This window comes from Gopherus flavomarginatus, chromosome 1, assembly GCF_025201925.1.
Source record: "Gopherus flavomarginatus isolate rGopFla2 chromosome 1, rGopFla2.mat.asm, whole genome shotgun sequence".
In the NCBI taxonomy this organism is placed as follows: domain Eukaryota; kingdom Metazoa; phylum Chordata; order Testudines; family Testudinidae; genus Gopherus; species Gopherus flavomarginatus.
The window spans coordinates 307,960,488-308,248,845 of record NC_066617.1 but is presented as its reverse complement, the minus strand read 5'-3'; the positions used below and the strand labels follow the sequence as shown (position 1 = coordinate 308,248,845).

Sequence of the window (288,358 nt, the reverse complement as noted above, 5' to 3'; positions counted from 1 at the left end):
CAACACCCTTCTTGAATTGTGGCATGAACTGGGCACAGTATTCCAGCACCACTCGCATTAACAGATACAGAGATAAAATAACCTATCTACTCTTACTCGAGATTCCCGTTTATGCATCCCATGATCGCATTAGCTCTTTCAGCCACCGTATGACATCTAGAGCTCATGTTCAGCTCATTATCCGCCAGGACGCCCAAATCTTTTTTAGAGTAACTTTCCCAGGACAGAGTCCCCCATTCTGTACGTATGGCCTACATTCTTTGTTCCTAGATGTATTCATTTACATTTAGCCATATTAAAATGCATATTGTTTGCCCCCCACTTACCAAGTGATTCAGATCGCTTTGAATCAGTGACTTGTCCTCTTCATTATTTACCACTCCCCCATTTTTTGTGTCATCTGCAAACCTTATCAGTTATGATATTATGTTTTCTTCCAGGTCATTGACAAAAAATGTTAATAGCATAGGGCCAAGAACTAAACCCTGCAGGACCCCACTGGAAACACACCCACTTGATGATGATTCCCGATCAGTTTTTAATCCATTTAATGTGTGCCAGGGTAATTTTCTGTCATTCTAGTTTTTTAATCAAAATGCCATGTGGTACTAAGTCAACCACATTACCGAAGTCGGAGTATATGTCGTCAATACTATTAACTTTATGAACCACACTTGTAATCTCAGCAAAAAAAAAATATCAAGTTACTTTGACAGGATCTATTTTCCATGAACCCATATTGCACTAATTATGTTACCTTCCTTTAATTCTTTATTAATTGAGTATCATATCAGTTGTACCACTATCTTGCCCAGGGCTGATATCAGGCTGACAGTCCTATAATTATCTTCCCACTTTAACTCCTGTTGATTCACAGATCTTCACTCTCTCGTGAATCTAAAAGCAAAATACCTATTTCTGAATCTCTGGTTCTGGTCTTTGGGTTATTCAGTCTGCTGTTGTATTTTAGTCCCAATGAAATGCACCATAACAAAGCTAATATGAAAATCTAAATATCCAACCAAAACTTCTGTTTGTTCACTTTTTATTTCCTCTCTCTTCCTTTCTGCCTCTTTCTCTTTCCTCCACTCTTCTGTCCTAGGTATCAAAGTTAGTACAATAATACACTGCTATGATGAACACACTAGACCAGTGGTTCTCAAAGCTGGTCTGCTGCTTGTTCAGGGAAAGCCCCTGGCGGGCCAGGCTGGTTTGTTCACCTGCTGCGTCCACAGGTTCGGCCGATCACGGCTCCCACGGGCCACAGTTTGCCGCTCCAGGCCAATGGGGACTGCAGGAAGGGCGGTCAGCACATCTCTCGGCCCACACTGCTTCCCGCAGCCCCCATTGGCCTGGAGTGGCGAAACATGGCCAGCCAATCGTGGCTCCCACTGAACCTGTGGATGCAGCAGGTAAACAAACTGCTTTGACCTGCCAGGGGCTTTCCCTGAACAAGCAGCGGACCGGCTTTGAGAACCACTGCACTAGACCAGATTAAGTGCCATTGAGACAGAGACCTATGTTGGGTTTATAGTCAGCTGTGTATTCTCTTTCCCAGCTAGAAGCTCTGTTGGCTGGTGTGCAGAGGATGGGGGACTATAAGCTCATCTTGTCGCCATCTTTTCTTACCTGTTTTGGAGTAGGTGGGGTTATGTCTAGTGATGGGCAGTAGCAGGGAGCAGTTCATGCACCCAGGGTTTCAGAGACTGCAATTGTGGGTGCCTGCTGGCCCCTGCCTGGGGGAAGGAGTTGTTGGTGCAACAGGAGACTTGTGGCCTCAATCAAGGGCCAGCCACAAACTGGCTTATTTGAGATTGTTTGAACTAACATACAATACAAAATGGGTCATAGCACTCAATATTACAGAAGGATCCAGGAAGATGCCCTTAGCAATAAGAGTTGTTTTAGTGACTACAAAAATCTAATATATTAAAAATATCCACCAAATTGCTTTGTGTGGCTAGTTGATTGGATACGGATTAGAGATCATCACAGCAGTTGCTTAATATCTGATTATGCCATCCATAGGTGTGTAAGAACACAAAGCTAGCAATATTGTATTTGTACATGGTTATGCTTTAATCTCTTTTCGGCAGGCACCTGTTATTTATCTGGCACAGTTTACTTCCTGTACAGCAATGAGCACATTTAGAGTGCTACAGAAACAATAATAAAGATGGAGAAATGAATAATAAATTTTCAAGAGAGGAATTTGTTCATGCTGCACACAACTCAACTGTCTCATCTGTACTCTGAAAACATTTTTATCTCCTCATGGGCATGCCGAAGTTTTGCTGCTACAATTCTAACTTAAACTTTATTGAACATTTTGACATTGTGTCTGTATCAAAGTATGAACTCCATTTTGTATTATGTATTGAACACCTCTATACTTATTGGTGGGCAGCCTATTTACTGCATACCAGACAGCTGCCCTACCTGGAAAAAGTACTGAATGCCTCATTGAAGAACTATCACTGAGATGCTATCAAAGCTGCAGTCTAGGGTGATTGAATTTTATTATCTCAACTACTGGTCCAACCCAGGGTTCAAGTTTTTTCTACACAGGTGGGGCAAGCATGACTGGGGGAGGGAGCTGGATCTTCCCAGTGGAACACATGGCACAGGAGCGACCTACTTAAGAGCAATGTTCACTCTGTGTTGGAGGACTGACCATTGCCACATGTAAGAAGGATGTGAAGGAGAGAGAATGCAGGAGGAACTCTGTCCAGCATCAAACACTGCTGACAAACCTGGGACTCGCAGATGCTGTAAGATCAAACCAGGAGAGGGTGTTTTGAGGAGTTATCTTGTTTTCAAACATCTGTAAATCTTGAGTAGTGTAAGAGTAAAGTGACTCTGATTAAGACATTCCTTTGCTAAGTCTGTGTTTCTTGCATTCCTGCCAATCTGTCCCCAAACGGGTTAAAATAGAAGCTCGGAGTGACCACAGCATAGGTGGGATTCTGGGGGAGCATGTGTAGACACTTGTGGGTGGGGGACTGAGAGGTCTGAAACTGATTTCAGGATCTAGGGCAGCTGGGAGTCAGTCTGCCACATGCTGAAAAAGGGTGCCAGATGATATCTGAACCCGAGAGTGTGCTCTTTAGTTCTAGAACTAGAAACAGGGATGAGACTCTACCCAGACAGAGTTGGCTTGGAAGCACATGGGACCCAGCAAGTGGGTTTACTTGCAACAGACGGCTGACCATACAGAAGAGTAGTGGGTCACATTGTGACAAGTATCATATAAACATTTCTTTTAAATGAGAAGAAAAATAGGAATAATCTAAAAGTATCCCCATAGATCAGAGCCACCTTAACTGTGGGATGTGGATGAAAGTATAAAATGATTACTACAACTATTTATTTGAAAGGATGAGGGAATTTGCACTCCTCTCTCAGCTTGAGCTACTTACCAGCATTCCAGCATTTTCTGTGCCTGAATCTTCTTCTCTGTGCTAGCTGAGTGAAACTGGGTTATTTCTGCTCTGCTGAATCCCAGTTCATTAGCAACAATTGTCCACTCAAAACTCAGCTGCTTACCCAGTTCTTGTACTGATTTCAGGTTAATCACAGCATCCTAGTAGTCAGATAAATTCACATTGTTTAACTTATTGAAAAGAATGTTATGACATAAAGAGAAATGTAAAACACTACATTTAGGAAGAAAAAATCAAATGCAAAACTGAAAAATGAGGAAAATTAGCTAGCGGGTAGTAATGCTGAAAATGATTTGGGGGGTATAATGGATCACAAATTGAATGAGTCAACAATGTGATGCAGTTGTGAAAAAAAGCTAATCTAGCATTTATTAACAGGAGTGTCATATGGAAGACATGTGAGGTAACTGTTCCACACTACTTGGCAGTGGTGAGGTTGATTTTGTATGTTTCTTTTTAGAATGCAAGTTCTTTATTAGGGCAGGGGCTGTTTCTTCATATCTTTACAGCACCTAGTCCATTTTGGATCTTATTAAATATATATATATATATATATATATTTTGTGACAGTCTCAGACCAGTGGGGTACAGGAGTCTGGTAGAGGGCAAATATACTGGTCACTGGATGAGTAGTTTTCTGTTCCCTGAATGACCAGAAGGGCTGCACTAGAGTAATCAGGAACCTGCTAGAACCAATTAAGGCAGACAGGCTGATTAGAACACCTGCAGCCCATCAAGGCAGGCTAATCAGGGCACCTGGGTTTAAAAAGGAGCTCACTCGAGTCAGCTGAGGGGGAGCCAGAGGAGATGAAGTGCATGTGAAGAGCTGGGAGCAAGAGGCACAAGGAGCTGAGAGTGAGAGGCTGTGCTGCTGGAGGACTACAGAGTACAGGTGTTATCAGACACCAGGAGGAAGGTCCTGTGGTGAGGATAAAGAAGGTGTTTGGAGGAGGCCATGGGGAAGTAGCCCAGGGAGTTGTAACTGTCATGCAGCTGTTACAGGAGGCACTATAGACAGCTGCAACCCACAGGGCCCTGGGTTGGAACCTGGCGTAGAGGATGGGCCTGGGTTCCCTTCCCCACACCTCCCAACTCCTGATCAGACACAGGAGGAGTGGACCCAGCCTGTGGGGAAGATCACTGAGGTGAGCAAATCTGCCAATAAGCACAGGACCCACCAAGGTAGAGGAGGAACATTGTCAAAATGTGTGTGTGAGATATCTCTCTCTATCTCCTAGAACTGAAAGGGACCTTGAAAGGTCATTGAGTCCAGCCCCCTACCTTCACTAGCAGAATGATGTACTGGTTTTGCCTTAAATCCCTCAGTGGCCCACTCAAGAATTGAACTCCCAACTCCAGGTTTAGCACACCAATGCTCAAACCACTGAGCTATTCCTCCTGCCCCATTTTATAGTTTAGTTTATTTATAATATAAAAATAACTTTCTGTTATTGAGCATCCTGTTTATACTTACCACAGGCAATTTTACTAAGAGAATTAAAAATGGTTAACATTAATATGTATTAAATATACTAATTAGTTTAAGAGAGAAATATGTTCTTCAGGCACTATAATGCTTTCTTAGTCACCAAGATCCTTCTCAATTTCCCTGTTTGACTCCATCACCATAGTGATTAGCATCCAAGATACAATTTTCCATTTCCAGGAGCCATAACTGAATGAATATGGATAGACAGATATAACCTTTTAAGAATTTTTAACTTAAAATTAGTGGCTAAAAGATTTAACAGCTTCTCTGAAACACTTTGGGAGAACTTTCCATGTGACAAAAACAAACAAATAAAAAGACCTCTTTCTCTGAAGACTAAGAGTACATTTTGTTTACCTCTTGGGCTTTATTTGGCATTTTTAATGTAGATTCCTCTTGAACATCTGGCAAAACTTCTTTACTTTCTAGGTAGCAGCTATCATCAGGATGGCAATGAGAGATAAGTATTTTCAGATAGATATGCAATAGTATTTTTCACAGCAATTATATTTCACAAATGACTTTCCAAAAGTATCAGTACTAATAGTTATTACGTGCCTATGGCATTTACTGTTTAAACAACATCAGTTCCTCTAATTGGCCTGGAAAAGCCAAGAGATGCAAACGAGCAATAGATAATATCCCACAGGTCCTGTTACAAAGGGGTGTCAATGCTTCTGGCTTTCTTTACTGCTGTTGAAATCCAGGTCTGTCCTGAACTGTGATTGGGGGAAATCAAGGGTAATGCACTGTGGAGGCAGCCATGGTGTCAAAACCTAAAAGTGCCTTCGTGCAGGCTACTGGGCCATTGGATGGTTCAGGGATACATTTCAGGTGAAAGTTGATCAGCTGTTCACTCCATCAGATCTGGGCAGGAAATAAGAGAGAGCAGAGTCCTTTTCTTGTGCCCACATTTCCTGACCTTTTTGTTCCACAACCTCTTTACAGTTCTAATGGACAATGTGATTTTTCTGAGCCAGGTTCCCCAATATTTCATTGATACTAAATGCTTGAAATGATAAATGGAAATTAAAACCAAAACAAACACTGCTGTCCACATATTTATGCATGTACAAATGAGAGCCCAGTATGAAGCCAATGTGAACATGTAATATGACTATACATAATTATACACATTCCCTATTTTTGGTTTTATGTGAACAGGCACATTTCCCACTTCATTCTGCATGCTATATGGAGTCCAAACTCACCTTTCCTGGGGTTTGGCTTTACTGAGAGAAATCAATTAAAAATAAGATCACAGAAAGTCCTGCTTAAGCTGTCTTCCCTTAGGACTTCCCAGCCCACTCCCTAGAACCTCTGTTCCGTAGAGTCACTCCCATTTCCCTTGTATCTATGTTGGAATAATGAGGCATATGTCTCAATGACTCAGCTTTCTCAGCAGAGTCAACACATGCTAACAGGATGAGGATATTTTAGGCAAATGCTGCCACTTTATTAGTATGTGCATATAGGGAGCATCGTTTTGAAAGTGTAGCTCCTCATACACAGCTTTTCTCTGTGGCTTACACCCCAGCAGGCAGAGGCAAAACACTTCTTTCAGTAGGTTGAGAATTCATAAAGGGAATCTTTCATGGGAATACCCTACACAGCAAGATGGTGAAAATACAGTTTTTTTTTCTAGACCAGTAGAAAAAGATCAGTCTTAATAAAAATTCAGCCTTCCTTTAGTCACTTGTAAAGTATATCAGCAAAGTTCTCAGTGATCCTGCAGCTATGAATCAGTCACTTGGAAAACCAAAAAGTTCTTCTCATACCCATATTACAAAAATGAAGCTTGTTTCTTTGACTGAAGTCTGTGTTAATCAGTGTCTTTAGTATTTTTAGGATTATGAATGTTTCCTGAAGTAGAAATAAATAGCTAATTCCCAGAAATAACCTTCCCCCAATGATGATAAACCAAATTTCATAACAAGCAAAACTGTTTGCTTGGCCATTACCTTATTTTTTCTGTCCTCCTTATGCAGCTGAACAGGTGGCTCTGCTGTCTGTAAAAGAAATTCCCAAACAAGTTTACTACATGATTTTCTTGTTCAAAGACACTTGATAAAAATATTTGCTTGTATTAATCATCTTTTTAAAAATCTTAACCTTAATGTTTCTGAGTTGTTTCTCATCCAGAAGATCAACAACTGTGAAGACCACTTAATGATGGTCTGTTACATGAAAAACATCCTTTCTGATATATACTTTGGATGTTGCTAAGTAGTAACTACAACAAACCCCAGCTGCATTCTGTTTAACAATTTAAAAATTAACAGTTTTAACCCAAGGCCATTTGTTACTCATGACTGGTGCACTGGGTAAAGCAATTTCCATTAATTGCTGAATGCACTACTGGAAGACGCTCAGATGCTATGGTGATGAACATGGTATAAACTTAGAATAGAATAGAATTTCAGTATAAATATTCATATAAACTGTTCTATAGTAACACACTTCTTTCAGTTTATATTTATCATTATCCTCCAGTTTTTAATGGAAGATGTGTCTAAATTTCTTATGCTGCCTTAAAAAATCTTTTAACAATATGAATAAGAGTATTGGCAACTGCTTATGTCTTAAGCTTTATTCAGTATTTTCAGGTTAGCTCCACTTTGGCAGCTGGCAATTTTCTGTACTTTGAATGGAGAAGTTATAAAATGAGAATGGTCAGTTGGCCTGGCAAACAATGAACTTTTAAAAAACTAAACACAATTTCTAACAGTTCCCCATTATTGATCAATTTAAACATTTGACTGCAAATAAACTGTAAAGCTGGCAAGTATAATTTTGGCAAAAAAACCACCCCACACATTATATTAGAGACTATTTCTACATTGGCAAGTACAAATGTGATACCAGTTTGATTTGATACAAGTTTCATACCATTTTCTGGAAATTGTGAATGGCAACTACATGTGTCAAACTCCAATTTGTTGAGGTTACTACTTTAATTACAATACAATATTGCTTTATATTGTACAGCAACTTTCATACAAATGATATCCCAAAGTGTGTTACACAGCTAGGTTATATAATCACAGACAGAAATAATACAATTCAAAAGTTAAATAGCAGGTAGGGGGGAAAAAGGAATTATGAGGTAGATGCAAAGACAAAGAGTTCAAGATAGAAACACAGGAAGACAGATGGCAGAAGCTATAAAGAAGGCTCTTGTATCAACAGTAATGATACTGTGTGAAAGGACATAGGGGCAGTGAATCTAACAGAAGAAATGGGTAGGGGAGCAGGACTAAGACAGACCAGATCCATGTCAGGTTTTAAACATAAGGGGTCACATTTTGGGGTAAATCCCTAGTAACTCCTTTCTTTTTAGTGAACTGCAAAGACTAACTGCAATTAAGTTATTCTGGATTTATACCAGCATAACTGAGTAAAATTTGTCTCAAGGAGGGTTGTGAATTGGATCAGAGTACTTGAAGTCAATCCTGAAATGACTAGAAAATTGTTTGTAAATACATGTAATTTAGTTGTGCTTCTTGTATTTATGAGTCTATGGCAGGAGCATACTGCATATGCTGGAGTCTGAAGAGCTGGGAACTAGAACAGTCAAACTGAGAGGAAATGCAGGCATCAGTAGTAAGGGTTGGCGTAAAGATGTACTCTGGTATTGTGGCATATTTGGTGATGCATATATTTTACACATATGGGAGATACTGGAGAAGACAATTCTAGGTCAAGGGTGACACTAATTATTTGAATAATGGTAGCAAAGGGGAGGTGCTTTGTTGAAATAGGAAACAAAGGAGATTCTCCCTTTCTTAGCATCCAAACAATATTAAAAAGTGGTCCTTTAAAATTATTTATAGAATAAAACAGCCTTGAAGACTTGTGGGGTTAGTGAGGGGTTAAAGAAATTTTCACCAGTTTGAATCTAACTCAGGTTGCGACCAGTGGTAGACTTGTCCAAAACCCTAAATCTGAACATTATAATTGGATTTGAGTTTTCAGGGCTGTAATGTGTCAAATACAAACACTGAACACAACTACTGCTCAAAATGGAAAAGTGTGGATTTCAAACAAATTGCCGTGTTCAGACCTCAGGGTGTAGATTCAAGCTCCTGACAAGTAGTCGCAAAGTGAAAAGTAGGTGGTCTCAGTGCAGTTGCTGGCAGATAGATTTCCACATCAAGCCAAACCACAAATAAATAAATAGTGTTATGTTAACGTCTAAAGACCCCAACCAAGATCAGGCCCTATTGTGCTACACAGTGTGTGTGTGTGTGTGTGTGTGTGTGTGTGTGTGTATATAGTAAAACAGTTCTACTCTGAAAAGCTTATTGTCTAACTAGACTAAGCAGACAAAAGGTGAAAAGGAAAATAAAAATATAGGAGTGAAGTGACTTTCCCAAGGTCACAGAGCCAGACAGTCACAGAGCCTGCATCTGGAATCCCTGGGTCGAGTCCCATTCCGGTACTGTGGACATTGGATCACAGCATCTTTCTCTTTCTCCAATAATCATTGCTGCACAATAGTGCTGATAGAGTGCATGACTCTGTACAAACCAAGGAAGATACGGTTCCTGCCCCAAGGAGCTTACAATCTAGGCAAACAATACAATTCAGATACAAAATGTACCAGAAGATGAGAAAGCTGATCGATCAGAAAACACCACAGGTTTCTTTTTAAACAATAAAACATTTTTGTTTGACAAATTAACATTAATAGGACTTGCTAAAGAAGTGCAATTTAAAGAAGGATTAGAATACACAGAGCATAAGTAGTTACCATAAAATCCCCTGGGGTGCTGAGTGCCAAAGGCCTGAGAGCTTAGGAAATGAGGTGATTAGTGCATATGTAGTAAATATGCCTTGGAGTATCAGTATCCCTAGCTAATTCTTTGTGATCAGAAAATATTTAGTTTAGGTATGTAACAAGGAAATAGCTGCCAAAGTGCTGGAGCACGGTCCAAAAGCAACAATGCCTATTTAAATAGGAAGCTTCTCAAGCTTTGCCAGAAGCTGGGAATGGGCAACAGGGAATTAATCACTTGATGACTGCCTGTTCTGTTCATTCCCTTTGGGGCACCTGACATCGGCCACTGTTGGAAGACAGGATACGGGGCTAGCTGGACCTCTGGTCTTATTCAGTATGGACGTTATTATGTTCCTAGAGCCCAGATTACACTTTTAAAAAGACATAATACTGACAACAATTATGAATGTGTTTTTTGGGAAGGAACTTAAATGATGATGCATTTCACATGAAGTGGAAAGCAGGTTTTAGAAACCACATTTACTATCATACAAATGTGCCTAATGAAAGCAGTCATACTGATCCTAATCCAACTTTACTGTAACTCTCACCTGATGCTGGCTCAGTTTGTAAATGTTACTTGTTATGGAACAATGTAAATTTTTAATAAGTTATGGGCTAGAGGCTTTTCAACTCCCCTTCTTTAGTAGCCATTACATACAAAATCAGAAGAACCGCCAGGGAGAAAAGAGACTGTCCGTGGTGAAAAAAGAGAACCTCTGATCCTTTTTCATACTAAAAAATAAGTGTTTGGATTTTATTTATTTAAGAGTTATCTGTTCAGCATATTGCAATGTCTTTGATTTCTGGTTGCCTTTTTTCAGGATCTCCTCAAGGAACAAAAGTTCTAACAATTTTAATTTCTCATTTTAAGATTTTTTTTTTAAAACAACATATAGCTAGAGGTAGGCATTTTCTACATAATCACACCAATTTAGGTGTCCTATGCTACTACCTGCACAGTACGTTTCCTTACTGATCATGTGAGTAAAGAATAAATGTAACCATTACTTGACCTGGGACCACAAGGCCATTCAGAGCATCCTGAAAAGTTGTTCCTATGTGGGCTGGTCTCTGAGTGCACACTAAACAGCTCCTTGAAATTTCTCACAGCGTGGCAGGTACCACAATAAACACAATTGTCATGACAGAGCAACACAAGCAGCACACAAGGGCCTGAATCTGTAATCATTTAATTGTTCTCTGCATCCACAGAAAATATCACAGAGCTCCATAAATAAATAAATAAAATTCTATTGTAGTTTAGTCAATGTCCCCAATCCTGCACTCTTTAGGTTTGTCTACACACCCCGGCAGTACAGACTATGAAGGTATGAACTGTAGCATGCACTAGCATGCTGCGCTGTAACGTCATGTGGATGCCGCTGACAAGAATTAAAAGGTACCTACGTTTGCATTAACGTAGTCTTGTTTGAAAGAGGACTAAGTTAACATGAATTAGGCATCTCTTAATTTGGCCAGCAGCATTCACACAGGGAAGTGACAGCACAACATGCTAGTGCAGGGGTTCTCAAACTGGGGGGTCGTGAGCCCTTAGGGGGTCACGAGGTTATTACATGAGGGGTCATGAGCTGTTAGCCCCTACCCCAGATCCCGCTTTGCCTCCAGCATTTATAATGGTGTTAAATATATTAAAAAGTGTTTTTAATTTATGGGGGGGGGTCACACTCAGTGGCTGGCTGTGTGAAAGGGGTCACTGGTACAAAAGTTTGAGAACCGCTGTGCTAGTGCATGCTGCAATTCACACCCCCTATAGGCTGAACTGCAGCGTCACAAAGACATTGCCTTTGCTCAAGTAAAACGCCCATTGATTCAACGGGCATTTTGCCAGAGTACAGAAATGAAGGGCGCAAGCACTTATAAGGTACATCACATTGTATCTGGGCACTGAAATACTTCATAGCTTGTACACATGCTCTATAATTGACTGAGACCCTCTCTAACGAGGCACTCATGAGTTTAGAAGTGGCACCACTACACATTATGAACCTACACTGCTCTTCATTAGAAAGTCCATGAGCACCCAGTAGATCACAGTCAACAATTTGGGAAGCACTATGTATAGCCATCTTCTTTTACATCCGGAATGGTAATACACAAAAGCCAATAGGTGAACACTTCAACCTCCCTGGACATTCTGTAACAGTTTTAAAAGTAACTATTCTTGAACAAAAAAACTTCAGAAACAGACTTCAAGGAGAAACAGCAGAACTAAAATTCATTTGCAAATTTATCATCATTAATTTCGGCTTGAATAGGGACTGGGGGTGGCTGGCTCATTACAAAAGCAGCTTTGCCTCTCCTGGAATTTGACACCTCCTCATCTATTATCGGTAGTGGACTACATCCACCCTGACAGAATTGGCCCAGTCAACATTGGTTCTCCACCTGTTAGGTAACTCCCTTCTCTTCATGTGTAATTAATTATATAATGCCTGCATCTGTAACTTTCACTCCATGCATCTGAAGAAGTGAGTTTTTTTTTTTACCCACGAAAGCTTATGCCTAAATAAATCTGTTAGTCTTCAAGGTGCCACTGGTCCCCTCATTTTTGTGGATACAGACTAACACGGCTACCCCGTTACTTGACATTTTCCTTTGCAGTCTGTGAACCTTTGATGATGCTAAACACAGACCACTCTATCATCTGAAAAAATAGAAATCAACTCAATTTGTGAATTTTAGGACACTAACCTTAAGAAAGTGTTTAATCGTCTACGTCATGGACTTCAAGCTGCAGCTTTCTGTTACAGCCCTGCAATCAACTATGTCCATCATCCTTCTGTTTTCCTCTCCTAACATACGTCCACATGTTGGGATCACTATACACTTGGTCTCCACCAGATTCTATGATCAGTAATCTGGCACTGTGTAGCTAGGCAGTGCACTCATCTGAACATTTCACACAAGCAACAGCCACTAAAATAGTGTCTTGCATTGGAGCATGACTCCAACTTTGAAGGACTTGTTCATGAAACTAGTGTGTGACCATTCCTGACTTACAAAGAAACAGACAAAGAAAATATGGAGAAGAAAGAAAATAAATGTGTAACTGGAAGAAAAATCATGGACACACAAATATATAGTAAAAAACACAATGGGGAAGATACCATAGAAAGAGGTGTGACACAGAGGTGGTACTTATCAGGGTATCGTGAAAAACAGATTAATATGAACAAGATTTGAATCTCTGTATACTTGCAATATATTTATCATGTATGTACAGTATTGCTTTCCATGAATCTAAGTTAGAACGCTTGGCTGAGATTTTCAAAAGTTTCAAAACTCGCTTTTGTAATAAATGGGATCTCTCTAAATAAGTGTGGCTCACTCCCCTACCTTGCCTTTGAAAATCTCAAACGATGCTTGGAGTGGGTCGCACTTGCATCACCTTCAATTTTGTAATTAAATTAAATCAAAGCATATTTGCTGGAAGGCCATTCTGCTTATATCATATTGCGTCTTAATTCTACTTTCTAGTACATGGGTACCAGTGGACTGCCACTTATCCACTCCTTGTGTTCACACGCACATTCTGTACCGTATTTTTCCAAGTTATGCATTGATGTATTCCCATATACCTAGGAGAGTAGTCAAAATCTTATATATTATATTGTATTTTAAGTAGCACACATTGAGCAAACTGAAATCAGGTAACAGGGTTAAAATAAAAAATAAATGTATTTACAACACTGCATCAATTGTGCAATTATCCATTCAGAAAACAAAATATAATCACATTAACATAAAAATAAAACATTTATTACAATCCACATTCAATACATTTTTTAATAACTATAAATTCTTAATTTCTAACCAACATTTTCTTTAAAAAAAGCTTGTTTAAAATAGTAACTTTTGACCCTCTCTCGTTTAAACAGCATCTAAAATGCTTTGTTAATTTATTACTGATTAGTTGGTCTTTGTCGTAAATTTCTAGATTTTCCATTTTCAAATTTTCTCTTTTTGAAGATCGGCACCTCTTCTGTCAGGTCTCCAAGGGAGGTGACTGTTTTTTCTTTAAATATCATTTTTGCATCCTCTGGAACCTGGAGCACTGGCAGAGGCAGATAGTCACTCTCTGTACTGGGAAGCTCTAAGTCCACTTTTTCACTAGGAGAGGAGGTAAAAAAAAAACCAAACTGCTGGATTACAAGAACAAGAATGGCACCACAGACGGCAGACAGCTCTTTTATTTTCATAGCAGCCCAACAAAATTGTTAGGAAATTTTATAACCCTGGCACAAGTTTACTTACCCATCCTCCTCATGACCATGATAATCTGGTATTAAAATAAATACTGTATTTGCCTTGGGTGGGCTGGCAAATAGCCAAATAGGGCCCCTATCCTGCAAACACTCAAGCATGTAAACATTTTGCTCATGTAAGTCCTGTAATAGCCAATATTGCTACTCATGTGTAAAGTTAAGCAGGTGCTTAAGTGTTTGCAGGGTCAACATCTAAGGGAACAATCTTTTGGTATATGATTAGGGAGTTTTGCCAAAGCACACAGGATCAGGTCACATGAGCTTGACTTTGAACAGAGGCTAAGCAGCTACACCCACCACTGAAGTCAACCAGAGTTGCAGGTAGCCAGCAGTCCTCACAATAAGACTTTAACCTAACGACTAAGAAATACAAGGGTTGAGTTGCAATCATCAGCTGCCACTGTTTCTGTATTGTTCCACACAGTTTCAGCTTTTCCCACTAAACGGTAAGCCCTTGGAGGCAAAAAATCTGTAAAATGTTTGGTACAGCTTTCCTGCTGTGCAGCCTCTAAGATGCTACATCCATAATAAATAAGGCTATGATTTAGTCCTGGGTATTTTTAGTAAAAGTCGTGGACAGGTCATGGGCAATAAACAAAAATCCCTGGCCCCTGACCTGTCCATAACTTGTACTATATACCTCTGACTAAATCTTAGCTAGGGTGCAGGGTGAGGGAGTGCTTCTCTGGTGGGTAGGAGTGGGCCGCTGCTCTGGAGGGAGGGTCTGCTATGGGGAGGAGGGCCCGGGGTTCAGCAGCATCATCTGCTGGGGGCCACTGAGCAGCAGTAGCAGCTCTGGCTGCCCCTGGGGCTGCCTACCTGTCACTGCTCCTGTTGCCCCCAGGACCGCTGCTCAGGGGCTCCCCAGGGCCAGCTGCACAGGCCAGTACTAAGGTGGTCCCAGGGGCCAGCTGCCTGGGCCACCCAAGCAGCAGCCAGTGCTGCTGGCCATGGGGCTGTTAAAGCAGTGCCGTTGCGGCTGGCGGTGGAGCCACTTCAGCAGTGGCTGATGTGGCTGACCCCAGGACCGCCTGAGCAGCTGGCCTCCAGATCAGTCACACTGGCCACTGCAGAAGTCACGTCACGTCACCTAACTAACTGAATGAATAAATGAATGTCATTACATTAAAAAAATAAATTAAAAAAGTCACTTTATTCCATGGGCTCTGTCATAACGGGGTTAAAAAGAACTTTTGAAGTAATTTTGCTCAGATCCATTAATTGGATTGAGGGTTAATGACGAAAGGAGGGAAATACAGAATATTTTGTACCTGCTTCAGACTAACCTCCACCACCCTAAAAGCCTGTGGTCCTGAAGATTGATATATTCTAACGCACAGTGGTTTAGCCTCATATATTCACACTCTACGCACTATTATAATAATCTTTGTACAAAATACATCATGAGGCATCATTTGAAAATGAATAACTCACTGGTCAATAATATCATGGCGAAATGTATGTAGCAACATTATATACAAAGTTATGAAATATCCCTGTATGATGTTCTTCACATACGTTCAAAACCACACAGCCCTGCCTAGGCACAAGTATACCAAACGCAGAAATGTGTGTTGGCCTCAATTTACATATAAGTATTAAACAGCATCCTCGAGACAGTAGGGAGAAGAGATGGCAGGAGGCAAAGCAAATTTGCATTTCACCAAACACATGAGAAGAAAGAGCCTGGAGCCTCCTTCACCACCAGACTCCATGTTGCCTTCTTTACAGTTTGAATAACTTTGCTTTGAGTAATAACCATCATAAGAATCATAAGAATCCACTTCAAAAGAAAGGGGCAGAAAAAACCAAGCTATCTTTCTCTCTCTCTTACCTAATAAGACAAAAGAATCAGCCCTTTGGCTTTGGGAGGAGATCCTGACCTGGGAATTTGGTCAGCCCGATTGGTGGGAAAATGTGGCAAAGATTTTGCCTTGAACCAAGTCTAGCTTGTTAAGTTTTAGCTAAGAAAAAGTGTTTTATCTATTTCTCTTGTAACCTTTTTTAACTTTAATACCATATATTTGTACTCACTTAAAATCTCTCTCTCTCTGTAGTTAAATGAACTTGTTTTATTTTTAATCTAAACTAATCCCGTGCTCTGTTTAAACTGCATGTTTGGTAACTCCAGGTAAAGTAGCGAACTGTTGAATATTGACAATTTACAGGGAAAATGGACCTTTATATCAGAACTGTCCAGAAAATGGCTGAAAAGTGCAGAACTCAGGTTTTTGGGAAAATTCGGAACAGAGTGTGTCGGGTGGTGGAAGCCAGAGTGTCAGCAGAGTGTTGCTGACAGGCTGCTGGGGTCAGAGTTGCTGGGCCAGGGCTGCAGGTAAACAGACACTCAGAGTGTGACCTGCATGCTGTTAGGTTGTTTGTGAGCGGTCCTGATTGGAAGCTGCAATAGCAAGGCGTTGTGCAGTACCCGAGGTTGCAGGGCAGGCGGTGACACAACCCCTCGCTGGGCTGGACTGCACCCCAGCATGTGACAATATATACAGTCATCCCTTATATTACAACTGACTTTGGGAACTTAAAAAAAAAAACAAAAAACCCTTTAAAGTCCCTGAAACGAACTTCATCTGTTCCCTGAATTGGTCTCTACCACTAGAGCCCTGCAAATCCACAGGTATCCGTTTTATATTCACAGACGATTTTGTGAATTGCAGCATGGATGCGGATACAAAATTTGTATCCGCACAAGGCTCTGCAGCACGCAAACACACAAACGGCACGGGTGTCACCCAGCCTGCAGGCTCCAGCTTGGCTCTCTGAATCATGCAGCAGCATGCTGGGCATTCTAGCAGTTGTAGTCCCCAGCTTGCTTGCAGGGAGGAGGTAAACTACAGCTCCCAGAAGGGAGTGAGCCAAATGCCGTTTTGAAGGTGTGGTTGTTCTTTAAACGAGCAGGCGGCAATGGCTGCGTGCATTGGAAAAATTGGAAAGAGTCCAGCGGAGGGCAACAAAAATGATTCGAGGGCTGGAGCACATGACTTATGAGGAGAGGCTGAGGGAACTGGGATTGTTTAGTCTGCAGAAGAGGAGGAGGAGGGGGGATTTGATAGCTGCTTTCAACTACCTGAAAAGGAGTTCCAAAGTGGATGGATCTAGACTGTTCTCAGTGGTAGCAGATGACAGAACAAGGAATAATGGTCTCAAGTTGCAGTGGGGGAGGTTTAGGTTGGATATTAGAAAAAACTTTTTCACTAGGAGGGTGGTGAAGCACTGGAATGGGTTACCTAGGGAGGTGGTGGAATCTCCTTCCTTAGAGGTTTTTAAGGTCAGGCTTGACAAAGCCCTGGCTGGGATGATTTAGTTGGTGATTGGTCCTGCTTTGAGCAGGGGGTTGGACTAGATGACCTCCTGAGGTCCCTTCCAACCCTGATATTCTATGATTCTATGAAAATAATTAGAGCCGCTGCAACTGTGTAGGGGTGTCCGAGCCCCCTACAGGGACTGCAGCACCACATAGAAGGATCCAGAATTGCAGCCTCCCTGCCTGGAGTGAGGAAGGAGGTACGGCAGGGGAGGAGCAGGCGGGAGGACAAGAGGTCTCTGAGAAGTGGGGTTGGGGTGTTGGGGGTTTGACACAGCTCTGCGTCACTGCTGCGCAGTGACCTGTGGAGCTTTTTAGAGCCCTGAAAATCCAGAGAAATATGCAGGTATCCAAAGACAATTTTTGCGGATTGTGGATTGGACACAGATACACCTTTCTGTATCCGCACAGATCTCTATCTACCACTTTGTTTCTAGAGTGGGTAAGCTAACGGGGCTCTAATTCTGATCAAGGCTCTGTGCTACTATAATCTAAATATTAATTAATGTTTGTGGGTTAAACTGAAAACCTCTCACGATAAGCCTAGCACCTCACTCTATGAATGGAAGATGTGACTGTCCTTCCTGTACTCAAAAGTCAACCCTCACCTCTGGAGTGTGAGAGTGCCTTTTGTCATTGTTCCTCATTTCCATTATACTAGAACCACAGGTAACCCAGCTGGCACCTGACAGCCCACAAATGAATAAACATTTTGATTAGAATTTGCTAAATTGCCACCAAGACAAAGACTTGCATCACAGCAGTTCTTGAAGAAAGGACAACAAAGGGTATGTCTTCCCCATGCAACTGAGCAAAGTCCTTTTTGTCCACAGACAACCATCTTACATGAAAGAAATTAGGGAAAAGTGACAGCCTTAACTATACTGAGCTGAACAAGTGATGTTATACTATGATTCTTACCTATGGAACACTGAATTTGTTATTATTATTATTTGCATTTCTGTAGCGCTTAGCAGTCCTACTCATGGACCAGATCTCACTAGGTGTTGTGTAAACACTGAACAATAAGACGGTCCAATGATGGTACAACTTTGCATTTACCTAAGGATCCACACATCCTTATTAAATAACCCTTCTGAGACATGAAAGTGTTATCCCCATTTTACAGAGAGGGAAAATTAAGCACAAAGAGTGACTTGACACAAGTTAACCAGCGAGTTTCGGGTTGAATCAGAAATGGAACCCAGGAGTCTTGACTCCCAATTGCCTTGCTCTAAGTACCAAATTACCCTATTTTTGAGGATGACAAGCAATTTGTAGCAACTAGTAAACATTTTTACTGCTAACAGTGAAAGATATTTTTATACTAATAACAAGTGATTATTTTTACTCTAGTAAAATGTATCATTTTAATTAATTTATAAAAAGAACATATGGGAAACTCAAACAATAACAGCTATCTAAAAAGATCAAGCGCCATTTCTAGCTGCCTGTAGAGAAGCAACATGGGAAGGCTCTACAATGTCCTCCTATACATGAGACCACATGGTCATGTTTAATCTAATGAATGCGTAAGCAAGCAGAATACCTGATTTTACTAGATATGTAGCAATACGTGGGCAAGATTTAGCCTATAATTTTTACATAGAAAGAGAGTTCAACAAGCATTATCTGCTTCTCTGATCAAATATTACTGAATTTTTTGAAAAATATATACAGGGCCAAATTTTTAAAGGTGAAAAAATGGTATGCATGTCAGTTTGCATTCACACCCAGAATGGGGCCTACAAAATTACACTTAAAAATCTGGCCCATGGCATCTGAATGCTAAATCCATTAAAAACAACCATCACTTGCAATTTGTGAAGTTTACCCTGTGATTATAATGAACTTCAGCATTAAAAAAGAACGAAAACTACTTTTTAAATATTCACCATGGGTAAAACCCTTAAATCTTTACTCAGGCTAAACTCCCATTGACTTGAGTATTAAATATTACCTGAGTGAGGAATGCAGGTTTAGGGCCTATAGATAGGGCCTCTGGAACAGCAAGGTGATAGATCTCTTATATATACTTATGGAAAATGGACACTTACTATGGGTCTTCCTTTTCTGTAACTGCCTCCCAGTTTCCATAAGGGATTGTCTTTTTAGATACATTATGGGAGGTAACTTGTGGAACTGATGGGGCCTCATCCTGAGCAACATCAGTTTCTTGTTTAACTTCCTGCCACTCTCCATAAGGGCTTATCTTTTTAACTCTGGGGGGCTTCTTTTCCTCTGTTTCTTCATCGCTGTCTCTTTTCATCTAAGGAAGAAAAAAACAAAACTCACCTTCAGCAAAAATGCCTAAATGAAACAACAGAATATTGCTCTTTTTCACATCTATTATTTACACTTTTCAACCAAGGAAAACCAAAAGCAATAAAGAAACAATATTTTAGTAGAATTTTACTACGTTTCTCCACAAGCTTCTTACTCCATTCAGAAAGAGACAATCATTCAATACACGCATAAGAGGAACAATCATTAAAGCAAGCTATAGTTAAAAGGTCCCGTCTCACAGAGCTGAAAATGAGTGGAGTATCACATACACATTTACAAAACAAAGCTCTATCATATATATTTAACTTTTAATTATTTTTTTAATTAAATGTGCTTTGCACACTTTCTTATGGATAACATTTGGCAGAACTTTGACTAGTTTTGTATACAGTGTGGAAGAAAATCAGAATAATATCTCAAAGCACTTGTCTCTGGGTATTTTCACATTTTAAATGAAAACAATATCTTTGGAAGCCCAAGTTACTGTTCCTAGACTCAAAATAAAAGGCACTGGAAAACTTTTATCTACCCATACCTAAAATTACAGCCTTTATTGTGAACTTTAATATGAAGACATAATACCTAGTTTTGACACTACTTTTATCCTACCATTGGTCTTGACGGAAAATTAATAGGAAAACCTGTAAGCGTCAAATTTTCAGACAACAGCCATGATCTTGTGGTGTTCCACTGTAAGCAGATACCTTTGAAGAATATGGCCAAAATTATAGCTACATATTGAAGTCAATATCAATCTGAACATCATTTAATGGGGATGCCAATGCCCTTCCTTGGAAACCATGAGCACCTCTAGCTATGTCCAAGCCACCCACATTGAAGAATCTATCTTCCATGGTGTAACAGTGCTGCTGATATGCCTATAGATTAACAGTTATTCATTTTGCTTTTCAAGCACTATGAAGTGCTACTTATTATTAACGTCAATAAGGTTTAACCTAACTACAATCAATATAGCCACCCAGAAAGGTGAAATCACATTATTCCGGAACATTAATATTGTACATAAAGTAAATCTGATGGAAAAAACTTACCTTTAAGTTTGTTTCTGGCTTTTGTGCTTCACTTTTATTACCATCCTTCTCAGCATCTGATTCAGATCCCTTTGAATCTGCTGTTGTGTGTTCTTCAGGATGATTGTTATCTTTATTGCTCTCATACGAAGATGAAACAAAACCATCAGGCTTCTCCCACGTTGATACTGTTCAACATATTTGGACAGTCACATTAGTCACATTATTTTAATTCTGGCCTTTTATCAATTCCACTTTGACAACATTAGCCTTAAGGAGTACCACGTGCTCCATGTGAAAAATACAGTAAAGAATTTAGCATAAGCCCTTCCACTTTTCTTTTTTTCTCATGTTTTCTTTCTAAACTTCTCAAAATTACTTTTTCAATATTTTATTTTTAAACACAAGTTACATTACAATTCCACTCAACTTATGACAAGACTTGCTGTATCCTGTCCTCTACTATGCATTTAATCTTTTATTTAAAGCAGAAATACTTCAATTAAACCTGTCCAACCTACTATACATTATTTACCTTTCATACCATTATTTCTTTTTTCAGATTGGATAATTTAACTTTAACAACCCTAAAATGGATTAGGATTCTTTGGCATGTAACTGTGAATATAACACAGCTACAACCCACACTGTTCCACACTACAAAAATACCTTTGACCATGCATTTGCCATCTCTTGCACTGATATTCCGATATGGTGTCCCAGCTCTCCGCATAGATTTTAAAGATAGCATCCCTACTTACAGACTGAAAGTCTATCAGTTTCCTCAGTGCTAGCTGATTCAGCAGAATACAGTAGAACTAAGGCTCTTTAATTAAAAAGTAGTGTTTACAGATCCAAACCTGGTTTATTGGAAGTCTCTCAAACAGCTGAGTGACATGACCTTATCTTGAATTAAGCAATGATGTTCCAGTAAACTTGTTGAGTGAGATGGTATGATGGATGTATCCACATATTGAAAACGCCAATGTCATCACTTAATTGCCTTAAATGCACTGCTTTTAATAAAATGTTCCACTATTAAGTTAAAAACCAAGTAATTTCCAGCATTCATTTGAAGAGTCAGCAATTAGCTGAAGAGTTTGCATAGACAGATTCTGTTTGACTAGCCAAACCAGTTTTATAACACTGTAAAGCACACTGACTCTCAAAAAATTATTTTAAAGGAACACTCAAATTAATAAAAACTATCATACTTTTGACATTTTCATATTTTAGATATATATTAATTAAAAACATTTAACAAATACACTTCTAAGATTTATTATCTTCAAAGAGCAAAAGCTTTCTTATTTAAGTGTGTTGTACTGACATCTGGTGGCCTTCAAAGCTCTTAACAACAAAGCAGAGTTTTTGTTGAAAATTGTCTCTTCTTTAGAACATAGGGTTTACTAAGAGGACCTGTACTCCAACAGAGTTAAATTGCACTGAAAATTAAAACCACAAAAATTTGTCTGGTGGTCACAATGACTGGTAACTCAAAATCCAACAGGTATAAAATAATACCAAGCAAAAGAGTTACAAAAAAGTTGTTCATGCAGGTTACGCATCCATGTATAACTGTCAAAAGCAACAAAACACAAATGACAAAATACAAACTGCAGCTTAAAAGAGAGCACTGACAAATGACCTGCAAACAAATCTACAAAAAACCCAAACCAAAACCCATTTTTTGCATATTTATGCTACATATGCTGAGAAGAGTTATTTTTCTGCTTCCCTAGAAATATCAAGACTGCCAAGTCTGATTTTCCCTGTTTTTTCTGGAGAATATGTCAGTGGTCTCAGATGTTGTCTATTCTATGCTCTGAAGATTTAAGTGAAGAGCAGGTTCTTTAATCATTTAGAAAGTATTTATTTCTCCAAAATGTTGATTAGTTGTTATAGTTAAATAAGTGTTAATAAAAAACAAACGAAAAGCAGAGTTTTTACAAGAAATTGACCAAAATCACTTTCCTTCTCAGTAGCTTAACTTTCATTCTTTTGGCATTATTTCACTAGTTCTCCATCCTAGAATCTTTTCAAGCCTAGACAAATGCTGAATTTCTAATATGGATAAAAAACAACAAAAAATAAAGAAATAAAGCCATCCTTTCAAGTCTTCATACATCAGAACGAATCAAAAGAAGGACACAGCTCAATTTTTTTGCAGGTGAAGAGGGATTTTAAGTTGGATTGCTTAAACCTCTTTGTTTCCAAGTATTTAACTCAAAATTCTGACACCCAAGGAAAATAGTTCTCTGTTTAAGATTCAAACTAGCATAGGTGCCGACACTGGGTGCTCTGGGGTTGGAGCACTCACGGGGAAAAATGGTGGCTTCTGAGCACCCACCAGCAGCCACCCTATCAGCTTTTCCCCACCTCCCCAGAGCGCCTCCCGCCCACCATCAGGTGCCACAAACAGTTGTTTTGCTGCATGCAGGCAGGACGCTCTGGAGGGAGGAGGGGAAGAGTGAGGACACGGGATGCTCGGGGGAGGGTGCGGAACTGGGCGGGAAGAGGTGAGGCGGGGATGGGGCCTTGGGGGAAGGGATGGAGTTGGGGTGAGGTCTGGGACAGAGCCAGGAGTTGAGCACTCCCCGGCACTTTGGAAAATCAGCAACTTGCGCTGTCAATCGCAGTTAACGTCTGTGATTAACTGAAAGCAAAATTCACGAGTCTTTTTTTAATGCGTTAATCACATGCCTGTGGGTGGGGCAGAAGGCACCACCGGGGGTGGGGGGGCGCTAAGCCTCAGCCCGCAGCTCCATAGACAGCGGAAGGGCTGAAGCAGCTCCAGCCTGCAGCTTCCCCGGCGGCAAGGGGGCTGGAGCCCTGTGCCCTGAACCCTGACAACAGCTGAAGTTCTGAGCCCCAAACTGGGCTGAAGCCCCGTGCCATGCCCCGAGAGGGGCTGAAGTGCTGAGACCCACAGGGGTTGAAGTCCTGAGCCACTTGCCCCCAGAGGGGCTGAAGCCCTGAGCTGTAGCTAAGAGCCTCCAGCCCTAACTCTATATTTGAAAGTATAGAAGATCCCCAAAATTTAAATAAATGGTATTCTAATATTGTTTAACAGTGCAATTAAAACTGCTATTGGTGTATTGTGGCACTAAGGAATTTGAGAGTTTTCAGGAGACGGGGTGGTTTTTGATTAGCCCCTCACCCTCTTGGTAGTATTCCCCTTTTGGGATAGGGGATTGGCCGTCCCATTTTGGATTCCTGGGTGACAGGTGATAATAAAATTGATCTGAGAGAAAAATAATGCTCACCTGAGCTATTTTTGGTTCAAGGCTTGAGCCTTCCACAGATATTCAAGGTTCTTAAGGTCAGAAAAGACTTGCACTGGGTGTCGGGCTCCCTCAAGGTGATGGTGCCAGAATTCCAAGACTAATTTAATTGTGAGTAGTTTCTTATCTATTATCTTATCATTTCACTCTTCAGGGGGTGAGTTTTCAGGAGTAGTTGGTGCAGGAGTGCAACACGTGCTGTGGAGCATGCTTCTGAGACAATGTGGCCTCGATGGTTACATTGGAGGCCTGGCTTCCACTATGAATGCCTGGGTCGAGTCTGGGTGTGCTAGAAGCAGAGCAGTGGTGAAAGCAGCCTTGAGCTGTTCAAAAGCATAGCGAGCTTCACGTGTCCAAACAAATTTGATGGTCTTGCAGAATAGGTTGGTTATTGGGCTATTTACCTTGAAAAACCTGTAATGAACAATTGGCAAAATTTGCAAAGCCCAGAACTGTAACTCCCAGAGGGAATAGGGCACTGCCCAGTTGCGGATGGCCTTTACCTTCTGGGGGTCCATCTTGACTCCTTCTGGGGAAGGACTGGTCAAAGGTACATTTTTCCATTGTCACAAAAAGGCCAGGCTTCTGTAGTCTTTTCAGGATGGAATGAATGTGGTAACAAATCTGTTTAGGATTATCTGAAAACACACGTATGTTACTGAGATGGATGATTACATACTGGTCCAAGATGTCTTGAAATATGTTGTTCATGAAGTGTTGAAAGGTTGCAGGAGCATTTGTTAGCCCGAATGGCATTACTAAATATTTGAAGTGCCCATAGCGGGGTTTGAAGGACAGTCTTCCATTCATCTCCTACCTTGATGCGCACTAGGTTGTAAGCATCCAAGAAATCCAGTTTGGTGAAAATTCTGGCAGAACATACATGATCTAGTAACTCTGATACTAAGGGCAGAGGATACTGGTTTTGGACCATCACCTGGTTTAGGGCCCGATAGTCTACAGAAAGGCTTAGCATTCCGTCTTTTTTCTTAATGAAAAAGGCCAAAGCTCCTGCTGGGGAGGTAAAGTGCTGGATGAAGCCCTTGTCCAGGTTTTCCTGGACACACACACGAAGGGCTGCCAATTCTGGTTTGGACATTGTGTAAATATGTCCATAAGGGACCTTTGCCCCAGGCTGCAGATCTATGGGGCAGTTGTAGTCCTAGTGCGCAGGTAGCGTGTCTACATTTTTCTTTTTTAAAAATGTCTGCATAATCCTAATACTCTTTAGGGAGATGGGGACACAAGCTTGGGAGTGACTCCTTCTGGTTAGCCACCACCATCTTGCGTTCCCCCACAGGTGCTGTTGTTTCCAACTGACTACAGGAAACCGGGACTGGAGGCTTGAAGCCAGCTGCACACAGGCAGACCCTTCAGCAGTATTCCGAGGGAAAGCGGACCCTTTTTTTCTCGCCAGGAGATGCAAGAGTCATGCTGCTCCAGCCAGGTAATGCCAAGAATTAGGAGGCAGTGTAGAGAATGGATCATATTGAACTGTAGCACTTCCCAAAGAGGCAGGATTACAGCTTTGAGGGGTTCTGTTTCCTGCATTACTGGTCCTGAGGACAGGATGTATCCGTGTATTGCCTCTACAAGGACTGATGTAGGCTTTAAACAGAGGGGGATTTGTAGTGACCAAGCAGCTTTAGCATCTATGATTTTATTGATAGTCCTGGAATCAATCAGGTTCCACTAAGGGGGAATCAGTTTGGCCTCATTCATGGTACATAACTTTACTCACATTTGGAAGTGTTGGGAGGACCTGCATGTCCTGGATCAAGTTTCTCTTCAGGGTTGGGGAGTAGTTCCAGAGCATAGAGCTCTGGTGGGGCCCAGGCTGCCTCTCCCCCACCATAGGGCCTGGGCTCACTCATTTCCCAATTCCTTGCGGGTTTAGGTCAACAATGGACAAGAGGCAATGGCATGTCCTCGTGCTTCGCAATAAATGCATAGATTACTGTGCGGTCATTGTTTCTTTTCTTCCAGGGTCAAACATTGGTGACATAGATCAACCTATATCAGTTCATAGTTGGACTCTAGGGTTTCTGACGTGGGGTGTGAGCAAAGTGGAGGCAGGGTGCCCCATCTCTCTTCCTTTCATAGATTCATAGATTCTAGGACTGGAAAGGACCTCGAGAGGTCATCAAGTCCAGTCCCTTTCCCTCATGGCAGGACCAAATACTGTCTAGACCATCCCTGATAGACATTTAGCTAACCTACTCTTAAATATCTCCAGAGATTGAGATTCCACAACCTCCCTGGGCAATTTATTCTAGTGTTTAACCACCCTGACAGTTAGGAACTTTTTCCTAATGTCCAACCTAAACCTCCCTTGCTGCAGTTTAAGCCCATTGCTTCTTGTTCTATCCTTAGAGGCTAAGATGAACAAGTTTTCACCCTTTTAGATACCTGAAAACTGCTATCATGTCCCCGCTCAGTCTTCTCTTTTCCAAACTAAACAAACCCAATTCTTTCAGCCTTCCTTCATAGGTCATGTTCTCTAGACCTTTAATCATTCTTGTTGCTCTTCTCTGGACTCTCTCCGATTTCTCCACATCTTTCTTGAAATGCAGTGCCCAGAACTGGACACAATACTCCAGTTGAGGCCTAACCAGCGGAGAGTAGAGCGGAAAAATGACTTCTCGTGTCTTGCTCACAGCACACCTGTTAATGCATCCCAGAATCATGTTTGCTTTTTTCCCCAAGAGCATCACACTGTTGACTCATATTTAACTTGTGGTCCTCTATAACCCCCTAGATCCCTTTCTGCTGTTCTCCTTCCTAGACAGTCTCTTCCCATTCTGTATGTGTGAAACAAATTGTTCCTTCCTAAGTGGAGCACTTTGCATTTGTCTTTATTAAACTTCATCCTGTTTACCTCAAACCATTTCTCCAATTTGTCCAGATCATTTCAGCCAGTTCTTGTTGCGGAGAAAGAGATCAGTAAAAGCATCCAAGTGGGTTGGGGTCTCAACGTGGGTTAGCTTATCATTTACCACCTCACCAAGGCCACACCAAAAATGCAGAATTTGGGCTGCCTCATTCTACTCAATGTCAGCCATGAGGTGACGGAACTAGGCATCATACGAGATAGCTGGCCCTTGCTCTTGCTGGAGCCTTCGTAGTGTGGCTTCTACTGGGCAACTGTGACGAGGGTCATCAAATGTGCAGAAAATGCTCACAGGAAGGTGTTCCAGTCTGTTAATACCTGGCTGTCCTGCTCCAGCATGAGGGAGGCCCAATCCAGGGCTTTTCCAGCTAGCAAACTGATCACTAGTCCCACCCTGGCCAGTGGAAAAAAAAAGAGGAAACTGGCTCAGGAACTCCCTGACCCTCTGGTGGTTTCCATCAAAAAGTTTGGGTAGTGGTACTGCAGGACCCTGTTCAGAAGGCAGTGACCCAACCCAAGCCTCTCTTCCTGGGACCGTAGAAGCAGCTCGCGGAGTGTCTAATTTTCCACTAGGAGCTGTACCACTTGGGAATGGAGCAGATGATTCTTGTTTTGGAGTTGCACAACCCACTCCTGCAGTTCTAGTAGCCCATGGGGTCCAGTGGGTGATGGTAGACCCATCCCTTCCATATCCCTGTTAAGGGGCTCCTGCAAAGGGGGTCAGAAGCAGGTCTGGGCAAACTGTAAGGGACCAGGGCATAGGCGGTCTGCACTAGCGGTCACAGCGGGGCTGGTGTCCACACATCAGGGACAGTATTTAGTGAGCAGAGGTCAAAGGAATTGCTAGACCCGGGTTCAATAAGCAAGAATTCAGGTCAGAGTCAGACTGAGGTCAGAGACCAAGATCAGGGAAGTACCAGGCTAGAGTCAGGAGGCCAGAGTCAGAGTCAAGCTAAGGTTGGAGGCTGGAGATCAGGAGACGAGTTGAGATCAATTGCAACATGCCCAAAGTTTGTGTTGTTGCCTAGACAATTTGCTAGGGCACCCCCAAGGGCTAACTAGGCTGCTCAGCCAATCAGAGGGTTGCATGGCACTGTCACTCTGGCTTCCCTGGGAATATTTCCTACAGAGCCTATTCTCCACAGTGCTCTCTAGCTGTCTCTCTCCATGGCCTCCCAATGGCATTGTGGTAATGTCAGCTGTTCCATGCTCTGCAGACCCAGATTCTAGTCCCTGCATCCTTACAGCAAGGCGCTCCATTATCCTGTATAAGGTGGGGCTCAGCTGTTCTCCAGTACTGTTTACCTTATCACTTGCAGCCTGAACCTCATGAAGTGTCTGGCTTGGATGTATGTAGGCTGAAGGGGGAGCACATCCCCACGATGAATCTTGCACATAGTTAATGCAGCATGATGCTACTCTATCCTTCTCTCTCGACTTGGGGATTGCCTTTTGAGGTGGAGTTCTAAGAACAGGTTACTGGCTCAGGAGTCCTTGGCATTATGACTTGATTGTAGCTATAATGGCCGGGAGCACAAAGGGTCCCCATAGTTGAGACAAAAGCAGAGAATCTGCACATGGCCAGTCTTGTTCTACTATCAGTCCCAAAGATCAATAGTGTTTAGAGACAGAACAGTTGCCTGTTTTGAGGGGGTGTGCAGAAAGCTGCATTACGCAAGAAAAGCGATTAAAGAAAATTCTTAGAGGATCTCTGCAATATCTCTCCCACTGGTATTTCTGTAGGAGGGTGGCAATACCACGACCCCCTGCAACTCCTTTCTGGGTCAGGACCCCAATTGGAGAAACACTGGTCTCCTCCCTGAAATCTGTATAGTATAGGGTAAAAGCGCACAAAAGATCAGATTTCACTGGAGGAGACCGGATTTCAGTCTGTGATGTGTTTCTCATGGCTGTGAATTTGGTAGAGCCCTACTCATTGAACATGCTATCTGCAATCGCTGTCTCAAGCTCCTCTTCTCCAATTCCATCCTAGATCCTTGCCAGTCTGGCTTCTACCCCTTGATCTTTTGCTCTCGCCTCTTTGTAGACAAATCTCAGAACCATACTCCATCCTCATCCTCCTTGACCTGTCAGACATCTTTAACAGTTTACCATGATCATCTTCTTGAAACCACGTTCTCCCTTGGCTTCCATGACTCTGTCCTCTTCTGGTTTTCCTCCTACCTCTCTAATAATTCTTTTAGTGTGCTCTTTGGAGGATCCTCCTCATCTGCCCTCCAACTGTCTGTGGGGGTTCCACAAGGCTCTGTCTTTGGTTCTCTTCTCTATCTATACCTTATATCTTGGTAATCTCATCCGCATACACAAGTTCAGTACCATCTCTGTGTGGATGATTCACAGATCCTCCTCTCTACTCCAGACCTGTCCCTTTTGTCCAAACTAACATCTCAGCCAGTCTCTCTGACATCTTCTCGTGGAGGTTTAGCCCAAGCTCAACATGGCTAAAACAGAGCTCTTAATCTTCACCTGCAAGCTCTTCCTCCGACTCCTTTCCCAATCACTGTGGATAACATCACCATCCCTCCTGTCACTTGGGCCCATAACCTAGGCATCCTCTTCCACTGGGACCTCTCTCTAGGTCCTCACGTGAATGCTACATCTAAGTCTTGCAGATTCTTTCTACATAACATCTCTAAAATATGGCCTTTCCTATCCCTCCACACAGCTAACACTCTCGGCCTGGCTCTCATGATCTTGTGTCTCATCGTTTACTCCACTGTTATCTTTTCTGGCCTTGACAAACACAATCTTGTCTCATTGATATCTATTCAGAATGCTGCTGCAAAGATCATTTTCCTAGCCCGTTGCTTTGACCATGTCACCCCTCTCTTTGCATCCCTCTACTGTCTTCTCCTTCTCTATCAAATCAAAATTAGCTACTTTGTCTTCACTTCCGAGGCCGTTCATGACCTATCCCTGCCCTTCCTATCATTTCTCATTCAGTATCAAAAGATTGACTCCTTGCTCCAATTGGCCCAAGATGCCAGCCTCCACCGCCCACCTGTTACATTTTCAAAACAAGCACCAGCATGCTTTCTCCCATGCTGCCACTCATGCTTGGGAGAATCTCCCCGGAAACATCTACAAAACTAAATCCCCCTTCAAACTCTTTGCCAGGAAGCCTGCAAAAAATTTGACAATAACTAGGTTGCTGGCATCCTGAAACAAGAGCCTATCATGTTGACCAATATTGTCTCAGTGTATCCTTATACTGTATCCATCTGTTGTCTGTTGTCCTGTACTTAGACTGTAAGCTGTTTGGGGCAGGGACTGTTTTTTTGTACAGCATCTAGTACAATGAGGTACTGGTCGATGACTGGGACTCCTATGCATACTATAATATAACTAATAACAACAACAACAACAACTGTAGCACTAAAGTCACATAAAAAACAAAAAAAACCCAAAAACACAACAAGAGCCTGTCCCTCTTTGGTTTCCAAACAAACATTTTTTACTAAAATTATGTATATGGATTACCCATACTTCACAGTTACGAACTGAATGTGTAGACATATATGAAATTATTATGTTCGCATGCCATCAAGGATAGTGAAGAAACCATTCATCTGCATGCAACAGTTTGCCTGTAGGCCAACAAAACGAGGAGTGGTTTAACAAAGCATACGGCATCAGATGATTCTCAGCTGATGGGAAACACTGAATTAAGCGATAGGCATAATTTAGCCATTACTACATTTTCAAAAGATTTAAAAATTTGAACTAGTTCTACGAAAGTTTTACTAAAAACAAAAAACAAAACAAAACCATCTCTTTCGAGGCAGAGCTCAATTGTGAAAACGATGTTGCTTACCTCCTGTTTCTGTATTATAATAGTAGGTCTGACCATCTTCACTGACTCCTTCCACCCATACTCCTGTCTAATGAAAACACACAGAAAGTAAATTAGTAAATAAATTTTAATGACTAACCAAATAATTGCTGATAAACTATAAAGATATTCAGTCCTCCAGTAAATTCCAGTGATGGTAATTATGATGTGTTTAGGGCCTGCTCCAACTCATATTAAAGTTTTTGGAAAAATTCCCCATTGACTCTGCTGAGAGTTAGATAGAGACCTCATAACTTAAAGTAATACATGTGCAAACATGCACACAGACACTCTCTATATTTCACACATATATACAAATATTAGTTATTAAAAATAGGATGCTCAGTAGCAAACACTGTAGTTAAGGTTGCCAAATAGTTGAAATTACAACTTAACCCATTATTATTTTCACATGCTTGTGGCAGGGCTGCCCAGAGGATTCCGGGGGCCTGGGGTCTTCGGCGGCGGGTGGCCCCCCCTTCGGTGGTAAGTCGGCGGCGGGGGGTCCTTTCGCTCCAGGACCCACTGTCGAAGTGTCCCAAAGACCCGTGGCGGGGGCTCCCTGCCACTGAATTACCACCGAAGCGGGGGCCCCCTGCTACCAAAGTGCAGCTGGGTCTTCAGCGGTAATTTGGCAGCGGGGGGCTCCTGCCGCAGGGCTTCGAGGCACTTCGGCGGCGGATCCCGGAACGGAAGGGCCCCCGCCGCCGAATTATTGCCAAAGACCCAGCTGCATTTTGGCGGCAGGTCCCACTTTGGCGGTAATTTGGTGACGGGGGGTCCTTCCGCCACGGAGCGGAAGAACCTCCTGCCGGCGAAGACCGGGAGCAGAAGAAGCTTGGGGGGCCCGGGCCCCATGACAGTTTTCCAGGGCCCCCGGAGCGAGTGAAGGACCCCGCTCCAGGGGCCCTGAAAAAACTCTCGTGGGGGCCCCTGCAGGCCCCGAGGCCTGGGGCAAATTGCCCCACTTGCCTCCCACCGCTGGGCGGCCCTGGCTTGTGGCTTTCCAAAACGTTCACTGCTTGAGTTTCAGAGTGGTAGCTGTGTTAGTCTGTATCAGCAAAAACAATAAAGAGTTCTTGTGGCACCTTAGAGACTAAAATTTAGGACTCTGTTGGTTTTACTGTTTGAGTTGACATTTTCCATAGTTGGTTTCTGACCTAAAGTTAACAGAAAAGTTCTCAGAAAGTCTCAGAAAAATTCATCTAGGAGATTTAAAGTTTTGTGAGGGTTGGAGAAAAATAACTTGAACAAACCCTACTCCAAACTGAAAACAAAAATAAGTTATCTTCCTTCCTTCCAACACAGTGCTAAGCAACCATGGCTGAAGATTGAAACTTGACATGAACATAGTCCTCACTGAGGACTAAAGCATTTTCTTATTTGGAAAATATATTAATTTTCACACTACATTAATAACAAAGTCGTGACTGTTTAAGAAGTGCATACTGGACATGAACCTTCGAAATATCCCTTAAGCTGCACACAGATCTAGCCTGCAACGTTATTTTTACATTAATGTATGTGGAATTATAATTAATCACATACACAACAGTCTTGACTTCATGCAATGCTAGACTGCATTTTTTTAAAAAGTCAAGTAAATCAAAAATTAAGATTCGCTTTGTAACATTTTTGATACTATATATAGCAGGGGTCGGCAACCTTCGGCACATGACCCATCAGGGTAATCCACTGGCGGGCCACGAGGGGGGGCCGTGCCCGTGGACGGTCAACGTAAACAAAATGTCTCCTGGCCCGTCAGCGGATTACCTTGATGGGCCACGTGCTGAAGGCTGCCGACCTTGCTATATAGAAATCTTTGTATATTTGCTGGTGAAATGAAATCAGTTGATTCGGAGAAGAAAAACAACCCCTTGTGAATACATTTTCTCAAGGTTTTGTTCTTGCAGTTTTACAGTGTATTAGTTTAAATAAGAGGAAACAAAAGAAAAATTGCTTAGCATAACTAGAAAGCAGACAACAAAAAACAGCCTGTGGTGCAACTTGGCCCTTTCTATTATAGCACAATCTATTAGGGTTATGCGATGTATTCTGGGCATGATCCAGCAGAGCACTAAAGCAGATGCTTAACATGGTATGGTATGGTATGACCCAAGCATGGTATGACCCAAGAACCCCTTAATGCCAGCTGTCAGGGGCATTGCAGGAATATCTTGATTCTGGTATGTACACTCTGGTTCACCGAAGAATATCAATCTTGAATGAAAGCTGGAGTCACATTGGTGAACAGGGCGAAACTTCCATCTTGCGCCCCCCCCGCGCACCCGCCCTGAGGTGCCCCCCCCACGGTAGCTCCTCCCCTCCACCCTGAGGTGCCCCCCCGTGGTAGCTCCCCCCCTCCACCCTGAGGCACCCCCCTTGCGGCAGCTCCCCAGCCCCAACCCTGAGGCATCCCCCCGTCCCAGCTCATCCCTGCCCTGCCTCCTCCCCGAGCACGCCATGGCCGCTTCCCTTCTCCCGCCTCCCAGGCTTGCAGCATCTAAGCTGATAGGCGCCACAAGCCTGGGAGGCGGGAGAAGGGAAGCGGCTACGGCGTGCTCGGGGAAGAGGCAGGGCAAGGGTGAGTTGGGGCGAGGAGTTCCCCTGCGTGCTGCCCCCCCGCCTTACTTGCTGCAGGTGGCCCTCCTTGTGCTCTCCTGCCCCAGCTCCCTCCGCCTAAATGCCGGAGGCGACCAGGGCGGCCGAAGATCTGTCTGCTGTGGTCACTGCCGACGAAAATGGTGCCCCCCAAATGCCAGTACCCTAGGCGACCGCCTAGGTCGCCTAAATGGTTGCACTGGCCCTGATTGTGGAATGTATGTACGCATATTATGTAAGGAGTTATACATACAGACTTCACCCAAACAAAATACTTCTGTAACTAACACACATGCACACAAAATATATTTTTGAAGACTGTAGCAAGGCATTATTCACCAGCAGAGGTGACAATCAGGTTGTCCAACAGCCAGGAGGTAAGATATGTATATCTCTCTATTGGGATGTAAATTAAGTATTGCACACTAACACAATGGATGTCCACTTACATACAAAGTTAAATGTTATCAAAGAGATGTGAAGTCAACAGGGAAGCAGCACACAGGAGAAACAAGCCACATGTACCACCATGAACTTTGGAGGTATATGTAGAAGGCAAAGAAGACACCCCCTCATCCTGCCCATCGAAGTTAATGGACAGCACATTTGCATTCAAGAAAACAAGATCACAACCAGCCTTTGTGGAAAACACTGCAGACTGGGTGAGACAAAACTTCTTTAGATAAGAGGTTAACCTGAAGAAGGAAGAAGAGCTCTGTGTAGCTTGAAAGCTTGTCTCTCTCTCTCATATCCAGAAGTTGGTCCAATAAAAGATATTACCTCACCCACCTTGTCTCTCTCTACATCTATGAGCATTTATATAGCTCTTACCACTGTAGTAGCTAAACTTCAGTACACAGCACTGGTTTATTACTCCACCCTGTAAGTTTGTGTGAGGTCTAAGAAGAAAGTTAACTTTCTGAAGTTTAGCTACTACAGTTTTAAGAGATATATAAATGCTGATGAACATACAGAGAGACAAGGTGGGTGAAGTAATATCTTTCATCGGACCAACTTCTGTTGGTGAAAGAGAGACAAGTTTTCGAGCTACACAAAGCTCTTCTTTTTCCTTCTTTCTTCAGGAAGTTAACCTTCTGCTGGCTGTAAAGCAAGGAGAATCCCTGAACCTAACTAGAAATCCAGTATACATACAACATGGGGAAGGCACCATTGCTTTCAGCATTTCCTACTTCGTTTGCTTATGGTTGCAATCTTAACACACATTATTTATTATTTGTTTTTCCATTTCATTTCCTCAGTGTAGTTTAAACAAGAAAATAACAATTCTGCAGCATTTTGCACAACTCCATAAATTGCAACACTACATTAGATATGCTGAAACCTTAACTCTAAAATCAGGAAGCTGAATTAAAAACAAAACTGTGCAACTATATAGCTGCAAGAAACACATATATGCAGCACTGTGGAGTTCCACAAATACTGCACTACATAGTTGCATAGGATTTACTGCAATTAATGTTTCAAAAAATGAATAGACATAATTTAATCTGCATAAAAGAAACAAGCAAAATTTTAAATTGCTTATAGGTGGAATTGCTCAGGCAAACTTAATTCTGGCATTTCTTAACTTTTGAGTGCTTGACTTTGCAACATTAACATTCTTTTAACATAGTTTTTGGGTGCGTGTACACACACACACACACACTCACACACACTCTGCATGTATACCCTACAAATAATGTTTCCTAAATGAGAACTAGCCACATGTAAAAAGTTTAAAACATTAGTCATTTCCAAGCAAAAGAATCTTAAGAATTATTTTAAAATGTGAACGTATAATTTTTTTTCCTGTGTTGACTAATTTGCAAAAGGCAGAACAGGATTTGTTTGATTTTTTCCAGAAAGATTCAGCTTTTTTGGCTGAAACACTGCATCAAATGTTTGACTCCAAAAGAATAATTTTTAAAAAGTTATTCGCAACTGAAAACAGGAGTTGGTAATGAAAGCTGAGTTTTAACGTTAACTGTAGGTTTCACAGCTCTATGTATTCAAGCTACAATATATTTTTCTAAGATCCACAAAATGTAGGTTGTTTGAATTCAATATCGTGAATAATACATGCATGAGAGATAAGTCAATTAGGGAGCAAAAAGTTTTGTAAAGAAAGCCATAAGAACAAAGAAATAGTACAAATAACATTTGATTACCATTTGTGAGTTCCGAGAGTTGTCTTGAAATCCTTCAGGTTTCTCCCACTGTGATTCTTCAAACAGAAACATATTTCATTTACCATTTCTGAAACCATTTCAATATTTACTATCCACTATTATGACAAATAGTTGACTAGAACATATTGCAGTTGTGTATGCTCACCCATGCATGACTAATATATGTATTACACATTTAAAAAGAAATCACACTGGGTCAGATTGTGATCCCCTTACTCCACTGAAGTAACTGAGACTAAATGTGGAGTAAGGATATGACAATCTGGCCTACTATGACTTGTAAATTTCTATTGTATTATAGTTAATATACAGTTGTCCTATAAGAAGATATTTTAAATGTACTACAATCAGCCAAGAGAGATTGAGAAACACAAGACTTTCACGGTTTGGAAGTTAAGAAGGACTGAGAATTACATCAATGTCAGTGCCTAAGAGAAACCGTGTGTAATATACCCATCTAATCATAATATAGGACCCCTTCAGCGCTCAACAGCAAACACATTCATTAAGACCCTATCAACACATTGTGTTCCTGACCCCAAATAAGGTGATCAGTTTAATCCTGTGCAGGTAAACAAGAAACCCAGTAATCATAGTCTAATCTCATTATCTCATTTACCCTAAAATACTATTGGTACTCAAATAATTACCCATTTTATACTTGAGTCCTGATAAAGTGGATTCTGATTGCCCTTTTTTGGGTGGGAGGTGGAGAGGGGATTAACCTTCTCTGTATTTAAATATAATCTTTGTAGGGTGTCAAGAACTTCAAGTTCTTGACACCCATGCATCTGACGAAGTGGGTATTCACCCACGAAAGCTCATGCTCCAAAACGTCTGTTAGTCTATAAGGTGCCACAGGACTCTTTGCTGCTTTTAAAGAACTTCAAGGAATGTTCATGAGTTCTCCTGTTATTTACTGATTAATAAAAGATCAACAAGGCCCATCTTAAGCTCTGGACACTCTCAGATAATTATAAAAGTCATGAATTTATAATATATAATTGTTCACATACTAATACTCAACTTATCAACACAGAGAGTGGAAGGTTAGCAAAGTGTATGGTGCCCTGCTTTGTTCAGAAGGAATAACTAGATCAGTATTAGTTCCTTGCCATTATTTACCTCCGGTTACAGTATTGTAGTAATACATGTAACCCTCAGGGGAAAGTCCTTGCACCCATTCCTTTGTTTCATCCGATGGCACTTCTGAGGTGACTTTTCTCTTCTTTTTCTTTTCCTTCTTTTCTTTCTTTTCCTCCGGTTTACTTTGTGTTGAACTGGGACTTACAGAATCTTAAAGAAAACAACACCCACATTTTTCAGAGTTATAATCAGAATTTACTTATTGGGCATTCCTCATACAGACAACAGCAAATATCAACTTAGTCCAAAGTAGTTTCTTCTTTCATGATATATTATATATCAAAAGCTTTTCTAGTATAACACTATACTATTATGAATCAGCCTGAGAATCACCAGGAGAAACAAGCTGAAAAATTTAAATTCAAGGATTACCTCAGAGCTATTGAGCACGGAGTCAACAGAAGCTAGAAACCAGAAGAGTTATGGAGGAGACAGTCTCCATAGAGGGTTCAAACTAATAGGACTAATTTAAAAAATGGTGGTTTACCCTCATGGTAACAGAACAAAAGCACAAAATGGGAGGAGATTAAAAGAAGAAAAAAGGACTCAGTTAAGGGATGGATGCAAGCTCAACTATTAGCTATGCACTAGTCTCCATTGGGAAAATTGGGACCCATAATTAATGACTGGTGCAGCTCCACCAGTAACTGTAATAATAGAAACTGTACAGTAGATAGTGCTTAGGCACTTTTTCTACCACCTGAAGTATACTGAGGGTTAGAAGACATGACGGTAAAAACCCTGCTTACACAATTTAACAGCTTCTACTATTGCTAACAGTGTGGCAAATTATCTGTCCCATTTTTGCCAACGTAAACACAATTCTGCAGTTTCTGCAAAACTAATACAAAAGAAAGTCCTGTTCCATATTATCTCTATTGCTGCCTTTAAGCCTTTTCTGGCAGCTACAGGAACTACCTGACTTAACTCCAAGCCTTTTCAGATCCTCTTGATATGCTTTCAGTGCAGCTTCCTCCATTGCTGCAAATTCCTTTGACATTTTTTCTTCTTCTTTTGCCTTTTCCATACTTTTCTTTTTAATCTACAATTTAAAAAAGGGGGGTGGGGGAGAGAAGAAATAGACCAAAGTCATAAATAAAAGAGATAAAAAGTTAAATGTTTAGAGAAAAAAGGAAAAATTCAATTTACCTCACTAATTTTCTTTGCCACATTTTCCTTATGGTTCTTCCCCCTTTCATGAAATTCAATGCTCTTAAAGAGAAAAAAAGTAAATTAAAATACAATGACAAAATAATTTGCAGGAAATTATTTTCCTTTGGTAAACTACAAATATATACCTAGACAAGAAGAAAAATTTATTTAAGCTGGAGTTAAGACTGAATGTACCTAACAATAACGCAGATAAAAATTGTTATGAAAAAGTCCAACCATTAGAAACTTAGGAAATACAAAGTAAAGTTTAAACGTAAAAGAAACCCAGCAGTAGAAAGAATGGAAATGAAGTTATATTCTGAAAAATGGAATGGTGAAGTTTTATATTGACTGGGTCTCAGTGACATCAGATGTTTTGTATGGGGTTTTAATTTAAAAAATATATATATTAAACAAATTAAAGAGCAGTGACCCCCGTGGGGTTTGGGAGTTTTGCATGGTCCATGGTTCTCTAGCTCCCAGGTCCTGTAGACTTTAGAAGATCTGCACAGAGACAAAGCTTCAAGACAATGATGGGTATTTACCTGGGTGGTTTTTACTGCACCAGGAAAAACTAGTTAGTCCCAGTTCAAGACATTTTCTGTTTTAAAAACTGTTTTATTGATGCATACCACATCACACTTCATTTTAGTTACATATTCAAAGGATCAAATTCAATAAGGAAGTAGATTTGGATATTAATTTAGGGTTGTACAAATAAAAAGTAAAACTGCAGTAAGGGTAATACTAATATATGCAATAAAATATTGAACTTTGGAATGTCTGTATACATTTTGGTTCAGTATTTTCTCTAGGAAATTATACATCATGACTCATATTTCAGTTTTCAGTATTATATATATATACTGCAAAACTATTACCATATTAGTAAATATTTTTCAGTCATTTTCATTAGTATAGTCTAAGAATAATTTTATTTTTCCCAGTTAAACTGGGTTTACACCGATATTTACCAGTGCCCTGTCCAGGTTAGTTTTTCACAGGAAATGGCCAACCGTGCTTCAAGATGGAGGAAAATTCAAAATTATGGAGCCTGAGAAAATGGAACTTGATTCTTCAGACCTTTTACACATAAATAAGGAATGCAGGATCATGCCTTAGGGCTCCAGTCTTGGATTGAGGTCCACAGAAATACAGGAGATTCTTAATGCAGCATCCAGGTCTTAATTTGCAAGTCTTTTTTTCCCTAGTTTTATAGCTAACATGGCTTACAAAGGCATATTTAAAACAAACAAACACTGGGCAAACATTACTTTACATGTCAGTAAACAATACTAAAAAAATATTTAAAAGCATACAATTGATATTCTAGTACTAGTAATATTACACTAACTAGACCAACATACAGGCTTGTTGTCTGCTATCCAGCACTTGCAGTAACCACAGAATTTCTTTGGCTGTGATTTCCAGTAATCAGCCCTAAAGATAAACAAACAAATAAATAAATTAGAAAAAAAATTAGGTAGATTTATGCATAATCAGAAACAAAATAACCAAAGTAAAAAGTTCTGAAACAGAGAGCATCAGAAACCAAGTCCAGCCTTGCCATGGTGCTTGGTTGTGCTGTAAAGGATTTCTTCTGCACAAGTTTTTGTGGACAGTTTAGAGTCCCTATTTTAGGCTAAAAACAATATTTATTAATGACTTTGACTGTTTCACAAAATAGATCAGAAGTTCTCAACTTAGAGATTGTGCCCAAGCTGTTATCTGTGGCTTTGTAAAAATTTCCACAGACCCAAAGACTTCACTTACAACAAAAATTATGTTTTTGGTGCTTCTATAGTCAGGTAACCTTCCAAATATTAACAGCTGCAGTAGTTAGGCTTATTGAATATGTAACACTGGGGAATGCACAATTCATGATATCTGCAATAAAAATGTACACTAGGAAATTTTTTAAACTATCAACATAACATAAATACGTACTTCAGCTATATAGCATGATTTTAAATAAAAAATGTAGTGCTATACTATTTTGTGGAGAGGGAAAGATATATTTTTGGACAACTCAAAACTGTGCAAAGGATTCTGGAACAGGTATGGAATAGATTCTAGGTTATGTCCCAAAATGTATTAGGCCAAAGACTGGAAAATTTGAAATAGGCAATTAAAGAGCCAGGTCCACAGCACCTGTTGGACCTTCTCTCTTGGTTGAGAAGTTGTTCCTAAACTATCTCTAATTCTTTTAACAAATGGAAAGTGAATCCCCATGATAATCCCTGGTTAACTTTTGAGAGGCAGAGGAACAGTTTCACTTTTAAGGCTCTAGTCTTCGAAGTGAATGAGCATTAATAGCACTGTTAAAGGACTACACATTCATAAAACTTCAAGTAGTATATCATGTGGGACTCTCTATCTGCTAAAAGAGAAAATACAGAAAAATCAAAAAAAGTGCTAAAGTCACCAAAAGTCAAGAAATGAAAGAGGTGAGGTTCCTAAACTATTAACTCTGCTACATTACCCATATGTATATTCTATTCTTGTTTTCCTTAATAAATGCGTCATTTAGTAGGTTACTCCATTCTGCCATTACATCCCTGTCATAAACAGATAAGTAAGAGTTAATAGAACAGAAGTACTTCATATCTCTTTTGCCTGGAAAGGGTTAACAAGATCAGTGAGCCTGGCTGTCACCTGACCAGAGGACCAATCAGGGGACAGGATACTTTCAAATCTTGAGGGAAGGAAGTTTTTGTGTGTGCTGTTAGTGTTTGGTTGTTGTTCTCTCTGGGTTCTGAGAGTGACCAGACGTGCAACCAGGTTTCTCTCCAATCTCCCTGATACAGGTTCGTATAGATTCAAAATAGTAAGTATTAGAAGATAAGGCGAGTTAGGCTTATGTTTGTTTTCTTTATTTGCCAATGTGTATTTGGCTAGAAGGAGTTCAAATGTATATTTGGCTGGAAGGAGTTCAAATTTGTATTTTGCTGAAAGGATTTTAATTTGTACTTGTATACTTAGGCTGGGAGGGTATTCCCAGTGTCTATAGCTGAAAGACCCTGTAACATATTCCATCTTAAATTTATAAAGATAATTTTTCCTGTTTTTTTTTCTTTAATTAAAAGCTTTTCTTGTTTAAGAACCTGATTGTTTTTTTATTCTGGTGAGACCCCAGGGGACTGGGTCTGGATCCACCAGGGAATTGGAGGGGAGAAAGGAGGGAAGGGGGAGAGAAAGGTTAATTTTCTCTCTCTGTGTTAGGATTACTTTCTCTCTCAGGGAGAATCTGGGAGGAGGAGAGAGAAGGAGGGGGAAAGGTGAATTTTCCTCTCTGTTTTAAGATTCAAGGAGTTTGAATCACAGTGATCTTCCAGGGTAACTCAGGGAGGGGAAGCCTGGGAGAGGCAACGGTGAGGGAAAGGGTTTACTTTCCTTGTGTTAAGATCCAGAGGGACTGGGTCTTGGGGGTCCCCGGGCAAGGTTTTGGGGGGACCAGAGTGTACCAGGCACTGGAATTCCTGGTTGGTGGCAGCGCTACAAGTACTAAGCTGGTAATTGAGCTTAGAGGAATTCATGCTGGTACCCATCTTTTGGATGCTAAGGTTCAGAGTGGGGAATTATACCATGACAATCCCGTAGGAGTCACTGGGCTCTGCACAGGCACTGGAGCCTGTGCGAGCACATTTAAGGGTTGGACTGTGGCCTACAGCGGAAATCTTGGCTTCACTGAAGTCAAACAGAAAATTCCAATTGTCCTCAATGGAGCCAAGATTTCATCCCATGTTGTTAAATGTGTAACAAACATAAAGGATGTGGATGTGCAATATTGCAGACTTTAATCCTACTGCATTTCATGTGTGATTTTAACTGTGACAACTATGGCTCCAACCCTCCGAAGACTTATACACATGCTCAATTTTATGCACTGAGTAGTCCCACTAGGAGACTATTAAAAGGGGTAGATTTCCTGGTCACCAAGCTAATTTCATGTCACTTAAAGGAAACTGAGACTGTCACCAGAGACAATCCCCCCTGTAAGGAGAATCTCCACCATCTCAGTGGAACACTAGAACCCTTCCCCCATTTGGAATATAGACGCTCCCTGACTTATGCAAGTGTTCCGTTCCAGAACGCCTTGCATAAGTAGAATTTTGTGTAAGTCGGGGACGTATACCCGACAATTACGCAAAAAAAAAACCCAAAACAAACCCCGTGCCCCACTTACGGAACTTTTTCCATAAGTGCGGGTTTGCGTAAGTCAGGTTTGTGTAACCCGGGGAGCGTCTGTAACAGCAAGAAGGGGTGTGTCAAAGTCCTGCAAGGGACAGGCCAGGGATGGTGAAGTGAGGCTCCATTATGTCCAATATTCCACTGGCAAAAGGTTGCTTAATTAAGCCTGGTCTATTGTGATTTTTTTTAATCGATATACTAAAGCAGGGGTTGACAACCTCTGGCATGTGGCTCACCAGGGTAAGCACCCTGGTGGGCTGGGCCAGTTTGTTTACCTGCTGCGTCAGCAGGTTCAGCCAATCGCGGCTCCCACTGGTCGCAGTTCGCCGTCTCAGGTCAATGGGGGCTGTGAGAAGCAGCACAAGCCGAGGGATGTGCTGGCCGCGGCTTACCGCAGCCCCCATTAGCCCCAGTGGGAGCTGTGATTGGCCAAATCTGCCAACGCGGCAGGTAAACAAACTGGCCTGGCCCGCCAGGGTCCTTATCCTGGCGAGCCACGTGCGAGAGGTTGCCGACCCCTGTACTACACTGATACATGCACGAGTATGGATGCAGTTATATTGCTGAAGAGCACCTTTATACAGATATAACTGTGTCCACAGTAGTGAGATCATGCCACTGTAACTATACTGGTATAGTTAAAGCAGTACAACTTTCTAGTGTAGACTAGGCCTAAGGCACCAGAATCAGGGAACTATAAGCAGCTCCCTCAGAAACATGCCTCTGCACTGTACCTGTGCTATGCTTGCTACAAGCCCATGGTGCATAAAGTTAAGCACATGCTTAGCTGTTTGTGAGATTGAGGCATAAATTTGTTAAGCACTGTGCATATTTACCAAGTGTTAAGTTGTTTACATGAAGAAAAGTTTATTCTCTTTTTGAAATATGCTACATTAAAAAATTATCATATATCAAAGGTAACTGGATATATGTTAAAATAATACTTGAAACAGAAATGGTCAATGTAGTAAAGAAAGATGTAAATCAGGCATCTGTTCTGGGATAAGCTCTCACAGTTCTTTGATATAACAGATGGACTAGCATGACAAACATATGCAGAGATAGCTTTCTCATTGCCTAACGAAAGTACGCATTGCTAAACTGCTGATAACATACTGAGTTTTCCAGGTCCCAAATCCTTTTAACCAGGGGTTCTCACCAAAAAAAAAAAAACGTTGGTGGCCGCAGAGTGTGGCCACCAGCTCTTGCTGGTGGTTGCTCTGACAATTTTTCCTAAAATACTTAATTAACTTCAGGAAAATCACATAAATATGCACATATCCATGTCCAAAGCATTATAATTTATTTATGTAAGGTTTTTTGCAGACTCAGTAATCAAAATAACATACAGTTCTCTATTCCTAACTGGATCTAAACAGAATAAAAACACAAATAAGGTGCTTTGCACATTGTCATGTTCTTGTCTTTTTTCTTATTGTTTCTTTTGCCTTTTGGGGGAGGGGGGGGCTGCTTTTCTTTTTTAAGACTTGCTAGCTAGTAAGTCTGCTGTGGAAACTGATAATAACAAACATACAAATGCAGCAAAGAATCCTGTGGCACCTTATAGACTAACAGAAGTTTTGGAGCATGAGCTTTCGTGGGTGAATACCCACTTCCTCAGATACTAAACATACAAATATCACTTTCACAGCACACTTACTCAGTCCCAGCAAACCCAGGGATAAATTAAGCCCTGGATGGGGAAGTGGTTATGGAGGCACTAGGGTGATGGGGCACTGAAGGAGGCAGCACGGGCCAGGGTTAATTGGGCAGGGGGAGCTCAGGGCCAGAGCCCAAAACCCTTTGCCCAGGCAATGGAGCCTGGGGATGGAGCCCAAAGTCCCACGGGTGGAGCCTGCCACCCACCACCCCAGGGCTGAAGCCCAATCCTACACCAGGGAAGGTGGGGAACACACACCGGCTGTCTGCTCCTCCAGCTTTTCTGGCCCCAGAGACAGCCAGGACCCAACCACTGCTGGCAGCCCCAGGGGAGTGGCCGCTGCTTTGCCCCTTCCCCCGCATCACCACCCAGCAGGCTGTGGCTGCTAGAAAAGCCCTTTGTGACTACAGGCGGCCACAATACCCGCATTTGATAAACATTCCTTTAAACAATACAACAGATTGGGATATATCTGCACCAAATTGTGTACTCCATTTTGTCATGTAACTTCCATTTTGTATTATAACCTTCATTTTTTGCTATGTGCTGAACAGGTTTGATCTTGCCCAAGGCAAGTCTATTATGATGAATTCCTGACAGCCACCCTGCACAGGAAAGGTGTTTGATGCCTTGTTGAAGAACTATGACTGAAAAGCCAACACAGAGCTACTTAGGGTCATGAACTATCTCCCAGTTGTCCAGCCCCAAGGACAATGTTTTTCGTACATGGCTTGTACATCTGCCGTTTCTCAGTCTGGGCACATGACACTAGAGACTGTATTTGGGGGGTGGATTTCTCAGAGGAGGGGTCAGCCCCTTGGAAGCAAGATGTGTAGGACAGAAAAGGCAGGAGGTCGGTCTCTGCCCAGCCTGAAACACTGAGAAACCTCAGACTCACAGAAGGGATAAGAGTGAGACAAAACGAGTGAAGGGTTTGTCTCAGAACTTCTGTTATTTTGCAGAGATCTGTAACTCTCTGTGTCTTTTAAGATTAAAGTTACTGTGGTTAAGAAATTCCTTTGCTAAGGCTGTGTTCCTTACTTTCCTTCAAGTTGCCTCTGAAGGGGTGGAACTAGAAGCCCGAGTGACCCCAGCCGAGATGGAACTCTGTGTAAATGACCGAGAAGAGGCAAGGGAGGTAAGAGGCACTGTTTTCAGGGTTTTTGGTGGTTGGACTGTAGATAAGATAGTTTGAGATCATGTAATTAAAAGCTGTATCATAATGCACACATAAAATGGCAAGTTAAAGTTGCACAAGCAATCTTTATTTCAGCATTTCCTAACTTTTCAGCACTTGACTTTGCAATCTGAATGTTCTTTTATCATTTTGCAGGGGATATAATTACTTATACAGTGTCAAATTACTGCTTTGCAATCCTGTTTAAAGACAAGTTTCTTGCCCCAAATGCCTGTATAGTCTAAGGCTCCAATTCTTCAAAGATGCATGCATGTGTTTATCTTTAAGCATGTGAGTAGTTCCACTGAACTGAATAGTTATTCTGGAATAGCTCCCCATGTGGATACTCTATTCCAGAAAAAAGTCATTTTAATTGCATAATAATCAGTGTGCTTCCAAAGTGATGGCCAATCTCCCTGCAGGGGCATATTTAGGACAGGCCATCCCATTCCTGCAGGAAAGAGCCCTGGTGGAGTGTGACATGTCTGTGCCCAGCAGTGGCATTGAAGGAGGCTTTCACGGGGTACAGCAGAGTTTAGGACTGAAGACAGGGCAGGGGACACAGGGCTCCAGGCCTAGAGTTTGGCACAGTGGATGTAGGGAGCCATAGGCTAGGGTGAGGGCAGCAAGTGAAGTAGAGGCTTGCAATCAAGCCAAGACCCAATGGGACCACCCAATTACAACGTTCGAGTTGTGTCAGGTATCAAAACAACTTGATGGGCTCAGATTTGGACTGGCTGTGGTCTGGTCAGGATTGGATTGGGCTTTAAAATTAGGGTTGAACAGACCTCTAGAAGCCAGTAGGGAACGAGTTCTCCTGGTACTGTGAACAGGGGTCCAGGTCAACGGCCACAACTGCTCACCCCAGGGAAGGCTTTCACAGCATCTTCGCCCAATAACTGCTCCTCAAAATGGCAGAGAAAGCATAGTCTTGGGACCTGCAGGCAAGGGCATGGGGCAAAAATCAAGCTCTGAGTTAATGGGAACATTTACGTTGACTTTCAGGGGGTCAGGATTTCACCTATTGTGTGCTAGTCTCACCTTGAAATTTTTCTCACATTTCAATGCTAATAGATATATGTATCCTGAATTTTCAGCTGATGTGACAATACAGGTTTACCTGCTCAGGATGCTAAAACTAGGAAGCACCAGTCTAGCTTTATGTGATATTTATCCCAACTTGCCTAATTTCTTTAACAGAAATCATTTTAAATTCACAGTGCTATTTGACTAAAGATTACCCAGCCTTTTTCCTGGGAAAAGACATGAACATTGTATCACTGTTATCAAAAATCTGCAGACAGTCCTGCAACTGGATGCTTCTTGATTTAAAAGAGAGGGGGCTGATGGTAGAGCCTTTTCTGTAAACAACAGGTCAGGAACAAGCTCTCCCATTCCCAACCCTGTCCAAAATGACCCTGGACCTATTGGTCTTCAGGCAAGCTGCAAGATGCATCAATTTATGTGGGCTGTGGCAGAGGGTGGGATTTGATGAGGGTTATAACTGCATTGGAAAGAGGAGTTTCGTGTTTTGCTGCGGGCTGATTGTCAGTGGATAAGATGCTATTTAATTTTATTTCTCAGCTGTAATTTGTTTCCATTCAACATTCCCCTCCTCCCCCCTTTTATTACTGTATAATTCCAAAGAAATAAAATAACACAGGCACCTATCATAGATTATCCGAGTTGGAAGGGACCTCAGGAGGTCATCTAGTCCAATCCCCTGCTTGAAGGGGGAACCAATCCCCAGACTGATTTTTACCCCAGATCCTTAAATGGCCCCCTCAAGGACTGAATTCACAACCCTGGATTTAGCAGACCAATGCTCAAACCACTGTGCTATCCCTCCTCCCCCCAAAGGTCATTGAGTCCAGCCTCCTGCCTTTACTAGCAGAACCAAGTACTGATTTTGCCCCAGATTCCTAAGTGACTCCCCTCAGGGGGTGAACTCACAGCCCTAGGTTTAGCAGGCCAATGCTCAAACCACTGAGCTATCCCTCCCGCGGGTCCTGCAAGGGAATTTCCATAGGATGTATGTGCTCATACAATGGGTCTGGGCTGGTGCAGCATCTATCTGTGTGGATTAGGGCCTTGGATTATCAATTATTTAAAAAGTCAGTTTTTCTATTATGTAAAGCAATATAAACATCTACAGCAGTACATAAGAGTAAATTCACAACTGGATCAGTGCAGTCATATCCTTGCACACACATGGAGCTCCATGGGATTCCACTGCGTAGACTGAGCTACAGGATCTGGCCTGCTTCTCAAACAAACTAAAAACAAAAACATTGCACAATGGTTGGGGAATTGTGCAATAAAAATGCTAGCAATAATTACAGTTAGGGCTGGTCTACACTAAAGCTGTAAAGTCGACCTAAATTATACTACTTCAGTTAACACTAAGTTATGTAATGGAAGTCAACATAACTTAGGTCGACTTACAGCAGTGTCTACACTGTGCTGTGTTGACGGGAGATGCTCTCCTGCATATTTACATTAAGCTTCTCAGGGAGCTGGAGTACAAATTCGATGGGAGAGTGCTCTGACATCGACTTAGCAGGTCTTCACCAGACCAGCTAAATCGACACTGCTGCATCGACTGTAGCAGTGCCAATTTAGTCGTAAGTATAGACATGCCCTTAATCACTGTTGTAGCTAGAATAGTTGATACTAATGTGGACAGGGCCCAGGTTACACCATCTAATACTCATTTGCTGCAATATGCTATTGAATTAAGTTTTAGTATCTTTGGAGTCCATTATATTAAATGCAAAGATATGTATTATTGTGGTCCTGTGTGATCGAAGGACTGAACTATGGAGATTGCTGAACTGTATGTGAACCTAACCTTTTGAAGCTATGCCTTGAGGAAAAAAACACTATATGCTGATTACCTATTCATCAAGACTGGAGATGAAAGGCCCAAACTGCATAAAGATTAGGCTGATTTACCCAGTCTGTGCATGTGAAGGATTGACTCCTACCTGAGCACTTGCGTAGCAGGGGTAGAGTGATTTTGGTAAGCTTATTAGCATGCACGTAGGTTCTTTTATTGTTTATGTTTTCTCTGTAATGTGATCACTTTAAGAATAAATTAGCTTGCTTAGAATGAGATGTGTGGTAACTTATAACTAGGCAATTACACTTTTAATAACCTCTGGAGAGAGAGAGAGTAAGGCCAGAATCTGTGCTTGTTTAGCCATCCAGGTTTGCTGGGAATAACAATGTTAGCAGGGAACCATGCAGCCTGCAAAAAACTCCAATTTCAAGTTTCAGAGTACCAGCTGTGTTAGTCTGTATCCATAAAAAGAACAGGAGTACTTGTGGCACCTTAGAGACTAAAAAATTTACTTGAGAATAAGCTTTTGTGGTCATCTTAATTAATTAGCCTCTTAGAGCTGCTTTGGCATCGTGTGTGTGTGTGTGTGTGTGTGTACACACACACACACTCTTCTTGTGTGTTCCATTCTACGAAGTGGGCTGTAGCCCACGAAAGCTTATGCTCAGATAAGTTTGTTAGTCTCTAAGGTGCCACAAGTACTCCAGTTTCAAGGGAGAGAGATGCAGGTTTCTGCCCGAGTGAGGGGATGATGGAGGAGCTGGGAGCCAAGTATGGCTTCACTTGCTGGACCATGGAGCAGGACTACAGGTACAGTTGCTCTGAACTGCAGCAACCTTATCATACAATAAAAGGGAAGAAAAAGACTCTAAATCAGGGGTCGGCAATCTCTGGTACATGGCTCACCAGGGTAAGCACCCTGGCTTGCTGGGCAAGTTTGTTTATCCGCCGTGTCAGCAGGTTTGGTTGATCGTGGCTCCCACTGGCTGCGGTTCACTGTCCCAGGTCAATGGGGGTGGCGGGAAACCTGTGCCGCTTCCCGCTGCCCCCACTGGCCTGGAACAGCGAACTGCAGCCAGTGGGAGCCACAGTCAGCACAGCAGGTAAACAAACTGGCCCAGCCCACCAGGGTGCTTATCCTGGCGAGCCGCGTGCCAGAGACTGCCGACCCCTGTTCTAAACCAAGTACTGGTCTGTTTCAGGTGGCATGAACAATTCATTTGTGAAATCCTAGAAGGTAGTGGAAACCATACAAAAGCACTGTTATTGCTGAGTGAAATAAATAGCACTGTATTTAAGTATATTTAGCAAATAATGCAAATTGCAGGAACATAAAGGAAGGAGATTAAAGGGACACTAGAACAAATCTTATTCACCTGACTCACATTGACTACTTAACTCATTATTAAATCGATTAAGGCCAAAACTTAAATATTGTAAGAAAAAATGTAACAGCTAAAATTAAATATTGCTGTTTCCAATCATCTAAAAGAGTATTAAATCTATGTATCTATATTGATTTCTTCAACACCACTGTATCTAGAACCACAAGCACTCAAGGAGTCCTGTTTTAGGGAATGAAATGTAAAAGGCTCCTCTGCAGTGTTTACCACCCATTGATTGCAGCACAAGAAAGTCAAGTTCACAAGAAACAGAAAGTGAAGCTGTCCAGGTTTCTTTCCACAGACTAAAACAAGAGTCACAGACACAAAACAAACAGCACCAAATGGGGGAGATGTGAATCAGGTTTGTCGAATCCTCGCTGTTAATCACCTAGGGTGTTGTTAGTGGCACAGATGAGGGATTTATTTTGAAGCAGTGATGGTTTTAAGCACACAGGCTCCTCTACTGCCCGGGCTAGGCAGAGGGGGGCACTGTGGAAGGTGAGGGTCCCTGTTGGGAGCTGGCTGCTCCCCAGCGGGGCACGTGCACTGCCGGGAAACCCCCAGCAGAGTGTATGCTGAGGCTGGCAGCCCCCTGCCCTGCACTGCGGGGAGCTGGCTGCGGGGTGTGCATGGGGAGCACGATCCGTTCCACTCACTGCACACGGCAGGGGAGAGGCTCCCTGCTCCCCCGCGCACGCACCCAGGGGCAGGGGGTTGGGACGGACACTCACATCGCCGCTGCTCTGCTGCGGGTGCAGCCGCCGCTGCTCCCAGCCCCGCGCGCCGGGCCCTTTCGAACGCCCCGAGCTGCTACGCTCAGCGGAGGCACAGTCTGGCCCGTCACAGGGTCTGGAGCTACGGGCGCCGAGAAGGTTCAAGCCGCGCTCCCCGCCCCACCCCCCGCGAGAGTCAGTCATCAGCGCTCCGCGGGGAGCCGCTGAGCAAGGGAGCCACGGCGACTCGGTGAGTGACTCGCACGCGCTACAGGTGGCGCCTAACGCCCCTTCCCCTCGTGCCAACACTCGCTGCGCACCTAGGGGGGGCGCGGGTCAGCCTCGTCGGAACTTCAGCGCCGGGGGGGGCGCTGCCCCCAGGGGCTGGCCGGGCGGTGGGGCCGGGAGCTGCACTCTCCCCGTGGCGCGAGGAGTCCCGCTGCGGGGCTGGGAGCCCCCCTGGGGCTCGGCCCGCGGCGCGGGGGTGAGGCGGGGCGAATGACACCAGCGACATGGACGGGAGCGCCTGGCTCCGGCTAGTCCCGGCTGTACGTGAGGCGCCCGCAGCCCGGCCGGGGCGCGGCGCAGCGACCCACGCGGCTGCGCCAAGTTTCCGTGGAGTTTGAGCCTCGTGAGTTCGATAACTGTCCCTCCCCCCGGTCCCTCCAATCGGCCCCCCTCACCCGGCCGCCCCAGCTCCACTCTTCCCCAGGCTGCCCCCGACCCCGCGGCTCCCCCGTGTTCCCGTCACCAGATCCCCTCGCTCCCTGTCACCAGACCCCGCTGTGTGCGCGCCCCCACGTCCCTCACCAGAAATCCCCCGTTTTTCCCCCTCTCAGCACATCCCCCCGCTTCCCCTCTCACCGGCTCCCTCGTTCCCCTGGCTCCCCTCACGGTAAACCTCCCTCCCTGTATTGCCCCTCACCAGTGGTCCTCCCCTGGGCTGCCCCTCACCAGATCCTGCCCTCAGGCTCTCCCTCTTCACCAGACCCCCCTACTCCACACTTTTCTTCATCAGACCCTGAACTCCTCCCAATCACCAGACCCAACCCCCTTGGCTCCCCCACGCCCCTGCTCACCAGAATTGCTCACCAGACCCTTTGTGCCCCCCTGGGGCTCTGCCTTCCCTTCCCCTGATCCTCTGTCCCCCCCCGGGGCTCTGCTCTGCCCTCACCTGACCTGACCCTCTGTGCCTTCCAGGGGTGTTTTCTCCCCTATACCAGATCCTCTCCCCCCATGTTGCCCCTCACCAAGACTCCTTTCCCTAAGCCCCCATGGCAGCTGTCCTGGTTCAGGTTGGCTTTCTGGACTGGCATTGGTCTTAAGGGGACTGGGGCAGTTTCAGGTGGCTGCTTCACCTGTGCAGCTCTGTAGAGTTACATACACTCACACCCGTGCACTCAGCACTATTTGGTCTTGTGCTGTAATGAAGGGCTACAGGTTGGGCTCAGAGAAATAGAAGATGTGCTTGCGCCATGTGTTTGCCAGACAGTGTGTGTGTTTGTACTCACTTCAGCAGCAGCAGGCTGTTGCTGCCTCTTTCTAAATACATCTACATGTCAGCCCCAGATTGGCTGTTTCTGCATCTGGACCTGATGATGTTTATCACTTAGTAACTATGACTCTTAGGCATTGAGTTGGCTGGGAATCATCTTAAACATAGCACAGATAATCATCTTTATTTGTATATTGAAGAAGTAGATCAGAGTAAGTTTAAAGGTCTTAACACTCCCCTCCTTGTGGCCCCCATACTACTGGAGCCTGGTCCCCCCCCCACTTCCAGGTTATTGGTTTTCTTTCTTTCTACACAATCCAAGTGTTTGGGTAAGGGGGTGTAATCACAACTGACTGCTTTTGCTATAGTCATCCGGGGAGGAGGAGGAGGAAGTCCAATGAAAAGTCTGAAATGAGTCATTAAATACAGAGGCCCTTATTGTTTGTTAACCAAAAAAAATGTGGGTTGTAAATGGAACAAAAATGTTATCTTAAATTCAAAACAAAAATAGAAAGATAGCAACAAACTTTTTTACTCTTAGGCTTTTTAAAGAACATACTAAAAAAAGAAAGTAATTTTGCTTTTTTCTGAAAGAGGCTGTGTGGTCAGAATGTCATAGCTAACTGCAGTAGTTATACATCTGTCAGCGTTTCCATTATAAGCCCCCATTTTTTGCTAGTTTACAACTTAGTTATCAAATTTACACTGAGCTGAAACTTGGTCTACGTACTCTCCTTTGAAAATAGTTGTTAAAATAAACCGTGAAATGAATCTGCTAAGATGACTCAATGAGAATTTGGTGGAAAAAGCATACTAGTTTTATTATACTTTCTTTGTATTCCTCTAAACTTAAAACTTGTCTTTAGAAAGGAATATTGTTGGCTATTAGACCAACATTTCTTTTAACATTTTCCTTAAAGTGAAACAGTCAAAAGAGTAATGTCTAAAAATTTCTCCTTTATATGTAAAATAATTGGTCTGCATAATTTTTTTTATTATGCATTCAGCTTTAGAGATCCTAAGTTTGATTCCACCATAACCTCTCTTAAGAAGCTGTTACAGTATTGCTATGAATTAGTATTAAGAAACTTGGCTAAATCTTTGTATCAAAGTCCTACAGAGCTATAGACCACCTGCAGAGTGTTAAGTGCTAGCAGCGTGTTAAAATCCATAGTAGCACAAACTAGAAGTCAGTGTGAAGATATTAAAACTGGGAGCAAGCTAAGTGATTTATGTGCAGAAGCCCAATGGGATGGTTTTACTGTTCCTTTCAACTGCTGTTTTTTTGCTTCCAGACATGTAACAGACATAATATTTTTGATGCTTAATTTGTGTGTATATCTGTATGTGTTTTGGCTCTGTATAACATGACTGCCACCCAGTGGACAACTTTGAATACTATACAAAATTTTCTTTTTATTTACATTGAAATATTAATGCAGTCTAATAGCAATTTAAATTGTTTTTTTCAGCAAATTTACAGAATTTTTAACATGCAGAGTAAGTCAATTCAGAACTTTTTTTATTTAATTATAAGAGGTTGTAGTTTACACTATTTAGTTGACAGTATTTAATTTGCTAGTGAGGAAAACATTTAAGTGAAATAAATGAAAGCAGTGGTTTTACATGTTCCTAATCTGTCTCGAAATGCCTTAACAATTGCTAAGGACTAATTTATGGAGGAGCTTCAGAAAAGTGCTTCTCAAAGTTGCGAGCTCTAGAAACCCACACCTTCCAAGCTCATAAGCCATTCATAAATTATATTGGCATGGTAGACTCACCCTATACTGTGTGCCTCAGAAACCTATTAATCCTGCAGTGAAGTGCGTGCCTAAAACAATTGTGCCATAGAGTCAGCATGGACTAAGTACCACAAAAGCTGGCAGAGCTGCTTCATAAGTCTGTCTAATGGTCTTTGGCATATGTTTTTTTCCACATTTGTGCCAAGATTTTTTTTTAAGTTATTCATCTAAAGTGAACTGATTTCTCAAAAGTGCTGAGTACTCAAAAGATTCCATAGATGTCAGAGGAAGATGCTGGATGTTCAGCACTTCTGAAAAATCTGGCTGCTTATTTAGAATCCTAAATATGAACACAGGAGTCTAACTTTAGGCAGCCATTTTAAAAAAAAACCAACCTTTGTTGAGGGCTTTTTATTTTGTATCAGGTAGGTAAATCAGACTGTAGTTGAAGAGGGACTGTATTAGTATCTTATCAGCAGCCTTGGGGCTGCACCTAAATTGCATAACCTGGAACAGACTTCCAGATGGCTGTCTGCTCAGATCAAATTGAAGCATTGAGCACAAAGTCTTGTAGTCTCCTTGAGAATGCTTCCATATTAAAGGTGAAAGTTTCATTTGGCTTGGAAGCTGCACTTGAGTCATAGATACTTATGAAATCATGTTTATACTTCCATATTTTCTTCAATGTTTCACTGTAACACAAATCTATTTCTATACCATAGGCAAGCAAAAAAAAATTTAAGGAAGGGCACTCCATCCTTAACTCATTCTTTTGTGCCTGTTGTAGTATAAATTGTAAGTGATATATGTGCACTGAGCTGATGCCTCTTATATCTCGCACCATTTCTCCAGTGAACGGCTTTACCTTTGGACTTCTTGGTTCACACTTTGAATACTAGTTTTTAACATGTGGATTTTTAAATAAGTGGTATTTCAGTAGACAGCGAAGTTACCAGTTCCGTTCCCATTCCTCTCCCCCCCACCATTTAGATAGCACTGGAGAAGACATATTAGGTGATAAACAAGATAGATCTTTATAATGAAACAGACTATCTCTAAACTAGGAATTCTTTACCAGCATGGGAATGCCAGTATGCTGTACTGGCAAAGTTCCCCTGGCGTGGACATAGCTAAACTGGCAAAGATGCTTTGTTCTAGTACAATAAAATCACCAGCTATGAACAAAGTGCATCTGTAAAAACACAGTTTTGCTGTTATAACTGTATCTGCGTTGGGGGGTACCAGATAGGGATCCCACCTCCTAATACTCTTGACCAATATAACCATGCTGGCAGAAGTTCACCTCTGATTCTGCAAACGTGCCTATGAACGCTTCCATTGAAAGCATGTAAGTAGTTTCACTGTTAAGTATTTGCAAGATTTGGGGCTTCACTCATGTGAGCATCCCTGTCAACACCCCTGTGTGTAGGGGCTATACAAATGAGTAAAAGTTTATAGGATTCAGCCTATATGGCCTAATTCTATATCCAGTGAAATTGATGATACTGTGCTATCCATTGGGTAAGGATCTAGCACAGTGTTTCTCAAATTTGAAGTCGCCGCTTGTGTAGGGAAAGCCCCTGGTGGACCGGGCTGGTTTGTTTACCTGCCCCGTCCGCAGGTCCATCCGATCGCTGCTCCCACTGGCTGCGGTTTGCTACTCCAGTCAATGGGAGCTGCTGGAAATGGAGCAGGCCAAGGGACTTACTGGCTGCTGCTTAGAGCAGCCCCCATTGGCCTGCAGTGGCAAACTGCGGCCATTGGGAGCTGTGATCGGCCGGAGCCACGGACAGAGGAGGTAAACAAACCGGCCTGGCCTGCCAGGGGCTTTCCCTACACAAGCTGTGACCCCAGTTTGAGAAACGCTGATCTAGCACATTAACAAAATTAGGGAGGGAGCTTTGAACCTCTGTCTTGTAAGAAAAATCTCATTTGACATGGCAAAAAGTGAAACAAAATCATCTTTCAGTACTATTTGAATCTTTTGTGGTGACTTGGTGAAAATTGGGTTCATATTGACAGGATTATAAGAGTTCCACTATGATCCCTGTTTTGAAATTTTTCTGTGGATTGCAGTTTTGCCAACAGTTGTGATTTTTATCATGAGTCTCACAATATTTCGTGTGTGCTTGTGATGTCCCAGCTCAGAGACTTGAACACAGCAACGTCTTTTTTTTTTAAACGAGGACATTTCTAGCCCTTATCGTTGCAGACAAAAGCTTGAAAACATGAACCTAAGGGCTTAAAACCCAAGAAGGCAAAGAAGAACCCAAACTTAATTATTTTTTAATCTCATGGGTTTTTTAATGGTTTAACTCATGATTTTTGAATGCTTGAGGTTGGCAATATCTGTTTCATAGGTTTATTTGGGACACCCTTTGCAAGAAATTTAAAAAACTAGAGACTAATTCTCCTACTAAATACACCCATATCTTAGGAGAAAGTTGAGCTGGGAAACAGAGGATGAGTTCAAATTTCATGTCTGTTTAGGCTATGTCTACACTAACACTGTTTGTTGGTAAAACTTTGGTTGATCGCGGTGAGTCAAAAACCACACTCCTGACTGACATAAGTTTCACCAACAAAAGCACCTATGTGGATAGTGCTATGTCAGTAGGAGATGCTTTCCTGCCAACTTAGCTACTGCTACTCATTGTAGGTCATTTAATTATGCCAGTGGGAGAGATCTCTCCCGTCCGCATAGCGGGGCTACACTGGAGATCTTTCAGTGGCGCAGCTGCAGCGATACAACTGTGCCATTGTAAGGTCTGTAGTGTAGACATAGTTTGAGTGTGGTTTATATTCCCATGCACCGCTTCACCCTTATTAGTGACCAATGCTATGAATCCCAACATGAGAAGGTTAAGTCAAGTCTGAGTTGCTAACTCATTTTACAAGTTAGTTAACAGAGCTTTGTGGGGGAATCGTGATTCTCCCACTCTCAGGCCTTGTCCTGGGTGGCAGTCCTTTGGTACTAACTGTGATTGCCTCAGTAGCTCTAATTTAGGCTTAGACTGGGGTAGTCAATAGGCAGAGCAGAGGCCAAATCCAGACCACCACACTTTTGAATGAACCCCAAAATCTTTTTATTTACTTATCATTATTGTTGGATTTTTTATTATTCTCTCTGGAGTCTGGACATTGACTATATCTTGACCAAGAAATCTGGACCTTGACCAAAAATAATTGATTACCCTTGTCTTTGACATGCAGTTATGTTCCTTCTGGGGCACTGACAGTGGTAATTAGTGACCAAATAGTCTCCTTAAAACCATGTATCATTTATTTCAAATAAAAGCATTTGAGAAAACAGAACTTTAAAACAATAAAACACAGTGTATGCATGTCTAGGTTACCAGGTGTTTAGCCCAGGGCCGCCCAGAGGATTCAGGGGGCCTGGGGCAAAGTGGGGGAGCTGCAGCTCTTGTACTCATCCAGCGGCGGTCTGGATCTTTGGCGGCGGAGGCCCTTCAGCCGCTCTGTGTCTTCAGCAGCACTGAAGGGCCCCCCGCTGCTAAAATGCTGCCGAAGACTTGGACCATCACTGGGCCAGAGCTCGCGGGGCCCCTGTGGGGCATGGGGCAAATTGCCCCACTTGCCCCCTCCTCTGGGTGGCCCTACTTTAACCTTGTTCTGCATGGAGACCACAGTAGGACTAGCTCCCTATAGTCTCTTCCACAGAGCCTCTTTCTCTGTCTGTTGCCCTGTCAGAACTCACTGATGCTCCCTTGTCCAGCCCTGGACAACTCACTCCACTTTCTAGGAATCATAACACTTTTTAACTGATGTAGCCTTTTAATCTAGTAACCTCAGCTTTGGCGAAACAAAGTTTTCAACTTGGTGGAGATAGGCTCCTTAAAGTTAACAGCTGCCCCCATTGTCTTCCAAATGTGTGCTTAGGGCTCTTGTGTTGCTTCCCTGTTTTTTCTCCCACAGCCCCCTATTAAGATAGATTCAATGCATTTATAGAGGAAAGTCTTATAATCCAAATATACAATAACTTTCCTGCATTGACCAAGTTGCATACAATGTTCAAACAACTGTTAGACCTCATTGTCACAGTTCAGGGCAACTGCAGCTGTTTCCCGTCAGTGGTTCAGTAAGGATGCCCACTCTTAGGTTTCTCGCTCCCTAGTCGTTGCCTCTCTTGCGTGAAGACCCTCATCTCTCTCCCTTCTGTCCAGGGTGTTTCCAGGTGGAATAGTTCCCTGCCTTAATTGTGTTATTTGCAGCAAAAGACAATCTGCCTCAGCAGAGCTGCTTTGCTTCTCTCTTCAGACACTGCACAGTGTAATTGCTACAGTTATAAGTTACCACACAGTTCTTTCTAAGCAAGCATATTTTAATCTTAAAGTAAAAGTACTAAAAGCAGTAAAATACATGCGTGGCAATAGTTTTACCAGAGGTTAACCCCCCCTCCAACCTGCCTCCACAAGGGCTCTGATTGATGTTAGTTGTTCCAACTGTTAGTTGTTCAAATCCTTCCCTAAGGATTGTGAACTAGAGGTCCTGCCCATTTGTGGGATCAGAACAAAAGCCCTGAGCCTGTTTAGGACCAGGCGGTTTATCTAAAATTCCTTTTTGTCTATTGGCACCTGGAGAATCCAGATTAGTCTTTGAATTGTCCTCCCGTTACAGGTGATCAGCAGACAAAAGGTCTTCCTCCCTCTCCCCCCTCCTCACCCCTAGCAAAGCTTCATAGGCTGAGTCATAGGTGTGGGCTTGTAATCTCCTCCCCAGTATTTTCTAAGAATTCTACTTCACACATATTGTCCCAAAAGATCAACTGTCTTCTATGTTGTTCAGAATAGTCTTTTGAAGGTCATGTTGTCTTCCAAAGATTGCATTAATCCTTCCTCCTCCTAGAGAAATTCCATACAATCCCCCAATAGTACACAAACATTCACATTTTCAATACAATGGACCTCAAAGGTATTAAATGTAATTCAGTAAGGTTTAACTTAATTCCATAAGGTTTACTGAGAATCTTGTCATATCTGTCATATTGTGTTCATAACACTACATAGCAGCTCCAAGCCTCTCACACAGAGTTACTGCAGGCTTAGTCAGGAATAGAACCTACACCTCCCCGTGTCTTAACTTCTTAGTCATACTTCCTTTCATACTGAGCATGCTTTGGTTAGGTCAGTGGTTCTTAACCAGGGGTACACAGAGGTCTTCTAGAAGGTACATCAACTCATCTAGATATTTGCCTGGTTTTACAACAGGCTACAGAAAAAGCAGTATTGAACTCAGTACAACTAAAATTTCACTCAGACAATTATTTGTTTTGTACTGCTCTACCTACTATATCAGCGGTTCTCAAACTGTGGGCAAGTTCGTTTTAATGGTGTCACCAGGGCCAGTGTTAGGCTTGCTGGGGCCCAAGGCAGAAAGCCTAAGCCCTGCTGCATGGGGCTGAAACCAAAGCCCGAGTATTAAGTGATGTGGAACTTGGGGTATGCAAGACAAATCAGACTCCTGAAAGGGTTACAGTAGTCTGAAAAAGTTGAGAACCACTGGGTTGGATGAGCTCTAACAACTAAATAACACTCTTCTCCCAAAATCAGGGACATAGCTGTCTCTTGTACAGATGCCTCCCGGGTTATGCAAACCCAACTTACGCAAATCTACACTTCCCCATTTTTGCGTAATGGTCGGGTATACGTTTCCAACTTACGCAAAATTAAAGTTATGCAAGGCGTTTCGGAACTGAATGCTTGCGTAAGTCAGGGAGCATCTGTGTGTGACTATCCAGTAAACAACTATGTAACCCACTGGGAAAGTATGTAGAGGCCTTGGCTACACTGGCGCTTTACAGTGCTGCAACTTTCTCGCTCAAGGGTGTGAAAAAACACCCCCCCGAGTGCAGCAAGTTACAGTGCTGTAAAGCGCCAGTGTAAACAGTGCCCCAGCCCTGGGAGCCTGGCTCCCAGCACTGTAAGCTAATCCCCTCAGGGAGGTGGAGTACCTGCAGCGCTGGGAGAACACTCTCCCAGCGCTGGCGTCACAACCACACTCTCACTTCAAAGCGCTTTGGAGTTTCAAGTGTAGCCAAGCCCAGAGTCTCATCCAGTGGGTGAACTTGAATAGAGACTTGCAAATATTCCTCTAGCTCAAGTAATACAGATCTGATCTGGGTGGCTGAAGGGCCATTGTTTAAATCCTGTTGTTGACTCATGTAAATGGATGTTATGGTTGTGTGTGATCTTGTTTTTGACATTTTCTTTTTAAAACAAGTTACACAATGAGAGGACATCTTGTAACACATTTATAACAATTATTATAATCTATATATTATTTCAGGATTTAAACATTTCAGTCATTTGTTGTCTCACCCTCTCTCCTCCCTGATTCATTGAACCTACCAACTGATCTTTGCAAACCCTGTAAAAAACAAAAGAAAATACACACACTGATTTCATTTAATGACAGTTAAAGTTGCATCAGGACACACCACCAATTTAAAACCTGAAAAGCACAGAAATAAGATGTTAAGGGAAAAATCTCTTGCCTTCCAATTTACATTGCCTACAACACTGTCAATAATGCACTATAACACTCCATACAATTTTCAGTTTCCCCTTGTAGGGGGATCAGCTCCCCTTCATGGCCAGGGCTGCCTCTGCAGTTCACTGCTAACAGTTTCTCCCTTCAAGGCTCTCCGTTACAGTACCATCAAAAGCTGTACACCAGTGGTCCCCAACCTTTTTCGTCTGGTGGATGTCAGACAATGAGCCACAGAGGACCGTGACGGTGGTTGAGCATCTGCCGAAATACCGCCAACAAGCAGTGTCATCCAGAGGCGTCACCGCCGAAATGCCACTGAAAATTGGTGGCGTTTCGGCAGCGACGCCTCTGGATGGTGCAGCTTGTCAGCGGCATTTCGGCAGATGCTCATCCACTGGCCAGTGCGCAGGCGCACTTAGATGCCCTGGAGGGCACCATGGCGCCCGCGGGCACCGCGTTGGGGACCCCTGCTCTACGCACATGGCATCATGTGGAGTACAGACACTGCACACCCAGTTAGCACAGGTATAAATAGCAGTGCAGACACTGAGACCCTTGGCTCTGGACCCTGGCTACAGACTTTGGCTTGATCCCTCAAGCTTGACCACCTGTGGCTCTAACCACTGGACATGACTGCCCACACCCTGGTTCGTGATAGAGACAAGGCCTGAGGCTCTGTCTTCAGAAGTATCTCTTCCACACCTCTTTGTCAAACCCAGCAACTTATGCCCCCCTGCCACTTGCTGCTGCTGCTATAGTGAAACCACCGTATTCAATCCAGCTGTGGCTCCTTCCTATTCAGGGTTGGCTAACGCTTGGCTGGAGTAGTCAATAGGTGGACCATGGGCCAAATCCGGACCAGATGCTCTAGAATAGGCCCTGAAATCTTTTTATTTACTTATCATTATTGTTATTGTGGTGTGAAATTTTTTTTTCTGGAATCTGGACCTTTACTGTACTTTGACCAAGAAATTTGGACCTTGACAAAAAATAATTGACTTGACTACCTCTGCCCTAGGCCCTCCAGCCTCTGAGGTCAAGCCACTATGTTACGCTTCTCCAACAGATAGTGAAAAGCGAGGCAAAGGATGTGCTGGCCACGGCTTCCTGCCACCTCCATTGGCCTGGGACGGCGAACCGCGGCCAGTGGGAGCTGCAATCGGCCGAACCTGCTTATGCGGCAGGTAAACAAACTGGCCGTGGCCCTGGTTGCTGACCCCTGATGTTCCTCAACTTCATCAAACTTGTACTCTAGTGCAAAACCTTCACAGTAACCTCAGATGCTCTTGTCTCAACAGAAAGGTATATCTGACTTGTCATACATTCCATACATATTCTGCCTGAATGTTGCTAAGGTTTTACACTAGAGTCAGTTCATTAACCCAAAAATTTCTAGCCCTTATGATTGCTAACTGGTGTAAAATGACCCCCATTCATCTTAATGGAGTATCAAATCTGAAGGCTAGTGGTGACATTTTAAGAGCTAGATTTCAAGAGCCAGATTTTCAGATAACCCAGACACACAATGCATGCCTAATCTGATCACCTAATAGCTTAATTCTGACTTCCCATTAACATCAGGGCCACTTCTTTTACTTGATCCACAGAATAAATGTAGCCATGGACGGTAATTGAAAATTGAATCTAGCCTATTCCACAGAATGAGTTTGGTATTGCTGATTTATTTATATTGGAATGTGGCAACTTTTTCTCCCAAGTAAGTATGCTAGTTAAAGCCACATGTGCAGTTTAAACACTGCAAAGTTCCCGAAAGGTTCTGTTGTAGATTTTGTTTTATACAGTACGTGCACATACAGGCCTGGTCCACACTACAGCGTTAAATCGATTTAAACAGTGTTAAATCGATTTAACGCTGTACCCGTCCACACTACAAGGCACTTTAACTCGATTTTAAGGGCTCTTTAAATCGATTTCTGTACTCCTCCCCAACGAGAGGAGTAACCCTAAAATCAATATAACTATATCGATTTAGGGTTAGTGTGGACGGAAATCGAAGTTATTGGTCTCATTCTTTTACTGAGCTACCCAGAGTGCACCGCTCCGGAAATCTATGGTAGCCTAGGACCATGGACGCACACCACCGAATTAATGTGCCCTAGTGTGGACGCGTAAAATCGATTTTTATAAAACCAGTTTTATAAAACCGGTTTTAATAATTTCGATTTTATGCTGTAGTGTAGACATGGCCACAGACTCTCTCCCTCCCTCCCCTCCCACCCTCATGTTCTTGCATTAAGCAATCAGAATGCTTAAAGTACATGGCCATGCACCAGCATAAAAGTGAGCTTTAGCAAGCTGCTTCTTTCAGCAAACCCTACTTTTTTCTTTTAATGGCATTACTGGAGCTGCAGTTGCTGAATTTTTCCTTGACCTTGTGTAGTGACTTGTTAATGCTAGTGTATTCAAGCTGAAATCTGAACACATTTTGTTCCAATAGAAGAAAGTTGTTCATATGATACCTGCTGCAGCACCTTCTGTTTCAACATCTGTTGCTGCCCTGGGAGAAGCTGTTGCCTTGATATCTTCACTAGCTTGTGCCACTAAACATGCATGGGATATGTTAGGGGGCCCCTTGGGCTCATCAAAAGGATGATAGGAAAGCCTGATTTTTCTGCCTGAGGGTACAGAACTGCTGGCACAGAAAGTTGTAGAATTCTACATTCTGCTGTGGATCATGGAAGATCTGCAGAGAAGATATGGGTATTGAATGGGATCCCGAACTCTGTTGTTGCCTTTTTGAACGAGATGATGTTTGAGAGAGGTGGGGGGAAATTCAGACAGAAATTTAGAGATTTCCAGGTGTTAGTCAAGAGAATGGAAAGGGTAAAACTGTTTTGAAAGGAATTGGAGGAGTCTGCCTCATATATTTAAGAAGGCTTTTTTAAGCTGTGGAAGAAGAAAGGGTGTTTGTTATTCCCTCATGCAGGAATTGCAATTATGTAAAATACACGATAGTCAATACTGCTGTCGCATAGCAGAAAGTTCAGTAATACTTCCAACTAGAAGTCAGATACAGAATAATACAGAATATCATACAAAAAGATCTGGATGACCTTACTGGAGTAATTGAAATGGGATGAAATTTAATAGTGCAAGGTCATGCAGTTAGGGACTAACATCAAGAATTTTTGCTATAAGCTCGAGATGTATCAGTAGGAAGTGACTGAGGAGGAGAAAGACCAGGGTCGATCACAGGATGGATGACTGAGCTGCCAAACTTACTCCTGAGGGAATTCTGCGTCACCATGCATGCGCAGAATTTGTGCCCCCACAGTTTTCTTTGCTTCCCCTCAGAAAAATTATTTTCTGTTGGGGAAGCAAAGAAAGCCACAAGTGGTCATGCGACTCTCCACAGCAGTATGTTTTGGGTGCCCAGGGCAGCCGGCAGAGAGGTAAATCACTGTGGGTCAGGGGACGGGACTGGGGAAGACCCAGTTGGTGGCTCCTACCCTGTGCCAGGCTCAGCTGCTAGTCCCAGCTGTGCTGGGGAGGATGGGAATTCCTCTTCCTCTTTAAGGCATTCGGGGCCAGGTCAGACCCACTCCCAGATTTCTTCCCCAGGTGCAGGAAGCTCTTCAAATCTGCCCACCCCACCCTGCTTCCTGCACCCATCACTCCTCAGCTGTAGGAGGAGGGATCCCTGTACAGGAATACTGTGTGCAGTTCTTGTCTCACATGTTTAAGAATGCCGAATTCAAACTGAAACAGATGCAAAAATGGCTAGTAGGATGATCAGAGGAATGGAGAACCTACCTTAGGAGAGGAGACTCAAGGAGGTTGGCTTGTTTAGCCTAACCAAAAGAGGGCTGAGGGGAGGAACATCAGGGGAATAAATACAGGGAGGGAGGGAGAGGAGTTATTTAAGTTAAGCACTATGTATATAGATTGGCCATCAACAAGTTTAGGCTTCAAATTAGACAAAGGATGCAAACTGTCGGAGGAGTTAACTTCTGGAATAGCCTCCCCGGGGAGCAGTGAAGGCAAAAGACCTAACTGGTTTCAAGACTGAACTTGAAGGCATGGCATGATGAGTTTGCCTACAATGGAATGTGGCCCATCTGCGACTGCTAGTAGCAAATATTTCTAATGGCCAGAGAAAGAAAACTGAATGGAGAGGGCTCCAAGTTACTACAGAGAATTCTTTCTAGGCTGGTGTGTCTTGACAACATGCTCAGGGACTAGCTGATCACCAGATTTGGGGTTTGTCATAACAGGGTTGGGAAGGAATTTTCCCTCGGGTCAGTTTGATAGAGACCCTGGAGGTTTTTCGCCTTCCTCTGCAGCATGGGGCACCGATCACTTGCATGTTTAAATTAGCGTAAATGGTGGATTCTGTGTAACTTGACGTCTTTAGCTCATGACTTGAGGACTTCAGTAACTCAGCCAGAGGTCATGGAGTGGGAGGGTAAGGTTCTGTATCCTGCAGCGTGCAGGCAGGCAGACTAGATGCTCTCGATAACACCTTCTGGCCTGAAAATGTATGAGTCTAGTTAGCATTTATGTACCACCATTTATGAATCCAACATGAAATGAAAACAATGTGCTATATAAAGCAGAATAGATACTAGAAGGAGAGCACAGTCCAAAGCAGTTTCAGGAGGACTTTGATTTTCGTGGGTAGTGACTTGTTTAAGCATTAAAATGTGTAAATCGTAGTTACTAAATACAGATGACTAAACGTGCATCAAAATCATTTTTCTCAAAGCTCTTTTATTTAGCTTCCCCAAATCCAAGGACATTCCTTGCCTCCATGCAGCCATTTGGAGTGAATATAAATGACATCAGGAAACTCTCGGCTCCAACACCTTCTTGGCACCACTCTTGGAGCTCCTCCCTGCCCTCCTCTTTTTCCTTTACTGTCCATGAACACAATACAAATGAGGCAGCTGCCAGATTCCATTAAAAAGTACAATGCTCAAACGCTTTTAGCAATGATTATTCCAAACAAGTACATACCTCAGAAAAATTACTTCAGTCAAATTAATATAGTCCTTCTATCAGACACCTTGTATAATGTTTTCCCTGGTTTGGTTTTTGTGCGTGTATATGCTAGGACCATCTGCAAGTCACACACACAATCACCAGGGCTAATGGCTAGTACTTGATTAGTATGGCTCCAAAGAAACAGAGGAAATCTCCTTTCCAGGGCCGCTCAGAGGATTCAGGGCGCCTGGGGTCTTTGGCGGCTGAATTGCTGCCGAAGACCTGGCACTTCGGCAGCGGGTCCCGGGGCGGAAGGAACCCCTGCTGTGGGTCTTCGGGGCACTTCAGCGGCGGGTCCTGGAGCGGAAGGACCCCCCGCCGCCCAATTGCTGCCAAAGACCCAGAGTGGAAGAAGCTCTGAGGGCCTGGCCCCCGGAGAGTTTTCCAAGGCCCCCGGAGCGAGTGAAGGAGCCCACTCCAGGAGCCCTGAAAAACTCTCGTGGGGGCCCCTGCAGGGCCTGGGGCAAATTGCCCCACTTGCGCCGCCCCCCCCAGACAGCCCTGCTCCTTTCCTCAAGTTAAGTGTTGTTAGACTGGAGACACAAGTGCAGTAAGAGGCAAGAACTTTCCACTGTGAACATTGTGTTACAGGAGTGGCCATACAGGATATTTCATTGGATTGGTGGATTTGCACCTGAGTGCTCAGGTATGATGGAGCCTGGACAGGGAATGGATTCTTGGTTTGAGTAAGGAGTGTGGAATGTTACATTAACACATTTCCAACCTCAACTTTGCTTCAGCATTTACTTCTTTATACCAATCTATGTTGCTACTTGGGAATATAGGAAAGAAGATGTTCTTCCCCCATTCATGAACCTGGATGATATTTTGAATCCAGAACCCAGGATTATAAATGCAGGGAGAGCTGTATGCGTACTGACATTCAGCAGCTTTATAGCAATATAAATAATTGCATGAAGAATCATCTGAGTGTTTTTGTTAATATTCAAGTAGTTCACTGCTCTTAATAATAATTTGTTGCTAGTAGCTTAACAACAGTCTTTATTAGATACATAGTTAACATATATACAGACCATCTCTCTGTCTAACCCAAAACAAAACAGCTTCCTCCCAGTGTCAGCTCCCACACCCCAAAAATTGTATTCATTCTCTTAAAGTCACAGTAACACCACAATGTAGGTCTCAGAGCATCAATTTACTCATCTTGCAGATCCTCTTGACTTTCTTTCTATTATTAAAGCTTTTTTTGACATTACTAGTAAATTTTCACTAATAGTGAATTGGCTTTTCAATGCTTCTAACCATAAATAGATCTCACATGGGATGGAGAAAGCCATAAATGCGTTCTTCTGTCTTTGGTAGGGACTTGGCTTTCTTTAGACTTGCCAGGATATATCACTGCATGCTAAATAAACAATTTTTATTTTCTTATTACTAAGTTTCCTCACCTTTTGGATTTTCCAGTACTTTTTTCAGGGATTGCTTATGTCCTCTGAGGTATACATCATGTTCAGTAAATTATTGAAAATATATGATAAATCTGACCCACATTCTCATTTCACCTCTGGAAGTAGTTTCTCTGGCATTCTGAAACTGAGGACTGATAACTAAACAGTAGCAAAGTTTATATAGGCTGTTGCCTGCTTAAGAGGTCTCAGTGTATTTCTCCTGTGAAAGAACCCATAAAATAACCTATTCTGGAATAAACGTTCACTCTGTAATCTGAGGTATGGGCTTCAACTTGAAGTTTTTATATCCCTTTGAAATCAACGGAAATCTCTCTCTTCCATCGGGACTGCAAGACCAGACCCATAATTTGGAGTTTCTCTATTGTCATTCTTATATATTCACTTATTTATTAACTGAATTACCGTAGCACTTAAGAGCAGTAATCGTGGTCCAGAACCCTGTTGTGCTAGGTGCTGTACAAACATCTTCTGTATTAGTTGTTAAGGTACAGATAGGGTTAGTGCAAGAATGGAAGTTGCTTCTTGTTTTTTGGAGTGGGGGAAAAGCCAGCTACACAGGTGTTAGACTGTATTATTAATGTTTGTTTTCTCACACAACTGAATGTACAAAAAGTATTTTCTAGTTTTTATCTCGGTGAATCAATCATGCTTGGTTAGGGTGGTACTTCATTTTTTTTTCTGAGTTCTCTAACCCTCTAAAGATAATGCTTACACACACTCTCCATTAGGATATCAGAATAGTATCCCGATGCTTGGCAAAATAAAGTTTAATTTGAAAATACAAAGTTCATTTAAGTTCTAGTTGTAGGAAAAGAATGTTTGGCAGTACAAAACAAAATCACTTGAAACGTCAGTTTTCTTTTCTCCATCACATAAATGCTCAGGCAAAAGAAAATATGTAATTTCAGGAGTGATTATAGGTACAGGAACAAATGTCTATTTGCAGGAAGTTAAAGGAGCATATCACTGACAGCTTTGAATGTAATTTCGTATTGCTAAATTGATCTTCATTCACATATATTTGAATCGTGCATATTTTTTCCTTTGGGTGTTGAATAAGGGGCACATAATTCAGTTTATCAAACAGTACAGTAGTCTGTTGATTATAGATTGCTAAAGATGGACAGTTATTCAGTAATGACCCAAAGAAGCGGTCTATGTAAGCTCAAAAGCGTCTCTCTTTCACCAACAGAAGTTGGTCCTATAAAAGATATTACTTCACCCACCTTGTCCCAATTATTCAGTAATGTATTATATGCATGTCTGGCTCAAAGAGAGAAAATATCTCTCTCTAGAAGACTATTGTAATACTTGTAGTATGTCTATATGTAGGAGAGGAAACTCTATTTCAAGATCAAGTGGGAAGCATGGGGGGCAAGGGTGGTGGTGGAATTCAGATACTTACTGTGTTAAAGAAATTGGAGGAGTGAAGTGAAAGTGAGGCTTCCACAGATACTCTACTTTTCTCTTTCCTTTTTTAGTCCCTTTCTTTCTCACTTGCCCTTTGTTTTCTAAAACATATTTTTCAGAGGGTTTTTTTTTTTTTTTTTTTTTTTTTTTTTTTTTTTTTTTTTTGTTCACACCAAAGATGTGTATAGACAGAAATCATACGCAATTATTTTATCATTCTGGGACAAATCTTATTAGTGGGGATGTCTCATTGCTTCTGCTAGGAAATGTTACTTTATTTCTTATTAGCTTGAGGAACATCAAAAATGAAAATGCATGGATTATTACCAAGCAAGAAGCTAAAAAAGCACTTTGCTTTTGCTCTTTGTAGAGCCTTAGCAATATCGAACTGCTTAAGCTTCAGTATTTTGATCAGTATCTTGTTTGTTTTGCTGCATCTGATGGATGAAAAGCGTTCATTGTGGCGTAATGCATGGAGCCAAGAAAGTACTAAAAAAGGAGAAATAAAAATGAGGAAAAGAAACTAGAAGAGGGAAGAAGGAGAGAGGTAAATATTAACACAGACTAAGAAAAATGGCTCTTCAAGTTCACGTATCTGCTAAAATGAAAAAGTGGCTGGCAGTTCAAAATAGATATCACAACAGACACAAAATCTAAAGCAAAGTGAGAACAGAGTGGGAGGGGAGGAATACCTCTCCTGTAGAGGCAGCAGAATTCTAGATTTGCATGTTCTGCAGTCAGCTCTGGTGGTTTTCTCCCTGTGACTGGGGAAAGGGAATATTGCTTCATTCTGTGTAAAACACATAGGCTTATTTAAGCCCCCAAGTAACTTTTCTGCCTCAATATGTCCCATTGCAGGCTCACACTTAATTTGCTGTCTAGTATCGTTCCAAGATCTCTCTTGGCATGACTGCATTCCAGGTATCTTTTTAACAAAATATCTGTGTTTTCAGATTATTTTTCTGTGTGTTAGCTTCCATTTTTCTAGGCTTTCAGACTTATACCATCCCTTTGTATATTTCCCATATTCTTTGATGGGATCAAGACATTTTAGTGTCTTTTGAAAAGCAGTTGATTTGCAGGAATAACAGTATCTAAGATAAACTACAGATGCTGACTACACTCCAAAAAGTATCTTGTTAAGATTTTCACCCTTCAGCATACACACTGTGTGTGTGTGTGTGTGTGTGTGTGTGTGTGTGTGATCGAATGTTCTGTATGCCTTTTAATAGGCTGAATATACATAAAATATCTGCTTGTATATTTGTGACTTGGGTCTGTTTCCAAGAGCATGAAAATGCAAACACAAGTTGTAATTTTTTTGTAAAATTTCCCTAATGTAGTGGCTATTTTGAATTTTAAAAAATGAAAAAATTGACAGGATTGGAATAGGCTGAAATTAATTTTCCCTCAAATAGCTTAGAAAATTGTATCTTGAGGATGGATTAATAAAATAGAAGTTACTATTTATTTTAATAAAAGTACAAATGTCTGACTGGATGAGCATTTTTATTGGAAAACTTACATTTTTGGATAGGGTCGTGTCGTTTAAAAAAAAAACCCAAACACCTTTTTCTAGCCTATACTAAAAATCCTTTAAGGACAAGTTATTCCATAATTACCTATTATGGTGTTTGTTGTACTTTTATTTGAAGCATCTGCTACTAACCACAGTTGGAAACAGAATACTAGACCATTGATCTGATCAGGTAAGGCTGTTCCTCTACAAAATCAGTAGGGCTTCACACAGGCACATGTCCGCCTGCATGAATTTGATTACAAGATCTTGACATACATGCTCAGCCTCAGAATAGGAGGGCAACAACACCCAAACGTATCTTTGTCTCATCGGCGTTTTAAAGACTTATACTTGCCTTCCTTCTCTGCTATTTTCTGACTCCTCTCTCTAGCATTTAACACTTATTTAAAAAAAAACACTCCTCTTGCCTATCTCTCTGTCCTCTTCAGTTCTTCTCTCTGGCTATTTTCCTTTTTCTTACCTCTTAGGTGAAATCCTGCCCCTACTGAAGCCAATGGGAATTTTGCCCTAGACTTCCATGGAGGCCAGGATTTCACCCTTACAGCTTGATCCTGCACTCCTTACTTATGTAATATCCACTGATGTCAAGAGGAGTTTTGCATGAATACTAAATTTTAGAATCAAGTTCACAATCTTTGTCCTCTCTCCATTAATGTCCCCCACTCCTCTTGTTTTCTTTAAATAAAAGTTTGTAAAACAGTCTTGGCCAGTAGTCCATTTCAGCTGGCCTACAAGAAGAAGCCTTTTATGTACCAAAGTTGTTTGGATTTTGAACGTTCTAGGACTTTTGAAAGAACAACCATAACATTTTGTTCAGAGTAATGAACAAGCTTGTACCTCTGAATTGGTTTTGCAGCATCTTCTAAACATCAAAAAACCCTGGGTTGATTTGGATTTAGGGGATCCAAGGCTGACGGCCTTTCACAGAGACTGCTCTGCTACAGGGGTTCTCAAACTTCATTGCACCGCAACCCGTTTCTGACAACAAAAATTACTACATGGCCCCAGGAGGGGGGACCAAAGCCTGAGCCCACCCAAGCCCCACCCCGGGGTGTGAGGGAGAGCCAAAGCATTTCATCTCCAGATGGAGGGCCTGTCAACTGAGTCCCACCATCCAGGGCTGAAGCCAAAGCCTGAGCCTTGGGTGGTGGGGCTTTGGCTTCGGCCCCACACCCCAGCCAGTTTAATGCCAGCCCTGGTGGCCCCATTAAAATGGGGTTGCAACCCACTTTGGGGTCCTGACCTACAGTGTGAAAACTGCTTCTCTACTGTCAACCTCCTCTGTTAAATGAAAAGTTTCAGCACGAATGCCTTCACTGATTCTGAGTGTGGCAATATTGCTCTGGGAGAAAGGCAGTCTTGCTGAAGTGGGCTTTATAGTAGGAGTGAAGAGGTAGAGAAGGAGTAAGTCTGGCTAAAATTAAAAAGAAAAAAATATGGGGCCAGGAAGGAGGTGGCCATCTTACATTCTCTAGTATCAATACAAATTTCAAAGAATATAGTAAAGCTAGGGTATAGTAAGACCTATGTCAAAAGTAGCTGCTCAGTCTTTTCCTTTCATGTTGTTTCCTTTAGCCTTAACCTTTAGTTTATCTGTTTAGGTTGCAAGCTCTTCAGCTATGTACTCTTAGGGCTGCAAAACTCCCTTTGTGCTTTGTACTTTCTGTAAATAAAAACACTGCTTGCAAAAAGGGTTGCATTCTTATCCTTTAGATTGTGTGTGTGTATCAAAATTGGCTGCAGTGGTTTATATTTTTTCAGTTTGTACATTCTCTGGCTGTTGATTTTTTGTTCTGTTATTCAGAATATGTGTTCATGTGAAGCAGTCTAGACTGAATGGTGGCCATATTGCTTGCATTTTGGTACACAATCTCCACATCTGTGGGCATGACTCCTGTAGTCACTTCATGCTGTGAAGATGTGTGATATTGTACACTCACGCAACTTTGAAAAAGCACTTAGAAGGACATGTCCATCGATGGGGTAGGGGGGCTAAAATCAGTTTTCAAGGCGGTTGAGAGAAGATAATTTGCCCTACCCTGTGGGCATTGCTGGGAGGCAGGGTCTCATAGCTGAAACTAACTGGGATCTCTTTGGAAAGAAAGCAGTCTGCAGAGAACAATTAAGGATCAGAGATAAAAGGAAATAGAGAATGGTTGCTGGAGGTTTTTGGTTGTAGCCTGGAAAAAAGCAGACATACAGCTGGTGAGATAGGACAGATGACTGAAAACAGGAAGCTATGTTTGTTTTGCTAACTGCCTTAAAAATGGGGGAATTATTTATTTAAAATTCTCATTTTCCCCTTCTCCAGAAAGGGAGAGTGTTTACTGGCTACTGTATCAAGAAAAGGAATTGGCCCAGTGTTACTCTTGCCTAAAGAGGCTTGACAGTAGAAGATTTCTTTGACCATAGATGATGGTGGTGTACCTGTGCTGTACATATGAAACTGGCTACATATCTGATATGCTCAACACCAAAAGAGAAAGTTAAAAATAAAACTTCAGGAAATAAAACCATTTAGTCAGGAGCAGAGTAAAAATTCTCTAGACAAAGTGGTGTCACCCTGGGGTGAGAGCACCCTCATCCCCCCGGGATAACTTGAGGGGTTGACATCTATGTTCTGGAGAGTTATTTCTCACTTAGCCAGAGGAACAGTTGTCACAGCACAGAGACTTCTGAAGCTGAAGGACTCCTCAAGGATGGGTAAACTTGGAGGAGAAAGGGAATGGGACTAAATGTCTATTCTGTAATATTCAGACTTGTAGTACATACTAATATAATCTATTAATGAATGTATATAGAGTGGCTGGAATAAAGCACTAGCAGTGCTTAATACTGTTATAACATCTTGAAAAGAGGAGGAATTCGATGCCTCTATAAAATGAGTGAATTCAGTCATTGGGAAGTTGGGGAAAATCACACGTGCAAAATTATACGTACCTTAATATTCCTTCTCACTCTTAACATCTGGTTCATGATATCGTTCACCCTGCCCTCAGAGAAGTCTTCCATCGCAATACAAATTATATTCTTGGGTAGCTTTAGGCAAACAAATCGAGGGTGGTTGCTACCTCCATTATCTTGGGCTTTCATGCGCCCGGATATCTTTTAGAGTATGCCTGTTTTGCTTCATTCTTGTGGGCAGATAACATAGCAGAGGTGAAGAATCTGTTTCACAGACTGTATCACAGAACTGGAATCTTATATGTACTACTAATCTTCCTGTTTTCCATGACAGAAGAGATGCATTTGCACATGTCTAACTTGAACTACAGCTGATAGGTCAAAATTTTGTCATTCCAGCCTATAGTACCCTTAACTTCAACCCCCAAACTCTCTACTTTCTCTCTTTTATATTCCCCCAATCTTTATTTTAGTTTTCCCCTTCCCATCTCTGACCTCTCTTCTACCATTTCTATTATAAGGATACTAATACAAAAAGAAAACAAATGAAAATAGCCCGAATTAGTGCCCATAAATGGATTAATTAATTTAGCTTATACTTGTACAGGTGATCCTTATACTGAAAACATTCTAAATATTTCCTGTGCTGTGTAAGCAACTATTACGTGTGACTAGCCATCTTTCTACAGATGCGGTTTTTTCATGGTCTGTTCTCAGACAGAATGGCAATATGTGCATTAAGAAAGTTTTTATCTCTATTATAAACCAGTTTACTTTTCCACACAATTTTTCTTTCTCTTTCCTCTCTTTATATTGTCCTTATATCAATTGTCAGTAATCAAAGAAGTTGTAAGACCAATGATAAGTACACCTCTCTCTCTCCCTCTGTCTTTACATCATGACTAGCACAGGAAGATTTTTGTGTCAATTCACTGCTTTCTCAGAAGCATCTGAACATATTTATTAAAACTGCCTGCAGCATTGTAAAAAAAAATATGTTTTTAACTAGATTTCCTTTCATTCTATGCATTATACTTACTTATGCATATATACAATAGATGCTAATCATCATTCTCTGGTCTGGTCTACACTACAGAGAAATGTAAAATAATAGCAGCAGTAAAATTGACAAGAATGTCAATTTCACTGCTGGTAGGCTCCCTGCTGTGAAATTGAGCCCCAAGCCTGGCTCACAGTTGGTGCTATCAACCCTGGGGGGAGGTATCCAGCTGTGAACCCTGCGCAGCTGTCAGTACCCCACAATGCCCCACTTCAGTCAGTTAGTTAAAGTGCTCATGATGAGGACTCGCACCACTGACAGAAGTAGGGTAGTGTGAACACCAGCAGCTGATTTAATTACTACAGTGGCTGTAGGTTGACCTAACTTCCGTCGACCTAATTTTGTAGTGTAGACAAGCCCTCTAAAACAAGTGTCAATTTAAATCACTGCTTTTATTGTGTATAAGTATCTATCTCCTGCAATATGGCCTACTTTCTCGGTGTGGGATCTTCCACACCCTGGTCTGAATTTGTCTAAATAAAAAAGGACTGAGCTGCAAAAGGCCTTTTTTGCAGCTTTGGATCCAGACTTCCTTAGTTAAGGGCGAGTCTTACTGTTCTCCCTTAGGGGAGAGTTTGACAGGGAACATTCTGATCTTTTCTCCCCGCTCCCTTTTAAAAGGCCTAATAGTAATACTAACATTGCCATGCAGTAACTTCAGTGCATATCTGTATGTTTGTCTCAGACTGTACCAAATATTTCTCCCATGAATAATAGCATTCTTTGCATATGAACTTTGACAAACATAAGCTTCATTCTTGATTTGATTTTAATACTGACAAATCTAGTTGTGAAGAATTCTTGTGGACCGTTGATTTTGATTGCGGGAAGTGTTTATTATTTGTTAAAGTCTTTCAACATCCAAAAATGTACTGGACTCCTTGTGGTACAAGTGTATGAAACCTAAAATTGAAGCAACTTAATTGGAATGGATTGATGGACTACAGTATGTTCTGGTTAAGCAACCATTCTGTTTTAAACAAAATTTATCCAAATGTTATTTAATGTAATCACCTGTGTATGTAACATGGTTTTATTTTGTACACTTCTTTAGTAATGCTTTTGCTTGACTTGTTTTCCTTCATTTTTCTAGTGATTATAAAATACTAATATTTTAAAAATTAATGAGACATTTCTAAATATTTCCAGGTTGCCATTGTGTGAGACAGGCAGTGTGTGAATGCTGAGAGCCATGAGTGACCTTTAACTACCATGTTAATACCTGTTAACTATAATTGACAAGGCATGGACACTGAAAATCATTCCAACAAAGCATCTTGAGCAAATATGAACATCCTATTAAAGCAACAGAACATTTGTTTGATCTCATAGAAAATTAGCTCCCTGAAACTTGTCCTGCTGGAGACTATCCTGATATCGGTCTTCTGTTTAAAGGGTCACCAACAAACTCACTTCTTTCTAGAAAATTTTACTACTATTCTCAGTGTAGGATTTTTCACTTTCATTTTGTTTATGTGGTATACTTGACAGTACTCTGTGTATAGCCAGGTTCACTTCCACACTTATTTGTCCTCTATCATTTGTATGGGCCTTTTGCACAACAGGGAAAAGAACACTTAAAATATGGGCAGGACATCTAGTACTTTTAACTAGTCTTTTAAACTGACTATTTCAAGTTTATTGGATCCCTTTAAGAGGCAACAAAAATAACAAAATCCACTTTACTGTGTATTGGATCACAGTTGCAAAGATAATGAAGTAGGACACTGAATATACAAGTGAGGCGCATTTTGAATAGTTTTCAGTGCAGGCTGCTCCTCTTATCCTTGCCACCTGAGAATTCAGCACAAAAATATACCGTTACTGTACATTAATTTCCCAGAATGCCTAATAATTCTAACAAAAATATCAGGTCACTTTGTACCATTTATCAGCAAATATGTATTACTGAGGTCTCCTGTGAATAAAGCATCAATACTATTACACCATGTAATGATAGTATAGTATTAACTAGAATAACGCATTTATTAGTTCAATTACAGTAGTACCTAAAATGAGAAGGAAAGCACAGTACATGTTTATCTTCTTATATTATAAGCTTCTTCAGATGAGAAGTAAGGGAAAGACATAAAATGCAAGTAAAATGGTCAAGGTGGTGATTACCTATCTCTTGATATTGAATTCTTATTGCTTTACTTTTTAAATATCTGTCTATCTTCATTTGTTCCTCAACCTTGGCATTAGTTGACTAACCTCATGCAGGGGGTGATGGTTGAAGTTGGCCTAGAGGAAAGATTTGAGTGCGCAAGGGGATGTGGTCTTTTGGATCAGGTTAGTGTTCCATGTGTGAGAAGTACCAGGAAGTATTACATTAAAACTAAAATATACCCAAATTGAAGTGTGTTTTGAGGTGCAATAGCCTTCTTCATGTTTCATATTTGTCTGAATATTGTTAATCACAATATTGGGTATACCACAATGGGTTTCTTCCTCCTCAATCTGAAAAAAGCAGGGTTGTGCTCTATTTCATTAAAAACACTTACAGGTCACATTTTAACTCTCCTCTTCATTTTCTTTTGTGAATCTAAATCTTGCACACTGAGAGAGACAGCTGTAAATTTATATCTTTTCTACTTGTTTTGTGGGGTTTAACAGTGTGATTCCTGTTAAAGTTACTGATAGGTGTAATTGAATCATATAAAGTCACTTGCAAACAAATGCACAAATAAAACAGAGAGGGTGTATTTGTGTGTATAGGGAGGGATATGGAGCAAAGTTAGGCCAATGCTGAGTGTTAGTTAACCTTGCTGAGCTGCACTCTGCTCCCTCTCTGTTCTCTGAGAGACACGCCTTTCCTCCTTTGGCCTTTACCTTTCCTCCAATGGAATCCTGAGATTCTCCCAGTCTTAGGGTATGTCTGCAGTACAAAATTAGATTGAATTTATAGAAATCATTTTTTCAGAAATCGTTTTTATGCAGTCCATTGTGTGTGTCCCCACAAAAAATGTTCTAAGTGCATAAAGTTGGCAGACTGCATCCACAGTACCGAGGCTAGCATCGACTTCTGGAGCATTGCACTGTGGGTAGCTATCCCACAGTTCCTGCAGCCTCAGCTGCCCATTGGAATTCTGGGTTGAGATCCCAATGCCTGATGGGGCAAAAACAGTGTAGCGAGTGATTCTGGGTACATGCCCTCCCTCCCTCTGTGAAAGCAATAGCAGACAATCGTTTCATGCCTTTTTTCCTGGGTTACCTGTGCAGACGCCATATCACAGCAAGCATGGAGCCCACACAGCTGACAGTCACCGTAAGTCTCCTGGGTGCTGGCAGACTTGGGACTGCATTGCTACACAGCAGCAGCTCATTGCCTTTTGGCAGCGGACGGTGCATTATGACTGGTAGCCATCATCGTCGTATGCCTGGGTGCTTTTTTAACCAACCTTGGTGAGGTCAGTCGGGGAGCCTGGGCAGACATGAGAGTGACTCAGCCAGGTCATTTCTATTTTCTGCCGAGCACCCAAGAGATGACAATGGCTAGCAGTTGAACTGCACCGTCTGCTGCCAGCCTAAAGATGTAAAAGATAGATAGAGTGGATCAAAACAAGTAATAGACCCAGTTTGTTTTATATTAATTTGCTTCCTCCCTCCCTCCCTCCGTGAAATCAATGGCCTGCTAAACCCAGGGTTTTGAGTTCAGTCCTTGAGGGGGCCATTCTGTGTGACAGTTGTTTGTGTTTCTCCTTGATGCAAAGCCATCCCCTTTGTGGACTTAAATTTCCTGTAAGCCATGTAATCAGTCGCCCCTCCCTCCATCAGAGCAGACGATCGTTTCGTGCTTTTTTTCAGCCCAGATGCCATAGCACTGGAATCATGGAGCCTGCTCAGATCACCGCGGCAATTATGAGCTGTCATAACTGTCCTACTCAGATCTGAACCTTAGAGTTCAGAACATGAGAAGCTAGCATGAAACCTCCAAACTTAATTACCAGCTTGGATCTGATATCGCTGCCACCAGCCAGAATTCCAGCGTCTGGCTCACTCTGGTTTCCCCAAAACCTTCCCTGGGGAACCCCAAGACTCAGATGCCCTGAGTCTCACCACAAAGGGAAATAACCCACTTCCCTTCCCCCTCTTTACCTCCTCCCAGATTTCCCCGCCCTGGGTACTCTAGGAGATTCCCTGCTTCAAGTCCTTGAAATACCACACCGAGAAATCAAATATTTCTCTCCCCTCATCCAGAGGTTATGCAAATTCAGGCTTAGTAAATCTAACACAAAGAGATTCTCTCTCTTCCCCCCTGTCTTCTTCCTCCCACCAATTCCCTGGTGAGCTGCAGACTCAATCCCCTTGAGCCTCACAAAAAAAAAAAAAAAATCCAACAGGTCTTAAAAAGAAAGCTTTATATAAAAAGAAAGAAAAAGACATAAAATTGGTCTCTGTATCAAGGTGACAATATACAGGGTCAATTGCTTAAAAGAAAAAATGAATAAACAGCCTTATCCAAAAAGAATACAATTTAAAACATTCCAGCAACTACACACATGTAAATACAAAAAAATCAGTATAAACCTACTGTCTTATTATCCTTGTACTTACAACTTGGAAACAGAAGATTAGAAAGCCTGGAGATTCCTGTGGTCACTCTCAGAGCCCAGAAAGAGAACAAACCAAGAACAAAGGACTCACACCCAAAACTTCCCTCCACCCAGATTTGAAAAAGTATTGTTTCCTGATTGGTCCTCTGGTCAGGTGTTGTTTGTTACCCCTTTCCAGGTGAAAGAGACATTAACCCTTAGCTATCTGTTTATGACATGAGCACTGTAAACACCATACGTGTTATCCTGGAGTATATGCAGAACCAGAACCTGCCAAAGCAAAACTGGGCGAGGACGCGACAGCAGCGCGGTGACGAGAGTGATGAGGACATAGACATGGACAAAGACTTCTCACAAAGTACAGGCCCTGCAATGTGCACATCATGGTGTTAATGGGGCAGCTTCATGCTGTTGAATGCCGATTCTGGGCCCGGGAAACAAGCATAGACTGGCAGGACCGCAGTGTTGCAGATCTGAGACAATTCCATTAAAGTGCCTTACACATGCAAAAGTTTCCCAGTGGCTGCGAAACTTTTGCATGTGTAAGGCACTTTAATGGAACTTTGTGACTTGCTTTCCTCTACCCTGAAGTGCCAGAATACCAAGATGAGAGTAACCCTCACAGTTGAGAAGCGAGTGGCGATAGCCCTGTGGAAGCTTGCAACGCCAGACAGCTACCGGTCAGTCAGGCATCAATTTGGAGTGGGCAAATCTACTGTGGGGGCTGCTGTGATCCAAGTAGCCAACTCAATCAAAGAGCTGCTGATACCAAGGGTAGTGACTCTGGGAAATGTGCAGGTCATAGTGGATGGCTTTGCTGCAATGGGATCCCCTAATTGTGGTGGGGCGATAGACGGAACTCATATCCCTATCTTGGCACTGGAGCACCAAGCCAGCAAGTACATAAACTGAAAGGGGTACTTTTCAATGCTGCTGAAAGCACTGGTGGATCACAAGGGACGTTTCACCAACATCAGTGTGGGATGACCGGGAAAGGTACATGACGCTCGAGTCTTCAGGAACTCTGGTCTGTTTGAAAAGCTGCAGGAAGGGACTTTCTTCCCAGACCAGAAAATAACCGTTGGGGATGTTGAAATGCCTGTAGTTATCCTTGGAGACCCAGCCTACCCCTTAATGCCATGGCTCATGAAGCCATACACAGGCAGCCTGGACAGTAGTCAGGAGCTGTTCAACTATAGGCTGAGCAAGTGCAGAATGTTGGTAGAATGTGCATTTGGATGTTAAAAAGCATGCTGGTGCAGTTTACTGACCTGGATAGACCTCAGCAAAACCAATATTCCCATTGTTATTACTGCTTGCTGTACGCTGCACAATAGCTGTGAGAGTAAGGGGGAGACGTTTATGGCGGGGCAGGAGGTTGAAGCAAATTGCCTGGCCGGTGATTATGTGCAGCCAGACACCAGGGTGGTTAGAAGAGGACAGGAGGGCACGGTGCGCATCAGAGAAGCTTTGAAAACCAGTTTCATGACTGGCCAGGCTATGGTATGAAAGTTCTGTTTGTTTCTCCTTGATGAACCCCTTCCCCCCACATTGGTTCACTTTACTTCCCTGTAAGCTTGCTACCCTCCACTCTCCCCTTCGATCACTGCTTGCAGAGGCAATAAAGTCATTGTTGCTTCATATTCTTGCATTCTTTATTAATTCATCACACAAATAGGGGGATAACTGCCAAGGTAGCCCGGGAGTGGTGGGGGAAGAGGGAAGCACTGGGTGGGGTGGGGGAAGAGGGAAGGACAAGGCCACACTGCACTTTAAAACTTATTGAGGGCCAGCCTTCTGTTGCTTGGGCAATCCTCTGGGGTGGAGTGGCTGGGTGGCCAGGTGCCCCCCGACGTTCTTGGGCATCTGGGTGAGGAGGCTATGGAACTTGGGGAGGAGGGCTGTTGGATACACAGGGTCTGTAGCGGTGGTCTGTGCTCCTGCTGCCTTTTCTGCAGCTCAACCATACACTGGAGCATATGAGTTTGATCTTCCAGCAGCCTGACATCAGCTCTTGCCTTCTGTCAGCAAGCTGATGCCACCTATCATCTTCAGCCTGCCACCTCTCCTCATGTTCATATTGTGCTTTCCTGCACTCTGACATTGTCTGCCTCCACGCATTCTGCTGTGGTCTGTCAGTGTGGGAGGACTGCAGGAGCTCAGAGAACATTTCATCCTGAATGCATTTTTTTTGCCTTCTAATCTTCCCTAGCCTCTGCGAAGGAGAAACATTTGCAGGTGGTGGAGGAAAAGGGAGAGTGGTAGTTAAAAAGACACATTTTAGAGAACAATGGGTACACTCTTTCACATTAAACCTTGCTGTTCACATTACACAGCACAAGTGCTTTTGTTATAAGGTTGCATTTTGCCTCTTGTATTGAGGGCCTGCCGGCTTGGTGTGAGAGATCACTCACGCTTCACCCCTCCCCCCACTGCATGGCTGTCATAAACAGATAAGAAAAGTTAATAGAACAGAAGTGCTTCATATCTCTTTGCCAGGAAAGGGTTAACAAGAACAGTGAGCCTGGCTGTCACCTGACTAGAGGACCAATCAGAGAACAGGATACTTTCAAATCTTGAGAGAGGGTAGTTTTGTGTGTGCTGTTAGATTTTGGTTGTTGTTCACTCTGGGGGCTCAGAGGGACCAGAGTGCAACCAGGTTTCTCTCCAATCTCCCTGATACAGGTTCTTATAGATCCAGAATAGTGAGTACTAGGTAGATAAAGCGAGTTAGGCTTATGTTTGTTTTCTTTATTTGCAAATGTGTATTTGGTTGGAAGAAGTTCAAATTGGTATTTTGCTGAGAAGATTTTAAATTTGTATTTGTATACTTAGGCTGGGAGGGTGTTCCCAGTGTCTACAGCTGAAAGACCCTGTACCTATTCCATTTTAAATTTACAAAGATAATTTTTACTGTTTTTTCTTTCTTTAATTAAAAGCTTTTCTTGTTTAAGAACCTAATTTTTTTTTTATTCTGGTGAGACCCCAGGGGACTGGGTCTGGATTCACTAGGAAATTGATGGGGAGAAAGGAGGGAAGGGGGAGAGAGAGGCTAATTTCTCTCTGTGTCAGGATTACTTTCTCTCTCAGGAAGAGTCTGGGAGGGGGAAGAGAAGGAGGGAGGAAGGTGAATTGTCCTCTCTGTTTTGTGATTCAAGGAGTTTGAATCCAAGGAGTAAAGAAATCAATTTAAAGAGCCTTTTAAGTCGAAAAAAAGGGCTTTGTCGTGTGGATGGGTCCAGGCTTAAATGGAGGTAACGCTGCTAAATTCGACCTGAAATCATAGTGTAGACCATGCCTTAGACTGGGCCCTGGGGCTTCAGTATCCTGTGTAGTGACTGTGCTTACTCAGCAGGTTGATGGGATTCCTTTCCTTTGGGAGTCTGACACTAGTGCTGAATACAGTGACCAGCCCAGGAAAGGTAATAAATTCAGTACATGCATGTCTGTTCTACCTTAAGTCTTAGCATCCCCTTGATGGAATCCAGGGAGGTATAACCTCTTCAGAAACCCCAGCGGGGATCAGGTATGAAGGTCTGTTTATTTATGTCTTTCCCCATCCTTGAGGGAGTGTCCTTTCTGAACTAGGCAGGGTCTTTGCTCTCAGCTTCTCAAGCTTGGACCTTGCTGCCCAAAATAAGTTTGAGAATAGGGGTGAAAGTAATATTAAATTTTTAGTGGTATGGGGTTTGGGGACAGCTTACCCCAGCCAGCCCATCCGCGCTGCCTGGCTTGTGCCGCCTGGGGCTCTGGTGGCAATTTAAAAGGGCCTGGGGCTCTGGCCACTGCTGCAAGGCCTGGTCCTTTTTAAATCGCCAGCCCTGGGGCAGTTGCCCCTTTTGGCCCCCACTGTCGGCCAGTATGTATAGTGATTCCATGGTTTTTAGCATCTAGCAAAGTTATGAATCCCAGGCTCATCTTTCGAAAGGCTCATGCCAGTTTTCTTTGAGCACAAGAACAGAGAGGTGAGGTGTAGAATGATAGCTTTGTGAGAAGTGTTTGCCCACAGATGATATAGTTTTGTCTTTTATCATTTTTCTATGAGTTTATTCAAGAACTTAGGGATTGTTTGATTTAACCCCTACAGTTGTTTTGGGGGCATTTGATGCACTGGATGAGATATAACACATGTTGTGATAGACAATGTATAGGACTCATGGATCTTGAAGGGTGTCTTGGGGCATGAGGGGAGGGGTAATTGATCATCATAGCAGTAGCAATATATCTGCAAGTTTTGCATCTTCTGTTACGGTGAGGTCTGGTGCCACTTTCCCAGACCTGACAAAGAGCTCTGTGCAGCTTGAAAGCGTGTCTGTTTCACCAACAGAAGTTGATTTAGTAAAATACTAGATCAATACTACCTCCCCCACCTTGTCTCTCTCATATATTGTGGGACCAACACTGCAAACAAAAGAAGTTTGGTGAGCTCTATAGGGGGTTGGAGGTAGGTCATCAAAGCAAAAGGCCCTTGTTTTGTCCCCGAAGTGCTGATGGATGGGTAGCTATCTGGTGTCATTGTCCTATGTCCTACATGGTTTTTCCACCATCTGCTACGGAACTAAACCAACATAGTCCTACAGTAAATGTCCCAACTACCAGGTCACAATACATTATTCATAAAGTATTGCAGATTAGCCCCACTTCCACCACACTGAGCACTTTGAAAATCCCAGTTTGTTTAAAGCAACTTCATGAGATATGTATGCTAAGGGTTACTTTTTCAGAGAATGGGGAGTTGTACAAGTAAAACCATATCCACAACTTTGGGGAAAATATCCTTTAGTGCAGCGTTTCTCAGCCTATGGGTTAGGATCCAGAATTGGGTCTCCAGAACATTTCAAAGAGTTGCATGGCATCTCCTGTGGCTCCTGTCCCACAGGGCTGGCTGGGCATGCATCCCTATTCCCGGCACTGCAACCTCTGGGGTCCCAGCGCCACTCAGGTTTGGCCCAGACGTCATGATTACGAGAGTTCGGATAGGCCAAATTTGAGTGAGTGACACTGCAACCCCATGAGCCAGGTCCCACGTCCATTCACGCAGATTTGGTCCAGTCAGGAGAGCGAGGCCAAACCTGAGCGGCGCTGCAACCCCGGAGGTTGCAATGCATGGAGCACAGAGCCAAGACCATTCAGCCCCACAGCACAGAAGCTGCAGGAACTGCCACTGTGGAATGAGTGCCAGGCAGGACCGAACCCCCCAGGGGGGCAGAATCTGACAGAAACCATCTCAAGGCCTCCAACCCTAAACTATTTACTGGGTAGTGACAGGCCATAAACATTTACAAATGGCTCCTGAGGTCAAAAAGGTTGAAAACCACTGCTTTAATATGTCTTCCCTTCTTCATCTTCCTCCTACAGGAATATAGTGTATGTTGTCTTAAAATATTCCCTGACATAAAGTGGCACTGACTTACTTGGAAACTGAATTGTACAAATACTGCTATATTTTAGTTCAGGAATTTTGGTTTGAGATTTTCATGTGTAGGTTCCTAAAATTAAGCAGCCTTATTTTCAGAAATGCTGAGGAACTACTTCATTCATTAAAGTAAATGGATTTGTCTGCACTGGTGAAACTGTACCGAAACAATTCACACTGCTTCAGCTGAACTGCTGTTAAAACTGGTGGGAAGCATGGAGTACACTTCGAAACATTTTTGCCACAGTTTTGATTTAAACTTTTTTTAGAAGGTTTTATTAAAATGTCAATGAAAATCGTTCCAGCCTCTGGAACCTGGTCTACACTATGGCTTCCCTCAGTTTTAACATAGTTCAGTGGGAATATTTTAGTAAAGCTACTCAGTGTTGACAAGACAATGGGAATTTCAGTACTTGGCACTCTGAAAATTAGGACACTTATTTAGGTATGTAACTTTAGGATTGCATATTCAAAATGTTTGGCCTTGATGTTCATATGTGTACATGAGAGCAAATCAGCTGTAATATGACTTTGAAAAATAAAGTGTAAATCCTTTAGCTCCAATCAAGAGAGATTTTCCCAAAATGTTCTGTACTGTGTAAAGCTGTACAAAGTCACGATTGGTGCTGTATGGGAGGCTGATCTATGAAAGCCATCTACAAAGCAAATCTAAAACTTCTTCTGCACTAGGAAATGCACAAAACTAACTTGAATGTATAGACAGGATGAACTTTTCTCTCTAGTTTAGTCCTCAGTTGTCAATTCATGTCAGTTTAAACATCTGCCTCACCCCCATCACCACTACTCTCAGACATACAATTAATTTGTAAGGGCTAGGAGTTGCTTAACTGTAGACTTGTGAAATAACTTTTTTGCATCATTTTCTAAAAGGAAACACTCTTACTCATCTTCTAAAGGGTACCAATTAAACATCACCCAGTTATCTTTCTCCTCTCCAGCCCAAGCTTTAAAAGGGAGATTGGCTTCCACATATATTTGTTTCTACTCCCATATTATGTTCCCTAAATGCCTAATTTAAAGTCTAGAAAAATACAATGAATGTGTGTGCTTTTTACATGTTTTGTTTCTGAAGTCCTGTATTTGGTGTGCACATTAGAACAGACACAGAAATGTTAAATAATACTCAGGAGCTGGGTAGGGAGCCTGCCCCCTGCCCCAGCCCTGCCAATCCTCCCCTCAGCACTCGTGGCGTGTCCTCTCCCTGGCCGCACCCCCTGAGTACCCATGGCACCTCCCCCAACATGTCCCCCCTCAAGCATCCACAGCGCCCCCCCAGAGCCCTACGTCCTGTCCCCTCCCGCAAAGTTTTAGTCAGTGATATATAGTAAAAGTCATGGATAGGTCACAGGCCATCTATTTTTGTTTATTGCCTGTGACGTATCTGTGACTTTTACTAAAAATACCTGTGACTAAAACATAGCCTTAGTCATGAGCCATGGTGCTGTAGAAACCATCTTCATTTCCTTTCACTGTCTCAAGCTATGTCTACATGATTCCACTGTTGAGACAATTGATGTATGAACTGAAGTGCACACTAGCATGCTTTAACTCCCTCATGTGAACACTGCTGGCGCAAACTGAAAGGTATTTCGTTTGTATCAGTGTACAGCTGTTTGAAAGGCTACTTTAACACAAACTCACTGCCATTTAGATTGCACCAGCAGCATTCACAGAGAAGAGTTATGGTACAGCCCACTAGTGCATGCTGCAGCTCATACCCCCCATAGTTGAATCTGGGGCTGTGTAGACAAGCCCTATTGTAAGAGCCTGTGGGGCTGCAGGGGGGTTCTGGGTTGCTGCTACTTCTGTATCGCCAGTGGAGGCATAGATTGGGTTTCTGCTGGAGGACCCTGTGAATCTAGACACTGCAGGAAGTACTGCCTAGCAGCACTTGACTAGTGCTCCCTCTCCCTGAGCCCACTGATTGGCTCATGCTGGTATATAAACCAGGAAGTCTTCATAGGGAGCTGTCTGAGCAATGATGCAGAGTGTCTGCTTGCTTCGGCTCCAGACTTTGCTTTGCTGTAGACCCTAGACTCTGGTTTCTGACCCCAGTTCATCCCTGACTTTTCTACTTGCCTTGTGTCTGTAACCTGGTGCCTGACTCTGACTCCCTGGCATCCTGACCTGGCTTGAACTCCACCCCGCTACTTGTCTCCTCATGTTAACTTGGTACCTGACTAGTGCACATAGACCACCCACAGCCCAGCCCTGACACCCCTGTTCCTTTTTATCTTAGGCCATGTCTACATTAGTGAGCTTATAGTGGCACAGCTGTACTGATGTAGTTGTGCTGCTGTAAGATCGCTCATGTAACTGCTGTAGGCCAATGGGAGAGAGTTCACCTGTCAACATAATAAAATCACCTCCAGGAGCAGCAGTAGCTATGTCAGCAGGAGAAGCTCTCCTGCCAGCATAGCAGTGTGCACACTATCACATATGCCGTCAAATCTTATGTCACTCAGGGCTTTTTCCCCACACCCCTGAGTGATATAAGTTTTGCCAACATAAGTGGTAGTATAGATATAGCCTAAGTCTTAGGTCAGAGATGGGTGTCTCTGTGAGCCCAATTGTAATCATCACCTCCGCCCATTTTCTCATCCTGCAAAGCTATATTGAGTTCACATATTTAGCTTGCTGAAAGCCTGTCCTTGATAAGTGTCAGTTGCCCAGTCCTTGGGATTTCCATTGTCTTTGTAGGGTCTTCCACTCATGTCTTCTGCTTACAATAACATGATAAGATACAGTTATGAAGATAGTTCATAAAAATAGGAGAGACAGTTCCTACTTCCATCACAACTAATCTAGCTCTGGATGTATAGGGCTTTCTCTCCCAGACTCAGACCTCTTGTCCGACACCCTTCCTTAAGACATGGAACTCTGCATTCCAGTCACCCTAGATCCTAAAACCATTGCCTCAGATCTCCTGAGCTGTTTTCCCCCATCACTTAAAGATGATCCTTCAAAGTCTCACCTACCCTGTAGGCCCTCTGGGTTTCGTTTAACCCTTCAGCGACAATGTGGCTGGAAAGCAAGGAATACTGGCTTAACACGTGATAGCTAACCACAACCACTTTACTCTTAAAAACTTTGGGACTTACAGAGCTTTGTAAAATAACAAAAAGTCCTGAGACACACCCTTCCCTAGTCTGATCTCACCCCTTCTGTGAGTCCAAGGTCTGTCAGCATTTCAGGCTTGGCAATGGTTGCTTAGAGCAGCATCCTCTCCGACTCTGTCTCTCTTTGCCTTGTGCATCCCCTGACTCCTGCAATGTTTTAGGCTCCTCCACTGAATCATTCTCTCCCCCACCTTGTGTAGAAAGTCCATCATTCCAGGGGGATAGATCAGTTCTTGACAATCAGTCAATGGCAGTAATCAGGGATAGTCAATTATTTTTTGTCAAACTCCAAATTTCTTGGTCAAGGTATGGTCAGAGTCCAGACTCCAGATAAAATAATAATTGGCCCATGATCTGCCTACTCTAGATTCATGGTTTCTCAGAGATTGTACTTCAGTGAAGTCTCATGTATCTGACTTTGGCAGGGTACTGTCTGCAATTCAGTACAATACACTAAGCTGCCTTGTGCAATTTTAGACAAATGTTCAGCACATAGTAATAATTATACCTTGCTCTTATATAGAGCTTTTCTCCGGTATATCTCAACATCCTTTACAATGCTGGTCATTATCCCCATTTTACAGATGGAGAAACTGAGGCACAGAGCAATGAAATGATTTACCCAAGGTCACCTATCAGGCCAGTGGCAGAGCTGGAACTGGACCCCAGGTCTGCTGAGTGTTTGGGACTTACAGAGCTTGTAAAATAACAAAAATTCCTGAGACACACCCTTCCCTAGTCTGATCTCACCCCTTCTGTGAGTCCAAGGTCTGTCAGCATTTCAGGCTTCACCCCAGGTCTGCTCCAGCAATAGGGTACACTGCCTTTCTAATACAAAATGAAGTTCATAATATGATACAGAAATATACTTGTCTGTCACATCCTCATTTGAACAACTGCAGAACCCAATTATTATTTAATTGAACCCAAAATTATCATTAGTAATTTGGAAGAAAACTGATGCAGCAGTAATGGTGAATATGCATCTGCTTAACCTCACATTAAATATGAATGCATTTTATATATGCTTTTTAAAAAAACCTGGCCACCACAACTAAATTAGAGGCACTGAGAAAATTCTGCATAGTTTATAATCATGCTTGACTGCAGTCATTTCTAACCATATCTGAATTACCATAAGAGAGAGAGTTTGTCCAATATAATATATATGTATGTATGTTACAGTTACTGTAATAAATGTTAAATTCCCTGTTGGGATTGCATATGGTTTAAAATTGATTCTGCATTTTCTGGTTATCTGGGCACATGGAAGATAGTATTAGAATTACGTGGATGAAGTGATAGAGAATACAATATGCCTCCCCCAGAAGCTGGATAATATGCTCTGACTAAAATAACATCATAATGTTACCCCTACTGAAGCCTTTTTCAGCTAAGAACTGAAAATGAATGTATAGTTTGGTCTGGAACTAGAGGGAAATGACACTGGTAACCTTTACTTGGTGAGTGGTAAACCAACTACTGTTGATCAGCTTGTTGTTTCACATCCTTTCCTAATTTAGGCTGAAAAATATCTTGATAAAATATAGCTGATAAAATCATCTGGATAATTGCACTAGTCATTGTAAATTGAGAGCCAACCTCTGCCCTGTCTTGCATCTGCTGTGATCCCACTGAAATCATAGAAAATGCAAGTGAAAACAAAACTTTAATCTTAATTACTAAATATAACTAGTAATCAAGTGGAGATAGTAACTTCCATAAAAATAATCCATTTTGCTTAGTGGCTATTTGTTCAACTATTGTTTAATTGCTGGTACGTGTGGTTTAATTACTGCTAGCTATAATAGTATTTGGACTGTTTCCATTCAGCTACCGAATGATGTTTAAACTTCTCATCCTTGTAGCATTGTGCAGACCATTAAAGACATCTGTCTGCTTTTCTGCTCTTGTCGTCTGTTGTGCGCTACCGTGGCCCTGTTGCTCCACCTGTAATAGCACTCTGATCTTTGTGCCTTTCCTGTGCGATTCTCTATGCCTGCAATGATCTCCATATCCAATGCACTGGACTCATCCCTCTTGAATTGATTCTTTATTCTCAAAGGTACAAATTCTAGTCCACTTTCACTTTCTAGTCCACTATCAAGCCTACACTAACATCTTCTTAATTAAAAAAAGACCAACCCCCCACCCCACATTTTTGTTTGTTCTGATTGAAATTTTGTTAGTTCTGTGTGTCTCTGTGTGTTTATATAATCATAGCCCCTGTCACAAAGTGCTCTACAATGTCATTATCTGTGTCTTGTACAGCTTTAAGAATACTCATACTGTTCAACAAAGAGTAGATAGTAATATTTAGTTGTCAAGGCTAATACCCCACTCTGGCACTTTGAGTGCAGAAGTTGGAGGCCTGCAAGGATTTAAAAAATTAATACTTGCCACTCCAGACTCGTATTAAACCCCGCCTCCCCTCAAGGTTACAGCTTTTCTCTGACCTTGGTTTGGTAAACGCTGCCACTATCTGAGTGAAAAACTGCCTCTTGCAAATCCTGGAAAAATTCACTTCTCGGCTTTTCCACCCCTCCCTCAGGGAAGCTGAGAAGAAAATAAACAAAAGAGAAACCCAGCTGTTGCCACCAGCAAATTGAAAAACGTATGCGCAGACCTTTTAAGACACAAAAACCAATCAAGTTCTTAAAAAAGGTAAATTTTTATTAAAAACAAAAAGAAAGAAAAAATGCATCTGGAACTTAGGCTTTTGCTAAAATGTGTTTAAAAAATAATAATAATAAAAAAAAAATCCAAAAAATTAAGCGTCCAAAATAGCTTTCTTGGGGGTTGAGCTTAAAGGTTACAAGAAACAAAAGCATCTGGGGTTAGCACAAAGGAATCCATAAGCCTTACAGAAAACAAAAGAAATAAACCTAATTGCGTCTATCTAAACATTCCCCATCCCAATGAATTCTTCTAGGTATGGATGATGAATTTTCATATCTGGTACAAACTTTACACGGCATTTCAGCAGTCCCTCCCCCCAGCCCGTCTCTTCATCCCAGAGAGAACAACAGAGAGATAAAAGGAAAGGTTTTTTTCCCCATTTTAAAAAGTTCTAACCTTCTCATTGGCTCTTTTGATCAGGTGTTTACCTGGGGGACTTTTTAACTCTTTACAGGTAAAGCAAGCAGCCACCAAGAGGGATTTTATAGCTGACTGGCTGGCTGGCTGGCTGTCCATAAAAGGGAGGCCCCCCCTACCATTTATTACATTAGTTTAATCACATAGATAGCACATTGAAAATTGAGAATTTTGAAAGCCATATTTTTCCTTTGATATACATACATGTTCAGAGAAAAACAGTATAGAACTATCACGGTTCAAGCAACTGCACCTGAATCCCCCCCTCCCCCCATGGTCCACCGTGGGCACCTAGTCTAAGGCTTCTGGCTCCTCAGGCATCACTTTTCTTGGGCAGAGAGACACGGCTCCTTCCTGACTGGGATATTTCCAGGCTGCACAGTTCCCTGCCTACACTGAGTTCCCCAGCAAGTCAGACCGCCTAAACAGGCCTGCCTCCAGCTCCCCTCAGAGAATATAAACAGTGTAATTGCTAGAAGTTACCACATAGCCCTTTATAAGCAAGCATATTTATTCTTAAGGTGAAACCATTACGGATAGAACATACTAAAAACAATAAAAGAATATACATGCCTGCTTATAAACTTATCAGAAATCAACCTAATTCCAACAAGGACTCTGGTAGGATTCAGTCCTTCAAACTCCATCAGGGTGTTTTTCTGTCATTCCAAGTTCTTAACAGCACTTAGTTCAGAACAAGAACATCCATTAATCCATGAGTCATTCTTTTCTACAGTTTAGGTCTAAAGGTCCCCTCCTCAGGTTGAAACTTCAAAAGGCTGAGTTCTTGCATAACCAGAGGAGGTATATTTGCATACACATCCACCTGGGAAACCCATCTCATTTTGTCCCATAAATTCATTCTTGTCTGGCACAGTAACACTTCCTAGGGCTACATGCCATTCCACAATAATACATAAACTTTACATTTTTAATAAAATGGACTCCAAAGCTACTTACACTTAATTCATTAGGATTTTTCAAGGATATTGCAGGAAATTGCCGTAGCTGTCACCAAAACGTAGTAAGATGTAATTGTATATTTTATGTATCCCCAACTATTGTGTTCTAAAGAGCAGCCTGTTAGGTAATGCAATTACTGTAAAGACAGAAACATTTTTGAATTTTATATTAATATTTCTTTAGTGTTTTACATTTTTTATAAGGTTACATTAAAATGTTTTACATTTATAAAGGCTAATTAATTTATTAGGTTTCATTCAGTCAACAAGTAGCACAGAAAGACACATCTAATATCCACTATGTAAATTATTCCAACTCTTCTTTGTTCATTGTTTTGCAAACATAACAAACTTTAATGCACCTGTTTGATTTTTTTTTTCTCACAACTTCAATCAACAGCACCAGTGACTTTTCTGTTCTCTGCTGTTAGGTAAAAAGCATGAAACATTATATGTTCATTTCCTTAGCATTTGACAAATAAAGTGCTTTCTTACAAAGTGAATGCCTTTCAGTCACTTTCTAAAATGTGGTTTTAAATAGCCAGTAGTGCATGTTGCACTAACTCTGCATTTCAGTTTGTTACAAAGATTATTTGGCCTTTGCTCTTGCTAGCTGAGGTGGGGCTGGGTGATTCAGGTTGTTCTCTTTTCCCTTCTTACCTGCAGATTTGCATGTTTGACCTAACAGAGTAATTGGGCCCACAGCAACATGGGCGTGCCTCCCTGAGAAACACTTAGTTTCATGTATGACTCATAAGCTGAAGCACAGACACCACTTCCCCAATCTACAGTAGCCATTTTAACTGCATAAAACTGCTGGATTTCTTTTTACTTTCAGGCTCTTGGGACTATGCAAACACCTTAAAACAAATTAAGGTAACTTTTCTGTCTTGCTGTGGTACAGTATCTAAATAGGAGTGATAATTCTAATAGCAAAGTAGGTGTACCTGTTGAAAAAACATGGCTGTATGTTCTTTACCTCTGTTAATGTATGAACTCAGTCACATGCTTGACTGCACTTAACTACCAGGGGAAAACAAAGAATGCCAGTTCTTGTAAGTTTTTGGCCTTGAGGGCAGAGCATCTTTTAAAAACTAAAAATCTTTTGTACACCAGAAATTCCTCAGATGTATCATGAGAGTGAGACTGAAAAAAAAGAAAACTTCCTGTTATAGTTTAGTAAATACCGTCAGTTCTGTTGCACTTTACGTAAACATGGTTATTTAGTATTTAAGTGCTGTGTTAACTAGTGTTTTTTTGGGGTTTTTTTTTTTGCTGTGTGTTTTTCAAAATGTTAAGTGGACTATATTGTTTCTATGTTCCTGAAAACAATACATGTGAAATAAGCCTTAAAAATCGACAATGTTTTAAGTGTTTTCGCATTTCATTTCATGTATGCTTATTCTTAAAATGTGTTAATATTTAATACTTTAGATGTGCTGCTGGTTTGATTGCTTTAAACATGGCTCAGTTGATTGTAGGATATATTAGTCTTTTCTAAAGTTGGGTACACGTTTCTGTTGATCTGTTTGTCGTGTAGTAGAGATTTCTGAAAGATATTTGGGCAAAGTATTAATTAATAGCACTACAGACTCTGGTTGCATTTGCTTTGTTATACTTGCTAAGGTTTGATTCTGAGCTGCTGTAAACATGGTGGATTTGTAATACAAAGAATTGATGGCCTGAAAGTCTGTTTCTACTGAAATATCCCATAAAAACCCACTGTCACACTGTATAATTTAAAATGGAACAAGAGTTTAATTTCTTTCATAGAATAAAAATGGATATATAGTTATCCTTCTCCATACTTCTGGTCCTCAGAGCTTAAGATTTTGTATGTGACAATGAGAAAGGCATAGTGTAAAAGGGACTAGGTTTCGTGCCATTTGTACAAGAAAGGTTGTGAGGAAATACGCAGTGTTCAAAGGCTGTTTTTAAATGTTCAGTAGGGAAAAATACACTTGCTACTAAAATAAGTGTAACTCACGACTGCGTGCATGTGCACTCTCTCTCACGCACACACGCTCATACTTCAAAATTGTGTTAAGTATGTTCCTGGTCCTGTAGTTCCTATTTGAACACAATTAATTTTGATTTCAGTTGGAATCTTGTCTGAATGAGAACAGGGGCCTTCAACTCTTGTATTTTAATTTTTCAATTAAAAACAAAACTCACTTAAATATAAAGTTGAATTTCTTCTAAATTGAAAATCTAACTCACTAAAGGAATGAAACTATTTGTAATGTTGTACATAGGGGATACTTTTCAGTGTCATTTACTGTTCACTATAAAATAATACCTACCTCACAGAGTAGAGTGTTGTAGAGTCTTGCTTAATATAGTAATCATCTACAGTGGAGGAAGAGGAGAAATTATTAGGGTAATAGTGCACGCTCTGGGTGCGACAGCCTTTTGCTTTTAGTCATCTGCAGTGTTTGCCAATAGCTACCTTGTGCATTCTGGCATGTCTTCTTTTTCTTCTTATCTCTTAATTTTAGGTTTCATTTTTAAACACTTTTTAAATCCCAGGTGTTTCAAGAGGGTATGCAATGTATACTTCCCCTGAGAAAAATTATCTTTAGTAGAAGGATAAGATAAGTACTAGGGAACAGATTGAAAAAAACATTTTGAATGTGTTGTGGAAGATTTTTGTTTGTTTAAAAAAATATTTACGATTTGTTGGACTATTTGAATTCCTTTTCTCTCCTCCTACTTCCCCATGAGCGCTGATGTCCTTTTAGGTGTAGTTTTGGTCTATGGTATCCACCTTAAACTCACTGTCTAGTGTTAAACTTGAACTAACAGAGGGGACCCTGGCTTCTCTCCATTCCCTCTCCTCCTTTATTTATCTTGCAAGATAGCTGGAGGTCTTTAAAGAGTTAATCTTATAAGGTTGAATTAGCAGTCTCAAAACAGCTCCCAAATTGCTGGATGCTTCTGTAGTGCTGTTGTAGGGTAAGCAGCTGTTGCTAGTTTTTTTTTCTTTCGTGTAGCTCTTTAAGGAGAAATCTCTTTTCATCCTATAGGCAAAGCTGTTGTGTCCAGGCTCTTGGATACCATGGTGAGGGTGTGGTACAGAAACCTGAAAAGAACAGAACCAGATGCTATAACTAAACTAGACCGAGTTGAGAAACTAGTTCAGGGCTCCCAATTGCTCCTTTTAAAGATTAACTTCAAAGACCTCCCACTGAGAAGCAGAAATAGCTGGACTGGAAGAGGAAAGGTGGTGGTTAAAAGCTCTGACTGATTTTTCTAGCTGAAGTGTGGGTGTGGTATGAGATGTGTCTCAAAAAAAGTAAAGATGATTTTTCTATACATCCATTAGACCTAATAAGTGCAATGCTTTCACTGGAATTTTTTTTATTGACAAGGTCCAAGTTCTGATTGCTGGGAATTTGATGCATGTTGGTGACAACATCCTATAGGCCAACCACCCAGTCAGAAACACAAGGCTTTGGACAATGTGTACTTGCCTCTGATGTCTGTGGAAACTGTTAGTTCAGTGGTGCATTACTCTTCTCAGGCTTCTTGGGATGAAAAATTACTTCATTCCTGTCTGGAATAGCTGAATTTGTATGTGTAGAGATAAAGTAGAGCCGAATCAGGTGAACTGATCCAAATGCCTTTTGAAAGTGTTTGTATCAAAAATGTGGGATTTCCCTTTATACCAGAGGGAGGACTTTGCTCTCCAAAGTAGCTTTCACTTTTTGATCGTTAAGTAAAGGTTTCTAGGCTTTCTTTTGGCAACTTTCATTGATAATTTTAATACTGTACTTTCTCGTGAATTTTGTTGGATATGAAAAGAGCAGAGACTTCCTTTCTGAGAGGTGATTAAATACAGGGGAGGGGGAATAGATGTACAGTCTTGTTTGTGACCCACTCTGTAAGCAGCATGATTTTCCTAAAAGTTTAAACTTACACTTTACTCATTACACTTATGCTTTTGATACCATTGATATCTTTTAGAGCTAACTTGCTTTGTTAAATCTGACTGTGTCTGGGGAGGAATATTTAAATATTTGCTCTTAAGAGACTATATGCACTGAAATTTCAAGTATTTTACTTATCAGTAGTCCACAGCTGTAGTGTAAAATCCTCTAGATACTCTTGCTCTCCTGACATAAAGGGACTAATCTGTTAAAATAATGTATTCTTTAATATCATTCTGTCTGAGGGCCTGTCCTAAGGCAAAGCTACCAACTGTGCTCAATCTTTGTGCTGATGGGATCCCGTTAGATGAAGACTAAAGTTTCTGCATTCTTACCCTAATGTTTGTTAGGATTTAACTACCCAATAGCCAACTTCAGTGATGATAGGAATTGTATAGCTAACCGTCAGTACATTTAATTGAGAATTTGTCCTTAAAGAGATCAACTCATGTCATATAGGACTTCATACTGGACTAGAATTCTAATCTGAAAACTGCATTCATTTTGCTAGCCTCAAAATGAGCCTTCAAAGTCCTCAAGTTTTTCTGTAAAATTCTTCCTTACCTTGGAAAAATATGGCTGTTATCTTCACTTACTAGGAATAGAAATGCCAGACCTATAGGTTGACAATTTGGAAGGAATGCTTTCAGATGGCTTGAATAGTATTTTTTCTGTGTTTCTATATTTTGAGACATAAGTCTAAATTACTTTTAAAAACCTTGTTTAACCAGGAGTCAGCTGAGCATCTGATCTTAATTAGCAGGGGTAATTTTTTTGCATCCTTAATCCCTTTACCTGTTTTATACCTGTTCAGCAAGTGAACTAATCACTGTCATGACTTCATTTGAGGACTCTTTTCCTATTTGTCTAATTTACCTAATGATAAGTAGTGAGATGACTACCAAGTTGCATGGACCTCAGTGAAGCCTTTAGGATGGGGAGAAAGGAGTGAGAGTTTGAGTGATTCAAACTGCTCTTGACCGTTTCAAGGAAATCGGTAAGGATGTTACATGTATTTTGTGATTTATACATATTATTTCATCACTAAAAGTTTTGTCTCTAGATCTCCCCAATGTTCTTAATTGTCTGCTTGACAGATAAATCTCTTTGTTATATGAATATTTAAGGAAAAATACTTTTCACTCTCTTTTTAAAAAATAGTTAACGTTGTGATTTGAAAACACTTTGTCTATGTCTGTCTCACTGTTCCCCTGCCTAGTTATCTTTTTATTTGTGTGGGTCTTTCACACTGCAACAAGGGAAAGAAATGTTTAAAAACATAGTAAAATGGGAAAACATAATTACTGCTTATGCTAACCAGGAATGGTGTATATCAGAAAATGCTGATAGTGTCATTTTAAATTTTCTATTAAGTTTTCCCTACTTGTGGACATTATATGTGGAAAATTTGATGCTCTGGAGTTAACATCTATAATCTTTCAAGGATGTGCTAGCATGATTTATTGTAATCTGGGTGCAGCAGGCCATCTCTCCAACACAAAGTGGCTCCTCTTTAAAAAATAAGCTTGAAAATAGTGCCTTTTAAGTCACTAAGAGTCTCACATATGCATTTGAGGGGAAAATACTGCCTAAAGCTTTCAGTGAAGCCTGTTCTCTTGTCTAATCTCATGCTACCTGTGTATTTGCTGGTCATGAAAAGATTTTCTACATTGCTCCTATGAACTCTTTACTTGTAACTATAAAGTATAGGCTGTTTAACTCTTGAGAGACCCAGGGTGGATGAGGTATATCTTTTATTCAACCAACTTCTGTTGGTAAAAGAGACAAGCTTTTGAGCTACACCGAGCTCTTTTCTGTGTAGCTCAGCAGAAGTTTGGTTCAATAAAAGGCAATACCTCATCCACCTTGTCTCTCTCATATCCTGGGATCAACGTGGCTACAATACTGGAAACAACTATGTTGTATTGTCCATTTAGACATGTAGTGCGGCCGGTAATGTTCAATGTTCATCTGATTAGCTGGAAAGAGAAAAATAGTTAATTTTGCCAAAATTTGCAAGCTGTCCTATGAAAAGAGTGGTCAGTTAATACAAATTGTGAGAATTCACACTATGGACTCTTAGAGGCCTTGAAGCAGCACACAAACTACTGATAATTCTGAGAACCTACGCAGGATCTTGTATGATGCACATTTTGGGGTGCATCACTTTCCAACTCATGTTGTTGACTAAATGAATGCTATTCTTTTTTCTTTAAATGTATATGTTTTTCAAAAGGAGAAAATAAGGAACTATAGACTATAGTACCATATATCGCAGGGGTAGCCGGGTTAGTCTGTATCCAAAAAAACAACAAGGAGTCCGGTAGGGTGACCAGATGTCCTGATTTTATAGGGACAGTCTTGATATTTGGGGCTTTGTCTTATATAGGTCCCTATTACTCCCCACCCCGTCGTGATTTTTGACACTTGCTGTCTGGTCACCCTAGAATCCGGTGGCACCTTAAAGACTAACGTCAAATAAATCTGTTAGTCTTTAAGATGCCACCAGACTCCTCGGTTTTTTTATAGAACCATAGAAGCTTATGTATCACGTGTGTGGTGTTGGTTTTTTTTCCTGCCTGTTTGGATATACAAACGAAAATGATACTTTTTTTTATCGAGAGGCAACTCCATGACACTGTTTGTTTGTTTGAATATAAGAGAATGCTTATGAAGTTCTCACTAATGCTAACCTATATCTATCCAAAAAGTGTATTTAATCTGGTTAGCAGCGAAAGCCAACATCGACATAAGTATGTTTTTAAAAATCCAGATACCAAGAAGTAAAATTTGAGTTTGTCTAACATAGCCATAATTTAGGAAGCAGCTAATTAATAACACATTTAAAATGTAAAACCGTTCATAGAACATTCTAGCTAGCAAGAAAAATCCTTATTGTTATAATTTCCCCTAAATATTTACTTCTAGAAGATGTGTGTTTGCTACTGTAACTGTCTTCCTCTAAAATCAAGTGCTAATATATTGGATTAAATACAAGCAAAGTGGATTTTTAATAATATGCTCTGATTAGATTGTATTTAATATAATTATAGCAATAGTGGGTTGGAATTAATTTCTCTTACACTTTCCAATGTTGAGGCTGTCAAATGACAAAATAAGAGTCCAAACTTGTAAGTGCTCAGATAAAATAGGGGAATCTGAGGTTTGAAGGAGAGATTTAGTAATACACCTCTGCCCTGATATAACGCTGTACTCATGAGCTAAAAGATCTTACTACTTAATAGGTGAAACCGCGTTATACTGAACTTGCTTTGATCCGCCGGTGTGCACAGTCCTTCCCCCCCCGAGCTCTGTTTTTACCACGTTATATCCGAATTCATGTTATATCGGGGTAGAGGTGTATAAGGTTGTGTGATGACAGAGAGTATTTGTTTAACAATGTATTGCTTATATTCTGACGCCTGCTTGTATCTCAGATCCCTATAGTGTGGACAAGATTATGCCATCATTATGTTAATATGGTCATGTTAAAAAATAGGTGACTCCATGGGGGGAGAAACCACTAAGGTAATAACTAGATTGTTGTTATTTGTATTAACATAGTGCCTTATTGTATTATTGATGCCTCCGTCATGACTAGTGCCCCATTATATGAGGCACTGTACAAACACAGAATGAAAAGACAGTCTCTGCCTGATTAGGGAATAGCCATTTCACTCTTTGAGAACAGTCCATGGAATCATCACTATGGATAGGCTACCATGCTTGTGAAACTACTGCACTGGTTCCATATATATTGTACTAGATTTCAGTAAAATATGAATGGAAATCTTCATGAGTCAGGAAATGTGAAGACTCTGTATTTGTTGCTGCAGACAAGTACCTGTAGAAAATTTGGGACTGAAAAACAGAGAACTGAATTAAATCCAATGTGCATTCTACTGAGACATTTGCCAGCTTGCTTTCAGTATATTCTTCTAAGGCAGTGTTTCCCAAACTTGGGATAACACTTATTTAGGGAAAGCCCCTGGCGGGCGGGGCTGGTTTGTTTACCTGCCGCTTCCACAGGTCCAGCCGATCGTGGCTCCCACTGTTGTCAGTTTGCTTCTGCAGGCCAGTGGAGGCTGCTAGAAGGAGTGGCCAGTATGTCCCTCTGCCCACGCCACTTCCAGCAGCTCCTGTTGGCCTGCAGCAATGAACTGCGGCCAGTGGAAGCCGCAGTTGGCCGGACTTGTGGAAGCGGCAGGTGAACAAACTGGCCCGGGCCACCAGGGACTTTCCGTAAACAAGTGGCATCCCAAGTTTGGGAAACACTGTTCTAAGATCTAACATAGTCTAGAATATATACAGAACTCAGTTTGTAATGTCTATCCAAAATACATTTGGTATTTATATTTATGGACTGGAAGGGTAATAACACTAGATGCAGGTTCTATCCAGACTATTCCACACATCTTTTTATCTGAATCCTGCTGTTAAATTCTCACGCTGTCCCAGCCACAGGTCTCCCTATGGTCCGGTCTAAAAGCAGGCCTTGTCTACACTACATAAATTTCGCTCATATAGCTAGAGCGGCAGACCTTCCCAGTATAGATGCAATTTTCACTGGCATAAAAGTGCTTTTTCTTGGTATAGCTTACACTAGTTCCCCAAGAAACACAAATGATACTGTCAAAAGCACTTTTAGGCCAGCAGAAATGCATCTACGCTAGGACTTATACTTGCATAGCTATATCACTAAGGTGTGTGTTTTGTTGTGGGGGTTTTAACTGACATAATTATGATGAAATAAGTTTTAAGTTTAGACTAGGCTTGTTTGCACCAGTTTAACTGAAGCTATGATATAAGCTGATTTAATTAAACTGTTACAGCTTTGTTCATGGACACTCTGTTCAGATCAGGGGTTCTTAACCTTTTTTTGAATCACACCCCCATTTTTTTTTCTAAATTGGAACCACCTTCACCCTTTTACAAAATGGGACTTTTCAACGTAATCTAGAAGGAACTGGGGCCATTAATACTCTGATTCCAGTAAGGACTGGGTTAAATAAACATGATAATAGAAAACTTGGGAGGGTAATGGCTTTTTTGGTGGGGGAAGCAGGTGCAAACCAAGTCCTAAAAGTACAGAAACAACAACAAAAAATTTTTTTTTGAGGAGTATGGGAAGGAGACATAAGAACAAGGTATGGGTTGCTATCACTTTTTAAAATGTTTACTTTTTGCTACAATAAAAGCATACTGGTTATTCCCATCTGCTAAGGCAGTGTATTCAAGTGAATTGATGACCTTTGCACTCAATCTGAAGAGAGAAATGAGTGAAGCAGACGTTAGGGGAGCTTAAGCCTCTTAAAATTTCTTCTAACTGAAAAGAAAGGTAGAGAAACTGTAAAGAATGTTTTATCGTTACTAAGATGAAAAATATAAGAACTAAAAAGAATTTTAAAAGTTGATTGCTGGTGATTGCCTGCACAAATTATGTGATAAAAATATTAACTCATTGCACTGTACTGCCTCTTAGTGCAAACAGAATGGTTAGTAATTGTGATCTGCTTGTTAAGAAAACATTCTTTGAAAAAAACCTCCTTGTTTATCTAGAAAATGTCTTGTTCAGTATGTTTGTTAAAGGAACACTGTTGGGTTAAAAATAATAATTGTTACCTATTAAAACAGATTAAAATAAACCAAGTCCGTTAATGCAGTTTTATTTCTTCCCCTACATGGAGCTTGAACAATGGACACAAACTAAGTCAGTTTAACTTTTGTTTCTGGTTTTACATGGAATTTCATATACTAGTACAGTGCTGCAATGTGTAGGTTTCCCTGCTGAGGCACTAAGGTTTCATTCAAGCATGTTGGTAGGCTTGGATACATCAAATAAGTTGATTTGTTTTGTGGAAAAAAGCTGCTGCATGGAGACCATTCAATCCTGCTGGTATTCACTTTCAAGGCTCTTCATCCCTACCTATCATCCCTCATTTGCTGTTGAGCTGTTGATGCTCGCCTCTGATTGGCCAGTCATGTCAGTCTCTATTGCCCGCTTATTAAATTTTCATTCCTTCTCCTGTGCTGCCCCTCACTTCTGGGAGAAGCTTCCTATAAAAATCCACAAAATGATCTCGTTATCTACCTTCAAACAGTCTTTTTTGCTTTGATGCCTACAAAAAATTTGATAAGGCTAGGGTGCTAGTGTGCTGAGACCACTGCCTATCATGCTGACCAATATCGTCTCATTGTTTCCTTGTACTCCCTTTTTTATCTGTATCCATCTGTTGTTTCTTGCCTTATACTTACCCATTGTAAACTCCTTGGGGCAGGGACAATTGTTTTGTTTTATGCTTATACAGCACCTAGTAAAATGGGGCCCTGATAACAAATAACAACAACAACAACAACAATAGTTTTAACCAGCTCAGTTGAGTGATACAAACTGGCTACCAAAAACATAATGGTGCATCACTGTAGTGACACAGTAATTAGTTTCAGGGATAAATCTTCAGAGTTAGTGTTTTTTTCATTTTAAATCCATAACAGTCTCAGTTGAATATCATGACATCTCATTTTTAATTTTTTGTAAAATGTTAATCTTTAGAAACATGCCAAATTCTTGATTGTATCAAAAAATCTCATTTGTTCACGACTTTCTTTCTGTCTCAGGCTAAATATTTAGCTTCTTTTAGGCACACATTAATTTGATTGCCTAATTTTGTAATATACTAATGTACTAGAGACTATTATGCTTGTAAACATTCCTTTTTGCATCATGTGGCAGGCTGGAAATCTTAGTAATACATTGTGAAATATGTAGTTATGATCTGAGAGCTTTTGCTGTAATAAAATGTTCACTCTGTAAGAGGAACAGAGATGAACTTCCAGGGTTAAAAAGAATATCTGAGTCCCATGTAAACCATTTCTGGCTCAATGTCAACATCTCTGCCATCCCAGTTTTCCTATGAAAACGTTGAATGCTGCCAATGTATGTTGCAAGAGATATGACCGATGTGACTTACAAAGTAAGAGGCAAAACTATAAAATGTTGTTGCCTATATAATATTGTTGTAGTCATCTTCTACCTCTCTCTGCCAATTAAACAAAATTTAGTAAGGTTCAGATCATGCTGCAAGGCTTTTTTTGTTCCCAAGGACTTTTGAATAAACGTTGTTTTGTATTTTTTTCATTTGTTTGGATGTTATTAGTTAGTTGAGTGTGAAGGGTGGGACCCTGAACCATGTTTCTTTGTTACTGTACAGTGCCTACCTACTTTTTTCATAGGTGCTGAGAAGCTGTAGAGATGAGCCTGTGCTTAAGTTCCTCCACTGGGTCCCAGTCAACGTCCGATGCCATTTGAAGGCCTTGCTTCTAATTTTCAAAGCCCTGGCTACATCAAAGGCTGAATATTTATCTATGAAACACCATGACAGCTGTGCTTCTCTGGGTCAATACAAATTGCAAAGCCCAGGACTAAGCGTATGAGAACTGGGGACAAAGCATTATCTGTTATGGGGATCTGGATATGAAACAATCTTTAGAGGTGATCAGACAAATCCAAAGTGTGACCGTCTTTAGGAAATATTGCAAAAACTTTCTTCTTGAAAAAAGCCTTTTCACCAAAGACTTTAAGGCCAAAAGAGATCATTGTGATAATTTAGTCTGACCTCCTGCACATCCTAGGCCACAGAACCTCATACATGCTCTCTTGTAATAGACCCATAATCTCTGGCTGAGTTACTGAAATCCTCAAATCATGATTTAAAGACTTCAGGTTACAGAGAATCTGCCATTTATTCTTGTTTAAACCAGCAAGTGACCTGGGCCCAGTGCTGCAGAGGAAGTGACACTCCCAAGTCGAACACCCTTTTTATTCGCAAATGCCTTTCAATCAGCAATCCCTCTTCCCTCCCAACAAACTCCCTTTCTGGGATGAAAACTCTTCTTGAGGTAGAAGTGCTAGAGGCTCCATGAAGTACACCAGACACTTTGCTGTTGCTATTAATTTTACATGCATGGAGCTCAGATGCTACGTTGAGAGCAGCAGTGTTAAACTCTAAGATAGATGCCATATATTATTTCCAATAGCTTTGTTCTGTCTAATTTAAAGCAATTGAATAATGTAGCTTCCAGTACTTTCCTGGAGACTATTAGTGAACCTTCCAGATATCCAGCCTAAATTTTGTTTTCCTCACTTTTGTATCATTACACCAAGACAACTGGCCACTGACAGAAGTAGGATAATGGAGAAGATTCTATATGGCATTTCTTATCCACCCCTATTTTCACTTCTTAGGACCACCTTAAACAATTTCTCTCTATTCCTCCTCTTTCCTCAAAAACAATGTGGTCAACTTTTTTAGGTTGCTGACTAAGAAAATGAAACTTTCTGATAGCCTAGATTTTTGGGGGGAGTCTGGAAGCAAGTGGATGACTTTACGTCACAGGGATCCTCAGGTATAATGTACTGGGGGAATCAAAGGGGCTGTTTGAATATATGATCATTAAAACCTGAGGACCCTGGTTACAGCTGTAACAGAGTTGTACCTCTTTTTAATAAGCAAGAAAGAGTCCTATGGCACCTTATAGTCTAACAGACGTATTGGAGCATAAGCCTTCCCTTATGCTCGAATGCGTCTGTTAGTCTGTGAGGTACCACAGGACTCTTTCTTGCTTTTTACAGATCCAGACTAACACCGCTACCCCTTTGATACTTGACCTCTTTTTAATTAAATTTTGCTTTGTCTTTTCTCTGATCCTTTGCTTGCCAACTCTAAAGTAGTTCTTACTGTGCCTTTTTGTGCTGCACTAAATACATCTCCATTATTTTCTAGTGGAATCCTAGAAACTACAGTTTAAAAAGCCTGTTTGGTCATCTAATCTCATCCCATGCCAGTAGAAAATTGTTACGTTCAGCATATATTTTTTAATGTTTTATTGTCTGGACTACTTCTGAAAGTTCTGAGCAATGTGGCTTCCACCATTGGCTGCTGTATATTTATGGTTAACCTCTGTTTCTCTCTGTTTATCTGTGATACAGAGTATTTGACATACTAGGATACTCTGCTGTCTAGTAGCTGCTTTATAGAAGGCCACACACTAAAACCTGTGTAGTACTGATGTGTGTAGTACTGGGGTACAATAGAGGAGTTGATATTATCACAGTTTTGATATTATGGTTTGTGATTCTCATGAAACTATGTTCCAGTAAACTTGGGCTAGTTATGTCTTATCAAATTGACCAGCTTTCTGTGTGGGAATAACTTTTTCCCCTCATTTTTTGAAAAAATATTTGTCACAGGTTTTAGAAGAATTTCATCTCTCTATGTATGCTGCTACTTATATCTTTGCTTGTCACACTTAAGGACCAATGGTTTATTTTATAACAAGTAAAAAAGAAAGATGTATCTGTGAAGGCAGGAAACACTTGTCATTCAGACTCCATATCGTCGTTTCTGCTTCCTGTCAGTTAAACCACTAGCAAAGGAACAGATGTACTAAGAGATGACTCTACTCTAGTTTCCGTCACGGACGGAATTGTGAAACAAGCAGCCTCCTGAAGCAAATCTTATTAAAATCTATTTGCTTTCCATTTATCAGTCTATTTTTAGACATCTAAGGTTAAAGATCAGAATTTGACCAGTAATTGGGGAAAGAGGAAAATATTTGAACTATTGCAGAATAACTGTAAAACAGTAACTACAGGAGTTGTCAGTAAAGTAATAACAGAACTAAGATATGGTATTTATTTGCTCTGCTGTATTAACTCAGTAGTTCTTTTAAATCTAGACAGAAACATGAGCTAGCTAGTAAGCTGTTCCTAGAGGATCCTAAAATATATGCAAGGGGCTATTTCCATTTGAGGGTAACTTGAAATCTCATGATACTGTGAATTCTTGTCTATGTTAAAGAATTGCAGTGTTGCCAAATCTTGTGATTTTCATCTCCAGGTCCAGTGATATTTGATGAGGTGTTTTCTTAAAGCCCCAGCTCTTATTTTCAGTTGCTTCTATGAGAGTCTCAGCTTTAATATTTTTTTAAAAAGCTCTCATGATAGTGGAGAAAAGTTGGAAAATCATAACATAAATACGTCTTAAAAGGCTCAAAATCCAACAGGCAAATAAAAAGCACTAAAACTTACTATTTATAAAAATACATGATTTTTAAGCAAATCTCATGATTTTAGGGGCCAGATTTTGTGATTTTTGAGTACTGCGGTTGGCTGGAATTGTTAATTTACATATATTTTTATTGCATGGTTTATCAAAGTTGTAGTATGGACATTGAGTATGATCTCCACTTCTGTATATATTAACTATGAATTAATAAAGCAAATTATTTTGTTTTTAATTGGAATAGTCTCCTTATGCAAATTTACTTAAATTATTTGCATGGTAGGTTTTCATGCTGGAAGGAGTACTTCCAATATTTTTTTTAAGTGATGTTCATTTGGAGCTATTTTATTCAAGACTCTGTTTTATCCTGTCTGAATATGTGAATTGTGGTTTAAGATGCTGTAAAATAGTCTGAAATTTCTTGAGGACAACCTCTCATGCTGTAGAAAAGATAATAATTAGCAGGTTCAAATTAGGGAGACTGTGGATTCTACATCCTCATAGTCAATTGAAACTATTTGGATGAACCTGGATTAGCAGACCTGAAGGAGAGTTCTGTGTAAGATTGAGAGATTGTCTCTCTCACCAACAAAAGTTGTCCTGTAAAAGAGATTACTTCCCCTTCCATCTCTAATATCCTAGTATCAACAGTGCTACAATACTGCATACATGGATTAATCTGTCAGTTGATTTTGATTGTCTATACCGTGGGCAAAAACTATGTGAATCCCCTAAAGATCTTTTAGCAGTTCAAAATTGGCTAATCAACTATGTTAGATGCTCCTTTTGCTTGGGTGATCAACAGATTATCTGTACCATCCATAAACTCTTATCAGAAAAGATGATATTGCCTTTGCCTTTACTGCCACCCACTTCACCCCAGAAAATTAATTTCAAAATTGTATTGTGGCTGTGATCTTATTAAACCACAGTCTGTTGGAAACTGAGGCTTTGAATATTTAGATCAAATCTTAAACCTAAAAGAGATGGAATAGTGGTGTGTGTGTGTGTGAATTAGATTATAATTAAAAATATTCTCCAAGTTTTTTTTACAGTTTGGACTGAGAAAGATGTAAGGTTGCAATTCAGCTTCCATTTTAAACTCCAGTTTTCACTTGCCATCCCATTCTGACTGGGTATGAGCTGACTATCTTGCTGAGAGAGGCATGGGTGTGATAGATATAGTGGGACTGTTGACATAGACACAGTATTCATTTCATCTCTGCTTTCTGTGGTAATTTAAAGGCTCACCCAACCATGGAGGAGAGGGACTAGTAGTAGCCCTCTGGTGTTTCTCCCTGTCTCCCAGTCTTTGAAAAACTCGGTGTTCATGACCACAACCCAGACAGGCAGATCTTGCCTCTCTCGATACGATAGCTTCTATGTCTAAGGTTGTGTATGAATTTTTTTGAGCACATAATCCTAGCTCAACTAAGTGTGATCAGCTCCACTGAAGGTTGTGGAAAAATAATACCTGTATGGGTCGTATTGGCGTGGGAAAACCCTAGTAAGAAAATTCCTTCCTGAAGTAGGAAGTAGATAAAGCGATTTTATGAGTTCCAAAAACATCCTTATCAGGACTTTGTACTGTATCTGTCACTCTAAGGGCTTCTCTGTTTGGAGGTGTTGGTGAGTTTATTCTTGATAGCTGCATTTTTAAGGTCTAACTCTTGGCCCATGGTTGTATTATTGTTGTTTGTATTCCCATACCACCTAGGCATGGGGAAAAATTGATGCTTTTGTGACTATGGGACAATGGGAATTTCATCTAAATGAGTTGTACTTGCAGAGATTGCTAATGCCCGAGAGCCAGGTGTGACAGGTTTGGTTACAGAGACCCCCTTGGGACTGTCACCTGACGTGGTGGAATTACCACTGAGACCGTTTTTCCTGCCAGCTTGAGACTTCAGAACCCTGCCTGGTTGAGCCAGACATGCTAGCCTGCTGCAACACAGACCCAGGTCTGGTACACGCCCCCAAAGCTGCAGACTTTAACCAAAAACTGATCAGCAGATCACCTATCTCTAGCACCCAGACACCCAGTTCCCAATGGGATCCAAACTCCAAATAAATCCATTTTACTCTGTATAAAGCTTACAGGGTAATACAAGGTAAACTCATAAATTGTCCCCCCTCTATAACACTGATAGAGAGATATGCACAGTTGTTTGCTCCCCCAGGTATTAATCACTTACTCTGGGTTTACTAATAAACAAAAGTGATTTTATTAAGTATAAAAAGTAGGATTTAAGTGGTTTCAAGTAATAACAGACAGAACAAAGTAAATCGTCAAGTAAAATAAAGCAAAAACACGCAAATCTACATCTAACACATTAAGAAACTGATACAGGTAATATCTCGCCCTGAGAGATGTTCCAATAAGCTTCTTTCACAGACTAGACTCCTTCTTAGTCTAGGCCCAATCCTGTTCCCTGGTACAGTCCTTGTTAGTTCCAGCTCAGGTGGTAACTAGGGGTTTTCTTAGGACTGGCAACCCCCTTTGTTCTCTTCCACCCCTTTTATAGCTTTGGCAGAAGGCGGGAATCTTTTCTCTCTGGATGTCCACCCCCCCTTCTAACTGGAAAAGCACCAGGTTTAAGATGAATTCCACCATTCTTCCTGGGCTGGCTTACCTGAACACAGGAAGGCTTGCAAGTAAATAGATCCATTTACAACCAATTGTCGTAGTCAGTGGGAGCCATCAAGATTCTAAACCAACAATGGCCCACACTTTGCATAATTACAATAGGCCCTCAGAGTTATACTTTATATTTCTAGCTTCAGATACAAGAATGATACATACGAATAGGATATGATACAAATAGGATGAACACACTCAGTAGATTATGAGATTTGTAATGATACCTTACAAGAGCGCTTCTGCATAAAGCATATTCCAGTAACAACATATTTACACTGATAAGCATATTTCCATAAAACATTATGGAGTGCAGTGTCACACCAGGAGTAAGCCCATTAATGAGGGAGGCAGAATGAGGACCACCAATAGCCAAGGTCCCTAACACATAAATTATATTTAAATTATTATAATTGTTTGTTTATTCTAGGTCTCACTGTGTGCTTGGTGCTTTCTCAAGGACTCAAGAAGGATGGTCTCTGCTCATTGCCGTTGTGGGAGGGGTCTCTGAGTTATGTTCTTCCATCTATCATCTGGGGGAAAAAATGTACAATATCAGAATATTCTGGAAGGATTTCGTGCATTAGTCACAGCCAAACCCATTAATTATTTAAGCTCAGATTCTCCATCTTTGATTTTCTTTGTGGCCTGTCTCTCAGCTGAAAGGTGGACACTCTGCACAAACATGCTTCTGCTATATCTAGCATTCTTATTTGCAGGAAATTGCAGATGCTTGTCCTCTCCCTATGTCAAGTGATTCATCCCTTACCCTCACAAGTTAGAGTAACCTGCAAAATTAGCCTTGTAAAGAATAATAAACCTCAATTTTAACCGTATGTTCAGAGTGACACTACTTATCTCCGGGCTTGTCTACATCACAAAGTTGCAGCGCTGGTGAGGGGGTTACAGCGCTGCAACTTAGGAGGTGTACACATCTGCAGGGCATCACCAGCGCTGCAACTCCCTGTTTGCAGCGCTGGCCGTACTCCCGTTTTGTCTCGGGTGTAGAGGATCCAGCGCTGGTGATCCAGCGCTGGTAATCAAGTGTAGACACTTACCAGCGCTTTTCTTGACCTCCGTGGAATAAGCAGGTATCCCAGCATACCTGAGGAAGCCTCTGGTAATCAAGCAGGTCTCCTTCCCCGGTTTGCTCTCGCGTTCCCCGAACCCCCGAGCAAGCAGGTCTCCTTCCCTGCGGTTTGCAGGGGGGTTCGGGGAACGCGAGAGCAAACCGCGGCGAAGCTGGTCTCCTTCCCCGGTTTGCTCTCGCGTTCCCCCAAACCCCCGTGCAAGCAGGTCTCCTTCCCTGCGGTTTGCAGGGGGGTTCGAGGAACGCGAGAGCAAACCGCGGCGAAGCTGGTCTCCTTCTCCGGTTTGCTCTCGCGTTCCCCGAACCCCCGAGCAAGCAGGTCTCCTTCCCTGCGGTTTGCAGGGGGGTTCGGGGAACGCGAGAGCAAACCGCGGCGAAGCTGGTCTCCTTCCCCGGTTTGCTCTCGCGTTCCCCGAACCCCCCTTGAAGCCGCCCAACAGCGCTGCAGTGTGGCCACATCTAACACCACTTGCAGCGCTGGTTGCTGTAAGTGTGGCCACTCTGCAGCGCTGGCCCTATACAGCTGTACTAATACAGCTGTAACAACCAGCGCTGCAAAATTGTAGATGTAGACATACCCTCTGTAAATCTCTGAACTAGGAGCTTTGTCAGTGGAATCTCACTCAATACTGTATCTTTCATTCCACTTATGTCTCCGTGGCCCATAGTTCGGACTACAAGGTGTGAATAGCAGTGTGCACCACAGAGGTGCACTGTAGTTCCCTCATGTGGACAATGGGGAGCAAACTAAAGGGTTCCTAGTTCAAATTAATGTAGCCCTGTTTGAAGAGGACTAAGTTAACATGAACTAGGAACCTTTTACTTTGTGACCACAGCGCCCATATGGGGGAGTTAAAGCTCAGCTCTTTGGTACACACTATTATTCACACCCTGTAGTCCAAACTGTGAGGCTGTGTAGACAAGCCCCCTGGTAGAATAGTGCTTTATCAAGACTTGGGCTTCATCCTCAAATTGTCTTCCACTGTTCAAAAGGTTGACTTTCATTCCACTTCCCTGGCACTCTTCACCTGCAGGGATAGTTATGGCACACACACAGTGAATGTGCAAGGAGTTCTCTGAATTTACCTCAAAAAGACAAAAGCTTTCAGGAAGTCCCTGGATTATACCAAAATTCTTCATTGCTAGGAGGCTAAAATTCTGTGTCATGGAAGCTTATAAATCCAAAGATTTCAACCTTTCTAAATCAGTTTCAAGCAAGCTTTGTCTCTGTCTCACTGGGATAGAAGACTCGTTTCCTATGAGTAGACTTATAAACTAGCTACTTGGGCTGAAGTTCATACATTTCCCCAGATATCACAAAATGAGACACACAGACACTGGTTTCACTATATCTTACTGCTTATTCATATCTGTTTTGAGTCTAAATTTTTTGCTTAGTTATGATATCTTTATTGGTCCCTGACATATTTCACTACGGTGTGTTTTGTTTTTTTAGCGCATTTAGAAAAATTGGCTATTTTAAACAAGAAGATAGTCTTAACCTTAATTGTAGTTGAACTAATGTTCCCCCCCCCCAGTACAGCTCTAGAAGCGGTCTCAAGTCTTATCTAGACTAGGTGTTATGATATAATTCCCCACTCTGAACCTTAGCGTCCAAAAGATGGGGTACCAGCATGAATTCCTCTAAGCTCAGTTACCAGCTTAGAACTTGTAGCGCTGCCACCAACCAGGAATTCCAGTGCCTGGTACACTCTGGTCCCCACAAAACCTTGCCCGGGGACCCCCAAGACCCAGTCCCTCTGGATCTTAACACAAGGAAAGTAAACCCTTTCTCTCACCGTTGCCTCTCCCAGGCTTCCCCTCCCTGGGTTACTCTGGAAGATTACTGTGATTCAAACTCCTTGAATCTTAAACAGAGGGGAAGATTCACCTTCCCCCCTCCTTCTCTCTCCCCCTCCCAGACTCTCCCTGAGAGAGAAAGTAATCCTATCACAGAGAGAAATTTAACCTTTCTCTCCCCCTTCCCTCCTTTCTCCCCAGAAATTCCCTGGTGGATCCAGACCCCGTCCCCTGGGGTCTCACACCAGAATAAAAAAAACCAATCAAGTTCTTAAACAAGAAAAGCTTTTAATTAAAAAGAGGAAAAAACAGTAAAAATTATCTTTGTAAATTTAAGATAGAATATGTTACAGGGTCTTTCAGCTATAGACACTGGGAATACCCTCCCAGCCTAGGTATACAAGTACAAATTAAATCCTTTCAGCAAGATACAAATTTGAACTCCTTCCAGCCAAATACACATTTGCAAATAAAGAAAACAAACATAAGCCTAACTTGCCTTATCTGCCTAGTACTCACTATTCTGGACATATAAGAGACTGTATCGAAGAGATTGGAGAGAAACCTGGTTGCACATCTGGTCCCTCTGAGCCCCCGGAGTAAACAGCAACCAAACACTAAGCCTACGTCCACACTACAGCTTTAAATCGATATTAGTAAAATCGATTTTATAAAACAGGTTTTATAAAATCGATTTTACGCGTCCACACTAGGGCACATTACTTCGGTGGTGTGCGTCCATGGTCCCAGGGTACCATCGATTTCCGGAGCAGTGCACTCTGGGTAGCTCAGTAAAAGAATAGGACCAATAACTTCGATATCCGTCCACACTAACCCTAAATCGATTTAGTAATATCGATTTTAGGGTTACTCCTTTCGTTTAGCTGGAGTACAGAAATCGATTTTAAGACCCCTTAAAATCGATTTTAAGTGCCTTGTAGTGTGGACGGTTACAGCTTTAAATCGATTTAAAGCTATTTAAATCGATTTAAAGCTCTAGTCTGGACCTGCCCTAACAGCACACACAAAAACTTCCCTCCCTCAAGATTTGAAAGTATCCTGTCCCCTGATTGGTCCTCTGCTCAGGTGACAGCCAGGCTCACTGATCTTGTTAACCCTTTACAGGCAAAAGAGATATGAAGTACTTTTGTTCTATTAACTCTTACTTATCTGTTTATGACACTAGGATTTAAAGATATGTTAGATTGCCTAATTTAAACTATTAACTTCTTAAACTGTAGTCAAGGCATGTTAAGCATATGCTTAAACTGATTGGATTGAACTGGGTAATTTGATCTAACATCACACCTTAGTTTCTAGACAAGGAATAAAATTCTCAAAAGCACTGAAGTCCCGTTTACAAAAATTCACAGATTTGGAGCGTATGGGTATTAGTACACTGCTACGGCATTGCAACCGTGTCGCTGTAGTGTAGATCATTGACTTAGTTGCATCTACAGTGGGAGTGAGGTCAATTTTTCACAGCCCTGAGTGATGTAGAAGGTTGAGCTGCAAGGGGGAGGGATGGCTCAGTGGCTTGAGCATTGACCTGCTATACTCAGGGTTGTGAGTTCAATCCTTGAGGGGGCCATTTACGGATCTGGGGTAAAAATCTGTCTGGGGACTGGTCTTGCATTTAGCAAGGGATTGGATTAGATGACCTCCTGAGGTCCCTTCCAACCCTGAGATTCTGTGATTCTAACTTTTAGATGTAGATCAGGCCTAAGTCTCATTGACTTTCAAAGAGACTTTAGCCTGTTTTGCGCTTAAAAAGTTTTAATAGAATAACTATTTTTATTTAAAATTGCACCCCTGACCAACATAGCTATGCTGGTTAAAGCCATAATGTAGATTCAGGTATACTGACATAAGGTGCTTTATACCCAGATAGCTTATTTTGTTTCACCAAAATAAAATAATCTATACCTGCATAACTGTATTGAGACTAGGGGGTGTTGCCTCTTTAACTATACCAGCATAGTTAAAGTGACATAACTTTTAAGACAAGCATTAGCTGCCTAAGTCACTTTAGAAAATTGTACTTAAAGTTTAAATCTGCACAGCAGAGGGAAAAACACCTGTAGTGGGAACAGTGAACCCGACTATTCAAAGGAGAAGCATATGGTTTCTTTTAACCAAAAACATATCTCTTTCACTTAGGGATGCCTGAGAATGTTTTACTCCAATTAAAGTGTCCTATGATCTCGTCTAGGCCAGGGTTAGCAGACACATTAATAGCCCAGTATAGACAAAGTAGTGTACCTTTAACGTGTTTAATCTTGTCAGGTTCAACAAATAATAGCTAACAACTTCCAAATCCTAGTCTAGACAAGACCTAAATTCAAATTCAGTTATCTTAATTAAAAAGCAAGTTGATTTCAAAGAAAAAAGCAAGAAAAGGAAGAAGGCGGAAAAATAGTGTCTGATAGGGTTGTCAAAAGATTTTTTAAAAAATCGCAATTAATCACAAGATTTAAAAAAGTTGCAATTAATCGCAGTTTTAATTGCACCGGTAAACAATAATAGAATACCAATTTACATTTATTAAAAATATTTGTGGATGTTTTTCTTCATTTTCAAATATATAGATTTAAACTGTAACACAGGATAAAAAGTGAACAGTGCTCACTTTATATTATTATTTATTACAAATATTTGAACTATAAAAAAGATAAAGAAATAATATTTTTCAATTCACCTCATACAAGTACTGTAGTGCAGTCTCTTTATCATGAAAGTACAACTTAAAAACGTCGATTTTTTTTAACATAACTCAGAAACATAACAGTGTAAAACTTTAGGGCCTACAGGTTGAAGACATTGAAGGGACGTACAAATGTTTAGGATATGTGACATGTAAATACCTTGCAATGCCAGTTACAACAGTGCTATGCAAACACGTGTTCTTACTTTCAGGTGACATTGTAAATAAGAAGCCAACAGCAATATCACCCATAAATGTAAACAAACTTGTTTTTCTTAGCAATCGGCTGAACAAGAAGTAGGACTGAGTGAACTTGTATGAGGTGAATTGAAAAATACTATTTCTTTATCTTTTTTACAGTGCAAATATTTGTAATAAAAATAATATAAAGTGAGCACTGTTCACTTAGTATTCTGTATTGTAATTGAAATCAATATATTTGAAAATGTAGAAAACTATCCAAAAATATTTATAATAAATTTAAATTGGTATTCTGTTCTTGTTTAACAGTGCAATTAAAACTGCAATTAATCACAACTATATTTTTAATCTAGTTGCTTTGCTTTGCATTAATTGCATGTGATTAATTGCTAGCCCTAGTGTCTGAACACAGGAATGATGAAGAGCAAGGTTCTTTACAGACAATTTTAATGAGACTCTTCTGTATCTGGTCCTGGATACTGTGGTGACAGGAGCATTATAATTGCCTGAGGCCTTGGCTACACTGGCGCTTTACAGCGCTGCAACTTTCTCGCTCATGGGTGTGAAAAAAACACCCCTCTGAGCTCTGCAAGATACAGCGCTGCAAAGTGCCAGTGTAAGCAGTGCCGCAGCGCTGGGAGCGCGGCTCCCAGCACTGCAAGCTAAAACCCATGAGGATGTGGAGTACGTGCAGCGCTGGCTGGCGCTACGACCACACTCGCACTTGGGCAGTGCTTTGAAGTTTCAAGTGTAGCCATACCCTAAGATAGACAGGATTAGTAGGATAGCTTATCTACAATTTTTTTTTTCTGCCATCCCTCAGTTTGGTAAAGTTTGGCTGTCTTGCTAGAAAGCAATCTCTGTACTACCTGCAAGTTGTAGCAAGACCCATTTATTTATTTAAAGTCTCTCTGGATGCATAGTGCTTATCTTTCTTAACCAGGGCCACACCTGTCTTTTTTTATTGTTTTCTAAATTCAGTTTCCAGCTTCAAGTTCAGGTTCCAGTTACCAATTGAGAAACATTCCCTCAATTCAGAACAAACCTGTTTGTTGAGCGAATCTGCTTTCTTCCCCCAACAGGGAAGGACAGATTGTTAACCTAATCCACATCTAACTGAGCATGTCTGATCTATTTTCTTACTCCTTACCCTCTCCCTGGATGAGGAGGAACACAAGTACAAGTTATCGATGCAGAAGGTACCGTATATTCTTGTTCATTAGCCTGTTTGTTTATAAGCCAACCCCCTAAGATGGTTAGGTAAAAATAGCAAAAACTGTATGATCCTTTCATAAGCCAACTCGGTATTTCAGGGATTGGCAAACTTTGGCTCCCAGCCGTCAGAGTAAACCCCTGGTGGGTCGGGACGTTTTCTTTGGTTCACTGTTCACAGCCAATGGGAGCTGCGGGCTTCCTGCAGCTCCCATTGGCTGGGAACGGTGAACTGCAGCCACAGGGAGCTGAGGGGCTCCATGCCTGCAGACGCTCCAAATAAACAAAATGACAATGTATTAGCTATTCAATTCAGTGATTCCATAGAGTTTAAAATCATCAAATTTTGGTGTAGACCCATTTATAAGCCGTCCCCTGCTCTTCGATGCGTCTTTTTTTTTTTTTTACCAAAAATATTTGGCTTATGAACAACTATATACGGTGTATAAAAGTTCAGAACAATTACATAACATTATAACTGAAATGTACAGATATAGCCACCTATTAAGTCCAACTTTCTTACTACATCATTTTCATAAAAAATAACTCTTTCAAATAATACAGTAACCATACCTAATCCAAGAAAGATGATAAGCTTTGTGGTCTAATAGCCAGGTCTTGGAACCAGTAATAAAACTCAGTTTATAAACTTACAAAGTTATGAATGTAGGTCTTGATTTAGGAAAGCAACCTGAAATAGGAAAGCACTTGATGCACTTGGGGCCTGAGTGACAGCAAGGAACAAGATTATTTCCCACCACCTCCCCTCCCACCCTCAAAAAAATGAACACACAGCCATCTCAAATTTCTTTTTTTTTAAAAAGCAGATGGGGTGGGAACAATGATTAAAAGGTGTGTATAGGGGGCAGACGGAGGGGAGTGGCAAAGTTGTTGCAAGGATCACAGACCTGGGAAAAAAATAGAAAATTGAGCTGGTTAGCTGAAGGGAAAACTTCAAGCACTCTTACCAAATCTGCTTCCAGATTATTATAGGCGCTTCACTTTTTTCAGACCACTTTAAGCACTGCATGGGGGAGGAGGGGAACGGACAGACAGTAGACACCACCTTAGAGCAAAAAGATTACTGATTCAGCATGTTGTCTTCTGTTTTACTTTTTTTCTACTCTTTACGTTTTCTTTATGTCCTCTGAAATACTAATTTCTTTGAAATTACAGGTATTTCACTTTTAGATGATAAAAGGAGTTTTATGTATTTTGTTAAAAATATGCATCATTAAACATCTTTACTGTACACTAAATTAAAGTTAATGAACGTCTTCAGAAGACATTGCTAAATATTTTCCCAGAAGGAGGGCATTCATGAAGTCAGACTGAAATCTCCCACTCCCTTATCTACCAATGTTTCATATCAACCTTCATTGTTGCTGGTACCGTTCAGTACTGTGTGCCTCTCCCTATGTTACCTTTCATTCTTGTTTCTACAGGCTTTTGTAGATAAGTATTTCTTCTCATGAAAGTAATGAGCTTCTCCCATTGTTATTTTGCAGCAGTATAAATGTTTTGTGTATAATCCTGGTGAATTTCATATGGTATGTTGTTTGATCATCTTTTCCAAAGAGATGATTGGCTGAGCCTTTCATCTCTCTTCCCTTGCCCCTGTCCTAATTAAAAACCCTAGCAGGAATGGTATGGTGCTGGATCTTTAAAACCCTAAAACTATTTGGATTCCACAATACTATCTAGCATTGTCCACTCATCTAGATAGGTCACCTTCCAAAAATATTTCAAAAGAATCTGACCCCAAATATTTAATTCCAGTGGAGACTCATAATATCTGAAAATAGTTAGGCAAAACAGAGGCACAGAAGCATTTTAAGAACCTTATTTACAGAGCAGCAAATAGAGATCCTACTACATCTGTTTCAAAACAGGGAAGGCAAATCCTTTCCTGCTTATTTTGAGGAGCTTCAACTGTTTGAATTCCTGTGGTAAAATAAGAGGACCAGTGTATACCGAAGAATATTGAGTACTTCAGTCACAACCTCTATGAAAAAACTTAAGTGAGACTTGTTAGAGCAAATAAGGTTAAATGAATAAAGCTTCAGATACATCTGTGAAAAGACAGGAGTTTTAGCTGAGTAATAGTTTAGAAGAGGAAATGTATTATTCCCACCGAATTACTGGACAGTCCTGTTAATATGTTCAAGTTAAAAATCAGCTGTATCTCATTGTTAACTACAATGTTAATTTAAAGTTAAACACATGTTTAGGTGTTTTGCTGGATCAGGGCCAGAGTGCTCAGCTCATGGCAGGATCAAATCCCTGTTGAGCCAAAGCCACTTAATAAGGACACTGTGATAAATGTTGAAGCTGTCCTTTTTCGTGGTTAAATTTGTGATATTTCTTAAAGCAAAAACAGCAAATACTTTCTAAAAGAAAAGTGATTTAGTTGGTCTGTGATTCTTGTCTGAAGGGTTGAATTTAGTGAACTCAGCTTAAAGAAACAAATGGATAGAACTTTCCCCTTATGCATTTCATTTGTACTGTTTGAGTTGGCCCAGCTGAATGATGATAAATGGCAGGGAAACAAAGTGAGTGATGTAAAAGATATTACTTCGCCTTGTCTATCTAATATCCTAGGACCAACACAGTTACATGTAAATGGCAGGGTCATATTTATCGTATATTGTCCATTTCACTGAAGTTAATCCATTCGCTGCTGCTAAAAGCACACTGTACCGATCTGATTCATAAGAAGTATTTATACATTATATACATATCTTTCTCATTCTTTCATTTCTGAGGCACATTATAGACATATAGATTGGGACCTCTAATATAGGAATGCACAGCATGCCTTGCCTTGCCCAAAAAGCCCAGCGTCATGATTGAAGTTTCACATATGTGGTATGTATAACGCCTAGGCCACATTATGGCATCTGAGTGAGAAATTACCTGGTTTTATATTTTTTTTTGTTTATTGGTTTGTTTTTAACATGTTGCTTCATATTTAATGGAAGTAAATATGTAAGACAGACTCTGGATGAAACAGAATTAATGGAGTCCTCTCCAGAAAGGAAAGATGGGTTAAGAATTATCACAGGCAGGCAAGCAAGAGAGAGCCTAAGGCAGTCCCATGTGTTTAAGGCAGAGGAACAGCCTTGAAACAGTTGTGGGCCAGAAATTCCATCTGTAATAACTGTGCCAGTCATGTGTTTAAAAAGATTTGGCTAGCTCCTTCTCTAACTTGACAGCAGTGGAGTCAGAGGGAAGAAGTGGGGGTTGATTAGTTAAACTGTAGAACTGATTATCTTAAATTCAAAATACTGTATTTTAAGTTTCCATAAAGGATATTTTCTGAGATGCTAAATATTAAAAATAGCAGGGTAAAGGTGTTTGTATAAAATTCTTGTTTTATTGCAGTACAATAAGCCTTGTTGTTTCTTGCAGTCTGAATAAATTCATTGTTATGGGCATTTCAGCATCTTTGTATATGACATACGTTGCACTACATAGGAGGTTCATAAGATTAAATTACAGGATTATAAAATTATTTGAAGTTATATTAACAATTGTCCATATCACTTTCTGGAGGTATTTGGGCACACTCTTTCAGCTGACAGGCAAGAGAAAAAATATCACCTGTGGCCAGTTTTTAAAAAATGACAAATTTTGAGCATTAAACAGTTTGCTTTAGTGCTAAAAAGGGTTAAATATGAGGGCAGCAGGTACAGGCAGCTGTAGGTATGTGATATGTATGACTGTTTTGCAAGGTGCTATAAATATTGGCTCCACGTAATCTGATACTAGGGTAGGACTGGCAAACTAATGAAGGAAAGTAGATAGCAATGTAAAAGAACTGGAATTTCAGGTCTAGCTAAGTAATAGCAGTCTGCTGCAGAGTAAGATTGAGACTATTCATATTGCTCACAAATGACAGCAAATGAGAGGCAAACAAGAGGAATATTCCATAGGCTGCACTGTTGTGGTATCAGTCCCTAGGGTCTCAGCAAAGGTAAGATCATTTACATTTCTGAGACCTGCAGAGGTCTCTTGGGGAACTCTACGGTGGATGAAAGTGTGTCACAGGCCTACAAAATATCAAGATGTAAGTAGCATGGTTGGGAGTCAGGGACGAGGTTGGTGAAAAGGACAGGGTTTTGTTAATGTGGGAATTATACAACTTTTGCTCAAAATAGTTTATACCTATTTTTTTTAACTGGTGTAAATGAAAACAAAAGCTTGAATGCATGATACTGTATTTACAGTGGATCTGCGTACATAATGTTAATGTGAATGTACATTGCAGAATAAAATGCTTAACTCCTAAGAATAATTTATTTTGTTCAACAGCATGTACTTGGTAATCAGTTAGAATACATCAGCAAAACAATAAAAGGAGAAAAGAAATTGAGATAGCAGGAAGAAAAGGCCATTAAGATGCAAACCACTAAAATAAGTTTATTATTTTTTTTTACAGACCTGTCTTTCTTCATACATAGAATGGATGATTATTGAGCTTGGAGGTATGGAACCTAGGCTTAGTTCCAGTTTTAAATAATTATTCCCCCTTCTGTTAAGCTGTGGCTGTTCTAGAATTACTGAGGCCTGAGCAACAAAGATTGCTCTGAATGAGAACCTTTTGATTTGATCACTGGAGGTAGATTTCTATAGTTGCCTACAGGTGGTAAAATTTTTGTTTTACGAGTTTGTGTGCCTGGTAACTGTATGGGCCAGTTGGCAGTTTTACCAGAATTTGGTGATGACTGGCTACCAGTAACTTGTGGAGGTTTTTACCTGACCAGAATAACTAACACTGTCCTATCCCAGCTCCTGATTCTGATCTACGATTTACTCCCTTTTAAGTTTAAAATATAACACTCTATTCAGAAAGGATCACTGTTTTATGTATCTTGTTATTTTAGGAAACAAAATTTCCCCTTAACTCTATTTATCAGATGATACTTTTTACTAATGAGTTACTTATCTCAGGCTCCAGTTCTTCAAACCCCCCTGGCATACCTTTTGCCATTGAAGGCAGTGTGATTTGACATGGCTCCAACCATCTGCCTGCATGTTGCTTCTTGTAGTATGAGGGCCTGATTTCTTAACAGCATATCAGTATTTAATCTTCCTAGTTAAAACATATGCCATTAGATACCAAAACTATTTGCAAGTGCCTTTATTGTATTAAATAAATGAGAATGTATTTACTCCTTTTGTATTCCAAAAAATTAAAGCATTTGGTTTACATTAATTCTTAAACTAGTTCTGAGATTTTAACAACTCACGTTCAATAAATCAATTCTTGTCACTAGATTTTGTTTAGCCAGATTTTAAAAAGTCAATTAACTCTTAATATTAAGAACGCTTGCAATGTACTTTCTTTATTTGTGTTATGCTGACTGTATGCTCAACATTTTACTCACTATGGTACGATACACAAAGATAGTCTTTGTCTCAAAAGTTTACAGTATATAAAATAAGGTACACTGAATATTCTAGAGGAGGAAATAATTTAGTGGTATCTGTTTTCCTCTCTTTATATAATTATTACTAAAGACTTGCCTGCTCCGTCTTCTGCTGAGGCGAAGGATTTGAGTGCAAAACCTTGTGGCCTGCTGAACTGGAATATGTATTTTATCCTATGTAATTGGAAAAATTTTCATTCCAGATCAGACTCCATCTGTCTTGCCTTGGCAGTAGGCAATACCAACTGTTTCTGAGGAGAATGCAAGAGTCCCCAAGTGGGCAATTATTGAGGGGGGGGGGAATCCTGCCTATCTGTCTGAGAAGCTTGTTTGAAATTCATTCTCTGAGAGTTTGGCTTGTGTCATAAAGCATGATGGTTTATATCCATTCCAAACTTGTTTTCTTTTTAAAATCATATATACGATCACCCAATGAAATTAATAGGCAGCAGGTTTAAAACAAACAAAAGGAAGTACTTCTTCATATGACGCATAGTCAATCTGTGGAACTCGTTGTCAGGGGATGTTGTGAAGGCCAAAACTGTAACTTGGTTCAAAAAACAATTAGATAAGTTGATGAAGGATAGGTTCCTCAACAGCTATTAGCTAAGCTGGTCAAGGATGCAACCCCATTGTTGTCCCTAAGTCTTTGGTTGCCAAATGCTGGGATTGGAAAACAGGGGATGGATAACTTGATGATCGCCCTGTTCTGTTCATTTACTGGCATTGGCCACTGTTGGAAGACAGGATACTGGGCTAGATGGACCATTGATCTGACCCAGTATGGCTATTCTTAAGCTCCAGTTACCCATGTAGATGTCACTAATACTTTCCTAAGCTCTTGGTCTCTAATGTATCTGTGCCAATGAGTTCCACCAGTTCCTTATAGGCTGAATTATTATTTTTTTTTGGTCAGTTTTAAATTTGTTGACTTTCAATTAAAATCAATGTCTGTCCTTGTATTATAAGAAGGGTAAATAGGAGTGCCGTATTTTCCTTCTCCGTACCAGTTATATATAATAAAATGGAGGCAAGTTCCTGTGAAGCATAGTCTAAGAATAATGAAGATTCAGTGGTTATGAGGATGAGAGGAGAGACCAGGATAAACCCAGAGATATTCTGAGAGGGACTGAGAGTACCAGTCAGTGACCGCTGAAACAGAGAATCGTATGGAGAGGTCAGGAAAACTATTGGAGACAGCATAGTTGTGGGTTAAATTTTCAATAGTGCCTAAGGCCTGATATACAGAATTGGTACCATCATAATTATGTTCCTTAGTGTGATTTTTTTTTGTTTTGTTAATGAAATAATTTTACTGGTATCACTTATTCCCTGCCCCATATGGAATAAGCACTTTTATATTGGCATAAATGCGTTCACATTTGTGTGTGTGTGTGTATGGTTTAACTATATTGGTTTAATTAAAGTGGTGCACATTTCATGGATGGAAAGGACTTAGGAGCTCAAGTCCCATTTTCAGAAGTGACTTGGATACGTACGTCCCTAAGTCACTTCTGAGCTTTTGAAAATTTGCCCCTTCTATTTCATACTTCTAACTCAGAGATTTCAGACTAGGTCATCTGGCCCATAATTGCCAACTGAACAACTCTATCAAAAAGAATAGGAGTACTTGTGGCACTTTAGAGACTAACAAATTATTTAAGCATAAGCTTTCGTGGGCTACAACCCACTTCATCAGATGCAGGTGAAAAAAACGTTTGTAGTGCTAATCAAGATGGCCCATTCCAGACAGTTGACAAGAAGGTGTGAGGATACTTAACATGTGTATATATATCTTCTTACTATATGTTCCATTCTATGCATCGAATGAAGTGGGCTATAGCCCACGAAAGTTTATACTCAAATAAATGTGTTGGTCTCTATGGTGCCACAAGTACTCCTGTTCTTTTTGCGGATACAGACTAACACAGCTTCTACTCTGAAACTCTATCAAAGTACAGATAGAGTAAAGTACAGATCTGCAAAGTCAGATAACCATTTAACTTGTAAATCAACACTTATGTGTTGCATTGAGGTTACCTCAACCCCTTTACCCACCACCTCTCAGCCTTTTCAACAGATTGCAGCAAAAGGAAGTGAAGGAATTAAAGTCAGAAAAAGGTTATAACATAAACGAGGTTTAATTCCTTATTGTTAATACTCTGGAAGGGAATCCTGCCTAATATTAAATATTCAGATTAACAAAGACTGCCATTAATGGAAAGATACTCGTGGAAGGTTTGATTACCTGGTGCCAGCAGGAACTTTTTATGACCTGTGTCCATGCTGCCTGGAATCCTTTAGCGTATGTAGTTGTTAGCTGAATATTATGCCAAGGGATTCAGTCCATTTTTTTTATAGAGTTTTAAATAAAATGTTACATTTTTGATAAAACAGAATAACGTGACCGATTTCTGTCCTCCTCTCTGCACTAAAGTGAGCCTATAGACCCTGGCAACGCAGCCTGGTTTCAAACCAGGTTGTGGAACAGATACTATTGATGTCAGTGGTGTTCAAGCTTCTTTAGTTATGGACAAAGAAAAGGCCACTCAGGTTACAGCTGTTAGATCTGCTGCTATTGTAACTATTTATCCTGAAGTAATTCAGAAATCTTGTGAGGGTGAGCCTAGTTCCTCAAGTTGGTTCCCCTTTTCCTCACTGGTAGACACAGAATAGCTGAGGGCAATTGCTTGTTCTTCTTACATGTGAGTTTCTACAGTCTTCCATATTGTTAGCACCTGCTCCATGTGTACAGTGCCTAAAGACACTTGAAGTGATCATAAGGCATTTTGGTTGCTTTGTCTCTCAGCTCAGTGTTTCCTTTTCATCACACTCGGATATTACATTCTCACTACTTTTTCTGACTGAGATATAGTTCTGCATACAGTGAACTGAGTCTGGCTCAATCCTGGTAAGACAGAAGTGATGCCTATTGGTAGAAGGAAACATTGAAAAGGCCTGGAGAGTGGTGTCATTGCCATCTGTGCATTTGCCTGACTTCAGCCAGGATGGTTGTGGCTTCTTGTTTCCTAAATCCCAGGTGACAATGCCCTATAGTGTCTTTCCCCCCTCCTCACTCCAAGGAGGGGGTAAAGGCTGGGCAAGTGGCTATTAACTTTCGACAGTTATCCACAACTTTGTCACCTCCAGACTAGACAAAAATAATTTGCTCTACTTAAGGCTACCTTTGAAAACCACTTGGAAACTTTAGGTAATACATAATGCAGCTTTTCCTGTTCCAAGTGGGTTGAGCCATCTTTAGCACATAAAACCTGAACAGAGAGGTTATGCTGCCAGTCAGTGGGGTGGGATTTCATGTGGGAGGAAGTTGGAGGGCCTAGTAGGACTCTAGCAAAGGTGTGGAGTCCCAGGTTGCTCAGGTCTTCCTGCAAAGTCACCAGTGAAAATATATTTCTAGGGTGTAAGTTGGCTAAGCAAATCTTCTGAAAAGCTCATCAAGGAGTTTGAGTTATTGAGACACAGCAGAAGAGGATTTCCAGGGAGACTGAGAGAGTGTTTATTCATGTATAGTTCAATTTTAGATAAGAATTAGTAAGTGGTTATTCATTTTTCATTAGTTTATTGTATATAAAGTTCTGTTTTTACTTGCTACCCTGGTAAATTAGCCTGTAGTTTTGAATGTTAGAAATAAGTTTATTGGTATCCTGTTTTTCTCCCTTTTCTTGGGACTAATTGCATGCGGTTGGGCTTATAAAGTGGGAACTGCTGTGTGTGTTAATACAATTTTCATGCATTGTTAAGGTTGTAACTGATTCAGATACATCCTTGAGCTTTAGGAACCGCCTGTTTTCCACCCAGTATCACAAAAGAAACAACTGTGAAACATTTTTCCATGAATGGTAATGACAGGTCACGAAGCACTCAATGTTTATAACAGCAAAGAGGCGAAAGACCATTGAAATAAACACAAAAGCCTTGTCTACACTACAAACTTATGTGGACCTAAGCTACACTTACATACAACTGCCGCAGTTAATTCATTGCTCGTGCTTGTGTATACTTGGCTCCTTGCGTTGGCAGTGTGCATACTCACCAGGAGTGCTTAGAATCATAGAATCGCAGGGTTGGAAGGGACCTCAGTAGGTCATCTAGTCCAACCCCCTGCTCAAATCAGGACCAATTCCCAACTAAATCATCCATCAGCTTGTATTGATGCAGAGCACAGTGCACTGTGAGTAGTATCCCACTGTGCAACTCATCACTATCCATCACAGTGTCTCTTGGAAAGATTTTGCAATGCCTGATGGGACTGATGCGAGTCACACAGGAGTGACTGGGTGCATGGGGTCAACTTCCCATGATGCAGTGTTTTCCATCTCATAATTTCATCTGCATCCAATAATGTTCGTGTCTTCTTTTCAAAATCCTACAAACCCATGTGGCCCCCTCACTGTCGACCATCTCTAACAGAAGCATGGAACCTACACAGCTCTGTATTAATTGTTTGCTTTCAGAACTGCTCAGCACCAGCCAGCATATGTTGTGAATTAATAAAGATGACTTATGTTCAAAAAATAGAATTTTATTCTATGACATGAACCAGACAATTCATAAAAAATATGGAAAACTTAATCAAACTTAATAAATTAAGCGAACAGAACTTATGAAAGAGAAAGAACAGTCATATTCATTTCAGGTTACACATACATCAACCATGACTTTCATAGGTCAGTGTATGTGAAGCTGTGTTTGTCTTTAATGTTCCCTGGGGTGGAGTGGTAAGGGCAGTACACTGACCCCTGATGCCCCATGAAATGTTTGGGGGTGGGGGGGCGACTATAGGGAGGTCCTGATATTGAGTTTTCAATGGGCTCTAGGGGGAAGTGAGCATGGGATTGTTGAACCTACAGGTCCACCAGAGTCTGCATCAAGGGGTTTGCTGCCTGAGAAGTGCAAACATCTCCTACAGAACATCGCTCTCCTTTTCCTGCACCTTTCTCCTCTTCACTCTATCTTTCTCCAGTGTCTACAGTGGTGACCCTCTAGGCCCTGTGCTCATTCTCTGATGCAGCACTGGCTTGCAGAATCTCCTGGAACATGTTATCCTGAGTCCTCTTCTTCTTCTTCGAGTGATTGCTCATATCCATTCCAGTTAGGTGTGTGCGCCGCGCGTGCACATTCGTCGGAAAACTTTTACCCTAGCAACTCAGTGGGCCGGCAGGTCGCCCCCTAGAGTGGCGCCGTCATGGTGCTCGATATATACCCCTGCTGGCCCACCCGCTCCTCAGTTCCTTCTTACCGCCCGTGTCGGTCGTTGGAACAGTGGAGCGCGGCTTAGCTGACCTCCACTTCCCTAGTTACTCGAAGTTCTCGTATATAGTTATGTTATAATCCTTTTATATATATATTTGTATAGTTATACGTTTTTTCTTTGCTAACATAGTTAGTTTAGTAATAGTTAGCGGGGTTCAGGAAGTAGCCCCTTCCCTGCACCCATGCCGGAGCCCATGCACGGCTCACCGGGTTTTAAAATGGGCTCGGCATGCCAGAAGCCGATGCCGACGGGAGATCCACACGACTCCTGTTTGAAGTGCCTCAGGGAATCACACTTGACAGCTAAGTGCCCCATTTGCAAGGCTTTTAAGCCAAGAACAAGAAGGAGCTGGACTTTCACTTACCCCTCCACCTTTGGCACCGAGCGATGATCAAGCGGCTGGCAGAAGCGCCTCCTCGGCACCGGACCCCGCCGGCACTACCAAGGCCTTTCGGCACCGGCCGGCACCGAAGTCGACTCGGCACCGCTCCCTTCCTCCGGGGTCGAGAACGCCTACAATTCCCGCTGGTGCCTGACAGCTCCCCGGCACGCGCCGTGGTTGAGCCCCCTGCTCCTGCTGCTTCCGTGCCAATGGCACCGCAGCCAGAGAGCTCGTCTAAGTCGGATCGCCTGGCACCGACACCTGCTGAGGCACCGACGACCTCGGTACCGTCGATCCCGGTCCCACGAGGGCCGTCGAATCCGGTGCCTGACAGCTCCCCAGTATGCACTGTGGTTGAGCCTGCTGTTTCCTCCACGCCGGAGACATTACCAACGGCGAGGGATCTCATTGCCATGACAGAGTCGATGCTGCCTGACCCCGGCACCGCCGGTGCGGGTAATACAGTCTCTTCATATGACCATCCTCTGTCAGCACAGCAGAGTGGCACCATTCATGATCACGGTCCCGCAGACGCTCCAGGTCCTGTCGGCACGCCCGACACCACTTGCAGTCCCGGTGCTGTTTTCCTCATCGGTACTGGTCGCACTCGCCGCACTGGTTGGTATCCCGTTCGCCGACCCGCTACTATCGGCACCGTTCCGACTCCCGGCACCGAGACAGGTACCGTGATTCCCGTAGCCTCTCCCCGAGCCTCGAGATCTCGGTCGACCTCCCGGCACCGTTCTGGTTGCAGGTCTGGATCTCGTTCCAGGTACCGGTGCCGGTCCCCGGTGCTGAGTTGGGCAAGGTCAGATAGAGTCAGAGACTCTTCCCATGCCTTTTTTTAGTACCTCCATGGCCATCCAGACACGCATCCGTATCATCGCACATGCGCAGATCTTATGCTCAGGACCACGATTCTGATACGCCCCCCGACAACCTGAGGTGGAGGAGGTCCCAGAGGTAGAGGACCCGGTATGGTGCCCTCTAAGGGGTACGACTACTCGTCTGTCCGCTCTCCTCTCTGCTCACTAGTCTTTCAGTCTGTTAAGGAGAGGTATTGGGATGGCCAGCGGGCGCCAGCCCCGAAACTCAAGGAGGCTTGGCGAATGAACCTACTTGGCCGCCAGGTGTGCTCTGCAGAGGCCCTGCAGCTCTGGGTAGCAAAGCAACAAGCCTTGCTTAGCTGCTATAATTATAGCACCTGGGTGAAGGTAGTTTAGTTTATGGAGTTTCTCCCTCAAAACTCCCGCCAAGAGTTCGCTGCCGTCTTGGAGGACGGGGGAAAAAGGTATCCAGAGCGTCCCTCCAGGCCTCGTTGGACGCAGCAGACTCAGCAGCCAGGACTCTGGCTTTTGGTGTCGCCATGAGGTGCATCTCATGGCTTCAGGTTTCAAACCTCCGGCCGGAGCTGCAGTATGCCATTCAGGACTTACCCTTTGTTGGTAAAGGCCTCTTCGCGGCAAAGACAGCCCCAGGCTGCGAAGCCTGATGGACAACAGGGTCCTAATGCGCTCTCTCAGCATGCATATGTCAGCGACCAAACGCAGGCCTTTCTGTCCCCAGCTGCCATACTCTGTGCCTAGCCAGAAACAGGACTTTGGCAAAAGGCGAGGCCAAGGTGGTCGCAGACAAACGTCAGGACCCCTAAAGAGCCAAGGTCAAGGTCCCTCGCAATTACCACTGGGACCAAAGACAAACCTTCCAAGGTGCGCCTGAGGGCGGTGTGCCAGTCACAGGCCGGGATCCCAATTCCGCTTTCTCCTGGTGTGGCCCCAGTTAATTTCAGATCGCTGGGTCCTGCGCATGGTGGAGCATGGATACCACCTCTAATTTGTTCCAACCCTGTCCCCCCTTCAGGGACCCCTCTCACAAGCATTTCCTCGTACAAGAGGTGCAGACGCCGACGGACGAAAGGGGCAAGGGGTTTTACTCCCGTTATGCCCTAGTCCCCCACTCGAACGGAGGTCTCAGACCTTCCTAGTCCTGCGCGGTCTCAACCAGTTTAGGATAAGGTTGGAGTTCCGCATGGTATCCCTGGGAACCATTATCCCATCCTTGCCTCCTGGGGACTGCTATGCCGCCCTCGATATGAAGGACGTGTACTTTCACATCGCCATCTTCCCTCCGCACAGGAGATACCTCCGCTTTCTAGCCAACTGTCAGTACTTCTGGTTTACGGTCCTGCTGTTTGGCCTTTCTACAGCCCCACGGGTATTGTCCAAGTGTATGGCCATAGTCGCCGCCTACCTTCGCTGATGTCGGATATGGGTTTTCCATATCTGGACGATTCGCTTATCCAAGGAGACTCCAAGACACAAACCACTCAGCACGTGGTCATCGTCACGGTCTTATTCAGGCCTGATGATTACTATAGAGCAATCCACTCTGGTTCCCACGCAGAGGTTGGACTTCCTAGGGGCTATCCTGGTCTCCGATCTAGCCGGAGCCTGCTTACCACAGCCGCGGTTTTAGGCGATGGCAAAAATCATCCGAGGTCTGCAGACTTTCCCAACGACCTCGGCTCGCACTTGTCTCATCTCCTGGGTCCATGGCTGCCCGCAAGTTTGTAACCAAACACGCCAAGCTCCGCCTCCGTCCTCTCCAAGTCCGGCTCACCTCGCCGTACCGCCTGGACAGGGAACCAATGGTCATGGTAGTCACCGTTCCCTCGAGCACCTTAGACTCCCTAGAGTGGTGGCTAACTCCCTCCCTGGTGTGGGCAGGGATGCGGTTCCATCCACCCCAGCCCTCACTGCCCCTGACGACGGATGTGTCATCTCTCTGATCGAGTGCTCATGGTCACCTCCAAGCTTAAGGCCTTGGTCTTCTCGGGAGCTGGCATTCCACATCAATGCCCCAAAAATGAGAGTAGTCCGCCTGGCGTGCCAGGGGTTCCAGCGGCAGCTGCGAGGCCGTGGTATCTCGGTGTTTACAGCCAACGCAACGGCCATGTGCTTCATAAATAACCAGGGAGGGACATGGTCCTCCCCCCCTTTTGTCAGGAGGCCATCCATTTCTGGGACTTTTGCATGGCCCACTTGATGGAGCTGATGACATCCTTTCTCCCAGGCGTTCGGAACGCCTTGGCGCTTTGACTCAGCAGGTCTTTCCTGTCTTATGAGTGGTCACTCTGCCCCATGTGAGGCATTCTGCTGTCCAGAAGTGGAAATTTTTCCTCACATAGACCTGTTCGCTCACCGCGAGAGCAGAAAATGCCAGATGTTCTGCTCCTTCCAAGGTCTCTCCTAGGGATCGATCTTGGACGCATTCCTGATGCCGTGGAAAGGCCAACTCCTTTATGCCTTCCCACTGTTCCCACTGGTTCATTAGGTCCTACTCAAAACTCCGCAGGGGCAGAGCGCGCATCATCATGATCACTCCAGTGTGGTCCAGGCAGCACTGATATACCACGTTGCTCGGCCTGTCAATAACCAACCCAATTACCCTGCCACCCCACCCAGACCTCATCACTCAGGGCCACGACAGGCTTCGTCACCCGGACCTGCAGCCTCTTCGCCTCACGGTGTGGCTGCTGCGTAACTGAGCTGGGGTGGCAGGAAGCCTTCCACCTGGTCAACGTGCCTGGTCGAGTGGACGCGTTTCTTCTACAGGTGCAATACGCTCGATCTTGCTCCTACTGAGGTCTCGATTCCCTCTATTTGGCCTGCCTCTGGCCTTCAGCGGCAGGACCTGGCGGTATCATCGCTGAGGGTACACTTGGCAGCCATCTCTACCTTCCAGCCAGGCTAAGGTGGACGTTCCGTGTTCTCACACTCTATGGGTTTGAGGTCCCTCAAGGGCTTGGAGCGCTTGCACCCTCGGATGTGCCGCCCAGCCCCAACCTGGGACCTCAACCTAGTTTTAACTAACTTATGTCTCCCCCATTCGAGCCGTTCGCGACCGGCCCTCTGCTATACCTGTCTTGGACAACAACTTTCCTCATAGCTGTTACATCGGCCAGACGAGCCTCCGAGCTCAGAGCTCTTACGGTGGTTCCGCCAAAGACAAGGTGCAGTTATGACCACACCTGGCTTTCCTCCCTAAGGTGGTTTCGGCCTTTCATGTTACCCACAGCTCAACGCAATGGGCGCAACAATTGCACTCCCTGGACATCTGTAGAGTGCTCGCATTTATATTGCGCTGACAGAACCATTTTGTAAGGTGCCCCAGCTCTGTCACGGTAGCAGACCAAAGGGAAGGCTTGCTTGTTTTCCTCTCAGAGGATCTCATCTTGGGTGATGGCGTACATCCGCACTTGTTATGATTTGGCTCATATTTCCCCAAGCCACATCCATGCATTCTACCAGAGCTCAGGCTTCATCTGCCGCCTTGCTGGCTCGTGTTCCTACCCACGAGATCTGTTGCGCAGCTCCATTGGTCCTTGGTCCATACCTTTGCTTCGCAGTATGCCCTGGCTCAACAGTCAAGAGATGCTGTAGCCTCTGGCTCAGCAGTTTTCATTCTGCCACATTTCACTCCGACCCCACCGCCTACGTAAGGCTTGGGATTCACCTAACTGGAATGGATATGAGCAATCACTCGAAGAAGAAAAGACGGTTACTCACCTTTGTAACTGTTGTTCTTCGAGATGTGTTGCTCATATCCATTCCACACCCGCCCTCCTTCCCCACTGTCCGAGTAGCCGGCAAGAAGGAACTGAGGAGCGGGTGGGCCAGCAGGGGTATATATCGAGCACCATGACGGCGCCACTCTAGGGGGCGACCTGCCGGCCCACTGAGTTGCTAGGGTAAAAGTTTTCCGACGAATGTGCATGCGCGGCGCACACACCTAACTGGAATGGATATGAGCAACACATCTCGAAGAACAACAATTACAAAGGTGAGTAACCGTCTTTTTCTGCTTCATATTTGGCTCAGGCATTCCACATGTGTAGAGGGGGAAACCCTGTAGGCTGCAATGGCAGCAGCTGCAGATATAACACACAGAGGTACCATTGTCAGTGTATTCACGATGGAAATCGAAACTGAAGGTGCTAAGTGAATTTATTCCCTTTGCTCCACACAAGTTATAAGTACTACATTCTTTCTTTTTGCTTGGGATTGATTGAGTATAGCACCAGTCACAGCACCAGCTATGGTGAGTGTAGCACTCCCAGGGTTGAGGAAATGAGGAAGAAGTAGCTCAGTTTCATGTTTCTAGTTGTAGAACTGAATACCGGCACCGTTTTCTACAGGTGGTGGTGATTTTAGCTGATATTTTACTCCTGAGGGTAACAGAGACATTGAGAGCACAACTTGTACTGGCATCCCAATGCTGCCCCAGGTCTGTATGCTGCTAGCCTCTGTACTGAAGTGGAGCCTGCTGACGTTATAGCTGAATGGTCTGGGAAACTGTCCTACTGTGACAGAAGAAATAAGGCAGCCCTCCCCAGAAACCTTCAGCAGAGGATTGCAGACTACCTCTTTGAAAGTTTTATCGAGATCTCTGTTGAGGATTAACAGGACATCCTGGTACACATATATAAAATGATTCCCATGGCTTCCACTGTCTAACCCTGGAGGACACTAAAAAAGCAGATGGCAACTTTCTCTCTCTTGGTTGTTCTACTACAGTGGTTCTCAAACTTTTGTCCTGGTGACCCCTTTCACATAGCAAGCTTCTGAGTGCAACTCCCCCCCATATAAATTAAAATCACTTTTTTATATATTTAACACCATTATAAAGCTGGAGGCAAAGTAGGATTTGGGTTGGAGGCTGATAGCTCCTGACCCCCATGTAATAGCCTCATGACCCCCTGAGGGGTCCCGACCCCCAGTTTGAAAACCCCTGTTCTACTACCTCTACTAGCACAAGTCAAGATGAGTAAATCAACATATGTATCCTGCTACTTTGGGGTGACATCCCTGTAATTTCAAAATAAACTGCATACTTACTGGAGGTTCCTTCCCCTGCATTGGGCTCTCCTGTGCTCAACTTGCAGTACTGGCTGGACTGAGGTGGAGTCAAAAACAGATCTTGGCTTGTTGCACAGCTGGATCCCATGGTTGCCTGTTTCCCATACTCCTCCTCACTGATTACCGTAGGGTCCTGTGACTTGATCTCCTTGGTAGTATCCATGATGCTATTGAGCTTGGTGATAGGGTCTACACTGAGGATGACACACAGCTCTTTGTAAAAGTGGCAGATCTGTGACTGTGGATCAATTGTTGGCCTCCTTGGCATTCTTGTGCTTCCTGCAACTCCTTTGCTTTCATGTGGCACTGCTGCTGGTCCCTGTCATAGCACTTCTGCATCGCCCAAGCAACCTGCTTGAAGAGATGTCCATGTTTCTACATCTGGTTCAGAGCTGAGCCTGTGTAGCATCTTCTCCCCACAGGCCCAGGAGATCCAATGTCTCCTGTGTGCTCTAGGCAGGAGCGCATCTGGAGAGCATAGTTGGCATGGTCAGCTGAGTAGTTGCACTCAACAACGTACTGGAGAGCTGCTAGGTTTGCTCACCAAGCTGGGCAATCAGGAAAAACAATTTAAAAAATTTGCAGGGCTTTAAAGGGGAGGAGGGCTTCTAGTCTGTGTGACCTGGGCAGCAGAGTTCACAGTGGTGAACAGAGAGCTCAGTGTAGTGTGTTGTGGCACAGCTTCTGGAGGCCAGTAATGGTCGATCTAGGTTACGCAGTGTCTACACTCACTGTGTCAACCGAACTACATTGACCATGACTCTAGGCCACTTGGGGAGGTGGTGTTATTAAGTTGCTGCTGCGAGGCACTTATATTGGCAGGAGCCACATTTAAGTGAGACACAAGAACAGTTAAGTCGGTGTAAGCTGCCTTGTGTTGACCTAACTTTGTAGCGAGGACCAGGCTAAAGTTTCATGGACGTCAGTGGATTTCGGATTAGGCGCATAGTGTTTTGGTTATGTGACTGTGGGCTTGGCTACATTGGAGAGTTGCAGCGCTGGTGATGGCTTTACAGCGCTGCAACTCACTCACCATCCACACTTGCAAGGCACATACAGCGCTGTATCTCCCTGGCTACAGCACTGGTTGTACTCCACCTTGACCTGGGGAATAATGACTATAGCGGTGCTGATGCAGTGCTGCTCTGCCACTGTGGCCACCAAAAGCGCTGTTATTGGCCTCCAGAGGTATTCGGAGGTATCCCAGAATGCCTGTTCAGCCACTCTGCTCATCAGTTCGAACTCTACTGCTCTGTCCTCAGGTGACCAACCGTCAGACCCGCCCTTTAAATGCCCCGGGAATTTTAAAAATCCCCTTCCTGTTTGCTCAGCCAGGTGTGGAGTGCAATCAGTGAATCTTTCCAGGTGACCATGCCTCCACGTGGCAAACGATCCCCAGCATGGAGCAAAGGCGAGTTGCTGGACCTCATCAGTGTTTGAGGGGAGGAAGTTGTGCAGTCCCAGCTGCGCTCCAGCCGTAGGAATTACGATACCTTTGGGCAGGTATCAAAGGCCATGCTGGAAAGGGGCCATGACCGGGATGTGCTGCAGTGAAGGAGCTGTGGAGTGCCTACTGCAAAGCCCGCAAGGGAAACCACCGCTCTGGCGCTGCCCCCATTACCTGTAATTTTTATGAAGAGCTGGACGCAATACTTGGGGGTGACCCCACCTCCACTCCGAGGACCACCATGGACACTTCAGAGCAGGGGGAGGGAGGAGGAGGAGGAGGAGGAAAGCGAGAGTGAGGGTACTGGGGTGGGGGGAGACACCCCGAAGTCCCAGGAGGCATGCAGCCAGGAGCTCTTCTCAAGCCAGGAGGAAGGTAGCCAGTCGCAGCAGCCGGTACTTGGTGGAGGACAAACAGAGGAGCGGGTTCCTGGTAAGTGGCTTTTATTTTCAGGATGGAAATTTTTCGGGAGAGGAGGGAGAGTTAGGGCTGCATGCATGCATGCCTTGATGCGGAGCAGCGCATTGATGTGGTCTATCACTTCGCAGTAATCGGCTTCAATAATCTTTTCAAAAGTTTCAGCCAGGGAGTGGGCAATGCGCTTGCACAAGTTTATTGGGAGAGCCACTGTGGTCCTTGTCTCAGTCAGGCTAACGTAGCCACGCCACTGTGCCGCGAGGGGTGGGGGGTACCATTGCAAGACACAGGCAAGCTGCATAGGGGCCAGGGCAGAATCTGCATTGCAGTAGAAGACTTCCCGTGCTTCCCAGGAGACCCGCTGCAGCTAGATATCTTCCAGGATAACCTCCTGTGGAAAATGTTGGGATAGTGTTCAGTGTGGGGCCCCCTGCAGCTGTTTGTTTTCCCCAACACACACAGACCCCAGTACAGCCCTGAACCAGTCCCCCTTACTCACCATTTTGGGGCTCCCGTGGGTTATGTGCGCTCTCTTTGGTATGGGAAAGTTATGCTATTGTGAAGACTGTTACTGTGGGGAAATAACACTGGTATAAACAATGCTGCCTCTGTTAAGTGTTGCATTTTGGCTTTACAGATGCAACCTTGAGATCTCGGCTGTCCGTGTTATCACAGGCTGCAAAACCTCTGGAAGAAGCTGCGAAAAAGCAAAGAAGACATGCTGCAAAAAGTTATGCAGCAATCTCTCACAGAGAATCAAAAAGTGCAGGACCGGAGGGAAAGGGAAAGCAGGATCCACCAGAAAAACGCAGTGCCGAGGAAGAAAAGCACGAAGCAGCTTGATAAGGATCCTGGAGCGCCAAGCGGACTCTATCCAGGTGCTCATAACCATGCAGGTGGAACGCTACCGTGCCCGCCTCCCCCCAACGCCTCCCTTGTCCCAAAGCTCTTTCCCTTGTGCCCTCATGTCAGCTCAAAACCCCCTTCCCCAGCATCCAGGTTCTTACCACCACCAGCTGCCTCCAACACCTGTACGTTCACCAACCAGCCCTGAGAACTACGACCCTTACCCTCTGCACTCAACCCCCCTCACCATGCAGTATAGCCATCCTGAAGTGCAGCAGTCATTGCACAGCACTCCAGACAGGACATATTCAAGCCTGTGACTGTACAGTTCCCCACCCCACCCCCTTGCCCTTTTAGGTTCCCAAAAAGTTGTGTGTCTGTCAATAAAGTAATTTTCTTTTCAATAAATGAATTCTTGGCTTTGAAAAGAGTCTTTATTATTGCAGAAAGTCAAAGATACCTTATCCCAGGAAAGAAACAGGTACTGCAAATCAGCTTAGGAAATGCAGATTCCTACTAACATTGTAACCACTGCACTTCACTCAACGTGCAAGGCACCAAACATTAATGTTGGTTTTCAGCCTCAAATTCCTCCCTCGAGGCATCCCTAATCCTTGCAGCCCTGTGCTGAGCCTCTCTAGTAGCCCTGCTCTCTGGCTGTGCAAATTCAGCCTTCAGGCTTTGAACCTCAGAGGTCCATGCGTGATTGAATCTTTCACTCTTCCCTTCACAAATATTATGGAGGGTACAGCACTCGGATATAACCGCGGGGATGCTGCTTTCCCCCAAATCCAGCTTCCCATACAGAGATAGCCAGTGCCCCTTTAAACGGCCAAAAGCACACTCCACAGTCATTCGGCACTGGCTCAGCCTGTAGTTGAACCATTCCTTGCTGCTGTCAAGGCTCCCTGTGTACGGTATCATGAGCCACAGCATTAACAGGTAAGCGGGCCTCCAAGGATCACAATGGGCATTTCGACGTCCCCATCTGTGATCTTCTGGTCTGGGAAAAGAGTCCCGGCCTGCATCTTCCTGAACAGGCCAGTATTCCGAAAGATGCGTGCATCATGCACCTTTCCGGGCCAGCCTGCGTTAATGTCAATGAAATGCCCACAAGCACCTGGAGAACCATAGAGAAATACCCCTTCCGATTAACGTACTCGGATGTTAGGTGGAGTGGTGCCAGAATAGGAATGTGTGTCCCATCCATCGCCCCTCCACATGTTAGGGAAACCCATTTGTGCAAAGCCAGCCACAATGTCCTACACGTTCCTCAGAGTCATGGTTCTTCTTAGCAGGATGTGATTAATGGCCCTGCAAACTTGCATCAACATGATTCCAATGGTCGACTTTCCCTCTCCAAACTGGTTCCTGGCCGATTGGTAGCTGTCTGGAGTTGCCAGCTTCCAGATTGCAAGAGCCACCCGCTTCTCCACCAGCAGGACAGCTCTCAATCTCGTGTCCTTGCGCCACAGGGTGGGGGCGAGCTCCTCACACAGTCCCATGAAAGTGGCTTTTCTCATCCAAAAGTTCCGCAGCCACTGCTCGTCATCTCAGACTTCCATGATGATGTGATCCCACCACTCAGTGCTTGTTTCCTGAGCCGAAAAGCGGCGTTCCACAGTGCTGAGCATGTCTGTGAATGCCACAAGCAATTTCGTGTCGTACGCATTATGCAACTCGCTATCATCATCAGACTCCTCATTGTCACTTTGGATCTTAAGGAATAGTTCAACTGCCAAACGTGATGTGTTGGCGAGACTCGTCAACATATTCCTCAGCAGTTCAGGTTCCATTTCCCACAGACCGAAATGGAACACAGAATCGCGCTGCACAGAAACCGCTGAAGGATGCAAGATGATGCCAAACGTTGAGGGAAACACAGGGATTGCTGAGATGTGAAGCTATGCATCATAGGGCGTTGGGACAGGAAGCAGAATGACCCACATCATCCACCCCCTTCCGACAACCCACAGAGCCAGAATGGGAAGAGGTGCTCTGTGGGATAGCTGCCCATAATGCACCACTCCCAACACTGCTGCAAATGTGGCCACACTGCTGCGCTGGTAGCTGTCAGTGTGGCCACACTGCAGCGCTTTCCCTACACAGCTGTACGAAGACAGCTTTAACTCCCAGCGCTGCACACCTGCAAGTGTAGCCAAACTCTATTTCTTCTAAGACAGGCGTTCGTTCCCAAGCTTGGTTCACGGCTTGTTCAAGGTAAGCCCCTGGTGGGCCGTGAGATGCTTTGTTTACCTGAGAGTCCGCAGGTCTGGCCGCTCGCACTTCCCAGTGGCCGCTTCCTGCAGCTCCCATTGGCCAGGAACAGCGAACTGTGGCCACTGGGAGGTGCGAGCGGCCAGACCTGCAGACGCTCAGGTAAACAAAGCGTCTTGCGGCCCATCAGGGGCTTACCCTGAACAAGCCGCGAACCAAGTTTGGGAACCCCTGCTCTAATATGAACAAAAACGAATCAGTTTGTTTGATATCTACATTCTATTTCACATTTTATAACAATCATAAAACTATGTACCATTGTAGTCTGATGTAATATCTAAAAACCTATTTCAAACGTATATTAAAGCTTGGTTCCTATATGTGTAACTTCATGTCCCACTAATGTCGGTGGTTCTCTGATCAGTTGTAAGAGTCCCCCTCCATTAATCCCTTTGGAGCATCAGGGCATAATTCGATAAACATCTTACTACTGTTGCAGCCATAAGTCTATAATTCATATCAAATGCATAACAATGTAGACTGTGACATTATATAATGTCTAGTTATATAATCCAGCTGTCGATGTACATGTTTACCAAATGTCCCTGTGTAGCGCTCCGTTGAGGTTGAGGAAAATCAAGATTATTTTTAACTTCTTTCCAAAGTATAGCTACAGGTCCATATTCTGGATTGATGCCGGAAAAAGTTTTATTTAAATATTTCTGAGAGATAGAAGCATAATTATACATCTGTAAAGATGTTTCTGTCTTTTACTCTTCTTATGCCATCTTGACAGAGGCTACACAGATTCTATTTCAAACTTAATCTCTTTATTAAGCACTTTCAGGCTTGAGAAACTCAGTAATGACAAGTCTTGGTCAGGTCTTGCTTTTAAGATTAAACTCTCAGCTTCCTAAAAAAAGTTGTGTAGTAGAAACACTGATAGAACATTTTAAATGATGTCATATTACAAAACGTAATTTTGCCGCAGCTAATTTATTTCATTAGTTCAAGTGTATTTAATAGTTTGCTGCTACAGCATATGCTTTTGAGTATTGGGTCTATGCTGTTTGCCTGTGTAATATGAAATCTACCATAAAAAATGTGTTTATAGCTAATGAAAAATTTGGGGAGTAAAGCTATTTGTTTTTAAAACTATTTTTTTCTTGTTTTTAAAAACACGCAGCATATTTATGTTCAGTCTCTTTAGAAACATATATTTCTTTCTTTGTTCTTGAGAGTGTAGATTATGTTGAGGCTCTGGAAGACAGATGCCCATAATAGGGAGAGAAAGTCCTTTCCTAGGTACAAGCACCTGATCCTTCCAAGTAAGAAAAAGAATAAATATGATTCTTTAATGTGTGTGTAATGTTGATGTATCCATGTTCTACATTTTTTTTTAAGAGCACTCTGCTTTATGCCTTACCACAATCTTTGTGAGGCCTAAATACAGGTAACCATTTGTGATTTAATAAAGATTTTAAAAACTAAAAGATGAACTCTGATAAATGTATTTTTAATGGTCAAGTAAAAACTAAAGTAAAAGTTGAAACTTATAAGAACCTAGTTATCCATCAATGGTCACAAGTAATTGCTCTTCATGTTATGGGAAATTATGCTGTAGCATCAATGGAAGAATAAATCTCCTGTGCTAGCTTTCTAGTGCAGCGGTTCTCAAACTTGTTTGATCAGGCTGCCTTTATTTGTGTGTGTCTGTAGTCATTTATGTGCTCTCCCTTCTCCCCCAAATACATATACCGCTATGCACCTCTGAAGGCAGAGCGGAGAGAAGTGACTGCCAACTAGGCGCCCAGCTCTGAAGGCAACGCAGTGCCAGCAGCAGCACAGAAGTAAGGGGGGCAATGTGAGAAGTTATATTTGTCATCACTTTTTGCAGTAGACTTAGTGCCACATTGCCCCCCTTACTTCTGCTCTGCTCCTGCCACCCTGGGGCTGACAGCCAGAACCCTGCCACTCCGGAGCTAACAGCCAGAGTCCTACTGTCTCTGAGTGAGGGACGGGGGAAGGAATGCCCAAGCGCAGGTGGCGGGGCTCCGGCCGTCCCCTTTTCCCCCACCTCCTATGTGTGCACAGCGCTTCTGCACGAGGCCCAGCCATCTGGGACTAATGGTCAGAGCTCTTACACACACACACCCACCTTGCGCCTCCCTTGTCACATTCCTGATTCTCCCTCATGAGGCCCACCCCATAATTTGAGAACTGCTGGTCTAGTGGATAAGCAGGGAACCTGGAATCAGATTATACTCCTGACTCTGCCTCCAGTTCTCTTTGTGACCTTGAGTGACTTACTTAACAACTCTGCCCTTCCATGTCCTCATTTGTAAAAATGGAGACAGTAGTATTTGCCGTACAGTACTGTGCAGCTTTAAATGTTTGCAGAATGCTTTATCCTTGGATAAAAGGAAGTTTCAGAAGTGCAAAGTATTGTTAAAGTACTGAAGTATCTTTAGCACTCCACAGAGCAGGATGTGTCTGAGTTTATTAATTTACTCTAATTTAGAACTGCTGCTGCTAATATATCTACTTTTTTTCATTGATAGAAAAATTCAAGTCTGTAGGCCTTGCACACTAACTCATAGTGTCTGGACTGTGAAGCTTGGAAATTGGTATTGCTGTTCCTTGGTTAGAGAAAGTGCAAACAAAATATTTCATTTTAATGAAAAAGTATTAATTTATCTATGGGGAAGGTTTAAACTACTATATGTGCTCGTTCATTAGCCCGTTCATTTATAAGCCAACCCCCCATAATGGTTAGGTAAGAATAGCAAAAACTGTATGACCCTTTCATAAGCCGACCGTATATTTCAGGAGTTGGTAAACTTTGGCTCTCGGCCCGTCAGAGTAAGCCGCTGGCGAGTCAGGACATTTTGTTTACTTGGAGCATCCACAGGCACGGAGCCCCTCAGCTGCCAGTATCCGCGGTTTGCCATTCCTGCAGCTGCCATTGGCTGGGAATGGCAAACCACGGACACTGGGAGCTGAGGGGCTGTGTTTCTGCAGACGCTCCAAGTAAACAAAATGTCCCGATCCACCAGCAGCTTACCCTGACGGACCAGGAACCAAAGTTTGCCGACCCCTGCTATATTTTAAAAGCTGGCATCACAAGAAACACTCAAAAGTTTTTTGCTAGAATTATTTTAATGTAATCTAACCAAAAAACTGTTATAATAATAATTGAAAAAATATGTATTCACCTTCAAAATTATAGTCAATATTTAAAATCAGTAAATGGATATTTAAAACAAGGAACTTTGAAGGATTTTAAGACTTTTTAAAGTCTCATATTGTTCTAAGTCTGAATCAGTCTCTGATTCGCCAAACGGTTCATTAAACTCTGCTTCAGTCAGAGCTGAACCTGCATTGTCATCGTGGATGTCGGCAGTGTCGTCTTCAGAGTCAGAATTCTTCTCATCATCAGCCTCTGTTGTGTCATCAAATATGGCATCATCTTCTGACCCGTCGAGTGCATTGCTGATACAGCTTTTCCTAAATGGTTTTTCTGCCATTTCCGAGGGAATGGACACCCACACGTCCTTGATCCACTGGGTGACCAGATTGATTTAGGGCTTCACAAGATTCCCACCTTTTGTCAACTTCGCCATGCCTGCGCACATCCATTCAAACCACATTTTGTGTATCTTGTCTTTAAAGGATTTGTTCAGGCAGGCATAAGCGCTTGTAGAACTGAAGTTAAGACCCCAGGTATTACAGCCGAAATAGTCTTGTGTGCCCTGAACATGTCCCAAACGAGCATAGCAGGTTTCTTGAAAAGTGCTCCTGGTCTCTTATTCCACGCTTTTTCCAGCCATTCAATAGCCCCACTTTCATCTATCCATCCCTTTTCGTGTGTACATACGATGACACTAGCAGGAAATTTCATGTTTCTAGGCAAGGTTTTTCTTTTAAAAATAACAGGAGGGAGCTTTGATCCATTTGCCATACATGATAAAACCACTGTAAAATGGATTTTTTCATGGCCAGTGGTTTTAATTAAAACTGTTTTTTCATCATCACCAGTTATTGTTCTGTTGTTCGGGAGATCGAATATCATTGGTGTTTTGTCCATATTTCCTATTTGTGACAGTTCAAATGCATATTCCTTTCGATATTTTATGATAAACCTTTGGAAAGATTCAATTTTTTTCTTCTAGATCTCTAGGCAGCTTTTGCGCTATCTTTGTTCACTGACAAAGACAGAGACCATGATGGTTCATGAAACGAGTACCCCAGCCAGCTGATGTGACAAGCATTGACTGCTTTACTGACTTGTGTTTGTCGTCTTTCGACATTTGTAGAGCATGCAGATGAATTCCAGTTCTAGTGACAATGTACCCATTTTGTCGACATTCAACAACCCAATTATTGAGATCTTTCTCTAGCTCAGGAAATGAAGCGCACCTCGGACATTTTTTCTTGCTTCTTGGCATGTCTTTTAGTGTGTTTATTTTTTCGCCATTCTCTTACTTGCTTCTTGTTGATACAGAATTAATGAGCAGCGGTGCAATTATTGTTTACTTCTGCATATTCAACAACTTTAAGTTTGAATGCTGCATAAGATCTTTTTCTTTTGAGTTCACTGTTCATTTTAAATAGTAGTATGAAAATAGATTATGATTATTGTAGTTATAGATTTTGTAGGACTTTATATAGGAATGTCACCTGCTTTATCACTGTCAAATTATTATTAGTCTTTGTTTATTTCAGAGCAGATTGGCATATCTGTAGGGATAACAGGCTATTTCAATTTTATTAGAGGTTCCATCGATTCTGCACATTATATTTTCATATTGGCTTGAGATTTATGAGGTCCATTTCAAGCCAATCTAATCCACTAAACAAAACCTTTGCAACTTTAAAAGGCTGCAGTATTGATATCAATAAATGGGCCGGCAAACTTTGGCTACCAGCCTGTCAGGGTAGGCCGCTGGCAGGACGTTTTGTTTACCTGAAGTGTCTGCAGGCATGGAGCCCCTCAGCTCCTTGTAGCCATGGTTCGCCGCTCCCATTGACTGGGAATGGCGAACCGCAGCCACAGGGAGCTCGGGCTCCATGCCTGCAGACACTCCAGGTAAACAAAACAACAATGTATTAAATATTCAATTCAATGATTCCATAGATTTTAAAATCATCAAACTTTTGTGTAGACCATTTATAAGCCGACCCCTGCTCTTTGATGAGTCAGTTTTTTACCAAAAATATTCAGCTTATGAATAAGTATATATGGTACTTTACTTTTGCCGCTGTATCCTTCATTTTGAATATCAGCAAACAGGCTGCTAGGTGGCTGATGTGAAATGAGATTAGTGAGCATATGACTGACACTATTGGCACTTGCATTTTCTCGAAAGAGAGGCCAAGAAATAAATGGTAAAAGAGATTAGAAGTGTCCCTCAAGATTAAAGATTAGAAACATTGAGAGGCAACCTAGAGTTGTTGCACTGCTGCAACCTGTATGTGTATTCTGAGGATACATGGAGAACATCGCGAATACTATAGGCGCTTTACAAAATAAATTTGTTCAATTTTTCAATCTTAAAATAATATTTTTAAAAATATATTCATGCATGTGGCTTCCATTAAGAAAACTTGGATGAGTATATGCCCTTTATTTAGAGCTGTGATTATTCTCATGGGGAATTTAAGTTAGAAGTTGGGGTGGTTCTCATGTTTGTACAATCTTGAGTTTTCTGATTTTGGAAGAGGAAGATTGAGTGCTTTATACTATCCTCTTTGTTAACATGTAATTGTAATTGTAATTCATTCATTAGGGAATACTATAACAGACACTGTGTCCCCTGAGAAAGGAAGACCCAGCTGTTAGATTTCCTGAAGTTATAGCACATGACATCGCCTCCCTAATTAGGTTTCTTGATACTAGGGAAATAGAGAGGCAGTTTCATTCTCCCTGTCTTGTTCCACTGTAAAAACAAACCAAAGAATCTGTATCCCCTCCCTTTAACAAGGTCAGTTTTGTATATAAACATAGTTGTTAATAATCAGAAATGGCTAAATCCTGTTCCCTTTAAAGTCATTTAGAAATTTTGCCTTTGACTTTAATGACCACAGGATCTGGCTGGCTCAAAATGCATATTTCACAGTTTATTGCTATATTTCTAATATATAACTTGTGTCTTAGGACAATGGTTCTCAACCTTTCCAGACTTCTGTACCCCTTTCAGGAGTGTGATTTGTCTTATGTACCCCAAGTTTCACCTCACTTAAAAACTCTCTGGCTGCCCAGCCACCAGCAGTAGTGCAGAAGTAAGAATGGCAATACCATACTGTGCCACCCTTATGTCTGCACTGCTGCTGGTGGCAGCCACTGCCTTCAGAGCTGGGCATCTGGAAAGTGGTAGCTGCTAGCTGTGGCGTTCATGGTGTTTGCGACACGGGAGGACTATTTTTTTAATCCTGCCCCTGTCCCACCTTGCAATACCCACTCCACCAGCTCCCACGTTGTTTGTTGAATTTTTATCCTCCTTCCTCTGTTACTGCAGCAGTACATGGGGAATCCCTGTCCTGCTTCAAGGTTCTAGAGCCTGTTGTACAACTAGGCAAATAAGATGAGTTGGCATACACCTTGGAAGATTTCTGCGTCCCTTCGAGGAGTAAATGTACTGTGATAGAAAACTGTTTTAGGAGATCTGAATTTAATGCAGTGGATGGAACCATAGGCTGATATTTTCAAAAATAGGTGCTTAAAGTTAGGGTCCTAAATCCATATTTAGGCACTAAATATGAACTTAGGCATCTAGCTTTAGGCACCTATTTCTTGAAAATCTTGGCCTATATTTTAAAAAAGTTTCTCAGCTTTTTCTTATCAATTTTCTTAATATATGAGTCATATAAATAAGATCACATTTTATGTCCTGTTTGAAAAAATGTGATATAGCTTACCACTTTGAGCCCATTTCAGTTGCCTTTATCTTTTATTGCTGCTGAATAAATTAGAATGTGGGAGTTGTAAGCACATATCCCTCCAATGAAGCTGTTTACATTCCTAAGTTGCATTTCTGTTTTTTGCTATTGTAGCGTGCAGTTCTTTGCATGTTCTAATTTGCCATGACGTGGTCAGTGCTGTTTCCTTCCTGTTGCTTGCAAGCCTGTGCTAGAGATAAGGATACATTTACAGTACATTTTAAAAAGAGAGGCTGTTTAGTGTGAGAACTCCAGGGCTTTCTGGATTTTAGAAGGATTAGTTTAAAAAGTGTATGTATTTGTTTTATCTAGTCTGTGCTTTAGGAGTTAACCAAGATAAAGTGAATCATCCATTTAACTGGCAAAATAACAACTTTTCAAAATTGGGCCAGCAAATGAGGAGGAGAAAACAATAGTACCTGTTATATCTGATAACTTTATTAGATTGCTCTGGGATTTTATATTTTGCCTTGAATTTTCTCTTAGATACTTGATTAACAAGTATGGGAGCTGCATGCTGTGTATCAAGTGAAAAATAAAATGTCAATAACTATTGTATTTAAATGATCTTGTTTTTGTTTTTACTTGTCAGTATGCTACTTTTATTTTAATCTGATAGACTTTGAAACTCATGTCCCACTTGGTGAAACAAACTGAAAGGTTTATGAAGCACACTAAATTAAACATGTTCTTATCTGTAAAAATAAGATCTCTAAAGATACGGGAGTGTCTGACTTTATATTATGTAGATGTGGATCTCATTATCACTCTGAACAAACCTTTATGGCTGTGCTGTATAGTTAAGGCAACTACTTATTCACTGTAATATTTTTGTTTTTCAGGGGTGAAAGGTTATCAAACTGAGGACAACATTTCAGGAAAGGTTTCCCCGGCTTTGTTTATCTTTGAGCAGGGAAGAACCCAGGAAGATTGGCTGTCCAGGAATTATTGGCCCAGACACCTGATTCTTTTCATAATTGTGTTTTCCTGCCTGACTGGATCTTGGAAACAGTCTCCATTCCTTTACATTTGAGAGCATTTTTTTCTTCTGTGGCACTGAGTCCTGGGAATGCTTTATTATGGCAGCTGTTGTACAACAGAATGAGCTCGTGTTTGAATTTGCCAGCAACGTCATGGAGGATGACCAACAGGTATGAGATAAAAAAAAGAAGCTATATTAGTTTGTCAGTGATGTGCGTATTCTAAAAATATCAGAAAACATGTCACCCTCTTTTTATTTTCTTTTTTAAACTAAGTATTGAGATCATTATTACCACAGAAAATGTTAGCACGGTTTCGGAAGTTCACTGTTGCTTCATGCAGTGTGTGTGAACAAAGCAGAAAATAGTTCAAGTACTTGGTAGTCATAACCTTGTGACTTCTGTGGTATTGAAGAGACCATTTCTTCATTGTTAACAGATCTGTGCCAGTAGATCCCATTGGTAGATGCAGAATTCCAAAGCCCGAGTATTTAACAGTTTTTTAAACCCTTCCAATACACTTGGATAAGTTTATAAATATGAGGAGGCTGCTGCTCCAAAGATGGACAGAAAAACTACCAGGAAGTTATCTTGGATACTGTATGTACTTTATGGGTTATTTTCTGAACTATGTCGTTAAAGGGTTTTGGTCAGCTACTCAAAAATGCAACTAGCAATTTAAACTCCAACAATTTATTTAGGCTAGTATCTGTCACATTACAAAGAAAAACCCTCCATCCCCTTCAAACCACTTTCTCAATTAGTTATCTAAGCCAGGCCCTGTGTCTGAATGATGTAAAATCTGCCTTGACGCTATAGTGAAGCATTTCTTAAATGCAAATTATAATAATCATACTTATGGAGGAAGGAGGGCAACTGCTCTTAAGAGATTTCAAATGCCTGTTAAAGGTAAGATTTGTATTTATTAGTAAGAAATTTAGCAAGGCAGTATTACAAGGAGGCGGTTTTCAAAATGCTGCTAAACACTGTTACTGTCTGCCCAGATCATAATATCTTTTAATTAAAAGTTCTGTGTGAAAAGCACCTATCCTCTCTCCTTCTACAATACTTCTAGTTTTGTAATCATGCTTATGGCTTTTTTTTTTTTAAACATGACCTACCTAGAGGGTTTTGATTGGCTAACATCTACTGTCACATGCTTCCAATGAAACCAAGTTTGAACTGCTTACTCAATTTTGGGTGGAAGTTCTGGCAATGTAACTTCCTTCCCTGTATTTTTCCAGAGTTCATGACAGCCGAGGGATTCAAATATTGCAATTCCATAAACTTAGTGGAAAGCAAGCCTTATTTATTAGCATTATTTATTGTTGTTCTCGCTTTCCCAGCCAATGGCAGAGGAGAATGCTGAGGAAGGACAGGATGCTTCATTACAACTTCATAGAGAAGAAATGAATCTGGCATGTTTTTGCTCTGTTTAAATATGTTTTGATGTAGACAAATGGAAATAGGCATAACATAAAGAACATTATCAAATATTTCAAGAGGGCAATATAAACCTCCCTTAAGAGTTCTTCAGCCTTAGAACAAATGCCTCCCTGGCATTCATTTTGGAAGCCCAATAAATTCTACGCTAGAAAAAGCCTAAGAAAACAGTCTTGTAGCATGCCCTAAAAGTGACCCAATTAAGACTGTGACAGACTAATGGGAAAAAGTGAACTCTATAATGCCAACGACCACTCATTGAGAATACCTTGCTGCAAGTTCCTTCCAAACCTGGGGGATCTTAGCTCAATTGCAGAGATGAGGATAAATCTAGAGATAGCTGATTTATGAGAATGAATCTTATAAAAAGGGACACGCTTCTACAGAAAAAAATCTGAGTGGTTAAAGTGGAAATTGAATATGGACATGTCATATTGTATTGTTACCGAAAAAATGCTGTATTAGAATGTATAAATCAAAAGGATCATGTGGTGAGACCAGGGAGGTAGTTAATTATATACAGAATTGCTAAGGGTTTTGATTTCTGTGATGGATAAAATTGATATTTCTGTTTATTTTTCCAGGGCTGGCAATTAGAAAGTTATAGCCCTGAAAATATTTTTATTGGTCTAATAAAGATTTTTTTTTCTAGCTGAGTGTTGAGTATTGGTGTCACCCAATTTAAGTTTTAAATGACTCTACATAAACAAGAAATATGATTTCGTCCCTTACCAGCTTTGTCCATTTCTGTTTAGGAAATGCTCTTTTTTGCTTTCTCAGTGGTCCTTTTTGGAGTGTGCAAGTGTGACCATGCACAAATAGCATAAAAACTTTGTCACAGCCTTGAGAATGGAGTGGGTTAGCTTGTGCATACTCTACTAATAGGATTACAGACTCTGTTGCTACCCAGAATAGATCCTGCTTAAATAGGGATGATTCTGTTTTTGCATGGAGTACCATCAGTCTGAAATTAGGCTGCACTTCTAGAGCAGGGGTGGGCCCGAGGGCCACATCTGTGTATGGAAATTGTATGGCGGGCTATGAATGCTCACAAAATTGGGGGCTGGGGTGCGAGAGGAGATGAGGGCTCCAGCTGGGGGTGCAGGCTCTGGGCTCGGTATGATAGGTTGGGGGTGCAGGAGGATGTTCTGGGCTGGGACCGAGGAGTTTGAGGGCAGGAGGGGAATCAGGGCTAGGGCAGGGGGTTGGGGCTCAGGAGGGAGTCAGGGGTGCTGGCTCTGGGCAGCACTTACCTCAAGCAGCTCACAGAAGCAGCAGCATGTCCCTCATCCAGCTGCTACGTTGAGGTGCAGCCAGGCAGCTCTGCACGCTGCCCTGGCTGCAGATGCTGCCACTGCAGCCCCCATTTGCTGTGGTTTCTGGCCAATGGGAGCTGCAGGGGCAGTGCTTGTGGCGGTGTGCAGAGCCCCCTGGTTGCCCTTATGTGTAGGAGCCGAGGGGGGACATACTGCTGCTTCCAGGAGCTGCGCAGAGTGGGGCAAGCTCCTGAACCCCGCTCCCTGGCTGGAGCACCAGAACAGGGCAAGCCCCGGACCCTGCTTCCCGGCAGGAGCTTGAGGGCTGTATTAAAACATCTGGAGGGGCGAATGCGGCCCCCGGGCAGAGGCTCCAATTCTGTCAGATATGCTCTCTACCACAGTTCCTGCCTGTGGCACATAATAGTCTGTTCTCCCAGGGGCTGATACTTCGGTTTAATTTTGGTTGTTGAGTGGTGTTGATGCTTGTGCCATACAACAAGACATACTAGATGACATGTTGGTCTCTTCTGGTCTTACTCTATGACTCTCTCTCTTCCTCCTCTCCCATTCCCTCACTGCCTTGCAGTTGTGATTAGGAAGTTCCAGGCTTGAAACAGTTGCATTTTGGCAGCCACTGTACCTTCCCAAGGGTACATTAGGTCTGGTAGTGCTTGTGAATCAGACCTGTTGCTATCTCTTACAGGTTCTTTATGCTCTGACTGCCACTTTTGCCCCTTAACACTGCTCCAAGAGGGAGGGAGGACCTCAGAAAGTGCAGTCTCATTGCCTGGCAGGTGGCAGGTCAATTGTTTTGAGATGCCATGGCCCAGATTCACAGAACAGTGCAGTTAAGTTAGTGGGGACTGATTTTCTCCACCTTTTGGCCCAATTCCAATCCTCCTTCAGTAGTCTCCTTCACTTTGCAGATAGCTCCTCTCAACTTGGGTGTCACAGGGCCTCTGGATCGGGCAGTAAGTTTTACTCTCTATCTCCATGCAGAGATGGAAGGATGGATTGTCTTTGGCAGGGCTGATGGATCTGAAGTCAGTTTCTGTATGAGGACTCCTCCTATATTCAGAAAGTTCCTAGGATGACATGGTTCAGGTCTCCCTTCATGGGCTTTCAGTTCCATGGGGAACACACCACATTTATCTGTTCCCCAGAAGCTGTTGTGAGACTTGTTAATCTCATGTACTTAGGTGTTGTGGACACCTTGTCAAAAGCTGACACTTCTGATTTCACAGGCAGGCTCCATCAAAGAAGGAGAGGATCTCTGACTAGTAATTCTGTCAGACTTCTGCCATTCATAATTTGTACAAAATTGTGCCTGTGACTTAAAATAACACAACTATTAGTAGTTTCAATCTTCTATTCTATTGGGATCCAAGTACTTTTCCTCCAGTTATATTATTGAGAAGGGTATGGAAAATCTGAGATGAAATTGCCTCTTTCTCTTGTCACTTACATATCAGTATATTTCATTAGAACTTTGTGGGGGGTGGGGAGAGAGGGTGAATGAAATTTTATTGATGAAATTTGCAAGTGCAGTCAATGTAAAAATAATTTTGGCAATAAAAAAACCCTCTCTTTTTGCAGAGTTTCATTTTTCACTAAAGCCTACAAGTGTACATATATTTTCTGTGAGTAATTACAGAATGTTTGCTGCAGGCTTCCTATTCTTAATATTGCAGGAAAGAAGACCTGTACTTTGCATCTTATGATTATGCAAACCCAAAAAGTGATAGTCGTTTTTTTTTTGAAATGTGTTGCTGATTTTTATTCCTACTCTTCTAAGACTATAATTTATTTAAATCAAGTTTACTTTCCATATGACAGCATGGCTATTACTAATAATTGTCTATATTCTCTAGCTTACTTTTTTATTACGTTCATCTTTTCCTTCCTGAACAGTGTGTGTCACTAAGCTCCTCAAATAGTTATTTAAGCATAGGGCAAAACTAAGAATTATCCTAATACTGTCTTTTGGCACTGTATAAATTACTGTGTTGGGATATGCAGTGTAGTTGTAACCATATCGATCCCAGGACATTTGAGAGAGGTGAGTGAGGTAATATCTCTTATTGGACCAACTTCTGTAGGTGAGAGAGATGTTGGGGATATTTAGTTACAACTACCATGGTGGGTGTATTTGGGACAGTAGTCCCCAGGCATGGTCAGAACACAATTGTAGGTTGTACTGAATCACGTTCCTGAGCAATCCTACAGACTGCTAAAATTCAAGGCTGCAGTACAGTAACACTGTCAAAATATGGTTCAGTCCTGTTGATAGTGCAAGACTGAATATATTTTAAAAATGAACAGATGACTGACCTATTGTAGCCAGGTTCCACAGCACAATAACTTCTACTGTGCAGTGTAGATGGGACCTTAGAAAGCTCTGGACAAGAATTTCTTTTACACAAAAATTGTTTCTAAATTGTAAAGACTCTTCCTTGTTTTTAGTAAAAAGCGTTTCTTTGGATTTATTCTTCTGAAGCAAAGTAATTATTTAAAACCTACTCCCTTGAAGAATAACAACAATAAAGTTTACTTGCTTTCTTTAGTTTAGGGGTTCTCAAACTGGGGTTAGTGACTCCTCGGGGTTGTGAGGTTATTACATGGGAGAGTCGCGAGCTGTCAGCCTCTGCCACTAACCCCGCTTCTCCCCTAGCATTCATAGTAGTGTTAAATAGTGTTAAATATTTTAAAAGTGCTGGTAATTTAATTTATAAGGGGAGTTAAACTCACAGGCATACTGTGTGAAAGGAGTCACCAATACAAAAGTTTGAGAACCAATGCCTTAATTTCTGCTTCTGAGGAGGCTGAGGAAGTGGCACAAATTTAGGCCATTGGAGAGAGAGCATGTTGAGCCAGTAGTATTTTTATAGAGAAAGATGCTAATGAAAAGGGCTGGCCTTATGGGCAAATAAAATAAGCAATAGCAGAACCATAAGGGAAGAAGCACTTCACTATCAAACAATCTGTTTCTAACAGGATTGCAAGAGGAGGCTATTTAAGGCTTCATTTCCTCCTCACCCTCTTGCCCTCCCCATTCCAGCATCTTGAGCTTCCGCCTTGTTTGGATTGGGGGTCCCACCATTCATAAGGCCTACTCAGCAATGTTGAAAACATATACGCTCTACTCTGGGAAGAATGTTGGGAAACTATTCTGGCTAACATAGTTTTCCTTGAATGTAGATGGGACTTTATAATTTAAGGGCTCATGCATTACTTTTCAAAACTGTAATCTAAGACTTCCGTTCAAATCTAGAGAAAATATTTTTCCTGTGTAAACATGGCATCACCTTCAAACCCTGATAATTTAGGAAGAGTTTGCGTTTAACCATTGAAATGTTCAGAATTAGCAAATGATATGAGAGGATGTGGTATATTGCACAACATATATATATTATAGGTGGGGTTGGTAGCACTGTTTATTATTAAGGTTGCATGACACTTCTCACTACAAAGTCCTGTTTTCAGTTGCTTATAGCTAGGCTTAGAAGGGTTAGATTTTTGCTGGTAAATGTTAATTTCACTTTACACACACACATCGATGAAAAAATATTTCCGTTGATAATAATAGAAATTTACGGATAGGCAAAGTAAGAAAAATGCTGCTTGAGAACCTGCTTGGCTTAAGGATATTTACTTTGTATATTCTGACATGTGATATTGATAATTTGTGTTTTTAGAGACTATACAAGTTTAACTTCTTTAATTTCAACATCTGCTGTTATTTATCTGACCCCTTATTTTTCATCCCTGACATAATTTCCTGCAAACTTTGAACATTTAAATAGCTAAATATAGGGGAAAATGCTTAAAAATAAATATTGATATTACCATCAAAATTATTTAAAAAAAAATAAAAAAAAATTTGCATTCTACCAACCTAACTTATAACTTTCCCAGATTTTAAGTTTTTGGGCTTAAGTTTTCCATGCCAGGTGTCTGCCTCAGGCTCATTTTTTAATTTCAGCCAAATGAATCAGCCATTTCCGAGAATGAGATGAGGGAAAAATAAGTTGGTTTGCTCATGTTAAAAAGTTTTCGTGGCCTTTGCTTTAAAAAGCTCTGATACCTCATGTCTTAGCAGACTTGAAATGTGGGAGGGGAATGCCTTTGTGTCAGGTAACCTTAATTCTGGCATTTTAAATTTTTTGAGTGCTTGACTTTTCAACCTTAATACTCTTTTTTAACATTTTTTCCATGTTTTCACAATACATTTATGTCTTGGTATTGGTTCTATTGGGGAATCTCAAACTTTTTCATATCTTGGACCATATCTCAATAGTGCAGTTGTCTCTTGGAGACCATTTACTGTCCAGTTCATGACTACATAACACCCTGGAGCAAATAAAGCAATTTCAGACATACAGAAAGAATTTGACTTTACTGCTTTTTACTATGTTATTTTGTCCTTTTGCATTTTTTGCTTTTCATTTCAACTCCCCTCATATCTGTTGTGGAAACAAATAGACCCAAAACCATGTGACCAGCCAGATCACTGAAGACCAACAGTGGTCTGTGGGCCAAAGTTTGGGAAATTGCAGAGCAGATTACTGGTTAGTTTCTATCTAGTCTTGTGCCATTAAGAAAATTAGCTAGCTTGGTTCTTAAATGGGATAATAGTTTTTTGAGCTGTTTTGATTTAATATTAATAACACAGACTGATTCTATTGACTCACATGAGAGCACTCCTTTGGGGTTCATTAATAAGTCATAGTGAAGCTCATTATTCTACTGAACTGCTTAGCAGCAGTCATCTTTTCTGATGCTATGACTTTGTGCCCTTTCTCTCTTGGAGTCACTCTTGTTCAGACAGGCCTCTCCTCAGCTCTAACCTGTTCACGTCCTAATTTTTGCAGTACTGCCTGAGGGACCTTAGCTAGGTCTGCTTTTTGACCATTTTATTGCTCTTGTAGATGTTATTTTATTTTGACTCCTGTATTTTGAGGAACTTACTTGCTGAACTTCCATAATTGGCTTTTGTGTCTACTGAATTCTTAACTCTTAACAGTAGAAGCCCACTGAAATATATTAGGGATTTTGTTTAATTTGACCCTTATTACCCATTAACAACAATTGTTGTTAGAACATATTTTTAAAAACTACCGAATGACTTAAAATACTAATTCCTGCCTATCAAAACTTTTAATGGCACTTGGTGCTACCAATAATTCCCTTCCTGGATTTTTGCTGAGAGATACTTGATCTTATAGCCATCATTTATATTGAATCATTGGCTTGGAATATATTTTATTTTTCTTGAACTTGAACAGTATACTGTGATCAGATTATAACCACAATCATAAGATTTTTTTCTTGAATGGTTAAAAAAATGGCTTGAACTAGGGCACAAATCTATACAGTACTCTTCTGAAGTATATGTTAGTCCTAAGTCCATCCACACTGTTTTGTTTACAGAAGGAGCCACTCACATAACCTTTCTTTTAATTTGTCAAATTAATGGTGTTCTATGTTTTTGTAGTATGGAGATTGCTGAAAGAAATCTTGAAATAATTGTGACAAACTATGCTACCATCAGCTAGTGAATTTCTTCCAGCAGATGACCTTTTAGAAAATTAGCTTTAGAAAACTTTTCTCTGTTGAAAGATTCACTTTCTGAAAACCTCTTCCTGTTGGGGGACTGCCTTTTGAAAGAATGTTCGTCTTCTAATTATTGTTGCTTGGCTTGACATGTTTCTGATTCTCCAGCTGCTTCATTTCTTTTACATCTGACACAAGATAGAAATTTAGAGGGTGAGGTGATGACAAAGAGTGGATACTGCACTGGAGAGGAGGGACAGAGCAGCTTCAAATTAATAGAACCATAAGAATTAATTGGAAAACATCTCCCTCCCTTCTGTTCCTCCAGCCAGTGCAGTTATCCCCTACAAAGTGTTTTCTAATCCTCTGCCCAGTCCATTTTTTGAAGTACAGTTTTACTCTGAAAAGTGACTCTCTGTAAAAATGTGTCATGGGGATATACATTAATTGTTTCTCAATTATTTCTGTAATAAATATGCTTGCTCAGTGCAAAGTAATCCTTTTAGAAATTCTAATGATTATTTTGCTGTTATATGACCACCTTCTGCAGCTGTGCCAATTTGCATGTTGAGGGATTGCTGGTTGATTAGGTTGTCAGGAACAAATATCAGTGTTCTAGTAACACTTTATAGATGTGATAAGATTGAAATATTCCAGATAGACAAACATTTTAATTCTGAAATAATCTGAATAGTTTTCTTTTAATACTCCTTTTTATAGCTTGGTGATCCATCCATTTTCCCTGCTGTCATTGTGGAGCATATTCCTAGTGCAGACCTCCTACACAATTATTCTGGCTTAGCTTGCGTTGATGAATCCAGTGACATGATTACTGAGAGTTCCCTGGATGTTGCAGAAGAGCAAATAATAGAAGATGATGACATCACCCTTACAGGTTTGTTAGAGAAATATTTCTGTACGGTATGAGAGGCTTGCGGTGACAAACGTTTTCATGACAAAGAGCAAAATCAACCAGAGTTTTGCCCATACCAAGTAAGGAAGAAATGTATAGGACTATACTATGTTCTTCGTTATGAAGTAATCAGTTTTCTATCTAAATAGTAGTAGTAAATGGGTTTTCAAGTCAAGGAAAACGTGTCTGCTTTCTGTGGAGAATTTAGGACTTTTTAACCAGAACCAAAAATTTTTATTGTTTGAATTTCTGCTGAAATGTGTTTTGATCAGTTATATTTGCCACATTACTGACAAGAAAGCACTTTTGAGTTGCAGTTTAGCAATATATTCAGTGTCTTTTACTTTCTGATATTAAAGATTGATTAAAGTTTATTTGTCCTGCGTTAAATGAACAACAGTACAAATACAGGTCCCAGAAATGTGGTTTCAGACTCCAGTGAAAGTATTCTAAAAATCACACTGTTTTCATTTTATTTGAAACATATGAATTGCAAAAAGATGTTTACATCTAATTTTAAAATTGCAGTGAGCCACGTTAGCCAGTCAGGAAATTCAGAAATTTAAGGTTCTAGCAACAAGGGTACACATTGTTGTGTCTCTTATGGTTTGCATTTACGGATGAATGCTACACATTTTATCAGGAAAAACAAGAACAGAGAGCATGGGATGTACCCAATGTGGCAGAGTTATGGTGCTATTGGAAAAATAAGCAGCAAAGCTTTCCCCCGCGCCCCTCCCCCCCAACCATTAATGCTGTAACTCTGATTCCCCAAAATGCATCAAGAAAACCTGAGATGGAGCAAGTAGAAAATATTTTCTTAAACTAGAATACTTTATCATTGAGCGCCATTAAGGATGTACAGTAAAGAGAAGACAACACAGATACCACCCTTAAGGTATGTCTGCGCTGCAAAAAAAGCTGCGTTTGTAACTAACATTAGCTAACCCTAGTTAAAGCAACAGTGAAGACATGGTAACTCAACTTTTAATTAAGTTTAGTAGCTCTGGTTCTAGCTCAGGCTGCCCTTTAGGCTTGAATTTGAGATGTTGAGCTGAGTTGCTGTGTCTTGAGTTGCTGCCATTTTAACCCAAGTTAAGAACACATCTTCTTTGAGTGCTTGCTCATATCAATTCCAAGTAGGTGTGTGCGTGCTGCGTGCACAGTCACCAGAAGGTTTTTCCACTAGTGGTACCATCGGGTCGCCTCAGGTGCCCCCTGGAGTTGCCTTGCATATAGGACCCTACTGATCCTCCGCATCCTCAGTTCCTTCTTACTACCAGTGACGGTCGTTGAAGTGTTCTCTTCTCTCTTTGCTGCTCTTCTCTCTTATTTTCGAACGATCCCCTAGTGTACTCATTGTTCCTACCTGAAAATAGTTTCAACAGTTAGTTAATAGTTTTTAGTAGAGCATAGTGTAGTACTTGAACCTCATCCCCTTTGAGCTCCCCCCAGGGTTCTCTTCTCCGTTCCCTTCTCCTGCCTGGGGTCAGAGCATGCCTCAGTTCCAGAGGTTTAAGCCATGTGGGGTTTGCCAAATGCCAGTGCCAAAGGGCGACCCACATAGGTCCTGCTTAAAGTGCCTAGGGGAATCCCACCAGACTGATAATGACAAGATCTGCAGAGGATTCCACTCCCATACTAAGAAGGACAAGGACCACAGGCCCTGCGGCAACAGTCGGAGTTGAGCCTCATAGACCTGGCACTGGTACTTCAGCAGCAGTGTGTAGCGCACTGGCTTCAATCAGGGACGTTGCGGCACTGAGGATGGACTCTGGGGTCACCTTGGCACCATCATTCCCCAGCACTGAAGACTTCCTGATGTTCAGAAGCCTGGCACCGCTCACAGTCACCACCGCCTCGCAGAAAGCACAGGAAGACGGACAGAGTGCGCTCACCTGCTCAAATAACTGAGCATGAGCCTGATAGTGGAGCGCAACTGTGCCAGGCCAATCCATCTCATCCGTGCCTGAGGCAGTATGATTGACTCCAGGCCTGCAGAGGGTTCCGTAGAGTTCCATGCCAGTGGATGAGAGTCAAGTGGAGGACTTCGATCTCCCCGCCACTCCAGAGACCTTTGAGGCAGCTAGAGGCCTCATAGCCCTAATGGGCCCGTACTCTCCCGACCAATACGAGAGGAAGCATCCAGCACCGCAAAGACCTCCAGTACCATCAGGGATAAGCCAGCGATGATGTGGCACCGTGTGCCCTCACCCTGGCACTGTCAGGCACAGCGCCACCACGGTGTGTGCACTTGAACTCCTCAGCATCAGACTCAGAGGCAGAGTCCTGAGTATCTAGAAGGAACCAGCACTGTGCAGAGTGGCATCTTCAGAGGTTGGAAATGGGACAATCCTTCCCACCCGTGCCGTGGCCAGCGCAGTGGCCCTTTTGGACACCCTCAGCATACCACCAATCCTAGGGGTCCTTTTCACGGCGATCTCTGTGTCGCCTGAGATGGATGAACACCATCCAGGGCCAGAGAGTTCTATAGCGGTGCCGATGTCGGTACTGCTACCGGCTTTGCAGTCGGCACCGAGATGGGCGCCGATACTGATGACCAGGCACGCATTGAGTTCAGATGGAAAGATCCCTTTCTAGCCCGAGCCTCCTCATCATCTTCACTTGATGAAACAGTAGCAGGAACATCCTCAGCATCTGCCCCAGTTGATAGTAGAGCCCACCAGGAGCTTCTCAGAAGGGTGGCCCAGAATCTGGTGCTCCAGATGGATCCAGGGGCTTGGTATGCCATCCTTGACTTGAAGGATGCATACTTCCACATTTCCATAGTCCCATCCCACAGGAAGTTTCTAAGATTCGTTGTTGGCCACACTCACTATCAGTTTATGGTTCTCCCCTTCGACCTGTCACCAACCCCTCAGGTGTTCACCAAATGCATGACAGTCATAGCAGCCTTCCTGAGAAAAAGCCAGGTGCAGAGATTCCCATGCCTTGATGACTGGTTAGTCAAGAGCCATTCCAAGGTGTAAGTGGAACAACATGTCAACTTGATAAGGTCCACATTTGATAGGCTGGGTCTCCTGTTGAACGTGCAAAAAATCGATTCTGTCTCCTACTCAGAGAATAGAGTTCTTAGGGCCAGTGTTAGATTCAGGACAAGCCAGAGCTTTCTTACCACAGTCTCATTTTCAAACTATGCACAACATTATACAACGCTTTAGGGAATACCCAACCACTTCTGCAAGGAATTGTTTGAAGCTCCGCGGACACATGGCGTCTTGTACATACGTAGTACAACACAGGAGACTGAGATTCAAACCTCTCCAGGCCTGGCTAACATCAGTGTATCGACCAGGCAAAGACAGTCTGGACAAAGTAGTCATACTCTCACCGCAGGTGCTTGAGTCTCTTTAGCAGTAGCTCGATCCGCGAGTGGTGTGCGCAGGGGTCCTCTTCTCCAAACTGCATCCCTCGCTGTGTCTGGTTACCAACGTGTCGGTGATGGGGTGGAGAGTGTACATGGGAGAGCTCGGAACTGAGAGCCTCTGGTCCCAAGTGGAGTTGTCGCTTCACATCAACATCAGGGAGCTGAGAGCAATTCATCTGGCATGGTAGAGCTTCCAAGCTCATTTGGAAGGGAGATGCATATCAGTCCTGATGGACAATACAACAGCGATGTTTTATATAAACAGACGGTGGAACACGTGCCTCTCCCCTATGTCAGGAAGCCCTAAAGCTCTGGGACTTCCGCCTAGCCCACTCAGTACTCCCGGATCTCAAAACAAGCTGGCAGACCATATCAGCAGATCCTTCCACAAGCACAAGTGGCCCATTCGACTGTAGGTGGTGAACAACATTTTCCAACTGCGGGGAGTTCCCCAGATTGACTTGTTTGCCACAAAGAGCAACAGGAAGTGCCTGGAGTTCTGCTTCTGCCTGAATCACAGTCTGGGCTCTCGTGCAGACACATTCCTCCTTCCCTGGAAGGATCACCTGTTCTACTCATTCCCACCTATCCCACTTGTCCACAAGGTTCTTCTCAAGATCTGGAGGGAAGGAGCCTCAGCGATACTGATAGTGCCAGTGTGGCCCTGCCAGCACTGGTACACCATGCTTCTGGAGCTGTCAGTGGACACCCCAACCACCCTAACTTTAATTCCGGACCTGATCACCCAGTACCATGGCCGGCTCCTGCATCCTAATCTCGAGTCTCTCCACCTCACGGCTTGAAAGCTACATAGTTAAACCCAGTAGAGCTCACATACTCCGATCCTGTTATGAGGTGGTTCTCCTTCGCAGTAGGAAACCATCCACCAGGGTGACCTGCTTGGCCAAGTGAAAGAGATTCTTGATCTGGTGTTCGCAGAGTCATACTTCTCCAATATAGTCATCAATTCCCTTTATCTTGGACTATCTGCTACATATAAAGCAGCAGGGCTCATCGATTTCATCGATAAAAGTTCACCTGGCCACCATTTTGGCATTCCACCCAGAAGTGGCAGGCCGCTCAGTCTTCGCTAACCCGATGGTGGGTCATTTTCTTAAAGGAATGAACAGGTTATACCCACAAGCTTGGGACCCCAGCTTGGGACCTTAATCTGGTGCTTTCGAGGTTGATGGGGCCTCCATTTGAGCTCTTAGCAACATGCTCATTATTCTGTCTTTCATGGAAGATGTCTTTCCTGGTCGCAATAACTTCAGTTAGAAGGGTGTCCAAGCTCAAGCCCTCACATCTGACCCTCCTTATACCATCTTTTACAAAGACAAAGTACAGCTTTGATTGCATCCGGCCTTTCTGCCTAAAGTCATCACTCAGATTCATGCCAGTCAAGACATTTTACTTCCAGTCTTTTTCTGTGAGCCTTACACTGCCAGGAGCAGAGGCTCCACGTCCTGGACATTCGGCAGGCATTGACCTTTTATATCTAGCAAATGAAGCCGTTTAGTAAATTGAACTAGCTGTTTGTCACGGTAGCGGACAGGATGAAGGGTCTCCTGGTCTCCTCTCAAAGGATATCATCGTGGATCATGTCTTGTATCTGAGCATGTCATGATTTAGCAAAGATTCCTGCCTCTGCGCTGATGGCACATTCTATAAGATCATAGGCCTCTACAGGCAGCATTCCTGGCCCAGGTTCCATTCCAGGAGATCTGTAGAGTGGCGATATGGTCCTCGGTCCACACTTTTACTTCTCATTATGCCATTACCCAGCATGCCAGGGATGATGCAGCATTTGGCAGAGTGGTGCTTCAGTTAGCAAGTCCATGAACTCCAACCCCACCTCCTAGGTAAGGCTTGGGAGTCACCTACTTGGAATCAACATGAGCAAGCACTCGAAGATGAAAAAACGGTTACCTATCTCTTGTAACTGTTGTTCTTTGAGATATGTTGCTTATGTCCATTTGAAGACCTACCTGCCTTACACTCTGTCAGAGTAATCTGGCAAGAAGGAACTGGAGAGGCGGGAGGGCCCTATATGTGGTGCCATGAAGGTGTGACTCCAGGTTTGCCTGAGCCGACCCAACAGGTACTACTAGGCGACTGTGCACGCAGTGCGCACAAATCTATTTAGAATGGAAATGAGCAACACATCTCAAAGAAAAACAGTTACAAGAGGTAGGTAACTTTTTTTTTTTTTTTTTTTTTTTTTTTGGCTGCAAGATGCCCTACGAGTTTATAGTCTATATTGGACAAGTGGTACATTGCAGGGAAATAGAGCCCTGAAAATCTGTGGATATCCACTTTGTATTTGTGGATATCTGCATCCACAGATGCGGATATCCGTGGACCATGTTTGCTGATCGCATATAGGATATACATACAAATTTTGTATCTGCATAGAGCTCTAGTTGGAAGGTTTCACTCAGAATAGCATTGATATTTTTCTTTGTGCTTTTTATTTTTTAAAGTTTTTGTTCTTGCTGCTGGGTTCTTGGCGTTGTTCAGAAGTTTTTAGATAAAAGCAGTAGTCTGTGGCACGATGTGAATGAGTAGACTTTGGCATATATGTACTTCTGAATGCCTTTATCCACCTGAGAATGCACTAATAGCCTTGAAATGCATAAGCCAGTGTGGCTTACTGGTATAAGTATATGCTTAGAAATCTACAAAAGTAACATCACTTCAAAAGCCTTATCTACCAATCAGAACATGGTTTTGAACTTGTTTCCATAGTCATGGTCTAATATTGCTAAATCATCTGCACTGAAAACCAGTGCTAAAATATTTTAGGTTACAAGTGAAATGAGTTTGTTCTTCCTTCTGCCATCAAACTGTTCGTAGTGGATGTATGTACAGATTTAAAAAAACCCCAGAACTCAGTAAAACTTGACATGAGTTGTAGTTACTCAGAGTAAATTGGCACGAACTGTTCTCAGCAGTTTTATTTGATGAATTTGGCTCCTTTTTTTCCGTAGTGAATTATCCTCAAATAGATTGTGACTTTCACAAATGTGTTAGTTCAAGACTACAGTATTGATGTATGTGAACATATTTTAAGTTTGGACTGCTTGCAGACTACTTACTCTAGGGAGGGATAGCTCAGGGGTTTGAGCATTGGCCTACTAAACCCAGGGTTGTGAGTTCAATCCCTGAGGGGGCCATTAAGGGAACTGGGGTAAAAATCTGGGGATTGGTCCTGCTTGGAGCAGGGGGTTGGACTAGATGACCTCCTGAGGTCCCTTCCAACCCTAATAGTCTGTGATTCTAACTATTGCTTTAAGTCCTTGCTATTTGTATGAGTAGTTCACACTGTGTAATTGGTCATCTAGTGGTTTCCTTCCTAAATGGTTGACTCCTAAACTCACAAAGAGCATTTAAAATAGCTGTGAATGTTTGTGTGAATCCATATTTAATTAATATTTGTGTGTGAATATGTATCTGCACTAGTGTTTGTGAAACTGTTTGTGAACATTTATGTAAAAATTTATTGCTCATTCAAATATTAATGAGAAGAAATGATAAATACTACAGTGAGGCTATGATAGTGTCTCCCCAGAATGAACGAAAACATGCAGTCTATTTAACTAATGGAATGGGAGAAGTTCTAGCATAGTTTTTAATACCATTCATTGTATTTCAAGCATGCTTGTCTGCCCTAAAGGCAAAGCACTGAGTGAATTAGTAGTATGATGCTGAGCAGATTATCGAATTTAAGTAGAGGTTAGCTAACTTGTTATTTCTCTATTCACAAGACACTAGCTACTGTGCAAATTGTTTATTTGGCTCAGTGCAAATTAGTACAGTACTTGAGTTTTGTTTGTAATGCAGAGAGTACAAAGCTCAGAGTTCCCTCAAAAAAATCTCATTTTGGATTTGTTGGATGTAGTTTTACTCCTGGAATAGATGACTGTGTTTGCAATTTGATAACAGTCTGACCAGATCGTGTGTTCTGTGCAACACCAGTCCTCAGGACACAATGATCAAACAGGGATCTTTGGGGTATGACATGTGGGGCGGGACAAGGGGGGGTGGGAATCCTGTTCCTTCTTGACACTGAATTAGGGAGTTTCTTTCCCAACAATATGACTGTGTGTCTGACTGCGTGAGAATGTTATGTAAGATTCAGCAGCGTTATCAGCTCCGAACTCTGATCACTTTTGCCAGCTGTAGTGCCTTCCTGGCCCATTAGTGCTTCTGGGGGTGGGGACCCAAGAAGCAGGGCTTTTCTGGCTAAGTAGTGAGGATTGCAGGGGTTGGAAGCGCTCTTGGGACCCCTGCAGCAGTCCCAGCAGGAAAGGCGGTGGAGCAGGGGCGAGGCTGGACTCACCATGGTAGTTGATTTCATACTCTTCCCTTCCTCGCAGGAGGACAGAGCTGCAAACTATTCCTCGTGCCCCAGCTGCTGGGACTAGTGAGCTCAGCGGTGCTGGGCAGGAGCTTCTCCCCTCCGACCTCCTTCCCTCTTGGGGCACTGTAGGGAAGTTACCCCCTGCCTCCCCCCCCCCCCTTACAGGCTGTACTAGCTCTGTGCTTAGCTGCAGCCAGGTGCCGGAGTGGTGCTGGGACAGGGTTTGCCCAAGGAAGCGGCCGCAGCCTCCCCTACTGGATTGGTTAGTTACGGCAGATACTGGGCTTCAAGGAACACTGACCTGGGCAGGGGAATTCCTGCTCCGTCCTGCCCTGGGGTCAGCGTGTGTGTCCCTGCTCCCTCCTGACCCTGCATTATCCTCCATTGCTGTTTCCCCCCAACTAGCAATAACCTACCTGTTGCTGACAAGTGTTAGCAATGGGAGCAGCTGGATTGGTGCCCAGCACAGTGTAACTGCAAGTGTTAAGAAGGACAAACCGTGTTCAGCTCGTTTCAGTAGCCTGTGTGTGAAATGCTAGCATTTAATTCAGTGGTTCTCAAACTTTTGCCTTGGTGACTCCTTTCACACAGCAAACCTCTGAGTGCAATGCTCTTATAAATTAATTTTTTTTGTGTATTTAATACTGTTCAAAATGCTGGAGACACTGTAGACAGCTGCAGTCCACAGGGCCCTGGGCTGGAACCTGGAGTAGAGGGCAGGCCCAGGTTCCTCCCAAGTCTCCCAACTCCTGATCAGACACAGGAGGAATTGACCTGGACTGTGGGTGTTACTGGGGGGGAAGGTCTCTGGGCTGTTTCTTGGCCCATATGGTGAATCTCTGAGGCGAACAAATCCGCCAATAAGCACAGAACCCACCAAGATAGAGGAGGAACTTTGTCACATGGGTGATGAAAAATTTGCTTTTATACCTGTGCAGTATATTAGTATTCTCCTTTAACTTACACTAACGTAAATCAACAGTAACTCCACTAAAGTGAGGGGAGCTAGCTTTTTAGAAGTGTAACAGTTCCTATAACACTGTGGGTAAGCTTTGCTGTCTACAGAGTGATCTAGTTTAAAGCCTCTAGAGTAAACAGTTGTTTTATTCTTCAGTTTCATAAATTTTAAACTGTACCACTACATAGAGAAAACAGCTGTGACCCTTTTACCTTTTAGAGGTACTAACAGAGAATTCACTTTACTCTAGGTTCAAGATTAAAATGGTCAATTAGTAGGAGACATCAATATGCTTACCTGCTATGACCGTTGCTTCTGTGCACAAGAATAAACTATTATCCTGGAATAAATAAATCTTTTCCCCTCAGAATGTATTGATAAGAATATAGGTATCATAGGTATAAATTGTTATGGCTCCACTGAACTCAAAGGAGGTTTGACCATTTACACCAGCTGGGGATCTGGCCCTTAAAATGGAGACCACATTCTTCCCACACAAGTCCCTTTACCACTGCGTTGCAGCACACTCCCTGTGCTTAAGGACAGTCTCCATGTGAACCCTGTCAGGTAAGCTGGCAAAAGCTGCTTTTTGGAACTTGTGTTCCTGGTAGTTGTAATCTTTAGCATAACTCTATCTCTGTGGATGGGTTTTTTCAATATACTGGTAGCTAAAATTGAAAACTCAATTAAAATATATTTTAAAAATTGAAGGGCAAGTGATTACATCAGTATTTTAGAGTGGTCAGTATTGCAATAGTATGGTCTGTTAGATTGTAAACGTTTTGAGCAAGGATCATCTTTTTTTGTTATGTGATTGTACAGTGCCTAGGACAATGGAACTGGGGCCATTTGGTGCTACTGAAATACAAATAATACTATAAATGTTGCTACTTTCTGGGATAAATCTATTGCTTTTATGGAAGAAAAGAGTTTGGGACTCTTGTATTTGTGTGTTGTGTTGTCTATTTTTCCCCTTCTTTTAGTGATATTTACTGATTACCTCATCCAAATAAAAGTGGAGGAAAAGTGTGAACAAGATTAATTACAGAACTGAAAAAATAACAGCTGTCTGGGGCCCTGGGGAGGGAAATACTAATGCAAATATTTTACCACTTCGACAAATCCTGGAAGCGGGAAGAAGAATGTAAGAGAATTCCCCAGCACAGGTCTGAGTTTGGAAGTAGAGGATTAATTAAGCCTTTGCTATAGCTCCCATCCAATAGGCAGTAGTCCCTAAAAGATAAGTTTAAATTATCCAAATTATTCAAGTTGAATGATAATGAAAACACTATTGATAATATACTTGACCATCAAAACAAATTATATCCCTGGGCAGGTACTGTCTTGCAAAGCGGCTTTCATTAATGATCTATAAGCAACTGAGTTATTTTTCCAATCCCTTGGTTTGCAGTTTAAGAGGGCAAAGTTGCAATAAACTTTGCATCATAGGTTTAGTCCAGAGGTGGGCAAACTTTTTGCCCCGAGGGCCACATCTGGATGGGGAAATTGTGGGGCTGGGGTCCAGGAGGGAGTGTCGGATGTGCGAGGAGGTGCAGTGTGCAGGAAGGGGCTCAGGGCAAGGGGTTGGGGCAGAGGAGGGGTGCATGAGGGAGCTCAGGGAAGGGGGCTGGGGTGCAGGACGGTGTGGGGTGCAGCAGGGGGCTCAGAGTAGGGAGTTGGGGTGCAGGAGGGGGCTCAGGGCAGGGAGTTGGGTGTGGGGTGCAGAAGGGGTTTAGGCTCCAGCCCAGCGGCGCTTACCTGGAGCAGCTCCGGGGTGGCAGTGGCATGCACCCTGCCTGCCCTGGCCCTGGCTCCAGCCCTGGCCCCGCTGCTCCCAGAAGCGGCTGGCACCATGTCCCTGTGGCCTCTGGGGCGGGGGCAGAGGGCTCCGTGCACTGCCCTTGCCGTGCCTTCTGGTACTTCCCCCAAAGCTCCCTGTTCCCGGTCAATGGGAGCTGCGGGGGGTGGTGCCTACAAGCAAGGGCAGCGCACGGAGCCCTCTGCCAAGGGCCTGCAGGAATGTGGTGCCAGCCACTTCTGGGAGTGGCGTGGGGCCAGTGGTGCCACGGGGGTGACAATCCTGTGGGCAGGATCCAAAGCTCTGAGGGGCCGGATCTGGCCTGCGGGCTGTAGTTTGCCCACCCCTGGTTTAGTCAGACCCTCAAATTAACTGTTTCTTCCAACTTTTTTTTCCTGCCAGTTAGATTTATATTCCTTTTAAATGTTAATTTCCTCACTACTTATTTCTACTTTTCTTCAAGCGATGCAGTCAAACTTTCTGTTTTTTTGCATTAGATTGAATACTAGCACTCTGCTCAGGCTTGCTATGAGCATTGTGGTAGAAGGCCCATGGTTTCAAATTCTCTTTCATTGACTTCAGTGAATTGTGTGAGGTGGGCTCGCCAGATCAGGGCCTGAACTACTTGTCGCCCAAAACAGTTTCAGGTGGCAAAGCTCTTATTTATTTCAGTGATTTCAAGACCCGGGGAGAGGTTAGACAATTATCTATGCGCGCAGTCAGGTAGAGAGGTGTGTGTGTGTGTGTGTGTGTGTGTGTGTGTGTGTGTGTGTGTGTGTAAACATTCAGCCTTTTTATTTCTTCAGTTGGTGACTGAAGCCTGTGATAGCCATGCTTATGAGAACTAGTTCCTGCCAAGTCACCAGTCAGTAGTAGTAGATACACCAGTAATCAAAATTTGTTTTAAATCTCTTTTGGCATTGCATATTTAATTCTGTGTTGCACTGGTTCACACCCTGCTCCTGAGGCGTACAAATCAAGGTGTTGGTTATAATTTCAAAAGGATTTAACTATGTCTCAAGACTACCTATGCTCTCTTTTCGAAGCTATGTTTGGATGGAACGTCTTGCTGTCTGCCCTTAAGGCTGAACTTAGCGAGGATGGATAGCTGGGTAATTTTATGACTCTGAGCACGTCTATAGTCACACCCCATGCACTATTGTAATAATTTTTGTACAAAATATGCCTTCTGATGTATATTTGAAAACTAATAACTCACTGATCATTAATAATCTTGCATGACATATGTATGTGACATGCATTAACGAGTAATGGATATAAGCTGGAATTATGATTAAAGTGTATTTAAACCAGGAGGGAGTTGAGAGTTGTCTGCTTTAGACAAAGAAACATGTATTTGAATCTCTAACCAGCCCAGCCTTCAGGCAAAGGCAGTAAAGGTCCATTTTTACATATTAGATGAACAAAGCTAGAAAGCTAACAAGTAGGGGAAGAAAGAGTGTAGAGCTTCTTTAACCACCAAACTCTGTTGCCTTTCTCACAGCTTCAATAAACTTTACTTTGGAGTGGGTGGGTAACCATCAGAAGAATTCATTTAAAAGATGTACGGGTCTGTAAAGATGGGGGCTGAACATCAAGTGATAAGCCAGGGATCTGCAACCTTTGGCACACAGCCTGCCAGAGTAAGCCCCCTGGTGGACCGGGCCATTTGTTTACCTGCCACGTCCACAGGTTCGGCCGATCGCAGCTCCCACTGGCCGCAGTTCGCTGCTCCAGGCCAATGGGGATTGCAGGAAGCGGTATGGACTTATACAAGACTGTATACAATTTTACTGTATTATTAAAGCATATAGAATGAAGTCTTTTCTGAAATGTCATTAACATTATATGTGGAAATATGGATACTTAATGATATTATGCTTTAAAGTCTTTGGCTAAACAGAGAAAAACATGTTCTCTCCCACAGTTGAAAGAAAGCAGCCATTTACCTGTCTCCTATGTAAATTAAAGCATGGTGGAATCAAAACAATGGAAACCTCATTTATATATAGGGGGGTAGGAGACCCACCGAAAGGGAAGAACAGAATGAGGTCATCCTGCCTCATGGAACAAAGTTGTTGAACTTTGGAAGATATAAGAAAAGACAGAAGCCATGGAAACTTTTTAAAGACACCATAATAGATAGATGCTCAACTTAAATGTACACCCCAAATTAAAAAACATAATAAGAGAACCAAAGAAGTGGCTAAATAACAAAGTAAAAGAAACAGAGGCAAAAAGGCATCCTTTAAAAAGTGGACATTAAATCCTACTGAGGAAAATAAAAAGAGCATAAACTCTGGCAAGTAAAGTGTAAAAATATAATTAGAAAGACCAAAAAAGAATTTGAAGAACAGCTAGACAAACACTCAAAAAGTAATAGCAAATTTTAAAGTACATCAGAAGCTAAATGACCAGTGGGGGCCTCTGGATGATCAAGATGCTAAAGGAGCACTCAAGGACGTTAAGGCCATTGTGGAGAAACTAAATGAATTCTTTGCATCGGTCTTCACAGCTGAGGATGTGAGGGAGATTCCCAAACCCGAGCCATTCTTTTTAGGTGACAAATCTGAGGAACTGTCCCAGATTCAGGTGTCATTAGAGGACAATTTGGAACAAAGTGATAAATTAAACAGTAATAAGTCACCAGAACCATATGTTTTTCTTCGAGTGGTGTCCCTGTGGGTGCTCCACTTCAGATGTCGGTGCATCCTGGTGTTGTTGATTGGAGATCTTTGGTAGCCGTGCCCAGTCGGGACATGCATGCGCACTTGGTGTCTTGCGGCATCATTGGAGTCTGTTTGGCGCCTGCACATTCTCACCCCCTCTGTTCCTTCACAACCATCCTCGACTGAAGACAGAACTTGGGGCTACCCACATTCCAGAGGACCGAAGAGCGGATATTAAATCGGTCCTGGTAGAGGGACAGCTAGTATCCAGAACGGTGCTTCAGACATCTCTGGGCATGACACCACAGCTCGCACCACAGCTACTGCAGTGGTGATGCATAGGGCCTCCTGGCTCTCCTCATCTGGCATCCCTAAAGAAATGCAGACCAAAGTGGAGGATTTACTGTTTGACAAAGACAGAGTTTTTTCCAGGAACACCAATGAAATCATTCACATGATGAAAGATTCCAGGGCTACCCTCCAAACACTAGGGATCTACAGCCGTCCTTCCGAGAGAGAGATACCAGCCTTACCAGAGGTCTTGCCTGCAGCAATACAGCCACCCACAGTCCAAGCAGTATGACACTGGGAGGTCCCGTGGCATGCCTAACAGATGTCGAAAAATCCAGTCTGAACAACCTATGTCCCACCCGTCGGGCAACAAACTTGGTCGAGGGTCTGAGCAACCACTCCTTACCACCAATGCCTACTTGCCCTTTTGGCCATCGCCTCCACGCTTCCACCACACTTAGTGAAACATCACACAGGATTGCTGGCTCCTGGAAATAGTGCAGTCGGGCTATTCCGTCCCCTTTATTTAATGGCTCCCTACCCTTCCCCGTCCTTCTTCAAAGACCCCTCTGACAAACACCTACTTCAGGAAGAAGTAACTCACCTACTCCCTTAGGTGCAGTGGAACAAGTTCCAATACAACACAGAGGGAAGGGATTTTACTCTCAGTATTTCTTGACCCTGAAGAAAAGCAGGGATGGTGACCCATTCTAGACCTGTGACGACTCAACAAATTCGTCTGCTCCCAAAAATTCAGAATAGTCACGTTGGGCACAATAATACTGACGCTGGAATGAGGGGACTGGTTCTCAGCCCTCGACCTACAAGACGCATATTTCCATATCTCAATACACCCAGCACACAGACGATTCCTGTGGTTCACATTGGAACATGACCACTTCCAATAAAGAGTGCTCCCATTCAGTCTCTCCACTGTACTGCGAGTGTTTTCCAAGACTCTCACAGTGGTGGTGGCCCACCTGCACAAACAAGAAATCATATTTTTCCCATACCTGGATGACTGTGTCATCAAGGGCTAATTGTGCAAAGAAATGTATATGGCCGCACAGTCGACCATTGCTCTTTTCCAAAGGCTTGGACTGCAAACAAATGTTCAAAAGTCCACTGTGATGCCTACACAGCAAATAGAGTTCATTGGGGCTTACCTGGACACAATTCTAGCCAGAGCCTTCCTCCTGCACGCCAGGTTCCTCGCCTTCAAACACCTCATACACATGGTATCCATCTGCCCAAGGATCAAAGCCGGGACTTGCCTGCAACTTCTGGGCCACATGGCAGCTACCACATTTGTGGTGAAACACACCAGACTACACGAGGTGCTTAGAGGGCTGGCTATTTTAGTGTACAAACCCGCGAAGTACAGCCTCCACATGATGGTAGCTCCACCTACAAACATGCTGAACTCACTGTACTAGTGGACAGAAAGGGAGAATATATGCACAGGAGTTCCCTTTTGCCAAAATTCCCCCGCACTCATGCTCATCACAGACGCCTCCCTGATAGGCTGGGGTGCACATCTGCAATCCACACAACGCAAGGCAGGTGGTCTGCACCGGAGGCCCATCTGCATATAAACCTCCTAGAACTCAGAGCAATCGGGTACTCCTGCCTTCCCTTCCTCCCACTCATTCAGAACAAATCTATTCGAGTACTCATGGACAAACATTACATGCAAATTCTATATCGGGGGTCAGCAACCTCTGGCATGCGGCTCACCAGGATAAGCAGTGGGAAGCTGTGGCCAGCACATCCGTTGCCCGCGCTGCTTCCCTCCACCCCCATTGGCCTGGGACGGCAAACCGCAGCCAGTGGGAGCCATGAGCAGCCGAACCTGCTGATGCGGCAGATAGATAAACTGGCCCAGCCCACAAGGGTGCTTACCCTGGTGAGCCTCATGCCAGAGGTTGTGGACCCCTGTTCTACATCAGCAGACAAGGGGGAGCAAGATCACACTCCCTGTGCAAAGAAGCCATCAAACTTTGGAACTGATGCATAGGACATTGTGTAGACATCACGGCCTCATACCTGCTCAGGTGTCAGAACATCACCACTGGCACTCTCAGCAGGCACTTGTCACACAAACACGAATGGGAATTAACTCCTGTGATCACATCCTACCTATTCTCCCTTTAGGGTTCTCCTTCAATAGATCTATTTGCCACATCAAGGAACCACAAATGCCAATTATTTTGCTACAGAGTGGAACTCGGAACCAGCTCCCTGGGAGATGCATTCCTAATCCCATGGAACAGGACTCTTATATATGCATTCCCTCCAATTCCTCCTTTAATACACAGAGTTCTCTGCAAGATTAGGGACAACAAGGCCAAGGTCATACTTATTGCCCCAGCATGAGCCAGACAGACCTGGTATCCTTACCTGCTTTGCACATTGATCTGCTCTCTGAGAACTGTCCTGATGAGACCAGACTTCCTCTCCCAGAGCAATGGTTGCATCCTCCATCCACAACTGGAGAAACGTCATCCAATAGCCTGGCTCCTCGTTGATTCCAATTGCACGAACTAGCCTGTTCAGAGCAAGTCAGACACGTGTTATAACACAGTAGACACAACTCCACCCGCTATACTTACTTTCGAAAATGGAAACGATTCTCAATGTGGTGCTTACAGAAAACCCTCATACCCTGGACCACACCCCTTCCTGATATCCTAGACAACATTTTAGAACTCAAAAACAAAGGTCAGAGTTCATCTCATGGCAATCAATGCCTTCCACGAGAAACTGGATGGCTCCTCTGTCTTCACCGACCCTACTACAAAATGCTTCCTTACCAGACTCCAAAACCTCTACCCTGAAGTCCACCCCCTCCCCACACCTACCTGGAATTTGAACCTCGTCCTCAGAGGCCTCATGAGACCTCCCTTTGAACAGACAGCTACCACCTCCTCCTTACTCCACATGTCCAGGAAGGTTGCATTCCTTGTGCCCATCACATCAGCTAGACGGGGCGGGGAAATAAGTGCACTCATCACCAACCCTTCATGCACTAATTTCTTTAAGGACAAGACCACAATGCAACCCCACCCTCAATTTATGCCAAAGGTGGTGTCCTCTTTCCATCTTAACCAGCTGATAAGGGGTTTGGGGTAAAAAGTGATAATCTCCTCACTTTTTACCCCAAACTCCACAAAAACTCACAGGAAGTGGCACTTCATACCCTTGACATTAGAAGGGCTATTGCCTTCTACTTGGACAGAACAAAATCATTTAGTAAATCACCCAGACTCTTCATATCTACTTCAGAATGCTCCAAAGGAGCTGCTAACAGTGGCTCTCCTTGTGGATCTCTGACTATATTAGGTCCTGCTACCAGATCCATGACATTGAACCTCTTGACAGCATCAGAACTCATTCCACTCAAGCTATGTCAACATGGGTAGCATTCCTACACAACATACGCGTATGCAAAGCTGCTACATGGTCGTCGGACCATACGTTTTCCAAACACTATGCCATCATAGAAGACACCAGAGTGGACGCTATAGTAGGTCATACAGTACTGTCTGCCACTGCCAAATCTGCAACTCCAAAGTCCCCCAACCATAATGAGTCCTGCTCTACATTTACCTGAAGTGGAGCACCCACAGGGACACCACTCGAAGAAGAGGTTATTCATCCTGTGCAGTAACTGAGGTTCTTCGAGATGTGTGTCCCTGTGGGTGCTCCACTACCCACCCTCCTCCCCTCTACTTTGGAGTTTGACTTAAAGGATTCTATGGTGGAGAAGGAACTGAGGGGGTCGGAACGCGCATGCACCAAACAGACTCCAATGCCGCCACAAGAGATGAACTGCGCACGTGCATCCCGACTGGGCTCTGCTACCAAAGATCTCTGATTAACAGCGCTGGAATGCACCAACACCTGAAGCGGAGCACTCACAGGGACACACATCTCGAAGAACCTCAGTTACTGCACAGGGTGAGGAACCTTCTCGTATACCCCCAAGAGCTCTGAAGGAATTCATATGTGAAATGGCAGAACTACTAACTGTAATTTGTAACCTATCATTTAAATCAGCTTCTGTACCAAAATCACTGGAGGATTGCTAATGTGATGCCAATTTTCATAAAGGGCTTCAGAGGTGATCCCAGCAATTACAGGCTGGTAAGCCTGACTTCAGTACCAGGCAAACTGGTTGGAATTATAGTAAAGAATAGAATTGTCAGACATAAGTGAACATAATTTGTTGGGGGAAGAATCAACTTTTTTTTTTTATAAAGGAAATCATGCCTCACCAATCTACTAGAATTCTTTGAGGAGGTCAACAAGCATGTGGACAAGGGGGGATCCGGTGGATATAGTATACTTAAATTTTCAGAAAGCCTTTGACAAGGTCCCTCACCAAAGCTCTTAAGCAAAGTAAGCTGTCATGGGATACGCGGGAAGGTCCTCTCATAGACTGGTAAAAAGATATGGTTAAAAGATAGGAAACAAAGGGTAGGAATAAATGGCCAGTTTTCAGAATGGAGAGAGGTAAATAGTGGTGTCCCTCAGGGGTCTGTACTGGGACCAGTACTATTCAACTTATTCATAAATGATCTGGAAAAAAGGGTAAACAGTGAGGTGGCAAAATTTGCAGATGATACAAAACTACTCAAGATAGTTAAGTCCAAAGCAGACTGCGAAGAGCTACTGAATTGAGTGATTGGGCAACAAAATGGCAGATGGAATTCAGTGTTGATAAACACAAAGTAATGCACCTTAAAAAACATAATCCCAACTGTACATATAAAATGATGGGGTCTAAATTAGCTGTTACCACTCAGGAAAGAGATCTTGGAGTCATTGTGGATAGTTCTCTGAAAACATCCAGTCAATGTACAGCGGCAGTCAAAAAAGGGAACAGAATGTTGGGAGTAATTAGGGAAGGAATAGATAATAAGACAGAAAATATCATATTGCCTCTATATAAATCCACAGTACACCCACACTTTGAATACTGCTTGCAAATGTAGTTGCCCCAACTCAAAAAAGACCTATTGAAATTGGAAAAGGTTCATATAAGGCAGAGATGTGCAAACTTTGTGGGCTGAGGGCCACATCTGGGTGGGGAAATTGTATGCAGGGCTGGGGGTTGTGGTGCGGGAGGGAGTGCGGGATGTGGGAGAGAGCTCAGGGCAAGGGATTGGGGCAGAGGAGGGGTGTGGGGTTATGAGGGGGCTCAGGGAAGGGGGTTGGGGTGCAGGAGGGGTGAGGAGTGCAGGACGGGGCTTATTATAGTATGAGGAGAGATTAATAAGATTGGGACTTTTCATCTTGGAAAAGAAATGATGTGGGGTGGGATATGATAGATATCTATAAAATCATGACTTGTGTGGAGAAAGTAAATAAGAAAGTGTTATTTGCTCCTCATAACACAAGAACTAGGGGTCACAATATGAAATTAATAGGCAGCAGGTTTAAAACAAACAAAAGGAAGTCTTTCTTCACACAGCACATAGTCAACTTGTGGAACTCTTTGCCAGAGGATGTTGTGAAGGCTAGGACTATAACAGAGTTCAAAAAAGAACTAGATACATTCCCAGAGGATAGGTCCGTCAATGGCTGTTAGCCAGGATGGGCAGGGATGGTGTCCCTAACCTCTGTTTGCTAGAAGCTGGAAATAGGCAACATGGAGTGGATCACATGATGATTACCTGTTCTGTTCATTCCTTCTGGAGCCCTGGCATTGACCACTGTCGGAAAACAGTCTACTGAGCTAGATGGACCTTTGGTCTGACCCCAATATGACCGTTCTTTTGTCCATCTTTGGCATCCCTCACTAAACAGACACAAGAGAACAGAGCTCGTGCAATCGGAGAAGGATGGGTCTTTCAACAAAGGGGGGCAGTTTGAAGTCTCTGGAAATTGCATATAGACAAAAAACCATCTTGAACAAAGCCTGCAACTTTCTGGATTTAGTTTTAGACTTTTAGATGCACGTCTTCACTTTTATTTGTTTGTAACCCTTTCTGTCTTTATTCCTTTACTTGGCATCACTTAGCCGGTTTCCTATTGTTAGTAAGCTTGTTTACTTTTACTATCAACAAACTCAGTGCTGTGTTTGAATTGAAGGGTGTATTTTCCTCAGTTAAGTTAATAAGCTGTTTTTTGCCTTTAGAGGAACAAATAAACCCTGTTGTTTTTCTGAACTGACCAGGGAAAGGGCTGGACATAGCAGAGACACAGTTTTGGGAAGTCAGGGACTGGGAGTGTATAGGGGGTCACCTTGCTGGTTGTAACTACGTATGTCTACGCTATGAGATTATTCTGATTTTACAGAAACCGTTTTTTTAAAACAGATTGTATAAAGTCGAGTGCACGCGGCCACACTAAGCACATTAATTCGGCGGTGTGCGTCCATGTACTGAGGCTGGTGTCAATTTCCAGAGCGTTGCACTGTGCGTAGCTATCCCATAGCTATCCCATAGTTCCCGCAGTCTCCCCCGCCCATTGGAATTCTGGGTTGAGATCCCAATGCATGATGGAGCAAAAACAGTGTCATGGGTGATTCTGGGTAAATGTCGTCATTCAATCCTTCCTCTGTGCAAGCAACGGCAGACAATCATTTCGCTCCCTTTTTCTCTGGAATGCCCCGGCAGACGTCATAGCATGGTAACCATGGAGCCCGTTTAGCCTTTTTTCACTGTCACTGTATGTGTACTGGATGCTGCTAACAGACGCGGTACTGCAGTGGTACACAGCAGCATTCATTTGCCTTTGCAAGGTAGCAGAGCCCTATTGCACCATCTGCTGCCTTGGAAATTGGCGCTGACGGTTACCAGTCATATTGTACTGTCTGCTGCTGTCATGGGTGCTCCTGGCTGGCCTCGCTGAGGTCGGCTAGGGGCGCATGGACAAAAATGGGAATGACTTCCCAGGTCGTTCCCTTCTTTATGTTTTGTCTAAAAATAGTCATTTCTGCATAGAATATGGGGCAAGTCTACTAGAGAACCAGAGAGCATAGCCCCTCCGTGTCAGAGCCCCAGATATCCCGCAGAAATGATGAGCTGCATGTCATTCTAGGGGGTGCCTCTACAACAACCCCACCCATTGCTTCCCTCCTCCCACACCCCTCCTGGACTACCATGGCAGTTATCCCCCATTTGTGTGATGAAGCAATAAAGAATGCAGGAATAACAAACACTGAGTTTTTTAAAGCAGCAAAGAATCCTGTGGCATGTCTACTGGATGCTGCTGGTAGACAGGGTGCTGCAGCGGTAAACAGCAGCATGCTCCAAAACGTCTGTTAGTCTATAAGGTGCCACAGGATGCTTTTACAGATCCAGACTAATATGGCTACCCCTCTGATACTGAGTTTTTAGTGAGATAAAATAAGGGGGAGGCAGCCTCCAGCAGCTATGATATTCCAGGCAGGACATCTCCATTACTCATTAAAGGGTAGAGGGGGAGAGGAGCGCAGCCTCCTGCTGCTATGATATTCCAGAATCTCAATTAGACATGAAAGGGGGTGGAGGGGAGAGGAGCTCAGCCTCCAGCTGCTATGATGAGGATGGTTATCAGCCCTATTGCACCATCTGCCAGGACTGAATCTCCAGGACACAAAGCTTAAAGAAGGGAATGACCGGGAGTCATTCCCATTTTTGCCCAGGCACCCCCGACCGACCTCACCTAGGCCAGCCAGGAGCACTCACAGGATGATGACGAGGACGGCTATCGGTCATATTGTACCGTACCGTCTGCCACCGGGGAGGGTAGGAGAGGGGAGAGGATGCTACTGTTTACCGCTGCAGCACCCCATCTACCAGCAGCATCTAGTAGACATACAGTGACATTGAAAAGAGACGAGAAACGATTTTTTTCCCTTTTCTTTGAGGGGGGGTAGGGGTAGTGGTAAATTGATGACATATTCCCTGAACCACTGGTGACAATATTTTTGACCCTTCAGGCATTGGGAGCTTAGCCAAGAATGCAAATGCTTTTCAGAGACTGCGGGAACTGTGGGATAGCTGGAGTCCTCAGTCCCTCCTCCCTCCCTCCATGAGCGTCCATTTGATTCTTTGGCTTTCCGTTACGCTTGTCACACAGCACTGTGTTGAGTCCCTGCTGTGGCCTCTGTCTATCATAGCCTGGAGATTTTTTCAAATGCTTTGGCATTTCATCTTCTGGAACAGAGCTCTGATAGAACAGATTTGTCTCCCCATACAGCAATCAGATCCAGTATCTTCCGTACGGTCCATGCTGGAGCTCTTTTTGGATTTGAGACTGCATGGCCACCTGTGCTGATCAACGCTCCACGCTGAGCAAACAGGAAATGAAATTCCAAAGTTCGCAAGGCTTTTCCTGTCTATCTGGCCAGTGCATCTGAGTTGAGATGGCTTTCCAGAACAGTCACAATGGTGCACTGTGGGATACCGCCAGGAAGCCAATACCGTCGAATTGCAGCCACACTAACCCTAATCCGACATGGCAATACCGATTTCAGCGCTACTCCTCTCGTCGGGGAAGAATACAGAAATCAGTTTTAAGAGCCCTTTATATTGATAGGACGAGTTGTGTGGACGAGTGCAGGTTTAAATCGGTTTAACGCTGCTAAATTCAGTATAAACGCGTAGTGTAGACCAGGCCTAAGGCTGGTAGAAGTCTATGTGGGGCTGTAGACAGACTGCTGGGGTCAGAGCTGCTGAACCGGGGCTGTCTAGCACACAGACACTTCACAGTGTTACCTGCATGGTTGTGAGCATCCTAGGCTGGAAGGTACAGCAGCAAAGCATTAAGACACTCAGGATTGGAGGGCAAGTGGCGGCACAACCTCTCACTGGTCTGGATTGCACCCTGAACCACATGACATCTTGGCAGTGTTTTTTTTATTCTGGAATTTTCTCCCTTTGGTCCACCAGAGAAAGAAGTTGGCAGTTTTTTAAGTTTATGGTGCAGAATACACTATGTGCTCTAGTTCAGTGGTTTTCAAATTGCAGGTCGCGACCCAGTACTGAGTCGTGGACTGTAAGGCACTGGGTCACAGCGGCTCTGGTCAGCACTGCCGACCAGGCCATTAAAAGTCCCATTGGTGGTGCTTCCCAGCTAAGGAAGGCTAGTCCCTACCTGTTCTGACACTGCACTGCGCCCTGGAAGCGGCCAGCAGTAGGTCCGCCTCCTAGACAGGTGGGGCACGTGTATTGATGTGCTTCCCCCACTCCAAGCACTGGGTCCACACTCCCATTGGCTGGTTCCTGGCCAATGGGAGCTGGAGGTGTGTGTGCCTGTGGGTGAGGTCTATGGTGCCAGGACAGGTAGGAAGCCTGCCTTAGCACCCCTGCTGTGCTGTTGACTGGGAGTCGCCTTAGCACTCCCACCTCACTGCCCCAGTCCTCAGCCCTGAGCCCCCCCCCCCCAACCTGAAGCCCCTTCCTGCACACCAAACCCCTCATTCTTGGCCTCACCCTAGAGCCTGCACCCCCTCCCTAGAGCCCTGGCCTCCTCCAGTACCCCTGCCCCAGCCCAGAGCCCCCTCTCACACCCCAAACCCTTCATCCCCAGCTCTGTTGGGTCACAGGCATCAACAATTTTCTTCAACTGGGTCGCCAGAAAAAAACTTTGAAAACCACTGCTCTTGTTCTTTCCAGAGCTTATAGCCAGGGGAGTACTTATTGCACATACTTCATCAGTGGGTGAAGACAGTAGAGACAAAGCTGGGGTAGAATATGCCATAGTTTATAAAAAAAAAATAATAAATTTTATAAAAGTGTAGTTCTTTAACTATATGAAGATACTTTTAATGTGTATTTCCTCCCCAAAGATGATGTCCCTTGTAAATAGTGTGTGTTAGCTAAATGTGGATATGAAGTATTGGTTTAAAAAAAAAAGGAATACCAGTAAAGCTTCAGACCAGGTTTCACCTTGTTACAAATGATTTGTTTTGTCTTGCTTTCAGTTGAAGCGTCTTGTCATAATGGAGATGAAACCATGGAAACTATTGAAGCTGCTGAGGCACTTCTCAATATGGACTCCCCTGGTCCTATGTTGGATGAAAAAAGAATAAGTGAGTTGAACCGTAGTAAATTAAATGTATATGTGACATGTTTATAAGAAAAATTTGAAGAAACTCAATATATTGCGGATTTTCCTATATGTATAAAAATAATATCAAAGTGTAGGTAGATGAAACTTGCTGGCTTTGTTGGTAGATTTAACATGCAGCGTGCCAGCTTAGGGAATCACATAAGCATAGGCTAATCAGTGTCAGAGTTGGACGTTGGAGGTTATGAAAGAAAGGGAAATAAAATAGGATGTGTGTATGTGTGAGGATTTAAATGTAATATCGTGCTGAAATGCTACAGTTTATCTCGTTATTGGGTATTGTATTTCACATTGGCAAAGTAACTGAATGAATGCAGGTTACCTTAGATATGAATGAAAATGTCATGTTCTGTTGTGATCACAGCCTTAGTTTCTGTTGCAGGTATTAAATTATTCTGCACTGTGTTATGTATAAACCTCATGAACAGGCTTGTTCATTTGTGGGCTGATCTCTTCTGCTGTGACAACCTGAATTATAATAATAAATTTTATGTACATTATTATGGCTGTACTTTGACCTATTGACATTTTTCCTTATAATTGGAAGTGTTTTTTAAAAGTGCATTTAATTCTGTAAAAAGCATTGATGATGTCATCTTTTTTTCCCCTAAGCAAATATGTTTGGTACATCTGAAGATGAAATTATTGTTGCTCCTGTCACCCATGTATCTGTCACACTTGATGGGATCCCTGAGGTTGTAGAGGTTCACCAAGTTCAAGACTCTTATGCTGAATCATCAGACACTCCAGAACTTGAGCAGCCTAAGAAGAAGAAAGGTAAGACATTCACAGGATATGTGAGTTTGGAATAGAAAATGCTTAGAGTTATGTTTTCTTCTTCTTGTGTATATACAGCAGCTGATTAACATTAATAGGAGCTACATATAGGTATCAAGACAACATAAACTAAGCTTACTCAGCTAGCTGTTCAGGAAAAGCACTTGTGACAAAGTGAAAATTTTCTGTAGGTGTTTTTTTTGTTTGTTTGTTTTTTTTAAGCCTAGGCATGCCTAGTTTCCCTTTGTATATTGCATTGCTACTCAGTGGATGCAAAAGGGTTGACACTGCTTCTGGAACAGCACAGGAGGTTTGTGTATGTGTGTGGCCTTGCTGTCTGGGGGGAATGAATACAGTCATGAAAGAGCTGGCTCAGACTGACTTGAATCCAGCAAGACATAGATGATGTCCCAACAACTGAACAAACACTTGCCAGCAGGCAGGACTTGAGAACTGAGCTGGAGAGCAAAGTGTCAGGTGACTGGAAGAAGGGTGGGCTCAGGAGGTTGGACCAGGGAAGACAAAGGAAAGAGACAGACAGAGACAGAGTTCAAGTATATCAAAGATTGGCTGTCTGATTGTGGCACCGGTTTGACCAGGATGGACTATGGCTTAACTTCTGCCTCTGTGCTAACCTAACAACTTTCAGATTCATTGTACCATAGTAATAAATGGTTACCTTGTTTTGAAAAGGTCGCCTGTGTCACTGTAAGTACTCATTGAGAGCATTGCGCCCTGAAGGGGTAGAATAAAACCTTCCATAGGACTCTTAGTTGGCTGGATTCACTACAGGGCTCCACGGAAAGAGACTGGAATTGTGGGTGCCAAAGGCCCAGTCTGGGAGTCGTGAAGGCCACGAGCCTGCTCCTGTGAAACTGTGACTCCTTAGGGCCTGATATACTACAGAGGTCACTTTCAGGAGACTGGTAACAGGCTGAATTATAGACCAGACACTGTGGCTCCAGGACACTTGTAAACTGAGCAAATGTGCTCAGATTCTAACCGTAGTTGGGATAGATCATATGGAATCATCATGCCCTACAAAACATGGAACTTTGCTATGCCATCTTTATAAAGTCACTCTTCAAAGCAGAACCACACTGTAAGTTGTAAGGCCTTTTGTCATTTAAGTGTTCTAGTAGTTGCTTCTGCGGTACCTCAAGCATTATACTATTAACTTAGTTCATTTACCTAAGACAGGTTTGAAAAAAGTACTCTGTTTTATTTAGCATTAGATTAAAATATATCCTGCATTCTTTGCTGAAAGCTGTTGGAGAATTGTTTGGCTTGAAGAATGTTTCTGTTAAGAACATGAGAAAAGAGCTAAGTTGTCTTTCTTTGTGGAAGCCTGATTGCCGCAACTGTTATAATAGTCTCAATTTCCGATAGTTGTGTGTTTTTGTGTCTGTGGTCTGGTATTTATCACAATATGGTTTGAAGTAGATTGCAGCCTGCTTAGCAGACTCTGTAAGCTATCTGTCCAGCTAAATAAGCATCTAAACGGGGAAAATCAGCATGCCTCATTGGGCTATCTGTTGTTAAAAATTATTGAATGGAATTTGTAGTTTAATTCGTTTTAAATTTCTTATTATTTTACTGGATTGAGGTGCTTGTATAGCTGTTAAAATAGAGTTACAAAAATAAAAATAACACATACATCCTGAAAAGCCTATACAAAAACACAGTAATATCAATTACACAACGTCTAATCAAGCTTTGTACTATACCTTGAAGAATTACAAATTCAGACTGTTGAACTAGAGGGGGAAATGCTCCAAAGCAGAGGCTGCATTAGGAAACTGCCCAGGGGAATGGTGGCTTGAGTGTCTTCACTGATTGCAATGTTGAGGATGTCAGACATCAATTTCAGAGTAATGTGGTTCAGAAAACTAGTACTTTATAGGTTAAAACCAACATCTTAAACTCCACCTGGCCAGATTACAGAGTACCAGTGTTATGTGCTCTATGTGATATATCATTCAGTAAGCAAGGACCTATGTCCTGTAGTAAGTTCAGTTTCCAGATGGTCTCGTGATATAGTCACGTTCAAGTAGAATGCCTTGCAATAATCTAGGCTTGAGGGGAGACAGGCATGGATTATTTTAGCAGCATGGTTTGTTTCCAAAATTCAAGGCCAGGACATGGCACAGCAGGGCGCACTCTTAGCTACAGCTGTTAGAGTAACCAAGGATCTGAGACCCCCTAAATTGCTAACCTGTTTAAACAAATTTTAGATTTTCCCTCAATCAGAAATGCTATGATACGGGACAGTCAGCTCTTCTGATTGTTTCATTAAACTACCAAACATTACCTCAGTCTTGACTAGATTGAACCTCAACCACCTAGTTCTCATTCAAGCCCCAATTTAATTAATTCCTTGCAAAATCAGACCAATGTTGATGTGGAGCTGGCGTTCTCAGTTTACTAAAGGCACTGCAGTCTATCTCCTCACTCTCCTTCTCAATGTGCTTGCATACATTTCATACAGACGAGGACACAAGATGGAATCCTTCAGCACCCTATCTGACTGAGCCCTCAGGGCAGAAGAGCATTCAATCAAAGCAATCTTATAGGACTTCTTGCACAAAAGTAGTTGAGCTATTCAAGATGCCTCCATCTAACCCTGGTAGGGACCACTGACATTTCCGCAATCCCTCATGGTCAGTTAAATTAAAGATCCAAAACAATGGGTCTCAACCATTGTCATATACTGACCGCATGTGACAACAGAAATATTTCAGGACTTCACCCCTCCCCCAATCTAGCCATAAAGAAATGAAAGGCGGTTGTGACCCCCAAGGTCAAGAACCCATGACCAAAAGAGTTATCTTTGTTGATAGCTATGATGACATCCTTGGCAACATGATCAGTACAGTTTCTTCCCCATACCCAGCCCTGAATCCTACGTGACTGGGGGAAGAAAACAAATATTGCCAGAGTTGCTCACTACAGGTGTTTCAATAATACTTTTTCCAGAATGAAGGTCATGCAAATATAGATACTTAGCAAGATTGTCTGTGTCAAAAGATGGCTGCCTGAGCAGAGGCCTTGCAGTGCCTTCCAAAAAAACCCCAGCTGGTATCCTGCCTACTCATGCTGCCAAAGGGGATATTGACATTTCAGGCCAACAGAAGGCTGAGCTGGCTTTCACCAACCAGTAAAGGATGAGATTTTATTTCATGGACTAAAACTTATAGTTCCTCAGGTCCTACAAAATCTCAGTGAGCAACATTTGCTGAATTGCATAACTTTTGAACCCTGAAGATACTGCTCTGTTACTATGAAACTGACAGGTCAGTCCAGAAGTGAGTAGGTTTAATCACAAAGTAATATGAAAATTCCTCACAATGAGAAAATCTTGACTCTGTATCAGAATTATTTTATGATTTGTATTATGGTAGCACTTAGAGGCCAAACCAAAAATGGACTCATAGACTTTAAGGTCAGAAGGGACCATTATGATCACCTAGTCTGACCTCCTGCACAAAGCAGGCCACAGAATCCTACTCATCTACTCCTGTAACAACCCCCTAACCTATGTCTGAGTTATAGAAGTCTTCAAATTGAAGACTTCAAGCTGCAGAGAATCCTCCAGCAAGTGACCCATGCCCCACGCTGCAGAGGAAGGCAAAAAACCTCCAGGGCCTCTGCCAATCTGCCCTGGAGGAAAATTCCTTCCCGACCCCAAATATGGTGATGAGCTAAACCCTGAGCATGTGGGCAAGACTCACCAGCCAGCACCTAGGAAAGAATTTTCTGCAGTAACTCAGCTCCCATCCCATATGACATCCCATCACAGACCACTGGGCATACTTACCTGCTGATAATCAAAGATCAATTGCCAAAATTAATTGCCAAAATTAGGCTATCCCATCATACCATCCCTTCCATAAACTTATCAAGCTTAGTCTTAAAGCCAGATATGTCTTTTGCCCCCACTACTCCCCTTGGAAGGCTGTTCCAGAACTTCACTCCTCTAATGGTTAGAAACCTTTGTCTAATTTTGAGTCTAAACTTCCTAGTGTCCAGTTCATACCCATTTCTTCTTGTGTCCACATTGGTACTAAGCTCAAATAATTCCTCTCCCTCCCTAATATTAATCCCTCTGATATATTTATAAAGAGCAACCATATCCCACCCTCAACCTTCTTTTGCTTAGGCTAAACAAGCCAAGCTCTTTCAATCTCCTTTCATAGGACAGGTTTTCCATTCCTCGGATCATCCTAGTAGCCCATCTCTGAACCTGTTCCAGTTGGAATTCATCCTTCTTAAACATGGGAGACCAGAACTACACACAGTATTCCAGATGAGGTCTCACCAGTGCCTTATATAACGGTACTAACACCTCCTTATCTTTGCTGGAAATACCTCGTCTGATGCATCCTAAAACTGCATTAGCTTTTTTAATGGCCATATCACATTGGCGGCTCATAGTGATCCTGTAATCAACCAATACTCCAAGGTCCTTCTCCTCCTCTGTTACTTCCAACTGATGCGTCCCCAATTTATAACTAAAATTCTTATTATTAATCCCCAAATGCATGACCCCTTGCACTTTTTACTATTAAATTTCATCCTATTACTATTACTCCAGTTTACAAGGTCATCCAGATCTTCCTGTATGATATCCTGGTCCTTCTCTGTGTTAGCAATACCTCCCAGCTTTGTGTCATCCGCAAACTTTATTAGCACATTCCCGCATTTTGTGCCAAGGTCAGTAATAAAAAGGTTAAATAAGATTGGTCCCAAAACTGATCCCTGAGGAACTCCACTAGTAACCTCCTTCCAGCCTGACAGTTCACCCTTCAGTACGACCCGTTGGAGTCTCCCCTTTAACCAGTTCCTTATCCACCTTTCAGTTTTCATATTGATCCCCATCTTTTCCAATTTAACTAATAATTCCCCATGTGGAACCGTGTCAAACGCCTTACTGAAATCGAGGTAAATTAGATCTACTGCATTTCCTTTGTCTAAATAATCTGTTACCTTCTCAAAGAAGGAGATCAGGTTGGTTTGGCACGATCTACCTTTTGTAAAACCATGTTGTAATTTGTCCCAATTACCATTGACCTCAATGTCCTTAACTACTTTCTCCTTCAAAATTTTTTCCAAGACCTTACATACTACACATGTCAAACTAACAGGCCTATAGTTACTCGGATCACTCTTTTCCCCTTTCTTAAAAATAGGAACTACGTTAGCAATTCTCCAGTCGTACGGTACGACCCCTGAGTTTACCGATTCATTAAAAATTCTTGCTAATGGGCTTGCAATTTCATGTGCCAGTTCCTTTAATATTCTTGGTTAAAGATTATCTGGGCCCTCTGATTTTGTCCCATTAAGCTGTTCGAGTTTGGCTTCTACCTCGGATGTGGTAGTATCTATCTCCATATCCTCATTCCCATTTGTCATCCTTCTGTTATCCCTAAGCTGCTCATTAGCCTCAATAAAGACTGAGGCAAAGTATTTATTTAGCTATTGGGCCATGCCTAGGTTATCCTTAACCTCCATTCCATCCTCAGTGTTTAGCGGTCCCACTTTTTCTTTCTTAGTTTTCTTCTTATTTATATGGCTGTAGAACCTTTTACTATTGGTTTTAATTCCCTTTGCAAGGTCCAGCTCTACATGGCTTTTAGCCTTTCTCTCTTTATCCCTGCATGTTCTGACCTCAATAAGGTAGCTTTCCTTGCTAATCCCTCCCATCTTCCACTCCTCCTTGTAGGCTTTCTGCTTTTTCTTAATCACCTCTCTGAGATGCTTGCTCATCCAGCTTGGTCTGCAACTCCTGCCTATAGTTTTTTTTTCCCCTTTCTTGGGATGAAGGATTCTGATAGTTTCTGCAGCTTCGACTTAAAGTAATTCCAGGCCTCCTCCGTCTTTAGATCCACAAGTTCTTCAGTCCAATCCACTTCCCTAACTAATTTCCTTAATTCTTTAAAGTTAGCCCTTTTGAAGTCAAAAACCCTAGTCCCAGATCTATTTTTGTTTATCCTTCCATCTAGTTTGAACTGAATTAGCTCATGATCACTCGAACCAAGGTTGTCCCCTACAACCATTTCTTCTATGAGGTCCTCACTACTCACCAAAACCAAATCTAAAATGGCATCCCCTTTTGTTGGTTCTTCAACTACTTGGTTATCACATCCAGAAAAATCTGAGCCCTATTATTGTTACTAGCACTTGTCCTCCAGTCTATATCTGGGAAGTTAGTCTCCCATGATCACACAATTCCCATTAGTGTTTACTTCATTAAAAACATTAAAGAGGTCTCTATCCATATCCAAATCAGATCCTGGCGGTCTGTAGCACACCCCAAGCACTATCTCAGGGGAGGCTCTAGTAGCTTTCTTTCCCAAGGTGATTTTTGCCCAGACAGACTGTCTTATCCATTCCATTTCTTCTTATTTCTTTACAGTCTACCTCATCATTGATATACAATGCTACTCCACCACCTTTGCCTTTATTTCTGTCTTTCCTAAACAGCACATAGCTTTCAATACCTGTACTCCAGTCATGACTACTATTCCACCATGTTTCTGTTATCCCTATAATATCCAGTTTCACTTCTTGCACCAGTAGCTCTAGTTCCTCCATTTTGTTACCTAGGCTCCTCATATTAGTGTACAGACATCTTAATTTTTGCCATTTGGCTTCAATGACATTCTTTACCCGGTTAGACATTCTACCACCAGCATCACCTGTTAGACTGGTATCTACACTACCCTTCCTCCTTATGTCAATTCTTCTGTCCACGGCTGTATCCTCTCTTACTTTTGTTTTCTTCCCTCTCAAGGTTAAATCCGGCGTGGAGATTACCTGGACAGCTCCCAACCATCTCCCCCAAATTCCTAGTTTAAAGCTCTCTTAATCAGTTGGGCGAGCCTCCATCCTAGAAGTCTATTTCCCTCCTTACTCAGGTGAAGTCCATCCCGAGGGAACAGTCTTCTGTCCATAAACGCTTCCCAGTGGCCGTACATCCCAAAGCCCTCCTTATAGCACCACTGCCTGAGCCATCTGTTGATCGCCATAATCTTGTCACACCTTTGTTAGGAACCAGCAGAATCCCACTGAAGATCACCTGAACCTCGATTTCCTTAAGCGTCTTCCCCAGTCTGGCATAGTCTCCCTTGATACGTTCCGGCGAGAATCTAGCCGTATCATTCGTTCCCACATGAAGGACAATCAATGGATTCTTCCCCGCTCCCGTTAGGATCCTTTTCAGCCTCAGGTCCACATCCCGTATCTTAGCACCCGGCAGACAGCACACCCTTCTGTTCTCTGGATCAGCTCTAGTTACAGGCCTGTCTGTCCTTCTCAGTAAGGAATCCCCAATCACGTAGACCTGCCTTTTCTTGGTGTGATTCTCCCGTCTATCCCCTGCTCCCACTGGCTGCCAGTCCTCTCGATTCCTATTCACCCTTGCAATCCTCCGCAACCCTACCCGTATCCTCATGGGGCTCATATTTGGTGTTGTCTCCATTGACTCCTCCCCTCTTCCTGTAGGACTAGCAGCTCTTCTCTTTTTCCTTGCCCTCTCTCCTTCAGCGACCACCTGCTGTGCCCCTTCTTCATTTTCCAACTCTGCAAACCTGTTCCTGAGTTCTGTTTCTCCTTCACTGGCCTGTCTTTTCGTCTGTCTGGTTCTCTTAGTCACAGGCTTCCACCGTCCACTTTTCTCACCCAGCAGTCTCTCCTCAGAATTCTTTGGTCCTGCTTCCATCTGCAAGTCTGAGCTTATCCCTTCAGCCTCCTCATGTCTTTGCTCCATCATCTGCTCGAACCCCCTTCTAAACTCAACCAGAGTTTCCACCTGCATCTCCAGTCCTCGGATCTTTTCTTCCATCAGCTCTATCAGGCAGCACTTCATGCAGACAAAACTCTTTTCAGGTACCCCCTCCAGGATCATGTACATGCTGCAGTTTCCACATCCAGTCATCCTCATTGTCTTTTGCTGCTACCTCTATATCGGTCATAGCCTTCCCACCTAAAACCTGTTAGTCCAAGAAACGCAAACCAAAACAAACCCCCAACAGGCACCAGAACACTGGCAAACCACCACCCACTCCCTTCACTAGCCTGTCAGTTCCTCTGCCTAGGTCTCTAAGTCTTCCCTGTAAACTCCCACTGAAACTCCCCTGTTTACAGCTCCGTTTGCTGGCTGCTGTGCCGCTGCAGCTGTCTATGCCGCTGCCTGACTGGCTGGCTACTTTTATAGGATCCCTGAGCAGACAAGCCCCGCCCTCTAAACAGGGCTCAGCTTCTCTCCCAGCACACAGCCCCAGCAGCCTCCACACATACAAACTACAAAATACAATACACAAAGTACAAAAACTTGCTAGGCACTGTGTAGATGCATTGCTTGCATGCTACACAGGCAAGACAAACTCTTCGGGAAAGAGTCAGAGGGTAAATAGAGGGACCATAAAATGACTTGCCCAAGGTTATGCATGTTGTCAGTAGTAGAGCTGGGAACAGAATCATGATTTTCTGAGTGCCAGGTCAGTACTTCATCCACTGGATTATGTTGCTTCTCACCAGAGTAGAGATAATATGTAAATAAAATCCTTATTGTGCCTAGACATTGCCAAAATGCCCAAGAGGGTAAGTAGGAAACTTGACTTGCCTAGTATTTGCCAGAAAACTCAGTCTTGAGGGTTCAGGACCAAAACCACAATGTTATAAAATCTGACCTCTAAATGAATGGGGAGCAATAGAAAAACAGATTCTGGATTTTGTTAAGAAATACATATGCGGGAGTTTCATTTTTGACCCTGCTCGAATAGCTGATCTCTGATTTTTCCAAAGGAATGCTCTTCATTCTTGTCAGGAGCTTTAACTAATCCCTCCCTCTCACTCTTCATAGGGGCCTTGAAACACAGCCACCATCTTTCTGGCTAAAAAAGGATGTGATGCTTTTCAGAACCTATTTATGTCACTCCCTGTTTGTTTGGCTGGAGATGGCACTGCTGGGCAAGAAAAGGGAGCTGCTTCTGCCCTCTTTTTTTGATGTTTCTAGCCACTGCATGCCAAATGTGTAAGAATTTAGAATTGAAAATGAGTGTTTCCCCCACATGGCAGTGCAGACCACTGCTATCAATGGAACTTTCTTCTCATATATTAAAGAGCTAAAGAATCTTGTTTTGTCTCTAAGTTTCGATGCTAGCTAGACAAGACTGTCATGTGTATTTTATCTAGTCTTTTAATTTAAAAAAAATGCAGTTAAAAAGTTGAATAAACTACTGTTAATTGCCTTTAGGTGTCCTAAAATGGACAAAAAAATACGGATTTCAAAGCAGAAGTATATAGCTTATGTATCTAGTTTTTGAAAAATAGGTAAAATCTTTGAAGCAAGAACAGTTAAATTGATTAGTGCTATGCGGAGTTCCCTCAACATCTGTTAGCGTCAATGAGCATTGAGAGTGCTCAGTACTTTACAGCAGCAGTCGACAACCTCTGGCACGCGGCTCGCCAGGGTAAGCACCCTGGCAGGCTGGGCCAGTTGGTTTATTTGCCATGTCGGCAGGTTTGGCCAATTGCGGCTCCCACTGGCTCTGGTTCGCTGTCCCAGGCCAATGGGGGTGGCGTGAAGCCATGGTCAGCACATCCCTCGCCCGCACTGCTTCCCGCCACTCCCATTGGCCTGGGACGGCAAACTGCGACCAGTGGGAGCTGCCGTCGTCCGAACCTGCCGATGCGGCAGGTAAACAAACTGGCCTAGCTCCTGGCTAGCCATGTGCTAGAGGTTGACGATCCCTGCTTTACAGGAATGGGCCATTAAGAGGAAATGTAAGTATTGATATTGGGAGGAATATAAAAAAAAAAGGAGCTATTTAATGAGTTAATGTTCTTTTCCAGATCACATTGTTATGTTGAAATTTACGTAATAGTGGTTTCATTTCAGGGAAAAAGTCCAAATCTTCTCGTCCTGAATCCCCTACGACAACTCCAAACATATCAGTGAAAAAGAAAAACAAAGATGGAAAGGGTAAGTGTGATGGTTTGAGTAGAATGTTTGTCTTCAGTGTTTTAAATTGAAAACTGAATCTGCGTCACATAAGAATGAAGCCTACCAGCTTTCTCAGTATGCAAAAATAAATCGTGTGTTTCCACATGCTCAGAAGACATGGTTGCCATCTTCTTTTAAAGCGGGGAGAAGGGGGAGGAGTGCAGGAAATTCCTTTGGAAGATACTCAGTTCCTGGAAGGAATAATCCATTCTTCAGCTTATTAATGGGATCTTGGGAGATCTTCAACCCCCAACAAGCACTGCTCTATTTCAGGTCAAGTCTAGAGGGATGTTTTGCATTGTAGTAGTGTTTCTTGGGATGTTGTTGCTTCGACAGCTGATATTTGGAAACATTTTCCATTTGCCTGTTTCTAAATCTGCATAAGATGATCAAAGCTTACACATGGGTGGCAGGAAGATCAGTTCCCTTGTTTAAGAAAAAAGTGTAGCCTCCAGAAGAAATGTGTCAGAGAAGGTTCCCTGGTACTCCCTCCTCTGCTATCCCAACTCTCCCTCCCCCGCATTAATACAATCAAAACCAACACCTAACAATATAATTTGATAGCATGAATCATTTTATTTTATAGTAAACTCTGCAGCAGAATCGTCCTGTTTTTGCCAATGGATCCTAATATGCTTCAATTGCTTTCTTGTTTGGCATGGTATAAGCTATGATTTACTGCACATATTATATGTAATGGTTAAAACATTAAAGTAAGGATATCTTGAACCTGTGAAGAATCAACTTGTGGGCCTCAGTTCAGCAAAGTACTTAAGCACCTGCTTAATTCCCAATCACTATAGTGGTACTTTAGTGTATATTTAACTGCTTTGCTGAACAGAGCTGGACTTGAGCTTTTTGCTGATTCAGAGCCAAAGATGGCAAAATAATAATGTTCTGTTAAGAAATAATTCAATTGGAATGGAAGGATAGTCACGTGTAGGAATTCTCAACCTGAAATTACAGTCTATTCAGAAAGTAACAGGCACTCAGTTCCTGGAGCTTTGTTGTATTTGTGACTTAAATAAAAGTTAAGAAATCAATATAACTGCATTTGGGGAGTTTATATCTCCTGAAGGCTTTATTTCTTTATTTTAGGAAATACAATTTATCTTTGGGAGTTTCTCTTAGCACTGCTCCAGGACAAAGCTACGTGTCCCAAATATATCAAATGGACTCAAAGAGAAAAGGGCATTTTTAAACTGGTAGATTCCAAGGCTGTGTCCAGATTGTGGGGAAAGCACAAAAACAAACCTGATATGAATTATGAAACAATGGGCAGAGCTCTCAGGTATGTGAGTTTTTAATAGTTGATTATTTTTGTCACAGCATTTTCATGTATTGAAAGCTTGTTATCTGTTTAACAACTGTGAAGGGCTTTTTCCTAAGATGAGCTCCAGTTTTTGAAATATGAAGCTGTTGGGTTTTGGATGGGAGGGGCGGGGGGAAGAAATGAAGGGGACGCTACAAAAATCTTAGAAGTTAAAAGCTTAATTTGAAGTTTATACAGAGCAAATTATACAGTAGAAGATTAAAAAAAGATTAGGATATACACTGCTGTCCAATGACAAATCTGTGAAACTTGTTTTATTGGCAGAAATTTGTTTTGTGGGTTTTATAAAGTGCTTACGTGAAAGTATTTGTAATTCTGTAGAAATCCTGCAAACTCAGAGCTTTTTTTTGTATTGCATCCGGATTTTTTTACACTTCTTTAGTATGGATAATATTGGATTGATTATTTTAAATGAATGCAACTTTATTGAAGAGGCAAAATATCTGATTTATATATAGTAAGCTGTACAACTTGCGTGGAGTGTGGTTTTAATGCTTTGCACATTTAAAGAAATAGAAGTAGATCATCCCTAACCTAAAAAAATTAGTGATGCCTATTACAAATGAAGCACCTTCACTTTTGTTGTAAAAGCTATTGGAAAACTAGTAATGTGTTCTAAATGCAATACAATAATTTCCATGATCAGTTAACCAAAGCATTACGGTTAACTGATATATCTCCCACAGTGCTTAATAATGTAGGAAGATTTGAGTAGCCAATACTTCTTCAAGACCAAGCACACACAGTTTCAGGAGACTGAAAAGTCTGAGTGACAAGCCTTTACAACAAACTCCCGTAAATTAAACTTAAAGGTGGCCATCAAATTATTAATTGTTTTAACCTTAATATGTGCCAAATGACCCAGTTTCAAATCCAAGATATGAGGGTGTTCCACCCCAGCAGAATTCAGAATTCCCCAATTTGCATGTATATATGATTAGAAAAGCATCTAATCATATATGAGTACCTGTGCAAACTGGAAACTTGCTCATACAGAAAAGTTTGTGCAAATTAGGTGAGCAATTGCACAACCACAGATAGATGCAAGCCTAATTTCTAAACATATTCCCTATTTTTTGGGCCTTCTAATGACTACTGTAATAATAGTAATAATTTTGCTTAAAGCACTCTCCTCTCTTCCCCCTCAACCCTCTGACTTTTTATACCTTTATTGTAACTCAATTTCTAAACACAATGGACAGTAATGTTTCCCTATCCTCTCCCCTTTGCTCTACAAGAACCCTGTAGTGATAGGTAATATAGCTCTTTATATATTCTTTATATTATGCACTTTATTTAGTAAAGAAAGAATTTTAATATTTGACAAAGATGGGAGACTTGCGTCAAGATAGTGCCATTTTACCAGGATTATCAAAGTGTCATTTAACATTAGGCATTGGGATAAAACGAATAGTAATATTGATATCATGAAGTACAAGTTGCTGTGAGTGATATACAATATGTCTCCATCCTTGAGCATAAAGAAGGGTAACAGGAAATGTCAGCAGGCAGTGATTGTTATTTAGATTTATAAACAAAAACCCCTCCACTTAATTGCTGATAATGATTAGTCTTTTTTCATAGCGAATTATGCTATATAACTTGTTGATGTATGTGCCTGCTTTGAACAGATACTATTACCAAAGAGGTATACTGGCTAAAGTAGAAGGTCAGCGCTTGGTGTATCAGTTTAAAGAAATGCCAAAAGATCTTATCTACATAGATGATGAGGATCAGAGTCCCAGTACCGAGTCTTCAGATTCCTCTTTATTGTCAACAACTGCGACTAATAGAAACCAATCAGGCAGATCTAAAGCATCTAACACAGGAGCAAGAGGAGGATCCACCACAGTTCTAAAAACAACAGGGAACTCTAAGTCTACCAAACTTAAGGAGCCTGTGGAAGCCGTACAACAGCAAATACCTGGTTTCGCATCTGACGTTTTGAGGACAATGCAATCTGCCCAGTCAATACATCCAACTCAGCTTTTCCGGACAGTTCATGTAATGCAGCCAGTGCAATCCATCACAGAAGGACATGCAACTGTAACTAGTAACATGCAGGATGAAACATTACATTCCTCTGTTCAAAATATAAGGTAAGAAAATGTGAAGGAAGGTGATTTATGAACATTTTCACTATCCAATGTGGCTGTTTTCTATTTTGCCACATTGCTCTCCTCTTAATTCAGTTATTGTGATGTGAACACAGTGTGAATGATCAATACATTGGTCTCATTTTTCTGTTGCATTGTAAAATGAGTACTCTGCTAAGACGTATTTAGGAAAGGGAAGAAAATTGCAAATCTTAATTCTGCAGCATTACAATGCAAAGAATCTTTGGGACTTTGAGAGGAAAGCAGCAAAAAGTTAACATTCTTGACAACACTGATGTCAGTTTATTTGGTTCCTGTGCCACTGGTATCTTTATGAATTCTGCTTTTACTCTGGGAATGACAGTATTTTCAACATTAACCCAGATAATGTGTGTTTTACATTAATGCTTTTTAAAAAGATTTTTCTTGGGATTTAATTTCGTTCTTGATATACCCATCTGTCAGTAACCTAGTCCCAGATTTGGACCTTAGCGTCCAAAATATGGGGGTTAGCATGAAAACCTCCAAGCTTAGTTACCAGCTTGGACCTAGTACTGCTGCCACCACCCAAAAAATTAGAGTGTTTTGGGGCACTCTGGTCCCCCCCAAAAACCTTCCCTGGGGACCCCAAGACCCAAATCCCTTGAGTCTCACAACAAAGGGAAATAAACCTTTTCCCTTCCCCCCCGTCCAGGTGTTCCTGGAGAGAGACACCGAAGTAAGCTTCGTGAATCTAAACAGAGGGATTCCACCCTCCCCGTTCCCAGCCTTGGAAAACAGAAGTACCAAGAGTTAATCTCTCTTTCCCCCCTCACCCAGAGGGTATGCAAAGTCAGGCTAGTAAATCTAACACACACAGATTTTCCTCTGACTTCTTCCTCCCACCAATTCCCTGGTGAGTACAGACTCAATTTCCCTGAAGTCCCTCACTAAAGAAAAACTCCAACAGGTCTTAAAAGAAAGCTTTATAGAAAAAGAAAGAAAAATACATACAAATGGTCTCTCTGTATTAAGGTGACAAATACAGGGTCAATTGCTTAAAAGAAATATTGAATAAACAGCCTTATTCAAAAAGAATACAATTCAAAGCACTCCAGCAACTATAGACATGTAAATACAAAAGAACATAAAAATCCCCTATCTGATCTTTGGTACTTACAACTGGGAAACAGAAGATTAGAAAGCAGGAAATAGACAAATCCTCCTCATAGCTGAGAGAGATTCAGGCAGAAGACAAAGAACCCAGACACAAACTTCCCTCCACCCAGAGTTGAAAAAAATCCTGTTTCCTGATTGGTCCTCTGGTGAGGTGCTTCAGGTTACTTTTTTTTCAGGTGAAAGAGACATTAACCCTTAGCTATCTGTTTATGACACCATCCCCTTATAAATTGTAGTGTGTCATCGGTTTCTTCTTTTTTTTGTATTCTACCTATTAACATAGATAGTAACAGGGCAAAGCACTAAAGTGGCAACCCACTGTCATTGTTGGAACAGCAGCCAGTATGCCTTCATTCCTCTTCTGTTTATAAAAGATAGCTATCAGTATGGCCTCCTGAGACTTTTGTACCTGTATACTAATGTTGGGAGACACAGTCACATTTCAGTGCAGCCCTTATCTCGTAAGTTAGACACTGATCAAGTACCTTTATATTACTGTTTTGCACCTTCAAGTCACTGGTGGTGTATTGACTAGAGATGCCTCAAGAACAATCGCTTAGAGCTATACCCCACTGAAATTATCTTGTAATTCTGCAGCTGCAATGGAGGAACCATCTTACTTACCTTAAAAGAACAACACTGAGTTGGGTGTGTGTTTTTTTTTCTGGTTTAAAATTAGATATTATGAAACATCCCCAGCACTTTAGTCCACATTTTACCATTAAATGACACTAGTGCTATTTCCCCCTTTTTTTCTTCTCTCCTCCTTAAAAACATTATTCAGAAGCATCTTGTCAAATTCTGATTTGCATGAATAGACCCACATGATTCTCTGCGACTGAAGCATGAAACTCTGACAAATTTAAATCAGTAACATTAATCTAATCACGATTCCATTTTCCAGTTTCAAGAAGATTTTATTCTTTCATCTCTCTGTGCTAAGAGAAGGATTTTGTTTAAAGACAAACAATAATGAAATCACCACTGATCTAAAAGGAGGAGAGACTGCATCCAGAGTGGCAGAGTAGCCAGGTTTTTAATAACTGATGTCTGCAGCTGGGATGTTCAGCCCCCACAAACTAATAGAATAGAAAGGAGTCAATAAGAAGTTTTAAGGGGTTACATAGGATAGTCAGAAAACTGGGGATTTTCCGGATACGTATATATGAAGTGGCAGGCCACGACTATAGTCTCAAACCAGAAAAATAATTATATGTTACTTATTGTTTGTTCGGGATAAAAGCAGTTTTAGGTATTACACCTGCCTCATAATCTCTCTGCTAATTGTTGTTCTAAAAGAAATGTAATTATAAAATGGTTTCTCTCACATGTTGCTATATGAAAAACCCACATAAATCTCGGGAAATTCACTAGCCAATGGACTATGTAGCGGAAACAGCAATCAGTGAAACTATGTCCAAAGGGTTGTCAAATGAACAAAGTAAACAAATCCAAAAAACATTTTTCTCTAATATGTCAGTAATATTAATAAGTTATTTTTAAAATTAGTGAATAAAAATAGAATTATGATTTTCAAGTTGATGCTGTCCATTTTAACATTCTTTTTCATTCTTAATTTCTGTGAAGCTCATATGTTAGGACCATTTCAAAATGCACTTAAGGGAGAGAAAAGGTACATCTAATCCAGAAGTTTAGATAAATGTAATGATGAAGAATTCGGCAGGATTTAAAAAAGAAAGTAAAGGAAAGTAGATATAAAAAAAAGTAGATGGCTGCTTGTTTTCCACAAGACAAAGCAACTTCTGAGGGAAGTTTACTTATATCAAATAAGATAAAGTTTTGAATTACAGTGTAGTGAATTAAACACTAACATTTAGCATAAAAGTGAGAGACAATTTAAAGTTAGTCTCTCTTAGTTATCTGTGTGTTTAATATTCCTTCATACACTAAAGAGCTTTAAAGCCTAACTGCAAAGCCATTAAATGCTGTATAACAATATGACTTCAGAGATAACTAAGGATTTAATTATTCATCAGTCTCAAAAAGTGACTCAGATAATATAGAGGAAGCACATGAAGAAATAAATGACCGAGGTCATGCAGTGACACCTAAGTCAGGAGAACAATGCTATGAAACATTAATAGGGAAACAGTACAGCGATTTGTAGAGTAAGAAAGATAGATACCCATACTGAGCCACTTCAGGGTTACCTAACAAAAGCTTCTTGAACAATCTGCAAGATTTAATCAGGAAGACAGGGAAGCAAAGACAATAATGCAGCCAAAAGTTGCAAAACTGCATGTTGCTATTTCAACATCCTGTTGTGTTTAAAATATTTCACAACTGGATTGTGGGCAGTAGTTTTAAAGGAGAAAATGAGGAAGTAGCAGTAACGCTAGCACGAAGGTCAAATGAATAACAGAGCTCTTAAACACTGTCTTAGACTCCTATATTACAGTGATGGGCAGCTGTTTTTATTTTTATTTTTTAAGCATAATGTAGAAACATTTCTGTGGAATCTGTGTTTACGCTTTTCTAGATATAATGACAAATCCGAGACACTCAGATAGATTAAAGAGAAAAATGATCTGATCTAGTCAATATAATACATAATTAATTGTATAAGGTTTAGTAATTGATAACCAAAAAAAGCAAGTATTAGTTGCAGAGGTGCTTGCTAGATTTACACTAGAAATACATTTTAAAAACTTCCATCTGACAATGGTAGACTAGGTAAGCTATAAATTGAGGGGCTGATGAGTAAGGCGACGTTTTAGTCACAGTTATTTTTTAGTAAAAGACAGGGCCGCCCAGAGGATTCAGGCGGCCTGGGGCAGGGCCGGGTCTTCAGCAGCAATTCAGTGGCAGGTCCCTCTCGGAGGGAATGACCCGCTGCCGAATTTCTGCCGAAGAATGAAGTGCTGGCGGTAGAGCAGCCTAAGTGCCACCAATCACAGCTTTTTTTTTCCCCCCGCCACTTGCGGCGCTTGTCTTCACCAGGCGGCGCTCTGAGACTTTGGCAGCACTTCGGCGGCAGGTCCGTCACTCACTCCAAGTCTTTGGCTGAACTGAAGGACCCACTGCCGAAAACCTGGAGCGGCTTGCGGAGCCCCTATGGGGCCTGGGGCAAATTGCCCCACTTCCCCCCCCCCCGCCCGGGCAACCCTGATAAAAGTCATGGACAGGTCACAGGCAGTCAACAAAAATTCATGACCCGTGACCTGTCCGTGACTTGTACTATATACCCCTAACTAACTCTTGCGGGGTGGGAGCTGGGGGCCATGAGTGCTGTGGGGGAGGTGGCCCGGGGGTGCTGGGGGAGCGGGTTGGCCCAGGGCGCTGCAGGACCCCCACTATTGGGGGGGGGGTTTCGGGACCCCAGCTGGTGCTTGGGCGGGGGAGGGGGGAAAGGAGCATTGACGGGGCTGGCTCAGGCTCCCTACCTGGCTCCATGCCTCCCCAGAAACGATGACATCCCCTTCCCTCAGCTCCAAGGCGGAGGCTTGCCCAAGGAACTCTGGGCGTTGCCTCCACCCCAGCGCTGGCCTGCAGCTGCCATTGGCCAGGAACCGTGGCCAATGGGAGCTGCAGGGGCGGTGCCTGTGGGCGGAGGCAGCGTGCAGAGCTGTCTGGCCATACTTCTGCCTAGGAGCAGAGGGAGGGGGATATCACCACTTCTGGAGAGCCCGTGAGGTAAGCGCTGCCCAGAGCCTTCACCCCATCTCCTGCCCCAACCCCCTATCCCAGCCCCCTGCCCTCTCCCACACCCAAACTCCTGCTGTTGGGGGAGATGGGGAGTGCAGTGTCCCGAGACTGCCCCAGCAGTTGCCAGTGTGATTGGCTCAGGTGCTCCCTGAACTGCTCAGGCAGCTCCTGGGCCAAGTGCACAAGCCTCTGCAGAAATCATGGAGAATCCGGAAAGTCTCGGAATCCATGACTTCAGTGACCTCCGTGACAAACTCGCGGCCTTACTGATGAGCCATACAAATTCACTGGATGTTCCAGGCTGGTTACAATTAGTCTAGGATATATCTCAGGTCCAAATTCAAATAACTAAGTGTCCTTGTAAAGTTTTACCAGGGCAGTCTTGGGAGTTTTGATGACGTTGAAAACTACACTTAATTTTTTTCTGAAATGTACAATTTAGGGTCTCTCTCTAGTAAGGTTCAAAACAGTTTTTTTCAGATACATTTATAGCTATATCAGTTTAGACCCACACTCATCATTGCCTTGTAGGAACCTCCATAAAGGATCAGATCAGTGTTCCAGATAGTCTAGTGTCATGCTACATACAGCAGGCAATAAGAGGAAGGTGCAAGGAACCCCATAATGGACACAACCTACCCTGTGGAAGTTTTTCTGAGCCTTACCATTTAGTAGTTGGCCTATGGGGGTTTCTATTCTTTTTAATTTCTTTATCCTGTCTAATGCAACTTTGGATTGTGTTAGCCATATAAATGTCTCATGCTCTTTAGTATCCTGCCAAGCACCTAGCTTTAGTAATATCTTGTGGCAAGAGTTCCATGTGGTTATCTACCTGTTGTGTAGAAGAGTTTTTCCTTTTTTAAAGTTTAAGTTAGTTGCCTCTTTAATGTTTTCCAGCTGCCTTCTGAGGGGTAGTCTGTAGCATGCAAGATTTCTGCTAATGGGCTTATTTTAAGAAAACAAAACTGCTTACGTTTGACACTGTAGTTATATTAGCTACAATTCTGTTTGAAAACTGTTGTCAAACCAGATTTGTGCCTGACAGTCCTTTTTTAAACATGGTTGTAGCTAGTCAGTTTTTTCCCCAGGTGAGGACAGAACTTTCCAGGGACAGGATTGCAGCTCTTCTGTCATGACCTAACATAGGACCTAATTCTTCCAAAGTTGTAAGGCAATATAGTTGTTTGTACCTGTAGAAAATGGGTGTAAAATGTGTAAATGAGTTAAAAATTCAGATTTGGTAGCATTCTACACCTGCGCATAGGTGCTGGTACTCGGGGTGCTGCTGCACTCCCTAGTCTGAAGTGGTTTCCGTTATATACAGGGTTTACAGTTTGGTTCAATGGCTCTCAGCACCCCACTATAAAAATTGTTCCAGCACCCTTGCACCCGCGTTGCATAGGTGTAAATGACTGCACCGGCTGCAAGGCAGACTATGTCAACTTCACATTCTCCATCATTTATAGCTTTTTTTTGTTACATTTGTGTTCAGTAATAAACTAGCAACAGCATAGAATGATGCCCTAGAGCAGGGGTCAGCAACCTCTGGCACTCGGCTCGCCAGAGTAAGCACCCTGGCAGGCCGGGCCAGTTTGTTTACCTGCTGTGTTGGCAGGTTCAGCTGATCGCGGCTCCCACTGGCCGCGGTTCGCCGTCCCAGGCCCATGGGGGCAGCGGGAAGCCGTGGCCAACACATCCCTCACCCGCGCCGCTTCCCGCCTGGGAAGGCGAATCACAGCCAGTGGGAGCCATGATCGGCCGAACCTGCCAATGGGGCAGGTAAACAAACTGGCCCGGCCCGCCAGGGTACTTACCCTGGTGAGCCGCGTGCCAGAGGTTGCCGACCCCTGCTCTAGGTCTTGCAAGCCCTGTTGTCACTATACAGGTTAGCAATAGGCACACCCAAACCTCAAGGCCTATGGGGGTCTCCCTGGAGAGTCCAGTGTCTGCTCCCCTGGAAAATCGCATTGCTCACAGATTCGCTGCTTCCAAAGAAGCAGCACACCCCAGCTTACCAGTTCCACGTCACAGCACCACTCTTCTTGACATACAGCGCTGAGAGAGATATTTATAGAGAAAACAACTAAATGTTCATTTAACAAAGTATAAAGATTTAAGTGATAGCAAGTAGAAGTATTGGAAAGAAATGGTTACATATAAAAATTATAACACCCATTCTGATACTTCTAGAAGAGAAATGATCACCCAAAGTTATTCCAGTGTTTTACAGGCTTGGCTGTGATCTTCCATTCATGAGGAAAATCGTGCTGTCAGCTTGCCTCCTCAGCGAAAGATCCAGGATGTCTGTACCCCCAGATATATCAAAACAATCCATTGATCTTATTCATAAGCAGGATTCCCCCTCACGATTGCTTGTTTTTTTTTTCCTGTATACTGCTTTCTTGTAGATTTTGCAATCTCTTAATCAGCATCTGACTCAGCATGCAGATAGGCCTGCATTGTGGGGCACACAGTGATGAGACAGGGAGATATGTGTTGCCACCCCCTGCCTGAAAGGAACCTGTTGCCTGCCTTAGTAATATAATTTTCAGTTTAGATACATAACCCCTTAAATATTATCTCTACATAAGTTTCACCATGATGATCAGTGTGCTACTGGCTCTCAGACCACACATGCCACCCTTTTGTGAATTATTATGCACATATCCGACCCAGGGGATCCCTGTAAAATCTTATGCACCCCATATCCCTCTGCCACTTGGCATCGAGAATTCACTGAGTCACAATCACCATGGCTAGGTCCTCATTCTAGAAACAAGGGCACAGTTTCCTGCTAGCCAAAGATGAAAGATGTTGTTTCTAGCCACTATTTTCAGGAGCAGTGATTAATTCAACAGAATCCCAAGACAGTGCACTGCCTGGACCTGAAGAGGGCAGGAACCTTTCAAATATCTACACTAGCCAAATTTTGTAGGCTTTTTTAATTATAAAATGACATGGTGATAAAAATGCCTGTGCCCTGTCTATAGTACAGCTTAACCACTGGTAGCATGAGTTCAGTTACAGTGATGCTGAAAAACAGGTGCAGATTTATCTGTTGTAGACTTACCTACAGAGGAGGATAATTCATCAAAATACTTCCCTCATCTTGCTTAATGTACCATGTGTAGTCACTTATACTTGTGCAAAGTGTGTAAAATGCTACCAATCTGATTTGGTAGCATTTTGAACCTGCTTCATACTCACTTTGCTCAGGTGTAAATGACTATCCAAAGTGAGGGCAATGAAGAATCTGGCACTGTCTTACCCAGATTTAGCATGAGCCAGCTGCTTTCCATGCAGGTTCCTGTTTCTTTCATATGCTAAGCAGCTGGAAAACAACCCTGTCTATGATGAATATGAAAGAGCTGCAGCCCTGGGTGTAATCAGCACACTGACGTCATCGTAGACCATAGCATTTCACATTAGCGCCTTTTGTTCTCACATAAATGTTGAATGAGAGTGGTGACAGGTGAGTGTCCTCAGGGAAGAGAAGCAGCTATCCATCAGGGCCCTCTGGGACATCCGAGAAGAAATGAACAATGCCAGTTTAATATGATTTAGACCATAGGTGCTTTGCTTCTGTTTGTGGCCTAAGGTTGCTTCTAAGGCATAGGCGCCAACTTCTCATGGTGCCAGGGAGTGTTTGTGCCCACCTGGCGCCCCTGACCCACCCCATTCCAACCCCTTCCCCAAATCCCCACCCCAGCCCCACCTCTTCCTTGCCTCCCCACCTCCCTCCCACAGCTTGTTACGCAAGTGCTGGGAGGAGAAGTGGGGATGGTGCGCTTGGGGGAAGGCAGAGGCAGAGGTGAGCCTGGAGTGGGGTGCTTGGCTGCCAGTGGGTGTTGGTGCCTATGACCTAAGGAAATCCTCCATCAGTTTAATCAGTGATGTCTCTGACCTATCCCAAATGGAAACCTAGTGAGGAATCTAAAATACTGGTGATCAAATAGCCACTGATATAATGCTCCTCAAAATAGAGAGATTAAAGGTAGGTGACAGATTATTAGTTGCAAAGAGTGGCTGTGTCAGGTGGGTTTTGTTTGTTTTTTGAGTACACGCTGGCCTATGTCCCATGTTTAAAGGTGGCAGAGAAAATCCCTTATTGGGGAAAGCGTTGGTCAACAGTGCGCTGATGTGATCTCTGCAGGCTTTCACCAAAAAGGTCATAAATTCTTTTTGCTGGTGATACCAAATGTTTTTCTTGATGGCATTTGGCCCAATCATAAATGCATTTGGAAGGGTGCTATGATCATAGCTTTCTGCTCTCACTTGATTTTCCTGCAGGTGGAAAAAGACTGTCTCAGACTCTGTTCTGCTGTTTGCTTTAATTTCTCCTGCAAGAAGGATCAGAGCTGTTGGCAGTGGGAGGTACCTGAGGGTATGTCTACATCTACAATTTTGCAGCGCTGGTTGTTACAGCTGTATTAGTACAGCTGTATAGGGCCAGCGCTGCAGAGTGGCCACACTTACAGCAACCAGCGCTGCAAGTGGTGTTAGATGTGGCCACACTGCAGCGCTGTTGGGCGGCTTCAAGGGGGGTTCGGGGAACGCGAGAGCAAACCGGGGAAGGAGACCAGCTTCGCTGCGGTTTGCTCTCGCGTTCCCCGAACCCCCCTGCAAACCGCAGGGAAGGAGACCTGCTTGCTCGGGGGTTCGGGGAACACGAGAGCAAACCGGGGAAGGAGACCAGCTTCGCCGCGGTTTGCTCTCGCGTTCCCCGAACCCCCCTGCAAACCGCAGGGAAGGAGACCTGCTTGCACGGGGGTTCGGGGAACGCAAGAGCAAACCGGGGAAGGAGACCAGCTTCGCCGCAGTTTGCTCTCGCGTTCCCCGAACCCCCCTGCAAACCGCAGGGAAGGAGACCTGCTTGCACGGGGGTTCGGGGAACGCGAGAGCAAACCGCAGGGAAGGAGACCTGCTTGCTCAGGGGTTCGGGGAACGCGAGAGCAAACCGGGGAAGGAGACCTGCTTGATTACCAGAGGCTTCCTCAGGTATGCTGGGATACCTGCTTATTCCATGGAGGTCAAGAAAAGCGCTGGTAAGTGTCTACACTTGATTACCAGCGCTGGATCACCAGCGCTGGATCCTCTACACCCGAGACAAAACGGGAGTACGGCCAGTGCTGCAAACAGGGAGTTGCAGCGCTGGTGATGCCCTGCAGATGTGTACACCTCCTAAGTTGCAGCGCTGTAACCCCCTCACCAGCGCTGCAACTTTGTGATGTAGACAAGCCCTGAGTCTTTGTTGTGCAGAAGCAGTTTGAATTTATGTAGTTACCTTTCTTTCCAGGACAGTTCTGCTGGTCATGTTAGCAGGTACTATAGCAGGGATCAGGAACTTTTGGCATGCGGCCCTGGTGGGCCGGGCCGGTTTGTTTACCTGCCGCGTCCACACATTCAGGCTGCGGGAAGCGGCGCGGGCCGAGGGATGTGCTGGCCGCCGCTTCCCGCAGCCCCCATTGACAAACCTTATGGCTCTACCATTTACTTAATACATGACCTTAGGCAAGGTGCTAGACAAGAAAGGGGAAGGTTCTGACCTTCCTTTGGAGGAGGGGATGTTAAGGTCCAGTATAAGGGTATGCAGTGCCCCTTTCCCTCACCATCGCCTGTGTACCTAAGCAGATCAGCAGCTCCAGTGTGTCTGGCTATGTGTGCAGACGTCTGGTGATCACTAGGGATGTGAGGTCTTAGGCCAGTCTGTTAGAGGCACTGGTGTGGGATGCACTGCATGCCAACAAGATTTTCACATTAGATATGACTTGTAGAAGTGGATTTACTCCAGTGAATCTATCTTAACTCTGGCATCTGAAATTGGCTCTAAATTGCATGTCATGTGCATCCCCCCTCCCTAACCCTCCTGGATTTACATTGTATCAATCAATTGGATGAGTGGAGGAAATCTGGGGAAATTTCATCTTTTCCTTCTTAAACTATCTGTTCCTACATCTGTATGTTGAGTAACTTTTATGCTAGGGAATGATTTCTCCTCAGTTCCCCTCTCTCTCTGTTTTTCTTTATCTTGCATTATTTAATTTGCTAACTATATTATTAAACACTGCTTACCTTGGTTTGTAGCTTCAAGATCTTTGTAGGATTTTTGTCCCCTTCTTTGCATTTTAAAAGTTTCACAAATGAATCACTATGAATAAACTTGTTTCTGTCACCTGTCAGCAAGTGTTTGCAACAGCACTCTTCATCTCCAGATCAGTGACTGTGATGTTGCACAACACTAGATTATAACCCCACCCAATGAACCAATAAATGGATTTTTATCATTTCCCTGCCAGCAGGCTGAAATGAGGTATGGAACATGTCTCATCTTTTCCTCACTAATAATCAGAATCTGTATTTTTTCAGCAGTATTTCCTCTTAGCCAGTATTGCTCAATAGTCTTGTTTTTTAAAAGTAGTAGCTTCTGAAAGACTCTTGATAGTGCACCACTCACAGACTTGTGCAGTAGCACAAGAAGTATAGTAGCAATGGTAAAATTATTAACAGAGCAAAACATAACAGAAAACAGAGCAGCCAGAAAAATTCTAGCTGCCTGGGTTTTGGCTGAGTAGTTTAGGAAGTATGGTTTGTTGAATGAGTAAAATGTCGGTATCTTTTCAGTACTATTTGCAGTAAGGGTGGGCAAATAAATTTTTAGTCTGGGCTGGTAGACTTGTGTCTAAATCAGCCTTGTTAAACAAAATCTACTTGCCCATCTTTACTGTAAACATCAACAAATGCAGTTCCATACAACACACACTGTGCATGAGTGCACACACTTATCTCACTCACTACTTGGTTGGCTTCCTTTCTCCCAGCATCCCACATTCCATCTTTCTCTTCAGGTTCTCACAGTGCCCTCATTACTGTAATTCTGAGCATTCCAGAAGGGCATTAAGCAATGAGACTTTTGCAGTGTGGTTCTTTCTCCCTTTTGTGACTTAGTCATACACACCCCAATTCACTGTCATTCATTCCTCTCCCCACTCTGTTACTGCTCATCATCCTGACTTGATCACCCTTCCAGAAATGTGCTGGCCGCCACTTCCCGCAGCTCCCATTGGCCTGAAACGGCAAACTGCGGCCAGTGGGAGCTGCAATCGGCTGAACCTGCAGATGCTGCAGGTAAACAAACTGTCCCGGCCCGCCAGCGTATTTCCCTGATAGGCCACATACCAAAGGTTGCTGATCCCTGCGCTCAGTCATGGTATCTCCCAAGCAGGGCCAGCTGTACAGTTTTCGCCGCCCCGAGCAGCGTACCAAATTGCTGCCAGACAGCGGGGGGCAGTCCATGTGCCCTTAGGGCGGCAGGCATGTTTCCGCCGCGGCGGCAGCTTCTAGGTTTAGCTGAAGCCGCCACGGATAGCTAAACATAGAAGCTGCTGCCGAATTGCCGCCACCGCAGAAACGCGCCTGCTGCCCTAAGGGCACACAGACTGCCCCTGCTGCCCACGGCAGCAATTCGGCACGCTGCTTGGGGCGGCGAAAACACAGGGACTGCCGCCCCTTGCAGATTGCTGCCCCAAGCACGAGCTTGTAATGCTTGTGCCTGGAGCCGGCCCTGCTTCCAAGGACCACCCACTTGTGGTGTCAAAATGAGGTGTTACTCACAGTGCAGATATGTGACCCTCCTTGTTTCTTGAGGAATGTAATTTAACAACATTAGCATTTAAATTAGCATTGCTGTGTGTTGAAGTTAACATCTCATTGAGATGAACAGAGTAGTTCATTTCTCTCAAAGATACTGTTCCAGGCTCTCGGTGGTCTTATTTTTGTTCGGGTAACATTGTCATTTTTGAATTTTTCTTTGCAACCATAACAGCTAGACTTACTTTTTTATTTTAAATGAAAGTTGAAATTCTGGAGAATATAGTTGTAGCTTCAGAGAAGAGCTGGTGTGGTGTTTAAGACCATAAGAACGGGAATACTGGGTCAGACCAAAGATCCATCTAGCCCAGTATCCTGTCTTCTGACAGTGACCAATGCCAGGTGCCCCAAAGGGAATGAACAGAGCAGGTAATCATCAAGTGGTCCATCCCCTGTCTCATATTCCCACCTCCTGGCAAACAGAGGCTAGGGACACCATCACTGCACATCCTGGCTAATAGCCATTGATGGACCTATTCTCCATTATCTTAATCTAGTTCTTTTTTGAACACTGTTATATTCTAGGTCTTCACAACATCCTCTGGCAAGGAGTTCTACAGTTTGACTGTGTGTTGTGTGAAAAAAAAAATCCTTTTGTTTTAAACCTGCTGCCTATTAATTTCATTTGTGACCCTTAGTTTTTGTGTTATGAGAAGGAGTAAATAACACTTCCTTATTTATTTTCCCCACATCAGTCATGATTTATAGACCTCAATCATATCTTGCCTTAGTCATCTCTTTTCCATCCTGAAAAGTCCAAGTCTTACTAATCTCTCCTCATATGGAAGCCGTTCCATACCCCTGATCATTTTTGTTACTCTTTTCTAAAGCTTTTCCAATTCCAATATATCTTTTTTGAGATGGGGCGACCACATGAGCACGCGGTATTCAAGATGTGGGCATACCACAGATTTATATAGAGGCAATATGATATTTTCTGTCGTCTTATCTATTCCTTTCTTAATGATTCCCAACATTTTGTTTGCTTTTTTGACTGCCACTGCACATTGAGTGGATGTTTTCAGAGAACTATTCACAATAACTCCAAGATCTCTTTCCTGAGTAGTAACAACTAATTTAGACCCCATCATTTTATATGTATAGTTGGGATTATATTTTTCAATATGCATTACTTGGCATTTATGGCCACAGATTGGATGTTTTGAAGCTCAGATGTTAACAGCAGCAGCAGCTCTTCAAAGCTGCAGTGGCCGCCTTAACCTTCCATCCCAGTGGGGTCTCCTACCCCTGAGGGAATTCTGCACTAAAAAAATAAAAATTCTGCACACAATATTTGAAAATTCTGAAAGTTCTGCATTTTTGGGTCAAAATATCACAATATAATCATGCCAGTTCAATTATTTTGATGATTTATTTCAAAATATCAGTCAGCAAGTACATCTGTTAACAGTACAGCCCCCAAAAGAACAAAGATTCTGGTAATTTATTTTTTGACAAATAGATTCCTTAGTAGGCATATTAATACAGGACTTTGTGTAATTCATTTTAATTACAATACAGAAGTGTATTTCCTGCACATGTAAGAAGCAATGGACAAGCTGAGGGATCGGGAAGGAGCCTAGGAGTGTTGGTGTGGGTGAGAGAAGGTTTTTTGGGGGGCAGGGATTGTTAGGGAGTTGGGACGCCTCCCTCATGCAGACCCTGACTGACCCCAAGCCTCTCTCATTCAGTCAGGCACGTCTGCCCCTGTCCCTACACTCCCCATCTCTGTGGGTCTCTGCAGATCCCCTCCCCAGGCTCAACGCTGTCACCCCACTAGCTCCTGAGCCCATGCCCATCTGTGCCCACCCCCACTAGCCATTCTGAACCCCAGTCTGTGAGACACACACACACACACACACACACACACTCACTCACTCCCAACAGCCCTGTGTGCCCCACTGTCCTAACCTGGCTCTGCGGGCAGGGTTCTATGAACTTCTACTCCTTGGGGAATTCTGCGGAACTGGGCAAAGAATTTTGTAATTTCCCACATAAATTTTGCCTAAGAAGTGCTGCCATTCTGCCTTTTGCCCACCAGAGGCAAAAGCAAAAACTGCAACACTTCTTAGGCAAAATGTTTTTTATGCAGGAAAATACAAAATTATGTGAGACAGAGGAATTCTGCATGTTCGCAGATGTGCAGAATTCCCCCAGGAGTAGTCTCCTTGGGTGGTAACAGCTGCCTCAATGCCTTCCCTTCCATCAGATTTTAAGTCTTTTCCTGATGGCATGTGCCAGCACCTTTCCTCCGAGCTGTTCCAATTGCAGTGCCACATCCCCCATCACATTAGTGTTTTTACTTTGAGTTAGCTGGCAATGAACTGTAGGTATTTTCACTTTGTGAAAGCTATTGAATGTTTCTTCCAAGATAAGTCATTTTGTGGTTTTCTGCACAAACTGTAAAGGTTTAAAAAAGAAGTGTGTAGGCAAGTCCATAGGAAAGGAGCCACTGGCACTGCTTCCCTCCCTCAAAGAAGAGAAGGATATGTGGAGGGGTGGAAGTGTTTGAGTGGACACTGGCTGCAGTGGCCTGAGACTGGAGACAAAGCAGGCCTTGCCCAGGGAATCTTCTGGGCTCAGCCTGACACAGAGTGATAGAGTCGAGAGGGTTCAACAAGGGCCATTGTAGATACTTGTTCACTTTCTTTGCTGCTGAATGGAGAAAAAGTGAGTAGAACTCCCTCTACTGGCAAATAATACAGTTGTGGTAGCTGCTCCCACATTGCTGGCCCCAACAGCTGTAGCATCAGTTAAGTTCACATTTTGGATGCATTTAAGTTTATTTTACTTACTATAGGAAAGCAAGTATGTGGAGAGAAGGTAGGTGCTGATGGGTTTCAACCGGAATCAAGTCCAGTTTTTTGTGGCTGGAAGGATAGGAGCCCCCCTTGCCTTTCTCCTCCAAATTAGTAATTTAAGTAGCCTGTGTTGCAAAACGCTCATTAAGCAATAGATCAGGGAACATTCTAACATTTTCCTGTTTTCTAATCTTAATAGGACTTTACAGACCCCAGCCCAAGTTCCAGTGGTCGTTTCACCTGGAAACCAGCAGTTGCATACTGTAACACTCCAGACAGTGCCTCTTACAACAGTGATAGCCAGCACAGATCCAGCATCAGCAACAACATCCCAAAAATTTATTCTCCAAGCCATTCCTACTTCGCAGCCAATGACAGTACTTAAAGAAAATGTCATGCTGCAGTCTCAGAAGCCAGTCTCCTCTTCTTCATCTATTGTCTTTAGCCCAGCCCAAGTTCAACAGGTTCTCACCAGCAATGTGCAGACCATTTGCAATGGAACAGTCAATATGGCTTCATCTTCATCCTTCAGTGCTACTACTCCCGTGGTAACTTTTTCACCTAACAGTTCACAGATGGTTGCTCATCCACCTGGCACAGTGATCACTTCAGTTATCAAAGCACCAGAAACTAAACAGACTGTTATACAAGAAATGATGAAAGAGGAGGTAGAAGAGGACACAAAAGATGATGCCGAGCAGTCAGAGCAGAGGTTCCAGCAGCAGCCTTTTGTGATGGTGGTATCCAATTCAAATGGATTCCCATCTAACATGCAAGTGAAACAGGAAAGTGAACAGTTGGAATCCAATTTATATTAATAAACAAAAAAAATCCCTGTGGATGATTATTTTCATAAATGTGATGGGACCTTTACAGTTGTTTGTGTGTATATATATATATATATATATATATGATTTGATTCTGAAGCAGATGTTAAAGCTACTTAATTTCTACAGTTAATTGTTAGAAGTCATGTATTAGAATGAGTTTTGATTTTCTGTTAATTGCTAAATGTTATAAAAACATAAAATTATATAGTACTCATTTTTCAAAACACAAGCATGAAGGAACATGCATTTTATACTATGAAGACTTTTTCTTTATTTGTTTTTGCCAAAAGTTCCAAATTTCTTATATATTATGCATTTTCAGTCTTGCTAATTTACATTGCAATACCATATATTTTCTGTTTAATCTGTAAATGTGTCATTTAACTTTTGAAACAACCATTACTTTCTCCAGAACAGCATTTTCATTCCATGTGTGTGAATCTTATTAAGTTTACCAAATACCTATTGCGTACCAATGAACTATGTCACATTTTACTTTGAATAATGGACAGTGGCAACCAAGCTTCCAGCACAGTCATTTGGGTGTGCAAAATAAAAATACACTCCCATTATGAGAATACATAAAGCATTTACATATACCAATAATGGACAGTGCCAGATCTATATTTTTATATACACTCGTCAAATATACTTAATTACAGAAACTAGTGGCATTGCTACAGGTGCAATTATTTCATATATTTTGTGGCTATGAAGTTAAACAATCTTGCTTTCTATTTCAGATTATTTTGTAGGGGGGAAAGTGAAATGTATACAATTTATGCAAGTGTTCTGAGATTAATACTTTTATGAGTTCCTTTTTCAATTGTAAATAATGTACATTTAATTTCACAAGAACGTTTTTCAGCTAATTTGTTTCCATAGAGCAATTTTTGATAGATACAAATAAGATCATTATGTTTAGAGGTCTAATGTTATATGTATTCATATTACAGAGTGAATTTGTATTTAAAGACAAATTTTTAAATGACAAAACCCTACTGAACCTGGGTTCTTTGTCTTTTGTATTTTAATTGGTTTATTATGAAAATAAATCAAGTGGAAATTTTTTTATGTATTTATTCTAGAGTTTTCTTACCAATACATGAGTACAGTGTTTCTGGCAATCTGAACTGTATTGAGAAATAGAGCAATATGATTAATTAGTGATGATCTGTGATTTGGAACACAGTAGATGAGCAGTTCAGGAATCAGTTCAAGAGAACTCAGGGTGAGAAATTGATTCTCAAGCTGTTTGTCTGAGAATGTGACAGCACTATGCAGTACTAGGGCTGCCCAGAGGATTCAGGGGGCCTGGGGCAAAGCAATTTCGGGGGCCCCTTCCATAAAAAAGAAGTTGCAATATTATAGAATACTATATTCTTGTGGGGGCCCTTATGGGAGCCGGGGGCAAATTGCCCCACTTGCCCCATCCCCGGGTGGCCCGTGCAGTACTGCTATAGGTTAAGGTGAATAGATTATCAGGGTTGGAAGGACCCTCAGGATGTCACCTAGTCCAACCCCCTGCTCAAAGCAGGACCAATCCCCAGACAGATTTTTGCTCCACATCCCTAAATGGCCTCCTTAAGGATTGAACTCACAACCTTGGATTTAGCAGGCCAATGCTCAAACCACTGAGCTATGCTCAGAAATGTGTGCTAAATAGGTCCATTGATGTGGCATTGGGTACAGATGGTTTAAACTTTGTCCCCTTATCCTCACCTGTGAAAGCTGCTGTCAGTCCACAAATGCATAATTCTGGGACATCACTGATACTACAAATTGCATAGGACTTCTGGGATCAATGATACAACAACATGTTTCATTCTGGATTGTCTTAATAGAACCCAGAAATACTGGATGATTTCTCAAAGTATATGGGGAGGAGAGAGGGTGCTTAAAGTTAAAAACACATTATCCTAATATCTCTTCTTGGGAACTTTAAACAAATATTTTCTAAGCTTAATTCAGTTTTAATTTTAGTTCGCAGTTCTTTAAAGTTCAGTTGGTTTCCATAGCAAACCCCTTTACTAAGGAGATATAAACCTTGGCCATTTTAATTTATATCCGAGTAAAAGTTCAAAAGAATTTGTATACTATTTGAATTTTAATTATCTTATGTTACAAATCCAAAGTATTTTGAGAAGTTTTATATATTTTTGCAAAAAAGTTCATAACAGGGAGTTCTGCAAGTTCTTTCAGGGAGGAAAATACTTAAAATTAACAAAACTCAACTAATCATATTATGCATAATGTGAAAAATATGTAAAAAGCTCATGGAGTCAGAACTGAATATTCAGGATTGTTAATGGTTTGGTTCAAAAAATTAAAATCCATCCTCCCATTGGATTTAGTACTCAATAGAATAATTCTAATACTTATAGTGCTCCCATCAATCTATGTGGTTGAAGAGCACTTGCACCTAAAATAAATCTTAGGAAAACATTGCTATTGTAACTGAAACCTCTATGAATTACAGTATTAGCATAAACTTCATTTGTTTTATAATGAAGTAGCAGTAGAAATTTGGTAGGCACTGTAACTGCACACACGATAGTCCCCATCCTGAAATCATTATATTCTAACTAGACAGTAAAGGTGGACTAGGCATTTCACTGAAAAAGGGGCTTTGATCGCTGATTGGGCCTGAATGCCACAATATAAATATTTAGTAATACAAACAAAACTGAAGTGATATTTAAAAATCACTCCCTTCTGTGACTGAGTCACCTTATTATCTCCAGCCTCCAGCAAGAGGAAGGTTTGTTTGTGCTTGACTAGATGTTGGCTTCCTGATACTCCCAGTCTGTTAGCTACCCAAACAATCTCTTCAGGGCAATGCCAGTCCTAACTTCCACGGATTCCAAGGCCAGAAGGGACTGTTGTGATCATCTAGCCTGATCTCTTGTAAAACAAAGACCACAGAACTTCCCCAAAATAATTCCTCAAGCAGATCTTTTAGAAATGCATCCAATCTTGATTATAAAAAATGTTAATGATGGAAAATCCACCAAAATCCTGAGTAAATTGTTCTCATGATCAATTAACCTCTCAAAAATTTCCAGTTTATTTCCAGTTGAAATTAATCTAGCTACAACTTCGGCCATTGCATTGTGTTATACCAGGGGTCGGCAACCTCTGGCATGCGGCTCACCAGGGTAAGCACCCTGGCCGGCCGAACCAGTTTGTTTACCTGCCGTGTCGGCAGGTTCAGCTGATCATGGCTCCCACTGGCTGCAGTTCGCCGTCCCAGGCCAATGGGGGCTGCAGGAAGCAGCGTGGGCCGAGGGATGTGCTGGCCACAGCTTCCCTCCTCCCTTATTGGCCTGAGATGGCGAACCGCAGCCAGTGGGAGTCGCGATCGGCCAAACCTGCCAACGCGGCAAGTAACAAACTGGCCCGGCCCGCCAGGGTGCCAGAGGTTGCCGACCCCTGTGTTACACCTTTATCTCCTAAAGAGCTGATTATTAAATATTTGTTGTCTATGTAGATACTTCTAATCAAATCACCTCTTAATCTTTTCTTTGTTAAAGTACATAGACTGAGCTTTTTCACTGTAAGGCATGTTTTCTAATCCTTTAATCATTCTTGTGACTCTTCTCTGAACCCTCTCCAATTTATCAATATTCTTTTTGAATTGTGGGCACCAGAACTGGACACAGCATTCCAACAGTGATCACATCAGTGCTAAATACAGAGGTAAAATAACCTAGCTCCTTTTTCAGCATCACTGCTCCCCAGGATAGAGTCCCCATTCTGTAAGTATGGCCTACTTTCTTTGTTCCTAGACGTATACATTTAACCATATTAAAATGCATATTGTTTACTTCCATCCAGTTTACCGACTGAGCCAGGTTGCTCTGAATCAGTGACCTGTCCTGTTCATTATTTGTCAACCCTGCCTGGGACGCAGACTCTCAAATATATTTTCAGTACGTATACACAACTCCTTAAATATCATCCGTATATACATCACACGATTGAGGATCAGTGTGATATAGGATCATACAATATCAGGGTTGGAAGGGACCTCAGGAGGTCAACTATTCCAACCCCCTGTGCTGGCTTTCATTTAAGATCTCATATAACATTATAGATAAATACTGTGAAAGCTGTATGCTATGTCAGGTGCTGTTATAGAACAATGAACCCTTTCCAAGCTGGTACCCATGGCCCTTTGTGTCACACCCTACCACTTCCCATATGTCCTAGTACCCCAATCTGCTTGTTCCCCTGTTCTGCTCACTCTTCTGCTTCAGTACACTGAACCCTTCTTGTCCCTGGAGTGGTGATAGACAGGATAATCACACAGCAGGCCTTGAACTGTGACTGATTATGGCCAACTGTTGAACTCTCTCTCCTCCCCTTACCCAGCTACCATCTTGGTGTAGGCTTTCTTAGTTGTGTCCATGGCACTGGTACTCAGAATGAGTGATGCCAAATTCAAGCTGCAATGAGGTGATAAAGAAAACCAAACAACCACTAATGCTGCCACATTATTCTTCTGGAAGGTTTAATACCTTTGTAATTGCTGGTAACTGGACCCTTATGCCTAGGTCTCCCGTCTCCTCCTCCTCCTCCCCCCCCCCCCAAGCCCTGCCCTGTTGCTCCTTTTTCCCCTCCCCCACCCCAATTGATTGTCTCAAGGAGCCTGCCTGCCTGCAGTAGAAGGCAGTCCCAGCTGAGTAGAGGCTGGCATGGGTTAATGACACCATGCCTTCCCCTGCCCTGCAGTAACTGGACTTTTGGTTCTAGTGCCATTTAGGGTTCCCAGCTCCTTTTTGATCAGATTTTCCAGTTGAAAACTGAGCACCTGGCAACCCTAAATGTAACCAGGACATAGAAGCCAAAAACCAGTTGGGTGCCAACCTTATTCTTCCCACATGCCAGGGGAACCAGAGCCCTAAACTCCGGTAACAGCCAGGAAAGGAGCACCCTGAATGGCAGTCTGGGCCTCTCTGTTGCTGCTGCCTGGGGAAACCCAAACTGCTCGTGGGGTGTGACTTTGCCTATGTGTTATGGGCCCAGTGGGCGGGCCTGCCTGCTGAAGAGGAGGTGCTGGCTATTTCGCAACCACTTCTGCAGCTGCTCGCTGCTAAATTAATAGGCAAGAGGAACACGAGCGCACCCTTCAGCGCACCAGGCGAAAGAGCAGCTGGCTTCGCTTCAGTGGAGGAACCCCGCCCGGGGGCAGCCTCTCTAGCCCAAGTCTGGAGGAGCAGACCCCAGCTGCAGGGAACCACGCCGAGCCCTGGAACGAGGAGAGGGGACCCTAGGTCCTGTCCCACTGGCCCAGCCCGTGCACGCACGTGCCCCTTTCACCAGGGTTAAATCTGCGGCCTGTCTGTGCCAGGCCCGCCTCCCACGCCAGCCTTGTGGCTGGGGATAGACACTGCAGCGGACGGACGCGTTCCAGGAGCTGGAGGCCCTGCAGGCTGCTGGCTGGGGTCCCGCTGCCGGGCGGGGAGCCAGTGGGGACCGCGAGCGCCCCCAGCCCCGCGGGGGCTCGTTCCGTTGCCATGCCAGCCACTGCGGGGAGGGGCAGGAGCGGGCTGGGCACCTCCTCGCTCCCAATCCTCCCGCGCTAGGGGGCGCGAGGGAGGAGCCTCACCTCAGGGACGTTCGCCTCGCTCGCTGGCTAATAACCAATGAGCGGCGGGCGGCGACGGGTGCACATCGCGTCAGCTTCCCTTCCTCACGTGGGGCTGGCGGTTACTGGACGGGGGGAGTGACGTCACTCCACCTCCCTCGGTCCCATCAGCGTCTGCGCGCGCCGCGGGCTTGCTGGCGCGTGTGTTGCTCAGCTCCCACAGTGCCCTGGTGCGGAGCGAGCGGTGTCATGGCGGCGGCCCTAGACCCGGCCGCTCCGCGGTGAGTATCCCCCTTCCTCTGCTTCGCGGCCCCGGCCGGAGCCGCCGCCGCGGCCCCCTCTAACCGCGCGCCGCTGTGTTGTTCTCTCCAGGTGCCCAGACAGCGACATCGAGCAGGACCCCGGGGCGGCGGTGCAGGTGAGAGGCCCGGCGCGGCGATGGGCGGGAGAGCGAGTGACAGGGGCCCGCGGGGCGGGGCAGCGGCCTGGGCATCTCCTGTGCTCTGGGCATCGCCCGCGGGGCGTTCGCAGGGCCAAGCCCGTGTCCTCACGGGAGGAGCCTCAGCTGGGGCCGAACACGTGTGTCTGCAGGTGTGGGCGCGCCTGGTGCAGCTCGGGCTTGTTTGCTGGGGTTGATTTAAGCCAGTGGTTCTCAAACTTTTGTACTGGTGACCCGTTTCACACAGCAAGCCTCTGAGTGTCATCCCCCTCCCGTATAAATTAAAAACGCTCTTTTATATATTTAACATCATTATAAGTGCTGAAGGCAAAGTGGGGTTGGGGTTGGAGGTTGACACTTTGCAACCCCCTGAGCGGTCCTGACCCGCAGTTTAAGAACCTCTGAGATAAGATATGCAATAGCAGCTACGTGGATAGTGTAGCTCAGGCATCTCAAACTCAAATGACCACGAGGGCCACATCAGGGCTAGTTCATTGGCCCGAGAGCTGCATCACTGACACACATCCCCCTCGCTGCACCTGGCCGTGTCCCCACTCCACCCTTTCCTTGAGACCCTGCCTCTTCCCACCCCTTCCATGCCCCCATTCCAAGCCCTTTCCTGAAGTCCTCACGCCAACTCTGCCCCCGGAGAGTGCATGAGGGGTGTGATGGGGACTCAGGGCACAGAGTTGAAGTGCAGCAGGGGGTTGGGGTGTTGGCAGGGGGCTCAGAGTGCAGAGTGGGTGTGCGATGCAGCAGAGGGCTCAGGACAGTGGTGTGGGGTGTAGCAGGGGGTTGAGATGCAAGCAGGGGGCTCCGGGCAGGGAGTTGGGGGGGCAGGAGTGCTTTGGGCTGGCAGCGGCACACACCGAGGCCAGGGCAGACTGCTGGCCCCACTCTGGGAAGTAGCTGGAACCATGTCCCTGCGGCTCCCCAGCAGGTACCTCCTCCGAAGCTCCTGTTGGCCACGGTTCTCCGCTCCCGGCCAATGGGAGCTGCGGGAGGGTGTTGCCCTAGAATCCAGGGCAACACATGGATGGAGCCCTCTGCTTCTCTCCTCCTCCTCCCCCACCCCCCCACCACAGGGAGGTGCTCAAAGGGGGCAATCCTGCGGCTGTAGTTTGCCCACCCTGGCCTGGAGGTAGGCTGGGGGAGTGGGGGCGGGCCACTTGCCAGGCCGCAGGAAATAGCCCCGTGAGCTGCATGCAGCCTGCATGTTTGAGACCCTTGATGTAGCTGAAGTCAACATACGTAGGTCTATTTACTATGGTAAGTCGACAGCTGATGCTTTCCCGTCGACTCCGCTTACACTTCTTGTTCTGGTGGAATACTGGAGTTGACGGGAGAGCGCTCAGCAATAAATCGACCCCCCGCTGGATCAATTGCTGCCCACCAATGTAGCCTGTAGTGTAGACAAGCCCTGAATAGTTAAGGTTATGTGGAGTTTTTCTAAAAGCACGTTAACATTAGCGTAAGGTTAGCTTTTGTTGCAGCTCCTGTGAGAGCACCTCTGAGCACTTCAGCAGCTAACAAACTGAGCCTCAAAGTCTCTGCAAGTGTAAGGCTGACAGACCTCAGTCATCAGCGGGCAGGATCAAACCTGGGATTTCTGGAGCTTAGTGCATGAGCTAAAAGCCAACTGGCTGTTAGCTAGGGCTGTAGAGCAGACTCATTTTCTCTCTCTAAGTGTTCTCATTGCCACTAGATGGGACACAACACCACACCCAGGAGGTGTGTGGGTTACACAAGGTAGAAAAGTGTCATAAAGCTGGGGAAATGGAAGCACAGAGTGCTGAAGTGACTCTCCAGCAGCTTGACTGAGTTGGTGTTAGGGCTGGAATAAGAATCCAGATTTTTTGACCTCATTTTCTCTCTACTACCACACCATAATGTCTCTCCATAGGGCTGTTTGTTATTGTGAAGGCTGCCTCAAGTAGCTATTTTCAGCATTAACATTTTTATAAAGTGCTAACTATGTGTGCTAGGTGCATTACAGGCAATGATAAAAACAGGATCCCAACTCTGAGTAAATTACAGTTTAAATAACATACAGATGAAGCATGTTTTGCAAGGATAGATGCAGAGTGACTGAGCAGTGAAGTTTTATGCATGACTTTAATAGTTTTTGTTTCCTCTTAGTCTACTCCATAAATATTTCTTTCAAAGGAGATACTTGGGTTAGGTTATCTTGGAAGAAATGATTTTTGAAGAGAGGGTAGAACCATATCAGACAGCAAAGGAATAGATTTCTTGGGGGAATTCTGTGCCATTGCACAATGCAGAATTTTGCAGAAATTAATGGTTTTTTAATGCAAAATTTCCTTTCCTCTACATAAATGGGCTGCAGTGCTGTTTGCCGCCACTAGAGCCACTGGACCCAGCACAGCCTAGTTTGTGATAGAAGACACTGCCCTAGGGGGAGGCAGGGAAGAGCTAGGAAGTTCCTAGCAGCTGCAGTTCCCAGCATGCCCTCAGGGAAGGAGAGGTTGGCGCACGGGAATCTTCACACAAACCCAGGACCCAGCATCAGGCTGTTACAGTCCCTGGATCTCTGAGGAGTAGGGGGATGGGTGTCAGGGCTGGTGGGGGGGCCCTGGTTGGGCTCTGGGAGGGGAAGAGGAGGTGGGTGTCTGGGCTAGGGAGCCCCTGTGGGCTCTGGGGTAGAGGGGTTGTGTGTGCTTCGCCCCCGGCTGGGCTCTGGCGGGGAGGGGGCAGAGAAAAAGGAACTGGACTGTCATAGGGGTTTCTTTAACTCTTTAGTCCTGGGGGAATTTTTGTGTCTGTATTGTTACAGTCATACTTGCTGAAGGTATTTTGAAATAAATTACCAAACTACTTGAAACTGACATGATTATGTAGTGTTGTTTTTGACAAATAAAATTTGCAGAATTGTAAAATATTGTGTGCAGAATTTTTATTTTTTTGGTGCAGAATTCCTCCAGGAGCAGTATAGGGAGCAAAAGAGAGGATAACAAATAAGTACTTCGGTTACTGATAGAAAATTGTACAATAATTTGAGGGAGAGGACAAAGGTTTTCAAGTGGTGTTGAAGTAAGGAAAAACAACTGAAGGATTTGGGGAGGGGCTAAATGTAATTGGAATTGTAGGCCAAGATAAATGATGCTCTTGCAATCATTTCATTGATAGGGACAAGTTTAGAGATTTGGGCCCCATGCAAAGATCTTAATAGTAAGAATGGAGTGGAAAAGTTGAATTTTGGAGATGGTGTCCACGTTAGTTTAAAAGATGATATATGGAAATATCACAAAATAACCACAGACATATCTGCAGCCTTTTCTGTGTGTGAGCCCAAGCTTAAGTGTTTGTTACAGGTGAGTGCAATTATTAAGAATCATTTTGTTTAAAAGAAATAGTCAGTAGAATCTGATCTGATATTACACAGATGCTTTAGGTCAGGTTTCATTAATGTAGGACTAGAAGAGGCTATCTTACCTAAGCAGGTCTTTGTTAAAAGTCACTGCATTTCTTTTCAAGTTACACTGTTGTATCAAGACTGCATATTTGAAGTCATGCTCTTAAATAATCTGCAGTGGACTACTTAAATTAAAGCAAGTGCATGCTTCAGTGCCAAGATTTAAAAAAATGAGCTACTCAGGAACCTAACTTTAGGACTCTGGTTCTTAAAACCTTGGCCTGGAGTTATATGGAAGAGATACATGAGTTTCTTTATTCTGTGGTTGTTATAGTTCAGGGGTCAGCAACCTCTGGCACGGCTTGCCAAGGTAAGCACTCTGGCGGGCTGAGCCAGTTTGTTTACCTGCCACATCGGAAGGTTTGGCCGATCGCGGCTCCCACTGGCCACAGTTCGCTGTCCCAGGCCAAAGGGGGTGGTGGGAAGTGGCGTGGGCGAGGGATGCGGCAGAGGTTGCCGACCCCTGCTGTAATGCATTTGAAAACAAATAGCTATCTTTGTTCCAACCCTCCTGGAGAAAAGGCTTAATTAGTTCATTTCTTTATATTTGTGTATAGTTTGTCATTTGTGAGGAATATATTGAAGAGACAGCCATGTCAATTAAATAAATTTTGCATTTAGTTTTGAAAATCTTGTGGTCATGAGCTCTGTAGTGTACGTCTTTTTTCTTTCTGTGAAAGACCTACAGTGCTCACAAGCCTCCTGCATCTGATCTATACTTTCACTATTATGGTGGAATGTAGCTGCTATGGGAAGTCATGTATGTGGAGGGAGAGGCAATTTTTCAAGAGGCCAGAGCCATTCCCATGGAGGGCTTTGAGAGTCAGGACAGATGCACTGAATTGTAATTTCTGTTGGCTCTCCATTGAGTACAGGGAATGAAGCACCAGGGTGATCTGTTTTGTACTAGCTGGAGTTTTTTCAGTGTGTGCCTTCATTATGTTCTATCTAAGAAGGGCAGGAGGATGCCCCTTATTGTTATAAATGCTTCCATGACACCTATGTTGAATATACTGAATTAGGTGTGCATTCATGTAAGCAGGTCAAATTCTCCATTTTTGTGTGACATAGAATTGTAGAATGTCATAGTTGGAAGGGACCTCAGGAGGTCATCTAGTCCAACCCCATGCTCAAAGAGGGACCAATCCCCAGACAGATTTTTTTTCTCCAGATCCCTAAATGGCCCCCTCAAGGCTTGAGCTCACAACCCTGGGTTTAGCAGGCCAATGCTCAAACCACTGAGCTATCCCTCCCCCTGTTTGCTCTGCCCTTCTTTCTCCTAGCTGTCTTTGTTGAAGTATACCAGAGTTCATTGCCACGTGCTGCCCTGTGTGCATGTCTTCTGGATGCACTATTCCCTACTGAGGCACCATAGATAGTTCTTTAGAATTCATTCAAATGCAGGGAATCCACAGCAGAACCTACAACATAACCAGCAAAGAGCTAGTGTTTTCTGTGCGTGGTACTGGATTCCATCATCAGATCCGTGGTTGGGCTGCTGGCTGTTTTAATCCTGCAAGAGGAGCCTTGATCCACCTTCCGTTTATCAGATTTCTGCTTTTTATTAGAGGAGAAACATGAGCAATTGGGCTCTCTCTCGTTGAAACTTCGAGTACTTCACTTGTAGTTCTCTTTCACCCTCTCATTCCTTCAGTTGTGTGCCAGGCCTAAACCTTAAATTATAAGATGTTTTGTACAAGGGCTGTGTCTTCCTGTGTGTGTGTCAGTACCTAGCACGATGAGGTCCTGATCCTAATTGTGTTCTTCGAGCACTGCAACAATACAAATATAGAAAAAACGTAGTTTCTGTTGGAGTGCATAGCATCTGTTTTACTATTCTGCTATCATTCTTTATTTTCACATAGGAGAAATCCAAGTAATCAGTTTAAAGACGCAAGTTTGTAACTCTACTCACCTATGCAGCAATTGTTGAAGAGTTAAATCTCCATCTGTAAGCATTAGTTGAAAACCATTGTCTGCCTCAAATTGTGATCTCTCTGTAGTTGCACTTCAAGTGGGTCTCTGGGGATAAAAATAGAAACTGAAGGGATGGATGGTAGCTGACCCTGAACATGTGGGCAAGATGATGGGTGCATGTGTGAGATGCAGTGCAGAGGTCAGGCACAGAGTGGCTGAGGAGTGCAAGCACTGTGCATTTCTAGTGCAGTAGTGGCTCTGGCCTCAAAAGGGAGAGGGGTAGCATTACGGTGGGGCTGTTGGCCTGCATCAAAGTGCACTGGCCAGAAGTTAGCTTGGTTCTGGAAGTACCTCATTCTTTCCCAGGGTGACAGAGCTACTGTACTCCTTGGAAGCCCAGGAAGGATTCTTGTTAGCCAGGATGCATTTTACCTGGGGGCTCCCACTGCATCTGATCTTGGTACAATCTCTCTAGACCACTGACTGAACAGTTCTTAAGTACAGGTTTTAATATGGCATCATGTAATAACATAAGAATGGCCATGCTGGGTCACACCAATGGTCCATCTAGCCCAGTGTCCTGACAGTGGCAAGTGTCAGATGCTTTAGAGGGCATGAACAGAAAGGGCTATTACTGAGTGATCCATTCCTTGTTGTCTGCTTATAGCAATCAAAGGTACAGGCATAACAGGATCATGAGGTTATGTCCCTGACCACCGTACGTAATAGCCATCGATGGACCTGTCTTCCATCTACTATCTATTGCTTTTTGAACCCAGGTATAGTTTTGGCTTTCACAACATCTCCTGGCAACAAGTTCCACAGGTTGTGTATGTGTTGTGTGAAGAAATATTTCGTAGAATCATAGAATATCAGGGTTGGAAGGGACTTCAGGAGGTCATTTAGTCCAACCCCCTGCTCAAAAGCAGGATCAATCCCCAACTAAATCATCCTAGCCAGGGCTTTGTCAAGCCTGGCCTTAAAAACCTCTAAGAAAAGAGATTCGACCTCTTCCCTAGGTAACCCATTCCAGTGCTTCGCCACCCTCTAGTGAAAAAGGTTTTCCTAATATCCAACCTAAACCACCCCCAATGCAACTTGAGACCATTACTCCTTGTTCTGTCACTGAGAACAGTCTAGATCCATCTTCTTTGGAACCCCCTTTCAGGTAGCTGAAAGCAGCTATCAAATCTCTCCTCATTCTTCTCTTCTGCAGACTAAACTATCCCAATTTCCTCAGCCTCTCCTGATAAGTCATGTGCTCCACCCCTAATCATTTTTGTTGCCCACTGCTGGACTCTTTCCAATTTTTCCACATCCTTCTTGTTGTGTGGGACCCTTATGTTTGGTTTAAACCTGCTGCCAGTTAATGTTCAATAGTGCCTCTGGTCATTTACGAGTTAGCTTTTTAAACCCCTCTTGTCCCTGGGTTAGCCCTGCCCTATTGTCAAGAGGTCTCAAAAAGGGTAACGGATCAAAGGAAAATAGGCTAGAACCTCATTAGTAAGATCTCAGCCTATCTGAAACAGACCATGCAGTAATTTTAAAGCAAGCAAACACACAAACTAACTCACCCCAAGGATCTTGTGATCTCTCCTCCTTCACCTGGAGAATTCCCTTGCAAAACTCCCGTGTACTGCTCCCATTCCCTATCTCCCTGCTCCTGTTTGCTAGTTTGTGCTTTGCACCAGTGGGAAGGAAATACTTGCACCAGTGTAATTGCTACTAAAAATACCATATTGACAGGATTCCTACTTTCAAAGAGTGTTTTAGTGGGCACTGAGATACAGGCAGTTGGTCTTACTATGATACTGGCCATTTTGTGGCACAAAACTGAAGAACTTTGAGGGCTTTGAAAGCTTCTGCCTATTTATGTGCTAAGTAGCTGAGATGTGAGAGTAGGAATCCACCAAAGTAATTCAGGAAGTAGAATTACTGAGAGTAACTATCCTTTATTTTAATAGCTTCAGAAAGCAGTGCAAGACATACCTTCTTTAGCCACATGTCTACCTGGTAAGGTGTAAATCAGAGGCACTTATTTCCAAGTGCATATGTAGTATGGGGAGCAATTATTGCTGCTCATTTTGAGGGGTTATAAATTAGTCTTTGCTGCACACACATCATGGAAATGGGTATACTATAACTTATTCAAAACTTGTTTGCTATTTCTTTTTCACAAAGTCATTTGAATAAACATATAATGGTCAGTCAATCATATTTTGGACTTCGTTAGCGGTTAGCTCTAAGGTAAAGGCTTTGGAGAATCAAAACTGAGGAATAGCCAGGCATTCCCGTGAGCTCAGGATATTTAGTTCCAGTGAAATTTCACTGAAAGCAAAATTGTGCTAATTGGTGGTGGTTGATTTTTTTTCAAGCAACAGATTTCACTGTGGGCTACACACTGAGTTCTGTTGTTAGAAGGGTTTACAGAAACTGTCATATTAAATTTGTGTTTGGATTTGCAGAAGCTGACAGTGGCCATGGAACAGAAGCCAGATGATGCAGAATATTACTGTCAAAGAGCTTATGCTCATATTCTTCTACAGAATTACTGGGGTAACATCTCTTAAACTATACTGTGTATCCCTTTAAGACCACATTATGACATTCCTTACTGAACAATGTCTTAAATCAAGCAAAGTATAATGATAGTCTTAGAAATTTGTTACTTTTAATCAAAGCAGCCCACATTTGCCACTAATATAGCTCTTCTGATATCTGATCACTTCTGGTCTCTCATGGAAGCTTTTCAGTCCTAACTTTCCATTTAATGTGTTGAATACACTAATGAAAGAATAACCCATTGTTTCAATTTATTGCTTAGTTACTTTGGTTACTAGATTTAGGCTTCAGACAGGCCTTAAACTTTCTCCTTATTTTATTAAAAGTGATATAACACTTCAAATATGTTCTGTTTCAAGAAAAGTTTCACTTTCTAAATGGTTCCTTCTGTATCTGATCTAGTTCTTAACAGGGCTGCCCAGAGGATTCAGGGGGCCTGGGCAGAGCAATTTTGGGGGCCCCTTCCATAAAAAAAAGTTGCAGTACTATAGAATACTATATTCTCGTGGGGACCCCTGCAGGACCTGGGGCCTGGGGCAAATTGCCCCACTTGCCTGGCACCCCTCTCCCCACGCCGCCCCCCGCAGCCCTGGTTCTTAGAAATTTAAGGTTTATTTTTATTTTTAATAGAATTGGCCTTGGAATTCCCAGCTTAAACCCAAACCGTCTGACTGACTGAAGGTCACAGTCCATCGCACTTAGAGGGGAGAGCAGCAGAATGAAGGATAGACTAGCTGTATGCTACTGGGAAATTCTGCGTCAAAAAATTAAAAATTTGGAGCCAAAAAATTTAAATTCTGCACACATTTTCAAATTCTTCAACTTTTATTTGTCAGAATAACACTATATAATCATGCCAGTTTCAATTATCTTGGTAATTACCCGTCAGTAAGTAAGTATGTCTGTAACAATACAGACACACACAATTTCCCCTAGGAGTAAAGTGTTAAAGAAACCCTTATGGCAACCCCATAGTTGGTTCTCTACCCCCCCTCTCCCTCCCCCAAACCCAGACACTCGCACTCCATCCCCCCCAGAGCCCAGCCATAGGCCCCCCTCCCTGACTCAGACACTCACCCCTGACCCCCAGAGGCCTGCTGTGTGGCCCCCCTCTAGCCTGGACACTCTCAGATCCTACACCCCCCCACAGCCCAGGGATCCAGAGGGAGAAACAACCAGTGCCATTGCCTCCTTCCTTCAGGGCATGCTGGGAACTGCAACTGCCGGGAGCCCCCCAGTTTCCTTTCCTTCCCCCTGGCCTTGTCGTCTATTTGTGAGCTGGGCTCTGCTAGGTCCAGTGGCCCCTAGTGGCGACCAATATCTCTGCCGTCCATTTCTGTAGGAGGAAAAAAGGAAATTCTGTATGCCCAACATTAATTTCTCAAAATTCTGCATTGCACAGTGGCGTGGAATTCCCCCATGAGTAGCTATAGCAGATTTGAGTGGTGAAAATATTGTAAGATAATTACTGTACTTCAATAGCATGACTTTCTGCATAAATTTAAGAAAACTAATACTTCACACTCTTCATTTAAGATGTAAAAATGGAGCTCAGGACTCTAACTGTAGCATTAACCACAAACTACTTGTTCACTTAGGCAGTGCCTAAGTATGTGAATTACTTTGTGTTAAAATTAAAAAATTCTCCTGATTCAAGTCAAATGCAGCATTAGGGCTAATTAAGTTACTGTATTTCTATTGTTTCTAGAAAAGAGTAATATACTCTACATTAAAAAACATGTGACTGCTTATTTATAGGCTCCGTGCCATACTTCTGAAGGTGTGAGATTATGGCTAAATGTTGAGTTAGGACTGAATTGTCACTTTGCTTTTATATCTTTGGTTTAAGATACGTAACTGCAATTCTTAAGAGACTAATGTTGAAAATTGACTTTCTACAGATGCTGTTGCAGACGCAAAGAAGTCCCTAGAACTCAATCCCAATAATGCCACAGCTTTTCTTAGAAAAGGGTATGTAACCATTTAAGAAGCTACAGGCAGCAAGTTTCCATTTTCCATTTTTGAAATATATTGTACTCATTGTAGCACTACTACAGTTTGCATCAGACTGAGGTCTCAATTGCCCCCTTATAGAAGGTGGACTAAATCAATTAATGTGGTGAGGGTCAGTCTCAAGGAGGAGTGGGTCGGGGGAGCATTCATAGCTTTAGTCATTTGGATCTTTATAAGAGGGCTGTTGGACAATGGCATTTTAAACTTGGTACCACTTTTAATCTAAGATTTTGGTGATTGACTGTGAAGGATCTGTAAGTCAAGTCAAAGTTGCAGAAACTATCAGAAGCCTGCATCCCAAGAAAGGGAATAAAAAATCATAGGCAGGAGTTGTAGACCAAGCTGGATGAGCAAGCATTTCAAAGAGATGATTAAGAAAAAGCAGAAAGCCTACAAGGAGTGGAAGATGGGAGGGATTAGCAAGGAAAGCTACCTTATTGAGGTCAGAACATGTAGGGATAAAGTGAGAGAGGCCAAAAGCCATGTAGAGTTGGACCTTGCAAAGGGAATTAAAACCAATAGTAAAAGGTTCTATAGCCTTATAAATAAGAAGAAAACAAAGAAAGAAGTGGGACCGCTAAACACTGAGGATGGAATGGAGGTTAAGGATAATCTAGGCATGGCCCAATATCTAAACAAATACTTTGGTTCAGTCTTTAATGAAGAGCTTTGGGATAATGGTAGGATGACGAATGAGGATATGGAGGTAGATATTACCACATCCGAGGTAGAAGCCAAACTCAAACATCTTAATGGGACAAAATCAGAGGGCCCAGATAATCTTCATCCAAGAATATTAAAGGAACTGGCACATGAAATTGCAAGCCCATTAGTAAGAATTTTTAATGAATCAGTAAACTCGGGTTGTACCATATGACTGGAGAATTGCTAACATAGTTCGTATTTTTAAGAAAGGGAAAAAAAGTGATCTGAGTAACTATAGGCCTGTTAGTTTGACATCTGTAATATGTAAGGTCTTGGAAAAAATTTTGAAGGAGAAAATAGTTAAGGACATTAAGGTCAATGGTAATTGGGACAAAATACAACATGGTTATACAAAAGACAGATCATGCCAAACCAACCTGATCTCCTTCTTTGAGAAGGTAACCGATTTTTTTAGACAAAGGAAACGCAGTGGATCTAATTTACCTCAATTTCAATAAGGCATTTGATACGGTTCCACACAGGGAATTAGTAGTTAAATTGGAAAAGATGAGGATCAGTATGAAAATTGAAAGGTGGATAAGGAACTTGTTAAAGGGGAGACTACAACGGGTCGTACTGAAAGGTGAACTGTCAGGCTGGAAAGTGGTTACTAGTGGAGTTCCTCAGGGATCAGTTTTGGGACCAATCTTATTAAACCTTTTTATGACTGACCTTGGCACAAAAAGCAGGAATATGCTAATAAAGTTTGCGGATGACACAAAGCTGGGAGGTATTGCTAACACAGAGAAGGACCGGGATATCATACAGGAAGATCTGGATGACCTTGTAAACTGGAGTAATAGTAATAGGATGAAGTTTAATAGTAAAAAGTGCAAGGTCATGCATTTGGGGATTAATAACAAGAATTTTAGTTATAAAATGGGGACGCATCAGTTGGAGGTAACAGAGGAGGAGAAGGACCTCGGAGTATTGGTTGATCACAGGATGACTATGAGCCGCCAATGTGATAGGGCTGTTAAAAAAGCTAATGCGGTTTTAGGATGCATCAGGCTAGGTATTTCCAGCAAAGATAAGGAGGTGTTAGTACCGTTACACAAGGCATTGGTGAGACCTCATCTGGAATATGTGCAGTTCTACTCTCCTATGTTAGGATGAATTCAAACTGGAACGGGTACAGAGAAGGGCTACGAGGATGATCTGAGGAATGGAAAACCTATCTTATGAAAGGAGACTGAAAGAGCTTGGCTTGTTTAGCCTAAGCAAAAGAAGGTTGAGGGGGAATATGATTGATCTTTATAAATATATCAGAGGGATAAATATTAGGGAGGGAGAGGAATTATTTGAGCTTAGTACCAATGTGGACACAAGAACAAATGGATATAAACTGGACACTAGGAAGTTTAGACTTGAAATTAGGTGAAGGTTTCTAACCATTAGAGGAGTGAAGTTCTGGAACAGCCTTCCAAGGGGAGTAGTGGGGGCAAGGGACATATCTGGCTTCAAGACTAAGCTTGATAAGTTTATGGAGGGGATGGTATGTTGGGATGGCCTAATTTTGGCAATTAATTTGGCAATTGATCTCTGATTATCAGCAGGTAAGTATGCCCAGTGGTCTGTGAAGGGATGTTAGATGGGGTGGGATCTGAGTTACTACAGAGAGTTCTTTCCTGGGTGCTGGTTGGTGAGTCTTGCCCACATGCTCAGGGTTTAACTGATCACCATATTTGGGGTCAGGAAGGAATTTTCCTCCAGGGCACATTGGCAGAGGCCCTGGAGGTTTTTCGCCTTCCTCTGCAGCATGGGGCACGGATCAGTTGCTGGATGATTCTCTGCAGCTTGAGGTCTTCAAACCACAATTTAAAGACTTCAATAACTCAGACATAGGTTAGGGGTTTGTTACAGGAGTGGGTGGATGAGATTCTGTGGCCTGCATTATGCAGGAAGTAAGACTAGATGATCATAATGGTCTCTTCTGACCTTAAAGACTGAGTCTGTAATAGAGCCCTTGTATTAGGAGACAATGTGCCAAATTCCCCCATGTTTCTACCTTTGCAATGTTATTCTGTTCTTAGTATCCCAGTTAATTGTAACTTACAAATTACAGTTACAGCAAATTTGTAGCTTTTGTTTATTAACGGTAAATTTAATATATCATGTACTACTTTTCCACCCAGATACAGTGTAAAGTAAAATATACTGTGCTCAGCAGAAGTGTGAATTTGATTGGAAGCATAACTACCGTGCCTTTGGTTTTTTTCTGTGTGTATGTCAGGATAAGTGAATACCATATCAAAAACTATGCTTCTGCTCTAGAGTCTTTCAAAGAAGGACAGAAATTGGACAGTAAGTATTGAAACTGGCACTTCTCTTTGCACACTAATCAGTAAATATTTAAAAGCTGCTTTAAGGTTCAGGATAAATTGAAGAATATGGTTTTCAGAAGTGATTAGTGATTTAGGTGCCACAACTTTTGGATACCCAGCTAGATCATGTGAAATAGGCCTAACTTTTGGGAAGCACAGAGCATCCCCTCATGTGAAAATCAAGCCCTTTTAAGGCATCTAGAGTTGGCCACAAAATATCAATAGTCACTTCTGAAAATGTACGCTCACGTGTTTCAGTTCCCTATGGGTTAAATGGGGATATTTCCCTGCTTCAGACATACGTTGCAGATAAATTCAGGTGTTTGATCTGGTACTATAGTGATGAGCATCATGGAAAAGCCTACAAACAGACTGAGTTCTTCTTATACAATGTGAAGCTGTAAACCAGGGATTGGCAACCATTGGCACATGGCCCACCGGGCCAGTTTGTTTACTTGCTGCATCCGCAGGTTCAGCCGATCGCAGCCAGCACACCCCTCGGCCGGCGCCACTTCCCACAGCTCCCATTGGCCTGGAGCGGTGAACCGCGGCCAATGGGGGCCATGATCGGCTGAACCTGCAGATGCAGCAGGTAAACAAACTGGCCCGGCGGGCCATGGGCCAAAGGTTGCCAATCCCAGCTGTAAACTAAGTAAAACACAACTTTCTCTGCACAGTTTCTTGGAGTTTGCACAACCCCAGATATATGTCTGAGCTCATAAACTCTGCTTGTGGCTCTCTTACCTTCAATTAAACACTCTTCTGTAGTTTTCAGTATAATGTTTCCCTTTTTTCATCTCTTAACTTACTTTTGGTTGTGTTAAGGGCCTAGTTTTCTGTCCTATGGAGTTACTAATACATTAATCTCTGGATTCCTGAACTGTTAAATTGGTGAAGTATGGAGCTTTTGAAAAACTGGCCTTTTTTCCAATTACGGGAAAAGGGAGAGTTTAGTCATTAGTCTTGATAAACTGCAAGGCAGTTCAGAACAAAATGATTTCTCCATGGTGGTTGTGAATCCTCCCTAGGCCACCACCCAAAAAATAAATATTTTTCTGGGGTATAAGGAGGGAACACTGAGAAACTGAAACCCTCAAGTTACATGAAATAATAAAGCACACATAGGAATGTAAGAATTGTCATACTTGATCAGATCCAAGGCCCATTTAGTTAGTATTCTATCTCAAACAGTGGCCAGTACCTAATACCGAGGGGAAAATGTAAGAATCCTGCAGTTAACAGTTGTGGGATAATATGCCTGCACACCTCCATTCTCATCATGATTTCTAGAGATTGCCTTAAACCCTGAAAGAGAGCTTTAGTATTTCTGGTAAAATTTTTGTTAATTGTGGTGACTCTGGATATTCTTGTTCATATAAATGTCCAATCCTCCCCGTCACCCTCCCCCCCCCCCTTTTTTGTGTGTATGTGTGAGGATACTTAACATGGAGAAATAGATTCAATTTGTGTAATGACCCAGCCACTCCCAGTCTCTGTTCAAGACCAAGTTAATGGTATCTAGTTTGCAAATTAATTCCAGTTCATCAGTTTCTCATTGGAGTCTGTTTTTGCAGCTTTTCTGTTGCAAAATTACCACCTTTAAGACTGTTATTGAGTGACCAGAGAGGTTGAAGTGTTCTCCTACTGGTTTTTTACTGTTATGATTCCTGATGTTAGATTCGTGTCCATTTATTCTTTTGTGTAGAGACTGGGAGTGGCTGGACTACTACACAAATTGAATCTATTTCCCCATGTTCAGTATCCTCACACCTTCTTGTCAGCTGTCTGAAATGGGCCTTCTTGATTATCACTACAAAAGTTTTTTTTTCTCCTGCTGATAATAGCTCATCTTAATTAATTAGCCTCTTAGAATTGGTATGGCAACTTTCACCTTTTCATGTTTTCTGTATGTGTATATATATCTTCTTACTACATGTTCCATTCTATGCATATGATGAAGTGGGCTGTAGCCCACGAAAGCTTATGCTCAAATTTGTTAGTCCCTAAGGTACCACAAGTACTCCTGTTCTTTTTGCAGATACAGACTAACCTGGCTGCTACTCTGACTCCTACTAGAGAGACATCTTATACCAGCAAAACCCAGTTCCCTAAATAAGATGAGCTATGTCTAGGCTAGGGCTTTTGCTGGTATAACTGTCAATTAGGGTTGTGATTTTGTTTTTTTACACTCCTGCGTGACCTAGCTATGCTGACAAAACTGTAAGTGAAGACCAGGCCCAGTAATCCACAACTGCACTGCAGACCCTATTTGCTAATCACTAGTGACTTCACCCAGTAACTTGAGGCTTCTAGAAAATTCTTTCCCTATCTTATTATTACCTAATAGACAGCTAGAATCTTGATTTCTCTTCCCTCTTAACTTTCTAATACAACTAGAAACCCCTAGAAAAACACAGTAAGTTGGGGGTCATCTGTAAACTTTTTTTCACAATTTTGGATTACCCTCAAATAGACTGGCTTTTCTGTACTTGTTCAAGTGGAATGCATGTGGATGAGTATTTGAGGGGATCATTCTAAGAACAGAGGAGAGGATATTTACCATCTTTGGGAACAGTTAAATGGAAGTGGTGAAGAAACCTGAAAGCTGAATACTAGATTTGGGTCAGTTCAAACTTAATTTGGCTTGCTAACTGAACTACTAATCAGTTCTATGTGTATTAACATGCATCTCAACAAAGCTGGGGAGTTAGTTATGTAATTGAACACCAATATCAAACATAATATAATTGATTTGAAGGAGTCCTGACATTTAATACTATATCTAGTCTTCTGTATTTAAGAATCAAAACAAACCAGTTCCATTGTTGCAAGTCTGCCCCTTATGCATCGTCATGACAAGTAATAGTACCCATTTTTTGGAGCAGTAGATTTGAGATACTGAATTGTTATATATTCAATCTCTTCTAGATGTGGATACTACTTTTACTATTTGGATTAAAAGATGCGAAGAAACACTAAACAGTAAGAGTGGCTTCATTATTTTGTACTTGTTTTGATATTTGCTGTGCTTTTAAACATTTTTCAAAATCTGAAATCTTTATAGTACTTGCCTTTGTTTACAATAAACTACTGGATGCTCCAATTGTTTCTGAGAGGATCAGTATCCCAAGACTTTTTTTGCTTAAATTTTATAAATGTTTCTTTAGATTTTTTGAAGGAAAAAATCCATACCAGAATTAGTCATGCAAATGGGAAAAGTACCTATTTCATGTTCAGACTTTGAGAACAGAAATCCTGGTATTTCAGAAACTTTCATAGTTGTAATGCAAATCTTGTGTTGGTAAATGCTGCCAATTAACATAATCTTAAATAAATCCAATTTCTATTAGGAGCCACACAGTTTTGATTCCATATGCTGCCCTTGTGTAGAAGTTCAGGGAGACCAACTTAATGTAAGATTTCTGTAGTGATGTTGGAGCATGTCTCGCACTCTATACCCCAAAGTAAAAGCTTGCAAGATTGATAGATGTAGAGCTGGAAAAAAACAATGGAGAGTTAGAGATTTGCGCCTCCAGTTCTCTGAGGTCTGTATCCTTTGTCAAAAGAACCATTCTCATCCATCTAGCTGTGGCACCATGATAAAGTAGCAATAGCCATGCTCTTACTAGTTGCTGGCACCAGCTGTGATCTGGAGCAGTAATGCAGTGTTCAGTGAGAGAGCACTATCTGAAGCAGTGGTCAACTTTGTACTAATTCTTCGTGTGGGTTGGCCAGTCTGACAGAGAGCCTGCAACTTAGTGCAGCTTTTCCCACACTTTGGCACAACCTACTTTTCCTAAGTTGCCCAGGGACTTCATAGATGTATCCGGCTTTGGATACGAAGGAGTAGCTCATAAGGCTACTTTCTCCTCTACTGTGACTTTATCTGCAGACTTACTCCCTTCAGAGTGTGTACTGGGAAAGAAAGATCAGTGGGGGCAGTGTGAGTTGATATTTTAACAACAAACGGCAGAGGAACATAACTTTTTTTGTCAGTCTGGTACTTATCCTTTATATCTAGGGCCCTACCAAATTAACAGTACATTTTGCTCATTTTCATGTTCACAGGATTTTAAAAATCGTAAATTTCATGATTTATGCTATTTAAATCTGAAATTTCACTGTGTTGTAATAGTAGGCATCCTGGCCCGAAAAGGAGTTGTGGGGTGGTTGCAAGGTTATTGTAGGTGGGAATGTGGTACTGCTACTCTTACTTCTGCACTGTTGCTGGGGGTGGCACTGCCTTCCAGAGCTGGGCAGTTGCAGAGTGGCAGCTGCTGGCCAGGAGCCCAGCTCTGAAGGTAGAGCCGCTGCCAGCAGCAGAGTAGAAGGATGGCATGGTATGGTATTGCCATCCTTACTTCTGCATTGTTGCTGGTGGGGCGCTGCCTTCAAAGCTGAGCACCTGACCAATAGCTGCTGTTCTCTGACTGCCCAGCTCTGAAGTCAGCACAGAAGTAAGGGTGGCAGTATGGCAACTTCCCCAAAATAACCCTGTGATGACCCCCTCCCCCTTGCAACTCGTTTTGGTTCAGGACCCCCGATTTGAGAAATGCTGGTCTCTTCCTTGAAATCTGTGTAACATGGGGCAGGGGTCAGCAACCTCTGGCACACAACTTGCCATGGTAAGCACCCTAGTGGGCCGGGCCAGTTTGTTTACCTCCCGCGTCGGCAGGTTCAGCCAACCGAAGCTCCCACTGGCCCCGGTTCGCTGTCCTAGGCCAATGGGGGCTGCAGGAAGCGGCGCGGGCAAGGGCTGTGCTGGTAAACAAACTGATGTGGCAGGTAAACAAACTGGCCTGGGTACTTACCCTGGCGAGCCGCGTGCCAGAGGTTGCCAATCCCTGGTATAGGGTGAAAGCACACCAAAGACTAGATTTCATGGGGGGACCAGATTTCATGGTTCATGATGTGTTTTTCATAGATGTGAATTTGGTAGGGTCCTATTTATATCATATAAAGATGGTCTCAAGATTTTTTTCAGTGGCTCTTCTCTTTTGCTGAAGAAATAACAAGAATATCAAGTCTTGGCGGTCTTGATTTTGCTGGAGGAACACTTTGAAGGACTATGGTTGGAGTTTTTCCATTTCCGAAGGGGAGAGAACGTCATGTCATATGCCAAACCGAGCTTTTCTTCCAAGTGTTGAGCTTGTTCTTGTCCCTGTTTTACTCAGTCTGCCTAAACACCTTTCTCTCCCTCAGCTATTCATGTTTTAGTCATCTTAAGATGTCATTTTACTGATTCTCCAAAGGCTTTTCTAGCAAAAATAGAATTCAAAACATGGTATTAATATTTAGTAAAGCAGAGTTTTTTAAAACAATCTTTGAAGCACCCCCGTGCATTATAAAGAAGCAAAAAAGCAGTAATTTTTTTTTTTTGCTTTGCTATTCACTTCTTGAAAGGGGGACCAACCTTAAATATCTCTAAATTAGAATTTCTGACAATTTTTAAATTTTCTACGGAAAAAATTTTCATAGTATGGTATTGCACAGTTAAGGTTGCCCAGATAACCTTAACTCTACTTTAGTTAAATGTCATCACTCTCTTCTGTGAAACTGGAGTCCTTATCAGAATTATCTTACAAACTTGAGCATGACTGTCCAGTCTATGGATAGCAAGATTCAAACTACTGCAGAAGATCTTAACCCAAAGCTTTAGGTGTTGATTTGCCGAAGCCTTCATGTCATAACAGAAGTCTGTTACATCTTCACTTGTTAGGAACTATTGATCAGAAGGTGCAATCATTCTGTTATTCAGAGCATACCTTTGTGTTGCAGTTGTCCTTTTGCGTGACTTTTTTGAAATTAAATCTCTAGATACAAATAGTGTTATGATTCAAATACAGAATCTCTCTGAATAGTTGAATAAAGTTGAAAGAAACAAATCTGCCTTGTACATTAAACATGTTGCTCGTCTGAAAAATGCAACTTGTTTTTGTCCCTACAGCAGGATCACAGACTGAAATGGTAAGGCTTTTTCTTAACGTACTTGCTGCTTACTCTTAATTGTGGCACTAAACAAGAGCATGCTTTGAGACTTGACTTAGTTGCTTCATATTAACAGGCTATATAAAACTAACTTAAATCTTCCTGCTACATAGAATTTTTTGTGTGGGGTTAACTTAAGCCTAAAGTCCTGCTCCTTGTTGATGTCAGGCTTGTGGAGACTCTTAGGAAGGATTAAACAAGCACACAGTTCTAGCAGTTATATCAACGTGCTTAAGTTTTATAATAAAGCAAGTCTAATTTTTTTCTTTGCACAATTGATGATTAATCTTGCAAGATTAATCAATTCCACTTAAGCATTAAATTGCTTTTAAATGTAATTTATTGAGTGCCTTAAAAGTGCATGAACTGTTACCTAACCAGATTTTTATTCTGCTGACACTCTAGTTCATTTTTTAGTTGCCTCTTTCTACTATGTGCCATGGTAAAACCTTTGAACTTGTGTCTCTAGAAATAGTATCAAAGTCTGAGATGACGTTGGAAACTTGCATTGGTCCTTGAGACTGTTGCTCTCAAACTACCCCCAATTTATGCATATTGAAAATAGGTTCTGTGTGGAAAGTCTGACAGGAGTAGTGTTATACAGAAGGACAATGGCCTTGTGGTTAGAAGCGAAAGATTGGAAGTCAAGAACTCTGGGTTACATTCCCAGCTGTACTGTAGATTTCCTTTGTGATTTTAGGTTATCTATTTAACCATTGTGTCTTTTGTTAGCTGCAAAATGGGTGTAATACTTGCTGCCTGAGAAGGTGGTTGAATTGAGAATTTGAATTACTATTTATAAAGCACTTAGATTTCAGAACATTCCAGTCACTTGTGACTTCAGAGCATTCCAGTTGTTTGTTTTTTCTCCCATCTAAAGATTTCAAGCTCTTTTGTGCTGGTCCTACATAAATGGTTATGGGACTAATCAGGAGATTTGTTTTCAAAATGTTTATTTAACTTAGTTAATGCAAGAGGAGAAAATGGCAATTTAGTTAATGATGTACAATGTGTGTATGTATTACATTATGAATGTTTCTTTGAAAAGTACATCATGATACAATGAGCTATACTAATTTAACTTTTTAATGTCTTTCAAATGTCGTGCCACAATCAGACTACAGGACAGCAAACTCAGCCATCAAAACTCAAGTAAGTCTTTTTTAGCTTTATTACACTTTACATAATTTGACAATCATTTTAAATAGCATATGTATTTGTAGCAAGCCAATATTCCAAATTGTAAATTTAGTCTGTTCTTTAATGCACACATTAAAACTAAATTCTGTACACTGGATCAGATATGTTTGCTGATTGTGTTTATGGTTTGGATTTGTGTAAATACCAAATAACCTCTGAAGCGGTAAGGAGCCACAATGTATCATAAACTTCAAACTGTCTAACCTGGTGGTATAAAAGATATATTATTAGTTTATTTAGATATGCTTAGTGTGCCTGTCCTCTGAGTATAAGCTTCAGAATCTTCGGAAGCCCAGATGCAATGACTTTAGTTAGTATGTTAACACTAAACTCCCCAACCCGTCCTCTCAGAAAGTGTATTGGTAGATCGGCTTTTCAGTATGTCCTAAAAAGTCCGCATACACAGGCTGTTGTCAGGCCAAGAACTCCACTGAAGATGCTCAGCTCACAGAACATATCTAGGGATTTGGGATTAGGTATCCCAACTGATGTTCAGCTGGGGCAAAACATAGCACTTCTCAGTTGCACCTACCTTAGGTATTGCTTAGGCATCAGAGCAGAGAGATTCCTATATATCAGGCCTGCACAATTCGTAAAGTGGCGAGGGCCACATTACTCCAAAGAAAACAGCTGAGGGCCAAACCCCCCCCCAGTGCTGCCGAGCCCCCCCCAAACAATCTCCCTGCTCCACCCGCCCCGTGGGGAAAAAACCCTCCTTCCCCAGTGCCACCCTGCTGAAACAGCGGTATTGAACCTCGGTAATATGTTATAGCGAGCCCCTAAGGTAGTATAATTAAGGTGAAAGCAAAATGTCTTTTTGCTACAAGTAAAATAAGATCTTCCCCTCACTTTGTAATCAAGTGCCCTGTTGAATGAATGAGGTGTGACTGAGGAAGATGTGGAAGGCAGGCACCTCCAGACAGCTGCAGCCCTTGGAGAGGGGATGGGAGCCAGACCAGATCAGTAGAACAGATCAGGCACTGACTCGTAGCTCGTCTCCTCAGCTCCCCACTCCCGCTTGCCTCTTCAGGCCTCCTCCCCCACTGCCGGCTCACCCCCCCACCCCACCACTGCCTGCCCACTCGCCCCCTCAGCCCCCCACCCCCTATGGTTCACCTGCCCCCTGCCAATGCCTACCCGCTCACCTCCTTAGACCCCCACGCCCCCGGCTCACCTGCCCCCCCTGCTCGCCTTCTCAGCCCCTCCCCCCTCCCCAGCTCGCATACTCACCCCGTGCCCCTGCCTGCCCTCTCAGCTCCTCAGCCTCCCTTCCCCCTGGCCAATGATGAATTGCCAAAATCTTAACAACCAGTTCCCTCCTCACCCCACAAGGGGGTCGTGGCCTGCCCCCACCCCCCGGGACCTCTGCCTCATCCACCTCCCTTCCCTGTCCCCTGACTGCCCCCCTGCCACCCCATCCACACTCCCCCTCCTTCCTGATGGCCCCCTCCCCTGGCCCTTGCCCCCATTTAACCCCCTGTTCCCCACTCTCTGATTGCCCTGACCCCTATCCACGCCCTCACCCTGACCACCCCCCTGAACTCCTCTGCCCCCTTACTGAGCTGCTTGGAGGTGGCTGACAGCATTACAGACTTGCATACGTTACATAAATGCCACCGACACGCAGCACCTGGAGCACTGGGTTAGGCGGAGCTCACAGCCCCCCCCCGCTTCCCGCGAATCAGCTGTTCGCACGGGAAGCCTGAGAGGGTTGAGAAGCAAGGCATCTTCGTGCTCAGGCCCAGGGAGGCGGTGGTGAGCTGGGGCGGGGGGCGGTTCCCCTGTGTCCCCCTCCTTCCCCCCTGGGTTACCTGCTGCGACGTGGGTGGCCCCCCCCCGACCCAACTCACCTTGGCTCCATCTCTGCCTCGCTGAGCCTGAGCGCGAAGCTGCCGCACCGCTTCTCTGACCTCCCAGGCTTCCCTCGCGAACAGCGGATTTGCATAGGGGTAGAGAGAGAAGCGGGACAGAGCTTTCAGGGGGTGAGGCCAAGCGGTGGTGCGCTGGGGCCAGCCATTGGCTCACCTCCCCTCCCCCCGCCCTCCTCAGCCCCCTCCCTCAGCCCCCCCCCCCTCCATCCCCACGGGCTGCACAGTGAGCCCACGCGGGCCGCGTGTTGTGCAGGCCTGCTATATATGATTGTATTCATACAGTATAAATTGACGAAAAAGTGAATTCTGTAGTAATAGTTAACAGATACCTGTTCCCTATTATTAAGTATAGGGTGAAACTGGTAAGCTTAGCTACCACTGTGGTAATTGATAATGACTGACTGCTATATGTTGTTTGTAGTAAAATGGCTTTGGGTCATTCTCTTTTCATTTTAAGGGTTAAGCCCGACCTCCTGACCACAGGCTATGGATATCATAGGCTGGGGGGAGGCTGTGCCTCCCCAAACAACTTGACGTGGCCCTGCTCCCAGGCCGCCACCTGCAGTTTCCGGCACTCTTCTGTGGCCCAGGCTGGCTCTGTCTGGGGGTGGGGAGAGCCAGCCTGTTGCCGACTTGGGGCAGCACTGCCCAGGACTGGGGGCACTGGGACCGTGCTACCTGGCACTCAGGTTGGGGGCTGTGATGGGGGTGCTCTGGGTTCCTGCAGGGGAGGGGGGCAGAAAGGGAGAGGGCAGGGAAGAAGGGGAGGGATTGGCAGCTAGCCTCCCCTACTGGCCTGTTCACCACCTGGCCAGGCTCATGGTTTATTGTCTCAGAAATGACTTCAGTTCTGAAGAGGCTAAATAGGAAGTGCTCTGTGATTTTTCACCATTAGAAGTCTAAAAACTGCAGTCTAAGCCCCCAAATTTTACCTTAATTTTCCCTCTTCTGGAGTAAGTTCTGTGCAGCCATTTGCACTCAAGTCCTCTGTCCCTTTTGTTTTACTTTCCACCACTCAAGCCACCCAGCCTGCTCTCTTGCTCCATAAGACTGTTCTTCCTCTGAATGCTTCAATGGATTCAGAAGGTGACAGCAAATCTTGTAAGAAGCAGTTTGCTTCAAACAATTTACTTGAAGTTCAGGCTCAATTAACCTTCAAAGGAAGTGTTATCTAACATCTAGAGCAGGGAATGCACTCTAGATCTTCTGGGTTCTGTTGCTAATTCTAGATCAGAGTTAGGATCAGAAGACTTGCCTATATGTGTGTTGGTATATCATATTCGTAAGGTTCTTTTAGATCCTTGAATGAAGAACACAATAGAAGTGCAAAACAGTATTGTGATACTTGGTAATAAATAGATTTTTGGACACTTAATTGTGTCAATTAGTTATTTAGATTTTTGCTTCTTGGTAGAGCAGTTGTATATTTTTTCTGTTCTACTAGCAGTTCTTGTTTGCTCAAGCGCATTGATCTGTTGGGGAAGAAGGGGAAATCTACTCATAACTTCATTCTGCTTGCTTAACCTCAGCCTTTTGTGTTATGTAAATTCAAAACAGTTAACACAAAACCCTATAATGTTGTTGTACTCTACAATACTTGAGTTTTCTCTCACTGTGCTTCACTTACATGTTTTTGAACCATGTGCAAGAAAACTTAGTTTTGATGTCCTTCTCTTTTTAAAGGTATGACTGGTACCAAACAGAATCTCAAGTAATCGTAACTCTCATGATCAAGAATGCACAGAAGGATGACATCAATATACAATTTTCTGAGAAAGAGGTGATTACATTATTAGTTCACTGAAAAATAATTTCTTAGTTGATACGCATCTCTTTCAGGACATCTATTTGCGGATACAGACATTTTGTATCACATCATTCAGTCCATTCAATTCCCATGAAAAAGGCAGAATAAATACAGCTTGTTACAAGAATATTAAGGAAGAACGTGGTGTAAAGCAAGGTTTCTCAAACAGGGGTCGCCGCTTGTGAAGGGGAAAGCCCCTGGCGGGCCGGGCCGGTGTGTTTACCTGCCCCATCCGCAGGTCCAGCCGATCGCAGCTCCTGCTGGCCACCCGGAGCAGCGATCTGTGGCCAGTGGGAGCCTCAGTTGGCCAGACCCGTGGATGGGGAAGGTAAACACACCGGCCTGGCCCGCCAGGGGCTTTCACTACACAAGCGGTGACCCCTGTTTTGAGAAACTTTGGTGTAAAGAGCATATAGGTGTTTCACTTCCTATGCTTTTGGTATCCTCAGATCTATTCTGACAATCATGACATGAGGTAACCAGTTTAAATGAAGCATTGCAATCTAGCGTCATTATATTTGTGTTTAGTGTATTACTGGCACCATATTAATCTTAGTTTCTCTTATTCTGACAGCAGACATGGGTTTGTGTTGCTTAACTGTTAATTCTTTTTGAACAAAACCATACATGTTCAGTTAGTATCTACTTTAAATAGTCAAGATTACGTGCACACGTCTTGCTGCCTAAGTAAATGTTTGAAGTATGTGGGAACAGGAAAGCTGCATAATCTTTCTGTGTTCCATCGTTAGTGTTTTGCTATTTTCTTATTGTCATGCAACACTTTCCTAAAGAATGCGGATCAAACTGATGAGATAACAGGCTTTTTGAGTAGCTAGTTGGTGGCTAGGAACAACAATCTATTTATTTTTTTAGTGCACTTTAAAATCACTGTTGAATAATGCAGGAAGAAATAGTGCAGTTTGAAATTCCTGTCTTGTGCTTGACATTTCATTAAAACGTTCCAACTGAAGGGTCATTAATTTAATCACTAAAAGTTGTCAGTGGAGGATTAAAATTAATGCTACGATGGAAAATTGCAGCTAGTGTACTTTATGGTCATCACAAAGATATGTTTATCTGTTAACAGCTGAATGCATTGGTGAGACTTCCATCAGGAGAAGACTACAACTTAAAGCTTGTTCTTCTGCATTCCATAGTACCAGAGCAAAGTACATTTAAAGTGCTTTCAACAAAGGTGAGCTTTTAAAGTGTAAATTATTTCTTTTAATATTTATAGTGTTGAAAACATTTCTGCTCTTTTGTCGTGTGTTCCTATGACAGTCATAATGACTAGCTTTTTTCATAAAGAATTGTTTTTTCAAGGTGCCCTTCAGCCAACAGAAGACTTTCTAAGCAGACATGTAAATATTAGAAGCTAGCAAAATCTAAGATAGCTTTTACTGAAGTGTAAATGACTTCATTTATGAAGTGTGGATGTTTTTACCTGCCACTAGAAAAAGACTGCTATGGTGCACATCTCTTTATATATTCATAATCTCCAAATTATAAACTACTTATAAAACCTTTCCTAAACTTTTAGGAGTTACAGGTTGCTTGTCATTCAAGGCAACTTTATGTAGATACAGCAAACAAGTTGTCAGACTTGACTTAAAACCTAAGTGTTGCAGTCATTTAGGCAGTCTTAATATAGCCTTTCTTCAGATGACTGCCTGCAAAAAAATTGCCATGCAGTTAACTCTTGGATGCTTTTCACGAATCCATGCTATACCTGAAACAGTGTTTAAGCATTTGACGGCAGCATGATTTTCAGCATATTTGATAAATCTCGGTATAAAAGACAAGGAGGTATGCTATGCAGTATTGGGTATAACTGAGGCCCTTGATTTCCTGGGAATTTATCAGTGTTTGTCTTCAATTTTTGTAATAAACACTGATAAATTCCCAGGAAATGAAGGGCCTTCTCAGCTCCGTAGACAAGCTGGAGTTGGGGAGGGGAGGGGAGGCTCTGTCTGGCAGGGGAAGCGGATGGATGTCCCTGACCCCAGCACTCTGGGTGGGATGGAAGAAGGTGCCTGGTACTCATTGAGGGGCGGGTGGGGGGAGGTACTGCGGATGGAGGAAGAGGAAGGGGTGTCCAGTATTCTCAATGGGCAGAGGAGATAGGGTCCCGAGTACTCTTGGGGGAGACAGCAGGTGAGGGGAGGAGGTGCCTCACACTCATGGCAGGCAGGGGAAAGCAAATGGGGCTCTGTGCCCTGGGGCCATGCTGAAGGGCAGGGGAAGCAATTGTGGGGCCAGTACTCACTGAGTGCAGCCTTGTGCTCTCCTCCTTGCAGTCCTGTTGCTATCAGGACTAGGTTCCATACCTGTCTTGCTCCCCCCACTGCCCAGCAGCAATACCCACCAACCAGCAGTTACCCTCTTTGTTCCCCCTCTGTTCAGGTACACTGAACCATCCAGTCGGGACTCTTGAGTGTGTGTGGGGGGCAGGTCTGTGTAGATGCAGGACATGAAAAATTTGGGTTTAAACTGATATAAACTCAAATACTTGCTTTTGAAAAATGTTTTCAATAATTTTTTGAAGGTTTTCAGTGATCAAAAATTAGGTGATCAATTTGACTGTCAGTAACTTAGCTCCTTTTCATTAATATAAGTAGAGATTTACTCACAGGGCTAAGCCTGAACCTTTACCTTAATACAAGCAGAGATTTATCTATGGATGTGTCTATGCTGCAGTTGGACATCAGCAGCTGGCCTGTACCAGCTGGCTTGGGCTAAGGGGCTGTTTAATTGTGGTGTAACTGTTTAGGCTCAGGTTGGAGTCCAGGCACTTGGACCCTTCCACCTCACAGGATCCTGAGCCCCGGCTGCAGCCTGAGCTTTAGCATCTATTCTGTAATTTAAACAGCCTGAGCCCTGCAAGCCCAAGTCAGCTGACATGGGCCAGCCATGGGTTTTTAATTGCCATGTAGACATGCCCTGTAGATCCAAAGCCTGAAGGGTCTTAGGTCGGAAAGAGGGATGTATTGGCCTTTTACTTATACTTACACTGGTTCCACAGTGTTCGGCGCAATCCTATGGGAGACCAAGCTGTTGTGAAAGGGTGCATGGAGGAACTAAGCAGTACTCTGCAATAGAGCTGTTTTGGCATGGGAGATGAGAGAAAGGAAGCACCAGGATAAACTTGCTGCTTGAGGGCTGTGATAACACCTGTGTTGAGGGTCGGGGGGCAGATAGGCACAAGGTGAGGAGTGAGAAGGAGGACCTCCTTGTCCTTTCTGACCTTACTGTTAGTATTATACTCATTGTATCATGTCTGAAGTTATATGGTAAGCTCTTTGAGGCAGGAACTGTGTCACTGTATCTGTTCTGCAAAGCACCTCGTGCTCTTGAGCACTATAAAATAAAATAACTTCTTAAAAGGTAAAGTGGGCATCTACAGCCCCATGTGGAGGCATTTCATCTGAGTCAGCTGGTGTGGAGCAGAGCAATCCATAATCTCTTTGGTTGACTTTAAAGTCATTCTAGGTTTTGGTTTAGGTATCTTGCATTTCCTTTTCTTCTCCACTTGAGTACGCTGAGACTGTGCAACCTTGATTCTTAGCTGAGCAGAATAAGAATTTCTGCCATAAAGCGATCTTCTGGTAGGTAGTTGCTCAAGTCTTTCATTGTGGAAATAGTAGTTGAGTGTGCCCTCTTGACATGTGAAGAAACACTAAGTTAGATTGAAGTTTGGGATAACTGAAATCAGTGCTATAAGTTTTGACCAGCTGGTGGAGCCTAACTGAAATGAATTATGAGTGGTCTTAACACAGTAAGGTAACTTAGCCTCCAATGTAGTTGCTTTAATAATAATAATAAAAACTATTACAAAATCTTTCAAAAACTAAGGTTGAGTGTTTTATTTTGTGTCCTAAAATATTAGCTGTTTTTAGAGAGGGGACTTTTTTTTAGTTTTTCATTAAAACACCTGAAATTCTGGTATCTCAGTTTAAGTTTCAGCACTGCTTTAACACTGACTCCTGCTAATAACCACTCACAGTAGCAATATGAAGCACAGACTGCTGCTCCCACTGTTCCTTTACATGCTGACTCGGCAAGTCCACTACCACTTAGACTGAAGTGTTCATACCTGCTACAGACCAGAGCCTACAACATCTTGCATCTTATCTATCTTGGGAAGTCCAGAAATCACAACCACCTCCAATATGGGCTGGAGAGCCCAATCTACTTTATCATATCCTTTATGGCATCGATTTCCCTGGTTAGATGAGAGTCCGGAGATTCATCTTCACCCTATGCTGTTGACACAAGTTGGCCTGCAGACCCTAAAGTAATAACTCCTGAGAGAAAACTATGGCATATGCAAGGCCCTATATATTTAATGGCAAGCCTGAATTTTGTAGTTTCTGCAGTGCTCTATGCAGCAAACTGGAGATTGTGGCATTTTCATATATGCTAAGAGATGAGGCTCTGTATATATTTTCATTAAATTCAATAAGTCAATGTAGCATATTCTGTTAAAATGAATATAATATGAAATCTTTCTATGCCCCTATATTTTTAACTTTGAGACTGATTCAGAATCTTCTAGGAATATGCATAACTCTGTTAAAAGTTGTAGGCGAGGGTGAATGGAGAAGCTAGAGGTTGTGGCAGTTAAAGAACATTTGGGGCATTTTGAGATTAGGAATGGTGTCAGATGAGAGTTTGAAATTTTGGGATAAGTAAATGAAAAGGATGTTAATATGATCAGTGAAATAGTCAACATTAGTATTTCATTTATATCTATCTAGATAGAGAGATGGCAGAGATCTCTCTCTCTCTCGAGAGAGAATTCTTATATTTAAGAGGGCAGAATTAATTTTTTATTTGTCACTGGTGAAGGTTTTCAGATAATCTGTGGGTACAGGTGCAGAGTGAAGAATGATGTGCTGAAACTACACTGAATTTTTCCAAGTTTATACTGTTAAATTTTAAAAGGTAATGCATTGAGTCTTAAATGGCTCTGTCACTAGATTTTTTATTTTAATGTTGACTATTAGAGCAGCTTTTCAAAAACATGGGCCTGATATAACCTGAATATTTTTAAATGCCATTAAAAAAATCTAATCTAAAAGTTTTCTTCCCTGCTTTATATTTAAAAATCTCACAGCAGTCTTGAGAACATACCCAGAACTGCCACTTCTCTCACCACCTCTGTTTGTATTTTTACTTGCTGCAATTTAAGTTTTTCAGCTCAGCTGCAGCAGTTTACTGAGGAAAAAATGTTTTGGAAGGCCTACAGTGTGTGCAGCATAAATAAAACTAATTGTACACAAAATGCTGACAAATGCAAAGTAAACAAATTTACCAATATGTTTACTAATCTGATAGCTGTTCTAAGTGTTGTTTGAAACAATGGCAGATACAAAATTTAGAGGGAATTGGGAACTCTTTTCAAGTTGATAGGCTCTTTTTAACTCCATCTAAATAAAGCTTTTTTCATTCTTGGAATTGCATCTCTCACAGTGCAAAATGTATTCATGCTTATCCTCAAATTGGAAAGACTAAGTGAACTTTACCTTTTAATTATAAAACCTGTTTGTGAGTTACAAGCTATGCAGCTTATACTAAGAACTGATTCTCAGGATGGAGTTAAGGAAGATGGGGAGGGGTGCGTGTTGCAAGCGTGTATTATGAACAAAACCAAATTTGTGTTTTCAGTGAAAGCTATAAGCTTTGATAGCACAATATATGGAATTTATAATGGTTGAGAGGCACACATTTTTGGCCTTATTAAAATGAAGCTGTAGTCAGATAACCTTTGAAGTTTACAGTGATTGCAAGGTCCACTTTCATGGTTCTCCTGGTTTTAGCTTGTTAGTCAAGTTCAAGTTTAAAACCACCCCCAAAACTTAAATCCTATAGAGCTAAAGAAAATCTGAGGCTAAGATTTTGTAAGGTACTGATTAATACTTGATAGTTTACTCCTGGTTTTTCCTAGTTTTTTCTAAAATGATGTCTTACCTTCTGGTGGATTTTATTTTCAGGTAGAAATGCACTTTTTTGTGTTTTAATTCTTTTAATAACTGTATTCAAGAACTTTCCTAGGTGGATTTTCTGATTTAGATGAGTTTGTTTGAAAGTAGTGTTTTAACCATTTTGGGGAATTAAGAAGCATCAGGTTGGCTTTTTTAATATTTGAAACCAGAGATGACTTCTCCTTCTAATAGTGTGATATTGCACACTTAGCGTAAGTGTTAGACACACACTAATATAGATACTTTGTTTTGTGTAAAGGGCAAAATGTGGTATCGATGAAGCTACCTTCTTGTGTAGTGCCAACATCTGACTGCCACTTAAGATTGTTTTAATATTACATGATGAGAGGAAATATAACTTCTGTAATTTATTTTTGCTGTTTTAAAAAGGTGAAAACAAATGTAGTCTGTGTATCTCATGACAACTGTGGTTAAAACATGGGTCACATGCGAACTATGCAAGTACCACTGGAGCAAGTAAAACATGAACTGTGTAACTTTCTTCAGTAGTATTTAAATTACTGATCTTAGTGTCCGAGAATCTAGAACACATCATCTGTTTTTTATCCAAGAGGATCATCTCTCTTGAGAAACTTTCTAATTCATGCTGCTTGAGAACTGTCTTAAAAGAACAAAGGAGAGCTACCTTATGTAGATTTTAACTTTTCACACCCTAAAGCTGGGATTTCTGGTATGTGTCTTTTGGTAATGGAGCCACCAATATAATATATCTAATTTATACAAATATCTCAGACAATTTGCAAAGATAGAGAACATGTACTAGGAGTGTATTACTTGTAACTAGCTCATTTTTGAGTAGGGGGAAAAATCTGAAGTTGGGTATGAAGTTTGTAGTTCTGTGAATACTGTCTAGACTTAACAAAAGTGTGATGAAAATATTAAAAAAAGTCTTAAACAGTTTCAACACTCATGTGGGTCCCAATCGATAGCCTTTGGGCAGTCTTCAAAGTACATATCTGTTAAAAACTCTAAATATAGGAATACTTTTTTCCAGCTACCATTTTCCTTGATGGCTACAGCAGTTTAGACTCTTTAAACTCAGTCAAATGCTCCCACAATCTATGTCGTGCAGAAAATCCAGGCCACCAAAATTTGGGAGGCTAAGTGCCAGATTTAATAAAAAAGCAGCACACCCACAGTTGGAGCAAAACTCTTGCTGGGTGCCACACACTTCTGAAAACTCCCACTGTTCTCATAAGCTGGCTATAAGTAGTTACGGTATTTTTCTCAACCAAATAATAACTTCAAGTCATTGCCAGTACTGCTTCCTTATTAGTGAGCTATAGGTTTTCTGAAGGTAGCAGTGCTGGCCTTCTGTCCTTTGCCATCTCTGGGGAAAGAAAACTTCGTCTACATCCTACTGTCCTTTACTAATCTAATTTTCTGACTGTTTGACATTCTCTCTTGGTGTGGAGCTGACCTCTTGAAAGCTTGGGTAACCATATTCAAATAGCTTTCAGGGTATCTAACTCTTACTTGTGCCCACAGTGTTTGGAATCCATCTCTTCTTTTGCCATCTACCTCCTAGAACTTAAATTGTTACCTATTTCTTATTCCAAGGTTAGAATTTCTCTCCTGTTGCCCTTCAAACTCCTCTTCTAATATTTCTGACTTGATCCAGGTGGTTTTAAAATATTACTTCTAACTTTATAGAAATACAGGAAAACCTAAATCTCTCTGGGTGACTATTAGAGAGAGCTGACTTTGGTACACCTCTACCCCAATATAACGCAGTCCTTGGGAGACAAAAAATCTCACTACGTTATAGGTGAGCCTGCGTTATATCAAACTTGCTTTGCCTCCTTGTTCCGTGACTGCCCCCTCTAGAGACCTCCATCCCTCATCATCCCCAGGATTCCAGCCCTTACCCAATCCCCCTGTCCCCTGACTGCTCGGACCCCTATCCATCCCTCCCCGCCCCCTGACAGGCACTCAGCGGCGGGAAGCGAGCAGCTTGGCCCCAGTCTGCTCCACCCTGCCAGCTCCCATCCACGGCATTTTGCTTCCTGCCATCGGTGAGTGCGGAGAGGTTGGGGAAAGGATGCCCCCCCCGCACTCACCTGTGGCGGGAAGCGGAGCAATGCGCACCCAGCCTGCTCCGCTTTCCTTGCCCCAGCCATATCACTGGGGGACGGCTGGAGAAAGGTCCTGCACTCAGCTGCGGCGGGAAGCGGAGCGCCACGGCTGGGAGCTGGCAGACTGGAGCTGGCTGGGGCTGGGCTGCTCCGTTTCCCGCCTGCCAGTGAGCGCGGGGTGGTTAGGGACAGGACGCCATCCACACTCACCAGCGGCGGGAAGCAGAGCAACGTGGCCCCAGCCCGCTCCAGTTTGCCACCTCCCAGCCGCAGCACTCTGCTTCCCGCCACAGGTGAGTGCAGGGAGGTTGGGGAAAGGAAGCCCCCAGTACTCACCTGTGGCAGGAAGCAGAGTGCTGCGGCTCGGACCTGTCGGAGCGGAGCGGACTGGGGCTGGGCTGCTCCGGTTCCGCCGCCGCTGGTAAGTGCGGGGGGGAATCCCTTCCCTGAGCAGCACCGCTGGGGCGAGGGAAGCAGAGCGGGCTGCTCCTGGCTCCTTGCTGATGCCCCAAGCCACTCTAGGACTGCGGGGCCCCCAAAAGTGCCCTCCCACAGCTCCTGCCCCCCAGACCCTTGAGGGGAGCCCCTGACCGCCCCCGAGACCCTCAGCTCCTTATCAAACCCCTCAACCCCAGCCTGGCTTGACACCCTTAACATGCTGCTCAGAGCAGCATGTCAGAGCTTTACTGTGTTGTATGTGAACCCGCGTTCTATCGGGTTGCATTATATTGGGGTAGAGGTGTATTAAATTTGTTTTAGAGATATTTATGTAAGTCCTACATGAAAGAAAATTCTCTAAACCATTTGCTGCAAAATTGTCTTCTTTTAAAGCGCTTCCTTGTAGCCAGAGTTCTTGTCTTATGTAGCCTGATGTGGGCAAGTGTACTCAGTCTGCTAGATCTGCTAAGGGTACCTGGGATCTGAAAGTGACACTGTCTTTTGGCTTGTTCACAGCCAGCAATAAAAGTTCTACAATCAAAATTAAACAATTCTGGTACTGGATCCAGAAAAGAATGTAGCTCTTTCTAGAGTTGTGTTGACTCTGCTGTGCTAACGATGAAATATTAAAACAGTTTTTTGAAAGAACGTATCTGACTGAATATACAGAATGCAGATCTGCTGAGTAAGGTACCATATCTACATAAACATTCTTGGAAACAGAACCACAATTTTGTCTCTAGCTTTTGCCATTACAACACCCTCCAATCCCTGTATATCAATAGGTTTTCCTTTTGCAAACAGTATTTGTGTGAACTATGTGATCTGAAGCTATCCACTTGCCGCTTCCTCCATTTAGCATACCTGTAATGAGAAACTACTGTTTCCCAAATAGCCCTCAGCTTGTTTATTTGAACATGTTATTGTGGTACACCATAGCTAGAATATGATACAGGAGAACCTCGAAGTTATGAACACCTGGGGAATGGGGGTTGTTCATAACTCTGAACAAAACATTATGGTGGTTCTTTCAAAAGTTTACAACTGAACATTGACTTGTACAGCTTTCTCTTTATTTTTTAGTAGTTTATGTTTAACGCAGTACTGCACTGCTTGCTGGTGGGTTTTTTTGTTTTGTTTTGGGTTTTTGTTTGGTTTGGTTTTTTTTCGTCTCTATTGCTGCCTGATTGTGTGCTTCTGGTTCCAAACAAGGTGAGTAGTTGACTGGCCACTTTGTAACTCTGAGGTCCGTAACTCTGAGGTTCTACTGCATGTGTATATATACTTAGTGGCATCAGTACATAGACCTCTGACCAGCTCATATTTCTAATACAAAATTTTTGAATCTGATAGGTGCTGTGTATGTTACAGATTACCACTGTAACTCTTAGTTGTAGTAACATAGGTCATGCATCTTTGGTGACTAAAGCCACAAACTTAGTTACTCACTCCTTATTTTTGTGGGAGGAATTGTGGAGGGTTAACTGCATTAATAGCATCAGTTGTTTTAAAGACTTATTTCCAGCAGGGGGAGCCAAAATGCAGTGCTTATGTCAAGATCACTTGTATTATTGGGACAGTTCCGCTTCATCTGGTTATCTCGAATTTCATGTGCAAAATGCAGTCTTATCACCATTCTTTCTCCAGGAAAGAGTAAAGAAATACTTAATATTTTTTGTGTGAGTATGTCAATTGGATGTTAGTCAAGATGTTTGATTCATCTTTGTCGAACAAATATGGTGGGAAAAGACTAAGAATTTATCACATTACATACAAGGAAGTATTAAAAGAAATTTTATTTAAATTATGGTATTTATGAAAGGAAAAAGGTTAAAAAAAATTCTTTTTGTGCAACTGTCATCAGGCCCGATCCTGCATCATTATCAGAGCTTGCATCCTGAATTTTCTGCCACTTGAGCTACAGAAATAACTATATTAGCTGGTGGCAGGAGAAGATTTTTAATCTGAGTTGGATAAAAATCAGTTTTGGGGGGAAAAAAATAAGATCAGATTTTTTTATTTGAATTATAATTTCTGTTAATGTTTTATATTCTGATTTAATTTTATGTGCTTAGGCCTAAACTTGTCTCTTTAAAACATTTATGTAAAAAATAAATACGGTTTTGTCTGTTTAATTAAATTATAGTCACCTTTCAAATGAAGTATGACACAAACCATGGACAGAAAGTTAATTATCTTGTAAAAAAGAATAAATCATTCACCATTTTCTAACATACTAAAAACATACAATTAATAAAAATTTGATAATATTAAGCTGTATCATTGCTTAAATAAATGTATATTGTTATAATGTATCCTCAGTAGCAAAAAGAGGTACCAAATCTAGCGTAATGACTCTATTTAGTTGTAAATCAACATGTTTTAATGGTTGTCTCAACCAATGAATGTACCTTTCTTTAGAAAATAACTGATGCACAAATGGAAAAGCTAATTAAAATCAGTGAATTAAATTGAGGCTTTCCACTTGATGATTTAAATTGTTGTTTTAAATTCCCTTGATTGAGATGGATCAACCCACCCTGCTGCAGCCCCCTTGAACCAGCCACTGTAGGATGATGTACAACGCATTGAAACAGTGGGTTATATATGCATGACTATACCAGTTTTATACATGCAATAGGAAAGGACTAGGACATGGAGGCAGTGTGGCTAAGTGTATGGGATTTGGGTATGGGATTTGGGTATGCCGTATCAGAGCTAGGTTGTATTTGGAGCTTAACCTCTGTGGGATATAAGACTTTGCTCAATAGCTGTGAAGGGTACAGAATGAATATGTCAGCAGAAGTGTTTCTAGAATTCATTTTTCTCCTGGTTCTTGCTGCTTTCGTTTTCAAGGATTCTCTTCTGCCTCCAGAAGAGGAGTGCGCTTGCCCCCAAGTGGTGCTAACTGATGGGGAGGATGGGTCGTTGAGGCCATGTGCAAGTCCCCATATTTTGGACAAGAGGCTAGCTTTGTGCATGCTTGCTCTCTTCCTTCCATCCTGCTGTTATGTCGGTTTTGGCAGCAGCAAAGCTGAGTGTGTACTGCAGCTGCTAGGCCCTAGCCTTAGAACATTTGGGAGTTTTGGCATGCTGTCAACATCAATCAGCAACTGATTCAAAACGTAGCAGGGAAGTGATGACTGTCAGCAGTTTACAACTCTAACAAATCTAAATGGAAGGTTCTGTGGAACCAGCAAAAGGCACTTGGTTGATAAGAGGGCCTTTCCCTAGCCAAAAATCGAACATTTGATACTTACTATATGAATAGAATACATTGATGTGGAATAATACTTTAATTTAGGCTATTACACTATTTGCTTAGTAGACACCTTCCCCAGGATGACTTACTTTGTACATACTGTATTACAGTTAAATGCAAGTACAAAAAATGTTTTCAAGTAAGATCAAAAGGTTGTGTTTGTCATGGTTGAGGTATTATTGTTAAAACTTGAAAATAAAACTTGATATTTTTATATTGTTAAATCAGTTAACACCTCTGTCTTGATACAATATGGTGACAGGCTACAAATGCAGAACAGCACGTTTAAAATGTACAGTATGTTTACTAATGTACTACTGTAGGAATAATAAACATACATTGCATTGCTACAACTATGGATTGGTAGCATGTGCTGTCGTTTTTACTTTATTAGAATAAGCATGCTACCTTTGGTCAGATGACACTCCCCATCATAGCAACAGCTGCATAGAAGCAGCATAGCAAAAGGGCACCAATATGTTGCTACTAACGAGTGTCTACTGTAGTAGCATGTAGGGCATTGTGCTCTGGATGGCCTGCAAAAGATGAGGAGCAACACAGGACAACCCGGGTATACAGACATGATCCTGTTTACTCAGAAAAATTGCTTTTAGCCTGATTATAGGGGGATAGCTATGGGCTACCTTAAACTGCCAGTAATGGCGAAGGAACTGAGATTGTGGAGGCCCAGGTGAAAGGTTTGTGTAAGTGTCAAATATATGTATTAATTCCTAAATGAGTCCCAAAAGAGAGTAACGTGGAACCTAATTGCACAGTTGGTTTCTGCTTCCTTCTAATGAAATAGAGATTTAGATTAGTGCTGTCCATTAATCAGTTAACTCGCACGATTGACTCAGAAAAATTAATCACGATTAATTGCAGTTTTAATTGCACTGTTAAACAGTAGAATACCAGTTGAAATTTATTAATTATTTGTGGATGTTTTTCTACATTTTGAACTATTTTGATTTCAGTTACAACACAATACAACGTGTACAGTCCTCTTTTATATTTTTTTTATTACAAATATTTGCTCTGTAAAAATGATTAACAAAACAATAGTATTTTTCAATTCGCCTCGGACGAGTACTGTAGTGCAATCTCTTTATTGTGAAAGTGCAGCTTACAGGTGTAGATTTTGTTTGTTTTGTTTTAGAGTTCAGTTATATAACAATGTAAAACTTTAGAGTCTACAGGTCCTCTCAGTCCTGCTTCTTGTTCAGCAATGCTAAGACAAACAAGTTTCTTTACATTTATGGGAGATACTGCTGCCCGTTTCTTATTTTCAGTGTCACCTGAAAGTGAGAACAGGCATTCGCGTGGCGCTTTTGTAGCTTCAGTTGCAAGGTATTCATGTGCCAGATATGCTCAACATTCATATGCCCCTTCATGCTTCAGCCACCATTCCAGAGGACATGCTTCCATAATGATGATGCTCATTTAAAAAAAAAATGCATTAATTAGTGACTGAACTTCTTGGGAGATAATTGTATGTCTCCTGCTCTGTTTTAGCCACATTTTGCCATAAATTTTATGTTGTAACAGTCTTGGTTGATGACCCAGCACACATTGTTTTGATTTACGAACATTGTCACTGCAGATTTGACAAAATCTGAGGACGAGGAGGTGTGGAGCATGCTTTCAGAAGTCTTAAAAGTTCAGATGCAGAAACTACAGAACCCAAACTACGAAAAAAGAAAATCAGCCTTCTGCTGATGGCATCTGACTCATGATGATGAAAATGCATCAGTCAGCTCTGCTTTGGATCATTATTGAGCAGAACCTGCTATCAGCATGGATGCATTTCCTCTGGAATGGTGGTTGAAGCATGAAGGGACATATGACTCTTTAGCACATCTGGCACGTAAATATATTGTGACGCTGATTACAAAAGGCCACGTGAAAGCCTGTTCTCACTTTCAGGTGACATGGTAAACAAGAAGCGGGCAGCGTTATCCCCTGTTTGTGTGAGTGATTGCCTGAAGTATGACTGAGTGGACTTGTAGGCTCTAAAGTTTGTTTTATTTTTGAATGCAGTTATTTTTTGTACATGATTCAACATTTGTAAGTTCAGCTTTTGCACTACAGTACTTATATTAGGTGAATTGAAAATACTGTTTCTTTTGGTTTTTACAGTGCAAGTATTTGTAATCAGAAATAAATATAAAGTGAGCACTGTATACTTTGTATTCTGTTGTAATTGAAATCAATATATCTGAAAATGTAGAACATCTAAAAATATTTAAATAAATGGTATTTTATTATTTAACTGTGATTAATTGCAGTTATTTTTTTTTAGTTGCTTGACAGCCTTAATTTAGATTATAAACTTTCTGGTAATGTATGATATTTTCTTTTGGTACTGGAAGATGCAGCTTTTGGCTGTCTTCATTTTCAGTGAGGTGTACTAAGTTGATTGGTCAGAACTTGTTAGGAAGGAGCTCATTCCAGTGTGGGAGCTCAAGCTAATCGGAAGCCTGCTCCAGCTCTAATAAGCTTTCCAGTTTAGGGGTTTAGCATCACTCAGAAATATATGTTAGTCGGGAATGTGGCATAGCCTAGAAGCTCACTCTGGTTGGAAGTTTGATGTAGCATGGAAGTTAGCTTCGGCCTGGGAGTTCAGTTTAGCTCAGAAATGTCTTCTAGCTATAGTGCTTACTCCAGTCCAGAGGACCTATCCGTCTTTGAGAAACTTAATGTAGGTTAGTTCAGCCTAGATTAGGACCTAGATCTTCTAGATATCAGTTAGGAGTTCCAGATGAAGCCTTTTTGCCTTAAAAAAAAGGACCTTTAAAGGGAGTTTTACTTCTAAGGACGTTGTTAATTGAATTTTTAGCCAAACTTTAAACTCAACTTGATGGTATCTGTCTGTAACATAACTTTTGGATGGCCATCTAATCTAGTTCCAAATTTAGGGAATGTTACAGATATCAATAGGAAAAACCCTATTGATTTTTGTGAGAAATGCATAAATGGAATGGAAAAAATAGTACTCTTGGCACCTCTGACATCTGGTTAGAAGACCATTAGCTTCAATCAGGTTTCTTATTGTCTGTAGAATAAAGGTGGTATCCACTAATGAATGCCAGCATAATGCTCCACCATCTTGGCTCTGCCCATTGTCCCAATAGAGTTTAAAATATTGACACCCTGATTGAAACTTCTGTCAGACGTAGAAGGGAGGGGCAAATCAGGCAGAAGGGCCTGGGGGATGGAAGAACACAGAGCCCCTGGAATGGAGGTGAGTGGGTTTATAGAGAATCCCTGAAAGAGAGGGGGGTGGGAAGGTGGCAGACAGAATTTGGGGGAAGTCTCTGCTGTTTGGGGTGACCTTGGCCTACAGAACTGTGCATATTTCTAGTATAGGTTAAACATTTCTTGAAATTCCACTTTGTTTTTAAACTCTTGATTTATTCACTTTCCCTCTCTTCACTGCACTTGAATCTGACCCATAAATCTCATGCTGTGACTATGGACAGTAATCTTTCATTCGCTGCTGCTCTTATTAACCAAGGAGTAACCATGGTATGGGACCTAAATGATAGCTATTCATATTGCTAATGGGCTACCAATTGGTTTAGTTGTGCTGTAATCAGGACTTAAAGTTAACCTGTCAAGAAACTTCTCTTGTGCTCTTAACTCATGAATAGGTGTTGAAACAGACATAAATTGATCTTTTAATATATTGCAGTCCTACTGTAACAAAACTTGAGATACAAATACTTGTATTTCAAGTATCTAACTTTTAAGCAAAATAGGAAGCTAGTTAATTAAACATTATCTAAATATTAATATTTGTTCTAATGATAAAGTAAGATCCATAACATCCTCTGTTGCAAACACAAAATTAGAACCTAACTGCAGAAGTTGGTATGAGAGTACACAGACATAAATTTTATCAGCTATAAATGTGACATCAGAAAATAACTGGCAAGTAAGTTTGTTTCCAGTAGGGTCCTACATGGATCTGTTTTTGACCCATTGCTCTTTAACATTTTTATCAGTGACCTGTAAGAAAACATAAAATCATCCTGGGTAACATTTGTATGTGACACACACATTGGGGAAATGGTAAATAACGAAGGACAGATCATGGGTTCAGTGTGATCTGATTCATTTGGCAAACTGGATACAAGCAAACTATGTATTTTAATATGGCTAAATGTAAAGGTATACATTTAGGAACAGAATGTAAGCTATACACAGAGGATGGGGGACTCTGTTTTGGGAAGCTGTAACTCTGAAAAAGATTTGGGGGTCGTTGTGGCTAATGAGGTGAACATGAGCTCCCAATGTGATGCTGATGCAATCATGGGATGCATAAATGGGACTCTAGAGTAGAAGTAGAGAGGTTATTTTACCTCTGAATTTGACACTGGTGTGACCGCTATTGGAATACTGTGTGCAATTCTGATGCCCATGGTTCAAGAACTATATTGATAAATTGGAGAAGGATCAGAGAAGAGTCATGAGAATGATTGGAGAATTAGAAAACATGTCTTTATAGTGATGGGCTGAAGGAGGTCAATCTGTTGAGCTTAACAAAGATGGGTTAAGGGTGACTTGATTACAGTCCACAAGTATCTACATTGGGAATAAATGTCTAATAATCGGCTCCTTAGTCTAGCAGAGAAAAGTATAACATGATCCAGTGGCTGGAAGTTGAAGCTAGACAAATTCAGACTAGAAATATGGTGTAAATTTTTGACAGTGAAAATAATTACATATTGGAACAATTACTAAGGGTCTCCATCGCTGACCATATTTATACAGTAACTCCTCGCTTAACCTTGTAGTTGTTATGTTCTTGAAAAATGCGACTTTAAGCGAAATGATGTTAAGTGAATCCAATTTACCCATAAGAATTAATGTGTGTGTGTGTTGGGGCAGGGGGATTAGGTTCCAGGGAAAGCCTGACAAAAGACTATATTTATATATAATATACACACAGTATAAGTTTTAAATAAACAATTTAATACTGTACACAGCAATGATGATTGCGAATCTTGGTTGAGGTGGTGAAGTCAGAGGGTGCGATATTTCCCAGGGAATGCCTTACTGCTAAATGATGAACTAGCACTCGGCTGAGCCCTCAGGGTTAACACATTGTTAATGTAGCCTCACACTCTACAAGGCATAATGAATGGAGGGAGGGGAGACAGCATGGCAGAGAGAGACCGAGACACACACCTTGTGTGTGAGAGAGAGATGCTCATTGCCCCTTTAAGTACGCTGACCCCACTCTTAAGTATATTGCCTTTTAAAGTAGATCAGCAAGTTGAGACAGCAGCTGCTGCCAGCAGGCTCTGTCCATCTTGAGCCCAGTTGTGTCTCCCGCTGTCTTCCCCTCCTCCCCCCCCAAACATTCACTCTGTGAAAATGGGGTAAAGGAGCAGGGAGCAGGGAAGGGAACATCCTGACACTACTCCTCCCACCCTGGACAGCAAGCAGGAGGCTCCTGGGAGCAGCTCCAAGTCAGAGGGCACTGCCTGGCAATTGATAGCCTGCTGGGTGGAAATTTAGCGGAGCTGATAGGGGGACTGCCGATCCACCCTGGTTCCAAGACCCCATCAGCTAGCTCCAAAGGGCTGCTCTTTCTGCAAGCAGTGAACAAAGCAGGTGGCTGCCAAACAACATTATAAGAGAGCATTGTGCAGCTTTAAACGAGCATGTTCTCTAATTGATCAGCAATGTAACAATGTTAACCAGGATGACTTTAAGTGAGGAGTTACTGTATCAAGATTGAGTGCTTATCTAAAAGATAGGATGGAGGAGTTATTTGGGGGAAGGTCTGTGGCTGTGTTATGCAGGAGGTCAGACTAGATGATCACAGTGATCCCTTTTGGCCTTGTAATCTATGAAAATAAATTGTGAAATGTCTTCACCCATGTCCAAATAGTGGAAAATCCAGACTGACATTGTGTTTGTCAGAAACCACAACTCTTGTCTGTAATATGTCCGTCAGCGGCATTAATTTAAAAAATGCTCGTTTTAAACACATTTAAATCCTATCTATATAAATAGTGATGTAGTGTTCACAACAGTGTCTATTAGATCTAGCGCTCAAAAAAATTTCCCAAGTTCATAGGTTTTTATTTTTAGAAAATGGAGTTGTGTGGTGATACTGTAGAGTGCATGCTTCCCTCCTTTCTGTTTCTGCCTGCTGCTTTAGCTAATGAGTTACTCCAACTGAAGGAGACTAAGTCGAGGTCTAACCCTGTTATCACTACTCTCGCTCAGATGTTTGCAGCTGCTGTTATTGAAATGATTTAAAGATTAAGAAGGCTGCATCTTATATGTTAGGAATTGTTTTGTAAACCACCTTTCAGGGATAATTGTCATATAAGATGACTCTGGTTCAGGGCCATTTGCAGCAGAGGGATGTGTAATAAGAACTAGCAAAACCATTACAAACAAATACCGGTATCCGTGGAGCAGCAAAAACAGTAAAGCTTGATTTGCATTTTCCTGAAGCGTAGGAAGTGATCGGCAGGAAAGACCTTCGGTTTAAAAACTAATAATTAGAAGAAAGTGTATGTACCTAATTTAAAAGATATCCTACTCTTGAGTGTAAACATAACAATTGTTTTTAGCTCAAATTAATAACCTAGTGTACAAGTATCTAATTGGGTTATTCTATGCAATGGAACTAAATAGGCAAAAGTACAATACTAAGGGTATGTCTACACTACAGGATTATTCTGATTTTACAGAAACCGGTTTTTTAAAACAGATTGTATAAAGTCAAGTGCGGCCACACTAAGCACAGTAATTCGGCAGTGCGCGTCCATGTATCGAGGCTAGCATCGATTTCCGGAGCGTTGCACTGTGAGTAGCTATCCCATAGTTCCCGCAGTCTCCGCCGCCCATTGGAATTCTGAGTTGAGATCCCAGTGCCTGATGGGCAAAAAACATTGTCGCTAGTGCTTCTGGGTACAGCCTCATCCCTCCCTCTGTGAAAGCAGTGGCAGACAACCGTTTCGCGCCTTTTTTGCTTGGTGAACTGTGCAGATGCCATGCCATGGCAAGCATGGACCCTGCTGAGCTCAAGACAGCAATCATGGACGTTTTAAAGACCTCGCGCATTCTCATGCAGTCTATGCTGAACCGGGACTTGCAAAACCAGGCGAGGAGGAGGCAGCTATGGCATAGCGGCGACGAGAGTGATGAGGACAGGGACACAGAATTCTCTCAAGCCACGGGCCCCAGCGCGTTGGAGATCCTGCTAGTAATGGGGCAGGTTCTAGCCATGGAACGCCGATTTTGGGCCCGGCAAACAAGCACAGACTGGTGGGACCGCATAGTGTTGCAGGTGTGGGACGATTCCCAGTGGCTGCAAAACTTTCGCATGCTTAAGGGTACTTTCATGGAACTTTGTGACTTGCTTTCCCCTGCCCAAAAACGCCAGAATACCAAGATGAGAGCAGCCCTCGCAGTTGAGAAGCGAGTGGCAATAGCCCTCTGGAAGCTTGCAATGCCAGACAGCTACCGTTCAGTCGGGAATCAATTTGGAGTGGGCAAATCTACTGTGGGGGCTGCTGTGATGCAAGTAGCCAAAGCAATCACTAAGCTGCTGCTACGAAAGGTTGTGACTCTGGGAAACGTGCAGGTCATAGTGGATGGCTTTGCTGCAATGGGATTCCCTAACTGTGGAGGGGCGATAGATGGAACCCATATCCCTATTTTGGCACTGGAGCACCAGGGCACCCAGTACATAAACCACAAGGGGTACTGTTTAAATGGTGCTGCAAGCACTGGTGGATCACAAGGGATGTTTCACTAATGTCCACGTGGGATCATAGAATCATGGATTATTAGAGTTGGAAGGGACTTCAGGAGATCTAGTCTAGCTCCCTGCTCAAACCAGGACCAATCCCCAAATCCCTAAATGGCCCCCTCAAGGATTAAACTCACAACCCTGGATTTAGCAGGCCAATGCTCAAACCACTGAGCTATCCCTCCCGGCTGGCTGGGAAGGGTTCATGACGCTCGCATCTTCAGGAACACGACTGTTTAAACGGCTGCAGCAAGGGAATTGCTTCCCAGACCAGAAAATAACAGTTGGGGATGTTGAAATGCCTGTCATTATCCTGGGGGACCCAGCCTAGTCCTTGATGCCATAGCTCATGAAGCCATACACAGGCAGCCTGGACAGTAGTCAGGAGCTTTTCAACTACAGGCTGAGCAAGTGCAGAATGGTGGTAGACTGTGCATTTGGCCATTTAAAGGCACGCTGGCACACATTACTGACTCACTCAGACATCAGCCAAACCAATGTCCCCATTGTTATTGCTGACTGCTGTGTGCTCCACAATCTCTGAGAGTAAGAGGGAGACCTTTATGGCGGGGTGGGAGGCTGGCCACTGATTACGCGCAGCCAGACACCAGTGCGATTAGAAGAGCACACCAGGAAGCTATGCACATTAGAGAAGCTTTGAAAACCAGTTTCATCACTGGCCAGGGTACAGAGTGACTGTTGTGTTTTGTTTCTCCTTGATGAAACCCGCCACCCCTTGATTGACTCATTCCCTGTAAGCCACCCCCTCCCCCTTCGAACACAGCTTGCTTTCTAAGGAAATAAAATCACTCTCATTTAAAAATAATGTATTATAAAAAGAAGGAGAGAACTGACAGGGTAGCCCGGATGGGGTTTAGGAGGAGGATAGGAGGGAAGGAAAAGGCCACTAAAAAATTTTTATAATAATGGGAGCCTTTTGGTTGGGTTGTCCACTGAGGTGGAGTGGGTGGGTGCACGGAGCCTCCCCCCACGTGTTCTTACTCATCTGGTGGGTGAGGAGGCTAAGGAACATGGTGAGGGTGGTTATACAGGGGCTGCAGCGGCACTCTAAGATCCTGCTGCTGTTCCTGAAGCTCCACTAGACGCTGGAGCATGTCAGTTTGATCATGCAGCAGCCCCAGCGTTGCATCCCGCCACTGCTGATCTTCCTGCCACCACCTCTCATCTCGAGCGTCCCTCCTGTCCTCACGGTCACTGGCATCTTTTCTCTACTTGGATACCACGTCCTTCCACTCATTCAGATGAGCTCTTTCATTGCGGGTCACTTCCATGATTTCCGAGAACATTTCGTCTCGCGCCTTTTTTTCCCACCGCCTTATCTGAGATAGCCTTCGGGATGGAGTGGGGAGGCTTGAAAAATTTGCAGCTGCATGAGGGAGGGGAAAAAAAGAGAGAGAAGTATTTAAAAAGATACATTTTACAGAACAATTGTTATACTCTTTCATGGTGAACGCTATTCACCTTACATAGCACATGTGATTTCACTACAAGGTCGCATTTCGCATCTTAATATTGAGTGCCTGCGGTTCTGGTGTTAGAGATCTCACAGACACAGGTCCGGGCAGCAGAATTTGGCTTGCAAGCAGCCATGATAAGCTATTGTCTTTCGTTTTCTGCAGCCTTCATATATCCAGCGCCCTCCTTTCCCAAATAACAAGCAAAGCCTGCTGAGTGCCGCTTCTTTCCTGTTAACATGCAGCAGCAGAAACCACCCCCCCCATCCAATTCTCTGGGATGATTGCTTTACCCTTCTCCCCACCACGTGGCTGATATCATGGAAGACCCCTACTAAACACCCCCCTTCCCTCCCCACCACGTGGCTGGTATCAGGGAAGATCCCTGCTAGTCAAACCAAAGAAGCTCAGCATCAATCACACACACCCCTTCCCCCTGCTTGGCTACCTGCAGGGAAGGATTTCTTTTAAGCAACAGGCAAACAGCCCAGTAGGAGTGGCCATCTCTGTCCCCTTAATTAAATTTCTGAATTTCAAGCAGGTTACCATGAACGATATCACTCTCCTGAAGATAACACAGCGAGATAAAGAACGGATGTTGCTTGAATGCCAGCAAACATCGGGACCATACGCAGCTAGGCTTTGTCATGCAGTGATACCAGATTACTTGCTACATGCATGGCGTGGTCAAGTGTCCTACAATGGAGGATGGAATAAGGCTGCCCTGCCCAGAAACCTTCTGCAAAGGCTTTTGGAGTACCTCCAGGAGAGCTTCATGGAGATGTCCCTGGAGGATTTCTGCTCCATCCCCAGACATGTTAACAGACTTTTCCCGTAACTGTACTGGCCGCAAATACATCCCAAGTTCTTGTCTGAGCTCCTTAACTTTCACACAGCACTGTACTGAGTCCCTGGTGTGGCCTCTGCATCATGGCCTTGGAAATTTTTTCAAACGTTTTTTCATTTAGTCTTTTGGAATGGAGTTCTGTTAGCACAGAATCCTCTCCCCATACTGTGATCAGATCCAGTACCTCCCGTGCAGTCCATGCTGGAGCTCTTTTTCGGTTCTCCAGAGACTGCATTGTTACCTGTGCTGGTGAGCTCTCCACGCTGGCCAAACAGGAAATGAAATTCAAAAGTTCACAGGGCTTTTCCTCTTTACCTGGCCAGTGCATCTGAGTTCAGATGGCTTTCCAGAGCCGTCACAATGGTGCACTGTGGGATACCGCCCGGAGGCCAATACTGTTGAATTGCAGCCACACTAACCCTAATTTGACATGGCAATACCGATTTCAGTGCTACTCCCCTCATCGGGGAGGAGTACAGAAATCGGTTTTAAGAGCCCTTTATATTGATATAAAGGGGTACATTGTGTGGACGGGTGTAGGGTTAAATCGGTTTAACGCTGCTAAATTCGGTATAAACGCATAGTGTAGACCAGGCCTTAGATTGTACAAATAGTAGTGGTGATTAGCCATACATTAGGCACTTATTCTGTTACAAGCTGTATCAGGTCTCAAGAATAAGAACCAAAGTTAAACTCTAAAGGCCAACAACAAAAAATTGATGATATGGATCTAAATCTGCCGGACTGTCGAAGCAAACAAGTAGGCCACAGGCTAACGTGAGTTAATGGAATGGTGTTATACAATATCAGTTGTATAGTGGCATAGTCATGCATAACACTTGACAAGTAAAGGAAGACTTGAGGAGCTCAAGGTGATCTTATTTTCTACACTAGAAAATTAGACTGACCCAGTTATGTCATTCAGAGGTGTGAAAAATCCACACCCCTGAGTGACATAGTTAAGCTAACCTAAATCTGCATATAGATAGTAGTAGGAATTGTTCTGTCAACCTAGCTACCACCTCTCGGAGAGGTGGATTTACTACATTGATGGGATGTACATTCTTCTGTGCCCCTACAGCTTTTTATGTGTAGACTTAGCCTCAGTAAATTAAAGCACAAACCAACATTGACAGACTGTGGCAGACAGACAGACTGTGGCAGGGAATCTGAAATATAAAGAAAGATGAAGACATGAAGTGTTCAGTTAAATAGATTTCTTATCTCTCCCACCCTCCAGTTCCCATTCTTATTCAGAGGTGTCTGCAACCATCAAGGTGAAATACTTAGTGCACAGGCAAAGGTTTAGCAATAAGGATGGAGAGCCATTATTTGTAGTGTGAGAGGAAGGGCCACTGTTTTTCAGCAGGCTGTGCAGAGGAGTGTAATGGAAAAGGGAAGGATGTAAAATGATGTAATCAAGTTTTGCACAGCTGAAGAAGCAGGGAGTTGAATGACAGGTTTAGTCTGTTCTAATATCACTAGAGGGAAAACTTTTTGCTCACTTTACCCAATCCAGTATTATGAAAGCTTAGAAGGTAAGGACCACTACAGATTTATTAATTGACATTTGAGCCATTCTTTGAGGTGGTATGACTTGCTGCACCTGGCAGCATAGAAGTCTTTTTATCTCTCCATGGCTTACACGGAGCTCTACATAGCTTGCAATTTTCTTGAAACTAATCACAAAACTATAGATTAGTGAGTTTTAATGTCTGAAAACTGACAAGTGTGATGATTCTGTTTTTAGTGACACTTCTCTTATCTGCTTTCCAAATCTTACTTAGAACTCTTGTAGACTTTTACTGAAGGCTAGTCATATTGACGTAGATCATGGGACATTCCTGGACATCCCCCGGTTCCTCCATTCCCCCCGTAACTGTTTTTAATTTGACACGTCACACATGAATTTCACCATTGTTTTTTCACACTCAGGTTAGACTCAAGTACAGACTTCTCTTTGTGAATGACAGGTTAAGCAGCTGGAAGGGTAACTGACTATTCTTAGTCCTGTAACTGAGACACTCTTAATATCTGATCTGTAACCTCCTCAGACTCTTTGGTAATCCTAATTTAGAGGCATGGAAGATGTAAAATACATGTAGATGCTGGGGAGGAGAAGACTTTCCAAGAGCAGAAGGTAAAGATTGCCATAAAACTTGGTTGGAAAGTTTTATAGAATATACCAGTGGTCAATATTTTGTGGAAGGAGGAAGTAGGGGACCTTCATTCAGACCCCTCAGCTATTTGGACATGGGTCTGGGAAACATCCTCAGTGTGTAGTTTCTAAATTTGGAGCTGTCATAAACAGATAGCTAAGGGTTAATGTCTCTTTCACCTGAAGCACCTGACCAGAGGACCAATCAGGAAACCGGATTTTTTCAACTTTGGGTGGAGGGAATTGAGTGTTTTTTGTCTTTGTTTCTGGCTGCCTGCTTGCTCTGAGCTTTGGAGAAGTAGTTCTACTTTCTAGTCTTCTGTTTCTAAGTGTAAGGACAAAGAGATCAGATAGTAAGTTCTATGGTTTCTTTTCTTTGGTATTTGCATGAATATAAGTGCTGGAGTGCTTTGATTTGTATTCTTTTTGAATAAGGCTGTTTATTCAATATTCTTTTAAGCAATTGACCCTGTGTGTATCATCTTAATACAGAGAGAACATTTGTACTTATTTTTCTTTCTTTTTATATAAAGCTTTCTTTTAAGACCTGTTGGAGTTTTTCTTTACTTCAGGGAAATTGAGTCTGTACTCACCAGGGAATTGGTGGGAGGGAGATCTGTGTGTGTTGAAGTGGCTAGCCTGATTTTGCATTCCCTCTGGGTGAAGAGGAAAGTACTTTTTGTTTCCAGGATTGGGAACAGAGAGGGAGATTCACTCTGTTTGGATTCACAGAGCTTGTGTCTGTGTATCTCTCCAGGTGCTCCTGGAGGGGGGAAGGGAAAAAGGATTATTTCCCTTTGTTGTGAGACTCAAGGGATTTGGGTCTTGGGGTCCCCAGGGAAGGTTTTTCAGAGGGACCAGAGTGCCCCAAAACACTCTAATTTTTTGGGTGGTGGCAGCAAGTACCAGGTCCAAGCTGGTAACTAAGCTTGGAGGTTTTCATGCTAACCCCCATATCTTGGACGCTAAGGTCCAAATCTGGGACTAAGGTTATTACATGGTGTGCAGCTGGTGGGACTAGAATCCAGAAGCCAGTAGGAATATTATATTTTTCTTTTCTCTGCTAAGGGCTTTTTAGCAGAGAGAAACAGTTGGTTTTAAAAGGGAACCAGAGAGAATTTTTTTTTTTCTGCTCTCTCTCGCAGTTTGTGGCTTGCATGTTAAGGGTCTTTTGTCATGCAATAGCCCTCCCATTAGGAGCCAAGTACCAGCACTTATAGGCATGCAAATAAAGTGGTTTTTCTGGTTTCCCTTCATTGAACATTAGCTAGAGAGAGAAAAGGAAAATTAGCTAAAGGCACTGTTGCTAGGCAGACTTCAGGAGGCAACAGAGAACCTGCAGTTCAGAAGATAAACACCGGAGGGCACCCCAACACAAGAAAACAGGAACCATGACTTCTAAGGCAAAAATTGACGCCGAAGAGCAAATCAAAGAAGCTGAACACAGGCGACAACTGGAAATAAAACAAAAAGAGATGGAGATGAAAGAAAGAGAAGAACAGATCAAAGAGGCAGCCTTCCAAAGAGAACAGGCAGCCCAAGAGGCAGCACACAAAAGAAAACTAGAAGAAGAAGAGAGAGCCTACCGAAGGAAACAAGCAGAAGAAGAGTTGGCCCACCACCGAGAAATGGAAAAACACCAAAAAGAAATGGAAAAACAACAAAAAGAAATGGAAAAACAACAAAAAGAGAATGAAGAGAAGGAAAAACAGAGAAAACATGAACTGGAGTTGGTAAAAGCTGGGCTGCATGTGCCAGCCAACCCTAACAACCCGGCGCCAAATATTGCTCCACAGCACAGGAAATTTCCCACCTACAAGGCAGGTGATGACACCGAGGCCTTCTTGGAAAACTTTGAAAGAGCCTGTCTTGGGTACAGCATTCCCGAAGACCAGTACATGGTAGAATTGAGGTCACAGCTCAGTGGACCTTTAGCAGAGGTGGCAGCTGAAATGCCTAAGCACCAAATGAATGACTATAAACTTTTTCTAACCAAGGCCAGATACAGGATGGGGATAACCCCAGATCATGCCCGTCGGCGCTTCAGAACCCAAAAGTGGAAACCAGAGGTGTCATTTCCCAAACACGCCTACTACATTGCAAAAAACTATGAGGCCTGGCTAACAGGAAACAACATTCAAACCTTGGAAGAACTGAACCTCCTCATACAAATGGAGCAGTTCTTGGATGGTGTTCCTGAAGACATCACACGGTACATACAAGATGGAAACCCCAAGAATATCGCTGAGGCGGGGGAGATTGGAGCCAAATGGATGGAACTGGCAGAAAGCAAGAAAGCTACTGTCAAGGGGAACGATTACCCCAGGGGGCACACAGACCATAAACCCTACAACCGAGGACAGCCAAAGACCCCACATACCACCCAAGTAAAGCCACAGATACCCTACCCTTCAACCTCACCAGTCTCCAGTAACTCACCTCGGCCCAGTGACCCATCAGATGGAAGATGCTTTAAGTGTAATGAACTGGGACATATCAAGGCCAAGTGTCCCAAGAACACCATGCGAGTGCAATTCATTACACCACCATCACACCAAAGATCCCCAGGCCCGGATGCCTCTCAAATACCCTTGGAGCGAAGGGAAAATTTGAGAGTGGGCGGAAAGAAGGTTACTGCGTGGAGAGACACGGGGGCACAAGTGTCAGCTATCCACCAATCCTTCGTTGACCCCAAATTCATCAACCCAAAGGCCAAAGTGACAATTTACCCCTTCATGTCACAAGCTGTAGACTTGCCTACAGCTCAACTGCCTGTCCAGTACAAAGGCTGGTCAGGAATGTGGACTTTTGCAGTCTATGACAATTATCCTATCCCCATGCTACTGGGGGAAGACTTGGCCAACCAGGTGAGGCGGGCCAAGAGAGTGGGAATGGTTACACGTAGCCAAACCAGGCAAGCTTCCAGACCCATTCCTGTTCCTGAACCGTCCACAGAGGCCCCGTCTGTGTTACCAGAGACCCAGACAGAGGTAGTGGACCCGGATTCCATGCCTACCACTGAAACAGCCACAGCATCTCCAGTCCCAGGCCCGGAACTGGAACAGCAACCAGCACCAACAAGTGCAACTACATCTTCAAACTCAACGCCAGAGGGCGCCAGCGAGCCAAAACTGGCAGAAGCCACAGACAGCCATACCCAAAAGGCTCGGCCAGAGCCTGAAATTCCCTCAGGTGCACCAGCGGAGAGCGGTTCACCAGCAACGGAAACAACCCCATCACCTACATCGCTTCCAGAGGGACCAAGCCCAAGTCCACAGTCTGAGGAAGAACTGGTGACCCCAGCCTCAAGGGAACAGTTCCAGACTGAGCAGGAAGCGGATGACAGCCTTCAAAAAGCTTGGGCGGCGGCACGGAGCACCCCACCGCCTCTCAGCTCTTCTAATCGATCCCGGTTTGTTATAGACCAAGGACTTTTATACAAGGAAATTCTTTCTGGTGGACACCGGGAAGAATGGCAGCCGCAAAAACAGTTGGTGGTTCCAACTAAGTACCGGGGGAAGCTCTTAAGCTTAGCCCATGATCATCCCAGTGGCCATGCTGGGGTGAACAGAACCAAGGACCGGTTGGGGAAGTCCTTCCACTGGGAGGGGATGGGCAAGACGTTGCCAAGTATGTCCGGTCTTGTGAGGTATGCCAAAAAGTGGGAAAGCCTCAAGACCAGGTCAAGGCCCCTCTCCAGCCACTCCCCATAATTGAGGTCCCATTTCAGCGAGTAGCTGTGGATATTCTGGGCCCTTTCCCAAAAAAGACGCCCAGAGGAAAGCAGTACGTACTGACTTTAGTGGACTTTGCTACCCGATGGCCAGAAGCAGTCGCTCTAGGCAACACCAGGGCTAACACTGTGTGCCTGGCCCTAACAGACATCTTTGCCAGGGTAGGTTGGCCCTGCGACATCCTTACAGATTCAGGGTCTAATTTCCTGGCAGGGACCATGGAAAAACTGTGGGAAACTCATGGGGTGAATCACTTGGTTGCCACCCCATACCACCATCAAACCAATGGCCTGGTGGAAAGGTTCAATGGAACTTTGGGGGCCATGATACGAAAATTCATCAACGAATTCTCCAATAATTGGGACCTAGTGTTGCAGCAGTTGCTGTTTGCCTACAGGGCTGTACCACATCCCAGTTTAGGGTTTTCACCATTTGAACTTGTGTATGGTCACGAGGTTAAGGGGCCATTACAGTTGGTGAAGCAGCAATGGGAGGGGTTTACGCCTTCTCCAGGAACTAACATTCTGGACTTTGTAAGCAACCTACAAAGCACCCTCCGACACTCTTTAGCCCTTGCTAGAGAGAACCTAAAGGATGCTCAAGAAGAGCAAAAGGCCTGGTATGACAGACATGCCAGAGAACGTTCTTTCAAGGTAGGAGACCAGGTTATGGTCTTGAAGGCGCAACAGGCCCATAAGATGGAAGCATCATGGGAAGGGCCATTCACGGTCCAAGAGCGCCTGGGAGCTGTAAACTACCTCATAGCATTTCCCAATTCCTCACTAAAGCCTAAAGTGTACCATGTTAATTCTCTCAAGCCTTTCTATTCCAGAGATTTACAGGTTTGTCAGTTTACAGTCCAGGGAGATGATGCTGAGTGGCCTGACGGTGTCTACTACGACGGGAAAAAAGACGGTGGCGTGGAAGAGGTGAACCTCTCAACCACCCTGGAACGTCTGCAGCGGCAACAAATCAAGGAGCTGTGCACTAGCTTCGCCCCATTGTTCTCAGCCACCCCAGGACGGACTGAACGGGCATACCACTCCATTGATACAGGTAATGCTCACCCAATCAGAACCCCACCCTACCGAGTGTCTCCTCATGCCCAAGCTGCTATAGAACGGGAGATCCAAAACATGCTACAGATGGGTATAATCCGCTCATCTACCAGTGCATGGGCATCTCCAGTGGTTCTGGTACCCAAACCAGATGGGGAAATACGCTTTTGCGTGGACTACCGTAAGCTAAATGCGGTAACTCGTCCGGACAACTATCCAATGCCACGCACCGATGAGCTATTGGAGAAGTTGGGACGGGCCCAGTTCATCTCTACAATAGACTTAACCAAGGGGTACTGGCAAGTACCGCTAGATGAACCTGCCAAGGAGAGGTCAGCATTCGTCACCCATGCGGGGGTGTATGAATTCAATGTCCTTCCTTTCGGCCTTCGAAATGCACCCGCCACCTTCCAAAGGCTGGTAGATGGTCTACTAGCTGGACTGGGAGAATTTGCAGTTGCCTACCTCGATGATGTGGCCATTTTTTCTGACTCCTGGCCCGAACACCTACTACACCTGGAAAAGGTCTTTGAGCGCATCAGGCAGGCAGGACTAACTGTTAAGGCCAAAAAGTGTCAAATAGGCCAAAACAGAGTGACTTACCTGGGGCACCAGGTGGGTCGAGGAACCATAAACCCCCTACAGGCCAAGGTGGATGCTATCCAAAAGTGGCCTGTCCCACGGTCCAAGAAGCAGGTCCAATCCTTCTTAGGCTTGGCCGGATACTACAGGCGATTTGTACCACACTACAGCCAAATCGCTGCCCCACTAACCGACCTGACCAAAAAGACCCAGCCAAATGCAGTTAAGTGGACTGATGAGTGTCAAAAGGCCTTTACCCAACTTAAGGCAACGCTCATGTCGGACCCTGTGCTCAGGGCCCCGGACTTTGACAAGCCATTCCTAGTAACCACAGATGCATCTGAGCGTGGTATAGGAGCGGTGCTCATGCAGGAAGCAACAGATCACAACTTCCATCCTGTCGTGTTTCTCAGCAAGAAACTGTCTGAGAGGGAAAGTCACTGGTCAGTCAGTGAAAAGGAATGCTATGCCATTGTGTACGCCCTGGAAAAGCTACGCCCATATGTTTGGGGACGGCGGTTCCAACTACAAACTGACCATGCTGCACTAAAGTGGCTTCATACTGCCAAGGGGAACAACAAGAAACTTCTTCGTTGGAGTTTAGCTCTCCAAGATTTTGATTTTGAAATTCAGCACATCACAGGAGCTTCTAACAAAGTAGCTGATGCACTCTCCCGTGAGAGTTTCCCAGAATTCAGTAGTTAAAAAGTTTTCTTAAAATGTAGAAGTCTGTTAGTTAAATACTTAGGGGTATATGTAACGGTGCATGTGTTGTATTAATCTGTTTATTTTCAAGTTCTAGAAGGAAATCGCCGCCAGTGAGCTTCCCCACTGTCTGCAATTTGGGGGGCGTGTCATAAACAGATAGCTAAGGGTTAATGTCTCTTTCACCTGAAGCACCTGACCAGAGGACCAATCAGGAAACCGGATTTTTTCAACTTTGGGTGGAGGGAATTGAGTGTTTTTTGTCTTTGTTTCTGGCTGCCTGCTTGCTCTGAGCTTTGGAGAAGTAGTTCTACTTTCTAGTCTTCTGTTTCTAAGTGTAAGGACAAAGAGATCAGATAGTAAGTTCTATGGTTTCTTTTCCTTGGTATTTGCATGAATATAAGTGCTGGAGTGCTTTGATTTGTATTCTTTTTGAATAAGGCTGTTTATTCAATATTCTTTTAAGCAATTGACCCTGTGTGTATCATCTTAATACAGAGAGAACATTTGTACTTATTTTTCTTTCTTTTTATATAAAGCTTTCTTTTAAGACCTGTTGGAGTTTTTCTTTACTTCAGGGAAATTGAGTCTGTACTCACCAGGGAATTGGTGGGAGGGAGATCTGTGTGTGTTGAAGTGGCTAGCCTGATTTTGCATTCCCTCTGGGTGAAGAGGAAAGTACTTTTTGTTTCCAGGATTGGGAACAGAGAGGGAGATTCACTCTGTTTGGATTCACAGAGCTTGTGTCTGTGTATCTCTCCAGGAGCTCCTGGAGGGGGGAAGGGAAAAAGGATTATTTCCCTTTGTTGTGAGACTCAAGGGATTTGGGTCTTGGGGTCCCCAGGGAAGGTTTTTCAGAGGGACCAGAGTGCCCCAAAACACTCTAATTTTTTGGGTGGTGGCAGCAAGTACCAGGTCCAAGCTGGTAACTAAGCTTGGAGGTTTTCATGCTAACCCCCATATCTTGGACGCTAAGGTCCAAATCTGGGACTAAGGTTATTACAGGAGCAGAACAAATGAACAGTGCATTCAAGTTCAAAAGGATTTGAATCATGTAAGTAATTGGACCAGCAGAGAGCAAATGTAGTTTTATGTTAAAGGGGGAAGACAGTTTGGGACTACAGAATCCAGCTAAATGTTTCATTTAGCACAGGATCCAGCATGTTGATCAGGGAAAAAAAAATTGTTACTTTGCATGCATATATTGCTTAATACCTAGCTGTTACATATACCATCCAGTCAGTGCATATTGTAAAATAATAATTTTTAAAAAAGCATATCTAATACTAGTTTTATGTTGGAGGGATACAATACAAAATGTGGTGCTACTGTTTAAGTTTTATGTGGAATATTAGTTTATACAACCCTTGGGCACCACACACAACACCAGGCTTCTAGAATCGAAGTTCAGTTCTCCTCCTCCCTTTTCAGAAAACAGAATTCAGTTGTGACATATGTACCAGAATTCTTTACTAGGGCCTGCAATGCTTAAAAAGAGATGATGATTCACCTAAGTGCTTCAGAGACTTCTAGTTCTTCTGTGGCGTGCTCCTTTCTCTCTTCCATCTCTTCAAAACTGAAGAGTGGTTTCTGTGTAAGGTGGTGCAGAAGCAGGAACTGCAAGGCCACTGGCATTGTTCAGTTTGTTCTGATCTGGAGTGACACTAGCTAAGTTAAAAATACCCTTGTTTGATTACTAAGACTAATGTTACTTACTAAATAACATTTCTAAATTGTTTCATTCTTCTTTGAGTGCTTGCTCATATCGATTCCAATTAGGTGTGCGCACACTGCGTGCACGATCATCAGAGAATTTTTACCCTAGCAACACCTGGTGGGTTGGCTGTGGAGCCCCCTGGAGTGCCGCCTTAATGGTGTTGAATATATACGCCTGCCGACCCAGCGCCCCCTAAATTCCCTCTTACCGCCCATGACGGTTGTTGGAACTGTGGAGCGCAGCGTAGCTGTCCTCCACTCTCCCTAACTTTTGCTTCCTGGTTTTAGATAGTTGTTCTAGTTGTTAGTTATATAGTTAGTGTTATAGTTGTAAAGTTAGGCTTGTAGTTAAGTTGGGCAGGTTGGAAGGGGTCCTCTCCCTTCCTCCGTGCCTGCCGCCAGGGCTCATGCCCAAGGCTCTGGGTTTTAAGCCATGTTCAACCTACTCAAAGCCTATGCCAACCGGAGACCCCCACAACTCTTGCCTGAAGTGTCTTGGGGAGTTTCACCAGGCCGAGAAGTTTAAGATCTGTAAGGCATTCAGACCTAGAACCAAAAAGGAGTGGGACTTTAGGCTCAAGCAGCTCCTTATGGAGGTGGCCCTTAGCCCGGAGTCCCCTATCGGCACGCCAAGTTCCGGCATTGAGCATGTTGGTGCACAGTGCCCCAGCGGCGGCGGCTTTAGGTATAGCACTGTGGGGAGACTCAGATAGAGGCCCATGGCACCGGACCTCTGCAGCACCGTGTTCAGTGCAAGTGACTCGACCCCGTTCCCTGTCTCCAGGACAGAAGAGACTGCGCAAGCTGAAGGTGATTGTTCTGCAGCAACAGGTGCCGGCACCTCCTTTGCTAACCTCTGAGTCACGTCCAGCACCAGAGCAACCGAGGGTACAAACGCCGATATCAGCACTATTGATTCCGGCACTGAGGGAGGAGCCATTGGGTCCGGTGCACACTGGCTTCCTGATCCAGACCGTGGTTGAGTCCCGGCTTCTATCACCACGGGAGACATTAACAACAGCTAGAGATCTCATTGCCCTCACAGAGCCTGCACTGGCACAGGCTTTGGCACCGCCTCCAACTTCTGTTGTACAGTCTAGGGGAAAGCCTACCCTAACACGTCCGCCATCTCCTAGCTTGGAGACACGGCACCGGTCCCGAAGCAGGCGCTGTTCGCAGTCCCAACGCCGTTCCCTCTAACGGCGCCAGTCGTACTCATGGCGCTGGTCCACATCTCGGCACAACTCTGGTCCGCAGTACTGTTTGGGCTCCCAACGTTGCTCCCGGCACCGATCGCAGCGCTGGTCACCTTCCCGGAGTCAATTCTGGCACCACTCCTGCAGACATTCGTTGTCACGATCCAGGTCTGGATCCCAGTACCAGGTCAGTCATAGACGTCTATCTCGATCCCAGTACCACACCTGACACCTCACTGGCACCGCTCTCCAGCAACCGGTACCAGTCTTCACCACGCCTTGGAGAGTCGACACACATGCACTCTGCGCCGTCTTGGCCCTGGTGTAGCGGATCCTGGACAACAGGACTCCTTGCTAAACGATCCACCACAGGATCACCTGGACCCTGTGGCATCTTCATCATCTTCTCCAGATGAGGCAGTGGCGGGGACAACAGCCTCGAGTCCTCCCGCAATAGACCTTCGTGCCCACCAAGACCTTTTATGTAGAGTGGCAACACTACTCGGGACGGGGCCTCCGCCAAAAGGATGTTCTACCACTGGGTCCTCCATCCTTTCGGCGGAGGCCCCGTCCCGAGTAGTGTTGCCCATCATCCGCACCATCCAGATCACCGCCAAGACAGTATGGCAGATCCCTGCCTCTATCCCACTGATGGCTAGAGGAGTGGAGAGGAAATACTTTGTCCCCTCCAAGGAGTATGAGTACCTTTATACTCACCCTCATCCATGTTCACTAGTGGTATCCTTGGTGAATGCAAGGGAACGGCATGGTCAACAGGCCCCAGTGCCCAAATCAAAAGACACCAGGCGTCTAGATCCGTTTGGACGCAAAATTTATTCAGCAGGAAGTCTTCAGCTCAGGTTCGCAAACCAGCAAGGGCTCCTGAGCCAATATTGCTATAACTCATGGAACTCCATGGGGAAATTTCAGGACTTAATTCTGTGGTCGTCCAGGGATGAGGTTGGGGGCCTTAGTGGAGGAGGGCAAAAAGGTGGCCTCCTTAGATGCAGCATACTCTGCGGCTAGGACCCTGGCATTGGGCATAGCCATGTGACACATCTCCTGGTTGCAGGTATCTGGCCTGCCACCAGAGCTGCAACAGACTCTGCAGGACCTGCCATATGATGGGCAGGGCCTGTTCTCAAACAAGACAGACTCTAGATTACAGAGCCTGAAAGATTCTAGGGCTATCGTGCGCTCCCTGGGTATGCATACCAGGTGACCCAGCGCAAGCCTTTTAAGCTGCAGCCTCAAAAGTTTTACCCTCCCCCTTGTCTGAGGCAGGACTTCTATAGAAGACGTGGACGAGGTGGTAGAAGGAAATCCACCGGCCATCAACCTGGTCAAAACCAAGGCCCTCCCAAACCATCAGCGAGGCCTAAGCAAAACTTTTGAAGGTGTGCCTGAAAATGGCGTATCAGTCACCATCCAGGATCCTTCTCCTCCATTTCGAGATTCTCTCCCATTTCCACCATGCATAGTCCCGAATAACTTCAGACCGGTGGGTTCTTCTCACGGTGGAAAAGAGATGTTCTCTCCAGTTTTCTTTCTCCCTTCCCTCCCATCGTCCTTCCCTGTCCCTCTTCACGAGCAGCTCCTTATGCAGGATGTCCTAACGCTCCTGTCTATGGGAGCGATCAAGGGGGTTCCAAGGGAGCTAAGATGCTTTCCTACGTCCATGGAAAGACCAGCTGTTGTACGCCTTCCCTCCATTCCTGCTGGTCCACAGGGTCCTACTTTAAGCTGCACAGGGACAAGGCACGCATGAGTCTGGTCACCCCAGCATGGGCGTGTAGCACTGGTACATCACACTCCTGGAATTGTTGGTAGAGCCTCATCACGCTCCCACTGTGGCCGAACTTCATCTCGCAGGACCACAGATGACTCTCTCACCCCGACCTGCAGTCGCTCCACCTTACAGCGTGGATGCTGCATGGCTAACTCAGTTGGAGTTACTCTGCTCACAGTCAGTGCAGCAGGTTCTCTTAGGCAACAGGAAACCCTCCACTCAAGCCACATACCTGGCTAAATAGAGGCATTTCTCCTGTTGGTGCAAGCAGCGTGACACGCCCCTGTTACCTCTCATCCTAGACTATTGATGCCTGCATCTCCTATCCCTAAAGCAGCAGGGCCTGGCGATAATATCTGTCAGGGTGCACCTGGCAGCCATCTCGGCTTTCCATCCAGGAGAACGTGCTTCCTCTGTCTTCTCCAACCCGATGGTCGTTAGATTTCTGAAGGATTTAGATTGCCTCTACCCACAAGTGCAACAACCAGTTCCAGCGTGGGACCTTAACCTGGTCCTTTCCAGGCTCATGGGGCCCTCATTCGAGCCAATGGCCATCTGCTCACTCCTTTACCTATCTTGGAAGACAGCTTTCCTTATAGCCATCATTTCAGCGAGACGCGTATCTGAAATCAGAGCCCTCACGTCGGAGCCGCCATATACAATTTTTCATAAAGACAAAGTGCAGATTCGCCCCCACCGTGCCTTTCTCCCCAAGGTAGTATCAGCTTTTCATGTGAACCAGGACATTTTCCTTCCCATCTTTCATCCAAAGCCGCAGGCTACACGGCAGGATCAACATATGCATTCTCTGGACATTCCTAGGGCCCTCGCATTCTATATTAAGTGTACGAAGCCGTTTTGGAAAACGACCCAGCTCTTCATTGCAGTGGCCAACTGGATGAGTCCTACCGGTCTCCTCACAATGCATCTCCTCTTGGATAATGGCCTGTATCCATGCTTGCTACGACTTGGCTGGTGTCTCGACTCCACGCCTTACCGCCCACTCCATAAGGGCTCAAGCCTCATCGGCCACTTTCTTGGCCCAGGTTCCGATTGACGAGATCTTAGAGCTGCGATTTGGTCATCGGTACATACCTTTGCCGCTCACTACGCGTTAGTTCAGCGGTATAGAGATGATGCCGGATTTGGTTCAGCGGTTCTGCAGTCAGCAATGTCTCACTCTGACCCCACCACCTAGGTGAGGCTTGGGAGTCACCTAATTGGAATCGATATGAACAAGCACTCGAAGAAGAAAAGATGGTTACTCACCTTTGTAACTGTTCTTCGAAATGTGTTGCTCATATTCATTCCAAACCTGCCCTTCTTCCTCTCTGTCGGAGTAGCCGGCAAGAAGGAACTGAGGGGGCGCTGGGTCGGCAGGGATATATATCCAGCGCCATTAAGGCAACACTCCAGGGGGGCTCCACAGCCGACCCACCGGGTGTTGCTAGGGTAAAAATTCTCTGATGATCGTGCACGCAGCACGTGCACACCTAATTGGAATCAATAAGAGCAAAACATCTTGAAGAACAACAGTTACAAAGGTGAGTAACTGTTTAAGGTTTCTGAGTATTGACTTGGTGGGAGGAGGTAATGTAATAAGCTGTTGAGGCAATGTGTTTCTGCACGTGCGAACAGCAGTTGAGATCAGAGTATATGGTGGAGGAGGAAGCATTGTTTTGCTTTGGGCTGATCTTCTTAGACCTGAGAGTATGTTAAAACACGTTTGTTGAAATCTGTCCTTGCCTCTTTTGGGGGTGTTCTCATCACTTACCACTAAAGTTCCATGTTTTGTTTCACTTTTCCAGGTTGTTGATAAACAAAGTAAATCTCTATGTAAACTCATGTAGGAAAGGGGAATGATGTGCAACCCTCCCAAAGAAAATGCAGGGATAAATGAATGTGTCATGCATTTTTAAAACCCATCATACAGCTTTGAATACGCTGGACTTCAAAGCAGAAACCTAGGCATTGAACAAATGACTGTGAGTTTACTTCCTGTTTTAAAAACCATCTTAAATTATTGCTTGTTGCAGCTGATTTGATGAATGGGTGAAATAAGTTCAAATATCTGATTGGCATGATGGTGTTTAAGCAGCTTGTTGCTAGGAGCTCTGGGACTAGCATTTTACAAAGGTCTCTTTGTTCTTCGGTCTGCAGGGATCCCCAGGTTATAGTGGCTTTAGGTAGAACTATGTATTCTGATCAGACAAAATCGGGAATTTTTAATAATTAATAAGACACAATTTAATGTACTATAGCATCGTACTAACTGTATACTTGTAAGTGAACAGTATAATTCTGTTTTGAAGTGAAGTTTGTCTTAAATATAAATATAGTTTTCCTAAATGCTACAGAAGTCAGTATCTGTTTTGATTTTCCCATTGGCTATTGAGTTACAAAGTTGCAAAGCAAAAATACAAGTTTAACAACTATGAGAAGGTATCTGAATATGGCTGTTTCAAAGTAAAGGGCTTAGAAGGTGCAGCTGATAAATATATGCCTGTTTAGAGAGCTCTTTTAGATTGCATTTACCGTGTGTGTCTATGCTCACTGCCAAATTTGGAATTAATTCCGGACATTTTCTCCCCCAACAGACTTAGACTAGGTTTTTATTTATCCACTAAACCAGCTAACACTATAGGGTTTTTAATGTCTTCTGGAAACTGTTAATAGCTTCAGGCTATTGCATAGTCTGTAATTATGTATTGTGCTTCAAGTACTAAGCCTTTAAATATGAGAGAAGTTTGAGGTAAGCTACTGAATTCTGATTCTGCAGCCCTGTTGATGTAAAAGTTGCATTTAGTTCTTATGTATAACTTGTATTGCTATAGTGCTGAAAGGCTCTAAGTATGGGGATTCATTGTGTTAGATACTGTATTGACATGCAGAAAGATGCAGTCCCTGCCCTAAGAGTTTTCAATCTTAATTTGAAACAAGACTCGCGTGAATAATAAACAATAGGGAGTAAAAAGGGAGGAGAATCAGTGTAATAAAATTTTGCGTAGGTTAACTTTTGTATAACTGGATGTCATAGATTTGAGGTTTTTTAGTCCTAAATTAATATCTGCTACCTCAGACTGTCCTGCAACCTAGCCTACTTTAATCTGCAAAACTATTTATTGTGACCTGGAATTACAGATTTTGGTCTTTATGTATCTTGTATGTTATATAGATTGAGATAAAAATGAAGAAGCCAGAGGCTATGAGATGGGAGAAGCTGGAGGGGAAGGGAGAGTCTCCTAAGCTAAAACAATACATATCAGGTTTGTTTTTTACCTCATTTAGCATTTAATGCAAATATACATATTGTCCTATTAAGGTTCTTCCCAATTACATAGAAGATATTATACATGTGAAATATTGTAGTAATAGGTTTACCTAGAGTAAATGTAAACATGTAATTCTGATACTCTAATTTCATGTGTAGTAGGAATGGATTCTGATCAGTAGGTAAGCCCTAAGAATTCAGCTGTTCACTCTGCTCAAGGCTTTCTTCTACCTAAGGGGATTATTCAGGATGCATGCTTGTCACCTGGGTTTCTCTGGGAGTTTATCGTTTGATTGGGCTGCCTAGTTAAGTTGTATTCTTCTTTGTTGCATTGAGAGGGGCTTGTATCTTTTGGAGAAATTTTAGTTTAATAGCACTCACATACATCAAAAGATTTTCCTGATACTGGGCTTAATTTTCCTTTAATTTCAGCTCATTGCTTATACCCCCTTGTACCATCTAAAATGCCTCTCCCCTTTCATTTTCACAGTTGTCATCTGTACATGCCTGGTATGCGCTGCGCTTCTCCACTCCCATCATTCTTAGCCAAGCTACATATTGCGCTCGTTAAATGTTTCCTTATAAATAAGTCTCCATAGCTGCCTAATCTATTCCTGGTGGTGTGTTCATCTTCTTCCTTCTGATTTGCTTCCATATTTATGTTATTGAGGCACCCAGACCTAAAAGAATTATTCTATTTGCAGTCTCTGATTTGTAGAGCAATGGTTGTACCTGTGATGATTCTGCATATGTAGCCCAAAATGGCATTAACTTTTTTTGCTGTCACATTCAGTGCAAGTTAACTTCTCTGTTTATATCATATAGGACTTTTCAGCTTCACTGCTTTCCTGGTTTCTCCTTCCCTCTTCATTTTGCTTAGATAAGTTTTCAAGATGATCTTCATTTCTCCCCATGTTTTCAGCCTTGCTAGGTTCCTTTTTTGCCTGCTCTCCCTGATGTTTGCAATGCCTCCTGATTTTTAGTATGAATTGCATGATATTTTAATTGACTATTACTTAGTCTTATAGGGATCATTAAGGCTGTGATCCAACACCCATTGAATGGAAGAACTCCCAGTGACTTCTGGTCATTGGATCAGATCCTAAGATCTTGAATAACACTGGCTCTGACACTTACCTTGTGACACTTGAATACATTGCCAGTTCATCACTTTCTTGTTCTTCAGCCAATTTTAATCCTTAAACATGGCTCCTATTTAACCCAATCAGACTGAATTTTAAAAGATAGGATATTGTGCTGTATCAGATGATCCACCGGAAAAATCCACCTCCTGCAATTCCCTTCATTTGTTAGCTTTAAAATTCTGTCCAAAAAAGCAATCAGACTTGTCTGACAAGATCTGTACTTACAGATCCATGGTCCTTTTTGCTCAATTCTGGGTGGGATTAATTATTTCATGCTGTAAATGTTGCCAAAAATGCCGATTTAACTTACTGCAAATGTTATTTCCAGACTCCAAACACCTATATCCATCATCCTCTCATTATACAAGGAACTGGGATAAATTGGTGGTTGAGATCAAAGAAGAAGAAAAGAATGAAAAATTAGAGGGGGACGCCGCTTTAAATAAACTCTTTCAGCAAATCTATTCGGATGGTACAGATGAAGTGAAACGTGCCATGAACAAATCCTTCGTAAGACTTCAATCTATCCTTACGTATTTGTGAATGCTATAAAGTGAATAACCAAAACTAAAAAAAAAAAACCTGGAGGCCAAATTTTGTGGGTCATGCCATTTGCATATGCAAATACGGTAATCGGAGGCAAATATTTAGACATCTCTCTGTTTGCATCTGCAATTGTGGTAAAATGCATAAATGCACAAGAACTTGTGTCTGTGTGTGTGTAAGTAATATATATATAATCTCTAGCAGTTTAAAACTCAGCCCCTCCTGAGTACAAGAACAAATGATCCAGTGATATTGGTATGATAGCATTTTTATGTACTGGCATATGGATGAGTTGCATTTCTCCATATTGTTAATTCTGAGTGGTGATCTTAGACTTGGAGCACAAAGATGGCTCTCCATCCTTGCTTATTTGTTTGTTTGAGCCTATACTAATGTCAGTTGGAGCAATTTGCTCCTTCCTGGTTGGTTGAAAGATCCCCAGAGGAGAGAACCTGACTCCTCCTTGTTTTTCTGTCAATTGCTAATTTTTAAATAGGAGTTTGAGTGCACAAGAATGCATGCTCAGGGTTTAACTGATAGCTATATTTGGGGTCGGGAAGGAATTTTCCTCCAGGGCAGATTGGCAGAGGCCCTAGAGGTTTTTCGCCTTCCTCTGCAGCATGGGGCACGGGTCACTTGCTGGAGGATTCTATGCAGCTTAAAGTCTTCAAACCACAATTTGAGGACTTCAGTAACTCAGACATAGGTTAGGGGTTTGTTACAGGAGTGGGTGGGTGAGATTCTGTGGCCTGCATTGTGCAGGAGGCCAGACTAGATGATCATAATGGTCCCTTCTGACCTTAAAGACTATGATTGGACCATTAGAGGCTACTGTATATTGAAGCAGTGCCAGTACTTATTTGCCTTAATCACATCAGAAGTGGACATATGACGACAGAAATTATTGCTTTATTAAATCTTAATGTCAGAAGTCTTATGTGCAGAATATGCAAAGATTGATACAAAAATCATTTGCACATCCTATGTCTAGATCAAGTCATCTTCATTTAATATAATCATAATTGCACATAGTCTATAGGGAAGGGTTTAAGAAGTTCTGGAGAATTCCAAAGTTATCTGCATTAGTGGATTGTTTCCTGCAGACTCTAGTCTTGCAAAACTTAATCTGCTATTAAAAAAAAAAAAAAGTGGATCATTTAAAATGACTAGCTATAACTAACTTGAGCAAACTAAACAAATGTTCTTCCATATTGCAGATGGAGTCTGGAGGGACTGTTCTGAGCACCAACTGGTCTGATGTGGGGAAAAGGAAGGTAGACGTAAATCCTCCTGATGACATGGAATGGAAAAAATTCTAATCTGCTGATTTGGCACCTTTGTATTGCCCATTTCACACACTGACCATTGTGTATGGACATAGCATTCTTGGATTTAAGACACTGAATGTTCCCTTGAATATCAGAATTATTGTCTTTACATCTTGCGTGCTTTAGTAATTCCTTTGTCTGCAGGTGTTAAGGTTTAATCAGGAATGGAAGCCTGTTTTTCATCACTCCTGTCCATGAGGGGTTTTCAGAAACAGATTTAACTAAGTCATAAATACACATTTTCTACCAGCTTTATCAGTTCTGCAGTTTTGGGGATGAGGAGACCTTTAATGGACTGTTTAGGATTATTGCCTTATTTTTAATTCACAGTATTTCTGTTGAATAATTTATTAGCTCTGGCAACTTTGGGTAAACACACTTTTTTCAAGTACAGTATTAATTGTTTGCTCTCTAACTCTGCTTAAGAATAAAACTGTAAAATATACATTTTTTCCATAAAGAAGTTTGGTTCATTTTATTTTTAAGTCTGAAAACTCAGATGTGGAAGAAAAAACATAAAATCAAAATTGATATTTGGAGAAGTAATAGCTAAGTAGTACAGATACTGGGAACCAAGTTTGCAACTACATAGGAGCAAGACTCCCGCTCTGCTAAAAGAAGGAGCTCCCTGTTCTCCTCTTCTTGGAGGGAGAGGAATCGCCAGGGATGGAAATCTGAAGTAGAAGCAGCAGGATTGAGGAATTGCTAGGGCTTCCATCATTCCTACCTGTGGGTGGATCTGCAGCACCAGGGGGATGGCAGGGGAAAGAGAAGAGAGGATTGCTAGATCTGGGAAAGCTCTATCTGCCTCTTCTATAAACAAATGTTTGTCAGTCCTCCGTTTCTCATGGGGAAATGGGGTAGAAAAACAACAATGCACAGATTTTCTTACAATCACTTTTTGATTGTATAGATCTTCTAAAATGCAGGGCATTGCATTGAGTATTTCAGTATGTTTAGAGAAGAGCCCCAGCATCCTTCACTTTTGATCTACACCAGTACAGGCAGGTCTATCATCCTGATAAGTTTTAAAAGGTAATATTTATAGAAATGGGGGTCAGGATCATCTGGGATGAGCCCCCATCCTATCTCTGCATGCACATGTGGCTTGGTTGGCTGTGAGCCTTCAAGGGGATGTAAATGTGTTCTCGTATCCCTCCTTTTCGTGCCTTATTCCATCACTGTAACATTGAGACCTGTGCTAGCAGCCACCAAAATTGTGAGCTGTCCTTCTCTTGATCTGTTAACTGCTTGTTGCAAGCACAATTCACCAAAATAGTAGAGGTTTCATGTACTCTGGGTGGGAAGGGGAAACTGATCAGAGTGGTGGTGGGGGAAAAGTTTTAATTTTGCTTATGAAACAGATACCAGTAAAACAAAGCTTTCATAATGGGTGTAATAGAATCGTAGAAGTGTAGGACTTCAAGAGGTCATCTAGTCTAGTCCCCTGGGCTGAGGCAGGACCAAGTAAACCTATCTCATCCCTCACATATTTGTCCAACATGTTCTCAAAAACCTCCAGTGTTAGGGATTCCACACTGTCCTTGGAAGCCTATTCCAAAGCTCTAGTACCCTTAGAGTTAGAAAGTTTTCTGTAATATCTAACACAAATCTCCCTTGCTGCAGAGTAATACCATTACTGTGTGTTCTACAGTTGACCACCCTTGTCTTTGTAAACACAGGGATGGTCTATTATTTTTTGTTAAGGTCCAGATCTCTTAGTCAAGGTCCAGACTCCGGAGAAACATTTTTCATACCACAATAACAATAGTGATAATAGGTAAGTAAAAAGATTTCTCTGTTCATTCAAAAACATCGGGCAGTCTGGATTTGGCCCACGGTCCACCTGTTGACTTACTCCTGCCTTAACCCCTTTTATCAGGTCCGCCCTCCAGTCTTCTTTTCTCAAGACTAAACATGCCCACTTTGTTTAACCTTTCTTCCTAGATCAGGTTTCCTAAACCTTTTGTAATTTTTGTTACTCTTCTCTGGACTCTCTGATTTATCGTTCCTAAAGTGTGGTGCCCAGAATTGGACATAATATTCCAGCTGAGGCCTCACCAGTGCTGAGCAGAGCGGGGCAGTTACCTCCCATGTCTTACATATGACACTCCAGTAAATACACCTCAGAATTATGATAGTCTTTTTAGTAACTGCATAACATTGTTGGATTGCAAACTGAATGTGAATCACTATAACCCCAATAATGATGCCACTTACGAAATAAGGAAGAAACATGTCCTAATGCTCTTTAGCTCTTCCATGAAGTGCTATTGACCGGCTCTGAAGGTGGATAGGCTTTGAAGGTGGACCTTTGAATGAGTGAAGAAAACAGAATACTACCTTCTTCCAAAAAATCCCTCCATTTCAGTGTTGGGGTATTAAATCTCACATTGTAGATAAATTACTGCATTTAACTAAACTCCAGGATTGCTTACTGGGCAACTGCAAATTGTCTTGTCCACAAAAGTTTGAATATAGAATAACTATTTTAGTGTTCTGGCTATAGTCTAAAATTAAATTAAATTTCTCTCTTATATAGTAAAAGGGACATAATTTGAAATGGTGTCTGCTTTACCAATCTAAAATGACAGATGACAAACCATGACTACCACAGACAGATGATAAACCAAAGGATCCTCCATAAAATTCAAAAGGATCCCTACTTCAAAATGTTCCTTTGTCTCTCAGCCTCTCCAAGAGGAAGACCATGTTCAGGCAAATGAATCGTCTTCAAAGGGCAGTAGAGCCTATCCTAAACCAGGAATTATGTCAGGGTTTATGCTCCCTGAGTTTTTCTAATTCACAAAAAATTGGGAGGACAGGGTCGTGCTGGATTTCAAGACTCTCAATAAATCAATCCAATCCCACAAGTTAAAAATGGAGACTGCTCAGACCACCGTGGTGGCTGTCACCCAGGGGGATTTCCTAATCTTAGTGGACCTGAGGGAGGAACATGTCCACATTTCCATCCTTCTGGGCCATAGACTGTACCGGAGGTTTGCACTTGGCACATGCAGTAAGAAGCCCTTTTGGCATTGCCACTACCCCTAGGCTATTCACAAAGGTCCTGGTAGCGATAGTGACATTCCAATGTTAAGGGTGCACCTGTACCCTTTTCACAACAACATCCTGATAAGTCCCCTCCCTACGGATGTCAGTCAGGAACAGACAATGGACAGCCCCAGCCCCCCAAGGTGCAACCTAGGTTTACAATCAGGAGAAAAGACAGCTCAGCTCTATTCAGACAATAGGACACCTGGGGGTTTGGGTGGAAACCACGCTCTACAGAGCTTTCCTTTCCAAAGACAGGTAGGCATGAATTCTGCAGCAATATCCTTCACAGTTCACATTTCCATATGAAGGACTGACTGTGTACTTGGATGTGTTAGTTTCATGCATATACCTATTCACATGATCAAAGTTTCATCTCCAGTGTCTGCAGTACTACCTGCTGAGCTTCCTTGTTGCAATCACAATTCCATCTCTCGCTGTGAGACTTTCCTTCCTTGGATGGCAATGACTTCTGACAAGATTCATGAGCAGTATTCATTTGATATCGCAGAGACATACTATGAAGACGGATGCTAGCTTAGAGGGCTGGGAAACTCACGCAACTTGGCACATGGTACAGTTTCAGTGGTTGCAGATGGAATCTCACTGCTGTATAAACTGTTAGGAACTGTGAGTGATTTGCCTGGCTTAGCCCTTGAGACACTCCTCGCTACCTTTAAACTCCAGATCCATACTTCGATTCACAGAAAACACTACTGCCATGGCATACAAAGACAAAGAAAGGGGCACCTGGTCAAGCTTATTACAAGCAGAAGCCACAGCTGCCTTCAGGGGGGCTGAGAGAGACATCCTGTCAGTCTGAGCCATGCATGTCAAAGAACAATGCTATGGCAGACTGGCTCAGCTGCAAAATCACAGACCGGGGGAACAGTGCCTCCACCAGAGGGAGTTCAATTGCATAGTCTAGTTTTTTGGGAAATCAACCTGCGATCTCTTTACACCCAGTTCCAATGCTAAAACAAATAACTTTTATGCCAAGAGGAGAGGCCATTGGTCCAGGGAATCAATGCCCTCTCACAGGTATGGCCTAAAGCTTTGCTAGATGAATTTCTTCCTTTTCCTGTGATAACACCATCCAACATATACAGAGACAACATGCTACAGTGATTCTGATTGCACCACACTGGCCCAGACATCCCTGGTTTTCAGACTTTGTGGAGCTGTCTGTGGGCTCCCCCACTACCACTGTGATCCACTTTATCTCAGGGCTGTCTGTTTCATCACAGCCTGGCATCCCTGAACCTGACTCCCTTGATATTGAGATATAACCTAGGATACTCAAAGGATGTGATCTCAACCCTACTGAAGTCCATACATTTTTCTAACAATTCTCATTATACAGTATTATGGAGAAGTTTTGATTCCTCATGCATATCAAGAGGATAATTGGCAGAATCAATTTTAATCAAATTGGTCCTAGAATTCTTACAAACAAGTCTGTCTGGGGCTGCAGGGCAACACACTTAAACACCCACGTTGGTTCTTTATATTCAGTTTTGGTTGCTGAGGGTCGATCTCCCTTATCCCATCACTCTCACATCAAAAATTCCTCAGAACTAATCTCCTATTCATATGGTAACTCCATGGGATCTTTTCCTAGTATTGAAAACCTTAAGTTCACTTTTCAACCCCCTGTCCAAAGTGTGTGTGTATTTTGTGACATTTAAAGTTACTTTTCTAGTGGTCAGAATATCCTCATGAGGGGTCTAAGAGTTGGGAGCCTTCTCTGTCTTCCCTTAGAATTGTATTTTCCATAATGACAGACCCATCATTCACCCCTAAGATAAATTCTTTTTTTCCCGTGGTCCCAGGAGATTTTGCTCCCCTTCTTTTGCCCAAATCCAGCCCATCTGAAAGAAAGGGTCTGGCACACCTTAGACATCAGGAGGGCAATTTATATCTATATTAGAACAAAGACTTTCAGAAAAACATCTGCTTGATTTGTTCTAATACACCACAGAGTTAAGGGACAAAGCCTCCAGGGCCTCCATATCAAGATACATTAGGTGGGGAATTTTAGAGGCATATAAAGCCAAGGGGAAAATTCCTCTGTTCAAGAGTAGGGTGGCAGGTCCACTACACCAGATGAACAAATTTTCAGGGCAGCAATTTGGGGAGGCATCCCTGCATTCATTCACAAAAGTTTCTAAGATTGATAGACTTCAGTCAGGCGAGGCAGCCTTTGGAAGGTGGGTTCTCTCTTAGCCCACCCAATAATTGATGATAATAGGGGAAGGGGAGGAGTACTGCTACCAGAGTCCCATCACTGCTGAATTTATGGACCCAGCCCCTGCAGTGAGAATGAGGAAATGTGCGTCAGCTGAAATTGTTTACTTCTGGTAGGGGGTTGTGTCCATAAATTCATCCCATATTTTTCATTTCCTTCCTACAGGGGTTAATTTTCAAAAGTGTTGCATATTTTTCCCTCTTTTTTTGTTTTAGGGAGAGGTGATGGGAAAACTGTGTCTTGCATTTAATCAGTGCCCCTTGGGATCATCTCAATTTGTTTTTTTCCCTCTCAGGTTGGACAGTTATTACTACTTAATGATGGACAGTTTTATCTGTTAATACATTTTGAAAAAATGTATTAGTCAGATACGACAGTTATTAACTTTAGAAGTGACTCTCTGGAGGGGCTCTCCCGTGGGAGGAGTTACCTGGAGAATCAGCCCAGCCAATCAAAAACATTTGATGCTGCCTGCTACAGCATGGGGACTGAAGAACTCATCACTGCTGAATTTATGTATCCAGGCCACTACAGTTTTCAGGTGAGTGAGACAGATTTTCTCATATACAGCTAATAATGCTTAAACACAGTCTAGTTTCTTTTTGCTACATCTGAACAATTTCAATATTGCAACTTTTATAAGATCTAGATTGTAGGAACTTCAGAATAAACATCCTTCTCAGAGGAGAAATTCTTAGGCACTTGCTCAGGAAGCAAACTCTTAACATTGATATTCTCTCCAATTATTGCCCAGTCTCTAATCCTCCTCTTATGGGGGAAGTTCTAGAGAAGGTGATATTTTTAAAAAAATCCCCTTTCAAAATCTATATGTCTGATTTTCTTGACCCTGGTCAGTCCAGTTAGAAGGCTGGCTATGGTACAGAGCCTCTACTGGTTTAAATGGTGGATCTTTTGCAGATGAATGGACAAACATTTGCTCCATGCTGTTAGAGGCATTTGGAGGAAGGTGATGGGTGTAGTATGTCAATTTTCATTCAAAACTGTTTTCAAACTATAGGGTTGTATTCCTCATTTTTCACAAGTGCAGCACCCATTACTTCAATTGAAGATGTAATTAAGGCTAGAACTGGCTTACACATATGGGAGAGACTTCACCCATCATAGCAATGCCACAGCTGCTTCAGTTGGACACAGCTGTTGTCTTTATCAGTGCTTGACAACACTCTATAATCCAAGGCATATATTGAAACCAGGAGGATTTTTTTGTTTGAATCAGTGGCACATCAGTGCACACTAAGGAACTTTTAGTGCACATCAGCAGGGTTCACCCATTTAGTGAACAGCACACTGAAAAGCTGTAGGATTCCACCCTAGCTTGTCGTGCAGCAAGCGCTCATGAAGGTATGTCCTTAGTAGTAAGGAGATGAAGAATGTATGTAAATACATTGCACAGAGGTGAAGGGCAGCTCTTAAGAGTGCCTTGTTAATTGAGCTGCCCCATTGTATCCAATGAAGGAAAATCTCAGCTATCATTTACAACTTCTTTCCAAGGAATTGGGTGAGGGAAAAGATTGCTGGGATTTAAAGGAACAAACAGCTGGGCTTTTCATCCAAAGCAGAAACAGATTTAAAAATTCCCCTGCCTGGTATAAAATGAGTCTACCGTTATGTCTGGGACATTTCATAAACAGTCCAACCCTCTTCAGGATCCTCAGGCAAGCCGGGTGCATTGTGGTGTGATTACAGTGAATAGGAAACCCTTCTGTTTGGGGATTCCAGAGAATTTGGACACCTTCCCTAGAATGCTGTGGCAGGCTCTGCTTTTTCAGAGTTTTCAGCCCTAATGGACTGAGCCATCTGTCTATGAATTCAAGCAGCTGATGCACCCCACAGGTGTACTCATTATTGCTGCTGCAATGGGAACAACTTCTTCGAGTGATGGTCCCTATGTGAATTCCAGTTGCGAGTGCACATGTGCGCCATGAGCTGGAACTGTTCATAGTAGTGTCTGTTGACCGACATGTGCGTCAGGACTAGTACCCATATTACAGCAGCTATACCAGTGCCAAGCCATTATTTGGAGAAAAGGCTCAAATATTTCTACTACCATGTCATGAAAACTTGCTGTTAGAAAGTAGGGAGATCTCCAGTGACACACTATACAATTCACAGTTGTGGAAGTGAATGTGGTGCAGCTTTCATTTCCGATGACAAGGGCTGTTCAAAAATTTTCCATCAAAACTGATGCGTGGAAAATTAGGTTTCTGGTTAAATGAATTTTTTTTTTTTTTTTTTTTTTTTTTTTTTTTTTTTTTTTTTGCAAAAGACAGGTTTTCTGTGGACAACTTTTTGTATTGAAATATTTTGCCCAAAATATTGTTGTCTAAAAATTCAAACCTCTGTGGAAAATGTAGACAAAAATTAAAAGGTTTTCGCTTTTATCAGAAATTTCCACAGTGGAAAAAGGATCAGGATCAGCTTTGTTTCTGACCATGTGGCTAAACCTTTGCCTTCTGTACATTTTCAGGGTCTACATTTTATCCATATGCAGAAGAGAAGTCTTCCCTCTGAAAGGCGCTGATACAATCTTCTTGCCAAGTCTGGCAACAGCTATTTCCTGGTTATTCAGAAGCATCCAGGGAGCCAAAAAGACTGAGTCACAATTCTTGGCAACCAACTGAAAGCAACCCCATCCCCCTTAAGTGTGGGGTGCTGATAAAATGTTGCTATTTTATTTTGCTTGCTTCCCTTAAGCTTTATCACAGCCTTATCTAGGTTGAGTCTCAACCAATTTATCCTTCATTCAGGGGCATGCATGGGGGAGAGAGGGCAAACAGGAGCATGGCTTCTCCCAAATATTCATCTGAAAAAATGTATTTCTGTTCCAGCCCTTGACTCAGCCGGTTCACTGCCCCAGCCATGTGCTGCTCCAGCCCCAGCTCCTGTGCTGGCCTCAGACCTAGCCATGGCCGCTGCTCCTGGCAGCTGACCCAGCCCCTGGCCACTGCTCTAACGTACCCCTTCAAGAGCGGTCATATTTTAATTCCTGTGCACGTCCTACCTTAATCCATAACCTATTCTCTGCTACATAGTGGGTAAACTGTCCCATTACACAAGCAGGATTGGAACAGAAGCAGTGTAATAGACACCGTACAGAAAAAAATGTTCAGGAGTCTGACACTGACATAGCAATTGACTCTAATGATATAGATAATTGAAACCTTAACTCGCTCAGCCATGTATACACTAGGACAGGAGTCAGCAACCTCAGGCACGTGGCTCGCCAGGTTAAGCACCCTGGTGGGCCAGGCCAGTTTGTTTACCTGCCGCATTGGAAGGTTCGGCTGATCGCGGCTCCCACTGGCTGCAGTTCACCGTCCCAGGCCAATGTGGGAGGCGAGAAGTGCTGCAGGCCAAGGAATGTGCTGGCTGCAGCTTCCTGCCTCCCGCATTGGCCTGGAACAGCAAACCGCAGCCAGTGGGAGTCACGATCAGCCGAACTTTCCAATGCAGCGGGTAAACAAACTGGCCTGGCCCACCAGGGTGCTTAACCTAGCGAGCCTTGTGCCTGAGGTTGCTGACCCCTGCACTAGGAAATAAGGTGGGGGGGGTTCTTTGTTTTTTGGGGTTTTGGTTTTTTTTTGGTTTTTTTTTGCAATTTACTAGGATGTTAATATTTTGCTAATATGTTGTAAAAACACGTTTTTTCCTACTGTTGATCTGGCCTTAGTGATAGTGTACAGAGGCAGTAACGTTTGTTAAACTGATGGGGAGATCTTTATTTGGAATTTGGCAAATATAGTGTGGGAATGAACTGAAGTTGGCTTACGTGTCTACCACAGATGTAACTGAGGTGGTCTTGATGTACCATCAAGTAAAGATCTCACCAGCTTGTAACTATAAACTTGGCAGTAGGATGATCTCAGAGGGTGTCCTTGGCTTTGGAATTCACTCTTTCACTTAAATCTCCCAGATCCTGGATGTGATGACCTTCAAGACACACTGTAATGGTCACCTGTTCTCCTATTCTGTCTGGTGCTAGGGGAGATTGGTTAGGGAGGATGGTGTAGGAGGTTTATTATATTTGAATGTCTTAATGTGTATTACATATGGACTGTTTATAACCCTTGTAAAATGCATTTAGAGAATTTTATAGGTGCTGTTAAGAAAAAAGCTAAATAAATTATAGCAGCTCTTAAGAACTGAGGCAAAAAGGATAATTTGGGGATTTCTCCTACTAGTCAAGTTGTCCTTTCCCAGTACTTAGTTTCAAGACATTTCTGGTTTTGTCTGATAAAAACCTGCCTGTAGGCTTTCATTAAATGAAAGTAGAGACAAGAGCCCCTAAGATGTTCTCTGCATTAGCCCAGTACTATTTCACCACTTTGGGATTTAATTCACTTTCTTAGCTTAGGGAAAAAAAAAAATGTATTGGTGCTTATACACCCTTGAGTCATGCAAATATAATGGTTTAGCCTCAGGGTAAAACTTGTAACTGATCAAGCTATAGCTCTCCCATCCATCTCAATTCTGTGAACTAGGATTTTAGATCTAAAGATACTATCTGCATGTGGCTCTGAGTACAGACAAATTAACTCTCTGTAAGTGACTTAGGTTGTTTTGTTCAATAAGAATGTGGCAATACCACCAACCTCTGTTGCATCAGGATAGCAGATTGCTACTTTTGCTCTCTATAACACCTGGTCTTTAGAAAGATACAAATGGATATTTGGGCGCTTTTTTTGTAAAGTGAGAAAATGGATTATAGATTTTTCCCAGTTTACTTGATGGCAAGACAATAGGAGGATATCAGATCCAGACAACAGCTCTCCAGAATCTGCCTTTATTTGGGCATAGGCAACTGTCAATTCCTTTTCTTTCTAATAGAAAGTCCACTGATCAGATCTGGTACCCCAAACAGGCTCGGTCTTCTAATTTATATGGGTTTCTCTTTTTTGTTGCAACACCAGCTGAATGACAGACACCCTCCCCCCCCACCTTATATGTAGGATAGCACCAGTGGGAGGAGCTCTGCAGCAGGGTATAAGGCTGTGTTTGCAGACCTCCTAGCCCAGGTCTGCAAATTCATGGTAGCAGAGCTAGCACACTAAAACTAGTTGTGTAGATGTTGCAAATGAGGCTGGAGCTTGGGCTCTGAAGCCCAGTGTACCATATGATCCAGATCACAATGTATCAGTGACCTGTCCTCTTCAATATTTACCACTCACTCTCCCAGTTGGTGTCATCTGCAAACGTTATCCGTGATTTAGGTTTTCTTCCAAATCATTAATAAAAATGTTAAATATTATAGGGCTACGGACCAGGACCCCACTAGAAACACACCCCTGATCTTCTGTTTACAATTACATTTTGAGACCATCAGTTAGCCAGCTTTTAATCTATTTAATGTGTGCCAGGTTAATTGTATATTCTAGTTTGTTAATCAAAATGTCATGTGTTACCAAGTCAAATGCCATACATAAGTCTAAATATATTACATCAACACTATGACCTTTATCAGCCAAGCTAGAAATCTCATTTTAAAAAAAGATATCAAGTGATTTTGACAGGGTCTTTTTTCCATAAACCTGTGTTGTTTGGCATTGATTTTATTGCCTTCCTTTAATTCTTTATTAGTTGAATCCTGCATCA

At 42.7% G+C, this 288,358-nt stretch overlaps 3 protein-coding genes and 1 long non-coding RNA gene across 8 annotated transcripts; 2 read left to right on the top strand and 2 right to left on the bottom strand.

Moving 5' to 3' along the window:
* Positions 1-13,334: 13,334 nt before the first annotated feature.
* WBP4 (WW domain binding protein 4) lies at positions 13,335-50,249 on the bottom strand. 3 transcript variants are annotated; one of them, XM_050949642.1, is made up of 10 exons: positions 50,041-50,249; positions 39,120-39,192; positions 37,750-37,812; positions 37,519-37,642; positions 36,580-36,750; positions 35,434-35,489; positions 30,647-30,713; positions 20,659-20,825; positions 19,378-19,589; positions 13,335-13,846 (listed from the first exon to the last, which is right to left on the bottom strand). In XM_050949642.1, exons 1-10 carry the CDS (start codon positions 50,232-50,234, stop codon positions 13,639-13,641), a joined length of 1,335 nt encoding a protein of 444 aa, XP_050805599.1. In that variant the 5' UTR covers positions 50,235-50,249; the 3' UTR covers positions 13,335-13,638. The 3 variants fall into 3 exon arrangements, with proteins under 3 accessions (XP_050805599.1, XP_050805608.1, XP_050805618.1); XM_050949651.1 differs by lacking the exon at positions 50,041-50,249 and adding an exon at positions 45,569-45,691; XM_050949661.1 differs by lacking the exon at positions 50,041-50,249 and adding an exon at positions 49,739-49,868 and having other exon boundaries at positions 13,391-13,846.
* Positions 50,250-88,380: 38,131 nt separating this feature from the next.
* Positions 88,381-90,683, bottom strand: LOC127050867 (uncharacterized). The gene is made up of 3 exons (XR_007774322.1): positions 90,646-90,683; positions 89,984-90,122; positions 88,381-88,483 (listed from the first exon to the last, which is right to left on the bottom strand). It is a non-coding gene; the product is annotated as an uncharacterized LOC127050867 (long non-coding RNA).
* Positions 90,684-90,743: 60 nt separating this feature from the next.
* Positions 90,744-207,565, top strand: ELF1 (E74 like ETS transcription factor 1). Of its 3 annotated transcripts, XM_050948714.1 has the most exons (10): positions 90,744-90,861; positions 118,065-118,110; positions 143,339-143,647; positions 152,452-152,626; positions 176,028-176,135; positions 176,786-176,950; positions 186,852-186,935; positions 188,055-188,247; positions 189,921-190,388; positions 205,857-207,565. In XM_050948714.1, the coding sequence occupies exons 3-10, from the start codon at positions 143,576-143,578 to the stop codon at positions 206,473-206,475; spliced, it is 1,884 nt and encodes a 627-aa protein (XP_050804671.1). In that variant the 5' UTR covers positions 90,744-90,861; positions 118,065-118,110; positions 143,339-143,575; the 3' UTR covers positions 206,476-207,565. The 3 variants fall into 3 exon arrangements, with proteins under 3 accessions (XP_050804671.1, XP_050804682.1, XP_050804691.1); XM_050948725.1 differs by lacking the exon at positions 118,065-118,110; XM_050948734.1 differs by lacking the exons at positions 90,744-90,861; positions 118,065-118,110 and adding an exon at positions 142,722-142,787.
* A 4,677-nt stretch (positions 207,566-212,242) lies between these two features.
* On the top strand, positions 212,243-277,888 carry SUGT1 (SGT1 homolog, MIS12 kinetochore complex assembly cochaperone). The gene is made up of 13 exons (XM_050950795.1): positions 212,243-212,358; positions 212,450-212,495; positions 220,332-220,422; positions 222,330-222,399; positions 225,380-225,450; positions 228,399-228,452; positions 231,418-231,437; positions 232,576-232,610; positions 236,213-236,309; positions 237,424-237,531; positions 274,329-274,419; positions 275,898-276,079; positions 277,333-277,888. Exons 1-13 carry the CDS (start codon positions 212,327-212,329, stop codon positions 277,432-277,434), a joined length of 999 nt encoding a protein of 332 aa, XP_050806752.1. The 5' UTR covers positions 212,243-212,326; the 3' UTR covers positions 277,435-277,888.
* The last annotated feature ends 10,470 nt before the right edge of the window (positions 277,889-288,358 follow it).

Excerpts from the sequence above, each read along its gene's own strand:
- SUGT1 (XM_050950795.1), top strand. The coding sequence starts at position 212,327 with ATGGCGGCGGCCCTAGACCCGGCCGCTCCGCG. Across the intron at positions 212,359-212,449 it reads CTAGACCCGGCCGCTCCGCG|GTGCCCAGACAGCGACATCG; the intron begins GTGAGTATCCCC and ends TGTTCTCTCCAG. Across the intron at positions 236,310-237,423 it reads TACAATTTTCTGAGAAAGAG|CTGAATGCATTGGTGAGACT; the intron begins GTGATTACATTA and ends ATCTGTTAACAG.
- WBP4 (XM_050949642.1), bottom strand. The coding sequence starts at position 50,234 with ATGTCGCTGGTGTCATTCGCCCCGCCTCACCCCCGCGCCGCGGGCCGA. Across the intron at positions 39,193-50,040 it reads CTGACCCGCGCCCCCCCTAG|GGCTGATTACTGGAAATCAC; the intron begins GTGCGCAGCGAG and ends GTTTATCTTTAG. Across the intron at positions 30,714-35,433 it reads ACTCTCGGAACTCACAAATG|ACAGGAGTATGGGTGGAAGG; the intron begins GTAATCAAATGT and ends TGTTTTCATTAG.
- ELF1 (XM_050948725.1), top strand. The coding sequence starts at position 143,576 with ATGGCAGCTGTTGTACAACAGAATGAGCTCGTGTTTGAATTTGCCAGC. Across the intron at positions 143,648-152,451 it reads TCATGGAGGATGACCAACAG|CTTGGTGATCCATCCATTTT; the intron begins GTATGAGATAAA and ends TCCTTTTTATAG. Across the intron at positions 190,389-205,856 it reads TCCTCTGTTCAAAATATAAG|GACTTTACAGACCCCAGCCC; the intron begins GTAAGAAAATGT and ends TAATCTTAATAG.